Genomic DNA, 281,582 nt, shown 5'->3' with positions numbered 1-281,582 from the left:
AAACAACAATATTGCAAAATAAAATCTCTGATTATCACGATAAAAAAATACAAGAGAAAAAAACGGTCGTTCAGGCCTATTCATCACACACGTATCATACTCCTAGGAATATGAAAACCAAAAAACCAACAAATGCCATTTTTGTCAAACAACACTTCGTATGGTTCGTGGAACTACGTTTTTATCTCATGCGAATTTTATATGGAGATGATACTTTTTATACCAATAACAAGAGGTTATGATAGATTACAGTGAAACAAAGAAAACAAATTAAAACGATTTAATCTACGTGTACAAGATTTTGTGAGAGTTGAAATTTTGTCTGTCTGATAAAAGGGAGATAGCAAAAAAAAAAAAAGACGAATAAAAAGGAAAAATTGTATAAGAATTGGAATGAAAATCGTCGCAGATTAGCGGAATAATTTTGGAGCTCGTGTACAAGAAAAAACATGAGATAATGTTGAAGGGAATTTAGCGAATGTTGGATAAATTTCGAACGAATTTCGAACTAATCCGTGTATGGAATGCCTTTACTTTGTTATGTACTATTATTTCGTACTATCAATTCGTTGCACTGTGGTTGCGAGAAAGACAAAAAAAAAGCGAATACGAGTCGTGTTTGAATGCGATTCTAGAAATAATGAATGTAGTATGAATGTCCGCGCAACACGAGTGTGTACCAAATAAAATAGCTTGGGTCTGATTAATCTTGTATATATGCGAATTAAAACGTGCTGCATATCAAATCAATGAGTCTATGTGTTCCTATTTGTCGTGAAAGTAATCAGATGCAAAAAACAAACATTCGGATATCAATAGACACTGTTGACTGCGGACTCTTTGTAAAGGGACGATCCAATGGTTACATAGTTTGTTTTATAAAAACCGACTTGGATTCACCAAAATTCTACGGTCCAACGGATGCAAATAGCAATATTTCTCACGGAATCGAATTGCTCGGTAAATTTGCTGTTTCTCAAGCGTTACCAGATGCCAAGTGAATTATATTAAGATACTCAACGTTTGGATACAACCTTGGATGTGACGGGGGATATATAAAATATAATACAGACATATATATATGTATATATATAGCTAAAATATTTCATTTATTTCCATCTCATCCGTTCACTTACGTTGCACTTGACGTTTCGGTCCCCACGAAACTCTTGTCTTTTCTTTTTTGTACATGTACGTAGTATCGTAATGATAAGTAGATTTAAAAATTCGTGGCGCTCGTCCTTTCTTTTTCTCTTTTTCTTTTCGTTTGATTTTCGTTTGATATTCAACAAAGCGATAAGGTTTCGTTAGCACAACTCGTGCAGTGGTCCAAAAAGATGTACAGCCGGACTATTCTCGTCCGGGTCGCCCAAAAATTGTGCGTAAAGCTCTTGGTACCGCGATAACGTCAATCCGCCTCGTCTTCTGTCGTCGTCCTGCAAATATTTCATTTTTTTCCTCTCCGTTAATATAATAATTGTTTTTAGTTGAAAAGAATATTTGACTTTCCAAGAGAATGTAGCACGGTTTTTCGATCAATATTTTCAATCAATGACCCCCATGAGTACAGAATTTAATCGATGTCGTGTTAGTGACGTACCGTCAAAAGATTTTGGTAAGCCTCGTCGAGCACGTCAATACTGTCCACGGGAATCCTCGTGACGCAATTATACCGGAACTCATCAGCTGCTATAACACCGTCATCTGGAAAATATATTTTTACAAAATTATGCTTATTTTAACTCGCAATGGAGAGGTTTGACGTAAAAAAAATGACGAAAGGCTCACCGTTAATATCAACCAACTTGAAATGACTGTCTATAAACATCTTCATGGCTTGGGGGAAATCTCGATAGGAACGGCCCACGCAACTTTTCTGTACTGCTTTTTTGAACTCTTCGACCGTTACTATGCCATCCTGAATATTTATAACGCAGATGAGGCTTATTTCATTTGATTTTTTCATTATCAATACCGCTTCATTTATAACCGATATTAAGGGGACCCAAATCTGCAGTCGTCAGAAATGAAGTGAAATCACCTTTTTTGTTTCTTTATTTGGGACAACAGGCTCGAGATTTTTCGTGCCCGAGAACATGCATTTTGAAAAACGTTTATATTCTTTTGCATTGAAAGAAGTGGAGCGCGGGCTTGTGTACTTAAAAAAAATCTAAAACGGTATCGACCGTAGCTTCGCCAAAAATCAACTGTCAACGGGAACAGAGTGGAATGTCCAACTTCGTTGATACATATTCGTGTATGATAGCCGATTTAACAGAATTTTCACAAAAATGAAATAATCATTTCATTCGATTTTACATTGTGAACAAAAAATCAAGATTTGTAAAAAAAAATCTGAATACTTGAGCACAGAATTTATGAAGCCGATTGTGTGTGAATTTTCGACATGAAGAAAATTGAAAATATTTTCGTCTATTTCGATTGCCTCTAGATTCTCCTTTCCAGGTGCAAATGTCCCTTCAATTGATTGGTTGGGGTGAAAATCACCGACAGTTATTTTGCTACCTTGTTAAAGTCGGCGAGCTCTGCTATCTCTTCCCACAAGGAGAGCATTATGTGAAGATTTTCCTGATACCGATTGTAATTAAAGTCTCCCTTGCCCTCGATCAACGTCATCTTAAGGGCCATGCACTCGAAGTCGTGTTGATCCAATACGCCATTATTATCAATATCTGAGCAAATATATTCGTTTCTTTCACGCTCAAATAATCGTTTATAAAAAATTTCACACGTTTATCAAACAACCCCCACCGATCAAACTATTTCTCATACGTTCATACATGAAATTCCAAACAAAATGAAAACAGCGATTCTACTGTGAGTTTTTCATTCACAAAAGCTACGTAGATGTGCAAATTTCATTGAATTTTTTCAAACAATCGATTCATACTATTCCGAATATAAATAAAAAATATTCAGACTCTGAGTAAACGAATACTAACCGTAAAGAAACTTCACTATAAAACTAACACGATTGTCCCAGCTGTATGCCATTTTTTTATGGCAAAGTAATGAACTTTGACACAGGAGAGAAACCGTCGAAAAAATTCTAGACCTTTACAAATTATTGAGAATTTTTAGTTTTCCTTGAAAACCCGGTGAATAAATATTAAACGAATATACTGATTTTAAAACGAGTTTACACGTCCATATGAGCAAAGGAATATTAAGAAATCTCGAGGAAGGAAGTTTCTTAGTAGGAAACGGAATAGAAGTGAAAGTCGTTCGCGGATGAATCTCGGATGTATACTGAAGATGAAGAAGCGTTTCAGGGGTGATCTAACTTTAGAATATCGGTGAGAAGAGACGGAGAGCAAAAAAAAAGGGAAAAGAGAGAGGGAGAGACACGGAGGTGTCGGTTGTGCGACTGCTGTGTGTTTTGTACGGAAGATGCGAACTTCTCTCTCCGTTGCTTCGAGGATGTAATGTGCAACGGTACACGAATTGCCAATATTTGCCAATTATTTGGAGCTTTGAGACCTCGACTCTCGTCTCCGTTGCTTCGCTCGATTCTAATTTCAATAAGGCTTCATTTCATGCGATAACTGAGCTGCCCTACTGTTTCAACAATGTAAAAAAAAAAGAATAAATAAAATGAATTGAGGTGCAAAATCCAAAGGTAGTCTCCAATTTCCCTTATTTCCCTTAGCCTCAGTCACATTTCTCACGAATAAACTGAACTCCAATTGAAAAAAAATCAACTGCCGACACCGCTTACTCTGGTGAGGTAAAAGAGCATGTAGCTTGAAACTATATAGAAAAGGAAAACAGAATCTTGGCATTGACTATTATTTTGAGGTGCTGTGGAAAATACTTGGAAGAGAAATCTGAGTTTTAATTGGTGAGAGTCAAAGCCAGGCCCATTTGGCGTGAAATACCTTATGCTCCGAAACCCGCGTGTGTGTATATACAACGTGTGTATATTCGTGTCACACAGGGAGACGAACACGCGCGATTCGGTTATACATCTCTATTTAACAAACGAAAATTCGTGACACAAAGGTGTATTTTCGTACTGTCTTAAGTGCGCACACGCTATATGTGTATTTATGCAGAAAATTCGCTACTTCGGTGCTCATCGTGCGAAACATACATTATACTCTAATTCATTCTCAGTTTTTCGTTCATTGCTATAGCTGTAAACTGCTGAAATATTCGACTATTGTCTAGCGTTGGATTCGATATCTAACATTAGACACGATTCTTGTCCTGGCGCTCGAATATTTTCCGCAGGATTGTGCACGATAGTTGCTCCATTTTTCATTCTTATTTATCACCCAAATGTATTTCCTCGCTTATATTGTGTTTCTGCGAGCGACCTCGTTTCTCTCAACTTTGCAAACGCCAATGCAACTCGGTATTGAAACAATCAAAAACGTTGTTTGGGTTTGTTTTGCTTGTTTAATGTAGAAAAAATGTCCAACTCGTTATCTCATCCGGCGTATTTTACAATTAAATTAAATCGAATTGTGCGCGGGAAATAATGGAAAAAGAAATAAATACGAAACAATAAGATTTCTACCTGGCTGGAAAATTAAAGGGAATGTGGCACGACGATTTCTGAGGCACTTTATGTGACTAGTTTTCGATTTCTGCTGAACGAAAGCCACTCCGTGATGCTGCTCGTCCGGAACTTCAATGCTCGAGGAAATATTCTTCAACGTATTTTGAAATACCAGGTTTATCTGTGGAGGAAGACATCACATTAACCAGTCTGTACCAAGATGAGTTATTGTAAAATGAATCGAAAATATTGAATTTCCGGCCTGTGTGGCGATGAAAGTCATCGTGAAGCGGTCGCTCTCCATACCTAAAATTTTTTTGCTCATTATCGTTCGATGCATCTCTTTGCAAGTTTTCGTAAAAGTATCTCGGTCCGGAATGAGTTTGGAGGGATAATGCTTCATGAGATACGCTTTGAGTACTCTCGCCGTCTCAAAACGGACTGTTTTCTCGGTTGGTACACGCGGTACGTACTTTTTGTTCGATTCGCCAGAAACTCGATGATCCTTGTTCGTTGCAGTTTCATTCGCAGCCTCTTTGGAGCGTCTCGTGACACGTTGCGAGTGCGAAAGTTTTGAATCTGTAGTCTCTGTATTTTTCTTCGTCTCCAAATTCGCCGGAGTACGAATTTTGTCTTTTGTCTCGTTGGATTTTTTCGGAGTTCTCGAAGTGTGCTCGAGGTTTTCGGGTTTTCCCGACGATTCCCCATCGTTGATACAGTTTCGTCGTTTTTTGTGATCTTTTGCTTGCGAATGCTCCATTCTCGTCTCTGAAATATCAGTAATTTTTCGTTTTCTCCCTGATTTTTCGCGATTTTTTTTTTCATTTTCTGGATCTACTTTACTCGATGATGATTCAACGTTTGACCAATTGTACGTCGTGCAAGAATATGCGAGCCCTCTCTCAAGGCAGCATTCGATTTGAGGGTGTAAAATTTCGTGACTCGACTGAGACTTTGAAGATTCAAGATCGTTAAGTTTCGATGAGTTTGACGTCGCAACATGCGATCGCGGAGAAGCCTCAGCGTCGATTCCCAGTCGGTCATTCACATCAATTTTATTCTGGCTCTTGTCCATCATCGTACCAGAATCGCTAGCCGAATGTTGTTCTTCGTTATCCTCATGCTCGTTAGACGACTCTCCTACGAGCTCAGTCTTTTTTTGACTCGTCACGCTTTTTGTAAAATAGCTTAATATCGAGTGAGACTTTTTCGTGTCCGACGAATTTTTCACGCTTTTGTTTAACCCGTTTTTCATACATCTGTCATTATTTATTTCCGTAGCTGTTCTAAAGCCGCTGTTCAGCTCGTGACTAAACGTAGACTCTTTTGGATTCGCGGAATCATTTCTTTTGGCAGTATTTCCTACCCGATGCAATAGAAGCTCCGAACTCTTGACAAAACCGTTGAAATGTTCTTGTTTGTTCTTTTTGACGTCAGCCGGGGCGGACGTTACGTGGCTTTTTGTACAGTATTCCTCGAAGTAATTGTATGCCGTTTCATTTTGCGTTGATTTTCGAACAGCAGTGATCTATTGATTGAACACATGTTTGAACCGCTGCTTCCGTTAATTTTTCTACTTCACTGAACACGCCATGAAAATTTTATACTTACAACGTTAAATATATCGAGCTTGTATTTATTTGCGAGTATGGTACGACACAGAATTTCATATTCCAATTCACGGGCTACGTTTCGAACTTGGAAATCTTCGGCATCGTGGCTCAAGCTTTTACCAAATTTCTCGTAATTTTGAGAAAGAGCTTCGATCAACTGAGTGAAACAGTGTTCCCGTACCTAACAAACGATAGAATCCCTCAAAACTTAACGTCCAAACGGCTTCAATAGATAAAAATTCATACAGTTAAGAAATAATAGATTACCTGTACGGTCAACCCTCGCACTTTTGTGTCTGTACTTTCAGCAGCAAAAACTTGAGCTTTTTTGGCAGCTTGACTGTTTTGTTTTTTTATATTTTCAATTGTATTGCCGCTACCGCGCCGAAGAGCGAATTGTTGTTGTATAAGTTCCATGGCCTCTCGTTTTTCTTGCGCTTTCAAACGCTCCCGACCTTCGCCATCATCATCATCACCATCGCCTCCTTCACCATCACTGTTCAACGATAATCACAAAAAATATTTGGTCGATCATTGAGAAAATTATGAATATTTATCAATTTTTCAAGATCCCACAACAAGTTTTCCTTAAATGTCGCATTTTCAAAAGATACGTGAAGAAAAATCGTCTCTTTTCAATATTCCGCAAAGACTAATGACACGGAAAATTTGAGAAATTCCATCGCCTTCTCATGGCCTGTTTTAAAATCTTTGAATTTCGATTTTCCATTTAAATTTGTTAAACTGTCTTCAACAATATTATTTGTTTGATTGATGATTTGCTCGTATTTACGCTGAAATTTTAAGTTCACATAAAAAAAGAAACTTTGACCGTCTGTACGCCGAACAGAGTCCCTGAAATTGAAACGAACCTAATGATTAATAGTGACAAATGACGGTCCTTAAACTCACAATTTATCGTATCTCGGCAAGGCTATACCATCGAAATTCGACCTAGAAGTTCGTTGTTGATTCGAGTGTGCCATTTCAAACGCTGATATTCTCGATCTCACGGCATCTTTGTCTTCGCAAGAATCGCAACGATTATTGCACGCAGGTGGTCGGTCACCGAAATATTTAGAGAATTCCGCATGTCTGCATCTTGAAAAAGATCAATAAATTGTAAAAAAAAAACTTTAACAAATCGTTAAGACTCGAAGAGCAGATTGGGGCCAACTCCTTACTTCGCTTCCAGGCAATAAGAAACCATTTTTTGAAAGCTCGTAAATTTGGCCTTAACAAGTTCGGGTGTTTGTCCAGGTCCAATTTCTTTCGTTAGAAATGAAATGGCTCGTAGCTCTTCGTTGCTGAAATAAATTCGGCAAAATGCTGGCTTTCCGTCACGTCCGGCCCTTCCGGATTCCTGATAATAAGCAGCTACGCTCTGAGGCACGGTCCAATGCACGACGAATCTGAAAATTTGCATATTCTTTGTCATAAATCAATAAGAAAAAAACAACAATTACGTCCGACTCATACGAATTTCTTATTTATATATGTAATTGAATTTGCATGCGCGTGTATGTGTGTTCCACATTGCTTGCCAACCTAACCGATCCTTTGTCCACCCCCATTCCAAAGCTGCAAGTTGCCGCAATCACTGGCACGTCGCCAGAGGTCCACCTATCTTGAGCGTTGGTACGATCCCGACTGTTAAGACCTAGGCGTTACAAAACGTTTAACGGTCGTAAAACGTTAATATAAAGTTCACAACTGGTACGTGCGTGCGTGCGTGCGTGCGTGCAAAGAAACACTTTGTGTTCGTACCGCCGTGGTATGCTAGGGTCGGGATTCCGAGCTCGGTCAAACGCTGCGCTATTACTTCCGTAGCCTCTTTTTTACGGCAGTATATAATACCGCAACTTCGTTTATCCTGTAACATAGTAATTATTTTAATTATATTTAAAGCTGCACAAGTCTTGAAATAAAATTACAATTGGGCTACGAGGAGTGTTACTGCATTTGGATACTTCAAATGCTTTCATGAGCACGAGAAGCTTGATGTAATAGTATTTCTGAAATTTGCATCCTAGACTGATCCTAAGCAGATTCTTTGTAATTTCTGCCCACCTCTTTTTTCGTGACTTCTGAATTTCTCTTTTGAATCATACTGTACGCATACTATGAAAATGGTTGAGTACAAAAGCCTCAAATTGAAGCATAATAGGTGCAAGCACTGAGGAAATACAATTTCGTTTATATTCTCTTTAGTGATTTAATTTCATAACTTTTTTATACTTGGCACCCAGCCGCCGATACGCACCGTGATAAATTATTTGCGTAGGACCTGATCATTTTTCAAATGCTTGCTAATATTTCTATATGGTAATGTAAAATTCGTAAGGGAACACGTTAGCGGCTCATAAATAACTAACGCCAGTCTTCAAAGGCAAGTTTACCTAAAATCGATACGACGTTTTGAGTATAAATCATTCGTTATTTCTCTGAAGTTGTTTACGACGCATGAGAAACTTACCGCACCAACCGTCTCGTCCTTAGGTCCAAGAGCTTCAACAATGAAGCTCTTCAGATGATCAAACGGTTTTGGCAATGGCTCTAAAAACCAAACGTCGTAATAAAGATTTTGTCGAAAGACAGGAACAGAAAAGACAAGCGGTTTATTCATCTTGAGACTTTGAAAAATATCCTCAACCACCTGCAACAGAATCGTGTGGGAATCATGGAGGATTTTTCAAGGTGATGCTATTCGATTACTCGAGTGCACTGAATCCAACCTCTTTTGCGGCGGTTGCGGTAAGAGCCACCACAGGAACTCCCGTTAATATTTGCCTGAAGGAACCCAGCTTTCTGTAACTCGGTCGAAAATCGTGCCCCCATTGGCTCAGACAATGAGCCTCATCTATTATCAAGTACGATATGGCCTTTATTTTATTCAATTTTGTCAGGATCGCCTTAAAAAGAAAAAGAATATTTTATTTACCAACACCGGTCTCGAGTGAGGAAAAATACTGATATCTTCAGCTAGTTGCCTATATCTAACATAATTACCAAAAAAAAATCTTGCGTGCACATTTCTGGTGTGACATAGAGTAACTTGGTTGATGGTTTCTTAGAAGATATGTCCGCAATGATAGAATTTCTTTCAGCCGCAGGAGTCTTTGAATTGAGCGCACATGCTTTGATGCGTTTGCTCACTAAGAAATCTACTTGATTCTGAATAAAAATATAATTGGTTTTATTGTCGGTTCACAAACTTTTTGTTACGAAAATGGATATTTCATTTCACTGCTTTTGTATACCTTAACAAGAGCTAAAAGAGGAGAAATCACTATGGCCACAGCATTTTCTTTCATTATTGCAGGTAGTTGGAAACAAAGCGATTTTCCACCTCCCGTTGGCATACACACATAGACATCTCGATCCCCTGAAATATTTTTGCATTAATTCAATATATTGAAAATAAGACGTTTCTCATGCTCAGGGAAATAAACAAACACAAAGGAAAAAGTTTAAAACAAATTTAAAATATCTAAACCAAAAACAGAATCGTATTTGATATTTCAAGATTTAAACAGATGATTTATATTCACGAAAAATAGAGATAATTAATTGAAAAGTGGAGCGCGAAAATTGTTTAATCCTCATAAAATACCTTCGAAAATCGTGAGGTAGGTTAAAGATGCGACTTACCTTTGTAAATAGCAGCTGTGGCTTTCGCTTGAATTTCGCTCTTAAAATCATCATATCCAAACGATTTTTTCAACGTTTGTCTCAACATTTTTAGTATATCGTGAGTTATAACGAAATAATAAAAATAAACCGGTCAACGTAAATAACCTTCATGAGCAAAGAATTAAAGAGACACCGCAATAGAAAAAAAGGAACTTCACGTTTTCGCGTTTGCTCACCGTTCGAGTGAACAGAGAACATAGATATAGAACTTATATACTAGCTTTTGGCACAAGAAAGTTAGTTTCGGTGTTTGGCTGAAGAGCGTAGTCCGCCGCGATGTCTATCCATGTCCGTATTTTTGAAGTGGATACTTTCTTATTTTTTATTCATCGTTATTTTTCAGCTCAAATTTTTGTACATTAATAAATTATAGTAATAAAAGCTCTTGTGTCTACAATTTCCTGCTTCATATCATATAGCCCGTAGCTCGTAGTACAGTAGTGCAATATTAAAATCATGATAAGGGTTGTCGGTTCAAATGAATTTTGTAGCAATTCTTTTCTCTCGAAACTCTAAAAATCAATCTTAAAATTTGTAAGATGTTCGACGCACCGAGACTCTAATTACCCCAAGCTAAATAAGAGCGTGCGTGATTATGTACTTTCGTAAAGTGCACGCCCAATGAAATTACCCATTGTAACTATATCTGAAAATTAGAGAAACTATATACGATCTCACAAAGAGATCCGAAGAAATAATGATCTTGTGTGCGAGTTTTATATGGAATTAATCGATTATTAATGTAACATTTAGTTGCGAACGAGTGAATAAATTACGAAAAAAACGAACTGGAGAGTTTGAATAATCATTAAAAATTGAATAATGGAAGACAGTTTCGAGTAAAAATTTAACAAAAAAAAAAAATTCACAATTCTAAAAAATATATAATACGAAACATTTCCCCCCACCATGGGACCGGCAGCAAAAATTCTTAAATTTATCAAAGTTTTTGAGAACATTTTTTGAAAAAAATCAAAACAAATAATCAATTTGAAAAGAGATATTTTTTAACGTAAAAATAGAAGGACAAAAATTTAATGAAATCGAAGGGGGACGGGTCAAAGACAGTGGTCGATTTGGCATGGAATGCCCCATTATATAGTAATAGAAGCGCACTCGGCGCAATACTTATGTAGCAGATTCACATTAAGATATCTCAGCAACTAATTGAGCTATCTTAAAATATTTTTTTTTCATTTTGGGGTAACCGAACCTGCAAAAACTGATTCTGTACTCAAAATTCATGAAAGATGACTAGAATTCTTCTTCAAGATTTGCTTCCGTACACATGTTTAATTTAGTACGCGTGAGAATAAAATGCTGTGGGGTAAGTGTAATTTTAAAAAGCAAAGAGAATTAGTTAATTAATCGTTAATTAGAAAACGCATGAATAATATTTTGGCAAACAGTATTTATTCGTCTTTCACTTTGAATGGCAGTTTCAAAATTTAAGTTCATTGAAATCATCATCCTTTTTATTTCGTTAATCCGTTGACGGACTGTATTCTTGCCGATACCATCCTTTCGGAATAGAAAATCCCCGGGAAACTTGTTCTGGGCTTTTTATAAAGTTCAAGTGATTTCATTACTGCACTACAATGCATTTTAGGCATTTTAAAATTTTACTGTGAAACTGTTCGTTTATTGTAATGTCACAATATAAAATTCAAATTATACTCGCATTATAGCTATAAATTTCACGGAAAGGACAATATCCTGAAAATTAAAAATAAGTAAAACGCGGTTTATGGGCCCATCCCTTAAGAAATTCCAGGTATATTCTGCAATAATGAAGAATGCTATGGGTTTACCCTTATGAGTTCTCTCAATGTATAGAGGAATTTGAGGTGGGGAGAATTAGTGCCTTTGAATTCAGGACAGCTCTTTCAATTGGCTGTTATGGTTTTTCCCTTACTCCTACATTTTTTTTTTGGGTAAACAATGCATAAATTTTGAGCAGTTTCTAGTCCGGGTGAAGAATTACCAAAGGTTTTTCCGACGATATTCATTTAGTAGGCAAGCAGCGGTCGTACATGTCACAAGTATTATAGCTGTGCGAAAATTCTCTCCAACACGGATTTTGTGAGTAAATCGTTCCACTTTGGTGTTATCAACCAGTGAATTTTATATTTGGAGTGCTTCAAAATTGCACACCATTCAACGAGGTAAGTTATTTTTTTTCGTAGTATTTCATTCTCATAAACTAAACCAAACGTGTGATTCCGATGCTGTTATTTTTACGCAAATTTTACACCTTAACCTATCTTTGACTCAACACAAGTTTCGCGCCACTTTAATAAAAAAATGGCGGATGAATACGAGCGATACGAATGCAATACCGTTCGTAGAGTTTGCTATCACTGACTACGTTTACATAGCGCTCTTATTCCGTTTTAGTTATATCAATATAGATATACAAAATGCACATCTGTCTTTATGTATATAAATATACCCGTCTGTATATACAAAACCGGAATAAGAGGGCCGTGTAAACGTAGTCAATGACACGCAATTGGCTCGACGAACAACATTTTGGTAGCGTTTGGGTTGGTTTGGGTTTTGTTGATACTACTCCCCGAACGTGCCCCAGTAAACGTTGGATTATTTGCCACGCGTCTGATTGGTCGAGAACTATGGCGCCTTTAGACCTCGCCTATCCCTTATTGAACACTGGGTCGAGTTAGGTTATCGCCATGATATATCTTCTGACTCTTTCTAAGGGTAACAAACACATATCGTGTCCGGAGAATTATCGGTACAGTTCGTTATCTCTACGACGTTCATTTTTGTGCTGCACCGTCAACTCTACATATGAACGCACCAATATTTTCTTAATGTTACATATATCGTCATAACGTATACATATATACATATAAATTCTATACTCCTTGCGTTGTCGGTATCGGTAAATACGTGGGGAAATATCCGCGCAGGCAGTGTGTATATTACGACGAAGCACTACGATTTTACGTGTACGGATCGGATCACGAAAATAAATATAACAAGTACAAAAAAAAGTGTTTATTGGTCCAAATTATAAGAACGAATGATAAGAACCATTGAAATATTGTTGCACATAAAAAATCTCCGGAAAAACGTGTATTGAAAATAGGTATATATAAGGATATGCCAAGACGCTTTCATTGCGGCGTGATCTAAGCACGAAAGCAAAATAACGCGTCTGTATCCCATCCACGCCCGTTAAACTTACTCGACAAACAGATAACACAAAATCGAGGTTTCGTCATAGTTTTTTAACATATTATGATATTCATCACGAGTTTTTTTCGTTTCGTTTGTTTTTTTATTTTCGACAAATGCTCGCAGCTGGCTCGAGATTACACTTTGTATCTTCTGCTCACTCGCTCGCTTGTGTTGCCTGTATCGAGTTCTCGTGTAACTATTGTCAGGAATATATACGAATTTCGCAGAGATTATTACACGAGCTCAACAAAATTTGTCTTCGTGTTCATTGATTTTCTTGTAATATTTCTTTGCACAAAAGTATTCTCGAAAAATTCATATTTCGAGCGTATTCGAAATTCATGAGTTTAACTCTCCAGTGACGTCGCATTAACATGCGTTATTGAAACGTGTGCCAAGTGAAACACGTTACGCGTTCCTTCCGCGAATACATTTGCATATTGAGACCAAATGGAAATTTAGTTTTGCAACGTGACTATTTCACAGTGTCTCAATGAAAAAATATTGTTTGGTTTTTCATTTTCTTTTTCAAATTCTTCTCTCTGCAACGGCTTATCTAAAGGTCGCAAGGTCAGGAGTTTCAGAACGTCACGATTTTCATTCGCGTTTCCTTGCACTCTTACTTTGTCTGTTATCTTCCGCGTTATAAAATTTCTTTTTTTCCTACTCAATAGAGCCCACAACAATAGAGGTCTCGTATTTCATTTTTCACGTTTGCTTATATTCTTTTTCACAGTATTCAACCGGAGCATGAACCAGGCTTTATGGACTACTGTCGTTGCTCTACAAACGTGTAAAGTTCTTGAAAAATGCCTCCTAAACAGAGAAAAGTAGCTATTATGGGCTATAGGTCTGTAGGTAAGTTTTACCAATAATAAAATAATTTTCCCTCAAGCCCCTAACAATCTTGCCTTTGGCCCCTAACTCTGTTATAAATTGCAGGAAAATCATCGCTCAGTATACAATTTGTAGAGGGACAATTCGTAGACTCGTATGATCCTACCATTGAAAACAGTAAGTTATTCAACATCTTTAATGATTACTCGTGCATGCTTCCAACTCAATTTGAAATATTGAATTCAATTTTTTTTTATAGTTTCACAACACTGTATTTCTAATTTGTTATATTTTTGAATGGAATAATAACATCGATTGAGTAAAGTTTTGCCCCACTTATGCATTGAAGGAAAAATATCTTCATTTCTCAAGGAACACGTTGACCAAGTCTAAATCGAAATCATTGCACTTCTGATCTAGCTTATTGGCTGAAATGAAAATTCCGTTGAACATTCAGTCTGATAGATGTTAAATTTTTTATTCTACTTATTCACCACATGGAAGATATTTTCAGTCAATTTTCCCATTCAACTGTCTATGCCAGGGAATACTTGTATTTTGTTTTGAAACGTTATTAGCTTCCCAACAGGCTTGTGGACTGCTTAATGATAAAAAATTTTCTTTCGCAGCATTTACCAAAAATACGAGAGTCAACAGTCAAGATTATGAAGTCAAATTGGTCGACACTGCTGGTCAGGATGAATACAGTATATTTCCAACACAATATTCCATGGATATTCACGGTTATGTCCTTGTCTACAGTATAACAAGCGCAAAGAGCTTCGAAGTTGTACAAATTATTTACGACAAGCTGCTTGACATCACCGGCAAACGAAAGTGAGTTAGAGCCAGAACAAAAGTTCAACGAGAATATTTTTGCAAAAATATCGAATAAATTAACCATTAAGAGAGTCGAAAGAATTATCCAAAAAGGAATCCTCTACTGTTCCTTAATTCGTTGAATGTTCTTGCAGCGTTCCAATCATACTAGTGGGCAACAAAACGGATCTCTATGTAGATAGAATGGTGAAGACCGACGAGGGAAAACGTTTGGCTGATACGTGGCACGCAGCCTTTTTTGAAACCAGTGCTAAACAGAATGAGGTTATTAAAAGTTCATATATTATTTAACCGTAATATTAGATCTTTCCACATTTCGAAAGAAAATAAGCAAAAAATTATTCAATTTTAAGAGTACTTGCATCTTGTGTTATATTTTTTGGAACGTGATGCAAAAAATTTGGATTTTGAAAACTTTGGAATCAATGTTATAAAGTTTCAATATTTTAACGCAGATCGAAGTTAATTTTCCTTTTCATTTTACAGTGCGTCGCCGATATCTTTCACACCCTGCTGATGGAAATCGAGAAGGCAGACGGGAATGTTCAAGAAAAATCGAATTGTGTTATATCTTGAATAATAGTTTAGTAGTTTAAGCTTCGATCACGATGAAGAAAAAAGCTGAGAGTGAAGGGAATGAGACGAATAGAAACGGATCAACGTGGAGGGGAAAAGAATCAAAGGAAGAGAGAGTGGAGCTGTTGTTTTTCTAAATCCAATGAATTTCATCAAAAGCGCTTGTAACAAGGGTGCTTTTTTTCATGTTCGCAAGTGAAAATCACACCTCGGAGTTTGGATGAATCAACTACGATGGTAAAGAGTTAAACCGCTCATAAATATTTCTCTCAACGATAAATAATGACAACAGAAGTGGAAGGCGATCTGTTTGGCGGGTTTTTTCGTTCAAAGATGAGCGAAAAATCCTCCAACACTCTCAAGTGGTGCATAAACAATGAAAATTCAGAACGTCGCGAGAAGCACGCGCGCCAACTATGGAACTTTAACTTAGTCGCAATTAAATGTGTTTTTTTCCTCTCTATTTTGTTTCTTCAACTCATCTACTTTTTGTAGAGTATCGGAACTTTTACTGCTCTCTTTTTCGGAAGGGGCGTAAAGAGCTTCGAGGCGTGTTATGTTGATAGCGAACGAATTTTATCTTTTATATATCAATATATATGTAATTCTTTTACTTTTATTTTGTCTTCAGGCTTTTGTGTATAGCAAATGAATCGATAATATATATATATATATATATATATATATAATCCCGTTCGATTGAAATTCTTTTTGAAGCAAAGAGCACACACGAATCAAACTTTCATGTAGGAAAAGTCGATCAGTCATTTTTCGAGTATCCTAATTATACACGATTTACTATGTTCTGTTGATTTATATTTTTTCTTCTCTTATACTTAATACTTTATAAAAACTAATGAAATAAAAAAGTATATTCATAGTGCGGTGCAACGTGGTAATAAAAAATGAAAAGTGGATGCTCATCGTCGTAACGTCGAAAATATAGAAAATCCTTCCAATAAACTTCGGGCTTTGTGTCAATAGCGAGGATTTTTCAGTCATTTTGATGCTATTCGATTGTGCAGAAACCTCAAACGTTGGATTCGCTCTCTATTGTTTTTGTTTTTCATTTGTTTGAAAGAGAAAATCCCATTCACCAAAGCTCTCGGTTCGAGAATCATTTGAAATTTAATGAGTACGTAACGACCGAGAAACACATAGTGGCATATGTGAACAGAAAAATGAGAATAAAAAAACCAATATGAGGAAATAATGTGTAAATATACAATGATAAAATTCACGTCGCGTATAATGTAGGATATGTAAGAACTTGAATAAAATACGTGAATGCAACATCGTCTAACGAGTTTTTTCTTCTTTCAAAGTTCTTTCCAATTGGGCAAAACTCATTGAAAAATTTCATGCATCTTAAAAAATTTGAGGGCGAAAAATGTTGAAATTGCAGACTAATAACTTACCTCTTTTCGAAGTCGACTGCTTTGTTGAAGCTCGGTCATAACACTGAGTGTAACTACAAAGAGTTGAATATTTCAAATTTACAACGAAGGTCACTTGTTGAAGAATGATTTGCCTGAGATTTTGATAAAACAATGAATAAAACTTTTTTCCAAAATGCTATGTAAATTCTGGAACCGAAATTCTCGGTTACGTACACAGATGGTAAGAGCTTTATTTAAAGGTAACAGCGAATTCTTATCGAACGAAAAAAATATTCAAATTTACAAACTACTTGAAAATACTTCATGAGTGAGACCTGAGAAAAAAACATTTTTTCAATATTGTTTTCCCCACAGTTATTGATAACGAGAAATAATCATTCAGGAATCGAAAACAAAATCCTAATCCATCGTCCAATTCTCTGTTGAAAAAAGAGAAAATATTGATAAAACCCGTAGCACGGTAGAAACACTGTTGACAACTTCATTCTGAACATGAAAGGTACCATTTATTAATAATTGATTTTCCTTTTTTTGGGACAAACAAGTTTTACATAGAAAGGACACTTCGAATAAAACGCAACTGCTTAGCAGATCCAAAGGTATACACATAAAATGGATTCTCACCCAGTATAATCTCTCTCATGAGGTCGTTGTGTATCTTAAAAAAAACTATGAAACGGCAACTGCTCGTTTGACTTGACCTTTTTTCTCACATATTTACGAACGATCCATAAATATCATTGAAAACTCGCGAAAAATTCGTGAAGACTTCGATTCAACGTGTCTGCGAGTCCGTCACAAATACAATATGCATTTACGCACTAAAAACATCCTAAGCACCTCGTGTGTTAAGGGGAAACACGATAAAAACGCAATAATGCAAATGAATATAATCAACGATAGGCATTTCTACTTTCAACATTCCACAACAAAGTGGCATAGCTTATTTATCATTTCGTATCATTCGTTTCACGCACTATGATCGGTTATTACATACGATTAACAGTCGAGAGTGTAGTTAACTGTTGTTAAGGTACAAACGGGAATTATACTCGAAATTTACAGGCGGGCATGATAAGCTCGGGATTTCTTTTGACTCGTTACTATTTTTTCTTCGTTATTTCTTTACAAAGTAATTGCTTAAATATAATTCGACAGGTTCGACACGTACGGGGCGCGCGACGTCGTGTAAGTGTTAACATTATTTCGAAATTGACTTAAATTACATGGTAAGCGACTGAATAGCGATGAAAAAGAAAAACGATGGAATCTAATTTCGAGAACATCGTGATTAAGCGAGGCACAAAAAGGAACAAAATCTGCATGTAAGATTTCCGAATATTCATTGAGAGAAGAGACTCGTCTTCTTTGAAAAACGATATTTCGCTTATCCGGATTCATCGAACTTCGAAATTAGAATGTACAAATTTTTTTTTTTAAAGCAAATCGTAGCAATGGTAGAAGAAAAACAAAAATAATCAATATCACTTTATCCTCGTTGGCTTTCGAACACAGTCTATGGCCTTTTTTCGAACTTTAAATGGATCTTGCTCGTTGAACAGAAACCAAAAAATGTATGCTCTTTGCTCTCCGTTCATTCCCTTTCTTTGTTTTATCTTTTTCATCACCTGTCAACTATCGCTAACAGTTACGAATTTTTCGAAATTTTATAAAATGCGATATCGTTGATTCAATACACTCAGCTCATTCGTACCGTTCCACAATGAGTCATCATTCATATTCTTTCGTGTCAATTTTTTAAAAAGTACCAACACACTCAATGAGCTTTTATAGTTGAAAAAACACGTGAAAAACGACATGAAAATGCCGGAAAAACATATCATAAGCCTGACTACGATCCATTTCCTGTTTGTTACTCACAGTTTTTAGAATTTTTTTAAATAGCTTCTTCCGATTATTCGTGATATTGATACGTACCCAACTCAGTTTTACAAAATGTCTTAATTACCCGTAAAGTTAAAGCAATTTTTTTCAATCGAAAATAGAATTTGGCATCGTAATTTAATCTAATGCATTGCACAAAATTTGATTTTTATATTGATCGAAAACGTTTTAAACTATATTATAATATTTATCTCGATGAAACAGTATAGCATTCGAGCAAAAATAAAAAAATATTAATATTTATAGATTATTGCAAATGATTTTGGTCTGTAGGAAAAGACTGGATTCAGTCAGTAATCTGGACGAATCATTTTCTGAATCGTTAAAAATACAGGGCAAAAGCTACAGAAAAAAAGTCAAAAAACTCGAGCAATCAAAGCAGAATATTTCATGAACGACAAATCTAATTAAACAATTCATATGAGTTACAAATCCACACGAATGAATTTAACAATATTTTGACAATAAAATCGTGTAATAGTATCATTTCTAATTCTCCGATAAAATTTACCTTCCCAATCGAACGTTCAGCGTAATACATCGAAATGTGGCAATTCAACAGTATTTTATCATTCTTTTTGTCATTGTTGTTATGCAATTATGATTGACGTTCGGCGCTTACAATGTTTGTTCTTTCATTTTCTTCCTCAATCATCGAGCTCAATTGAGCTTTTTCTTTTTCGTATCGTCAACCTATCACGAGTCTCGTCTCCAAGTAATAGACGCGAATCAGGTTACAGCTTTATTGACAATTATTATGACGGATTCTATCTATTATTTATTAATAAGGTACAGTTTTGTGCACGGTGGTCGTTGTGTGACAGAATATGAGACGGGTCCGTCCACAACCCACATCTCTCTCGCTCTCTCCTCCATCATTTTTCTTGTTTTTTCATCGCTCTCTAGCACATTTATTTTTATTGTTTATTCGTGAAAACGGCGAAATCGAGGCAACCTGAAACACTTCAATCAGGACTCGTCTCGCTTGGTGCGCACGGAGTATACAAAGGTTTTCTACCACAGCCCATTTAACGATATATTATTCATATATATTTATATATATATATATAGATTTTTTTGTAATCTTATTGTACAATAATATATTTATATATATATGCATATATTTGTATACATAGATATATATATAAATGTGTGATATCATTAGTACGATACGTGTTATACATTTAACATAATATACAAAAAACAGTTAGTCTCTTTGCTCTTTTTTGAACTACGAAAAAAATTGATCTATTTGCTGCTGCAAGGTAAATGATATTGAGCTTCTATGCGACGCTATTTATTCAAGTAAAACCCGATCTCAGCATCTGACACTCTCTTCCTCCTGGTAATGTGAATGAAAATATTGATTTTCGTATCGAGATGAAACGTGACATCGATCTTGGATCAGAAGAATGAAAGCGAAGGGTAGGAATTGTGACGGGAATTTCATTAGAAATTATTCTTTGATGAGGTCTTGACGGATCACAAGGTACTTTCTTGATTTTCATTATTTCTGGGGACGTTTCCCAGCAGACGAGGTTAAGAGGGGAGGAGGAGGAGGAGGAAAGAGAATGTTCGAGAGAGTCAAGATGCCACGGTTTAATTTTTCGACTGGGACAGAGACTCCGCGAGAATAATAATTTCTCGATAGGAATAGAAAAAAATGGCTGGTTTCGAAAAAAGCTCTGATTAAGGAGTGATTTTTTCTCAACTTTTTATCCTTTTCTCGCGGTTGTTTTTGCAATGGAAGCGCAGTTTCCGCGAAGAGTTTTCACGGAATCGATGGGAAAACATCGAAAGGAAATGAATAATCAACGTTAGCCTTATTCACCGCGAAATAGGCAAGGATATACAATCGTTTAAAAAATTTACGAAGACTACGTACGAGCGTACAATCTCGCGATATATTCTCCCTAAATAATCGTTGCTATCTATTGAGGACTAGGCCTTCGAACTACCATCGAGACGATCGCAATTTTTCTTCAATCGCGATCTCCCTCATCGTTTTTTCCGTTGTTTTTTTATTATTTTTTTTTTTTAATTCTTCCACTATTCTCTCTACAAAGAAACCAGAACTAGGCTTCATTTTTCAGTTTATTCAAGATAATTCTTTGAGAGGATAGCACAAGATAGCGTAAACAAAATAAAAATCAAAATAATTAATATCTCGCGCGATAGTAATAATGATCGAAGTAAAAAAAAAAAAAAATATATCCTCATTTTCTTGGCAGTCGTGCGTCCCTTTGGACGCTTGCTACTGAATTTTACATCATTAAAGGAAATTAATGAGCTACACCGAGTCAGTAAACCGGTTATGCGACCAGATTCGACGATTACAAGGATCAATTAACTCGAATATTTTTCATTTTTATATTCAACATATTTTCTGTATTTATTTTGACTGTCCTCGAATGAAAATGGGTAACTAAAGGCTCTTTGACTGTGTATAACGAACCTTCTTAATAATCACACTAGCTACCATCCGTCAATGGTTTCCGAAAGAAAAAATCATTACTTTCCCATCCTCTATAAGAAGCTACAGTTTTTATAGCAAAAAGAAAAATAATAATATCACCACGAACATGAATTAAAAAAGCGACACTAAGTTCTCTCGACGAGGCTACAAGCATTGTTCCTTTTTCGTATGTGTATCAAACGAGACTAATTTTTCTCTTCATTTTCGATTCATCCTAAAATCTAATTCGTCACAACTATCTAAATATTTAGCCTGTCTTATCTCAGATTTATTTCTGGGAGCCCTCGCCTTTTATTTTTCAATTTCAGCTTGTCTCTTGAGCCTGATTTTATTGAATTATTAATTTCAATGTTATTCCTCGTTTTTTGTTCTCCCCGTACAATTGATACGAACAAACGACTCGGAGCAGCGTAGCAAAAAGTTTCTTAAGTTTTAAGGGGACACCGAGACCGATCGACGTCGATCGAACGGAGCGGGGCTTATTCTATTATTCTAATACCACTCCCATCACTCGATAAATATGAGTTATTGATAAAACAAATGAAAAACTATTTATCTGGAAACCCTAAGATTATCAGCCGAGGAAAACATGGCGATTACATCGGTGCTCGATTATTATTCATCAAATAAAGTAACAGTCGAATGAGCAACCGAGTTTTGATAAAACGAGATAAAACATTTTCAGTATCGGTATTGTCGCGCGATTCACGAAAATCGAACGCCTGTAAAACTGTGTAAATATTAATAATCAATGAGTCAAAGAAAGCACTTGCTCATTTGACTCCTGCTTTGTCCTCAATCCTCAATCAAATTGCTTTGATATTGTTCTTTCGTTTATTTTTTTTTTTTGGCTATTCAAAAAATGACTTTTTTTCTCAATCGTGCGACAAGGCTTTGTGAGTAATTGATAATTTATCGAAAAATAATGTACACTAGCGCGCCCCGTGTGCCTGGACCTTAAAGACTCGATTCTATATATTTAATAATTATTGTAACTTAGTCGTTGTACAGTGTTCCAGTGGTCCGCGGAATCGAGTATAATTATATCACTGTATCTCGTGTCCATTTTCCATTATTTTTCCCTTGTTTATCTCATCGATCGTCGTGTCTATTTAACTTCGATTCTTTTATTTCATTTTTATTTTCTTTTTCTTTATTTATTTATTCATTTATTTATTTATTTTTATTTTCTTGTCCACTCGTTGAACTATCCTTGAGTCATCGGTATCCCTCCGTCCAAATATACTTCGCGTTTCTACGTAGTCAGAAATCCTTAAACTTTGAAGCAGTGTAACAAGATTGTCTAATATTATTTCGAACTGGCAAAGTTCGAAGAGGAAAAATTGTCTCTCACGAAGAGGTCAATTGCGTTTGGTTGTTTAACTTTTGACTCTTTTATTAGAGAAACGATGGGCGCAAGAGATGGAGAATCTTAAGTACGAGAGGAGCAGTCGGCTTTGACGGGAGAGAAATTTTTTTGCAATTTCCCTGAGGCCGAGGCAAAAACAAGTATAAATTGAACCTAAAAATATCATCGAAGTTTTGAAAGAATGTAAAAGTTGAAAATTACTTCAGCACGAATTCATACGCGATGCTATTCATTTTTTATGTACGTTTTACTTTTTAATATCAAGCTCTCTAAACAACAAATTCACGAGTGTGTGGAAGACGCGTGCACAGCGGAGCTCGAGTCGCCTGAATTTGATTGAGGATTTTCTCAACTTCTTACATCTTCGCTTGTATCAATTTTTTTGTTCTTTTTTTCCAGAGGAAGCTAAACGAACGAAATACAAAAAAGAAAAAACGAGACCTAACCAACTATCGAGACATCTACAGTTTCGTTTAGCTCAAAAGTTCGTTTTATTCAGCGCTTTCCGTAACGCAATTTCGTCCGCTTCTTTCCTCACCCGTTTATGTTTTTCTCATTTTTTGTTAAATTCAAGGAAACCACTACAAACGAACATTTGTTCAGAAACGATCGATAAAATTGACAATTACAATGTTGTATCGCGGCGAACCGGAAACGAGCGATAAAAAAACGAGTTTCCCCTCACTATCGGCTTGAGCGAGAATCATCTAATTACATTGATCGCGACGATTTATGCATTCTTTTTTCATTCTCTTTTGATCCAATGATATATCGTATCGTTCTGAATGAACTTGAAAAATTCCTTATTCTCAATTACGTTAACGGACCGTTTTTTTCATAGTACAATTGTGATAAGCGGTTCAAAGAAATTTTTTAGATTAACACACACACGCACGCACGCGCGAAAACACACTCACACACACGTGGCTATCGTAGCATGTAAATAACGTGAAATACGCTAGTCTACATTGACCTCGATCAAAATTCGAAAAATCTCTTATTACATATCTCGATGATATTGTTTCTTTCAAATTTTTCTTTTCTATATGTACACTTTCAAGTTTTAGGACACGGTGCGTCATTGGCGACGCGTATAATGCATCACTGATTAAAAGAATTTACAATTCGTTATTTTCCTTATTTTGTCATTTTTTTCCAACTTTTTTCACTTTTCTTTTTCTCGTTTTACGGAACAATATTACGTGTGTTTGGACTCAATTTTCTACAAAATCGCTGATACCCAGAGTTCTCAGACATCGAGGATATTTGCAGCTGATTCATCATGCCTCGCCTCATTTGTAAGGCTCATCCACAGTTCGAGGGTACACAAAAATTCGCTATCTTTGTCGGGATACGTTAACGCTTTCGTCGCTGCCTTTCGCCGCGTTCTCTCACTTGTGAGTTACAAAGGCAGAGCGGAAAAAATAAGAAAGCTTGGCATAAAATGGACGTGAAGATTTCGGAAAAATCCTACTTCGGCTTTTTATCGTCGTTCGAAAAAACTTGAAAATCACACAAGTGAGTCGATCGATCATTCATCGAGAATACGTCAGCTGGAAAATTCACCGAGAGCATTATTTTTCCAAGTTATTAAGAACGAGGTTGATTTCGTTTCTTCGGTATACGTGTTCTGTGTGTCTAGCTGTCAAAAATTTATTCGAACGTAAATTAAAGCAAGCTCCCCCCCCCCCCTCCCCCCTTCATTATTTCAAGGAAAGCAACCGCTGCAAATAAATTTTGCCATGTGCCCGAATATAAATTCGCTATTTGTACGAATACGACGAACTCGATGGTTTCGAGTGTTTCAAACGTCGATCGTTTGTCCGCGATCACTTATATTTCGTCACACAAAAGCGGTCTCTCAATCTTTTCGTCGCTTCACATTTTCGTTGCTATCGCATTAATTATTTCTTTTATTTTATCAGTGAATCATGATCACTCAATGATGTGTGTGATATGCGCATGAATATCATTTATCGCTTTATCATTGTTTCTCATTCTACTCCTCCTTTTAGCACGTTTTCATTCCCTTTCGTTTTTCTATCTCTAATACGTTTTAGGTACATCATATATATATTTGGATTTTAATTTTCGTTTGACGATTATTATTTCTTTAACTTGATAGTTCGACGGGTTGTTGTTTTTTTTCTTTTTCTTGTTTTTCTTGTTTTTTTTTTTTTTTTTTAATATTTGTCCATGCGCGCAGATACTCACACAACAGATATACCCAGATATATTGTACGATGCAATTCACGCCGCGCCTAAATCGTTTACACGTCGACGGTCAACTAGATATTTTAGATTTTATAACTTTTATATAATATATATATATTTATTTATTTATTTGTTATATTTAATGTTAAAAACCAGACTTGTAATTTTCACATTGAGCCATCTATATGCACGTTTTGTTTTATGTACGCATGCATGTATAATACGTGTATATAAATATATACACATATCGAGACATACAGGCAACATTACGTCTACGTTCAAAGGCGAGGAAAGCCGCCGTTTAATTGTTTAATTAAAATGAAATAGTTTCTCGTTAAATTGCACCAATTTCGTAGCAAAGATAGAACAATTCAAGTAAACACGCACATGAGATTCTATGGAGAAGCGTTGTTCGCGAAGCTTAGTAAGGAATAATTGTTCACCGAAATGATTTTAAATCTGTTTCATGTAATTTGGTGACAAATGTCAGTCTGAGTGATTCCCCAGTGTGGGAATATAGTAAAATACAAGAAAATAGAGAAATAACATAAGCAAATGCAGGCGAGTTTTTAAATCGACAGACCCCTTGAAAATTCATGTTTGATTATTAAAGTCAATTATAAATGATGAGTCTCGAAAATCATATGAAGCTTTCTCATGACACAGGATCGTGCGCTTGAACTCGAGTATCCCCTCGTGTCTGAGGTTCGTGAAAGTTGGACTTTTCTATATTATCGGATACACACAATGGACGTTTGTGAGTACGAAAGCGCTCGGGATAATCGCCCTTTCATAACCGACGAATCTATTGTTGTATTATTAAATTGTTTTACTCTCGCTCGAGATTGAAATTCCGAAGAGTTTTTATGACAATAAACGCGGGTAACGATTCTAAACTGGAAAAAGGGCGTATCGCAATGGGCGTTTCGTTAATCTTCGCTGAATAAATCTATCCGAAATATTTCGGTATTACATATTACGTGTTCGATATACATACACATGTGTACGCTTGGCAAATAGCTCGAGACATATACAATTGGTCATTTTACTCTCCCAGCGGTAAGAACTAATTATCAATTCTTCGCACCTCTCTCTCACTCCTTTTAAATCGTCGACGGTTCACCGAGTCAATCATTATTCGTTCTCTTATTTCACCTTTTCTCTCCTTCGGCCTCCATTTATTCTACGTTCCTCAATATATCATTGTTCATACGTTTATCCTCCGTTATTTTTAATGTCATTTCATACACATATATGTACATGTATATTAATCGTAATGTATATATATATTAATATATAAATGTACATATATATATGTATGTGTTCAGTAGTATAATATCACATGCAATTAAAATAGGATTGTCGGACACGAACCTACGAGATCCTCTATCTCCTAGTAATTCAGTATTTACCGTGACCAATGCGGTGGATTATTTATACTTTTCCTTACTTTTTCATCCGCTTTCCTAATTTCTATCTCTTCTTGCGCGTGATGGTCGATACTTTGTCAGTTAATATGTTCTTTTTTTTCGTCACCTAAATATCAATTGCCTATCCAAAAGTGCATCACCGTGGCATGGTAAAAAAGAAAGATATCGACTCCACTCGAAGTATTTTTTTTTTTTCGTTTGGTTCCAACCAGTTGCTTTTTCGAAACTACTACGGTCGTAATGGACATTCGGAAAGACCCTGCTAAACGTAGCTAATATATTGAACGTCTAGACGCACTAGCAGCGAAAGTCTCAGTCAGTAATTGGCGAAGACTCCTGAACGTTTAACTTATTTGTTTCTTTATCTCTATTTTCTCTTATTTTGAGCGAGCAGATTTGACAGGCAGGCGGGGCGGGGAATTTGTTTAGTTTTTTACCCTTTAACGCCGTGTAGGAAATTTTTCATGTTCGTGTACACGCGTAAACACTTATGATTGTGGTCATTGTCGCGCAGAGCGTTAGGAATTTCACTGCTTTTTTCCCCCCGATTTTCAGTGAGATTTTTTTCTGTCAGTCACCATCGCGTTTTAAGTACAAACATCTCGCGCTATTTCAATGCTTTTTTTTTTCTTTTCTCTTTTTCTCTTGGTTACTCAATTTTGTGTTTCTCGTGTCGTCACTTTTTAGGCGCAAACGTTTGACAAGCAGCTCGCGACGCGGAAGAATATCGAAGCGATAATTCAATGAATATTTATTTATCATAATTTTTTCATTGATTTTATTGTTTTGGTTTAGTCGCAGAAATAACGAGAGTTAGGCATGAGGATTATCACAGTTACAATATAATTAGAAAGAATCATGTGTTTTCTCGTTGCTTTTTTTCTCGATTGGAAAAGAAAAAGAAAAACAAATGAAAAATAAAGTAGCACACGCCCTCTCACGCGATTATTTTTTTCTCGTGTTTAAAAAATGACTGCTCCCTCTCTCTCTCTCTCTCGTTGAACTCCGTGCACAGTTCTTTTCTATCCTCGACTACCAGATCCTCATGGGAAATTGCATGTTTTTACGAGTAGTAAAGTACGGCACTAACGATTTTTCAACGCTTCGTGCACGTCGATCTTCACCAAGTTTATTTTTCTTTTCTATACTAGAATTTCACATTTTACTAATTGTAGAAATTTGAAAGCTACACAAATTCATTGAATTTCAAGAATGGATTTCATTTTTTTTTATCTATTGCCACGCAAAATATCATTTCTTATTTCGACTTAAAAATTGCGTATTTTTTCACAATAATTCGGATTATGCGGGTGAACAATTTGACGCTTGAACCTCACAAAGCTTTACTCATAGGTATTTCAAGATGGAGTAATTGAACGATCAATTGTATTCACTTTTCTTTTCATACTAGCGTCACTCATTTCGTACTTGATGCTGCTATATTCAAAACTGTTAAAAAAAAGATGAAATAATTTTAAAAATCTGCAATAACCGGATCGAATACACCGAATTTTTTAGTTATTTTAATATCGATAAAAGTATTTTTTTTTAAATAAGCTTTCCATTGTGGCAACGCAATCAAACATCAGAAAGAGACTTGAAAAATCTACAGAACAACGTTATTAAATAAAAAACCAACCATAGTTTAGAAAATTTGACAGAATTACAGAATTTCCGTGGCAATAAGAGAAGAAAAAATAGTCCATGTATCCAACGACGATTCTCAACGCCGTCAGAATCGCTAGTAAAATAGTCGATCCGATAAAAAAGGTGCGCGTGTATCGTTATAAAAAAAGAGCCTCGTAAATATTGGAACGAGAGCTGCTCGTGAACACGACACATGGACGAATAATCGTAGGAAGGGGCTGTATCATGTGAGCGGAATACGTTCTTAATAATATTATTTATCAATGTTTAGCTTATGTTCGGCTCGGAGATTTGCGAAACGACTGAAAATAGTCGGTAAAAAATCTATACGCGAAGAAAACTTTTCTTTCATAGCCCCGTCGGTTTAGCGTCGCAGTTTTCGTTTCATTTGTTTTCTTTTTTCTTCACTTTTTCCTTTTCTCACACGTCGCGTTGTTTCTTCCATTTCGTCTATTATTGTGTTGTACGAAAAAAAGGCGTTTTTAATTAGATATAATAGGAAAACTTTGAATACCAGAGCGTATCGATCGTACGGTAATTGTACGTAATTGTTGTAACTCAATTGGTGCATATATTTTATACGTACATCAATATTTTAATTCATATTTATGTACATATAAATACATATAGCAACAATAGTGTGTTGTTTTAGGACCGAACTTCCTTATGCGTAGATCACGTGTAGCATTAATATTATACCTTCATTTAATCCATATATATATATATATATATCATCGTTCCATCCATATACAATAATACGAATAATAATAATAATAATAATAATAATAATAATAGATATATATTAAAACTTTCACGGCATATCGGATATATCGTAAACCGTCGCGTGTAAAATTAGTTCCCATGTAAAGAGATGTTTTTATGAATTTAGTTGCTTAGACGCGGCTGTTTGTTTCCCTATGCTGTGCGTTGTTTTGTCTCTGCCCGTTGTTATATCTCTGGATATAGTGAATAAATCGGTAAATCATCGATTTACTGAAACAGAATAATTCATTCGAATTTGAACTTGGAGTTAAATTGGAAAAAATTGTCTCTGCGACATCACTGTTTTCGAGGTGGACGATTATTCCTCGTTTTATTATTATCCAAAAGGGCCCGGAACGCATATAGGAGACAGAACGACGGACAGGAAAATTGGTTTTCGACTGCTTTGCATAAAATCGAGATTAGTTGAAGATTTTTTTAGTCTTTGTAGCACGGATGAGATACAATGGATTTGGTCAACGAAGCGATTTCCATCGAAGGAAATCGCGGAATCGACCTCTTCTCATTGTACTTATTTCTTCCTTTTTTTTTTATCTATAGTTTCACTAACATTGGACGCGCGTCCTTGGGTTCGCACATTCGAGGAAGGCCACATTGAACTATTCTAACGAGAGAAAAAACAAATGTTCATTCAGCGCGTTCGAGAATAAAATCGTAGTTTCGCCTCCAACCTCCACCCTCCCCCTTCCCCCCAAACAGCTTTTTTTTCTTAGAGCCTAAAAATTGACCAAAGCGCGACTAACGGCCGGCGGGCGAATTTCCCGAGATTATTTTCTCCACCCACAAACAATATTCCATTTCTTCCTTTTCAATGCGGTGTGATTGAGATACTGAGAGAGAAAAACAACACACACGCACTCAGGAGTATACACACGCGCGCACACATAATTATACTGAATAAAAGTGGGCTTCGACATTTCCCCAGAACCTCTGAAAGAAGAAAGTCAAAGTCATCCGAGGAAATTTTTCTCTCTCCACTTGGTCGCTACCGCGGTTGAACGAGGAAAAAATGGGAATTGTTACTCTTTTTCGTTGGATGGAAAGAATTCTATTTTCAATGATAAAATATTAATGTTTAAAACCCCGACCGTGGCGGACTCGTTCGAGCCAGGCAGGCTAGTTTCAAAATTTTTCTACCCGATCAGTACAGTAATCGTATTTGTTTTTTTGTCCGCTTTCTCTCGCTCTTGTTCGTGTAATGCGTCACAACAATTGGACGCGTTCGGAGACCGAGCAGAGAAATTTATTTGCGGAGATATCGGAGGCATAAAAAATGTCACGGGTCCGAAATTTATCACGTAAAAAAAAACTTTCGACTTCGATGACGATGCATCGAGAAGAAATATCAATTCGTCATAGTGTACAGCGTTTAAACGCAGTTTTTTTCTAGTTTTCTTTTGTTTTTAACTTTTTTTGGTTTCGTCATGTCAGATTTTCGTCTATTTGCGCCGCATTAGCTTTAAAATGAGTTGAAATTTTTTGCTTTCTTTCCCTGAATCGAGCAGTTTTGTGTTTCGAAAAACTCGGTAATTCTTTTCGGCGTTGAATTAGCACCAATCTGATAATAAATTCGATACGAAAAATTCATCATCTCACGTGTTCAAGACGGAAGAATATTTTCGTGAGCTTTTACTCAGCGTTGTTTACGGTTCCATGACACGATTCGTTATCTTCAACGGTTCTTCCGTCAACGACGAGGGAACGTCGAATTTGCCGGTTTCGTGTTGATCCTCAAAAATCTTGTGACTTTCAAAATATTGCTAGGTACTTTTTGTGAACTGTCCAATCTCACCGTTCGTCGAGGTTTGCCCATCTCCTTCGTTTTCACCCGGGACAATTGGATCTATTGATTTCTCGACTATCGTTCTCTCAAAATCCTTATCGTGGAGCAGCGTCGATTGCAAAGCGTTGTTCATTGCCGTGCGTGCCATTCTCGATGCTTTTGTCAATTGGTGAACGCTAACAGCTAGTGCTAGTACGTCTGTGCACCGAAAAATCCCAGGTTATTCGATCAATTTCTCATTATCATTGTTATTCATTACAAATAATCATCGTTGCGAACTAATCGAATTCGAATAATGAATAATTATCAACGTCAACCACTTCAATATTATTTTTAATATTCCTTTGATGAAGTTACTCACGTTTGTCGTCATTCATCGGTACGCATTCACGGCTTTCCTTCCTCCGCATGTTTGCGAACTCAATCTCCTTCTTGCGACACTCCTGAACGTATTTGATGGCTTCGAGCCAGTATTCCATTGCCTTGTGAATCCGTTCGCTCATTGTTGCTCCTCTCAAATGCTCCATCTTTGTTTTTATTGTTGCATCACCGAACAATTCCAAAAAAAGTTGAATTAGTCTCAAGTTCAAAGGTCAAAGTCCATACAAATTTTTCAAAAACTCATAGAGTTATTTAATATCAAAAGTGCTCAAAGTCCGCTCAGATTGAATGTTATAACGCGTGTCAAGTTTTGTCAAAAATATTTTAAAAACTGTACAAATATACGTTTCTTATATTTAATTACCGTAACACTTGAGGGATGGAAATATTAAAACCAAAAATGTAATTACATTCATTTTCTCAAAGTGATATCAGTGGGAAAAAAAAAAAAATTAAATTACGTTTTTGAAGTCTGCTTTATATTGCAGTAAACAAAATTTCCTCGTTCCGTAGACCCTGAAAATTTGTTTCTAACACAACAGAACCACGATAAATGCACAATGTTTTTATGATGCGCAGACTTGATTTTTGGAAAAAAACTCTCATAAACAAAAACAATAATGCAGGTAAAAAAATTTAAGTTGGGAAATGATGGTTAGCAACAGGATCGACGAAATTATGCGTGACTTTGACGAAAATGAAGATTTTGTTTAGTGAAAATGACAAAAATTCAAGGATTTTAAGCGAAGCTGAATGATTTGAGTGGATCGAGGCTCACCTTGGCAATGAGAGTGATGACACGAGCATGTTCTTGAAAATGATCAACGATGAGACGATCGGCCCGTGACGAGTTACCCTGTAATCGTGGAATGGGTATGTTGTTAGCGCTGCTGACGCGTTTTCCGGGAAAGTGATCGGCCAATCCAGCTTCGCACTTTTTGCGTTCTTTTTCAAGTTGTTTGAATTGCTCGAAGGTTTGTTCAAGTCGAAAATGAAGCACGCTGGATGCACCAGCTCGTCGGGCGGGTCTGGCGCCGTTGCGCAAGTTGAGACCGCCGAAAAGCACAGACATCGTGTTGATGGATGGAACAGGAACTTGCACGACGGGCATGACCGATGGGAAGACGGAATTGGGAGCTTGGGGATTTCCGGGTCTCATCAAACGGGCGTTCAAGAGCACACCGGCTCCGGGAACGCCGGGCATTCTTTGAATCTGTTGATGTCGTTGTTTCATAATTTGATTAAAAACATTGTGTTCCATTGAGGCTCGGGCGATCTGTTGGGCCAAATGAGCGTTTCCGTTGAATGGAATTTCATTGGCGAGATCGTAAGGATCGATTTTGTACGAGCATTGATTGAGGCTCGCGCGTTTCAAGGGAGCAGGATAAGCTGGGGAATTCGGTGGGACTGCTTTGAGGCTCTCACTGTTATTGGCAGTATAATGCTGATAACCGTTGTGCACGTGATAATTATACTTGTCGGTGTTCGGTTGTTCGTTATTCTGAAACTGCAATCCGCTTAAATTTTTCGGATAACCCCGCAATTTCGAAGAAGTTTGATTATTGTGCGAATCACGATTTTTCGTCGATCGTGGGCTTATGACCTTAAGTAAATTAGCCTCGATTCTATGATTGTGATTCACTGTCATTGGACTGCAATCGATTGAGCATATGTCACCATTCGGTGGTACATTGAAATCGCTTAAACTTAAAAAACGATTCATCAGTGCTTTGTAATTTTGATCCATTTGCCTGTCGAGTTTGTAACTGTTTTGTTGTTGCTGCTGCTGCTGCTGCTGCTGGAGATAAAGGGAATCGTTTTGCATCGCATTGGACATATTGATGCTCGTGTTGTCATGAATTTCCTTGTAATCTTCGTAATTATTCCGAGAGTAATTCGTGCTTAAACAATTCTGTAGCGCGCTCTCGGACGGTGAAAAATGTTGCATCGGCGAATTGGTATTGAATACGGTGTCCGCGGTTAGTTCGTTGATCGATGAAGAAGGCCTGAAATTCTGGCTGTTGGCTGTCGTCGGATTGTAAGAGTTCGGTACGTTCAACGATTGATTGTTGTAATGATGATGACGATGGTGATGTTGATTAGGCGTCAAATTATTGCCAATATTGCTACGAAGATCCATCTCTGCGAGGGTTATCGTGTTGTAATTCATATCGTGATTCGTTGAGTTTTGCATCGTTTGATAATTGCTGAACAAGTCATTTGTGTAATCGTGGCTTTGAACGGTGTCCGACCAGTTTGACGATTGTGAAGCCGCGTAATTTTGGCCGTTGGTCGTTGTCAAAAGGTTGTTCGTGACTGTCGCATAATTTCTCAATGGAACATTCGTAATGTCATTAGAAACGCGAGCACGTAGTTGTTGTTGTTGGTCCCCGAGAATCGTTCGTTCACAATTCGAGCTCGTAATGCTTCCATAATCGTTTGTTTTTTCAAGAGTCTGCGCTATGCAATCGTTTAATGACATACTGTTCAGAGCGCTGCACATATTCACAAATTCACGATGATTGTCGTCCTGACTCGTTACAACGTTTGGCAACTTGTTGTAAGGATAATAAATCTGTGAAATTCCAATTTCGTCATGATAATTGCCCAATGACGCGTTTCGTCCTTTTAGCATTCGTGAATTTTGCATTTCGTAAGAACGTGCATTCCCATTGTATCCATTGCCGAATGTTTCTTCGGTCACTATTGGATCGTCATCAAGAATTTTTGCCACGAGATCATTCACCATTGAATTGTTGAGATCTTGCGCCTCTTCGTCTTCCAAGGGTGCCTGGAGGAGAAAAACTGGATGAAGCCAACAATCAGAATGAAAATTTTTACGCTAATGAAGAAAAAATATTTCTTTTTCCTCATAAAAATTTGATCAAATTTGAGAAATTCTTCTCAAGATCAGAAGTTTTTATACAATTCCACTTTTTTCATTTTCGTTATTTTCTAAATAAACGCTCGAGAACTGAATTTATGAACGAAACGATTGTCCACCAAATATTTGAACATTTTTTACACTTGGAAACGTTAAAAAAAGTACATTTTCACTATCATTACAGTGCTTCGATTCAAACTCTAGAAAAAGTATTTATTACCTTGTTGGAGTTTCTGCCCAGTAGATCGTAACTCCATGGATCGTACTCTCCGTGCCTTGTGTCGGTGGAGCAATTGTTCGGCGGGGCTTCAAACATGTTGAAGCTGTTTTCAATCTGTCAAAATTGCAAAGTCACCAACATCGTCAGAATCAATGTAAATTCCTCAAACTCTAGAGCGCAACAAAAATTCTTGCAGACTTTGCTAAGCAAGTACTTTGACAGAGTAGAATTTGCAGGAGTATAAAAAAAATGCTGCCAATCAAAATCTACACAGCAAACAAATGGAAGTAAAAAATTGCTGGAGGAGGTGATTTGCGAAGTGGAGAGTGGAAGCAGATTATATTTTTCCTCAACCCAAAAAATCGACGAAGAAAAATAGGAACGAAATTTCGAGACCGATTAAGAATCAGATCAATTTTTGTTCGGTGGTTATTTCCGATTCCGAAATCAGGGAAAGGTTTGAAAAAACGTCGCAATTAGACGTTTGTTTCTCGTCTGGGTCATCGTGCACGGTATATACATCTACCGATGTCTCTAGACATCGAAGGAAAGAGCGAGAAAAAACGACGTAAAAGTCGAAAAAAAAAACAAAAATACAATGAATGGTGTGGCGAGCGGTGAAGTGTTTCATTGAACGTTTTATAAGAGGAGGATTAAAATATACCTGGCCACCGGCGAGAGCATTGTTGCTGAGTATCGAAGCCAAATTTTGCACCTTGGAGAGAGCCATTTATCAGGGTTTACGTTCGCCGCCTGCCATTACCGTTTTCACTATGCGACTCGTGTGCGCCTGTCCTCCCACACCGCTATATACATCTAAGTATGTTATGCATATGTATATACGTATTGACGTGTATGTTATCAATATACACGTATGTTATTCATACGCATATGTACTTTTGGACATACAAATGAATACACCATATCCATATACATATATACAAATAATCTACGAATTTCTGGCTTACTTCGTAAGCTTCGTAGTGTCCTATACACTCTGCTGGTGCAATAAACACGTAAACACGAAACTTGCACTAGAGCACCTTCTTCACAGATACAGATCGTGTCGTGTCGTGACGACAGTGAGCAAGGGTGACCGTACAAAGGTTTCGATTTATCCGAAAAGTAGGCCGAGAGGAATTAAAACCTGCACATTTCGGCGATAGACACTATCTAAATATGAAAAGTATATACAAATTTTCCTACAGATAAGTTCTTTTTCATTACCTCTTCGCTTTTTGTCGCTCCGCGTGAATCCGTGTTTTCTCAATGGGAGGCACACGCGACGATCTAACCCGCTTAGCCACGACGGTATTACTGATGTACTGATTACTGCGGCTCCTCTTGTTTTTTTTTCTCCTCACATCCCTATTCCTGCCTCCCACCCTATTACTCTTTGCTTTCCGCTTTTTGTTCGGGCAGATCCTCCCCTCTACAGTCTGTGACCCCACTTTCGTGCAACAAACCAACCGTTCGCGACAAACGGAACTTACCGCGAATTCTCAGAAACGTTACAAAATCCGAGTTTGCATCTTTTTTTCTCGAACTCATCAGCCTAATCGCAAATTTTTTCTATACGTTTTATAACTCACACACGAAAATTCGACGTATCCTGCTACGATCGCATTAGCCATTTATTTAAATTTGAAAAATTTTAATCTGAAAAAATGTAACTTTTTCAGGAATTCATTACATTTTTAGGAATTTTTATGAAGTGATGCGTCTAATGTGACGTATTTTCAATCGTTATCGTTATTATTCCATTCCAATATTTATCTGTAATATATACTTTGTTGAGGTAGGTTGCTGAGATTTTCAAAATGATTTTCTCAAAAATTTATCACATTTTTTTGTCTGTCACGGGAAAAATACGTTATACTTGAAAACTATTATTTCTGCAGAATCAGTGAAACGACATTGTGCTGGAATTAGACCGTGAATGACCTTGAAATATTGAACCGATATCGAAATTCTGCGGGGAAACACATGCAAAGTTAGTAACCTCTTATTCATAACCAAACGTATATGCTGTGAATAAGTTATTTATATACCGGTTACCGTTACCAGTCGTCGGTATTTCGTAATTTTTCTTACAAAAACTTTTACAAAAAAAGTGAATTCCAAAAAGGGAATAATAACGAATTCATCCAATAGGCAATTTATTCGAGAGTAAATTGTCTAAAAAGATAATTTCCCTTCCATTGGGGTGTGTCGTTGTTTTAAAGTATCTTTGTGCCTAACATTTTTCCCCGAAAAGAACCGGCTTTCCCTGAAAGACATTGAAACACTGGACGTAGGAACATCCACTCAAGGGCGATTGGCGCGTGATTCGGCACGTAATATTGTACGAACAGAAAAATACTGCGAATTTTCCATGTTTCGGATGAATTTTAGTGTCGATCAAATCTCAACCAATATACATATCAAATAAACGAAAAATTGCATAAAAATTATAAATCCCAAGATTTGATTGCATTTTATCGAAAAAAAGTCGGACGTAAAAAATCTGTCATATATTTCAGTTCGAGTTTGCATTCGTAAAACCTTACAGTATAACTCGTTTCCACACTTATTTTATAACAATCGTATTTCCTTGTAGAAAACGATTTGTAAATACGAATCAATAGTTTTTGACGAGTGCACAAGTAGAGAAGAAAAAATTGTCCCACTTTGTTGAGAAAGTTGTCGAAATGTTTCGTACCACAAAACAAAAAGCCGTTTTGTACTTATGCGACGACCGTCTTTTTGACCGACGGTGATTGTAGTAATTTTTAAGAATAATAACAAATGCCAAGCCGAGTTGTTGTTACTCGCATATTGAAAAACACAAATTCGGTTGTTTCGTGTCTAAAAATCGTAACTTTTGTGAATTAATACTCACACTGTTCATGTGTCTTCGTCCTGCAATCTCTTCCCTTCCAAGTGGACCGATCCTGACTCGAATTGACGACATCGATGCTTATTTGCGCAGTAGATCAAAAACACAATCGAGTAAAATGGTCCTTTTGAAATATCAGTTCTTCACTATGAAAAATATATTACAGTTGTTCCTATTAAAACACGCAACGATTTTTACCGGCGCGTTCAATCACAATATAAAAGTTCACGAACTTGACGATCTTCCAAACGTCATTGCTTCGACTGAGCGCTCGTGACTCTCGCGTTTCGCGCTCGCGTCACCCATAGAAACACAGGAAAACTCGGTCTCCCTCTCCCCGTTCCTTTCGTTCCTCGTCACATTGGGTCAGAGCACCATCTCATGGGTTTCGAGAAAAAAAAAGAACAAAAACATATCGTCCACCAACGATATTATTCGTGATAAATTTAATTTCCATATCACAAAAGCACAGGAAACCATGGAGACAAGAGTGAAACGTCCCACGTATAAGCAAACCGATACTTGACGACGAAGAATTGAAATTTTTTAGTACTCATCTTTTTCGTATCGTGGCTGTCAACTTTTGATAATACCACAAAATTCCTATTCGTAAATTCATTTGTGCTTTATTCACGAGTTAAATTTTTCACGTAGTGACATTCAATTGTTTTATAAGCTTCGGTTGTGTTGACAGATATAAATAATAAGCAAAAATTTTATACACAAACGTACCCATCCGCATATACAAATAAATGCATATTTTGTATATCTGACATAACTAGACCGGAATAAGAGTGCCATGCCAACGTAGTCAACGTTGGGATTTAAGAGATGGTGGATTCTGTTCCAAGATTAAAAAAAAAAAAAATGGAGAAGGATCGAAATAAGCAATGGACATTTTTCGTTTGCAAAAGTTTGAAACCTCTGTATTTTTGTCTTTTTGAACTTGGCATCTAGCAATGTATGTTTTACTCGTATTCGATCGCTCCGAAGTACGAGTATTCCGAGCAGACATATTTATAGTACGACAGGCCATAAAGCCGACAAAAAGCTTATCGATCACAGATGCACGCGGCGCAGGCAAAAAAAAGTAATCAGAATACCGTAAACGCAGTATTTTTTCAACAGTCGACTAATTGATTTATATGTAATTTATAGACTTTCAAAATTATAGTACTTTACAATCACTATTGACGAGACTTATCGCACGGATCAATGGAAATGGTTGTTTTTTTTTTTTTTTTAAATTTTCTTCGTTAAATGCGCATGGCTTGTTGACTTTCATTCGCTGCGTTGTTACCGAAAAATATATACTTCAAGGATACAACGAAGACAATATTCTCAGTTTCATTATTCCTAACAAAAGGCATAAGCGTGAGGCTTTAAAAGCGTGTAACAATTACTACATGTCCCACCACGTATCCGTTCGTCCTTATCGACAATTATTTCAACACTAAATTCTAATCCGACAAGCACAAAATTTCACTTTTCCATCAAAATTTTTCATCATTCATTAATATCGAACAAATTACGCATAATTATTGTTGATACGCTGTCGGAATGAATAGAGATAGAGGAAAAACCCGCAAAACCAATTCCATAGAGCACAAAATTCCCTATGAAATAGTAGTTGGCCATCATTTTCTATGCTCGCTAGTTTCATTTCGAGAGGAGCGTGCAAACAGTTTCTGCACTCCGTGGTTTACGGTCTTGACTTTTAATTCACTTTCACCACGAATATGCTGGAGATAGAAAAAATCAGGTGAAAACTTTTTGTCGGAAAAATAATTCTCTACGAAATCGGTTCTATGCATTTTCCGACTATCACTGACCGTTTTGATTCAAACACGTGGTCAGAGTACGCTTAGTTTCAGTGGTCAACAACTTTTTAGTTTAAAATTCGGGCCTGAATCAGGCTCGGCTCAATTCTCGTGGTGGGACACCTCGTGTATAAACATAATACATATATCAAGTGTGTATATGTATAGATAATATCTAATTAAACTTTTTTTTTATATAATTATTTACATATTTACATTTTAACGAAGCACCAATATGAATTCCATTTTTATCTTCAACTGGAATGTCTTGTTACTCGTTCCTTCCACACCACGATTGTCACTTTGTACATTAGATACACACCGACGTTCATTTATTTCATTGATAAACCGTGTGTATTATTAATTTTTACGCGATTTTTTCAATCGAGAAAGAGAATAAATAAAAAAAAAAAAAGAAAAGAAAAGAAAATGAATTAAAAAAAGCGATTCTTAACGAACGGCGATTTACGCTAGAAATGATTGGTTATCGTACGATTCCCGTACTCAGAAACGTCCTAGCTTCATCATAGGACCTCGCTGTATGTAGGGATATGATTCGTTGCCAATCGTTGTGTAGAATAAAAGATAAGCACTGGTCCCTTGATTCTTCACTTCACTTGCTGATACTTCGCTCACAAGTTGGTCGTCGTATTTGTACCATCTGAAACACAAAACGAACTGTTCATTTCGATATCTCTCAACTCACTTCGTGTTATCACTTGATGATTAACTTTCAACGAGTTGTATTTTCAACGACCGCTATTTTTCAAAATGTGCACCAAACATTTTGCATTTGAGAGAGAAAAAAACAAGATTCGGGAGAAATCCTTCTGTTTTTATTTCATTGATTATAGTGTAGAATCAACATTGCAAAATTTCTTATTGGAAGTCTGTCCGAAGTATGACTCGAATACGTTTCTCGTATACAATTTTTTTGTTAATTCTACTGATTCGTTCGACTTAAAAAAATTCAAGCAAAACCAGAAAAGATGCATATTTTGCAGCATTTTTTTCTCTGTTTGTTAACGTATCATAAGTTCAATGCAAAAACCATAACTGTGACAGCAAAAAGATATTTGATAAAACAGACTTTCTAGGCACCGTGAGAGCGATATTGAATTGAATATTTTGGAGATTTAGTACAATTCAGCTGATCTGTGAGGATTGATGATTCTTGCAATGATGCTTTCTGTATATGAGAACTTAAATGCGTTATTTGAGAACTCAGTAAGCCTATTCTTACTTCTGTTGGCCAACGTTTCTGCAGTACGCTGTATAATGACCTCCGGACATGGTGCCGTAGTGTACCGAAACTGCGTACAGTGACATTCTATGAAAATCGTATTGTATTTGGTTGTCCTTGGAATTGTCATCGTCAACGAGGTACGTGTCTAGGTTGAAGTCACCGAGTGGGAAATCTACCGAAGTGTTTGACTTTTGGAGCCACCCTTCGTTGTCGGCAAAACGATTTAAATGGATGACGACGGTTGGTGGTAATTTGATAAAATCAAATTTTTTCGTCGCTTCGCGAGGCGCCTTGCAGTTGTCACACGTCCAGCCCGATACTTTCTGCCCGGTGACGAACTTTTTTACGCAATCCTAAAAAATCAAGAGGTGAGAGGTGATTGTAAGTTTCGTTACGTTGGTTATTCAAAAAGATATTGAACGATCGAAAATTTTTTTTTTCAGATTTGATACGCCTTTGAGTATTTTAGAGGGGCGACGCGAACAAATGATTCCGTTGGAACAGTAATTTTTCAGGAGTCATTAGCAACGACATCATGAAAACATTGACAAGAGATTTCCTGTCGTATTTTTCTAGCTCGTGTAAATTTGAAAATCCATTCTCTAATTTAAAATTTTCTGCAGTTCTATGAGCGATTTTTATTTTTTCGAATACGCTAGTAAGTGGTGAAGCTTGAAGCTGTAATTGTGATTTGATTTTATGAAAATCACGATAAGGCAGATCAAGCGGATTTTTAAATTCAAAACACCAGTTGTATCGATGTTTATTCAATTGCAAAGTGACAATGAGAGAGTGTTTGAACTCACATCGAGCGTGCACCGATTCGTGTTCGGTAACGATAACGTCAAACTGTTGAAAGTCTCGTATGTGATGCTGCTGTTGTTGCAGGTGCTGCAGATAATACTTGATTTCAATTGCCCCATGAACAACTCCGAAATAATGGATTCACCGTTATTAAGGGATTTGAACCACTGTTTCCTCGCGGTATTATGATTGCCCAAGTAATATTCGACTCCCTGAAAACAAATTCAGTTATCATTATCATTGACGTCATTGAAGCATTAATGATAACTATAGACACCACGACATCGTTGTTTTCGGATATTTACTTTTTTCAAATCATTGTGTAACCAATCGAGAAGAAAAACAAGAAATTCGTGAGAGTCTTGTTGCTCGTTACAGTCGAATTGTAACCTGTACTGTCCAATTACAACCTGAGAACAAAAAACAATGACGTAAAATTAAAGCAACGAAAGATGAACATTCAAAAATGTGCTTTTTTCTTTCTCTTCGTATTTTTTAATATTCTCCATTGATTTTATTACCTTGAGGTCTCGTGGCGATATGCTCTTGTACTGTCCTCTCCATAATGCTTTAATAACGTGAGCAACTTCGTCGGCAACTTGGCCCTGCTTGCAGATGTTCAAGCTCTTATTAAGGTCGTCCAGGTACGCGTCTTCGTTGAAGTATTTGGCAAGACGTATGTTGTTGCTCAAACACTGTATTATACTGTTCATGTAGCACGAATTCCCTAAATTTTTCAATCCTGTAATTCCTGGACGCTGTAAACAGAACGAGAAAATACAAATTTCAATGAGAAAGAACAAACGTTGATTATTCAAGGTCGTTGGAAAAAATTTGATCGTTAGTGAAATTCGAAAATAAACATTGAGAAACGCCCCGACAGATAATGACGACCAAAATCTTGGTCATTCTAGACCTCTAATTTGCCTCTTAAGAGTTCACTTAAAAATCAGTCAATTAAATCCGAACAATAACTTAAATTTTGCTTCATTCATAAGATTTTTTTTGTTTTTAATTCATTCGAGTATTTTCTCCGGTAAACTCGACGTCGAAAGTGAACAAAACCAACAATTTGGTATTTCCTTAAGTCGCTATGATTCGACAGGGCAGTTTTGAACTCGAGCTTCCACAATGTTTTACCTTTTTGAAATACGTCACTATGTAATACGGAGTAAATTTTCTACGTAGATACACCATTGTTTAATTATTAAGGAAGTTATCGTCGGGCAAAATAAATAAACGACACTACTTTGTTTGATTATTATAAAAACGATGTTTATATTCGTATTATTATATTATCCAGCAGAAGCTGTAAAGCACAGAGACTGAGAGCGCATATATTGACGGCGACGGTTTGGATCGTTGATTTTGTTGAGATTGAAGCTCGACGAAGATTTTTTCATAATTCGCATTGACGTGAGATTTAACGATTTTGACAGATCGAAGGGAATGTAAAATCACTCTGAAAACGTATGGAAATTTATAAGACATCGACTGTTTTTGAGAGCCCTAATATTCGCTGATTTGTTTCGTTTGTTTGTTACGTTTATTCGCGAAGTTGACCGAGGAGAGAGTGAGTTTGGGCTTTTTTGCTCGTCGCTGCTTAGACATTCGTGCCCTCTTGGATATCCACACGCGTTTGCATTAAGGTATCGAGCTAGAGTCGTTCGTGGTGAATTGGATTTGGAAGACCGTCAAGTGCCTACCGCGCGTTTCCTCAAACACGTGCCTACCTTCACTGGCACAAAAAATAAACTTCACCACAAAACCAAATTCGTCATAATCTTATCGTTTCTTTTCTCTCTCTCTTATTTCCTCACTTAACTTATGGGACGACGGGAAAACGTACTCTTATCTCCACTCTTCAATGCCACAACGTGCTCGGAATGTTCCGAAGATTCCAATGGATTCATATACTCACTAAAAATATCCTGAACTATGCCGACGACTATTTACCTTAGAAGCGTCTGTCTGGGTTCCAATATGGAAATTTTATCAAGTCTGAATTCCTTTATTCATTAGCTGAAAATGTGTGTGGAAGATGCTCGAAGTATCGCCAAATTCAAACTCCTTGCTCGTGGTGTCTCGTTTTTTACTTTCAATTTGACGAAAATTTTCGTTTCTTCGTTCAATTTTTCATTTGTTTACTTGGCAATTTTTTTCTCTCGATAGGCAAAAACAACGAAACTTTAGGGTACTTTGCTTAATTGAATTACGACTATATTCCGGAAAAATGATGTTTCCTTCTTCGTGGGTGTGCGAGCACCAGACTCTAAAGGCGAGGAGGAGGAGAGAAGAGCCTACAAATTAAATTTACAAATTGCTTTTCGTTTCTCCGTAGCTAAGAAAGCTCCGATTATGAAGAAGCCAAAATTTGTCAATGTGCCTTCTCGCGAGGCTCTGAATACGTCGACGAGCATAGGAATTAAGAAAACTAACAAACTTAATACACTCTCTCACCTCTGAAAAAAATTTTCCACCAACCTACCAAACCGATTAGAGAATGAGAAAAATCTTAATTCGAGTACACGAAAAAAGAAAATCTACGAGTCTTATCATCGGGTTATTAACGACCCCGAAGAATGTTGAGAAATAATTTGTTTCCTCTCTCGGACTATCACTCGGTGAGAAAACTTTTGGGTAACTCGAATTTTTCTATCGCGCGTCGTCGAACGAATAACGTTATCTGTATCGATGATGTTGATAACTCAACAAGGTCGGACGACATTCCGATTGGCGTTCATCAATCGTTTTCGAAACTGATTTCTTATCGTTGATTCAGAATGTCATCAATAATACAGCATCGCAAATGAGTCAAAGAATAATACAAAAAGTAGCGTTGAAATTTAATCGAATGAGAAGAGAAAGAAAATGGAAGAAACAATAAACGCTCTTCGACAGGAAGAAAAGTGTGATAATATTTTTTACTCACTGGATTACTGTGATGTACAACACTGAGAATTTGTATTTGGACCATATTCCTCACGAGACTTAACGTTTGGAAGAAAAAAACTATTTTTATCGTACACTAGAGCGATTATTGCTCTCGGGCTATAGATAAATAATAAAAATTTATAAAATCAACACTTTGAATAACGCGTCAAAGACAAAAGATGATCAACATTGTTGGTTATTTTGTTCGTCTAGTGAAGGTAGACTTGAGAATGGCGAACGCTACAGGAGCTGCGAGACAACTGGCACGTGATAACAAATTTATCTTACGTCGAATGTAACATCACGTGATTACAGAAATCAGCCTGTACAGGAGTCGCTGATCTCTGATAAAGTTAGAATTTGTACAAGCCATGCATAATTCGAATCGAGGTGCACACAGCTGTGTGGCTTCGGTTTCGTGTATAAAGAGCAAATACATGTAGCGACGAAGAATTAAATTTTCCATCTTTGCGTCAAGGTAATCGAAACAGTAGCGTTTGAGGATAATTACTCGTGAACAAGATCGGAAAAAGCTTCGGAGACTCATCAGTTTTACATTTTCGAAAGATATTGTACTCGTTAAATGAAAAAATTCAATTTTTCCCTCCAAGACTTCGCTAGTCAGGAATGCCTTCAAAAATGAAACTGAAATTTTATGGAGCGCGATGTAGTCGATGTTTTCTGAGGATAAATGATTTTTTTAAATAAATACAAATGCAATTGAATTTTTTTGAAATCTTCGAAAGTCTGTTAAAGTTGTAAAATAGTATTGAAAAATCTCAACGACGTTTTTTTGGTTCAATGAACGAGGTCTTTCGTCGCACCGTACGAAAGCACGTTCGAATATAAAAATGAAAACGTTTGAACAGGAATAACAGACAATATGTCGAAACGTGACTGAACTGTAATCCTTCTAATGACGTTAAAGTTCTCCTACGTAACAGGTACGTACGGAGCTTCTGTGAGGAGGCTCACTGAAAAGATTTGTGTATACAGAACCCAAGAGATTGAAACATAACGATTATCATAAATTTAATTCCAAGGTCGAGTCACCGACTAATTATTTAATAAAGACAGAAAATCGACGTTGCGAGTTATTATTTTCTTTAAATGCAAAAGTTTGATGAATTCAAGGAGGATTCTTTCATAGAAGTTTAGGAGGCCAAAGCTTTAAAATTTTACTGTAACTTTGCTTTTTTTGTTTAAAAGAAAAGCGTCGCTCGCAGCAACATTATTGTTTTTGAAAGTCCAACGATGATAATTGATCGAAGACGTTTCTAGATGTTTGGATCCTATTCAACTTATGTTTTAGTACGTTATAAGTCGATCATTAACGAGTAAGTTATTTCTCATTTCGTTTCGATAAATCGAGTCGCTTGACTAATATTTCTAATGATTTTCGTTAATCCGTCATCGAATCGATGCAGCGGTTTCGAAACTTCACAATACTGAAAGATTTCAATATGAATTTTTTGATCGAGGCGTACCGAGTGATTCAGATACTCACTGTATCACGGAAAATAGGTTCCATACGTTGTTCCCGATCCTTCCACGTAAGTTTTGGATAAACACTGATCGTTGCTCTGCTCGGAGCTTGTGCCACTGGCAGATGAGGCTTCGATGATCTGTCGACAAGTGGTATTTTTCCATTGTCCAGCTGATTTTGGCCATACGAACAAAAAACCAAGTAATGCATTAAATTTCGTGGAGAAACATGCTTTGGAACGATTCGGAATACAAACAAGTGCCATACAATTGCAGAATTTTAAAAATGATCGGTAACGATTTTAGAGAATAGATGAAATTGTTAGGATTATTATCGGCTCTAATTTTGACGGAAATTCCAAACGTCTTCTCCTCGTTTCATTCATTTTTCATCGTTTGTCCAAAATTTCCGATTTTTTTTCCACACTTCAACGATAAATGAAGTGAGATCAGAAATCGAGAGTTTTGGATGAGGTTGAGGTAAAAATTTTTGGAGCGAAGATTAATATTTCCTATAGCCGATGATATAAGACTCAGCTTTAACCTCACGCTAATAAATGTCGGAAGAAATAAAGATTGCACACGGAACTAAATTAGAGGCTATCAAATTCAGGCGACGTCGCTCCTCGTAAATTCTCTTTTCTTCGTATAACCTACGTCAGCATATTCTCCAAGTATTATTTGCTTAGTCGTTTTATGAACTACGTTGATAAAGACAAATATCATTGTAATCAGCAGTCTTTATCAAACGATATACTCCATTTCGAAAATCTCTTCAATATTTGTAGAAATATTAGCCAGGATATGTAGTGCGAGCCGGAATGAAAAAATTCCGTTCTATCAGACGTTTTGAAAAACCGGTTTTTGCACCCGACACATTTTTTGTATCGCTCTTTTATTGCTAACTTAATATGTAACTTTCTTAATTTTTATAACAAAAAAGGACAGGGCAGGAATGAATACAGGACTGAACCTAGAAAAAAATGTATAGCATTTCACAAAAAACAAAACAAAACCCATAAAAAAGGGCACTCAACGAAAATTGGATTCTCAGAATTGAATATGGAAGACGTATTTTCATCCGTATACTATTTCATGTCGTTTGTTCTTTTGATGATGAGCGAAAAAAATTTTGTTGCACGCAAAACTAAAACTTTTGTTTTGTGATAAAAACAATGATCCTCTTGGTTAGTGTTCGCATAGTTAAATTCGCACATGTGGACATACTTTTGATTGAATAATATATCAGTTCAAGCTTCTTCAGGCTGATAAGAATTCGAGAAAATATGAGCAGCAATGGATTTGTTTCGTCACAGAGAACTTATGTTCACAAAAATTTCATAATTTTTTGGGTTAAACGATACAGACTGTTTGACACTTTGTTTTTGTTTTCTCTGTATGTTTGCAAAATCACATCTTTTTATCTGTTTCATCTCTTACTCATAAAAAATAAATGCCAGTGGAGATTTACACTTTTTACCGAAGTATACGTTTATTATTTCAAAGATTCATTTTGGACAAGAGAAAAGTTTGTTTTCATGCTGATCATTGCATAGAAATTCTCAAAAACTTAAAGTAATTGACTGTGACTTTCGATTTTACTATTTTCTGACTTCTTCCTGAAATATTCGAAAAACATCGAAATACGAACTTGAATTTGTGCAAAAGAAGAAATCGCGATGTTCTTTCAGACCGAGTTTAGATTAATTACGGAGCAATGACTCAACGGAAAGTTTGATATACATGACTTAATTTGAATGTTTGCTGACTATTAAGTCGCCAGACAATCACAACGATCTCGTGCTGCAATTTTTTTTTTTTTTTTCAATTGCGATAACTATTTACGAAATATTTCTTATACAAAGATGGAGAAATGAGATCTAAAAGAGCGATAAAAAAGTGAGAAGATAAATGAATGGATATTTACTTTGCTGTCTAGTTTTAACTTCTTTACCTGCGCGAGGTTTGGGCTGGAATGTGATCGCTTTAGACCGGTATTGGCTGAGGAACCATCAGACTTCAATGGCTCTTTCGTGATGCCATTTTCATTTCTTTTCAACGTATTCTGCTTGTCCTTTTCCTTATTTATTATTTTCCTTAAATATAAGATTGACATGAAAATATGTTCAACTCGTTGTTCAGACACTTTTGATGAGTTGATTGCAATTTTAGTTCCAATACGTACTCTTTGAGGGTTTGCCTTTCTAGAGATATATTCCAGAGACGTTGTTCCAAACCACCGATACGCAGATCCAACTGACATTCTTTATTCTCTTCGCTAGTACTGAGCGATATAGATTTAGGTAATTGGTTCGTTAGAACCTCTTTCACTTGATCCTTTTCCTTTTTCTACTCGTAATTAAAACATCAGTTTCATTAGTTTTAACTGAACAGCGATCTCACAATGTTTGAAAAATAAATCAATGCTTGTTAAATCTTGCAAGGCATATTTTACGTTTACACTCCGTTTATAGCTCGTTTAACGACTTTTCGACTCATGAAAACTTTTGGATTTGTTGTTCGAATGAAAATTTTTCAAATTTTAAATTAAATCATTTTTAAGCATAAACGTGAAATCTAAGACACAACAATTTGTGATATAATGAACTGCTGACTGCATTGTTCTAAAAAAATCAGCAAAAATTATTTTTGTGGAGTAATTGCTTCAAAAGACTCTCCCAAAAAATTGGTTATCATCTCACAAAAATTTGTTCTGTATTGTACTTCATTTTACCTTTTTGTTATATTAATTAGTACAAAAACATTAATTTTTATATTCTATTGATATACTTGATCGACAAAACATGATTTGGCGCGCTAAATATTTCTAAAAGATTCAACATTTCGTTACATAGAATTTACTCACCAACTTAGCAACATGAGAATGAAGAGATTTCAAATGTGCTCTGTGCTTCTCTCTGGCTTCTTCGTTTATAACTCTGTTGTCGTTCTCATCCTGCTCGTAGAGTTCCGTTTCTATCCACAAAATTTCTTTTTCACAAATTTCCATATTTCTCAATAATTCGCTGTACTGAGCTTTTAGTGTCAAAAGCTGTTTGCCCGCTTGAGAAGTACTTTTGACAAAGCTCGAAGGTTTCGAACTTCTGTCAATTTTCGGTTTCGTTATTGGGTTTTTAGCGCTCGAGTTGCTAGGATATTTCGCACTTTCGAAAATAAGTTCATCCTCCTCGACGTTCATATCTTCCGTGTAATCGTTATTGATTGGAATGCGATTGGAATACTTTGTCATTTCTGTAACTTTTTGGTTGATAAATTTATAGGGATGTCTCATTTCATCGGTAGAATCATTTGCTTTTTTTAAGGTTCCTTCACGAAGTGAAACAAAATCCATACTTTCGTTATTACGAGTTGTAGATATTTTATTATGCGTCTTCGACGAAATTTCCTCTTTTCTCGAATCGGACGTTATCGAATCATCGAGTCTTCGATTATCAAAGGTACGTTTCGTTCTCGACTCATTTTTCTCCGCGGACTGTATTTTCAATTTGGCAAATGGACTTGAATTTTCGTCCGCATTCAGCCAATCAGGATATTCGACTTCTTCGAGAATTTCATCCATAGCGTTTGTCTCCATATCCGGGGCTTTCACTTTGGGATTCGTCACCAACGTTGGATAACGGTTCAGCCAGTCTGAATAACCGCCGTCCAGGATTTTTATTGTTGGGGCAACTGTGCCTGGGTCCCAGAGCTTCAGTATACCCCTCAGCACACACATTTTATTGCCAGGAAAAAGTGTTGAAGACGTTGTACTCCAGTCAAGTAGAATGATTATGTCAGTCATTTTGCGACCTCGATTTTCGTACAGACAGCGTGATTTTTTATCATCATGGAAAAGATGCTCGTATTTTGCAGCCAATACTCTGTTACTCGAAAATAAATTTGTGAATGAACAAGTCAAATTTATTCGTTATGAAAAATTTATGTAAAAATAAAAATTATATACCCATCTGTAATGGCGTCGGCTGGTATATTAATACATCGGTCAGTTTTTATCCTGGATTCATTATAGTCATTCCTAGGTCTGAAGTCGATGAGCAAAAATTTCAAGTCTGATTTCAAAATCTGAAACAACTGAAGGCAAGAAGTGAAATCATCCGACTCTTTTGCAAGTGGTTCATCCGTTGGCGTTTCCGGAAGATTCAGGATACTCTCGCTTAATGGATTTTTCTTTTTGTCACGAGTTTCTATCATCGATACATCTTCAATTTCAGGCACAATCTGTGGTGGAGCCAAAGAGGCAAGCACTTTTTTCTCAACCTCTGCAAAGAGTGCTTTGACTTCATCCTCCTAAAAGTGTTTTCTTCATTAAATTTCTATGTCAGTGGATTGTTACGATATTAATGCTTTATGGCATTGAAAAATGTTATGAAATGAGCGCTGTAATTTTAACACGTTTATTTGTGACTTGAAACTATTGTTTATCGAGATTTACTCCAATATTTCAATAATTATGTCTCCATTGAAGTTTATTTGAGGTTAACCAACAAAACTGTGGAATGAAGTAAAATTGTACTGTGATGCGCTTTGATTCTATGCAAGAAATCAAATCAATGTGAACAAATGCAAATTTTTACTCAAGTTTGTACTAGTGATGGCAATGGAATTTTTTTACTCCTTAGAGTTGTACTGGGTTGATTTATAGTTGGGTCTGCAAAAACTGTTGAAATTTTCTATACATCCATAATTTAAAAAGCATGTTGTAGATGACCGATGATCATTGAATTTAACAAAAAAATCTTGGATTCAAAAAGCTCCAACAAGGTCAGGTATTTATATTTTTATTTACCCTTTCAAAGTTGAAAACTTTGCTGGATGGTCCCTCATTTTTGAAGTCCTTGGTAGATTTGATCCATCCTACTATGCTGAGCCATCTCTTGAGAAAAATGAAAGCTCTTTTATAATCGCCACAGTTTTTAGCCAACTCGCCTTCCACTATAATGATCGGCAATCTTTTGGCTACTTCTCGTGGCTGCTTATTTTTCAAATCAATGGCTGACTGCTTCAATAGTTCTTCCATATCAGTAGCTGTAATAATTTAATTATTCAGAATCAATAAAAATAGGTAAGAAAGATGTATTACGTGGAAAAATATTGAATTTAATATTATTTTCAGTATCTGTCGAACCTAATGATGGATCATAAGATTTGATGGTACAATCCTTGAAAGGTACATCAGATTTTTCAGACTTTCGACAGACAAAAAAAAAATTTGAAAACAAATTGCAAGCAATGATTTCAACCTTCTTAAATTGCAGGGAACTAAAATCCGATTAGATCAAGATCAAGTTTTGGGTCTAAAAATATTGAACATCTAATATACCTAATTTCTTGTATTTTACACAAGGCTTCCATGAAAAAACATGGTAAAAAATTCGAGAAGCCCTTGATCCTTTTTGTAAATCAGTCAGTAACAATAATTGAGTTATAGCATAAGGCGTCATTTTCGCAATTTTCATCTATGAACATTTAAAAAGTTTGTTTCACGTGATTATTGTTTAAATACTCATAGAGATAATAACCTACCGTTTATATGAGAACGAACATTAAATTGGTCACTACACTCGGTTAAATTTTTTGAACGTTTTCGAAACTGTATGTACGGTATAAACGTCACTTCTTCGATCTATGGCATCTTATTATCGAATCTCCCGTAATGAGATCTGAACGGCCATGTTAATCTTTTTGCGTATCGTAGGCAAACATAAGAAAAACATGCACTTCGTATTCGTATTTGTGTTAATGTCAGTGATGTCAGTGGGGTAGTCGTGGATTCGAGGTTATGTATTATTCGTATTATTCACGTCAATTCGCGTACTATTTGCACTGCACGTAACTTGGTAACGTTATGACACATTTAAGGTTAGGTTTTCGTTATGACACCCAATACCCCATTGAGCCACCCATCGCTTTAGTGCTTAGTACCCACTAATCCACCCCAATCGCAACACCCGAACCCTAGTGGCTGTTATGCATTACCCCCAAGTTGTAACCACCTCCGTTAACTTGGCCCCCCCATTGACGCACTGCACGGTGTACGCACTGCGCATACCCACTGCGCACACACCGGAAGTGCATCAGTTCTAGGGACCCTAGGTTAAATCACCTAATTATAAATAATTTAGGGCGGGTTGTTCCAACTCACTTCCAACTTCTAGGTAGCTTTTCTGGCGGGTAAAAGCATTGACTTGTGAACGATTTTCTTTAACTCTCAATCTCTCTCAAACGATTATCAAGCGATTAAAAAAAAAATGAAACCTCCAAGTCCATTTTTCTAGGAGATAAAAAAAATGAGGGCCAGCTTCACGCCAAAAAATAAAATCGTTTTTACGAAAAAAATAATTACTCTCAAACAATTTTTCTTTTCTCTCATACTCTCTCTAACGACTCTCAAACGATTTGCATTAACGAAAGTTTAAAATAATTAAATGGGAGGGGGGGGGGGGAGGGTCAAGTTAACGGAGGTGTGTTGTAACCTTGACGAGGACATAAAAAAAAAATATTTCACTTCCATGAACCACCATGAACTTGGTCAAACTGATTATGGGTTATTGACGACTCTGTAAATGTTTGTCGGGTTTTTGTCGGATTGAAATTATTTTATTAGATATATCAAAAACAAAAGTCCGTGAGAAGTAGCCGGTGATTTTCCAATTCATATGTAAAGATAATCGAAATAAAGTTTTTTATTTTTAGCTTTTGTTTTGATTGAAGTTCAATCAACCGAAATCGTGATAAGACAAGAATGATGTGAAATTAATATAGATAAAAAATATGCAATATTTTTCAATTCGAGAGAAAAAATTGGTTACTGAGACATACATTATTTTTTAATAATATTTTTCTAGTAAAGCTTCTAAATTTTAAATAAGCTTTCTAAAAGTCCAATAACTTTTTTATACATTAAATTTATGACTGTCGAATGATTGCACTTTAGTTTTTAATTTTCCCAATTATAATCTTTCTCAATTAAGGTGATCTATCAGTTTCAGACATTCTTGATTTTTTGAGAAAAATAAAAGTTACACCTTGTTCTTTGACAAAATGAGAATAGCGTGTAATTTATCTTTTGTTTTAAATATCAAGTCAACTGAAAAAAGCCGGTAATCCAAAATTATATAGAGTCGACGGAATTCACGGAAATAAGCGTAACTCCTTCCTTTATTCTCTCCTCCGACAGATGGCGTATACGGAATTTTCTAGTACATTGTCGATGCTCCTGCCAAATCCGCTCCACCACACTATTTACTTGATTTGGCGCTCTTGGCTGTGTGTGATCACCAAACACGTGTATATTTGCATCAATGATTCGAATTGTTCATCGTTAACTTTTTGTTATTTTTAAAGATTTCATCTAAATTTATATTTTAATCGAACGTTTAATGTTTCTTACTTTACACAATTAAATACACTGTATTCCGGTGAATAAGAGTTATAAATGCATAACCTCCACAGTTTTATCTTCTATACTTATTTCAATTGACAATTATTATTGCTAGGATTTTCCATTGCGACCAACAACTGCAATAAAAAATTCTACTTATCGAATTTTACAACATACTCTGGATATACGTTCAACATGGTTGTATTTACGTGTAACAATTGTGGAGACTCTTTACAAAAGCCAAAAGTAGCAAAGCACTATCAGTTTCAATGCAGAAGCTCAGAGAATTTGACCTGTGTTGATTGCCATAAGGATTTTTAGTAAGTTGTCTCACCCCTCATGAGTTTTATTTTATCGTTTTCACTGGCAGAAAATAATGACAGAAAAAAATATTGTTTCCGGTTTGGTGCTATTTTCTAAAAACAAATTTTTGTCATTTGTTTTCAGTGGACAAGAATATGTGTCTCATACCAAGTGTATAACAGAATCTGAAAGATATGGAGGACAAGACTATGTTCCCAAGCCTGGACAGAACAAGGGAGAAAGGAAGCAGCAGGAATGGATAAACATTGTCAAGAATGTCATTGAAACAGCCAAAAATTTGACCATGGAAGAGCGGAACATTTTAAACATTTTGTCCAGACATGAAAATATACCAAGAAAGAAAGCCAAGTTTCTGAATTTTATCCGTAGCGTCATGGGTAATAGGATAAATATGCCTGTCATTGATGGTATCTGGGCGAGGATGGAAACAGCATTCAAAGGTGCTGTCGAAGCTAATAAACCCCAAGGACAAAGTACTAACGGTAGATATTCTATAAAAACTGACATCAATTCTAATTTCTTCGCAGTGAGGTAAAGATGAGATTTTCGTGTCATTTTTGTATTGGAAAAGATTTGTGTAGATTGAAACCATGATGTATCAAATTATACAATCGAATCGACGTAGTGGAAATATGTTGATTTTCAAATGCCCCTATACGTGTCATGACACAAAAATAGCACGACTTTTTTTGCCCCTATGCGTGTCACAGTGAAAGGGTTAATCAAATAAAATTATTTCCTATAGTTCAGTTCTCGGTTCATAGTTAACCATAATTGAATTATATATTTCGACAATTTTATAGATATATGCACATATCATTGAAAACATTCAATTTTCCATCCAATTTAGGTATCATCAAAGAAGAAATAAAGGAAAAATCAAATGGTTTGATTTCAGTTGGAAATCATGAGAATAACATAGCTGAAAACCAAAACAATGAAAATATATCAAGAGAAAAGGGACTTCCAACAGAGAACGGCACAGAAATTCCAGAAGTTGTTGAAAAAAAGAAGAAAACCAAAAAACGAGATTTGACAGAAACTGAGGTTACGCCAGTCGAGGAGCCACCAAAAAAGAAGCGTAAAAAGAAATCCAGTGAAGAAGTAGTCGAAGGCACAACCGTTATGTCGATGGACCAAAATGACAATCAAGAAACTTTGAAGTTCGATTGGAAAGCTGCAATTCTAGAAATCATTGGCTCGAACCAAGAAATTAGTTTGAAAAAATTGCGAAAAAAAGTTTGCAATCGCTATGTTAATCATCGAGATAATTCTATTACTTTTGAAAAGGCAGTTTCGAAATTCGAAAAAAAACTTTCGAAAGTAACAGAAGTTAGTATTAATGACAATAAAGTTAGGCTTCTGTAAATAAAACGAATAAAGTATACCTCATTTTATTGATTTTTTGTCAATAACTCGTGACCCAGGCTCATTTTTTTACCTTCAATGGATCCATCGTTTTACATCATCATTTTTATTATTACATTTAAAATATGTGACGTTTTTTGTTCGTTTTGATTTGTAAAATATTTATGGAATGTTTGTGGACATTCAATTGCGAGAGAAGAATTACAAGCGTCTAAAGACTAAAAAAATTTAGATAGAAGAAAAGTGTAATTTTGAAAATGATAATTTTTGACATATAAAAAAACACGTTATACAAGGATTTATTTTCTATGTTAAGAAAAAATAAAAACAAAAAATTACGTTTTCTAAGATTCTAAGACTCTGTTTCGAGTTGATAAATGGCTTTCATCGTTTGACAGGAAGCTTAGCAGGGATAAAACAAACAAGTAATTTTGAATTCTCGTGATGTACCGGTTCCGCAAGATGGCGCTCTGATTTTTTCCCTTTTTCAATAAATACAATTTCTACCAATAAATCTAATGCTTACATCGATATCGTAAAAGCAAAAAAAAGTTCGTTTTTTGCAACAAATGAAAATGTTTATCGAGTGTTGATTCGTGTATGAACAGTAGCAGATGGAGAGGAACTCGTGTAGAAGGAAGACAGAGAAAGAGGGGGGCAGACTAAGAGAGAGGGAGAGTCGACAGAGAAAGAACGATACATGGTCGCGGAAGCGGAATGCAAGCCAAGATGGTTGGCTGCGGGTTAGCGATTCGGTATCCCGACACCCGTTCTTGTTCGCACGCTACCAGAACAAGTTTTTTTTTGCTTGTACACTAAAGCGCAATAATAAATATCCTAAAGACACTGTCATTGAGATTACCGTCCAATCGCGTGTGGGAAAAAGTCTTACGAACAATAACTCTTCCCCTCGCGTCGCGCTCTATTCATTTTTTTTTCTTGCTGTGCACGGATGCGTGACGCGTAAAGTACCTACACTGTGGCTAACAGCAGTATACACACGGCAGAAAATAGTTCTCGTTCAACTTTCATCCCGAGTAACATGCGCTGCACTTCGTTTTCAAATAACGCTAGTATTTACTGATAGTGCAGTACAAAAATAAGCAGTTATGTATTTGTCTTTCGATCATCAAGATATTTTAGGATTGTTCAATTGTCACAGTTTCTCGTCAATTGTGAATATATAGATATAAACTTAGCGCTACTCGAGGAATCAGCTGTGGGAGATCGAAACTGACGTCTGGCTCAGACAAGTAATCGAATTAATCAATTACTGTGTGGTAAGAACATTTTTCTTCAACTATCCTCCACGAGATACAATACTGACTCAATGAAATAATATTTTTTCACTCGTGTGAGTTTGAATAACCATTTTAATGTGAAGATAATACGAACCTGTGTCGATTTTCAAGCGGTTTTCCATTAACGCTTGTCATTTTTCTTATTATCTCTCCGTGAGACAATTTCTTCGTCACACCGTTACCAAAATCGGAAGAGGGGGAAAGTCAGTGGAAGTTTGGATGCCCATGTACGAGGATATTGTCCTTGAAACATACATACTTCTCACACATCGAATTGACCCATGATTCATTTGACGTGTAAATAAAAACAGTATTTTTTGCACAAATCACGTTTCGTGTTCCGAATATTGATTCTCATGTTTTGTATACGAAAAAGGAAAGAGAATTTTAGTAACTCGTAAAAATTCTCCGATCCTTCGAACGTTTTATCAGTAAACAAGAGACGAATATGGGTACGATCGTCGAGTACGTATCGGAACAATAAAAAATAAAATTCTACATAGTAAATTAGAAATTGTACATTCCAAAATTTTGAATGGTGAGCAAAGGGGTTTTGAAGTGTGTACAAATTTTGAAAACGTAACGGAAAATATCTTTCATCATTTTTTTCCGTCTTCAAATAAGTACTAGAAACCAAATTTCTCTCGCTAAATTCGAAACTGCAGGCGGTGTGGCGGGTTGTCGAATAGGAAATAATTCGTTCGTTATTTACAAAATATTTAAAAGTTACGAAAATGGAGAATAAGAATAAAATCAAAATGGCTTCTCAATAAATTCACAAACATTTCAATAATCATTTCGGTCTGAACTAGTAAAATATTGCAAAAAAATAATAAACATATTCGACCAAAATTTTGAGGTTCGATGTTTTCCAGTTTTTGTGTGATGGCGCAAGATCAACGACCACGTTAATCAATTCAAGCTGATTTGAAAATTCGTTACGGTAACGTTAAAGATTACTTTAATAAAAATGTAAAATGAAAAATACTTTCAATAGAAATGTCGAAGAGAAATCGACTCGGTCGTAGAAAAATGAATCAGAGTACGACCGGCGATTCGAGATGGAAAGCGAACCAATTTCAAAAGCTACGTGCATGTGAGATTGAAGAAAAAAATTCGTTAAAAATTGTTATTCATGAAGTATCAATTGGAGAGCACAAAGTTTCTGAATGATTTGTGATTTTTTTTACTCGTAAAAAAATCATCGTTCTTGCGATTTTATGTGAAAATTCGCAGGTTACGCAATACCTGTATAATGTCAAATATAATTGGAAAAATAATGGAAATTAATTCGCATACTTGACAAGAATATTAATAATTGTGTGAATTTACTGCACTCTGAAATTATTATAGAATAACAAATTTTCGAGAAGCATTGTGTTCCATTGATAATCGACGATCGAAATTTTTCACCATTATGGATTGTGTAATCAGTGAGTTGCACACTCGTACAAAATCATATGAATATTTCCGTGTACATTAATTTGCATAAACAATTGTGTAATCGTGTTTACGAGTGCAGCACATCAGTGAATGTACAATTTTGTGCGATGTTGAATTTCGCATAATTTTATTCTGAAACAATTGAAAATTTCCTGCCACTGCTGTTCGAGTTTTTTTCTGGGCCGAAAAATGGAAAAATCGACTTCGAGTTGAAAAAAAAGTCAAAAAATATGTTTCGGTCGAATTCGAAAACACGAGGCAATTCGGATAATTTTTCAATTGAACATTAGCGAGATTTAAACCGCTTTTAGTTTCAGTGTTTAACGAATGAAACAAATTTGCCAAAATTTTTATCCTGCGAACCGATTTTTTGGTCTGCAAAGGTTTTTTTTTTACTGTTTGGAAATAAAATTATTGTGAACTCGATCACACGAATAATTGATGTATTTTTTTTGCAGTGACTCCTCATTCGACGGAGACACCGCTCGTCGTAGCTGGAAAGTAGAATAGGAAGAGAGGAAGAAGTAAAAATTCGATTTAAAAAATTGGACGCAGTAACATGGTATTTGGATTGAAGAATTTAGAGCAAAGTAGTGAACGAAAGTCCGTCCATCCTCGCACATATCGTTACGATGCTCCAAGCAGTCCGATTGCTGACCGAACTGGCTCGACCGGCGGAAAACAATCATCATAATCACCCTCATCACCATCACCATCAGCATCATCGTCGACGGGACAGCGAAGAAACGATGGATCCCGCAGCGGCGCAAAGTTCGTCCGCTTCTGTAGCCTCCGTAGCGAACGAGGGCTCGGTACAATTTCGCGAAATTTATAAAAACGGTTGGCTCAGACGAACCGACAGAACTGACAAAGAGACTAATCGTTTTTGGGTCGCATTTTGTGTCCACGACGACACCGAACCCCGCCTCGAAGGCTTCGCCGATCAGAAGCAAGCCACCACTCATTCCCCCATGTGGGCCCACTCGTTGCGCCACATTCAACATCTCTCACCGACGCTTTGCGCCACCCAACGACACGATTACGAATTTTGCGTCAATTTCAACGACGATCGCGTTCTACGATTGGCCGCACCTACCTATCAAGGAATGCTCGATTGGGTACAATTAATCACACGAAAATTAACCGACATGAAGGTTCTGCGACCAAAAGAAAATCTTTATTCGAAAGGACCCGAACGCATCGCCACCAGAGATCCGACCAGCCCCTTACCCCCTCCGCCACTTTCAACTGGGTATGCCGCTATTTGCTACGGAAAATCGCGTCGTTCGAGCGTGACGAAAAATATTTTTTTCTTTCAACGATTTATCTATTTTTGTTACTTCCAATGGAATCTTTTTATTCAACTCTACTTTTAATATCCGCAAGACCTGACATTTTCGCATGGGTTAAAATGTAAAGAAAAAACTTGGATCGATTTTCGAGAATTTTTGTCACAGGCTCAGCCAACTGTTCAAGAATCGGGTGAAGGTTATTCTATCGAATGAATATTCCACTATTTCAATCTTCATTCTCACTGGAAAGCATTACAAATTTGCAACGTTGCGAGTGTTTCACGCAATGGAAAAAAATTTCTCGCTGAAAAATTCTTTTGAATGCTTTTTCGTAGCGGAATATCTATTCTCATGAATATTCCCAAGCCTGTAGTTTTTTAGAAAAAAGATTTTAAAATAATTCGAGTACCTTAGTCACACCTTGGAATCATATTAATCGAAAACCGTATCGAACGATTATAATCGTTAGGAAACTTTTATGTACGTGGCCTGAAACGAAATACTGCGATTTTTATATCTGTCGTTATTATCGTCAATTAAAATGAACATAACTAAAATTTAACACTGCTTGTAGATCGTCAACGGTCCAGGCGACCCAACAAACGACGACGGTTGTCGCAGCTGTGACTAATTCCCCACCGGCGAGTAGCAGCACCGTTCCAAGTACGTCGACGAGTAGTAACGTTCCAGTAGTTGCGACGAGCAGTGCGACGACGTACTTGAGTGATTCGAGTACCTCCAGTCCGGGCCGTGAGGCAGGAACGAGCGTGGAGACAGCACCGATGGTGTTTACGTTCGACGATATTTCGCTCGAAGAGAGACGATCGGCGAGGCCAACGCAGGGTGGAATTCAACGTGCTGCAGCGCCGCCGACTCCAAGCCCGAGAATCGTGACGGCAGTTGCAGTAAGCGAGGAAACGAGCGCGAGTGATTCAGGGTACGAGAGCATTTTTATGGCTTCGTCGTATTCACCGACCGCTGATTCGGCTCGTGCAGCACGTGATACTCCACAAACCGGCAGCGATTCCTCCAACGAAAGATACGCTGCGTTAATGGAATACAGAAGTTCTTCGAGTAGCGCCGAGACGAATCGATCTCAACCAAATCGGCCAACGAACAATACGGTTGAACCTCGATCCACCACTTCTGCTAATCCTAATACTCGTCGTCAACTTACACTTCGAGAACAACAAGTTTTTCAACTCAGACGAGAAATGGCTCATCCTGCCGGTGTGCGATTGTTACTGGGCCGAAGAGACTGCAAAGATAGTATCGCGTTCGTCGATACTTATGGTGCCGTTTGGTGAGAATTATTCTTTTGCATTTAACCATAAGAATCGACAGTTTTGTTGCGAGTCACCGAAGAGCTTCGTGAGCATTGGTTAACTGTCGCATAAACGATGAAAAATCAATTGATAATGCGAGGTTCTGGAACTCAATAATTATAGTTTTTAATGCGAGAAATATTGGATACGTTTTAGAATCATAATGTTAACGAAAGTTCTTGGAAAATGTGAATGCATGGTCCAATCGAAATTTTTTTATTATTCTTAATTCATAGGCTCGTAACAATTGGGGACTGTTTTCTTTACGGATTAATAATCCAGCACTAATAATATTGAACGTACTTGGGTTCCCAGGGTCGCAGGTTGGAAGCAGCGAGAACACCCTTTGCTCTACAATGTTCTTCACGTGGGTGATTTGGTCCTGAGTGTAGCTGGTATAACGCCACTCAATGCTACCGCCATAAAAGATATACTGAAGGGTTGCACTACGCCACGTGTACGTAAACGTTATATTATGGCTTTCTTTTAATGGATGCGAGAGTTTCAATAAATACTTTCAGATTTACTTGAATAAAATCGTCAGCGGTAGTGCGAGACGATCAATTTTTTTGACGTTTGCTCATTTTTTTTTTTTTTTAACAGGCCAAAATAGTTTCATATCCTTTAGAATTGTTCAATCAAAGAACAAGCGATCCAAAAATCGTTAAGATATGAATGGTTCAACATTGATGTTGGAAATTCTATTTTAGGAATTTTGGAACTGAATTTAAAAAAATGTGGAATTCTTTGAAAAGCTGATGAAATGAAAATCGAAATAGTCGGTGATCTTCAACAATTGAACGCCATGACTCGAAGTAACTTCTTGTATGTTATCCAGGTCGAGGTGATTGTTCGTCGATTACCTTACGCACGTGCCGTGACACTGACCAAGAGGAACGACAGCGATGAGTTCGGCCTCGAGGTTAACGGCAACGAGGTTTCCGGTGTTTCCGGTGTCGCGCTCAGCATGGGTTTACCACCACTGGCGACAGCAACCGATCCAACAGCTCCTGCCGGCTCGAATACCACGTGGACCCTGACCGAGATAAATGGCAAACCATTGAACATTTTTGACGGCGGTGCTTGCGAACGTTTTCGTGCTGTTGGCCGCGACATTTCGATCGTCATACAACCGACCGATCTTGTTTCTTCGTTGCGCAAAAAATTACGCTCCATGCGCAATTACAAGAATTTTGTCATGCAGTGAGAGTGAAAATTATAACTTTATTCTCGGCTTTTTGCCGTTCCCTTATTAGCGTAAGATTGTTACAAGGGAGTCTGAAATTCAGAGCGAATCGAACAAAAAGATCCCGATGGGAAATCGATCAAATTGTTTATTTCTTGGATTTTTCCAATTTGTTGAATCGTTTTTTAATCTTTTTTTATCACGAAAAAAGGAAGTTTTCCACCTTGTTCTCGTCGGTTCCTTTTACTATTCTCTTCTTTGGCAAGCTACTTGTTTCGGAAAATATCCAAGTCATTTGTAGACCTATTTTATTTATACATTTATAAAAATCCCAAAATACTTAGTGGAAAGTTGTTTTTTTCATTGATGTTCGCTGAATCTTGGAGAATGAGGAGCTTTGAAAAGTGTTAAACGAAATCGTGGGCTATTTCACATTCCGAAATAAAAGATAAATCAATTCATTCAAGCATCACCGACATTCCAACGTGAATGTGAGTTGAAGCAAGTGTTTCGTAATTTACATGGACAAGCTACAACTATTTCGCCACTAATATGAGGATAAATATTTTTGATAGTCTCGATACCGTGCAGTAATAACGAAAAAAAATTTCGATTATTTTGGTATCGACAACTCGCTTTGAGGCACTGTATCCTCAAAATCGTTTTTTATACGATATTCCCAAGTTTCGCTTCGTCCATTGATCATTAGTAGATCAAAAGTGTACTGTAAATTTTCAAAACATTTGTTCTACAGCAATACATTAATAATGAGGCTCTCCGCTCGTTTTGCGACTCCGAGGGTGAATTGAGCAGTTGCGAGAAACTCGAAACAGCTGCGTTGAGCTCTGTGGTTGTTCGGATCGGAAGGGGTCTTAGAGGAACGTTATTTTTTGAAATTTTCGACTCCCTTGAAAGAAAAACCATTTTTTAGCAGCTAATAGAAATTTCTACCATGAAATTTGTAATGACTGAGATTTATCGGTACTATTGTGTCAATGCGTCCAATTGAGGGCAGCTCGAAGGATTAATAAGTATGAACTTTTAAACGAGATTTTTGGTAAGGTCATACCAATTATGTAAATCTCGAACGAATGTGTGACGTTAGTTGTGCATGTGGAGAAAACGTTTTGACAAAATGTTTATGAGAATTATGGAGAAAGTAAGAGAGCAAAGCATACTCTGTGATAATTTACATACATTGTATATCTGTAGAGAAGAGTATACGTGTAGAAAGAAGAAACGTCAGTGTATATAGATATCGTACGTCTGTCCGTGTGTTCGTATAAACTACACACGCACAATTATTATTATTATTATTATTATTATTATTAACGATGATAATTATCGATAACATTATTGTTTTGGTGAATAAAAGGACCAATCGATACTTCATACGTACACACAATTGAGCATTTAAGGATGGGAAGCACTTTCACCTTGTTGCAAGGATTCCAGACTAATTTTTGATCTGAAATATTTCTTTCGCAAATCAGTCATCTTGTCACGGTCATTTGTCGCAGATTACTTTTCGAGATTGGAGAGTGGCAGCTTGCATTGAACTTGCTGGAAATACTATTAAGAGGATGGATCAGTTGGTATATCGCAACCGTGAGTGCGAGAGAGATAGTTGCAAATTTCGAAATCGAAATTCTTTGACACAGTTTGACCGATTAAAAAAAGGCTCTGTCAGTCGATTTTTGCCATTGTTCTGCGTAGGCTGACAGAGCCTTTTTTTAATCGATCAAACTGTCTCAAAGAATTTCGATTTCGAAAATTCCAAGTGAGGTTAGTCGACTGATCCATACTCTTAACGCCAGTTCTTGAATTTTATGGGAATGGGAATGTAGAAACTTGTAAAAATGGAACCATGTCTGAAGAACGTTGTCGACATACAATAATTCTCGGTTTTACTTTCTGTTGATATATCTTTGGAAGAAATACCAACAGAACTTTGAATTGCGACGATAATATTAAAAAAGAAAATGAAACTCGTTCAAATGGAATGTCTTTAAACATTTTTGAGAGAATATTGTTTGGGGGAATTGAAGTGATCAGTTTTATTAAACATTTTGAGAATATCTTGAGAACAATCTTGAACAATCTTGAGAATATTTTCAGTCTCTTCAGTTCATAATTTTCACGGTTAACAAATTCGAACGCATTTAGAACAGAACGTATTTGGAGTAAAGAGTTTCTTTTTCGTAATATTCGATGCTTGATTTTTCTCCAGAACACTGACTACTGAAATGATAGTTGAATAAAATAATTCGCTGTAATAAAATGAGGGGAAACAGCTTGTATGTCTGTGTGTGTGTGTGTGTATAATTTCATACAAAAATCGTTATAAACAATTGATATGAAAATTGATAGGAAATCATTCCGTATATTGGTGTGTTTTACCAATCGAGGCCCATGCCCGATTCGTAAGCGGGACTATTGGGCGTGAAAAATTGTCCGTGATTCAACTTTTTCTCAGTTTTATGGACTTTTTATCAAACTAACGTTGTCCTCCATGCTCGTTTCGGGCTCCTTAATGATTTTCTCGAAGGTTCTTTAAAAATTATTTTTGGAATAGGAATGTCGTTGCTTTTCATCCACTTTCACTGTTTTTCACGCTGAATCGTGAAAAACGATAAATAAAAAGTTGGAAAAAACGAACGCGAGCATGGTTCCGTTCCAAGACAGGAAAAAACGGTTTAGAAACGTGCCTGTATGTGACAATTGACGAGATACTCGTTTCGACAACGGTTTCACCAAGATTCGTCGACTACCTTCTCGACTGGCTCAACTTGCCAATGGGGCTCAGTCCAGTGGGCAGGGAACCATACGAAGATAATTTGGTTGACTTCGTAACAAGTCTACGCCTTGGAATATGATACCTTTATCACTATGGATAATCAATGTGCTTCAACAGAAGAGAAATGAATAATGGCGAAAATTTTCACAGTGATTTTCCATGATGGAAACTCCTGCGAACAATGCAACACTTTCATTTGTCGCATTCATTTGTCCATTTGCAGAAAAGTGTTCAAACTTCAGACTCAAAAATACTCATTTTTAATCCATTCATTCAAACGATCCAGTTAATCCATTTATTCTTCTCGTTTGTTTCAGGACAGATGACCAAAGATAAAAAATAATATGTAGAATGATTCTATCGATGCTTGCCTTGACCCAGTTGAGCTTCCAGAAGAAGGCTACGAGTAAGGTCACCAAGGTGGCCGTTCCTAGGGTCCACCGTAGTCAATCATTCCACTCTGCATTTTCCTCCTTTTTGTCTCTGAATTCGCCAGTCACCTTCGATTAGGTCCTGACATTTTTTCTGGCTTGTACACGATTTATAAATGTTTTTTTTTCTTATACATTTGTATTATATTTCAGATATTTCTTATTTTTTTTTTATATTTAGATCGAAGCAGCGCTTCGCGGGTCTGGCTCAGTTCAGCGACAATTTGGAAGGGTGTGAACAACAGATGGGAAGTAAACCGCGGAAATTTAGGGACGCAAATGAAGATAAAGAAGGCCATTCGACGGTAGACTGAAACACCAACTTGATTTGATCGATTCGATGGAGGAAACTGTGAGCCGGGCGTATTTCTTGCAGTTGAAAAATTCTCGACACAATAAGGTTTTTACTGAAGAATAATGATCCGGAGCACGTTTTCATGTAATGCAGAATAAATGAGGCTTCGTCTAAGAGGCAGAAGAAAATTGCGTACTTGGGTTTAAGGTATGCGTTGCGAAAGAGAGAGAGAGAGAGAGAGAGAGAGAGAGAGAGAGAAGGAGAAGATTCAAAATACGCAGGGACTACATACGCACGACTTGAAGGAAACATGATAAAAATCGCGAAAAGTGCATGTTAAAGAGAAAATGGAAAAAAGTGAAGAGGAAAAAAGTTGTGGAAGATGAGACGGTGGCTGGATGCTGCAGACGAAGATATATCTTGTCTCATGGGTGCAAGGACAAGGGCGAGGTGCGCAACACGACGGGGACTCAGGACCAATGAGTTTTCGGCAGGGCAGCTGCGCGAGCATAAATGCAAATGATGATTTTTATTATTTCTCATTTTCTTTTCATCTCTCTCTCCCTCTCTTTTTTTTAGGAGTGCCGCCTCTGTCCTCAACGAAGAAGCGACTCTGATCGTGTCATTTTATTTTTCCATCTCTGGTAGATTCTCGTTCTCGCCTTTTCAAGATCCTCGCTTTTCGACTCTTCCTTCGCTCTTCTCTCTTTTATAAAGGCGAGTCTGCGGTATACACGACTTATGCGTCGCTGTCCAATCGACGGAGCACACTTGACAGGCCTGCAAAACTGCTCGACTCGAAGTCCTATAGCTCTCTTGTCATTTTCTCGAATTAAACGAGCCGACGGAATTGGTTTATCGAGAGTTTTCTGAGCACTTTTGTCATGCGTTCTGGTTTTTTTTCTGTCAAATTATTTTCTCCTCGTGGCGTTCAGGTGCGCGATTTCCAAAACTCAAAGATTCCTGAACTTAATTAACAAGGAAGGTCGTCACTTCACTGTACCCCCACAACCTGGGTCGAAAAAATTACATTTTGTAGTTCACATCAAAGTATAAACCCTCACAAAAAATTATCTGCCCACTTTCATTTTTAAGGGGTGAAATTTATTCCTAAAAATCTGTGGTTATTAGGAATTCGGGAATTTAGGTTTTTAAGAAAAAAGCTATGCAATTTTTCTCGACAAAAAATAGTCGACAATCTTCATAATAACCATTAGAAAACTGCTATTTTTTCCAAAATTCTTCTTTTTCTTTATGATAGCTTTCTGGAACATTTTTCAAGCTATCTTTTTTTAAATGTCTTATCCGATGTAGCGTTGTCCCTGAAATTTGCAAATTGATTGGAAAGTTGCGCTCCATTAAGGTGACTTGTAAGTAAGTAGAGCTTCAGCCAAATATATTCACGCGTTCCAATCAGCTGATCGCGGGGGAGTGCATTTTAAGGCAAGAGCATGCTCGTCATCATCATCCCTCGTTTTCCCTTCCTTGCTGCGTTACTCTCTATACGACTTGGTCTCTCCGTGTCAGGATCTGTTGGACTCTCAGTTACCAGGAACTCACCACGACCGGTAGTGAGAAACTGGAAGTCCCTGAACTTGACTGACTCTTCTTTAAAGGTGTGTAGGACGCGTTACTTGCACTCCGTATTACGCGCTTGTGCTCTCGACAAACAAGCGAGCCCTCGATTCTCCCCTCAATGAGTTTTGACTTCTCGGTGTAAGGATCGTCGCGACTTCGGACGATCCTTCCAACTTTTCGTCGCCTCTGAAAATTGTATTTTTAGTGGAAAAAAAAAAATAGATAACACGGAGCGGGGTAACACAAGGAAAGGTACTCGAGTAATTTCCCTTGTTACCCTTGTAACCAATCGATGAATGAAAAATATTTTTTTTTATAATCGGGTTTCGAGAGGTTACACAACCCCTTAAGTTTGACCTCTGTGCAGGTGTTCCACCGATAAGATAGCATTGTGTCGATAAGATACTGATTCGATAAGATTTTTGTTCTAATACGTTTAATGAATATTTTCCTGCATCCAATGTCATCTTTTGCTATGATTATTTCAACAACAGAATCTTTCTTTATGCTACATTCTCACGAGGTCGGCGATTTTTCAAATATTTCTTGAAAAAATTTTATTGCTGCTTGAGTAATGAATTTTGTAATCGACGCAATGTACACGAAATTTGGCCAAAAATGGAAGAGTGGAATTCGTGAACTTCAGGAATATAAAGCCGAATAAATAATCTCATTTCTAAAAATATTCTTCTAAAATTTATTTCAACGGTACGGTCTAACGCTGCATTAGTTTTCGTTATAATTATTATTGGCATAAATTAACACAAGAATGTTTGTAGATGTTTCAAGAGCTCAGTTTTTATTTGGTTAATGCTGAGCACGCTTGGCGAATTCAGCAGCCCTCGAATCTCCCTGCCAGACATTTGAACAAACAAACAAATTCGTAAAACTAGTTAGACTCGGATATTTTACAATTTTCTCAATCACTCAGGTTAGAAAGACTTACAATTCATGGGAACGATGATTTTCGTAATTTTTCTTACTTTTATACTTTTCGTCGTTTTCGTTCTCTTGTCACTTTCATTAAAGTTTTTCCAAAAGTACGTTCACATTTTTGGAGTCGCTAGAAAAAAATCCTCAAATACCCCCCACGAATACTCGCAAGTGCAAATGATTTTTTTCGTCTTTTGTCCCGAATCGTTAACATCAACCGAACATTTTATTTTACCAGAAGCTTAGCAAGGATTTTCAACTTCCGCGATCGTTGATTTGCAACAATAAACGAAAAGCGTTGCCAATCTGTTTAAATAAAAATTTCTCTCAACACGAGTTCATGAGAATTGTTCGCGTGAATAAAATAAAGTTAATCGTTCCACTGAAGTTTGCTGAAAACTTGAGAATCTTTTCACTCTCTTTACTCTTATTTATTTACATAGTTTTTATACTTTCGCAGGGAACAGAAAATTTGGAATAAAAATTCAAACATATTGAAGCGAACGAGAATTCTTCATTGAAGAATTCTTCGGGCAAGCGAATTTTGAAAGGCCTTTTCCACAACGTTTCAAAACTTCTTTCTTCTCGAATGTGTGTGTATAAATTCGTACGAAAATCGTGGTAATAAAACGAAGTGTTTCATAAAACAAAAATGAAGATTGTTTCGCGATTAGGATTTTTCACCAATCGAGGGCCATCGTCGATTCGTAAGTGGGACTATTTGCCGTGTAAAATTGTTCAAACCAGCGTCGAAAGGCGCTTATCGCTCGATCTTCGCGCACGAGAACGGGTCGTTTTAAAAACTTTTTGTGGTTCCACACTGCCATGTCGCGTTCGAACATGATGCACTCGCCGAGCAAAACGATTTTGGCGTATGGTCCGAGAAAGGGCGATGCGAAAATGGTGTGTGTAACGCGCTGCGAAAGAGGTCCAAACGGAGTTACGGTCTGGAGTATGCACATTTGTCCAAATCTCGTGTCGATCCACATCTCGACGTAGCCAGGCCCAATCTGTTTGGCTGTTACTTTGAGCTCGAGCATGGAATAACGACCGAAGAAGATCGTACTGTGTTTCAGGGTTCCTGTAGCTCGATGATTTTCCGACGAATGATCGCCGTTGCAAATGGTCGTTTCGAGTTTTTCGATCGGTTCGTCGCTCGCCAGCGTTCGTGACATTTTTGTCGACCAGGTAGCATCGGTCCAAGAATGCCTGAGAAAACCCCACAAGGAGTTGTTGAAAAATATTCCTGGTCCGTGGACTGCACTGAAATGAGCCATGTCCGCCCCGTTTTCCGGTATTTCCTTCAAAAAAATTCATCCTCATTAGTCCGTTTCTTTTCTTTAGTTTCTTTTTTCAAATTTCATTCGAACAATTATATCGCTTGCTCGAAAAGGAACCCTCTAAAATAACGTACTTGTATATGACAGTTGATAAAATACTCGTTTCGGCCATGGTCCCACCAAGCTCCATTGGCTATTTTTTCAATTGGTTCTATTTGCCAGTAAGGATCAGCCGATTCTGCGTGATACCATACGAAGATGATTCGGTTGACTTCGCAGCACTTCCACGCCTTCGTATTCGCCGATTCTGGAACTGATAATGAATCCTTGGATACATCGATTCATCAGAAGTGAAAAAAGTGTCTCTAAAGCCTCGATTTTTCGACGGGCAAAATACACCAGCATTCGTCGTCCACATTTTTATATTTTTCGTCTATCTTTCCTCGTTTATTCCTCAAGTATTTACCTTTCTTCGTGTATGGAATGTTTTGACACTGACCATCATCACCCCGAAAGAGCCAGCTGTGGAAAGGACACTCGAGACAATCGCCCTTGACTTTACCACCTTCGCCGATATTGGCACCGAGATGAGGACAGTAAGCGTGTAAAATTTTCACGTCGCCCTTTTCTGTCCTGTTTAAAGAAAAAACAATAGTCCATCGAATGCCGGTGAAATCACTTGTTCATTGACACAATCAGCAGAGAAATGGGGCTTGGAATGAAATCGTATGGAAATGAGATAACTTGCTGATGTCAGACGACTTTGTGAGAAACTCCTTTTGGCTTTTCGTTCGATATCTTACCTAAAAACTGCAAAATTTTCTCCCAGAGCCGCTACGTGTTTGACCTCACCCCGCTTGAGCTGCCTGCTTTCCAGTAGTCCGAACCAACCGTTCGGATAAACGGGTGGCAATTTTCCAACCTTGCGGTTGCCCGCCCCCGCATAACGGGTACGACGAGAATTTACGTTTTCTTTGGTATTCTGAAAAAATGAACGACAAAGTATGTAAAACTTTGATACAATTTTCACTTGAAAGCAATTTCACGCAGGAAAACGTTTGAGCAGCAATATTTGTATTCGATCCGTGTATTCCAGCGGCTATGTTCCCTTTTTTTCAGCAAAGATGACGAAAGATAGAATAATGTCTGCAATGACCTAAATTACGCTTACCCTGACCCAGTTAATCTTCCAGAAGAAGGCTGCGTAAATGAGTAAGGTCAGCAAGGTGACCGTTCCTGCAGTCCACCAATCGATCATTCTACCCTGCATTTTCTTCTTTCCTTCCGTCTCCCAATTCACCTGCGTTGAGTTTACGACGTTTCCTCGCTTCCACGATCTGTATGAAATTTTCTAACGTCAATGGTTTTGGATGTTTTCGTATTTTATTCGTATCAAAAAAATCGAGGCACTTTGAGGAAGGAATTTCATTCGCCGAGACGACTAAGCTCGTTCCACATTCAAAAAGCAGGGACTGGAAACCATTCGACACTAAAATGGATCACCAACTCGATTTTATCACTCTGACACAAGAAACTATGGACTCTGTTCCACGTACAAAATGGAGCTGGAGCAGCCGCGTCGATACAGTTCAATCTTATCGACGATGAATCTTTCAAGACTCTTATGCAAACGGTTGAGAATCGATCGACCACAGTGAAACGTTGGTGAATTTTTTGGTTCGCAAAACTGGAGAAATCAAACGTATTTTGTTTAAAAAATCTTAAGATTCACGATTAAAGTTACATTTTTTGGGCCACGTATAATTTTATTTGACTTTTCAGAGAGAAAATGGGAGTTCCTGCTGCAAAATCCATCATCTTCATCGAAAGTTCATCTACTTCAGGGAACGTTTTCGTTCGAGTAAAATTCGCCCAGCTCCAAGTCAATGAAGACGCGTAATTTCGAAAAAAGGCTCCATGGAAAAATGTGTTTCGTCCCTTCCGAATGGTACGGATTCATACTCTTTTGAATTCAACACCCACCGACATAGTTGAGTGAGTAAAAAATTATTTGGAAAAATAGAACTTTTCAGTCGCTTACATCGATGGTCACTCCTCAATGCATCTATTCACGGATGCGCACAATCTCGTTAACAATCGACGTACTCTCATCGACTTTGAAAACGAATATTTGCCATGGACACTTTGCCGCTTTACCAGTTTATTCATCTGAGAAACTTTCTGTTACTTTGCATTACTGCACAAGAAGGACGGAACAATCGCCAACTGATTTTGGCTCGCAGACAAGAAAATTTTTAAACTCGCAGCACACTGCCCACTGCGTCTGAGAAAAACTGAGAACAGGAAGAGCGATATTCGTACGAGAAAAATTCGGTCCCAGGTTCCAGAGACACGTCGAGGGAACTGAAACTGCGAGAGCCTCTCGCCAGTTTATATGTACCCGTAGTTTTGAATCCTGGGTCACTTGGACTAGTCAAATGTGAGACAAATCGCGTGTATTGTCCGTTCGAACCGATGATGATGATGAGCTGCGTGCGCGTCACTGCGAGCTCGAGAATACATGCATCTTATTTTCTTATCTATCGAAGGATCTCAGCATCGGTTTTCGCCGTTGACGACAGCGTCGAGGATTATCGAAGGAATGGTTTTCAACGCTGTCGGTCCGAAGGTTTCACGATCTCTATAAATATGAATATAGCACTTCCGGGGTCAAAACATTTGTCAAGATTCTTCTACCTGACGTTTCTGCAATTCTCAAGGCAGAAGAGCCTTAAAATTTGGAGTGTCAATAGTTTATTATTACAGGGTTTCAACATCGTTGGAAGTTGCGTTTCTCTGTTGGGGTATTTTTAAAATCGTACTCGTCGTAGAAGCTTTCAGTACTCCAAAGAGATTTTTCGATATTTTAGAAATTGGCAGGACTGAATGGGAAGAGCGAAAACAGGTTTCATCGCTAGTCGTTGAATCGGTGATCGTTCTTTTTTTGTGATCGAGATCTTTTCACGTCTTATTGTTGTAACGTGACTTCGATTTTGGACAGGTATTGTAGTCGAAGATCGGTTTTGGCTCATTCGTAAAAAAGGCTCGAGCTTGTTTTTGAGCAGGCAGAAGATTTATTTTCGGAGGCATCAACTTTTATTTGTGTCTTCGAGCAAACTTTTCCACGTGGCCCCGATTTTCCTGATTGAATTTCAGTACCTGCGCGGGTGGGATCGAAAGAGGGAGTAACGATTCCGAATAAACATTTGCTGCGAATGAAAAATTCGTTGGTACAAGGAAAAAAGGTTTTTCCGCAAGGCTCCTTGAGTAGTCGTTAAGAAAGTTTATCACCCCATACCGTTACAGTTTGACCACGAAAAATCAGGAAACTCCAGCTTACACCGGAGTGCTCGAGACCTGCTGGGCTGGGAAACACGGTTTGAGAAGAGCTTGAAAAAAGCATTTTTCTCAAAAAGGCGAACGGCAAGAAAGACGGGGAAACGAGAGCTTCAAATTCGTGGAAAAATTCGAAGGGACCTAAACATGTGTCACATTTATTAGCCAAAATAAAATTTCATTAAATTCATCTATTTATAAACTCTTTTTCGAGATTAGATTTTTGGTCCCTTCTTTCGTACTGGCGACTCTCGGGAATGTGCTCTTTATTGGAGCATAATACGTACGGCGACTGCGTAATAACACGGCAAATGAAGCTTCACTTTCAAGCCATGTATATATAGGCAACCGTGAATTTTTACGTTGAAAATGACAGGTGAGCTATACAAGGCGAGTTACGAGGAACAAAATGGCGTAACTGCGAGCTTGTCTTACGTGTTAAAAGAGGGGGTTAGGTCTTTTTGCTCGACAGCAATCAATATACGGAATATGCAGGACTATATACATGAGTTGAGGAAAAAATGAAGAAGTAATTACGAAAGAGAACGAAGAGTATGAGTGCGAGTAAGAGAGAAAGTGAAAAAACGTGTAAGAAGAAGAAAGATATGGTAGAAGAGATGGCGGCTGGATGCTGTAGACGAGGATATATCTTGTCTCATCCGTGCAAGGGCAAGGGCAAGGTGCACAACACGGCGGGGACGCAGGACCAATGAGTTTTTGGTAGGGCAGCTGCGCGAGACGAGCATAAATTTAAATCATGCGTTTTCTTCTTCTTCTTTTTTTCCCTTTTTTTTTCTCATTTTCTGTTCATCTCTCTCCCTCTCTTTTTTAGGAGTGTCGCTGTCCTCAGCGAAGAAGCGACTCCGATCGTGTCATTTTATTTTTCCAACTCTCTCGCTCTGGTACATACTCGTTCCCGCCTTTTCAAGATCCTCGCTTTTCGACCCTTCCCTCGCTCTTCTCTCTTTTACAAAGGCGAGCTGTAGCATACGCAACTTATGCGTCGTCGCGTCCACCCGACGGAGAGCACACTTAAGCAAAACTGCTTAACTCGACGATCCAGCTTTTCTCCAATTTTTATCTATTTTTCCTTTCTATTATTTGCAGCTACTTCCTTTTGGAATGGTACCAACGTCGATGCTCTTTCGTCGCATAACTGGTCAGCACACTCGTCATTATTTTTGACCGCCCTGATTTGCGATGAGCGAGCTCGAGATTTCGTGGAACAAACTCGGTGAATCCGAATATAACCGGACATCAAACTCACTCTTTAAACTCCCACGGTCCAGTTATAATTGATCAGTATTTAAAATCTCGTCTCTAAGAAAATATTTCTGAACACTCATATCTCTACGGGTCAGTCCACGAAGCAGCAAAGGTCAGCGGCAGCGTAGCTTTTTTTTTGCATCTTATTGATTGGTGCTCAGAACTCATTTTTATAGTAAAACATTTTTCCTTACTCAGCCCCATACCGGTGTGTAGAACTTCATTTTTTCTACTGCTCAGAGAATTTAGTCCGAGTTCACGAACGAGCGACGGTTTCGTGATTTCGAGTCGTCGCGAAATCTTCAGTTTTCTTTGGACCAATGGAATTAACCGAATTGATAAAAATTTTCAACATTATTTCTGTGAGATTTTTTCTTCGCAGAGTTTTTCTCGTTGCAAGTGTCACGCATTCGGTCATCGAAGATCCGAACGATTATTCAAGCATCCCATATTGCTTTCGTTACTTGAATTTCATTATGCAGAGCTTCCTCCGCATTCGTCCATCCGCGCGTTCGTTACTCATCAGCTGATCGCGAGAGAGTGGATTTTAACGCAAGCGCCCGAGTTTTACGGCATCTCCGGACATGCATCCTCCTCACCGTGATCATCCCCCGTTCTGCTCTTCCCTTTCTTACTCTCCACGGGTCCGTCTCTCCATCTCGGGATCTGGCAGGCTCTCAGTATTTACGAGCTCTGTCCCAGCCACACCACGACCGGCTGTGAGAAACTGGAAGTCCCTGAACTTGACTGACTCTTCCTTATAGGTGTAGAACGCTTTACTTGCACTCCGTATTACGCTCTCGTGCTCCTGACAAACAAGTAACCAGCACTCGAACCTCGCGGTCCAGTATAGTATACACGCTCTCGCTTATATTTTTGATTTTTCTTCTTCAAGCATTGCTTTATGCACAGTGAAACTTGGGCTTACGTTGCTTCGATATTCTCAGCTTATTCTTCGTGCACTTGATATTATGATTCGTTCAACCTCTGAACCATTATTTGACTTCTGACTCAGCCATTTTCTCACTCAACGATCTCGAGTTTCTCTAAAACTGTGCCTCCTCGGTATCGCTCCCTTAAGGAAGATCATGCGTTACTTGGGATTCGAAAAAGCAACGAACTTTTTCGCTCTTTTCATGATGAGAGAAACGATTGAAATTTACTCTCGCAATTATTTAAATAATGTGTACTTTATTTGTTGAGAATATACTTTCGTAGGAAAATCGCCGAGCAAAATGCGACAACAGTCATTTCCTATTTATATGCGTATGCATATCTATATTTTAAACCAGCTGGCTCATGGCGTTGTCAAACCTTATTCCACTGTTTATGTCGTTATTATTCGTTAACCTCAACTAGGTGTTTTTTTTTTATTCCCGCAAGTGATTTTGACCGGTATCAAGGCTTTCTCGAGACATCATTGATATCTGAAAACATTATATTTTCTTATTCTCATTTTTGGTTCTTTAAAGTGGGGAGGATCCTATTTAATTAAATTCGAATCGTCGTACAGGAAGTGTATCTGCCTTAAGAGAGTGTCCCTTAAATATAACCCTTAAATATAACCCTTAAATATAACCCTTAAAAAAATGTGATTTTCGTTAATTGTTTTCTCGACAACTAGACGGTTGATCCTATAATAATTCTGGGAATAGATGCGCGGTCTATATTTCTAGCGTATTTACAAATTTCAACTCTTAAAGTTGGAATTTTTGATGACCATTTCAATCTCTCCATTTCAATCTAAACAATTCCAATTCTATTATTTTCCCTCTTCCCTGTTCACTATACAATTAAGGGTTCCCGGTGAGGATTTCATGGGTTTAAAGCATCGGGTCAATTCTTTCAGGAGTTTTTCCAAAGTTTTTCTATATCGCATTCAGAGCGCGTTGAAATTTTATTCGTTTCCCTCGACCAATTCCTACACGGAGAGACTTTTATACGAATATTTCAGATGAATACATAGAAAAATTTGCTATGTTTTGTAGCAGCGCTGTTGTATATATCACCATTCTATTACATTTCACCAAAGTGCATGGTAATTTTAATACCGAAAGCAGTTCTCGCAATCTTACTATGTACGACAGGCAAAATTTAGGTCTGTGATATTCTTACATCGAACGACGTATCGATATCCGAATGTCACTCGTGTCTTTGGTGAAATGTCAAAAATGTTTGTATTGTCGAGTCGCACCGTCTGAAAAGAAGTAAATTTTCTTTCGACAAAGATTTACTTAATAAAGTCCGCTAACGAACGAAACGATTGCTTGAAATTTTACTATGTGCCACTAGTTAATTTTCATGTTTATACTCGCAACGCCTCATGTAATTGGTGGGCGCATGAATTTTGTTGCGTTATTGAGCAAAATTCAGTGCGGTAAAAAGGAAAATACGAAACTATGCAATTTTTCGTATAGCACAGAGAAACGATTGCTATGGTATCTCCTAAATTTTCATCAAATCATTTCATCATTTACTATGTTTTTAATCAAAATTCGCTCGGTGTTTATTTTTGATATAGCACACCGCGTTATTTACTATGGACTGTGGTAATAGTTCCCCAAACTGAAAAAAAAACGAAAAAAAATCGAAAAATTCATGAGCTGTGTATCGACGTGGGCAATGAACTTTCAATTCTCGAGTCTTCCAGCGAATTCGACGACGAGTCAAATGCGCGTGTATCCACGTAAACGTAAATATACGTTATTGAAAAGTACCCGCGAAGTCCAGCGATGACGTAGGTTTCGCGAGTACGAGATGAGCATGCCGAGCCTGACGGATCTTTTTCGAAGGTTCCAGAGAAAATTCCAATGACGCAACCTCGTCTTGGTCGACGAATCTTCTCCAGGAAATACCGACGCGTATCGGTCTGTGATTTCAAATATTTCAAGAGTTCATACGGATCATTCGACTACGAATTTAAACGATTTTTTTTCAATTTTTCACGAAAACAACGAGACCAGAATTGATAATAAACCGTCGCATTGGAAACAATTAAAAAATTACGGAGTAAAAACGAAAATCCGGTCCACGACGCGTTCGTAATTAAAACGCAACGGTTTTGATTACCACCGATAATCGTACTGGTCAACGGAAATGGAGCGCTTCATTTCGTTATTAAGAAAACACACGTCGTCAAGTTCTGGGTAACGTGACTCCCGTACGTGCTTTACCATGTTCGCTCAATTGATATTCTTGGCTTTACGCCATATTTATTACCAAATGAACTCGGATAATCGGCATAACACCACAGTACGCGTAGGTTTGATGTAGTTTTGCCAAAATCCATCAAACTCGTTACCACTTTTCTTCCCTATGATTTGCTTTATCTCTGAACCGAGCTCCAACTCCCAGGATCGTGAAAAAACACAAGTGACAAGTGTTTTCAAGACATCGGATTGCAGTCTTATGCCGAGAGTGTTTTCTACAAAAGTTACTCGTGGCTCCCCGCGGCACGAGTATCATCACTCAATTAGTTTTGTAGGATCGTAATGCTCGAAAATGTTTCACAGAGAAAAAGTGGTAGTTTTTATAAATCGCTTTTTCAAATGAATATTGTAAGCCCCCCCGTGCAAAATGAAGATCAAAAGTTGTTGTTTTCACTATAAACGAGTATGTATTTTGATCAAAGGAGCCATCGAAGCTTCTGATTACGACGTCTAAACAGAACGAATTGAAAACGCCATTAGTGCAAGGTCGCAGTCGGGCGTATTGAATTCTGAGGTAGTATTACGACGACACATGTATTCGCACATATCGTACGAATGTGCATACACATGTCGGTGAATCAGCAACGCGTTCCGATTTCCGTTGACGGTAGCACGTGGGTCCATGGGAAAAAACGGTGGCGAATGAAAGACGAAGCCGTGACACGTGTAAGGACACACGTTAATTAGAGTCAGCGAGAAGAAAAGGAGACAGTTTTTTTAACGATTTCACACATTCTGCGATGTCGAATAAAAGTAAAAGGAATTTCACCATAATTGCAAACGATGAATAAATAATTCAGTGACAAAGTATCGTACAACGATTCTACAAATTTGAGGGATAAAATAAATGATTTGTCAAAAGTGCACCTCAGTTTCAGTACCTCGATATTAATGAGCGTTAAAATCTATTTTGTACAATTATTAATGGCGAATACACGCGAAGGAGAAAAACGATTGATCTTCCGTTCGGTGTGATCGAAACGAGGAGGAAGAAAATGAAATAAAATGATAGGGATGAATGAGTGATAAAGAAAGACTCACCTAGTGGGCACAGCGTTGATTAAGTATATCTGACACAGAGAGGAGACGATAGAGAGCTCGGTTTCGGTTATAAAGGTTGGTAGAAGGCTCGTTGCTTCTGCTGACACGAAATTACTGCGAAATATTGTGTTCAGTGGGCTTCTCGCTGCTTCTCCTCCTGGACTTCTTCCTTCTACTCCTTGCTGGCTCTCGTTTCTTCTTTTCATGTCTCTTTCTCTTGTTCGCTTCTCCTCGTTTTTCACCCTCTCCTCTCCTCCTGCTCTCGTAACGCTTAATTTTTCGACTCGTGTCTCTTATTTCTTCGTCCTCATCTTCTTATTTTTCTTATCGTCGGGCGATTCTCTTTTACGCGTTTCGCGAATATCGTTACTTCTCGTCCCTCCACCTTGTTTCTTCGTGTCCTCCAATTTCGTTTGATATCCCACCGCGACGGGCGACAAACTTTGGTGTCAGCCTCGTCTGCTGTGATAATCGATCGTCATCAGGGGAGGAAGATCAATCGATGGTCAAATTGCAAAGATCGCCAGATTTGCCGGAAATGAAAGATTTTCGAGAGCTCCTTTGAGTCCTAATTTAGTAATGAAACTCTAACGATTTGCCAGCTTCGCGATTAAACGTCATGGATTTTATTGTCGAACATTCTACAACGGCAGCGTACAGTTTGGGCTCTGCGGGCTCTACTCAGTAATGATCGACGAAGCAGATCATCGTTAATTTGGAAATGAATACTTTACTCCTGGATTGTTCATCGATGGAATGAAAATTGACGAAATTATTTCAGATGAGTCAAACAGAATTGTCAACATTTTTCAACTCCCTACGCCAACTCTCGATATGACGATCAGTCTTTTTGTACCGGTTTTTTCAATGGAGAAAAAAACCTCAAATTGGGCCTCTTGGATACACCTATCTCGAGCTCGTTTTTCATCCAACGACAGCGTGTACGTCCCGAAGGTAAAAGAAATCAGACACGTGTATGCGTATGCGTATATATACGTTGTGATCGTTTCCGCGAAATCACGACGCGATCGCGTTCTAAAAATAAACTGTCCATAATGACGAGCTTCCAACGATGGTAAATTTTTCACGCACACACATCTTCTCCTGGACGCGAGAAGATAGTCAAATTCAAGAGAATTACAATGCGGGATCATCGTAGATCGTTAAATTTGTCGTCAATAAAAGAACATTTATTGTCACGAATTCGAGAAAATTTAAGGAAGAGGCCGTACAGTCATTTTTTTTACCCAAAAGTTATGACCTGTGCTTTTCAAAAGTTAGGCCAGTTTAAAGAAGAGTTGGGAAAAAAAAGAGGAAACGCTGGTGAAAGCTTAGGCAAAAACACGGACGGTGACGATCCCAGCCTCAAAAAACTACACGGGAAAGAGATTAATATTAATATAATCTCAGCAAATCTCCTAATAAATCTGAAAAAATTGACATTGTTCAGCAAGCCTTGCTCATGTTGCCCAAAAAATTTCATATTTTTAGCATCGTTTTTAACGGAGATATCACTGAATGTGTCTTGACTTTCATAAGGTTACATGTTATTTGGCCCAAATAATATTTCGTCCTAAACTTTCTGAAAATTTAACTGGATTTTTTTACACTCGGCTTTATGAGAGGCAATCGGTTTAAAATCGATGACATAATTTTCTTTCTAATGCCTCAACTTCCTTAAGATAAATTTCGCCTCTTTTTTTTTCCATCTCTACAAAAATAATTAATTCCTCATAATCCATATGAATCGCTGCTAATTTGAGTTATTTAAAATCTGAATTGATTAATTATAAAATCGGTTGTACAGTTGGCTTCGAATTGTACGAGCATGCAATTGGGTCGACTTTCCTCTTCCCTCACTCCGCTTTTTAGTGTATTTTTGAGAGAATCCTTTTTCCTGTGTCAGGAGGTTTGGGATTTGGTAACGAATTCGAGTACAGGGAACGAAGAGAAGCCACTCGTTATTTATGGCTTAGCTAAACAAATGGTGCGTAAGCGTGAGAGTAAGGAGAGGCTTCTTGCTCTGTAAGCCAAGAGGCAGATCGTCGATCGAAAGGGCACACTCCTGCGGAATAACCAATGAACGCGAGAGAAGCCCTTGAGTGCTGTTACAGGACATCAAGGACTGTGCCATCGACGAATAAGAGCTCTGCGTATGTGCGCGCGCGTATACGCACAAACATGTGAAAGGAATAGCTTGCAAGCAAAATGGAGCTGATCGTCACGATGCAGCACGAGAAGTTATATCATCCAGCGCCCTTTTTCCGTGCTTCGCGCCATCTATACATTATGCAAGGACGTTTTTTCCTTTTTTCATTCTTTTATAGTCGTTTTCTAATCGTTTACACGCGACGGGCCCTCCTCCTGCAAGAGAAAGATAACTTGTGGGGCCCTAACAGGTTTCCGATTATGGAAAAGACCAGAAGGAACCATGACCTCGTGAGCTAGTCCTACCGCACCACACCACCACCTAGGCCTCTTTATGTACATATATATGCACGAAAAGGGGCCCGAACGGCGCTCCAACAGACGCGGCTCTTCTTCAACTTCATCTTTATCATCCTTTTCTGCTTCTTCTTCTTCTTCTTCTTCTTCTTCTTTTCTTTCTTCTTATTCCCTTTTTTCACTGTCTTCCCGTCTCACTGACTACCGTCTACGTTTCTTAGTTACGTTCTCTGCTGAATTTTATCATTGTCCCTCCACCCTCGTATAATCTTGAGGCTGCCTCGCGGGATAGATTATTTATACTAATACCAGAAGGAAGCTGCGTGCATGGGATGTTCCAGGACAAATAGGAATAGGAAGAGCTTCGATCTTGACGATCATATACTCGTGGAACATTTTTATAATTACTATTTTTATCCACATGAGTGTTTTATTTATTGTTTCAAGTCGTGGAAGTGGGTCAATGTTTCAAAAATGAAAGTTCGAACGAGATTCTGACATCGGGAAACGAGCGAATGCCTAAAGACGTTTTCATGTCGAGCCTATCTTCTCTTCGCATATTTGTTGAAAGCATTATGCAGCATCGCGATAAAAACAAAATGCATGACGATCCCGACTTATTTTTCCCACGAGTCAGCAAATGAGCTCGAAAGTGTTTTTCCAAAATTGATAAAATCGTGGCTCATTTACGGTAGAGACGACTATACAAAAATGTTGAAGAGATGCATGTGAATTTTTCAAAATACCCGTGTCCCGGGCTAGGTAATTAGGCGTGGAATGCCTTATACGTGTATTCAGATCTGCGGCGACCATAAAGCGCCAAGCATTTTACGACTTGCCTTTTTTTTCTTCCTTGCAGACCTGAAGCGACCCTTTTCTAGCGTCTCAGGAGGTATTTTTATCTAGCATCGTCCATTCATTATCTAAGGGCTGCGCATATTCCCTCTCATCTTTCTTTCTCTCTTTGTCTTTCTGCTTGAGCTCTCACGCTGACGCACACTTACACGCTTTCTCGAACCATCTCTCGTCTCCACTTCCTTTACCTGCGTTTTTTTTTCCCCCCGGCATCCAGTTCCTTTTTTTGTCATTCTTTCCATTCAGGTTCCGATCGTCATTAGTGTTATGTTTTGGAGGCGTTTTCGCCAAGCTCGACGTTGAGGAAGGTCACATTCTGTCTACCCGGTGCATTCGTAACGAATGATTTATCGATACATTTTTTTGCACTGTTTAGAGGGCCAGCTCTGCGTCCTTCACGCAATAGTAAAACGAACAAAAGTTCCAATGAGAACGAAGCCTACTGATGTTATTATCGTTCTAACAAAACTCCTGGCCTTTTAGCATTTGAAGTACGTAAATTTCAGATAAATAAAGAATTTCAAGTAATAATGCGCTAACAATTAAGTTTTCAAGTCCAATTTAAACCATTTTTTTTTTCAAAAACAAGCCCCAAAATGCTCCCACTGCTATCGTTTTTTTATAAGTCAACGAAAAGTATTCATTCCTGCATGGAGAGAAAACGTTTTTTTAAATTACTACGACGTCATAGTGTCAGGGTTCTACATCGCTCATTTCGGAGGTTTTTACCCAAAACATTGTAATTTCCAAGTAAATTCCGAACAAAAACTTTTAAATTGCGTATTTTGCTCCGACAAAGGTTTAAACTGTGCTATTTTTTCCTTCGCAATTCACCGAGGAAACATTGTAAAATTAATATTGACTCGATGATGAATTTAAAGAGCCCAAACACAAGGATCGATCATCCACCAAAGTGTTTAGAAATTTACGATGCTACATAGCAGAATTTCATTTGCGCTTGTACGATAATATATTAGTACGCACGTGTGTACCGATAAAAATGGCGGTCCATGTTCGTACGAATTAATAAATATTTTACGATATGGAACCCCACTCCTGTGGCATTCTAGTAGTTTTTACTGTAAAATTTTAAGTTTTATGACAGTTCCAGATGGGACGTCAAAATTTACTAAATACTCCTGTAAAAGTTGCTACTTGGAACAATAAATATTATTTAATTTATAAGAAAACTCAATTTTTCTCCCGTAATAATATCACGAATCGCAGCTCGTCACCGCACTATCGTCACTCGCGGTAATTTTGCAAATTTAATTTTCTCCGTCTATAAAAATGACAGTGCAAAAAAGATAAAATGTGGTGGGAAATTAGACAAAGTCGATCCAAAAAGCGATTGTTATCGTGAGCCCTAAAAAAGGGCCATTCCCGAAAAATAAAAAGATAATTTTGGATCGAATGGGATTATCAGGGCTCGGGAAGCTCGTGGGCCACGCTATGCTCGCTTACGTATATCTCTGCTGTGTAATAACTCTCCGGCGGTTTTGTCAGACCCCCGGGACTGCGAATAATAAGAAGGCGAGTTTGTCGAGAGATTCCGTGACACAGAGTAAAAAGATTTCTCCTCAAATATATGTTCAGCCGTTAAAATCGTTGTCGCGAATCCACGAAAATAAAATAGTCCTGTACACGAAGTTTGACTGATGCTGAGCGGCGTTGAAAAGCTCGAAAAATGGGCATGGCACGAGCGCACTTTTTCCAATGCCACCGTTGCGTTGAACAACGATCAACTCAGTCAATTAGTTCGGTGTATTTTGAATGAATACTCAAATAATAAATAAAGAACGCCCTCCGCGGTGGTCACGATGCGGCAAGAAACACATTTCGGTCCACTGGACCAAGGATTCTCCCACGTTTATTCGTAAAGTACAAATTTTCAAGTAACGACAAGTAATGCTCAGAAGAAGCGGTCGAGGATTGAATATAAAGGATCGGAAGCGCGGATTTCGTGCTCCCAATTTCTCAACACTGTTTTCGTTTATCACACAACGAATAATCGCATAAAATCCAACAGTGACGAACAACAGAACACATTTTCATGGTCTCTACGTAACTTTCGCATCTCCCTTTTTTCCACGTATATATTTCCCCCTCTCGAAGGACTCTCACCCTAGATCTCCTTTTCTCTTGATTTCCACCTCCTACATCTCCCACCTTGGTCTGATAGCCGGGGCCGTTCTCCCTCTTTCTCTCTCTATTTCTCACCGTGGTGGTATCGGTGCATGTGCATCCGCGAGCAACTAAAACTGTGGCATCTCGAGTCTGAGCTGGAGCATCGAGTCCGCAAGTGCACGACTCTTCGTCGCCGCGTTCCCTCTTTCCTTCTTCAGTTACTCGGGAGGTTTGTCAGTTATTTTCTCTCTCTCTCTCTCTTTCTCCCTCTTCCTTTTCTCTCTATCTGCCTCGGTCTCGGTCGCTCTTTCGCGTTTTCGCTCCCTTCCTCGCCTTCCTTCTCTCTCCTCTCGTCCTATTAATTTCCAGCACTCGAGAGAGCACCCGAGAGATCTCCCGTGCATCTTCTCGGAGTCCTGTCGTTGGTAGTTGAGCGCGCTTTTCGTTCAAACCGCATTCGTTCAAGTGCAACGGATCCACTGGCGTGTCTCTAGCGGCCGCGCAACGCTTCACACATATGTACGAACGGGATCGCTCACAAATCCCTCATTTTTTAACAACATTCGAACAAGGAACAACCTTTCGATCAAATTACCGAGGAACGTGGACAATTTTAAAACTGGAGGCTCCGATTATCGTGCAACATAAACAGTACGCCGACGATCTTTGATCAATGAAGCAAGAAAAACTCTATGCAATTAAAAAAACTCGAATCATCCCTGAGAACTCAATCGTAGAGAAAAGCAAAAATAAAAAACAAAAATAAACTAAATATTGTCGTTTCTCCGAGCGCGTGTAATTTTGTAGAGAAAAGAGAGAAAGAGGGAGAGGAGAACTCGAGAGAGGCTTGCATAGATGATATGTAGTCCTATAAAGCCTGAAATATATAGACGCGATATTCTAACGGTACTCGTGCGCTGCGGTCAGACCACGTGAATATACTTTCGCGGATACCCTCTCATACATAAACAGTATAAATACAGGCCGCACTAGAGCTGTGAGTTGTGCGCGGTAAAACAGTGGCGCGGGTGCAAAAATCAAATCTCAATAATCCGGGAGTAATTTCGGTATAATCAAGAACATTTTGCGAACCTTGGGAACAAAAAGTAACGAAAGTTCACCGGTCTCGGGGCGATCGTGTGCTTTGGAAAGGTCTTAAATATTCCTGGGAGTGCAGGCTTCGAAAACATCGTTCTACTTTGACTTTACCATCGCACTGTTGCAATTGTTGTAGAAAATTGAAATATTGTGAATGATCGAGAGATTGATTCCCAAGCAGACTCGTGAACGTGGCAGCAAATTGTTGAAGCTCGATCGTAAAGGACAACTTGATGAGAGTGATAGTGAGGTATTAATCGAAAAATCGAGTAAACGCGAATCACGATAAAAGGAAAATCAGAAGCCACACTCGTACCAGTGAGAAGAAAAAAATAGATAAAATACCGTGTCCACTCGGTGCAGGCGTCGATGAAAAGGAAAACTTAAATCAGGCTTCGTGACGATCAACCGGAGCATTAAAACAAATTATCGATTGTTTTGTTCTGCAAAGAATCACTGAGATTTCAAATAACCTTCAACAATTATGGCGTCCGTCATATTTTGGGTTTTGCTTTCGTGCGCAACGGCTCTATGGACACTCACAAAAATATTGTCTTCGCGAAGCCAGGCGAGGAAAAACGAGAAATGTCCTCAACTCGCAAGAAACGAGGGAACAGCTGTAAGGGGTGGTAGAAAATCACGAAGGGAACGAGCCAACAAATTCAACCAAGAAGACTTCATCAGCACCGAAGAATCGCAAGACTCGAAAGGGCCTTACGAAAAAAAAGTTCTTCGCGGACCAACGCCGCTTCCTTTGATCGGCAGCCTTCATCTTCTTCGAGGGCCTGCAGGACCCTTCGATGCCTTCACGAGGCTTTCACATCAGTACGGTGACATCTACGAGATTCAACTTGGAGTCGCTAAATGCGTCGTTGTTAGCAGTTACAACCTTCTCAAAGAGGTTCTCATCACGAAGGGTAGTCAGTTTGGTGGACGGCCTGACTTTCTTCGGTTTCATCAGTTGTTCGGTGGCGATCGCAATAATTGTAAGTACACCCACCCATTGACATCCTCAAAATTTGCAATAAAAATTTCGTAATAGTGAGAAAATTAAATGCAGAAAATACGTGGGGACAAGGATCGAAAAATGAAAGCTCCCATCACGCCGAAATGCTTCGAACTCGAATTTCTCAATTAATTGGAACTCCAATCCGCTAAAATCGAAACAAAAGTACTGGATTGTTTCATAGAGTGCTTTAACGAGGGAAAATTCAATTGTCATAATTTCCATGTGCGTTGTTTGACTCAGTTCAAACAATAACGAAAAAAAAACGCCAAAAACGCTCATCACGGTGTGCATATATTTTTAGTCATGGAAATTCAAGCGAATACTTTTACCGCGCGAGAAGGAAAACGATGTCTTTCTTCTTTTCAGGCATGCATCAGTCCCGAGAAATCGGGTCTGCGGAATTCATTTGAGCTGACGTAACTTTCTGTCCCAGACAGAGGAGCTTCGTATTGCGGAAGTCAACGTGCCGCGGCGATTAGCCGCGTGCATGGTTATCGCGGGTCTCAGCCCGCCCTTGTTTTATTTCGCGTCTCTGTGCTTGACCCGGATTTCAAATTAGCAAATACAGGGCGTTGAAAAGCTTTTTATATTTCAATTATATTTTTATCGCTTCATCACGAATATCATTACTTAATCTACTCTGATTAGAATTTTAAAAAAATCGGCTTTTCTGGTTATTGCATTTTTCGAAAGCGCGCATATTTAAAAGTATCATACTAAAATTTTATAACGATCCGAGCAGTCCAAGTGTACTTTTGAGCGACGTTTACTTGGCTGTCTGAGCGCGCTAATACGCACCGCCCACTGCGGTTTTTCTCAAAATTACATTTTTCGTCGGCTCGTTGGTCAAATCTCCGAAACTATTCGACCGATTCTTGCCAAAATTTTGCCACATGTCCTTTATGACTAAAACTATAGCGCATGTCATGCGAATTTTTAAATTTTGAGTGGAACTATTTTTTTTTGCAAAATCGATGAAAAAACGTGCTTTTCTGTATTTTTTTGAAAAGTGGCCGTCGTTTTGTCATTTTTGAAAAAAATAAATCGTATGATATGCGCTACAGCCATTTACCTATTGAATCTAAAACCATTTTTATTTTTTTTCTCCGATCATCCATTCCAGCGATTTTATCAACAGCGCACACCCATCTTTTTTTTGGGACTGTCTTTTCCCCCGTTTTTCTGTACGAAAACTGGATAAAAAAGATAGAAACATTTTTTTTTGTATATTTTAAGAGTATATTTCTCAGGCCTAATACTTTTTATATCCATATTTATAATTTATACCGGTTAAAAAAATTTGCGAAAATAGTCTTTTTTTTGGTGGTCTAATTAGGTCAGACCCCTTAAGGAAAACTTTTTGAGATTTGGCTCAACAAGTTTTCCGCAATGCTGGACTTGTGTAACGCAAACTCTGAACAAACATATTTTTACGTACGTATTTCGATCGAGTTAGAACTTATACTTTCATACACGAGCATTCGAGTGTGACATGAAAGTATAAAAAGCGAGGAATCATATATCTCAGTGGGGCCAGACACGAACAAATGTTCGTCACGTTTATCGAGCAATGATGCCGAATTCGCGCTGCTGAGACAAAAGAAGCAACTCTTTGGTGGAGTCTGACAATGGAAATGATGGTATCGAAGTCGAAGGTTACGCGTTCAGTGGTAACCCCCAAAGGCCCTGATATCGAAGTACTTCCGAAAAGTCTCGAGTGCTCAAAAGTGAAAAAAAACTCATTCGTAATTTGTCAATAACGAGCCACGCTTTCCTTATCGCACCGAAACAAAGTTTCACAACCTTCCTATTCCCGACACGAGCACGTGCATCCCACCAAAGTTACGAAGTACGGTCGATAACGTTTTAAATTATGTAAAACTCTAATATTAGCGTTCACACCGCCAGCCGAGGAAATGTACGAATCGGTTTTTACTGAAAGTAAGGTAGAGGTTTTCATGAGCTCAAAAAATTTGACTGTCGAACGACAAACTATTTGAAATTGAGCGTAAACTAATAATAAATTAAACTAAAAATTGAATCGACCAAAAGAAAGGTTCCCAGCCGAATTGCGAATAAACATTTTAAGGGTTTAAGAAAAATTCTTGCAGCATGGAGCTTTCGAAACTTTTATGCATCTTTCTTCCTTTCCAATTTGAATGGCTTCGTGCAAAATCAGCTATTCTCTATAGCTCGCTCATAAGAATATCAGGCTAAGAATGTATATAGATTCGAGGAGTTGCACGAGTGTATCACGTGTCTAGTAAGGTGAAATCTCAAGTCGAACACTGCGAGTGCCTCTCACAGTACAGGAAAGTGCGAGTTGACGAAAGCGTGGAACAGACTCATTGGATTAAGATGATTTAATCTATTTATTTTAAGTAGAGAAAGGCTGGAGAACGCCCTCCTGCGGGCCTCTCGAGGACGCGACAGAGTAAAATCATTGCGGTCAACCTATGCATGGGCCAATACTTCACGCTGATTAATTGCTAGACCGGTGACCTGAATCTCCACATAAATACACGTCATCTCATGTCAGTGCGAATTCACCTTTCCAAAACTCCTTAAAAGTATACTCATCTGGCGTGTAAATACCTTAATGGTAGCTCGACATTATTGCTAAAAATCATGGCCCTTCTCACGCAGTTATGATTTGCGAATCTTCGATTTTCAGGTTTGAAGAACCCCTCGAATTTTCGATTATCCAATTTTATAATTTAATGCACTTCCAGTTTTTATGCGATCGTTCTAACGAAGCGAATTCGCCACGCTGTGCCCCCTTGACTTTAGTTATACGCACTCTTGACCTAATGCCCGTGAACATGGGACAGAAAAAAGTACACTGTGAGTAGAATCTCCTCAACTCACTTCACGGAACGACTGTTGTCCACTCTTTTTCTTCGTTTCTCTATCCTTTCAGCAAATTATTGAGAACAGAGCTAATGATTATTATTTGGAAGATTTTGTTCACGAAGTTTTCTCCGACTGAGGAGTTGGGCTTTGAGCAAAATATTCCGCACTTGATATAACGAGAATTTATTTCATTTCATGCACACATCAACTTGTTTTAAGCTCTGGTCCAAATGGCCCGGTTCATCGTATTCCTCCTCGAATAGATTGGTCACGAGTTACACACTGTCGCACGTCCGATGGACTTTTTTTCTTTGTTTTATCAAGGTCTATCAAGGTATTTTGGTCTCCCATTTATTGCCACCGAAAAATAATAATTACCCAGCAACGAACAATCGGCACCGTCCCGCATAATACAGCGTGCGACGATGATCAATTAATCGCTAAAGTGCTACGATTAGCGTGGTATTTTGTCGTGAATCGTGGTGTCTGTCGGTCGATTGCGTGTTTACTTATGACTCCGCGAATTGTCCATGCGTCCGCGTGTGTTCTTCCCTCATCGATTACCTGCGACGCAACCTGTGCTAAAATCTAAAGCATCGAGTACGTGGACGAACGAGCTTGGTGTACGTCGACCAGCTGAGCTATATAGCTTTTCGTACAGCAGACGCTTTAGCGATCGGACCGATGCTCCCTTTCTCACGATAAAAATATTCGATGCATGCTCGCTCCGTATGTCTCCGAATGTTCGGAAGTCCTCGACTGTACTAGAAACAAAAATCTTCAGATTTCGGTCATAATTTTAGAAGAATATTTATTAAATAAGCTAAAACTACAATTTTCAATACTAGATTCGTATGAAATCGGAAAAAATGTGCAGAGCTGAAAGAAAATTTGATTGCTTCAAATAATTTTGTGGTGCAACATATTTTTTTAGATATTTTTTTTTATTTTACTACTCATTAGAATTCGTGTAAAAATAACACGCTTCGGGGGAGGCACGAACCGAAATATCGGAAAAAATAACAGCGACGTTACGAGAGCCATATTAATTTCTGAGCTTTAACGATTTATTGAAAAACCTCGTTGATGCCGGGGAATGTACGGAGCTTCTGAACGCGAGTACGCGTGTCTTCTCGGGAAGGGCAAAAAGCCAAGGGGTGTGTGAGCGGTGAAAAATAAATGATTTCTCGAAGGAGCGTTCATTGCAGGATGTAGATTGCGACTGGTTGTTGACGCTCGCCGGGTAAACTCGTAATACTGGGAGCAGGAAGCGGTCTCGGTCTCCTCGAGATATAACTCGACAGTCGAATTAACCGCTTCTCGGAACGGACAGCCCAGATATACTGGTGCGAGGCTGCGTGAAGCAGCATCTGCTGTCTCTTCTGATTACGCTCTCGCGATGCGCACCGGCTATCTTTTCTGCTTTGATCCTCGTCCTTTCATAGTCGCATATATAATACACCGAGTATCCGCATGTACGAGGCGCAATGAGAGCCACAAGGGCCACCACTCGTTATGCGTCACATTTTTTTTGGCAAATGCATGAGCTACTCGCCGCGTAAGATCTCTTTAATCACGCAAATGTATGTAGTCTTTTTCTCACGTATATGCAAGGCCCAAGTACTCGCAGTTAAACTCGCCAGGACCAGCACTAAAATTGCCACGTTTCAACTTCCCCTTCGACGTATATCCTCACCATGAAATTATAATCCCTAGGCACATTTTATTTTTGGATCTTCCCCCTGAACGACGTGAAGCATTCTTCGAGTCTTGGCGTTGGTGTCGAATAACGTTTCATCCATTTAATTCAGGCTTTTGGCACAAACATTTTTCGGGCTGCTTGCTAACATTTGTTTTCACGATGAACTAATGTCTTGAAAAAATTCGTATTCGCGATTGAATTCTACTTCCCAGTCGGTCGTTGTTTTACAATTTTTTATTAAGATAAATTCTTTGTTTGACCGATTGAAAAAAGGTTCCGTCAACCGATTTTTGCCATCGTCCTGCTCAGGCTGACAGGAGCCTTTTTTAATCCGTCAAACTGTGTCGAAGAACTTTCATTTCGAAAATTCCGAGGTTAGTCGACTGATCGATACTCTTATAATGGGATATTTTTATGTCCATCGAAATAGTCAAGACAAGCCGTCTCTTATGGACTGGCTGATCTCTTAAAATCTCATTCGAGTATGACGAGGCTGCTTCAACCGCGTTGCAGCTTTGCTTTTGAAATGATCGTAATTGATATAACGACGTCAAATGTAACGAAGACAAATGACATGCTAGTAGCTAACTGATTTCGAATAATGTTATTGACTTCCTTCGATCTCTCCACTTGACGACGAATGCGGCTTATACTCGAAGCCAGCTTGAAAAACTTCGCCGAACAAAACCGCATCGCGAAGTTTCAAATAGAAGGCAGTGTCCAATTATCCTCTTTACGAGAAGAAGTTGCCTTCAATAATTTCTTCCCATTTTTCTCTATGATTGCAGCACTGGCTCTGTGCGACTGGTCGGATCTCCAACGCCAGAGGAGATCGATAGCTCGAAGTTTTTGTTCGCCACGTGGCGGAAGTCCCCAACAAGAGGAATTTTCGAGAATCGGTACACTCGAAGCGACCCAGTTGCTCAGGGCTCTCGAGAAGAAGGATTCGATCCCGACATTGGAGGGCAAGCAGTCGCTGAAGCCGCTCTTATTGGCTTCTCTAGCAAACATGTTCACTCGTTACATGTGCTCGACAAGATTCAGTTACGAGGATGAAGAATTTCGCCGTATCGTGCGTTCCTTCGACGAGATTTTTTGGGACATAAATCAAGGCTCGCCGGTCGATTTTTTGCCTTGGCTAAGTCCCTTTTACACGAAAGAAATGAACCGCTTGAACGATTGGTCGACGGACATAAGGAGCTTCATATTGCGTAGAATAATAGATCGTCATCGCGAAACTCTCGACACGGTGACTGGTACACCGCGCGATTTCACGGACGCTCTTCTCCTCCATTTGGAGAGTCCTCAGACAGATTTATCTTGGCAGCACATTATTTACGAGCTGGAGGATTTTATCGGCGGACATTCAGCGGTCGGGAATCTCGTCATGTTGATACTAGCCAACACCGCTGTGTACCCCGAAGTCCAGAAAAAAATTCAAGCCGAATGCGACAACATATTATCGCGGGCTGATCGAACCGACGAACTGATTTCGTTTAACGATCGTTTGGAAATGGCTTATACCGAGGCTGTTATATGGGAAACGCTGAGAATCGCAAGCTCGCCGATCGTCCCTCACGTCGCGACCGAGGACACGGATATCGACGGTTATCCTGTGGCTAAGGACACTGTCGTATTTGTCAACAATTTTCATCTGAATCTCGGCGAATCTTACTGGGGTCCGGACTCACGGGAATTCCGGCCTGAACGTTTTCTCAAGCCGATCGATGGTGCTTCGATCAATGACGGGACATACGAAGGCCCCAAATACCGCGTTCACAAGCCCGAATATTTCGTCCCGTTCTCCACTGGCAAACGTACCTGCATCGGACAGAGATTAGTCCAGGGTTTTGCGTTCATCATTGTAACCGCTCTGGTATCGCGATATGACGTGCTTCCCGTCACCGATAATCTTAAGCTCCACCTACTCCCCGGCTGCGTCGCTGTCCCTCCGGATCCCTTCCATCTCAAGTTACAACCGAGAAAACGCGGCTTCCAAGCCTCTCCGTCCGCATGAAAAATCCGTTTTTACGATTTACAACAATCCGTTATTGTAATGAATGAAAAAACAAAAAGAAATAAGAAAACGAGCTTCGTTGTTTTCGTATATATATTTTTTTTATTATACAAATGAAACAAATGTTATTCCCAATTGATATCAAAGCTTTTATGAATATTGTTTTGTTTTTAATGGCATGTATTTCCAGAAAAATGGAATATCCGTTAGTAATTATAGTTATTGAATTGCAAGACTGAATTTAAAGCCCGACTGATATGTGCATTTTCGTAAATAAATGTTTATTGAATAACAATCTTACTGCAAAGGGTCGTGTCGAAATTTCAACTTAAAATTGTAATGCTTGAGTGCCCTGGATGTTTTTCGTGATCGTAACTTCAAATCAAACGTGAATACGATTGAGAAAAAAATGCTTAAAAGAGAAATAACACTAAAGTATGCAATGTCGATGCATCGCGATATAAAAGTCAAAATCATGGAAACTGGTCTCCGCTACGGGCGGAAATCCCGTAAGATTTGGATGACGATTCTAAACAACTTTTGCGAAGTGGAATGTTCGTGTTCGCGCAAAGAAACAAATTCTTATTATCACACATTATTCGGTCATGAAAAAATCATCGTAAAATCATATTATTTTTAATGTTGTGACCTCAAGGGAGGGAAAATGAAACCGCGATGAAATCAAAGGCTGCACTACGGTACTGTGCACGTGCGAGCGAGATGCCTTCGTTATTGTTTCTGTTTTACGCGATAACAAGAAACACGGCAGGGGCTCGATGGCAAGTATTAAAGAGAAAGAAAATCAACTCGAGCCCGGCCGTACTTTTATAAACGCGAATATGTAACAGGGAAATTTGCCCCCCGGAAATTCACTTCCGGAAAACCAATTTTTCAATCTCTTCGTTTTTTTTTCACTCTCCAGGCATTCCAGACTTCTCTATGAGATTAAATGATTATTTATTCAAATATTCATGAAAACCCTGAGCTAAAACATTTGGTCTTATTGATTTCTTTCCAATCTTGGTTCGCAATGTTGTATTTTTCGGGGGACGAATCTTCCGGTGTCTTTCTGGTGGCGAATTTCTTTCGATTCCCTCAAACGCGATGGCTTTTGAGCTTTCTCTCTTTTTAATTAGCTGTGACGCAGGAGGAACCGTGGTTGAGTTGAAAAACTTCAGGTTTTTTTCCTTTTCATTGATCCTTGTTGCGGGTCAATCCCTCCACCAAATTCTGAGGTATCGTAATTTCGTGGATTCAACGTTACAAGAATGTATGCTTAAGGAAGTTCAAGCGATATATAAAGGATACCGTACAAAAAATAAATTAGATTTTATAATTCCAAGTTAGTGAATTAAAAATTAGCGTGAATCTTGTCGAACAGCGCGCTTAATTATGTGTGAAAAATTTGGAGAGGTTTCACCGTTTTGCAATCGAGATATTCATTATTGAAAATGATAGTTTGAATATGGGCTCTTATGGAAGCTTTCAAAAAATTGCCAACTTCAACAATAAATATCTCAATATCGAGACGGCGAATCATCGGCATATTCGGCCAGAAGTTTAATACTGCCTTAACTTTTCTGTTTAAAAAATGTTACTGTGCAAAGTTGGAAAATAATTGTTCCATGAGATACGCTTGAACCTCCTTAATAAGAGGAATTCTTATGCTTGTATGTAAATATATTCTTCGGATTAAGATCCCTTTGCGTCTTGTTGTGTCTAAGATTATACGATCGATGATCTGTTTTTTTACATTTCACTTATGCGCTTATCTGAGGATTGATTGATGGATCGAGAACCTCGGCATATTTTGTTGAGCAACGGAAAAATAAAAATATCTATACAAACAAGTATTCGTTTTCCGATCGATTGATTATTTTTTTCCACATTCCTTTGGATCCTAATTGAAAATGATTGAATTCATTCCCATAAGTCCGACTACCGAAAATAGTTTTCCAGTGAATGGACGCGTTTTGAAAACGCTTGTTTCGAAAAACGAACGAAAATCACCCGAGCGCTCATCAAACGAAAAAAAAATAATAAAACCGTTTTCGTAATCGAGGACATTTTTCAGAGGACGGTACATCGAATCGAATGAGATATTCCTGTTTACGAGAAATTACCTATACCCGCTGTCGAGTTATTCGGTTCGCCATCGAGATCATCTGCGGCGGCTTGTGAAGGGGCGCCGCGAATCTCCTCGGTCGTAATTGCGCTACTTTTTTGTTAATCCCACTAATTTTTAATCAGTAAACAGACCAGAATGTATTTATCGAGTGCGGATAGGACCTGCCGAATGAAATGGCTACATAGCGCAACTCGAAAGGAACTTTTGGAAAGTACTGTACAATATTTTAACTTCCTTAACATCGCTCGAACGACGGATCATCGATGAGACGAGTTCTCGTCTTCCCGCCGAGGAGTAGAAGACGATCGCCTTGACTCAAGGGTATAAGCGCATTGGAAGAGACGATCGGGACAGAAGCTGTGCTGTTTACAACAGTTCTCTACTCGACTCGATATACTTCTTTTGGTCTGTCTCGTATTTCTTCGTTCGTTCGTTCGTTCGCTATTGCTGTCTCGCACTGGTCTCTCTCTCTCTCTCTCCATTTCTTTCTTTCCCGAGCCTCTTTCAATCTTCTTTCCTTTGCTCACTTCTCTTTGGTCCCGAGGGAGAAATAAACACTTTTTACGAGACCCTTTGCAGTTTTATCTCGACCTTTAATGTACGAGACGACCTCTCTCCGCTCTCCCGTTGATGCCCTTGAATTTAAAGTGACTTCGTCTCGATTTCATTTATTTTTGTACACAACAGAGCTAGCATCGATCACAAATAACAACACGCCGTCCCAGTCGTTCGGTTATGTAGCATGAGTAATCGCCTGGCTCGGACCTGTTTTCGTATGAAGTAAACAGTTTCAGCTCCAAACTATGTACCATCATGAGGATTCGCCCAAGGTTACACACATCAGCTTCGCCGAAGGCTCAACGCAGACGAGTTCTTTATGGAGCCCATAGGGTGAAGTAGTACGACTAACTGCAATGTTCGTTAGCTACTCTTCGACATGAATTATATAGAAATCTGGTCGGATGCACGCTCCACGGTCGCCGTATACACTCGTCGTTCGAAACTTTGTGGGATGAGAACTTCGGATGATAAACTAGTTGAGAGCTGCTTTCCCTTCAGAATCCGATACCAGAATCCGATACCCCATCGGCCAGGTATGAATCTCATTTGATCGTCAAAGATCCATGGGATGGAACGCTGATCAATGAACACGCAAGTATTTTAGTACCTTTGGATAGAAAACTTGATCATCGTGAGTTGTTATACCAGAGTTTTCGTTAGTGCGATGATTTATTTGACAATCTCTTCCCCGAAAGCTTTTGGATCTTGAAAAAATTGGATATTTCACAATTTCTTGTCTGCGAGTAAAAAAATAATGGTGGAATGGGATGCTGCAAAAATTTGAGCTTTTAAGAGTATGAATCGGTCGACCAACTTGGAATTTTCGAAACGGACATTCTTTGACACAGTTTGACAGATTAAAAAAGGCTCTGTCAGCCTACGCAGGAGGATGGCAGAAATCGGCTGACAGAGCCTTCTTTTAATCGGTCAAACTGTGCCCAAGAATTTCGATTTCGAAATTTGCAGCTACATCTTTGAAGGTTTACGAGGCGAGTAACCGGTGGAATTGTCAAGAAAAAAGTTGTCATTCGATTTTCTGTATTTTATTGTTTTCATATTCAACAATTCAATTCGGAATTCGAATGAGGTGGGATGAGACCAACTAGAAAAATGTCTGACATAAAGCTACTTTTTCTGCCTCAATCGGTGCTGTCATTCAAAGATAGCCGCATTGAAATGGTAAGTTTTGAGTTGAGAATTTTTTATCTAGAGTCGCCATATCAGCTGGGAATTGATGCGCCCAAACTTCGCATTGAGTTTCGTGCCTCCAATTGGCATCTAAAGGAGCTGATCTCAAATGTGTAAAAGTGTAAACCAGTCGGTTGCTAAGCTCGCCAGAGAAAAAAGTTGGATCACCGAGTAAAGGCAAGGGAACCTGGTTTAGACGCTTTAAGGTAAGCCTCTAAGACAACGTATGATGAAGGGAAAACAGCCTTTTCAAACAACTTCTGTCTGTGAGAGTGTTGAGCAAGAAGGTGAAGAAAAGTGAATCGCGAATCGTTGGAATCCACGCGTTCGTGTTCATTGACTTCATTCATCAACGATTTTAACTTCGAGTAATTTATCGTCACTGAAACCTTTTACTTTCTCTGCATATCTGAAAGCTGACGTTATGATGAACAAAACCAAAGAAATCCTTAATCTTCTAATTGATTTTGCAGCATCTAAATTTATGCTTCTCCAATGAAAATACTTGCCCCAATGCAGAACCCAACATCAGAAGACCGATTCCACATTATTTAGTTCGAGAACCAAAAAAGTCACCAAATTGAGCACACGTGAGAGGCCTCACGATGCTGACTTTCCTACTTTTGCATTCAAAGTTCCTTTGATAATAATTACAATGTTGTCCAACACTAAAATAAGGAATGAACACAATTATTGGTCGGTTCGTCACAATCAATTTATTGATGTCTTCAAAAAGAATGGAATCGACAGGTAAAATAAGAAGAACTGATCATTCGAGAAATGGATTGTACATAAAAAACAGACAGTAAATAAATAAATTAAAAAATGGTAATAAATAATCTTATTCTAATGTATATGAAAATAGGGTGTTTATAGAATTCCTGGCTCATGGAATTTATTTACAAAAAAGCGATTTTCACCCACGGCTACTCCTGCTGAGCTGATTCAGGCCAAATCATCATCAAGGGCGTTGGGATAAAAAAAAACTTCTTTCAACCAGTGCAATACAGTTGTCATAACGTCCATCCTTTCTTGAGCTTCGTCATCAATGTATTTTTGGTACCTGTAAGATTTCGTGCCCATTTGTTTTTTCTTGATAAACCGTATTCTTTTTAAAATTGGATTGTCCTTTTGGTAATCGTATTTCGGCATTTCGTTCGTCATCACGGTCAGATCATAATCGTCGTACTCGATTGATTTTTTCTGGTTCTGCTTGGAAATCTCGTGTTCGGGTTCATCAGACTTTTCGTGCTGCATCCTCGAATCGTCGTTACGTACGAGATTCAGAATTTTTGGGCTGTTGATCGAATGCTTAACTGCGGAGTTCTCGGTCTGACGTACATTCTTGATTTTTCGGATTTTTGCTCCGGCAATCTTCTGATAGTCCATCATCGGATTGAGGTCTTTTAATGGATTTGGATTCTCCGAATCGTCACCCAGGTTCCCCTGGACTTTGGCACTGTACAGTGGATCGTTGATTTTCAGGAGTTTCGACCGGAGGACTCCTTCATCGTCTTCCACGGGGCCATAACTTTTAGTAAAATTGAAATTGTTTGAACTATCGTTAGAAATTCTTATGAAGTCAGTAGCTTCGAAATTATTGTTCACTGTCGAAAGTCTCGTCTCGTCAATAATCGTATTTTCAGAAGGCATCGCCTCGTCAACAAATTTTTCCTCGACAATGATTTTTTCGGTTTGGATAACGCTCTTAATTTCCGAATGTTCCGGTTCGATGGTTGGCTGACAGTTCGTCGTGGTGCTAACGAGTTGCGGGGAATTGAAATCTACAGTGCCATCGACAGGGTATTCCACGACTTTGGCATGTTCAGCTTTAACTACATTGTGAGTTTTCTCGAGTACCGATTCGTCGATGTTTCCAGGATTCGTAATGACGTTGGGTTTTAGTGCAGAGGCTTGTAAATTGGAATTCATTAAATCGTGGACCCACGACCAACGACCCATAACTTTGGCTTTTTTAGCTTGAAAAATATTTTCGGTTTTCGGGAGTTCCGGCAACCCTCGATTGGTTCTCGAGGAATGAGAATTCTCCACGATCTTGGTGCTTCCGGTTCCAGGTACGGAGGTGACTTCCTGAAGCTCCAGTTCTTTGACGTCCTGATGTTCAATCACAGGCCCGAAATGTTGTGCATTATTATAAGTTATTGGCTCATCAATACGATGCGGATCCATTTCCGTGTTTTGGAGTTGGGAGATGCTATCGATTTCTGAGAGTTCTGGTTCTGCGATGTCCTCGTAGTTTGTTGGGTGGCTAAGATTTTGTCCAAAATTCGAGTGCGAGGAATCATTGACAGGACCTTCAGTACTTTGGTCATTTTCATTTTCATCTACATCAGGAATTGCCTTAAAATCATCGCGATACTCTAGCACGGATCCGAGTTCTCGCGAAGTTCCGGAATTCATTGAGCTGGAATTCCAACTCACTGTTGTTTCTGTCTGGAATAAATCGTTTATTTTCATAAATTCTTTTACAACGATAATTTCATAATTTCATAGTTTATTAAATTTTTAACGGGATTTTTGCTGACCTCGTTTCCAACGTTCGTGAAGATGGAGAGTTCAGGTTCCACAGTGATCCGATCATCCTCCGAGTGGCTGAAATTTTGTGCGGAATTGAAATGTGCCGAGTCATCGACAGGATTTTCAATGACTCTGTCAATTCGATCTTCCCACGGAGCCTGAATTTCCGAATGTTTTGCTCCGACGATGTCCGGATACCCCGCCGTGGACTCGAGTATTTGTGCAGTGTTCGGATTGGTTGAACGACCGGTAGAATCATCGCCAGACACGTTCGAGTCTGAATTCCCGAGGAGTGTCGAAATCGCTGTCGTACTTAAGACTTTTGCGTCCTCCTTGGATTTCGAAGTTTCCATGTTGCTGGTTTGCTCGGTCGAATTTTGCCGGAATTGTGAAGACGCCGCAACATCTTCCGGATTGAGTGTCAGATTGTATCTTTCAACGAATTCGGTGACAGGTGACGCATTGGTAGTCGGAAACGAGCGAGTGCGACGCTCTTTCGGACCATCAACGGGATCCAGAGTGCCAATTTCATCAGGGACGAAATGATGATTTTCTATCTCACTTGGTGTGGCAGTCTCGCTGCTGCTTGTGCCTTTTTTCGAGGGTCTTTTGTCTTCCACAATTTCTCCTTCGTTCGGTATGCAGCGTGGACACTTCTGTTTGACGATATTGCCACAAATATTCTCGGATATCGAGAGTCCCCAGGAGCCGTCAGACATTTTCTCAAGTTTCAACGGAATTTTAACCCCATCGCCGACGTAAAATAAGTCTGTGTGCATCAGATCGGACATTTTTTCACTGGGAAAGTCAGCCGCGTTCGGAGTTATCTTTCCGAAGTACGTTGGATCGTATTCCGGGGCTGCGACAGTCGATTGTTCGATCGCAGATGATTTTTTTTTACTTGAGATTTTATTTCGCGAGAAACCGACTCGTTCGGTGGACATTTTTCGGTTCCTTTTCTCTACGTTTTTCTGAAGTTTTCTCATTGTTTTAACGGAATCATCCTTCATCGTCGTTGTTGAATCGACCTTGTTTCTTGCGGTCACTAAATTTTCCTCGTAATCTGTCGTTGGGCTGTACTCAGTAGCAGTACCAAGATTCACAATGCCGAGACTATCTTCATCGATCTTCTCAGTATTTTTGGCGGGCTCGAAGCTGCTCGAGCAACCTGGTTTCTGCTCAAATTTCTCATTCGTCGATAGATTTCGGTTTGATGCCGGTGCTGTTTGAGATTCACTGAAAGCCTTTGAAACCTCGTTCACATTGTGAGTTGGAGGAAATTTTTGGACCACTGAGACAGCTGGGGACGAAGTGTCTTTAATTTGTGCGCTGGCAGTGCGAGGAGAAACCGTCGTTTTTTCTTTCAACTTGAACGTTACTTTAGGAGCTTGAATTTTTTTCCTGTACGCCAATATTCGATCTCTCGGCGAATAAAACTTAATCGGAATCTTTTCATCGTCTCGATCGCTAGCTCTCGATTCGTTCCTCGCTGACAGAGCCTCTCCAACAGTCGCCTCAGTCGGAGCACTGATTCCTCCTGCATCCATTCCTGGATTGGGATCATCCGGGTTGAGTTGTTCGCTCATGTTCCTTCCAGGGTCAGCTAGAAGTTCACGGTCCATTTGCCTAGTCGTGACTTCCAAATCATATTTCCCTTTTTTCGTGGAACTGGTGCTGGGCGATTCTTTTGTCTCGTTGGGATTTCTTTGACTGCTGAGAAAAGTGTTTTTGTCTATCCAACGTCCGTTTTTGAAAGCCCGTTCTCTGACTGCTATAAGCGGAAGCTTTTTAGTTCCCGGATTCGGTGTTTCGGTAGTGTGGATCAAAGATACTTGTTCGTCAACCGCTCGATTTTTGATTGAACTTTTACCAGGCTTTTGTAATTCGGAAATAGCACTTTTCAGGGTCTCCCAAATTTGCATCTTATTTACTTTTATTCCGGCATTCGTCAACGAGTGTTCAATCGTTCTGTAAAGAATGTTTTCCGTGGTCTCGGATTTGACTTCCTCAGCTGTGACTCCAGACGTTTTTATAAGATTTGTGACGTATTCTTTTAACTGTGCGTTCGAAAGCGTTGCCTGACCAATCGACCGCAATGGCTCTGCCACCTCCGGAACTGGCAGCAGATTAGGTTCGATCGAAGTTGCCAAGCTGTCCAACATATTTTTTACAAGAACAGCAATAATGTCATCCGCTACCCGGGCCGTTGACAGGCCGAACTTCATCAAGTCATCCATGTCGGAAATAAAAAGTCTTGCGTCCTGCAGTGCAAGATGCTGGACATCCGGTACGAGAAGAAGCCTCCGCGCGATTGCCATTTCATCAGTCACCCTTAGTTGATCCGACGTGGATACGCTTTTCGAGGAATTAGAGGACGCTACTTTTTTGAAATCACGCACTGCTTTGCCGAGCAATGTTTCCAAGATTTTCTCATCTTCCGACGTTAACTCACTGCCATATTGATGTTGCAATGCATCGCGGCTCTGGTTGGTCGCCTGAGTTTCGGCCTTCAAAGACTCCAAGTCGGAGAGTATCTTTGTCCCATACTCCAAAGTATCTTCATTTTCATCGACGGTCTCATCGGTCTGGCCAAGAATTGATTCCGAATCGGTAGTGTCTTCATCTTCCTCCGATGCGTTGTGACTTTCTTCAACATTATTTGAGCTACTTACGTCTGTCGCGGCTACATTCACGTGCTGAGGTACTTTGTTGTCAGGATTTTCGAGCGAAACGCCGTCTTCGTTATCTTCAGAGGTTCCAGGGGAGATCCTTTCTGCGGAGTTCGTCGTTAGGCTGGTCGTTTTTCCTTCGGAGTACTTGTCGCGATCGATCGGAAGTGTATTTTGATCGAGCGATCGATAACTTTCAGAATTCACTGCTGACTGCTGATCTTCTTCTGATTCCGAAAGGTTCTTCGGATCTTCTTCAGCGATCGCCGTACCGGATTCATCTTCGTCTTCTTTCGCATCAGTAATGGCTGAGGTTAATTCTTGTTTTGCCATTTTTTCCGAAGACTTTGTGACATCGTCGGAACGAACGTGAAAATCTACCATTTGATTTTGTTCTGCCACGTAATTGTAAGGTGTTGTGATTCTTTCCTCTGAGTTGATGCCTCCTTGCCCATGTGCCACTTCCTCAGAAAAATCTTTGGCTTTGTCGTGTCCTTGTGTAACGTCATCAATGAGGCGATTATTTGCGTGAGAATCGACTGATTCCATCTCAACATTTTCGTGACGATCCAATGACTGATCCTGAGCAGATTGGTACGTTTCTAATACTCGATTACTCATTTCAGGATACCCGGTAACAACGACTTCTGAAAGCGATGTTGTATGTCCATTTTCTTCCGATGCGTTGCCAACATTTCCGTAGTCCTCAGTCGCTTGATCGTCGGAGACTCGATCAATGTCTTGTCCACGGTGACTAGATGGCGTTGAGGCATCAAAATAGTGTTCACTCGAATTTGGTGTGGTTTGATGTTCTTCCGCATTAACAAAATCGTATTTGACGGTGGCTGAAAAATGAGAGTTTTGATCCTTGTTATCTCGTTCACTGGTAGGTTTCTGTTTGCCCAATTGGAACGATGAGATCGGAGGTTGAACGGGAGATTGGAACTCAGGCTTTGGTGCAGTAAGATCCAAGGTTATTCCATTAACTTCGATGGGCCCAAGAACCGAGTAGCTACTGCCGAATTTCTCAGGCTCGAAAAGTCTCGTCGGATAATCCCATTGATTGAATCCACCTTTGGATGGGTCTGCGATTGCTGGACTTGTTTTGCCAGGGTATCGTGAGTCGATTCTTGGGTTCTCATACAAAGCATCGTATCCTAAATTGTGTAAGGCGAAACTCCGGGAATCTCCGGATATCGGGATGCAATGTTCGAGGCCGTATAATTCGATGCATTCCTCCAATTCCTTCTTATTTTTCGGCGGTGAACCTCCGCTGTATCCTAGGGGTCCAAATTCTCCGTCACGAGGGGAAGAAGCTTGATCTAACTCGATGGCGCTCTCTACTAAAGTGTCCTGGTACACAGGTTTTTTGGTGTATTTTCGCTGTGGAATATATTCTTGTGCATTATAAGAGCTCAGGTCCGAAGCACGGACATTTTGATTGACTCCAAATGGCGAATATTTTTCTGGTCTCATCTCTCTGTTGTTCGTAAAATCTGGCGAGTTTCGCTCGGGAGACCATTTGCCATTCTGCAGGTAAAAAATGTTTGGTTCTTGATTTGCATTTAGTGGAATGCCAATTTTCATTGGTTCACTGATTATCGTTGGTTCTGGAAGACAAAATGAAATAGGATTTTCTGCTAATCTCTTCGAAACGGTTGATTGTTGTTTGGGAATCTGCGGAAATGAACTGTCTTGAGGTTGATGCGCATCCTCCGGATCATTGACCTCCATTGATTTTTCTTGCATCTTCTGCTCGTTATGCCCAGTCTTAAGGAGCATTTCTGCAACACTTTTTGCCTCGGAGGGGGCATGAGATGCGAGTCTCGTTGACTTATCGTTTCCTCCGGAATACTGACAAACGTTATTTTTTGGAGCTCGATCATTCGCTGTGTTTGGATCCTTATTGGTTAAAAGAAAATTATCTCCAAGGCGTGGTTGCAGCATCACTGTTCCTTGAGCTCCTTGTTCATTTTCGCGCTTCGTTGTTTTTGAAGCTCTCAATGTATTCGGGGGAATTCTCGTATTCGCTAACGGAGCTTTTCGCAAATTTTTTTTTTTTTTAACGTTTCCGATGCGACGCTCGGCGAAGGTGGATCCGACAGAGGAAGTGTTCTTGAGCGGTTTTACCGGGCCGCCTGCGAGCTTTTTTCCAAGTCTAGTTTTCCAGGAGCTTCGTGGATATTTACATCGAACTTTCCGGCTCAGCGATTCTAAATTCTTCAATTGTTCGATTTCTCTCCTTTCGAACTTCTCTATTTCTTCAACATTTCCAGCAGGACTTGACCGTACGGGAAGCGGCTCGCTGGCCTCTTCAATATTCCTTTCAAATCCGCTCAAGTTGGACGGTAAGTTGGTACTTGAGTAGCTGAAAACGAGAAGCAACTAAACAAATATTTCATATATTAAAGTTTCAAACAAATTTATCAATTCACGCTGCAAAATAAATTTGGTTACGCGATTATTTTCCAGTTTGCAATATTTCGTGAATGGTCGGATACCCTGTGTGTGTGAGAAAAATTCTCGTCAACGTATCTGGGTCACCACGTATATGATGACACACAAATAAAAATGTACGTTTTTGTTTACAATTTTTCCTCCTCATTCTCGTGAATACCTGAATGAAGAATTTCGTTTATTTACTAATTTCGAGCATTATTTAAAGTTTTTCACAGTTGAATTTCAGCCATCGGGTTGGGGAATTTGAAATTTATGAGAGGCCAGCAGATAGCAGTTTTTGAATCGAATCGTTGATGAGTTTGTGACATTCCAGAGACGCGAAATGTGTTATTTTGCAACGTTAGCACGCACCATCGAAGCCAGAAAAATTGATACACGCTCATGTCTCGCACACACATTATTGTGAACTACAATACGAGCTGATGTCAACGATTATTCAGAATGTAAGTCTTTCGACTGACTTGAACGTGTATCAAAATTAAACGCGACGTGTGTTTTGTAAATTGAAAGACTTTTCACGTAGTTTTTTATTTGATAGTAGTCGCTTCGAATAAATCGAAACTACAAACTTACCCGTTATCATTTCTTTCATTGCTGTATGCTGGAGACGTATTTCCTAGCGGTGACAGTATCACGATCAAGATGGACACGGACATTAACATTTCCATGGTTCCAGTGGTCAATCGATCATCTAACTCGTTACGTTTGAAAATTTCAAAATCACTTACTAACGTTTGAACGAGACACCATTTTCAAGGCAATTAACTTGGAAAATCTTGAAATTTACTACAAACACGATCCGTATGATATCACTTCTTCGAAGTCACTGATCGTATTCGACGAAAAAGTTTGACCGGGTTAAAAAAGTCGCGTCGTTGCAACATTGCGAAACAAGGGATTGCGAAATTCGCATGAGAAAATGTGTAGTGGACAGTGGGCCATTGATAGATCGATTTCAAATGTTACCATAAAGGGATTTCGATTTGGCGGTTTTCCAAACGCACCGAGCGTCGTCAGTTGTCATCATCGTCATTATTATTTATCATCAGTCAGTCATATCGATGCTGATTGAAAAAACAAACGATACATAAGCTCTCGCTCTTTTTTCCTGCATACGTAAACATACGAATCTTCGATTCAAGGCACACGCGCGCATCTGACTTGTAATAAAATCTACTAAGAACGATATCTTCATCGTTCGTCGTCAAAATGTAACATGAATTTGTTTTTTCCAGCAGTCATCTTATGCTAAAAATAAAAACTTCGCTTATTTGCAGTTTCAATAATACTTCAGTCATATGAACTGGAAGATGAAAATGAGTTCAGAGATCAGAAGAGTTCAGTTTCAAACAATCGCGTTCGGTATAAGTTTCGACTCAAATACTTGGAATTTTATGAAACAAAAATATTGAGAAATGCAGACAACTTGAAGAATCGTTACTGCGTAAAGCTCGAATGGAACATCTTGTTGGCATATAACCATTGTGTAATACCATTGCAATATGAATTCCTCGTAGGTAATAAGTGCGCTTGAATAGACAAGAAAATTCACAACTATGACACATCGGGTAGTAAAATATTTTATTACACAAAATAAATGATATTCATTGAAATATTGACACATTGGGTAACATCGTGTTTCCATTGTGAATGTTCGACGAATATATCGTAAGGTTCGTACAAAAAGTGTAAAAAAAATCGTACATAAATAACGAACTGTACATTATGGAGCCAGAGAAAATGATTAATATGTTAATTGGCTCGAAATACTTGTACGAGTCCCGAGAGAAAATTGAATAATTTCTTCACGTTCGTGACCGTCGTACCTAGAATGTCACTACTAATTGGAAAAATATTTGCTACGTTTTTATTCGGATTGTCTCTTTTGGTCGCGAGCTTGTCCTCGAAATCGTCGATGAATTTTTCAAGAGATTCGGAAATGCGTTGGGCTTCGCCGAGTCCACCATTCACTTCCGGTTTTGACAGAGCTTCTTTCAAAACATCGGGAAGTTCTTCGTCGCTGGGAGATTTTTTTTCCAATGTTACATGTGTATCTGGAATGAACGGAACTGTTTCTTCTTCCTTGAGGAATTTATTTGCGAGTATTTTGACATCTCTTTCCTCCGACATTTTCAGTTTTCTATCGATAGCGGGTATCAGATATTGTCCCATCGAATGATCGTCTCTTTCGTGATGGTTCAAAATTTCCGTTCTTGGAAAATCTTCGGAGACAATTTCGTTAGTCCTGACGTTGTGATCGGCATGATCAATTGTTGCATCTTCTTTCTCGTTTTTCGGCAATATGTCGATTATTACGTCATGTGCAGCCGAGATTCCTAGATCTCTCGTTATCTGGTTTCTTACATTTCGTTTTTGTCTAATTTTCCTTTGACTATCATTCACAGGAATCAGCATAACTAGCTCGTAATCGCCGGAGTTCAACGCTTCATCTAAATCAGCATAATTGATCATGGCTGAGTGATTTTCCTGATAATCGTCTTTCAAACGTTTCACGATCCACGATGGTTTTTCACCACCCGCCTCAATGTTTTTCTTCTCCAAATTTTTCGTTCCAATGCTCTTCACCTTGCCTTTGCTCTCTCGATCGTTGAGCACCGTCACTGCGATTTTGTCCCCCGGAAGAGATTCGCGTCTGTCTACGAATAGTCTCGCGTACTTTGGACTTTCATACTTTTGTTCACGATCAAAGTCTGAACTTGTTAAATATCTTTTTTTCGAAGTGTGTTCGGCCTCGGTGGTTCTCGTATCATCGTTAATTGCTTCGTATGGATTTTTACCCTTCAAATTTCTGAGCAATTTGTTGCCATCGTCGCTAGAATTGTGTTTCGAACTCGCCAACTCGTCGGACACTTCTGCACTCCGATTTTTCTCTTCGCCATTCAGAAACAAATCTGTGTCGTAATCTACGTCGCTAACTTCATCGGAATAGTCAGAGCGGTTTTCAGTCGTGTAATTGGGCATGATTTTTTTATCTTTGTGCGTGAACGCGGAATTTTCAAATGGTTCAGCAAACCCGACGAATTCTTTTGTTCCGGCGGATGTTCCGTCACGAAAATCTTCTCCGTACAGCACAGGTGAATAGAACGGCATACTCTCTGAACTGCCGACGTTCTCGTGGTGTGGTTTGTCGTCACGTCTTGCAATCTTGTGATTCGTAGCGTCATCGTTCAGGCGTGGGCTGATATTTTTAGCCTTCGCTGCTGGCTGAGCTTCCAGTGATGCTGGTTTGATGGACATTTCGATGTTTTGAGTTCGCGGCGTTGCTGTACTTTCTTGAGTCACGTGAAGCGGTTTCGAAATCTCTTGCACTTGCGGTACGGATTTCTGTCCGATTATTCCAGTCTCGTTAAGATCGTGAGACTCTTCCGCGAGTTCGTAATCTACGGGCTTGTTGTGCTTAAGATATTCGAATTTCGCTTGATCCACGAGCTCGCGGAGCTCTGCCTCGTTCATCATCATGCCCATGACTTCGCGTCGGTAAATATTTCTATTTTCCTCACTCGCAGCATCGATCTCGCTCAACAATTCCTTGCGATATTCATTCACAAGCTTTTCCCTCTTCTCGCGCAATTTGGCTTGCAATTTTCGTAATGATTCAGCCGTTTTCTCCTTAAATGATTGTTTATCAGTGCCGTCTTTCGTACACGCTCCAACGAGGGACGTTTTCGGCAATGATTCGGATTTCTTTGATTTCAGGGATTGCTTCCCGACGTTGCTTTTCATCGGGGCTCCTACGGAAAACGATTTTCCTTCCGATTTTTGCAACTCGATTTTTTTCAGTTTTAGTGGTTTTTTCTCACCGTTATTTTTCACGGATCCTGCAACCGGCGAAGGAGTTGTTCCGTCTAACTTCTTCGCTAACTCTGCCTTTTTAGACTTAGGCGACTTTTTCTCATCGTCGTTTTTCATGGATGCTACAACCGGGGACGGAGTCGGTGCCTTCAACTTTTCCAATCGCTCTGCTTTTTTCGGTTTGAGCGACTTTTTCTCATCTTGATTTTCCGGAGGTGTCACTACGGGGATCGTCGTCGTTTCGAGAGTCTCTTTCAGAACTGTGCTCTCAAGCTTCGGAGATCGTTTCACGTCGTTATTTTTCAGGGATCTTAAAACTGGTGGCGATGATGTCTCTAAAAACTTTTGTAGAAACAGCTCGAGTCTTTTAGCTTTAAGAAATCTTTTCTCATCGCTGTTCATCGTCGCAGTTACGATTGGACTGTCCATCGGCGCTGCAGTTGTTGTCTCCGTTTTCGCTGATTTTCTCACCTTGCGAACAGGTGACTCGGTCTTCGGAGTCTCGTCTGCCTCGAAACCGTATTGAGTAGCAGCAGCAATCGTGGGCATCGCGGTTGTCGTTACCATCTTCCGGCGCAATTTGGACAACACCGATTGCGGATTCGCCGATTTTTTAATCGATTTCGAAGGCTCCGTAACACGCGCATTCGATTCCTCAGTTTCCGTAGTCGATTCCTGAAGGCTCCTCTGCGAGACAGCAGTCGACGGAGGCGCATTAGTCGTAGCCGTGACACCCTTGCGGGAAGACGCCATCTTGTTAACCTTATAAAGGGGGCTCCTGAGCCCGACACTCGGTACAGTCGTACTGTCCGAATAGCTCGGTTCTCCCGTTGTTTCGTTGAGCTCTTTTGCGGCTCCTTTTCTATTTTTCCGGAAGCGAGAAAGTTTAGTATTCGGTGTGAGCGTTGTAACGAGTTTGTTTTCTTCTAGCTCAATTTTCGGCGTGGAAGATTCCTGGCCTTCGGAATTTGTTTCTCGAGTCTGTGGGTAAATCGTGGACGATTTTGATTGGGCACGTCGCTTCGCTGCCTTGCGAGCTCCCATTGGCCTGCGTTCCGTCGTACGATTTACCTTTTCGTTTTTTAACGGCGAATCCTTAGTCATTCGGATTTTTGGGGTCTCCAGATTTTTCGGTGAATCGTAACCGTTCGTACTTCCGGGTCTGTCAGAATCGGTCGTCGCTGTTTTTTCTGATTCGATTTTATCATTCGACGACTCCGAACTTCGTTTGCGTCTCGTAACTCGCGGATTCTGTCTCTCATCTTCATCCTCGGCGGGTATTGGGCTCGACTTTTCTTCGCGTTTTCGGTTTTTTCGGAGTGGACTTGTTTGGCGAGACCCTAATCGTGAAGAGCGCAATGATTTCGTCAATGGGCGATTGAGCCTTTTCCTTTTACCATCATCCACGTCGCGTTTGACAGCTTTCGCGCTTCTGGGGACGCGGCAATCGCAATCTTTAAGGTTGTTGTCATCCTGGAATATCATTTCACGATTGAGAGCATCTTCGAGTAAAATGTTCGTCGATCTTTTATTTCTATTGGCAGGTTCATCGGTGATTTTATAGGCCGTGTCGCTACTGCTGGTAGTTTTTTCCTCCGAAGCGCCAGTCGGTTCGTTGAAATCCGATGACTTAACGGCTGCCAAATTACCGGGTTTGTCCGAAGCGAGGCACGTTTTCTCCTCGCATTCCTCGTGCCTCTTAAAATGCTTCGTTGGAGTAACCTGAGTCGGATAGTGGGAATCGACTTGGACCTTCAAGTTCGATTCACCACGATTCTTCATCGTATGGGCCGGAGTCCTCTCATAACTTTCCCGGTACTTGAAATCCTCGGTGCTTTCGTAATCCGGTATTTCGTCCGTTTCGGCACTCGGGCCCTTAAAGTAACGGATGAGCTTTTCCACTATCAAGTCTTTAGCTCTCCGATCGTTTTGCACATCGGGATGTTGTTCGGGAACGATTTCCTCGACAGTGACCAACCGATCTATTTCAGGGCTCGAAGTGTCCTCACTTTTTTGACTGATCGATTCGCCTTCCCAGAGCTCGCTGTGGCCGCCTTCCACATCTTTGTGTCGTGGTCGTGGTCGGGTGGAGAGTCTAAAATTCCCGAAGTAGTCAATGGGTAGGTGAGCAGCTCCGATGTTTTCCACTTCTACGCGCAGACTTTTATCTTCGTCAAGCTTTGCTCTGAGAGTCTTGTGTAGCCTGGAGCCTTTTGACATTTTTCTCGAATGTCGCTCTCCGTCGTCGTCTATCTCATAATCGTAGTCTTTTGGAGGCTCTTCCTCGGATTTCCCAATTGAGAGATGCACGTCACCGTGTGGAAAGTTTCTCATTGGTTCACGTTTATGAAAACCGTAAAAATCATCTTCCTCACTGTCAGAGGCTTCTTCTGAGTCGATTATGAAAGCATGTCTGTCTCTGCTGCGCTCGTCCTTCCGTCGGATTCTACGATCTTTGGTCTCGTCGTCGGTAAACCGGCTTAATCTCCGATAGAGCCCTTCTCTTCTGAGCCCGAGTGGATCGACGCCGAATTTCTTGTCAGCGTCTCTGCGTGGTCTTGAAAAATTTCCCCTGTCTGTTGTTGAGCTTACGACGCCGGCTTGTTTTCTTCCAACAGTCCCTTCATTTTCTGTGTCACTCCTGCGACGTCTGTCTCTTTCATCAGCCAGCATCTGGTAAATCGCTCGTAATTGGTCCTCGATTCTCGATGGCACGCTGCTGCGTTTTATTTTCTTCGAGTCGAGTAGTTTGTCGAGGAACGTGTCGTCTCGATTGTTCCTACCGTTGCTCGGAGTCCTGCGAGCGCTGCTTACGCCGTGTCGATCGAGAATCGCTGTGTTCGTTAGCTCGTCTCTCTCGAGTTTCCTCATTGCATTCTCCATTTTTGATATCAGTTTCATGGCATCAATGACCTTTTCACTGTCGACCGTCTCCTCGCTTTCTGCCACATAGGCTCGTGACGAAGGTTCGATCCTCTTAATTTTGTACTCGTATTGCTTCAAACGTCTTTTGTATTCTTTCAGTTTTTCCCTCATCTCTCGGCTCGTTTCGTCAAAGTCATTTCCGTCGAATCTTTTCTCCGGTATCCGATCGTCGGAGCCGAAATAAGACGTGCGTCCCCTCCACATGGACATTCCGTTGTCGTGATTTTCTCGTTTTCGAAGCATCTTTTCCAGCCTATCGAGATCCCTTTCCGCCTCTATTTTTATGTGATGTTTTTCGCTCTCGCCTTCCCCGTTGTAATATTGCCTACTGCGCTTCCGGTTCTTGTTCGATTTCATTGATAAAATATCGTTGTAGTTTGTCTCTTCACCGGCGACGTTGTCCTCCTCGGATTCCGACTCTTCCAGGCGTTTTGATAATCTTTTCAGCAACGTTTTATCCGTGTTGTCGTCCTCGAGGCCACCGCATGATTTGATCTGCAATGAGTTAACGGCCATTCAACATTGCACTGGTTCATTTTCTTTTAGCGAATAGCTTCGATTTCAATTAAGCACACACACGTTGAAACAATTGCGGCGTGAATTACTGTGGTTTCGTTGTAACCGAATATCGGAGCGCGATTTTGAAAGCTTTCATCGAAAACCTCGCAACATTTGCCTCGATTTCCAATTGTTATTTACCGTTTCGCTGCTGATCGTCAGAGCTCGGAAATGCTATCGGGCTTCTACGTAACGAAAATTATTTGCCGTTTTGTTCCGTTTCTACGTTGCTTTTAATGAGGATTCATCCAAATTGATTGAAGAATATGAGAGAATGACTCGGGTATTATGGAAGAAATAGCGAAACATGAATCTCCATTTACCACGTAAAGTCAGAACGTTTGAATGACCGGAGATTCGGATTTTTTACAAAATAATATAATTTTAATGTGCGTCTTTGTGCGTGTTTTCAATGATTTCGTCGATTACATAATTTTTTTTTTTTTTTTTTTTTAATTCATAAAATATTAATGAGTAATATTCGTTAGAAGTTTTTACGAATTTTCTCGAAAACAGTGCCCACGTTTCTTGGTTTACAGTTGACCGAGGAGTGGCTGTTCAGGTCGCACAGCTGACGTTTTCGTACTGATAATTACCTTGAGACCTGGCAGAACCCAGAAGCCTATGCCTCCGGATGGAAGTTTCATGGAAACTCCTTTACTGGCGTTCAAAACCTGTGGTCTTATTTGGGGTAATTCTTGTTCATTAATGAGTCTCAAAGGCGCGTTGTTGAGCAGGACAGTTCTGAAATTTCGAGGAGCAGTTAGATTGATTTTGCGAATAATTTGTCACAAGAAAGCGGTCGATGAGTTGAAAAAAGGAGAAATTTTACGCTTACTCAGAGAACATTCTGTTATCCGCGTCGAAGCCAGGCAGCAATATATATTTGTGAATTGTTTTGGCCTTCAAACTTTTTAGATTAACGACTATTTTCTTCGGCGTCAGATTTATTCCGAAAACGGTCAATGAGCCTTTCTCGTATTTCGACGAGGGTTTCGTGCACTGGCAATAAAAGTGTACGTGACTGCGATTCCCGTTGGTTACTCTTGCGTCGAGGACTTCGGGACCCACCAGTGCTTTATGGAGTACGGAAACCCAATAATCCTGTGAATACATGTGAGTGCAATTGTGATGAAATTTATCAGTACTGCTCTAAGAAAATATTCCCATTTATTTGGGGTGATTTTTAAATAGTTCAAATCTTACGGGAGTTGGTTGAAGCAAGTTGGAACCATAAGGCTGCCTCAAGATAACTTGAACTCCGAGTCTCGCTGCGTTGCCTAGGCGCCTCGTCCACGCGAGGGCACCCAAAAATTGTTTCTTGCAATCCTCCGGCTTTGATTCAGCTTGAAAAAGAGCGCGTCATCGAGTCAATTATTCGTTCATTCTTTACGGTGAAAATCGTGTAGGTTCGTTCAATGAAGTAATTAAAAAAATAAAAAAAAAACACACAACGGAAATGAAAAATAATTGCAAATGATGGATTTATTATCGTCCATGTACGATCAAATATTAGTTGCTTTCACAAAGTATAAGTCGATCAAAATATTGTCGTTGAATAATATATTTCGTGTTCACCGTCCGTGGATTTTGATTATTCGTATACGAAAGTTTGTTGAGTTTTATGGTCGTCTTACCAATCCAAAGAGGTTTTTTCCATATAGCGCGTCCTACGAGTCTGTAAAGGCTATCTCTGTCGACTGCCAAGCTATCATATTGCATCGATACACCCTCATCATCGAGCGTTACGCCGGCAAAGTTTCTAAAACCATTCAAAAGTTTGGTATGAAACAAAAATAGACTTAAAAATTTGTTTTTTTTTTTTTTTTCTTTCAATAAGATGAGGAAATACGATACTGAAAAAAATGAAAACAAATTCGAAAAGAAAAGAGACTACATCGAGTTATTCGAAAGATGAAAATGACAGAATTGCTCAGTCCACTCACGGATGCCAAGTTATTGCCGAAAGTGCATTCCCCGCAACGCTCAAATAATCTTGTAGGTACTGCTGTTGCTGTTTCGTTCGGTATGCTACGACATCTGGACCAGTTACGAGGCTCTTCGAGTACCTTGGAAATGCATCTAGCATACTGCGTAGTCGCATAACTGCTTTGCCACTATCGATGCCAGTTACGTCGCAACGAGTTTGACACTCTATAAAAAGATATTCGAGCATCTTGAAAAACTTTTTACCAACGGTATAGAAAAGGTAAGACAATTTTCTTCTCCACAATTTGTAGAGTTAAGATATCATGAATAAGTGAGAGAAGCTTGAAAATCCATTGATTTTCGTTCAGAAATGGAAAAAATCAAAACTTTTTAGATTTAATTCTTTTGAGTAAAAGTAAGATTAGAATTTTTAAGTATTGATAAATATATGTTGGAAAAATATTTCATCAACTAATTTGGAGAAATTGGTAAGGTTGTTTTGTGCGTCAAAATATTGTATCAACCCATCGATAAAGTGTTTCATGAATTTTAATGGAAATTCAGTTGTCATCGAGCGAGTACACAAAAAATTGATAATTTCAGCATGATTTATCGATCTGCGAAGTAAATCGTTTCAAAGTCCATTATTATCCATTAAAGGTAAGCTCGGTGCAACCAAGCGATTCTTCCCTCCAGTAAAACCCAATGGGAATAAATCCACCCCGTGGATTGCGATAAAGGAGATAAAATATGAGACTCCAACATTGCTTTTCCTCCCTCTTCCGCGCTCTCTTTCTTTCGCTATTTCTCTCTGAAATCGCCGCATGGTTGTTGGAGTTAGAGGCGGAGTGCGCGACCTTATAAATCGTTCTAAATCGCAACTGCACTCAACGGTGTGGAATGTTGTAATCGGGCTTCTCCGCGGAGCTCTTGCAGTATCACAGAATCGATCCAGTGACTTTATAAAACTGTTGAAGCCTCTTACGAAATGCTGAAACGTTGACTTTGCCCAGAAAATTATGGGAGAAATAGAGAGCTTATCGAACTGTTTTATGGTGTGCTCGATATTTTTTGAAACTTTCGGATTATCAAAAAAAACTCAACGTTATACTCGTTTGTAAAAGTTTTTCATATATTGTACGTTGGAAAAGCAATTGAATCATTAAATTCGACGAAAAAATGGTCGGTCAAGTGTTCGTGTTACTCTATACTAAAAAATCACTTGAATCCAAAGCAACCTAATTTATTGGCCAATCATAAATACAAGTTCGATGATGAATGCTTGAGAAACTTGGGGGTTTGAATCGTTTTTGCGAAAAGTCTTCCAATTCAATAATTTTTTCGCAGCTAAGAAAAAAAGCACAAATAAGAGTGATTTATTACCGTAACCGAGTTGCCAGCTGGTATTGAAACCCATTTGATCACTGAACGAGATGAGGTCCAGAGCGTTTCTCGAATCCCAGACAGAATCTCCACCTCCGATCTCAGTATGTTGCGGTGTGATGCATACCAGTATGTCTAGACCTGCATTCTCTGCCCAGCGATTAACGTTGATCCAGTTTGACTCTGTTTGTTCGTACGAGGATCGTATTATTTTTATTATTATCGACTGCAATTTATCTAGAGAAAAGATAGTCTGGGAGGACATGCGTCTTCCAGATGCAATGTAGAGCGCTCGATAGTCAAGAATCGAGATCACGAAATCATCGTGAGCTTTGGATACTAGCTCGACAAAATAGGGAGGAATAATATTATTCATTAAGGGCTTTCGACTTAAATTTCTTGAAAAATGAAAATTCAGCGAGAAACTTGTGAATGCGTTGCAGAATTCTTTTGGCCTAACTTCTGACGGAAGTCCATTTTTCATAGAGTTGATTAACAAAATTTTCGTAACTATTCGATTTGCAGACACACCAAAGTTTCCACAATGAAGACTTCTTGAGGAAATTGTCAAGTTTTCAGAGAGCATAACTTGCAATGATTTTTCAAACATTCAGAAATCTCATTGGTCTGTGATACAATCCGTGGCATGAGGCACTCTGAATGTGACAAACATGTGGCTCAACGAGCACAGGATCACAAAACCGGCATTGCAAGCTCCACCAGAACAGTACGAAATAGCACACTGTGTATTCTGGGCATTCGGGGCTGAAGAGAAGGAGGTAAACTCGCGGTTTCTGCGGATATGCGTCCGTAACTTTAATGACCTCGTAAATATCGTTCTATACCGCAGCAATTCTGAGCTTATAGCAGAACCGTATATGCAATATAAAGTTGAAACTCTCTTCCGGATCGTCTCGGAAGTTTACAAAACGGGAGTTCACACTGAGGCTATACTTTGTCCGAATATTGTCTGTGATTGAGCTCGTGATTGGGTTCAAGGCTGACTCAAGCTTGATCGATTTTTTTTCAACAATTATCACGGCGGTTAAAATTTACGTTGAACCTTATGATTGAACCAAATGGAAATGAATTTTTGGTGGACATTTTGTAATTCAAGAGCTCGTAAAACAGAGTCAAATATTGAACCACAACGAAGTAGATTTCTGCATAAAAATACGAAGATAGTTAACCCGTAGGAAGGACACTGGTGCAAATTTGCTTTCACGAAAATTTCAAGTGTCTAGAACTTCAAAATTTTTTTCTTCAATGTGCCCATTTTTCTATACTAAAACTTTATTCCACAATTTTTTAAACGATTGTAATCGATTACTAAGAAATTGTAACCCCTAAAAAGTTACATCGTAAGATTAATTCCATACATTCGAGTATGAAATAAAAAGTTTTGAAAAGTCCAAGTGCAAATTTGCACCAGTGTGGCGAGTGTGTGACCTCAAAGGAAGTGTCTATGGGCTAACGAAGAATTTCTGTTGGATTTATTGATGGGCAAATTCAAAAGTTCCAGTTAAAAATGAAGGAAGTTCGACTTTATTTTTGAAGACGAAAAAATTGAAACGGAAGCAGGAACGTTGCGGGTGTGTGATCGACATTTATCGTGGAGGTTTAACTCGTTTCACTCTATTCACGAAGGCGTTCAGTCAGTTGAGAAAAGTTTCACTGCACGTAACTATGGGACTAGCTGTAATATAATTTCGGTGCGTCACCAGTATTCTTGTAAAGTGTTTCAAAACACGTGTCGGAAATTTCACGAAGTTATAAGATCGACGCAGTTTAAGGGGACAGTCATCGTCCATCTTTATTTGCAATGTGTTTTTTATAGAAAAAAAATAATGAGTCTATTGTAGCATGAGCGGTGCGTCATACGACGAAAGTCTCGCTATTCTAGCGCAGGAAATCAGTCGGTCGATATCTCGGTAACGGTGCGCCCCGAGGGAGAAAAATAATAGCGAAGCTTTTATTTTCCCTCAAACTCCAGAGTTCATTTTCTCAACTTGAGAATTTTCGAGAATGCTTTTGTCCTCACAACATTTAGGAAGCCTGTATTGTGCATATCCGCTGCTGCGTCTCCGGGCTTAATATATTTCTTGCGATAGATGAAACCGCTTGAAAGCGTTTTCATAGCTGGGCGACCTCGTGGTCGGTTATGTGCACTTTACGATCGAGCATATAACCGTCTTCTTCGACTATCACTGATAGAATTGTCCAAACTCATGACCCACATATATGACGCGGTAAATCTCTTGACAATCGAAGAGAAAGCTGAGTGTAAATTTATGTCTCGGAATTTAATGGACCCCAAATCCTTATCGCTCTTCCAGCTCAAGTGCATTTTTTCTCTTCTTTTTTTCTCAACTTATCAGAGCTTGTTGATTTTCCTGCTGTGAAGGTGGCCATCGTTACCCTCCCCAGATAAATATGAAAAGTTCATGCGGTATAATAAAAATTGAAAAACTAACCAGTAATCGTAAAATTTGGATCTTCCTCGAAGTGCATGCTACGAGGTCTCACGAAGGTATACGAGTTACTTCGAGGTCCACCGATTCTGACGAATGCAGGTGAGAGAGCTCTCGCCATGTTGACGCTCCTTTCGGCATGTCGTCTAAAAGATAAACAATTTCAATACGTAACGAAGCAATTATTTAAATCGAGCTGTGATCGTGGCTGTTGACAATAACTGTGTTTATAGAAACTAGGAAAATTGAAAGAAAAATCTTGATTCGGATTCCGATATTTTTCCATCATCGTCGACGCACTCAGACAGAGTAAACGTTTTTTCCTCATCAGTTGTCATCTGTATAGGGAAATCGAAAAACAAGAGTTCGAAATTGGCTTCGATAATACCCAGCTGAAAGCTTTTCCCTCGTTCGTTTGTTCAAAGCAAACCGAAGGATTTTCGTTTCGCTCAATAAACATTGATTTTGTTCCACGAAGTAAATATCAAAATGTATAAAAATGAGTCAAAATGTGGGAGCACTAAGAGGATGGATCAGTCGGTATATCGCAACCGTTAGTGCGAGAGAGATAGCTGAAAATTTCGAAATCGAAATTCTTTGACACAGTTTGACCGATTAAAAAAAGGCTCTGTCAGTCGATTTTTGCCATCGTTCTGCGTAGGCTGACAGAGCCTTTTTTTAATCGGTAAAACCGTGTCAGAGAATTTCAATTTCAAAAATTCCAAGTGAGGTTAGTCGACTGATCCATATACTCTTAACGTATGCACGCGGACACCAATAAATTGTTTTACTTTATTATTTTTTCTCGTACTTTGTATCGAAATATCGATACTTCGAGTTCGAAAAAATTTGTCAGCGTTTCAGTGGCATCGAAGCCCATGACTGCCGATTGGCCAATAAATTTTGATTTCTTTCTTCAATTATTTTGCATGGAATTCTTTGACCCACGGAAATTGGAACGCTATTGCACTCGTGAAATATTTATATATCGCCGAATACGTACAGGTACACGGAACGAACATCAGGCATCTACGAATAAGCAGAGAACTCAATGTCGAAGGTTTAATTTAAATGGCAAACATACTGCAAACGCACAACTCGCTTTCAATAAAGCAAACCGGAAAACCGATCGTGTACCAGTGCTGTTCTCCATTTGCAGGGATTTTTCGTGTACCGGAGCTCGTACAACGGCGCATTCAAGCAGCTAACTCGAGCTCGTTGCTCTCTGTCTGTTTTTATTCCATCTCTCTCCCTCATTCCCTCTCTCTTTCTAGTTATTGCATTCCGCGGTGAGTTCTCGTCACTTGATGGACCATCCCTCTCGCCACTGTACATGTCGACAGGAAGTTTAGATGAATACGCATACCTCTGCACACAAAGCGCACTGGCTGTTGCCGCTACTGCTGCTCCAGTATTTGATAGCTCTTTTGCCAATTGTTTGGGAGCTACCGATTTCGCGAAACGAATACCGGAGCAGCGTCAATTCCACCTTCTACCCACTTGCAAAGAGTATTATTTTAATGAAAATTTATACGCGGGTTTGAAAGTATGTTTATTGAAGAAAAATATATTGAGAAAAGCTGATGAAAACGACGACGTAGTTTCTATGTTTTATTGAATTACTGAAAATTTCAATCAGCTGAAGGGACAGTGACGTTTTAGGGAGGCTGTACAAACGATTCGTATTTTTTATGCTAGAATTTCGGAAGGTTTATTATTCTCGAGAATGTGTAACATCTCATTACTTACGTAAGAGCATCTCCGGTGAGAACGACCGTTGGGTCGAGAGTGTAACTGAGAAACTTGTCGCTCGTCAAAGCCAAGGGTTTTTTAACGTTAACGGTGAGAAAAATGTCATCGGCGTTGGAAAGATCGGCGAAAAAGATAAAAGTTGTAATAAGCAGGAGTCGTGAATCAGCCAGCGAGCCGGTGAGTCCAGCCATTTTTATGGCCTTTCTTCGTCACCTTGTTGCACTTTTTATTTTTTTAAAATCTCCGTACAATTTAAGCTCGGCGGTTTTTTCCGTTATACATACAGATTAATTTCCTCCGCGCTTTCCCCGACACACCGAACCTCGAGCGTTAATTAGAAACTTTTCTTTTGCGCTTGAATATTCCAGAAGGTCCGACCCTTTATAAAATAATAACCGTACTGATGCGAGACCAAGGGAAAATGGACTGCGTGCTTCCTCGAGACTTTTCGGACTGCTGAATTTCGAACGAAAACTGTGACAACTGGAACGCGGGTATTGCTAAATATGATTTTGCAGCATTTGCAGTTTCCATAAAAGATACAGAAGCATTAACGAATGTCAAAAATTACGCATGGATTGACTAACTCGCGGAGTTCGATTTTGAAATTCGAATATATCAAGCGGCAAACTGAGTCATTGCGTAAGTCTCCCGAGCCCGTATATCTGGGCCATGAAAACTTTGCCATCTAAGCGATTTTCGCTCAGGAGTCCATTCCAAACGTTTCGCATACCGTGAATTTCTCATCGATGTCCACCAGCTCCTGAATATAAACACATCACCTACAGAACCACCAGTTCCGAACATTCTAAGGAAAAGGCAGTAAGACTATTATAAGATAAAAAATTTATGCAATCTTTAAGGGCTGTGAACAGTGCAAACGTTGGAATTTTTGGTTGTTTTGTGTTCAATTTATAAATAAAAATTGGTTGGATGGATTCACATTAAATCTTGTACACATCTTTTACATGCTCAGAAGTACTGAATTTTTTTTTTTTTTATTTTCTTAATGGTATATTTTTGTACAATGGTGGGTCGAAAATGGCACCCCTTGAATGGGCGTTGACAGCAAAACGGAAAGAGTTTTTATCCCAGCGACTTGATTAAAATTGCATTTTGTAGGGAAAACGTATGTTTTCAGCATGACGTAGCCGCCTTTTGATAACCTTTGTTCTTGTCTTTTATAAACAATTTTCTACTGAGAAATCCACAAAAATTGTGATTTTTTTTTTTTCAAATGGTCGACATTTTTTTTTTTTTTAAATTGAAAAAAAATATTAATCCAGTGCTTCTGAGTATGCAAAAGATGTGTGCAAGGTTTTATTCGAATTCATCCAACCAATTTTTATTTATAAGTTTGGAATTCGAAATCAGTAAATTCTCTGATCACAATTCCCTCGCCAGACTATGAATTTTGAGTTTGAGTTTCTACGCTCGAAAACGTCCTGGCTCAATCGGCAATAGTCCCATTAAATTGAAACGAAGGAAAAGTTGCAGAGACAGAATATAAGACGGCGAAATTCGGTAACATGATTTCGTTTATTACTTTTCCTTTTGCTTCCAACAGTTAGAACTAAATAACATCAACGCATATTCTTACGTGTTTATGTACTTACTTCTCTTTAGTTTTAGACATGAATCTTAATATGACTACAAAGAAATAATTCGCGTCGTGGTGGAGTGACACGAGGGGATTGATCGAGAGTTCGTATTAGCGAGTGGACAATTCGCAGTCCATGCTATGCAGCTCAGGAGCTGGAAGGGGGAGTTTCGAAAGTTTCATTACTCCAATAAAGACGTAAATTCAAATCCAATTGTTGAAAAAGAAATGTGAATGCTGGAACGCAAATCGACCTATGATTTTTCATGACTAACATTCTTAATTGTGAATCTCCAGAAACGAGCTCGAAAATCCTTTTTTTACTTTGATTATCAATTTATAAAACTTTTCAAGTGTGCTTCATTACCACAAGACTGATTTTTATCCCTGACAGCTGTGAAAAAGTACTCCGCAAACGTGGTGCAATCGACATAATTTCGGTGAAGAATGGACCCGTGTCGAGTCGAAAATTCAAGCAATCTTTCAGTTTTCCATAACCAAAGTTGATGAAAAGTGGAATTTACCAACATTTCCGCCTGATAAATAGCAGTAGATTCGCGAATATGTTTAATTCTTGCCTTTGTGGTTTGAATTTTTGAATAAATAACGGTGAATTTCGTATCTAATCGACATCACGAATCAGAACGTACGTCAATTCAGAGTGACACACGTATCGGTTGAATGAATAAATTATTTTAAGTTAGTGACACCGATACAGCCCCCTCGATCTTCTTGATTAGAAATGTGATCAATATAGAGACAGGGAAAAGGCGATTGAACGCTGGCTTTCCAAGCAGGATGCTCTTTCCTGTAGAGAAAATTGGATTTCGCGTTGGTGTGACTACGAAATGTTGCATGAATCGTTCTTCTCATCGTCATAAAATTTCTCATAATGATTTTGATGTGTATTCCATGTGATGACATAGTTCAAACTAACTAAATAATATTCATTGTAATTTACGCACTAATAAATAATATAAATGTATATTAAGGTAAAGGTATGTGCATTATATATTTACATATACGTATGTACGTTATGTATGTATATATATATGTATTTAACAACAATAATATAATATTATAATCATTGTCACCATCACTGGTAATTCATTTTTTTGTTCAATTTTATTTTTTTTAATTCTCAATGCTTACAATAATATTATGTTCAACAACAAACTCGCTCGTGTCTTTTTTTATTTTTTTTTTTTCGTTCAGCCACTACGCACGCTACTTTATACAAGAGTTCCTCCCCCGTTTTATATACTCACTTATATTCGTCGATTTCATTTCTTTGTGTGTTTTTTTTTTTTTTAAATTTTTGGTTTTTTTCTCTTCATTTTTCAAAGTGTATCTATATTTGTATTTCTCCTTGTTCTCTACCTTCGGTGTGTATCTTTATGCAGTACATATCTAATATGCTACTCGTCGAATACCCACGAAATCCCTTCGCGTTCTTGTTTTCAACTTGTTTTATTTTCTCTCTCGTCTCTTTATTTATTGATTTGTATTTTTGTTTGTTTGTTTGTTTATTATTCATCTTATTCGACGCTATTTTATTTTCTTCGTTTCCTAAAACTCATGAGCAAATTTCGTGCGATTTTTGGACACGCGAGAGACTCGATTCCCGTATATTTTCAGTCCTGTCACAACGGTGGGTGCTTTTTAATTTTTGTTTCGTTCGAACTCAATGTCATTCGTTCCTTCTTCACAATGAAATATCATCGAGATTCTGTTGGTTTCAGTGCCGTAAAGAATACGTGCGGCTTAGATGGTTTCGACCTCGTTGGACTTTGTCAGTCCTCGAACTGCTGGGGTACACACTGCCGCACACTTTATAGGTATGGTAAAGCCTCCGCAGAGTAGTGTAATGCTCGGTTTTTTAATTTTATTACTTTTCACTGTGTGTGTGTGTGTGTATGTGTGTGTGTGCGTGTGCATGTTTCTGTTTTTATTCACAATATTAATTTTTCAACGCAATGTGTTGGTTGTTTTTTGTCATTCTTCATTTACTTTGGGCTAAAAGGCTCGTATAATAGTATAATAGGCATCGACAGTATTGCTTCTTGGTTCCTCGGATCGGACCGACCGCCGATCAGAGAATTTAGAAGAGTGCGGATTCGTTACAGCACCTTTTGTTCTCCCACGAAGGTAATATTCCTCGCTCAATGGTACGCACGATAATGAAATTCATCTCCGATACAATTTCATTTAACGATTATTCATTAACTGAGAAATGCAATAATCGTGACGGATATTGAACGAAAAAACGACAGAAAATCGACGAGAGTGATATTTCCTACACCCCGAAGCAGCATCCCCCATCGACATTCATAAAAATCGAATTGAGTTCGCTTCGCTAGGGTGATGGAAATATACTCGAACTTCATACCAAAATGGCAGTCGAAACAATTCATTTACCGTTCCCGATGGCCGTTTATTTCCCTCGATTCAGTATCATCATTATTTCTCTTTTTTAACAATAACCTTCGTTTCATGTATTACCATGTCACTTTCCCAGCGATTTCATCTCGCATCCAATAAATTACAAATGTCGATGCCGGTACAAATTACAAATCTCTCTCTCTCTCTCACGTCCGCTGTTGTTCTTTTCTTTTTTTTTCTCTTTTTTCCTAGTTCACTAAGCACACGTTTTTCTTCCCTCACGTACAAAGCTAAAGCCTAATTATATTTTTGTCTCGTGAAATATTATTCTCTTTGCCATTTTATATTTCAGTAATACATCGTCCTGAACTGCAAGCTCACCTTATCACGCTACCCCGTATACAGAGTGAGCCACCCAAAATGGACCGGCCGAAAAATTGCTCAGACAAAAGGGCTTCCACCAAAATTTCGAGCAGGTGGCCCTCATTTTTTTCAAATCTCATCACATTCACTCGCGTTCCATCAACGTTCGTTAATGATCGACTCGATTTTTCGGATCGCCCGTCTTTGGCGGCTCATACCGTAAGATATACATACATTTTGTTTATATATGTATATTTATGTATACGCGTGTATATACATATGTATAGATATATAAAGATTTATGTATATTGTAATGTACGCATAACGAATGATCATCATTCTCATCATCATGGTAGTAATATCTATTAATATTTGTTGTTTTATCGTCGTAATAATGACGATTATTAATCGCGTTATTAATAAATTCGGTAATGGTTAGTATTATTATTACTTTATTAATGCGTTGTGTCGTTGTCTCTGAATAATCATATTATGTGGTTGACGTAAATGTTTCTAGTTCCCTTGCGCAGTTACAGTTCTTCATGAATTTTGTGTCCTTTCGTAACGCTTTTTTCTATTATTTCAGTCAAACTGACATTCGTCGCCTTGTTACATAATTTTCGTCTTCATTTGCCGTCGAAGTATACATATTTACATGTGAGTATACGCATACTTCGTGAAGTTCACAGAGGCGGAGTACGCGTCGTTCGATCGAGCTTCGCGACACGCGCACACAGATTTTTATCATTTTTTCGGTCATCATCACGGAGTTTCGTCTTCGTCAGAGTCTTCATTTGTCTTTCATTTATTTTGCTTTATATTTAACGAGGGCTATTTACATTTGGGGCTTAAATAATGCAAACACAACAGTCTCTGTCGCGAGCGACCTCAATTCTTCGGCGCATTTATTCTCGAAATGAAGATTCAATGGTTCTTTCGTCGCGATCGTCACACTCGTCCTGTCCCCCGGGTCGCATGCTCTCGCTTCCGACAGCGCCCGTCTTATTCGCTCAAACGCCCACTCGCTTCCATCTTTAAATATTTTTAAAATTATACTTGTTTTTCGACTATAATTATCTAACGTTGCTTTAAGATCGATTTGTTGTCCTTTATACCTGGTTTTTCAATAACCTATCCAGACCCTAAGCTCCCCGTTGGGGGTGAAAAATTCTCAAAGACCAATCTTCCCATAGCCGCGAGCATTTTATAATCGGTTAATGCCACGAACGGAGGGGAGGATAAACATATTAATTTCTCCTCTCCCCCCCCCCCCCCCTGCTCAATCGTTTTCTCGAACACCGACTTGCGACTCTTTTAACACTCTTGCACTCTTGCTTAACATTAAATAATCAGCGTCGTATGTCCGCGGCTGTGAGTTTACATGAAACACGAATTGAGTAACTCTCGAGTGTCACTATGCGTGGGTGTGTCCAAACGTATGTGTCGATCGAGAAGTGTAAGTGTGCGCACGTATGCAGACTCTGTGGCTGCCTGCGACTGTGTGTGTGTGCGCGTGTGTGTGTGTGTCTGTCGATTCTCCCTTTTTATATCACGTGCCACGTTGCCGTGTTGTGGCTTAGGGTGGCTTAAGTAAAAGCGCTGGAGAGCCTAAGAGAGGAGACGAAAATTGGAAACGTATCAACAGATTGCTCAGAACGGATAGGGAGCTCGAAGAATGCTGAAGATGAATTCTTCGGTTGCGAGGAGAAATTTACTCACAGTTCCCCGAAAACTCCCATCCCCGATGAGATAAAGGATCTTCTGAGTTGTCGGTTGGAATAAAATACTTGCACTTTGCTCCCGAACTTATCGGTTCAACTCTGTACTCGATCGACGACTGTCGTCAGAGCTCGATTCACCGTGTGATCCGGTCCTCGTTCCAATTGAGAAAGATCAAGATCGCGTTTCGACGAAATAAACGAAAGAGCGTCGCGAACCTGTCGAAAAAGTGTGGAGACATTCGTGTTTAGGATCTTTCAAAGAGTTTCCAAAAAAATATTGTCGAGAGAACGATGAATTTTAGGCCGCAACGGTTCGTCAATTTAGTGCTTTTTTTCCTCGGACCGATTATGCTCACAGCGTGTCATCAACGGGCTTAATTTCACAACCGTGAAATATCGAAAGGGCGTAACGATTCTCGAATCGAGGATCATCGGTTTACCGATCATCACAGTAAACTTTTTCACAGCAAGTTTCAAGCGTTCGCTAATAAGAAAATACGCACAAAGTCACACCTAGTATCGAGTCTATGCGCACACCAAAGTCGTTGCAGTTGACATCGATTTTCACTTGACAAAGATCATCAAAGTCCACTGTCTTTTACCGAGCGATTATTTCCCAAAGTAATAACGTTTAACTGAAGAAAATCATTTATTACTTTTCATATCTTCACAAAACCAAAGATTCCGAATGAAACAGAATTCGCAAAAAAATGTACGAAGGTTTCGTCAAAAATATGAAAAATTCATTCGAAAATTCATCACCCGGAAAACAGGACGAAAAAAAGTAGCAAGGACAGTTAGAATGTAAACGGAATTCAGCCAAAATGGCTCAATCGCGAACCGCCCGGTTGATCATCGATTGGAGCGACGTAGGTATAAACATACATGCGTATGCGGAGACGAGGGTGCATCGAAGTTTTGAATATCGAGAAACAACAACGACATACGACATTAATTAGCATATAACAGTAGCAGCAACATTAAACGTCTTGATGTTTGTTTGTTTTCTGTTAACAGTGGAATACGAATAAGTTAGACACAGTGCCAAAGGCATCGAGTATTTTCAAGATCTTCTTTTTATTCTCTGTCCTCTTTCGCGTTGTGTTCGTGAGACTCGAAAAATTGCATTATTGCCCTTTGAAAGCTGCGGAGCAATCGGACTGGATAATCATTTCACTGACACGAGAACGCGAGAGATTCGTGTTAATCTCGGAGTTGATTAGATATATATTTTTTTGTGTAAGACCGAGCGAGACTATTTTTCCTGAAAAAGAGGATTAACACGATTCCTTTTTGAAGTTCGTTAATCTCCTCGTGCTACCATCAATTTTTCGTAACGCAGTCTCGCTCCTCTGTGTCCCGGCAGGCAGCAAAATATATATAGAGCATTTTTTTCCACGTATTCAATAATACACGCATATACACGTTGTTGCATATACATTTGTATATATATTGAACGAAATGCAGTAGCGTACATGCACGTAGAGACATCGAAGGTGCGAGCTCAAAGACAGATGAAAGAACTGTTTGTTTTTTTTTTTTCGTCTACGATTGACAATCGTACGTGAATCGGAAATAGAGATCACGATTTGTAATATATATTTGCATTTATATAGAATTAGACATATATATTGATGATATATGTGTATATATATATATATATATATATGTAGATTTATATAAATAAAGGGAAAATATTCGTTCGCGGGGACATCGCTCGACCATAAACGATTAACGATTTATTTCGTAACAATAACGACGTTACACGAAGATCTTTGTGTCGCGGTAATGTATGTGGTGTTTATCATTAATCTTGCTATTTGAATAATCGATGATCGTCAGCGTAACACATTAGAAGAACGAAACCATAAAAATACGTTGTTTGTTTCATTCCCAAGCGTGTGATTAATAATAACGATATACAAGAATTACATAGATCTTATTACAGTTTACAATCATAAATATTCTCTTTTATATTTGTCCCGTTTCTTTTTTATTTTTACTTTATTGGTTTATCTGATTATTTTCGTTTGTTTTCGTCGGTCTACGTATTTCCTCGCAAATTTGAAAATCGAAAGCGATTTTCTTCAGGGGCTTTTTTCACTCGAAGAGATCGAGGCTGAACGAGAAATTTGCGAGTGACGAATGATCTTCAATATAACTTGAGTATTGTATTAATTTATTTTTATAATGAGAAAAGAATAAATGAAATCGCGAACTTTCGACTAATGAAATATACATTTCTCGGGGTTAATTGAGTTAATTGACTTCAAGTATATTGTTCGGGATAATTGAAGGAGGTTCGGACCATTTTTGGATTGGATTAATTAATGGTCCATTCGTAGATGTGTACGAAGCTGTCGCTGGACTTTGATCATCATGATTTTAGGGGTGGGTCATCCAACAGAGCAGGAGCTGAACTGCCGAGTTGTTCTTTCTGGTCAGGGAGGCTTGTCAGACCAATACTGCACAGTTAACAAATAATATTGATCTTTTGATCATCATCGAGATGTATCCAAGATCAGAGACGAAGTGTGTATGAAAGAGGAGTCCCCAGAATAAAAAAGAGGGAAGGACAGGTCAAGAGAGACAGAGACAAAAAGAGAGAGAGAGAAAAGAGAAAAGAGAAAAGAGAAAGAGAGAGAGAGGAAGTGAGACATACAGATTAAAGCGTGGTCCAGTTCGTCCAAAACCTCATCATTTGATGGTTGGAAAACTTGTCTTTTTCTTTTCGTCGATATAACAATCATATATTCATCACTTTCATAATTCATTTTAATTGTCTGTGTACAGCGTTCGTGTCTCATGAAAAAATATACGTGTTTAGATGCGCGAGACACAGATCTGAGGCTATTGACTCTGACTTTAGAATAGCGATTGTAACGGCACTTTTCGGCGAAAAAAAATTCATTACGAGCACCTCTCTTCTAATGGATTTTCAATTACAATGTCCCAGACGAAAGGAAAGAAAGAAAAACTCAACTTCCAACGACAGATGCTCCATTACGTCCGAAATGATCGCATTTACTTTTGAGGATCTCTGTAAAAATGAATTAAGGCCTGATTGTGTTTGGAAAAATTGGCAAACACGCGTAAGTATTCGCTGCGTGAAATAAATTCTCGACGAACCGGACCCGCTGTAAAGCGTCAGCGAATTTCACATAGCTGCAAACACGACACAGACGACAGAAGAAGTAAACACTGCACATCCATTCATACAATAACCAATGAAATACATTTATGAGACAAAAGTCCGGACAGTAGAATTACACAGTACACGAATATTCGCTCGAACATGCAACATCGAAGTGCTATCGTGAAACAGTGTTAGAGAGAAATAAGATTTCCACGAAAGCACGTACTTCGTTCGGAGGCGATACCGATCGAGGGAGAGAAAAAGGGGCAACTTCAGCCTCGTCGAATTCGAAAAATAAATTGAACGGAATGAATTATTATAAAAACGAATAGGCTCTTACGAATTGTACGAACCTTATACGCGGCATGCGTTTTTTTCGATTGTGACGTTTTCATATCACGAAAATAGTGATATTACTGGTGAATTGAGTTACAAAATTGTGCCTCGAATATACAGAAAAAGAGAACATGCTTTTCGAGTAAAAGAGATGACGATAAAATATGTGGTGACTCGATTTACTGAACCGTTCTTATCCTGCATCTTCCTCGTTTTATCCTTTCGTGCTATTCTTTTCTCGACTTGGTCTTGGCTCGATTTTTCAAGCTTCGCAGTACCGATTCCTCGTACTTCACCGTTGCCACCTCAAGCACTTCTTTTCTTGTGAACTTTTCTCAAGTAGATTCTCCGTTCTATAACTTTCTTTTCCTCTTGACCGTGGAGCGGTCGCGGTATCGATTTTTTCAACATAACACCGGAAGTACGTCTCGGATGTTCTGTAACTTTATTTTATTTTATTTTATTTTTTCGTCGCTGTACTCGAACGTGAAAAACGTACGAGAGGACAGGGGTCGATGATTTTCTTCGTTTCACGTTCTCGTAAAAGCTAAGTCACCAAAAGTTTTGTAACTCCAGGCAACCGGATATATATTTATGTATGTCAAGCGTTCAGGTTTTTCTTTTTTACAGCTGGAAGGTGCCACGAAGCTATCGAGACTTTAGAAACTTTGCCACATCGGATTTTCGCTCGTAAAGTTGCGATTGCACGAGTCGCGACGTATAGCTATGTACATTTGTGTTTTACGATGAAACGACGAGCCACAAGTTTGTTAGATAAAGCGGAGGAAGATCAGGTGACGTTAAAAACGAGAATAAAGTTATTGGCTAAAACGAGACACAACTGAAATTCGAAAGGTCTCACTTTAATTATTCTTCCGGAGTTTCTTTTCCCTCTCTTTTTCTCTTTCTCTCCCTCTCTCTACTTCACTCTTGTCTATGATTTTTTCCTTTTGTTTATCATTTAAATTAGGAAAGAGTATCGACTCATCGGAGAAACATTTACAACACTGACAGCAGTAATGAAAGAGAAAAAAAGTAACATTCAAAGCCGTGACTGTTACAACGATGCCGAACCTCGATATACGGTTTTTCCATTCTACGTTATGTAATTAATTCCCTCGCACCGATTCGAGATCGTTTCGCCGAGGAAAACGATAGCTTTGCAAACATTTTCATCCGCTATTTTTTATCGTTTGGAATTTCCATTTATTTATTCAGTTATTTTTCATTCATCGTAGAAATTGAAACGAAATATCTAGGGACAAAGACAGATAGGAATAGAATCGTGTCACAGGATTTTTGAGCGGAAAAGTGATCCTTCTTCTTTGTTTGTTTTGTCTTATATGTTCCTTTTGTCGTATGAAGAATCGTTGGAAAGTGTTGTTGAGAATCGCGAAGGAGAATTGAAAATAAAAAAATACACTTTGTTTTCTCCATCGTCCATACAAAAATGACTCTAAACTTTTTTTTGTGTCAAGTTTTCTCATTTTCTTCCTAGCTTTCTCTCTCTCTCTCTCTCTCTTTCTCTCTCACACTGTTTCGCTTTCTGTTTTAAATTACGCACGTCGTTTTTCCACAAATCATACATTGTTCTTTACAATACATACGTTCGTCGAAAAAAGAAAAAAAATAGCTATGCCATCGTTTATTCTCGGGATCATACCGTTCACAGGGACTTTCATCATCACTTTTGGGTTATTTACTTTATTCGATCTTTTTTCAACTCATTCGTTCTCCAGCAGCAACAGGACGACGATGTTGATAGAATTTTACAATTATTCCAAACGTCTTTTTCTTGTCTGACTCTAACGACCGACTTTTTGCGTACTTCACGTGTATAACGAAATTTAGCACCCGTTATTTTTGAGTATTTTGCGGGGTTCCTAAACGCGTGTGTGTTTTTTTCGATTTTTTCCTCATTTTAGTACTCTTCTTTAATATATATAAGGCATGCGTTATCCACCATAAAGTCCATGCTTCGATCGTTCATGTCACACCTTCATCTGGCCACACGAATTGCCGCGAGAGAGTCTCTTGGATGAGAAAAATAGCCAGCGAATTAATGCTCGAGTGTTGATTCACGGTGGTCTCTGTGACGTTTGTGATGCATTGATCAACCATTTGGTTACACGATTGATCAATCAGTCAATTAATCGGTCGTCGATCAATCGGTCAATGCTGATTCGAATGTGCGCTCAGCCAATTTCCAATCCTCAAACTCCGCGGCATAATATTTCGCGCTTCCAAATTTTCTCGGTTAATGTTAGTGTTCGTATCCGGTGTGTCTTGGACTCAACACTAAACTATAATAACTTTAACAAATGCTTCGACGCGCCGGAACGAACAAACGACGCTTTATTCTCCATCGCGTGAATTCGAAGGTTTTGATGATTCATCATCAATGGCTAATTCATCGAGTTATCAGTATGACTTTAAACGAGATTTTTTTTCCAGGAGCGCTATGTCGAAACGAAGCAAAGACTTGGTTTTTAACCACGTTGATTTATCGACGCGTCGTGTGCTAATTATTTCATCCTTTTCTATATTCCGCTGTTTCATCTTCACGAGCCTAATATCTACTTACTCATGTATTCAAATAAACTTTTTTTGACATACATACAATTTAAATATTACTACGCTATCATCGCCAAACGTACTCGTGCATATACAGGCACACTTTATATTTTTCCTCCCAATCATTTCGTTAAACTCACTTGTCTTTTTCTTTATGTTTTTCATTTTTATGATGTTTTTAAAATTATTTATTTTCTTCTTTCTCAATTCATAAAGCGAAACAGTCGAGAAGCATACGATCGCAAACGCACAAGCACTCACTTTCGTTCACGCGTTGTCCCTTTCTCTCGGACACCTTGGGCAAAATCTCCCCTAACTACAAAGTTTCAACTAGTTTTTTTTCTTTTTTTTTTTTTCTTATTTGCTATATAATCGTTATTATTCAAACAGCCGTCGCACGGTTCAACAACTACATAACTCCGCTATTTATCGATTAAGGTGTGTGTTTTTTCCATCTTTTGTCTATTCGTTAATTCGCTAGAAACTTAAAACCTAAATAAATTCTCATTCTTCCCTTCGTCGTTTTCATGTCTTTCTTATTCTTCTGTGTCTGCCGATTATTTTCTCATGTCTCATTCGGCTTCGATCTAAAACTTTCAACCGCTCGTTTCTTCCCTTCTCCATCATCATCTTTTCTGTATATATCCGTTGAAATGGAGAACGAAATAAAAAACAACTTTTGTCATGCGTGACGCGATGCGAGAATCGTCTTCGTCGAATACACTTTTGTCATTCGTTTCTTTCTTTCTTTCTTTTTTTTTTTTACTTATTGTGTTTTGAGTTTCATTATAATTTAAGTGCTGCCCATCGTCTTGGGAATTCACTACATCCATCGTCGTCCACACGGGAGAAAGCGTAGGCAATAAGGAGCCATACAGACTCTCTCATTCAATTTTCATCACTTTTTTATTTAGCTGCTTATTACTTTCTATGTTTTTTGTTCCTATGGTGATTCATTCTTTTTCACCCCTTTTATTCCATCTTCCTTTTTTAATTTCTCTTCTCCTTTTCTCTTGCTCCCTGTCTCGTTATGCCTCATCCCCGTTCTTCAGTTTCGATATTAAAGTTTTTCTCTTGTTTTGCTTCCGTTTCTTGACTTGACACCATTTCTTTTTTGTCAGCTGATCAGTCATCACATGACAACTTTTCATCTGATTTTCGACACCCTTCCATTCATCAATATTCTTGCCAACTGATGACGGCGAAACCCCTTTTTCTGAATAACTTTGTCGATGTTCACATATTCATTTGTCGTTGGTTACTCCATCTAATAAGAGCGAAAGTATTTCACTTTTGGTTAAGAATTTTAAATATATCCAATGAACGATCGTTTGTTCGTGGCATTTCGAAGAGGAGCCTTTTTCCTTTCGATGAAATGAATACTTTTACCAACCATTAAATTCGTTCTAGTTGAAATTTTCAATAGATCGATTTATTGACGAGGTTTTAACGAGGATCCGAGAAGTTTCCATCTTGACGGCTAGCGTTTTTTCATTGATAATGAAGAGAGGATTTTCCGAGTTGGCGTCACACGGTGTCGATGCAGGATCGAATGAGAGACGAGAAGATCGAGTGAAACGTTAACTGTGGAGTACCGGCATACCAGGGAGATTCATCGAGAGATGGAACAATGGTGGCCTCGCTAAGAACCCTTAATTCTCCACTTTTCTCTGTCACAGGTTTCACTTTTGCGTTGCGACGTCGAATGGCCGGAGCTTGTAATCTGCAGCAGCCCTTTCGGAGCGGCCTTCGACTCTTTTCTCAGATTGTTCGGTCGTGTTGTTTTTTTACTTCTCCTTAAATCTCTTTGGCCGTATTCCCATTGATTTATCGACAACTCATCTTTCTCTTTCTCTCTTTCCATTTCCTTCAATCTATTTTTCAAGAGCTTCGCTTCAATTAATTTAAAGAATCCCAATGCGTTCCTTCGGCTACTGGAATTTTTCAAAGGTTATAACTTCAGAGTTGAAATGAAGGAGTTCAAAATGTTCGCGTATCGTTGGAAACAAAAAAAACTTAAAATCATTTATAGATGTTTCTCTTGGCCCGTCTCTCATTTTCATTGCTCGTTGAATATTTATTTTTCCTGTCTTTATGTCTAATATTATCAGTCCCCTTCTTTCTTCCACAAGAGCACATTGTTCGGATTGAAAGGTGAAAAGACATTTCGTTACAACGAAATCAGTCCTTGCTATTCTCGCATTTTTTATTTTCCTATCAATTCTCTTATTCACAGCTCTTTGGACCATAGGCGTGGTTCGTTCTCAGCGACTATGAAGCAGTAACGAAACCGCGAGCGCGAGAAAGATGGAGAGAAGAGGAAGTGAAATACAGCGAACCGGGGTGAAAAATGGACTTGTATAACTAAATTTATCGTAGAAACCAGCAGAATTTTTCACCACGGTCGCTCATGCGGTGAAAAGCATGTGAACGATCTCTCAATTGAATGCTCGAATAGTAATTTTAGCGCGTTTTTTGTGGTCTTGTATTCGATTGCGATACTCTGTTCTCGATAATAATGACGATCCCGACGATTGGACGACGAAAGATGTTATTTTTCCTGTCTTAGAAAAAACTCTTTTCATCACAAATTTTCATGTTAAAACTTTTCCTCGCCTCTCTTTCATCGATGAAGCCCAATATTGTAAACTCTACGTTCCTGCCTGCTTCACTTCCGTCCTTTTTTCTTCTTCTCCCTCGTCTTCTTCCAGTTGTTTTTCTCCTCTCCTCGTTTCTCTTCCGTTGGCCAATTTCGCTGCTCGATTTTCTTTCGAAAACTTTTCTCTTGCCTCTTGACAAACCGTTTTTCTCGGGCTCTTCTCGCTCTGCTGGTGGCGGGGATCGGGTTACATGGCCGATCCCGATGACATCCAACGGCGTCATCGACTTCGACCAATCGAATGGGCTGACTCATTGCAGACTGCAGCCATTATCGAACTTTGTCTTCAACTCGGTCACGCCCGTCGTGATCGAGTTTTTCAGTTCTGCAACAAACGGAGACAAACGATATTATCACGGTCATCCAATTAAAACAAAATGAGGCGTTTGCCGAAAATATCGTCAGTATTTATGGAATATTAGATTCCGAAGAATAACGAGCAGATTGAATGGGCGATGCGGAAATTTAATCACTTCTTTATATGAAATAATTTCAATTGAAAAATGAAGAGCACACGAAATAGTCGTAACCACAATCCCTGTTCACCGAGTTATTGTGGCTTGTCAGTTGTGCGGGGGTGCATAACGTTAATTTTGTTTCGACGAATGCGTCATAGTCAATCATCGGCTATTGGGACATCACGAACACGACGTTTGTCGACACTCGTTCGATTTGCTTAGGCAACGCTGCTCTGTTTGATTTCCACCCCGGCTCGTTAAACCATTATTGATTGAACCTGCTGCGGGGTTGCAGCGAGCTGCGGCGATAACAAACGATACTCACTTCGTGGTCCTTTGCATTGGGTTCGTAAAAGGGAAGGATAGACGGTGCTGACACGCGAGAGTGAAGGACGAAGGAGACTGGAAATGGGGAAAAGGAGTCGGGAGAAAAAGCGGGAAATGCAGAGAGCTTTATCACACTTTGTATTCTCCTGATCTGCGAGGTATCCTCGCTTACTGATTCGATACTGCCGTTGTGTGACAATGTGAAATAAATCAACTGTGGCACAGTCCAAGGTGCCGCTACAACGGAACGAAAAACTTTCGAAATAACTGATTTTTATTAACAAAAGTAAAAGTGCATGCGAACAAATCGGAAAAATTTTAATCCACGTTGCCGAGCATTTATTTAAAAACATTGACTGACTTCGGCAAAGCCAATTTTCAACAGCAGAAGTGCACGAATCCACGAAGGTTCGCTCTAATCCACAGTTTCCACAGTGCCGATGAATTCAACTCAAAATAGCTGTGCCGTCTGCTGTTTGAAAACGCGAGCGTGAGTACAGCGCAACGTAAAATCTTAACTTTCCAGGTCGAAATTTACAAACTTATTGAGTCGTTGGCGGTGCAGAGCGAATTTTGGATAAGATGGTAAAAGGAACCTTTGAGGGCTACGTGGATATGCAGCACGAGAGAAAACTTCGTATGCTCGGTGGAGAATGGTCGAAGCCGCCAGATTGAATATAACCCGTAAAATATATTCATACTCCATTGATCGTCGATCAAAGCTCGTGAATTATCGATAGTACACTCATATCCGTCGTGAAAGGTATAGAAGTCTCGAATCTTGGGAGACTTTTAGAGTTCTACCCCTGGCAACTTTTCACTCAATTCTACATACGCGGTTCAACCTATCTCGAGACTTGGCACCCGTGCTCAAAACGGCACACATAGCAAATCGTGTTACCGCAACTTTATGCGAGTCCGATTCTCTCTCTATCTTGGTTCAAGGCCGAATACACAGAATTTATGTTGCAAATGAAATGGGAAAGAAAGAGTAAAAACGATCCGCCTACTTGTGGTAAGTTCATTCTTCCGATCGTATGTAAATATATGAAGAATCGATATCGAAATACTTGGCAAGAGACTTGATCCAAAATTTCGTGAAAAATTTCCACGATACTTGAAATTTAGCACCTCAAAAAATGAATTTTTTGTTAAAACTGTCGCCATTTTTTTAAAATCGAAACTTTTACAAATCCTTCGTCCAAGCCCTAGCTATTATTATAATAAATGAGTGGTATACATTTGGTATGCATTGGATTAACAGTTTTTTAGTTATCATTACCACCGCAACTGATGCTCAAAAAAAGCTGGTACTATGGAATGCAGCTGGAGTTGCGCCATTTTGCGAAATTTTTCGACCAAAAAAATTGTACAAGTGCATAAACATATGTACTAACGAGTATCGCTCACAGTTTTTCAATAAACATTTATTTTCTGGTCGAAAAAAAATCAAGAAAATCACGTTTTTTCGCCGGCTGCAAGTGTATATAAGGCCTTAACGAATCGCGCATTTGTGACGAGTTCCCCGTATCCGTTCGCCTCTTCATTGCACCGTGTAGTTTGGAGTAAGTCATTAGACTTAGTGACAATCAATACGGTGCGTTATTACAACGCGGGTGGTGCGGCGTGTTCGTCGACGCTTCGTTTGGTTTATCCCTCATTACTGGCGATCGGAACAACGATGCAGCGAACACACCAATGGACGGAGCCTTTTCTCACCAGAATTTTGTAATCAACGCCTTGCCAAAGAGGCATGAAAATTTCTTTCTGAATGACACGGAGCTATTCATTCATATTCTCTAATTCTATTTACAACGTGAATATTTTATGAGCATGAATTCTTGAGAATTCATCGCTTCGCTTCACGTGGTGGATGAACGTGTCGCTCGTTCAGTTTTCAAGAATTCAAAGTGGGAACGAATTCGTCACGAAGTTTCAAAGATATTGTGCGACACGCTGAGCCAAATTGAGTAAAGAATTCGGCAAAATTACCAATATTTTTCGTTTCCATGAAGTGTAGTAAGAAAAGTAGTTTCGGAACGAGATAAAAATACACTCACTCGTAAACTCGTCCTCGTCCTCAGCCTCAGCTTCGGCTGCAAGCTCTTCAGGTGTCTTCTTTTTTCGCATCAAAGGGTTTGGCTCTTCCTGAGGCATCATCTCTTGCACCTCTTCTCGTTTCTTTATATTGTACTGCAAATATTAATAAAGAAAAAAAGTTTCGTTAAGAAATACCACTGTATTGCAGCACGATATACTTTGATCGTAACAGAGTGAATATTTTTTTTGCACTATTTTAAAATGCCGGAGTTTCGTATCCAATGTTCGACTCATTTTTAGGTGGCTCGGTTTTCCGGGCTAGTGGAATATTTTTTCCAACAATAAAACAAGTTGGATTACTAATATTTTCGTGCTCGTTTCGTCTCAATTTAGTAAATTGGCAAGTTCTGGATACCGACGATTAGTCGTTAGGGGATCTGATCATGTCTGTTTATTCCTGTAAAATAATTCTCATTCCTTCCACGAAGCTATTTCTCTTTAGTGGTGTCCTCATTACTAGCTTTTGTATAAAGCGCTTTCTATTTTTAGTTACTTAACAGCCTCGACGTTTATGCGAATATTATGCTTCCGGAAAATAGCACCGGTGGTGAGGGTTCAACTACCATCATCAATTTCGTGACGCGCGCGTGGAATTTCGTATCCCTTCGGCGATCCCTGGGCTCATTGGCTCGACAATCACGTGTCTGTGCTTTCACAAGCTTATAGGGGAGCTTGTTTTTCGAGGAACTTTCAGTTCTATATAATAACACAAATTATTGTCTTTTCAGTTTGATGACATCCGACGTTGACAGTAGTTGGGAGAACAAATTTAGAGTACGTATGACCGCATTCGTCGGAGGAAAGCTTTGTTTAACTCTAATGAATGAACATTAGAAAAGTTTCTCGTAAAAATAGCAATTTTACTCGTTTCGGGACAACGGGGAAAAGGCTCGGCGCTCGAATGAAAAATCTCAAAGAATAAATTTCACTGAAAACTAAAAACGTCTTTAATTAAGGAGGCAGAGGAACGAGGACTAATGCACTTGTAAAAGTACTCGAAAACGTGATGACAAACAATCGTCGTCTGGTCTGCCGAAGCGACTTTTACGATCAGCTTGCTCTCAGGATATAAAAAATTGAAAGATCGATGCATTATTCAATGGAGCATAACAAGAGTACCTATAAAAAATATAGCGCCGGTGAGGAATCGCGCGGGACAATGGATTTTTTTTCCTCCCAGGTTTGTAGCGCTGCCTACTCCGTTCCGTCACTCGATGATATCAAGAGGGTTACAACAAGAGTAGAAGTAAAGTTCCCGCATCATTGGCTATCAAAAGCTTCGAACACATATTCTTCGATGCATGTAGTGTCTCCCTTGCTTATCGATTCCATTGAAAGAGGCCGCGGGAGAGACAGCTTGCCTAGAATTGTCGTTGCAGCTGATGCGTCGATCGATGAATGTACAACGAGATATTCGAGCATAGAAATTCGGATGTGCTGCATGGATTATTATCGTTATCGCACGAGTACTGTGCTCGCAGATGACGAAGGATGGATCGTCTTTTATAATGATGCGAAAGTATCTTTTTTCCCTGAGGAATATTCAGCTATTCTTTCCTCGAGAGACCATTTGACGGATCAATTGATCGTTGTATTGTACTCAACAAAAGATTTGAAAAAATATTCAATCTAAAAGAGAAACGTTAAACCTGAATTTACTTCGAATTGAAATAAATTGAACATTCAAATTTTTTATTGTTTTCTTCAACAATAAACGATTCAATTGAAAATTTGCATAATAAAAAGTGCAGTGTTAGGACAAGTATATCGACAGCTTCCGATAGAATGATATCGACAGTTTTTCCCAATTATTTTTCCTGCACCGATCGATTGTATGTGAGTCCACTGAATGGCTGACTTGACACGAAAGCGAATGTTTATTCTCAATAAAATGGGATATCAGGCAGTCAGTCTTGTGAATTGGCATAGATTCGAGCTCACTGAAAAGTTCAAAAGGGAAATGAACAAATGCCGAATGATTTAGCTGAGCGCGTATATTTCGTGACTTTTTTCTAACGCTAAGCATCGAAATGGTTTTATGACCGGTTTGGGAGGATGAGACCTGGCGGTTGACGCTCACTGGTTGTACCCGATTTAAAAAAGCGAGTTATCTCCATTCGATTTCAAGAACAAACTAGTTTGTAGTTCGGAAAGAAATCACTCCACTCGGGAATCGAGTTTGGCCGGTAGGATACGTTACGAGTTGAGCTGTTTTCTGTGCCTCAAATTATATTATGAAATGTCCCTGCCAGCGGGACACGACGTGAGCTTGGACATTTTAAGGCGAAGAACTCGTTTTGCTCGTCTCTTTTCACAGCGGTAAACCGGCTCGTGAAGATCCGAGGCCCACTCTTGCCTCGACGTCAAAGCACATTTGAAAATCTACTTGATAATCTGAATCTGCACTGTGAGAAAAAAATTGTTGATTCAATATTATTGGAAGAGTTTTCATAATGAATCTGCAGTACGATATAAAACTCTGTTTTATTCGTTTGATCATGTTTGACCTTGTGATATAATCATATATTTCATTGGCACTCCGTGATGCCACATTTCGTTGTCTCAATGACGTTTTTTTCTCAGTACACATATTCGAATGATAACAAATGATTGGCTCGTATACGCGCGATAGTTCGTCTTCGTTGAAGGATCGGAGAGTCATTCAGGCTCGTCACAACGAGAGGTATCATGCCCAAGTATATTTCCAGCTACAAATCATCTCTGTGTAGCATCTCCATCAATAATATTTACAATTTCGATGCGTACGCAATTTCGAGATCGTGATAGTGTGTACGGTCAGCAAGCAGAGAATACGGTCCTTAGCCAGTTCGATGGTTTTGGGATAACGAGCAATGTATATGCGCTACGTGTACATTGAGGTTCTCTGGCGTATTGCAAGATTCACGGGTCACATCGTTCTGTATTCGAGGGAAAAAAGTTTCGAAAGACTCTTCTCCCAAGGACCGAAAGGATAAAAGGGCTGCTGCTTCATACTAAAGAGACTCCATTATAATTTCTATGCCTTTGACAATCTTCCTCGTAATGTAGCACCAGATTTCCTATCGTTAATTAATTAGTATTTCATCAATCATGTCTGGGAGAAGCAATTTAGATACTCTCTTTATTTAAACCCAACTTCCAACAGACCTCGTTCGAATCGCGTGAAAATATGTCCAAGGGATGACAGTTGAAACTCGTACATGTACCTATGCTCTGAAGCTGGATGAGGCAATCTGTGAGAGAGGCGAACCCATCGGGTTCGCGTCGAGGAGACAGATAGCGAGGAACATAAATGAGGTCATAGCTCACAGTACCGTCAAACGTGATGCTGGTGGCTCTGACGTTAATTAATACTCCTCAAATCCTATCTGGTGAGACTCCACATGCAAATGTTCATCGTTCTATGGCATTACGGGTCGATCTATAGATATATATTGACGGTTTCAATGGACACAAATCTGTGCACATATCTCGCTAAAAATTTTAAGAGATACGATTATTTTCACAAACGTTTGCTCTGTCGGTTTTCAATCAGGGAATCTTTGAATAATACGAGATTTCATGAAGAGTTATGATCGATTTTCAGAATTGAGGAATTTTTCGATCGAGTTCAAATGAAAAATGTGGATATTCGTTTCTAGTAATTCATTCTTGTCGAATTTAGACGTCGACATTTTGTTAATTCCAAAATTTCTTCCACCTTGAATGAAATGATTTTTTCTGTATGGAAACTTAGCAAGAAAGCTCGTTCAATTAATGAAAAAATCTACGTTTTCGACTCTATGAAAATCGTTGCGATGATAGCGAGGAAGCAATAAGTTTGCAAAGTGAAGCTGGGGTTGGGAGCGGTCCATGTTCTTACTAATATCGACAGCATCAAGGTATTTATCGCTATCCGTTAATTAATTTTGCGTTGTGGTCAAGAGATATAGTATCGTAGCCCCATAAATGTGGCTTTTGATCGAGAATCAATTTCACGATGGTGGAGTTATAGAGCGAATTTCGTACGGGACCGGCATCGTTGGTGTTGGAAAGTGCATGACCTAATAGGATCGTGATAAAAGGTACAAATTTCGTAAAGCTATTGTAATGGATCAAAGAGAAGATTTGCATATCTATAGGTGGATATATATGTGCTGGCGTGTCGATGAGGTCTATGCCTCTTCTATGCTCTATGGATTCAGTTCTGTCGCTTTTCATCGCTGCTTCTCACTCTCCCTTCCTCCTTCCCTCTTCCCCGATCTCTTCCCTCTTCTCTCTTTCCGATGGCAAACGTAACGCATCTCTGATCGATAGCACTTTGAATCACGATGCGTGTGGTTCATAACGAAATTCCAGAGCTTCTCTGGAGTGGTGAACGAGAAATTAGCGCGCATGAGAGGGGATTCGTGAGGCCGTACAGGGTGCGCGTGAAGCAAATTGTTATGTCAAAAAGTTCTAATAGATTTTCGTCATGATTTCAAATCGCTTATATTGTACGATGCTATTGATTTTTATTTTTTGATCAATTTCGATATTTTACTCAAGGCTTGGTTGGGAAGTTGTCTTAGCAATTTCCAAACGGAGACGTTCCTCATTAACTAATAATTTTTCAAAATACTTGCCCCCGTCACATGGATTTCGGGAAAAATGTGGGCAATCAATTTCCAGACGATTTCATTGTTGCTGTTGGTATTCAATTAATTGGAAGCAGCACTCCAATATTTTAGAAACTCCCGAAATACCGAGCCTGCATTTTCCAATCGTTGGTTCGAACGAAAACGTACCGGGCGATATTGATTTCGAGTTTTTTTACTATTAGCCTCAAGTTCTGAGAAATTTATCATGAATTTCTCACTGTGGTGTACAAAATAAATAAAAATTGTCATCCGTCATGTCGAAGCCACTGCCGCGTCTCTTGATACGTTGTATTTCCGAGCGGGGAGTGCGTTTGAACGACGAAAAAAGAAGATTCAGTAAACGAGGATGAAAAAATAAAAATATCTGGATAGAATCAAAAGGGGTCAGACTCAAACGGTGTCTTCATTAGTCAAGAATACCTCATGCATAATAATTTACACGTCCGAGAGAACACATCACGACGCGATATATAACAGTCTCGCAAAGTCAGCGAAAACGGCGCTGTGTGCACTGGAATTCGAGTACAAACGAGACTAACCTTTACCCTGGATCAGCGATTTCGTATACGAGTACGTTTGTCAAAAATTTCATTGTTTTCGTATTATTAATCTCTCCAACGAAATTTCAATTTGAAACATTTTCTCACTAGTATTATATTTCCAAGGCGTTGAAAAGTGCATTTTCCACTGGACAATTGTAGAGAGTGAGCGACACCCAGTTGGTGGAAAAATGGTGAGTGTAATATTCGTCGTTACGTGCTCCCGTTTCCCTCTGCATTGCCGCATTTTTCACGTGCAGAAAAATCCGCAGATTTCTTTTTTTTTCCACCCCGTTCTTTGCCTCCACTTTTTTTCGTATGCTCGACGAGAAGCATCCCTCGTGCGAGCTTACGTCGTCGGTAGGGCCCTACGGAAGCAGTCATACTCACGTACGACACGAACAGAATGCGTTGTATTTATATGTACCTACATGCAACCCCGCGTGCACACACGTACACCGATATCTATATATCGTCATATTAAATTAAAGTCTTAATCTAATTGGCCTAATTCGATTTAACGAGTTGTGAGCTGGCACCTGCCTCGGGGGTTCCACTCCTTATGGGCCACCCTACATCGCGATATTGAGCCTGCACACACATACACACACACACGCAGACATATGAGTTTATCTATATAAATAAATGTATAGATATAGGATCGTATGTCGCCTCTGCATTGCGGATTGCAGTCAGCAGAAGTAACGTTTTGTTGGAAAGTGTCCACAAGCATTTCACGTATGTACATTGGCACACAGACAGGTCGACGTGTAGGGCATATGACGAGCATTTACCCGTGAATATACGTAGAGAATGGGAGATAGTAAAAAAATGTAACGTGAGGGAATACACGTGAAAAATATGTAACGAAAAGTGAATGGATAGACGCGCAGTTTTTTTTTTTACATCCCTTTATGAATATATCCTTCCCTCGAGGCTACGCGAATGAAATTGCTTCCGCAATTAGCGATCGTCCCGCGTGAGAGTGTGTAATGAGATGCAAAAAAGAATTAGGCGAGCATTTTTTACGCTACGGGGATGGAATAAAAATGCTGAAAAAAATAGCCAGTGGACGGAAACGAAAATGGCTCTGCCCTCGAAAATTAGTCTTCGCGCATAATTGTTACTATTTTTCTTCGCGTTCCTCTCATTGCGAATAGAGGGAATCAGAAATGTGTTCTCGGTACGCGAGGGACGAAAATCTCCGCTTACAACCCATCGAGAGAGAATTAGACCATCGTCGCTGTTTGCGTTGAATTTTCACCATTTCAAACGCACTCGCAGTACTGATTTGGCAAGGAATTTTACAGAGGATCTGTCACGATCGTTGCATACGATTCGAATAAATGTGAAATTGATAGGTGCGCAGCGGTATAAACGCAATAAGAGTTTTAGAAATCAAAGATTCCTCCTTATCGATATGCGTCGTCGTCGTACTTTTATGATTTCCTTTATTTAAATTGTAGTAAGTTTTATTGATATTTTTATGTCTCCGGTAGAATCGATTGCATAGGTTTGAATATATATTTTTGCCTCAATATTGCTCGCCCACTGCATATACGTTTTTTCCGATATCGACGACGTGTTTTGAATACATATCGAGCCGCTTTACCTATAAACGACTATTTATTCCGCAATCCCTCGGCATTATGTATCGCTTTGTATTACTGCTTTATACATGAAAAATTGTTTGCCCATAAAACTCGTCGCATAACTCGGTATTTGAATATCTTACGAAGTCGTTTATTCCTCGTCCGTTCGTAAAAGCCGCACGGGGAAAGGGGTAAGAAAAAAGTCAAGAAAAGTCTCGCGACAGCCTTTCATGACACGCGATATTTACAGTCAGGCATCTCGAAATGTGGCGCACCGGAGACAGGACGATCGACACCAACTTTCGACCAGTATTTTCCCTCGTTATTGTTAAATTCTCGAAAATCATGAAGTGGAAACAATTTTTTATTGAATTTGACATTATTTTCTCTTATTAATATATAAAATGTGAATAATGCAAAATTTTTCCGAGGACAAAGATCACGATCAATGAGTTAAACAGAAAAGATTGAAACAGCATCGTTCATTCTCGTAGATGTGAGGAAACAAGGAGGTACTAATGACAATTTAAAGTTGATTTGCAACGATCGTAAAACTCAACAACTTCCGAGATTAATTTCCTCCTCCTCCTGTTGCTCTCTCGCGCTCGCTTAGTCGTATTTGATTCCACTTAACAGTGTATCTTTCTGCAAAGCATTCTTTATTTCTTCACAAAGTTCGCTCGATTCTAAATCACTTACATAGCGTCGCTTTGTAGCCAACACTCGAGACGGTCTCGACGCGATTTTTTTTTTTACATTCAATCGAGTTAACTTGTACATGAAAACACATATATATGCATGCTTATTGGCACTTTGTACTCTTTAATATCATGAAATATGACGGTCTATGTGCTTATACAATTTTCTCACGACTACGAAGAAACTGGAGCGTCCTTTATAATTGCTAATTACGTATCTGCGAATCTGCGCCACAGTAAGAAGCAAAGCGCAAAACTTAACTCCGCATTTCTCTTTTAATACCGTCGTATTTCTCTTTTCTTTTCTTAAATAAATTTCAAGTAGCGTCGCGGAGATCATGGTGAACGTCTTAAAAGGAGTCAGCCTGACTCTATTAGGAAGTCGCCATATTGAATGCAGGGACTCCCTACTAGAGTCAATTTGACCCCAGTTAAGTTCAATCTTCTTTCTCCTTCCGTTGAATTCCGCAGCTAGTCCATCCGCGAAGTAAACTTCTTTCTTAGTCGATCTTCCTCTCACTTCAGACGCTTGTTCCTTTCATCAACGACGCGCGCTTCCTTTTATATAGACACAGTAACTGGAACTTACGGTCCTCTTTTACGCTTTTTTCTCATCTTCCTCTCAATTATCAAACTGCTTATTATTCAGAGTGGCCACTTGTGCAAGCTCTTACCTCGAACTCTCGCAATATTACGCGCTCTTTGACAATATTCGTTGAAACTATTTTACAACGAAATTGGACCGAGTACAATGCTTCAAAATCTTTACGATTTATAGAGCATTATTGAATTTTATTTCGTGTACATTTTTCTGTGGATTCGGTTTAAAAAATATCTTTTAAGGATCTTATAAATATGCGAATTTGTTTGAGTCGTCGAGAGTTTATGAACATTTAATGGTGCATTTTTCCAACAATAATTAGTGGTTTAAAATTCACCTCCTTCAGAAATATCGAACGATCCATTCCGAACCAGTGTAATTCCCTTGCACAAGTGTCATATTAATCACGATCGGTGGACACAAAACTTTAAAAAAGACATGTCCACATTTAACATTGTACTATAAACGAGTCAAAGGAAAGCTTCGCGGACATTCAGATGCGAGAGTGGACGTTTTATTATCGAGAGAACGTCGCGTCGTCGGTACTCAAACTATTTTTTTTCCCCGACAATTTTCATCGTTAAACGTAATTTCTAAAGCATAGCTCGACTCGTATATCTATCCCAGGGACAGAGACGCATCAAGCGATGTGGCATTCCCACTCTTACTGTCAATATATATTCATATGAATGTACTCATCTATATATAGATTATGAATATACGGGCTTGTACTTGAAACGCTTCGTCAGACCGGTTGAATTCGATTTCCGATTGGACAGCCACTCATTCGAATCCTGCACACTTCGTTTACTCCCTAACCCCCCGCGGCTCGAATACTCATCCCATTTCAGCGGAAGCCACCTGTGTTTGCTGATGAATCGTTCAAAACATACCGGTAAAACTCTTCATAAACTCTTGGTCAATTCTCTCTCTTCCACAAAAAAAAAAAAAAAAGGAAAAAAAAAATTGACCAATACAGATCTCCTCATTTCAATCGTAGCTCTTCAGCTTTTCCTAGTTTGATTCAGCACCGCGCAGCTATAGTGAAAATAACCCGAGGCTCCGAACTTATTTTTTATGTGCGCTTCCATTCGTCGAAGCGTTCTCTCCCGAGTGAACAGAGAGTTTTCATCATTATCAAAGGCGCTCTGATCTTCTGTTTAATACGATATAATATGAAAGAACTGATAAAATAGAATACAAAGGATTTCTATATATTGAATCGTTCGACTGCAATAGTGTGCACGAGCAATAAATTCCACTATTCGGTATTTCGCTCCAGAAACACACAATGTGTTTAGAGAAAATACAATCACTGGTCGAACATTCCATGCGGCTAAACTTTAGAAACTTTCATCGGATGTTCGACCCACTGTACTCCTATTTTCAGTGATGTATTTAAGAATAAATAATAAAAAAAAAGCACCGTGACATTTCATGCATTCGTATGGATAAGCTCGCGACCGTAAATTATCATAAAATTATAATTTTTGTTGCTTTACTATACTTACAAAATTAACTTATTTCGTCTGCGCTCTAAAATGTCATCCGAGTCCATTTTCACGCGCTGTTTCAATCTTCCTTGCTCGCTTATCTCTACGAGAATCTACGTAACAGTATACATTTGTGTAAATTTCTTGTCTACATTTTCGTTATCTTCTCGGCTACATTGAAATTTGAAAATGTATCAAGGAATATGATTGTGGTAAAATTTTCGAATACGATTCGCGGATAGGTGCGGAGACGGCAAAGAGAATGGTAAAAAAGATGAGACAAGAAAAGGGTCGATAGTCGATATAGAAAAAAAAGAAACGGTCAGGTGATGTAGCCGAAGCATTTTTACTCTATAGCGGATGGATATCAACGATCGAGCTTTCGAGTATCGAATACATGAATATTGGGAATGTTGCCTGTTTTGTTAGATTGGCTCAGAGAAAGACGGGGGAGGGGGCACGTCTGTCAATAACGTTTTGGTGGTGCGTGACGACAATCAAGATATATGTATACTCCTCCTTTGAGCCTTTGGTACATGTCACCGTTTCAGGTATACACGAACATATATATTTTACATGAAAATGTACCGAAGCGTATGAACCAGACGTGGAAACGATCGGCGAAATGTGAAACGAAACCAGATAAAAACTGCCGTGAGGAAAATAGCTTTTTCGAATGGCAGATGGCATCGAGTGGCATAAGTGAAAATAAGCTATACACGTTGTTCTTTCCGGTCAATAAATACGAACAATGTGTGCACTGGTAAAATTTGGGGATTGTCTTGTCACCGCGGGAAGCATCGCGTTGAGAAAAGATGTTGAGCTGATATATAGAGCAGGAACGCGTTCTTTGTGGTCGCACAATTATGAATTTTCTCAATGAAATAGAGAGTTCAACCGCGAATTGCTGGTTCGAATCCACTGGGAAAAAATTAAATCGTCAACTTTTTCGTAACCTCGCGTAATCTCGTTGAATCGAGGAGCACCCCTTCGCGAAGGATTCCCAATGATAATTTATCAATGCGAGTGTGGAGCACTCGGAGAGAAAAGTGATTGATTTTCTTGGATCCGGAAAAAAATTTGACTCGACTCCGCGCGGGCTGTTATAAATTGTTCCAAAGTCATGAAAAACGCTGCCTCGTTTCTCGAGAATATTTTCAAATAAAAACACATCGAATGAAGGATGACAAAAAATTCGATTGTTACCTCAGACTTCGGGCATGGTATATACACATAGACAATACTGCAGAGCTCATATATCCTCGTCTCTTCGGCAATCCATGCATTATCCTGATTGATCGCAGAACCTCGACCGCGAGAGTGCTGAGGCGATATTTTCGTGATCCATTTGCGCGTCATGCCCATATACTGCACGCTTATGCTCACATACACACACTCACTCTCACTCACACACGCATCGCTCTCTATACTCTTACCCATATGATTATACTCTCCACGCAAACACACACACACACACACACACACCAGCTCACGTGCATATATATGCGGGATTTGGGGATGAGAAGGTCGTGCTTAAAATCGCACGTTGACTTGCATTTGTGTGGAGGAAAATTGGAGAGCACCATCCTCCTCTTTTCGCATTGGCTTGCGGCACTACGATAACGATCGGGGTGCCCCGCGGTATACGTGATTACAGTGCAGTCCTGCTTCGTATATATCTAGTACGTATATGAAACTATAGCACAAAACGTAGCTATAACTTACATCTATTTTTTGTTTCCCCGTGCAAATTCACCGCATCCGTAAGCAATAACTTTCAGGTACATTTTTTCCGAGCCGCAATTTCCTGTATTCATGAGCACCACTGCAGTTTCTTGTATACCAAATGTGTATTTACATTCACTATGGTAACAGGAATTTTTGCGACACTTTTTGGTTGCTTAACTTTCCGGTACGGTTGCGACAAAACAAACCGACGGGAATTACCGTCTGCGATATTTTTCCTCCGAAGCTGCACGGTCTCGAATATTTTGAGCGTAAAGGGCTTAGATTTGAGCGACATTTTGCTCAAGTTCGACGGAGATATGAGAACGTGATTCAGGAATCGAGAAACCTGGAGAATACTGTGCACAATATTTGACCGTTTTGCGCCTTAATGTTGCTATAATTTTGGTGAAAACGTTGTTCCACTTTTTGCCTGAATTGAGTGAGAAAATCCAAGTTGATAGGGCGCTCGATTAAAAATGAATCATGCTGTACACATGCTGGACATACATTTTCGTGCGGTGTGTACTATTTCGTGTAATATAATAGCACACCGAACGCCTCATGTGTTTGCATGCAAAGAACTTTATACGAGCCAGCGGGGAGAGATTACTATCTCATCACGTAATCCGCGGTGCCGGTGGCAATTCGCCTCTTTCACATGCATGAGGCGCGCTACTTTTCTTCATTGTTTAACCGTTTCGATTTTTCTTCTGTTCACGACGAAAACACTTGTTTGCCGTAGGCTCATTTTTACAAGAAACGCGGCGAATGTCATCAACGTTATTTTTATGAGGCTTGGAAATACTTGAACGAGGAACAAGCAGATTCAGAGTACGGAAGTGATGAAGAATTATTCGCGTGTGTACACGGTAGAAAAAACACTTGTATTCAATTGAAAGAATGCTTTTTTTTTTCAGTCATGTGATCAAATACGAAATGATAAGTATCAAAGTAATTGTGTCCTGATCGATTTCTTGAGTTCGAAATCAACGAGAATGTTGGACTGATTCATGATCCCGAAATCAATTTTTTATTTCCGAACAAATTGATATTTAATCAAAAGGATATGAGGTATAATTGACTTATCCCAATTTTTATAGTTCTCTTCTCAATTCGTTAAATAATCTCGTAATACAATTTACGTATGATCGAATGCACATTTAAATGGCTGGTGATGGCTGCAGATTGGTTTAAAAAACTGTGAATTTTCTAATACCTGCGGCTCGCCGCGGATTGATTTTATTATTTAAAAACGAATTGGTAAAGAACAGTCTTGATCGTGAACGGTGACAATTTGGTCAATAATTCTTCATCAAGTGCCGGCGACGGTCGCGCTGATTTTTTGTTATTCGATTAATGATTAGAAAGCTATGAATTTTTAATGAATAACGAAGATTCATACCTTCGGATTCATCGTTCGCCGTCATCAGATGATGTTAACGAATATGGGCTCGTTAAACGAAAAATGGGTTTGCATTTACATGACTTTTAGGAAGTACTGTACATGTAATGAGAAACGCGAGTACTGCGGCAGTATTCGAGTAGCTAGTTTCCGAGGATGCGTGACAGCGAGAATTCTCGTTGTGTATTTGTGCTACGTGTATTTATGCGAGTGGTGTATCGTTGGGGAAGAACCAATATGCCTTGTTCCAAAAGAGGGAATTCGATGCACGCCGTTTCGTACTCGTTTAGAGCATAACGAAGCTGTAGCACGTGCTGCAACAATGGTGAACGAGCTTTGTCATTAGCACGACTGCGTGCTGCTACTCCTTTTACCCGGAAATCCTCCGCCATGTACGTTATTGCTTTAATCCCAATTGAATCCACTGTCGGTTCGCTATTCGACTCTTCATTTAAAATACACGAGTGTTCTCGATCTATTTTTCATTCATTAAACAACGGAAGAAACTTGAGTTGAGCCGGACTCATTTTATTCGCGTATTTCGATTGATCGAGTGAACGTGCGCGGCTCCGAGGGAGCGAGAGAAATCGGAGAGATCAGGACCTTAACAAATCGTCGTTTCGCGACTTTCTCGACACCTCGGGTACTTAAAACTTTCTGAACCCGCGGCCATTTTTTTCTCTTAGTTCAAGGACTCGAGCTTGAAGTTTAGTTATCACAGGGAGTGTTAGAAAGCGCTTCTCAACTTTGTTTGTTAAGCAACATTGATCGGTGTCATAAGCCGAATGTCTGCCAACTTTTTCAGGGTGTTTGTAGTAATCCTGATATACCTTCGTCTCATACATCTGCTTCCACCCTTCATCGTAATAAATTTTCACTGCAGCTTTTCTTGCCTGATCATTATTTTCATTTGCAGACTGTTAGAATCGATTTCTCAGTCAATGTAAACGAGTCGCTTTAATTGTGAATTAGCAGAGCATGTGTGAGTCGAAAATGGGTTTCGAAGCTCAATTTCAAGATTGAAGATACTTCAGGAAAAGATAATTGCGGTTCGCGAGCCACGGGAAGAAATCATCTCAGCCAATTGTTCGCGTTCGATATTATAAAAAGCTCACGAGTGACTTTTTATCCCAGGGAGACTCCTCGAAGAGCTGGAAAAATGAATAATTACGGTGGAGCAGTGGTCAGCGCAACGTCCCGTATACCGCGCAGCGGAGAAAACTAGAAAAAAGCTCCGTCAAGCACTTTCGTCAAACAAGCCAGACTCTACTCCCCCCAATGGCTTCTCCTGCTCGGAAATTTTATTTAATCGCATAAAATGCAAACGTTATCCTGAATACACTCGTTAAAACCGAATCAGCATGCTCGCCGAGTATGTTATACGTGAGGTAGAACCTCCTCGTGCTCCGCCGCGTACTACACTCCGGATACTCCCTGGCTACAACGTTCTCAACGGCCAGGAAATTGTGTTCTTCCCGAAATATACATGTATATATTTCAAATATCCCGCGATGAAAATTCCATCGTCCTGAACAGCTAGGATCCGAGCAAACAATTATACCCGCGAATGAAATTTGCATAATGTTTCTATATCCCCACCCTGCGGTGGGATAAAACTAGCAGGCATTTTTATCTCTCGAGTTCAGAGGCTTCGTATACAGTCCTTGGCTAATTATATCGATAATTTAATAAAACACGGAAAGGAACGGATTATAACATCGAGCATGTATATTTCGATGCAAGTAGTAAAGTTTTACATCGGTCGGACGCGGAGGAAAAACATCGATTTACTAACGCACATGCAGAGCGAGAGCCAACGCGAACGGGCCATCTCGAATTGTTTTGTGCGGTGGACGATTAAAAATAATATGAGCGCGTGTGCTTCGTATGTGTCGATCTGAATAGCGCAGAGGCACATTGGATAGCCTTCCATTGTTTTTCTCTATCAGTTTCATGCCCGAAAGCCATGTACATTGGAGTGAAGAATTCATGGGACTGTGAATGTCTTTTGTTCGTCTTGATGACTTGTTTTGAAATGCGCACAGGCACATTGTGCTTTTGAAAAGTTAAACTCCATTCGGCAAAGTCAATTCTGCCGGGGCGAGCATGAGGCAATAGAACTTGGGAGAAATTTAATAGATACGTGCTCATCTGAAGAATTTAACGAGTCTTTTATGTTAAGAAATACATAAAAATGTTGCACGAAAGAGTTGAAAACTGAAAAATACTGCTGACGCGGGCAGGAAATGTAAAGAAAAAAGTGAGGAGCGCGGAGATATATACGAAAATCATTGAAACTATGGCACGGAACATTTTCGCTATCGTCGTCATATCTTCTTTCCTCCACTTTTTGTATTTATCTTCCCTCGAATACCGGCAAACGTCCGCGCGTATGTGCTTGTGCAAGCTTCCGCAGAGTCGAATGAACGGTGCATAAGGGCGGTTTAGCCTCTTTCGCCAAGTGTAAGCGTTTGGTCAATTTTGTCGAAAAGTTTAGTCCTCCCGTTGAAGCTCTCTCGTGCTCCGGGAAACTGAGTCCGCGTAGGTGTGTGTGTGAGTGTGTTTTTCAGAGTCGCACTGCGGACATATTCCGGCTCGTTGCTCGTGTGTCCAATGGCACATATTCGTGTGCGTCCGTGTGTACGCAGTGTCACGAAAATATCACGGGTAAAATACACTATTTAACCGCGATTCGTATCGTCGAATCATTAATGCTTAAGGAGGCTCACTGTTGCGGAAGAAACTGCAGGAAAAAGTGGTGGAAAATGATCAGCTCAATTCTTCTCACTTCCATTGTCTTTTCGCCGATGCAGCGAAATCGTCGTTCCTTTTTACCAGTCGGAATCTCATCAGCACGGATCCTGAATGAGAAATTGATATTCACGTTGCATCTCCTGGCTCGTACGAGTTATAGGACACTCTATACATGGCCCATACACGGGCGCAGCATTCGCGTGGGTGTAGACGTGAGCGTATGTACGGGGCATGGTAGAGTGCACAATGTCTACACAGACACCGTGCACCCTTTCGCAGCACACGTTCTGTGTTTGGTTCTCTCCTTTATTTCTTCTACTTCCGGAAGACTTATGAGCCGGCGCTATTTGCGTGCAGAGTCTCTTTTCCACGTCGTCCAAGCACGCGAAAACGCACGTTGTACGTACTCATTTCCCTTCTCTCAACCGTTAAAGTACGCGAGTCTACGGATGGGAACTCGTTACGACGAACGTACGGGACTTATGAGTGCACTGCTGAATTTTTTTTCGCAAGAAGTTTTTTTTTCAGGAATATGTTCCGCGTACCTTACGGTGAATTCTGTGGATCGAAGTCCTTCACTGTTTTTTTCTCTTTTTTTTTTTTCATTATCGACGTTCTAAGTAAAGAGATATTTTAAATTATACTTTTCATCATTGTAGGGTTCAATTAGATAAATTTATGATGGGTATTTCATTCTATTTTTTGCATTCTGCTTTTGTTTATTATGTACTTGAGACCCGTCTTAGGCGGGCTGGTCACGAAACCTTTTTTCTATTCATGCCGTAATGATTCTTTGCTTTCTTTCCTTAAAAGAAAGATTTTCTGGCATCCTCGAGCGTAGATTTTGATTAGTTCCACGAAATTTCAACATTTTGCATTTTCATTCATTTTCTATTCCATAGGAAGATGAAATGGAAGAAAGGAAAACGTTTCTATCCACAACCATTTACCAACCACTATACAAATGAACATAAATGAATAAATGGTACGTAACTGACCATTAGCGAGTGGGAGAGGAGAAGGGGCAGAGGAAGGGTCGAAAAAAGAGATAGCTTGAAGAATATAAAAGCCTCCACTAAATAATGCAAATAATACCCGAGATTGATTTCCAATTGAGGTCGAGCGTGTTGGCCTCCGGTCGATGCTGCTTGCATTCGTCGTTTTCCCTAGAGAAGCTTGCGGATAAATGGCAACGTGAAACAGAGTTATATACAGTGACAGAAAGCGAAAAGGGAACTATCAGGACGAATAGGTGGCTGTAGCGATTCGATTTGCTGGTTTATGTGGTTGAAGTTGTACATTCGTTCCACCAAAAAATCGCTTTGAAAAATTATTCAAGCCTGTTACATCAGCATAAACATGTGATTCTGTCTTCTCCCCGACCGGGGAAAAACGTTCCTGATCGGAACTAGTACGGACTGTGCTAATAGTCAATCTGAAGATAATAAATAACTTACTACACGGAGAAAACGGATTTGTATTGTTTAGTGAGGAATATATTATTTTTCAAGAATTTTCAAAGTATTTAGACACCGATTACAAATAGCACAGTATTTTTTAAACTTTCCAATTTCTCGTCCCTTGAATTTTAGACAGCTTTATGTCGATAGCAAAAAGTCATGCACGTGAGAACTGTATTTCGTTTTGTTTTCGAGTGTTATTATCATCGTATCAGACTAGCACTTACTGATGAGTGGAAAATCACAAATTTTCATCGGCATAGTAAATTTCATGATAAATACACGAATATACACCGAATACGTGTGTGACATTTTGCCATGCAAATAGTTTTTTTTCAGGCGTGCCCGAGCATACTTAACAATATAAACATTTAAAGTGACTGAAAACATTTTTTACGATTTTTTACGAAAACGACTCTTGAGTCTTTGGAATAAAAGATATGAGTGTTGGTCTTCTTACTATGGTGGATAGAACGGTTCTTATTACTGTTCTTCGAATAATGCTGCAATCGAGTACGCGTATACTGTCCCCGAGATACTATATTCTTAGTACTTTCCTCTAGAATTTTTGGCCTCGTTTTCTTCATGTACTGATTCGATATGCACCGTGACAAAGTAATCGGCTGCTCGTGTGATAATACTTTTTTCTGAGTAGCGAGTAACCTGAAAAGTATATTGCTCAAGCGAAATGTAATTTTACTGTCAATTTTATGAAATTGTTATACTTTTCTAACTTATGAGAAACTATTTGTTAACAGTGTGCCATATTATAATTCAAAATTGTTGAAATTTATGTCAGAGAAAAAACACATTCAATATGAAAACGATGAAATTTCGTTATCAATCATTCTCGCTTTCAATGTTGTGAGTAATAAAGGATTACAAATTATTGCTTTGTTTCTACACAGGTTGGTGGCTATCCGATTCATGCAGACATGATGACATGTGACTTTGTTTCTTTCTTATTCTGTATGCATTCACTTGAAAAGTGGTGGTATGCGACCAATAACGTTATATCACGAACAACGTGGGCGGAGTCATCATACAACTATAGAGAATCAATCGTCGCTATATTGAACAGCCTACATTTTTTTGCAACGTATTGTGCTGGGTTGGTATTGACGAGCAGCAGCAGCAGTAGCAGGAGGTTTTGTACGTAAGAAGATACAGCTGGTTAGGTAATTCGAGCTCATTCATTTTTTTATTATTCATCATTCTTATGCCGAGCTTTGAAACGATCTGCACGACAAAATGAGTGCGGCATTGCAGCTTTATCGTCTTTGCAACAAACTTATTTTTACAATGTCATAAATAAATCTGGCGGGATGTGCTGTTGGCATATTTCTTTTCGTTGAAAGTCGTGCTCGCATGAAGTTACGATCAAATTTAGGGTAATTCAACAAAAAAAATATGAGGGCGAGCGAGTTTCACGGATTCATTGGGAAACACATTGAAAGTTGGATTTTTCATGAAAAATTCAATGAAATTGGAATAAGTTTGTAAATAACTGGAACTCAATAAATTCGAGTATTTGATAAAATCGGAAGGAAAATTACCAAATTATTTATGGATTGAAATTCGAAAGCACCGAAGTCGAACGCAAAAACGTCGACTAGTGTTATTTGCCAAACGATATTTCAATTTTAACGAACATGCCTCGTTTCATCCAATTTCGAAATTCCCCGTTTTATTAACGAATCGTACATTGAAATATCGTTCTAAATGATTCTCTCGGAATTTGACATGTTTACTCAAATTGAAATCGCTGCATACATATAAACATGAAATGACTTTTGAAGCTATTGAGCTTGCGGAATCGATACGCCCCGCGTGTTTGTGTATTTGCACGGTTTTATACCGACTCTTGTGTATAGATATGCAAAACGTCGCTACGACATTCGTGGAATTGGGTCTGTTTCTACGGAACATTTTGAAAATTTCCTACACCATTTTGCTGATTGAATTTGCCAATTACCGCAGCGGCAATTGCGCTACATATACCCTCCTCAAATTGATAAAATTACATAATAATACGGTACACTTAACATGTGCATAGCGCATTGCACGCTTCTTTCAGTCGCTGCTTATTTATAGGTAAACGCAGTCACATGGCACTGCGTCGTACGTCGTTGAGCGAGTAGAGCAGTAGAAAAAACTGGTTTTTGGTAAATAAATCAACGACATTGTAGCGAGGCTCAAACGATTCAAGTTTTAAATCGATAAGTAATGAACGCTCGTTGATTATTTCGTACTGAGAAGATTTGCATGCAATTTTTTGACGCCTTTGCCGTTCCCTCCGGCCGTCCTTCCCTCTCCCGCCTTGTTCTTGCCTTTCTCGCCTCTTTTATTCCGCACGTACGTTGGTTGGAGAAATAAAAGGGATTGAGTCCAGTGCACTATTAATTGTATTTTGTCGTGCGGCAACGAACGTGCGGGCCGCTGTTCGAGGGAATAAAAAAGTAACGCGAGGTGTACATAGCACGAGGGAAGGAGGAAAGGAATAAAAAAGGAGAATTATGACCCAGATCTGGGAAGAATAAACAGTGGAGAAGAAGGGACGGGAGGGAGCACGAGAGAAGGAAAAAGAAAGAGGGAATGGGGAATAGTGAGAAGTACAACGGGCAGCCTAGTTTATATATGAAGGAGTGAAAAGAGGAAGCAACGAGAGAAAAAGAGTCTGGAGAGTCGTAAAAAAAATATCTCGGCTCTGGGGGTCGTATTCAGAATCGTAGGGGTTCGTCGTCGACGTCACACGCTTTTTCTACCTCGCCCTTTTTTTATCCCCACGTTTCTTTACCGTTCCATCGCTATACGCCCTCTTGTTTTTTTTTGCACTTCCTGCTTTATCTCACTTCGCATTGTGCGCCCTTTACACCCGCATTTCTCCACAACCATCGGCTTTCTTCTTCGTCGCCTCAAACCCACCTTTTTTCCATCCCATTCAGACCTCGCTGCTGATAGGACCTACATCGGGTTACTCTCATCCTCATCCATTTATCTCCGGGATACATATATATAAATATCAGAAGTATTAATATATTTGTTCTTAGATCAATGCGCATCTGACGCGTCAGCAACGCTGCGCAGGGCCTGACCGAGAAATGAGAAACAATGACGATTATTTATCATTACCAGGTACGTTAGAAAAAATATACGGTTTTGCCATCAGAAGGTTTTCTCCACCATCCCCAACACTTTGTCTTCGATTCAGGATCTCGATTGAAAAGTAAAATTCAAAAACTCGTGGAGAATAACGACTCTCGAGTTAGATACAACTTTGGAAGTTAGTGGGAACGATTTAACCTTCTAATCTCCCTAGAAATGATAAATTGCTCATTTACGCGACAAAAGGATTCTCACGAATGGTATTATTTTCAGATCGAAATGTTGAATGGCTACGAGAAATGATACGAGTTGAGCCAATAAGTCGTGGGTTACTTATAATTCAATTAACGACGACCCTGTTAAGGGAACAACGGAATACGAAATGTGCGAAATTTTCATCGATTTACATGTGCTGGCGAAACAAGCTTACGTAGGGACGAATGTAAAACGAATAGTTAGATACCATTTCAGACGTGCTACGATATTTCCTAATGTTTTCAACAAGCTGCTGCGCGACAGTTTATTACGTGTGGAATATGTGCCAGCCGGATTTCCATGCACGTCAGATGCAATCCGAGACCCGAGTCTGTTAGCAAATACGTATGTATTACTGGAATTTATGATGTAATTGTTGGGAAAACACGATGGGCTTGTGAGTCACACGAAGAGGACTGAAGATGCAAATTTGAGGTTATCATATACACAAAAGCTCGGAGCACGTTGTAAATGTGAGAGTTACCAGGTCGTCGTGGCTCGAGAGTTCGTGCCCTCTCATTTTCTCTCATTCGATCGGACTTGGCTTCACTATTTAAAAAACTCGACGAAACCGAAGGTGGGACAATATTTTTCGTTTTTTGAGTAGAATTTTTCATTCGAATTCGAAATGCGTGTCTGGAAAAATCCCGGTATTTTTAACGAACGGAGTTTTGCCAAATTCTACGCTTCGGGAAACATTGGAAAAATAAAAACGATGGGAATCAAAAAAGTTATTCGGCAGTTTTCGCTTTTCACTCTTTCATCGGAGATGAATTTAATTAGTGACCATCAAAACGATGTTCAATGCTGTTTTTCACTCAGTTTTTGCATCGAACCTGGAGCATCGAAAAAACAGGAGCAATTTCAATAAATGAAGCACTCGGATCATGCCTCTCAATTAAGCATGACGTTTCGGGGAGGAATTTGAGCGAAAAAAAATGGTGACTACCGATCAGTTAGAGGCAGACTGTGAAAATAAGTCGTTAGAAGAAAAGCTTTTCAGTTATATAAAAACAATGATTTTTCGTCAACATTCAAGTATTTGCTGGAACCACAAAAGTGAGATCCACAAAATTTTCCACAAAATTCACGAGGCGGAAATGAAATTCATTCGGCAATAGGTTTTTGTTTGTATAGAAAAATGACTTTAGTTTTCTTCTTCGGGAAACGAGTTGGCGATTTCCCGTATAATTTTATCAAGAATTGGACGCTCAGAGCTCTATAAGCTCTCGTAATTTCGAACGTCCGATGGATGAAACTTTCCCAAGTGACTCTTTGCGAAACTTAAATAACTTTATCATCACGGAAGTGGTGCTCCGCGATAAAAGATCGTGAGACTGCGGAGGTAGAGGATTCGTGCTATATGTCGTTTTTCGCACAAAGCTCCGTCCCTTAAAAGCGGATAATTTCTTCACCGAGCTTGTTTACCTCGCTTCGCAAGAGAGAAAAATAAAATCGTGAGACCTTTACGAGGCACATCGAGTGCAGTGCCTCGGAGAAGCCTCCAATGGATTCGACGCTTCACGATCGATATCTTCACATTTACGTACGCGTTTCCCTCTCGCATAAAATTCTGCATGCGTATGCAAATACTTTTTCTTGGGACTAGATTTTTTAATATTCCCCGAGTCTTCCTATACTTTCTGACGACCTTTCGCGGAGTTTTCACGCACTCGAGCCGAGAATTTCAAGAATAGAAACTTATATTTAACTCCCGGCTTTGCAGTTTTTGACGAGCTCTCGTTCCGAGAAAACCACAGCTATCGCAGTTAAATCGAGTTGAGGCTAAACTTCGAACTAGGAAGAAAATTCATTAAATTATTACGTGGGACGTACAAACGTATCATGACTTGACGATATTTATTTATTGCTTTGTTGTCCTACATGCATGAATTGGAAATTAAGTGCTAAAAACCTAGAGGCTTTTTCAAAGTAATTTTATTTATTAGCGTCAATAAAATTGGGTTTTCAGAGCTTTCAGGTCTGTGAGAAGAAAAATTAATTGATTCTCGAATATCAAAATAATCGTTCGATTCGGAAAATGAATACCATTCAAATGGAATTCTTCTCAAGCAAAAATAATGGTTGAATTTCATATCAAATGATCAATATATTGAAAATATGTTGATTGAACCTATCATAATTGGCGATTAATTCTTCATCGTTGAAATATTTTTTCCTCCCAACCGTATTTACAACAGAAATTCGTGTATACGTTCGTTTTGTCCGTGTTCCACTTCACATTTCGTTTCCCCTCACAAAATTCCTCTGTATTCATAATATTTTTTGTCAGCGATAATTTGTGCATCAAGCTCGAGGCTTTTGAGCCTCGGGTCAGGTTACACGAGCACAAAAAAGGACGAACGAAGCTTCGTCGTCGTACACGCGGACCTTTCATCAGATACGAATCCTGCATACTGTAATGTGCCAAGATTATCTCAATTATCTCTATTATTTAAATATTACATGGGGAATGTTTCATCTCTGGTTCGTATTTTCACGGAATATTCACCACCGTTGTATAGCTTTTCTTCCGTTGAGGCTACTTTTTTAGGTTCAACTTGGCTTTTGATGAAATAGTTGAAAATTTTGTAATTAAACTTTCAGAATGAATGGCGCGATCGATATTGTTCTGTCAAAAGACATCTTTGCAAATTTGATTGAGTCTGCAGAGTAAATCTCTCTTGTCATCGTTTTCTCCTCGATTGTAAATTGAATGGTGCTTATCAGCGATCAATTGACTATTAACTACTAGCGACGAATGAATCATATTGCAACGAATGAATTACTTTTGCATTATTGGATTTTATCTTATAGTAGGAACTGACTTTGACGAATATATTTTCGAACGTTTGTTTCATTATCTTCGGTTATTAAAAACAAAAGTTTTGTGCGACGTTCATTTTATGTTTTGGACCTGCCGTCGCCTGAGCTCGACGCTCTTTCACACTCCGTTAATTATTCACGTGATCCCTTTTTCACATTATGCTTAGGATTGTTACTGTAATTATGCATTATCACAAGATAATGAGTCCCTGAATTTTCTATGGCGGCTTTGAACATCGAGAGGCAGAACCAAATGATGAGAATTCGAAAAAGAGTCTTTGAATAAGGCAAACGAGAATCTGCCTTCAAAGGGGCCGAAGAGTTTTACATCGGGCTTACCTTTTCATTCGCTTCCCTGGTCCATTGATGTTGAAATTTGTGGAACACGCTACAAACACTTTTGGAAAAATGTTTGTTTTTTCGAATGATATTTTTCCAGCAAACTAATGATGACTTGGAAAAATTCATTCGCAGGATCATTTTATCGACGGGAAAATTGGGAACGAGAAAGTTGCTTTTTCATCTGTTAAATGCGGACCGGAGTATTATTCTCGTATTATGCTTGATGACCGAGTGTTCATAAGTATTTACGATCAAAATGACCCAATAGAAATTCCAAAATATTGGCAGTTTCAATTGATATTAAATACTTTACATGAACACGCAACAGTAATTTTCGGACGGTTTAATCGATACGAGATGTATCCATTTCAATGATATTAAATTTAGAAAGTAATTAAATTATATTCACTCTTGTAAATTTTCTTTAAAAAAATACATTCAGTTGAAACAGCGTTTCTCGAGTTTGTTTTCTCAAATCCTCCCTTTTTCTGCACATTTATTTTTCTTTAATTAACAACTGTTTATTTTTTTCCTGGATGTTTATTTTCCCTTAATACTGCTCACTTTTTTAGCTCCGTGTGTTTATTATTTCAATGTTTTCAAAAAAATTGAAACATCTAGATCCTCAGATGCTTTTTCATCGCACGTACTTCCGACTCTCACGTGTGTTATCAAGTTTTCTGTTCTCGACACTCATAATAGCCACTGCTCTTGCTGACAGTCACTGTGAATTCATTTAATAGAAACAAGATGGGAACTACAGAAATTTTTTAATATTTGAATCCTTGGAGATACGTCTTTTCGATAGAAGCAGATCGAGCACTATTTATTTATAGCTTTAATTCGTTTCGTTCAAGCCCAATATCGACTTACTGTAGTGAGGAGAATTTTTATTTTTTACTTTTGTCTACATTAATCATTCCCTTCTGTTCGATATTTGGATATGAATCGCGAATAGGTAGTGTGTTTCATGATGTGTGCACACATACTTACTCAACTAGTTACAATATTTCATTTTTTGAACATAAACGAATGACAAATGATACTATGTGTGATAAAATGATAAAATCAATAGCCAGTGAGCTTTAATTTTGTCGCGGGATTTCGAATTACAGTGAAACTCGTGCGCAAATCGCTGAGTCTCTCGGTCGCGTTTTATTGGACAGTGAAATACGTTATTTCCAGAGTCAAATTTATATTCGTAAAATACAGAAATTGAATTATCACGGTGAATCATGGATTGCATTTCACAATAACTATATTCGGTGTATGAGAAATGAGTGGTCAATGCAATTGATTTTTTCTCATTTTTTTTGACAGAATTTTCACCTCCAGATACGACAGGAAAGAAATAATTCATTTAAATAAATTGCTCATTTGATGAATAATGAGAGTTATCGGTACTGCATGACGAATATTTCATAAATTCGGTACGACGAAACATTTATAATTTAAAGAGACGAGAATATAGGATCAGTGGAATGAGAACACGTTGAACGTATCAAGAGATGTTATCCAAAGCTGTGTTTCGTTTGTTCAATTTCAATTGAAACACGATCATCGTGGATATAAAAATGAGTTTCACCATTTAATCACGGAACGCTTCAGTTGGCAAGTTTCCGAATATTAAGATAAAAATTATCGAATTTATATCGTTTTTATCGTTTCACACTAGAATTGACGAGAAAGGATTTTTATACTCGTGAACATTATTGCATGAAAGCACTGATAAAAGGTACTTTTGAAAATGAAATTTATGTCTCGTTGTTTATGGAAAAATGCACAATAAATCAAAGCCGCATACTGAATTTTCCAATCGTGCAGGCCGTGCAACTGTATTGAGAAATTAAAAAGCTTTAATAAAAGTGAATAATTCTGCAATTCACAACCGTACGAATTTTACGATCACGAGAACTTTTCTTTTATCGTGTAAATGTTAGAGGGTATATAATTACGCGCACACAAAATAACATCTCGGTAATTATGCGATAATCGGTTCGCGTGAGCTTTGTCGAGAAAAACGTGTGAGTGTGTGTGTGTGTGTGTGTGTGTGTGTGTGTTCGATAACCTCAAGCAGCGAAAGAACACGAAGAGCCATGGCTGAGAAAAAGCGGGTGAGCTTAGAGCAGGCAAATGACGAAAAAACAAACATTTACGAGGCCTTGCGAGTTAGGAAAAGAATTACCTAAAAAAGGTATACGTTAAGTTGGTCACGAATGAGAAACGATAGAAGCGGAGAACAAAAAAATATGGAACGAGACGGAATGAGCATTTGAAGAGCCCCCACGATCATAAAAAGACGAAAAACAGTAAGAAATAAAGAACAACTATGCAAGGGAACGAGAGGGTCGTAGTACACGCGGCGTCCGGAAAAGCGAACCTTTTCGGAGTGTTTCGTAGGCATATACGTGGATGAATATAACATCCATGTGCGAACCGTTTCGAAAGAGAGATCGGCGAGCGTGCAACCTGTAGGCCGCTTTGTTGGACCTCGTCACGATAAACAATTCCGTTTGCTGTATATAAAAGCCGTTATGTATGAATATTTCATTCTCTTTCCACCAGACTCCGACGTGCTAAACACAGACTCGGATCCGTACGTGAATCGACAGACACGAGCTGAACGTTGATGACAGCGCCTAACAGAGTTTGGCGAATTTTTATCTCCGAGACCCGAAGACATTTTGCAGGGCACGTTTCTGAAAAGCCTGTATGAAAAAATGTTTTTTACCAATTTGTATCGATTTTATTACTTTTTTTCTTTTTCTAGGTAGTGTTGAAAAAAATGGGTTTTTGGTGCGATAATTGCATGAATTGAGAGTTTTTATTTCGTCGATGAAATCAATCGAACGATTCCCGTCAACTCATTATTAAAGTATATTCGTGATCGCGGAATTCCTTTATTTTCTTTGAATATAAAGGGTGGGGATCAAATGTTGGAATGACTAAAATTTCGAACAGCTAAAATCTCGAATTTATAAACTTCGAATGATAATATAGAGACGGATAGATTCGACTAGAGCTTTGAATGCCGAAAATAAATAAAGCAGAAACTGCAAGGTTCGAAGCACCTTTACATCGAAAATAGAATGTAACAATCGCCCATAGGACGATTACTAAAATATCGATTTTTCGAAAATTCGATTATCACTCTTTCGATTCATAAATTACTATAGTCAGCGATACTGTGAAAATTCACAATTTTGAAAATATAATAACGAAAGACCAAATATTACTGAGGTTGAAATACTGAAACACCAAAAAGTCGAACGGTCAAAATAGCGAAACGTTAGAAAGTCGATTGATCAAAATAAAGAAATGCAGCGAAGCTTCAAATACACGCATCTCACTCACTCACTTACTCAGACCGGTGATCTCCAATTTGAAACATTGCCATTTTGACTTTCGCCTTTTCGAGCTATCGCTATTCCGCATATCCAAGTTTTATAGGCTCGAAAAATTCACTTTCGATTTTTTGCTACTCTATATTCTGGTCTGTCTGTAAAACAATTACTCTCCATTTTTAATTCGAAAATATGAACTTTTGACATTCGTATGGTCTGTAAAAATTGCATTCGAAATGCAAACTATCGAAATATATATTTTCGAATAAATGTGAATTCAAAGAAAAAATATTCGATTAAAGACGTAATCTGCTAAATAGTCGATCGGGAATAAGAATTTCGAATTACTTATTTTTCTTCAATCTTACATGACGAATTTATTAATTTCGAAATATCGACCATTCTACAATTCGGTTATTCGAAATTTCGAACCCCACCCGAATATAAATAAACAAAAGTGAGCCCCGAAAGTGGCTGAAAAAAGTAGCGGGTCGGTACTAATTTATTACGACACGAGTGCAGCGTCTGTCAGAGAACTTATCTGGAGACTAACCAGCAGCGCAACAAAATCGCGCAATTGTGAAGACCTGAAATCATCTATAAATAAGTAATGGATTGATTAAAGAAAAAAAGAATGTGAAAAAGGTGGCTTTTGAAACCTCGCTATTCGACTGTTCGGAGGCTGACTTTTCCAATGTCTATAAATAAAATTTGTGCGAGATAACGCTCTTTGAAAATGACTAAGCCAACATCAGGATTTACGATTATATACTCGATGCAATGAGAGCGCAAGTGAGACCGAGATAGAAAGCTCAACGCGCGTATAACAAAGCAGCGAGGCCGGATATATCTTATCCTCTCAACGAGTGACCGCGTTATCACCACGTGCGTTAGTTATATGCCGCATTGGCCTGAATCGCACCGGTGATTCCAGCTCCCATTCACCCTACACAATTTTACTATCATTGCCAACTGATTTATTCGATTTGAGGCTGCGTTATCCATCCGGCCTCGCAGTTTGAATTATAACTTCCGTTTGCGTTGACGTTATTCATGATTGACAGAGTCAGGAGAGCACCGCCGACATTCGAGCATGTAAATTGGGACAGACGAACAAAGCCGGTGGAGTCGATGCAAATAGAATACAGTCTTTGAACCCTGGAACGAGAACTGATCACGATTCTCCATCGTTAACGTCATTTTATCGGGATTTTACACATTTTATAGCACGCTGATGTCGATTTATAAACGTTCAAATTCCATCCACTGGGTTGTGAATCGTTTCGTCATAGCTCCTACGCGGAGGTTTGCGAGTCTCTGATTTCGAACGCTCGCGATGCTCCCGGGAATCTGTTTGACAGAACGGACCGAATCGCGAAAGCAAAATTCCAAGATAGACTCTGACTCGTCGCGTCTGTCGGGTATTTGTTTTCATTTATGCAGCTACTCCCTCCTTATGGGAATGCGTACAAAAAGCGACGTCCGGCACAAACTGTTGCGTTATTTTATGCATGGAAAGAGCTCTGATACCGTCTGCACGTGACAGTTCGTGCACGCCTCGACTCTCCTCGACGTTTTATAATCGAATTTGCATTTTAAGCCACACTCACACTCTCCTTTACTTATATGCACGTACAAAGGTATATTCGCTCCAACGGATTCGCAGTTTCTGTCGCGGCAATGTTGCACCAGCCTCACTCTTACGCACACTCCTAACTGTGCTCGTGAGTCACTCCTATCCTAGCCAGTTCTCGTATATAATCAACTGTATCAGGCACACGTTCAACCCGACGGATTATGACGTGCCAAATAGAACTTCGCTATCCACCATTCGTCGTACAATTTCGCTTAAACACAACATTTATAAATATTCATTGTACAAAAGATGATGCTGAAATAGAAGCGAAAGTTCACTGCTGTTTGTACCGCCATGGGCAAGTTTAGAAATTTTTTATGAAAACCCAACTTCTCCAACATATGATTTGTACCGTTATGAAAAGACATTTGAAAGCGCTCAATTAAATTCCATCTTTCTCATATTTATTTTTCGACGAGAGATACTTCGAGGTGAGGAAGCTCGACTCCATATATGATTTTCCATGCTGTCTGTTCGACGCCATGAATAATATATGCCCGTGTTGCAACGTGACCGGAACTTTCAGGAGCTATCGCAGCCAGAATTCATTCAATTTCTTTTTACGATATTCTCTTTGGGCCACCGGATCGTTCCATCACGCTTCATAATTCCCCGAGGATTTTTTGTCTCAAGTCGCTGTACTTTGGCCCGGGGGTTGAAAAAGGAATGAAAAGCAATATACAGTCCTCGTGTGTTTATTTTTCAGAGTTGCTGTTCCCTTATGAACTTCTCCACTTTCTTATATTCATCTACTAACACATATACTCGTCTTGATCTCAGCTATTACTATACACGCATGTTGTTGTATTGTAAGATTGGACGAAGAGCTTTTCAAGTTTCGCCAAAAAAGCAACAAAATCGCTTCTCTTTCGCTTCAAAATCAAAGTTGCATTGGATTGTGAAGCTTCCTGAGAGCTTTTGTGCTGCTGGTGCTCAACCCAAAACCCCGCTTGCAATTCGTAGAATCAAAGGATTTGCAAACTTCTTGTTACTTCTCAACGTGAAGCATGGATTCTCTTCTTATTTGTAACTTATCCTTGTCCATTTCCTCATCTTTATCAATTTCGCTTTCAATCTGCGAAAGTTCTTCCTTCTTTCAACATGCCTTTATTCAAGCTATTTATAACTTTGAAATTGCTTTGTCCTATCATTTCATGGTAATTCAATGATTTTTTCTATACTAAAATTCATTCCAAACGATCGATATGCAAGTTCGGAATGCTGCTATTCGTCATGCAATATTTTATTTGAGCTCCTGAGAATTTGAGAAGCTCAATGTCAAATCCAAAATCCAGTCAAATGCAAAAGCAAATTAGAGTAAACGTATTCGGCAGTTAAGGCGAGTATTTCCATATTTTCTCTTCGTTGTATTTTTACATATTTTTCAATCATTTACCATCTAATATGAAGCCATTTTTTGCACTAAACCATAAATGAGGTCAAGTTGCAGGTATAGGCACGAGACGTCTTTAAGTGCAAAAAGTATGAGTATCGTTCGGCCTTAAGCTTTAAATACTTCGCTAAATCAACGATACCCTATACTATCAGGGGGAAAACCGAGTGCAAAGTTTTAATTAAATTCACGTTTAATTTACACGAGCGAGTTTATTTGCACGAATAAAGTGATGAAATTTTACTTGCGTAAATGCGACGATAACGGTATGTTTCTTCACACGTAGGACACATGAATCCTACGTGAATGTCATTTGAGAATAATATTGCATGGATTTCGTACGCGTGTAATGATGAATATAGGAAAAGCGTTCGTGTAAATACGCAACAATCGTGGGAATACGTAAGTGTAAATATATCGCGCATGTTCATTATCGTGGATAAATTATGCAACGGGGATAAATGAATGAAAAGTTATTTGATGCCGAAGTTGGGTGCATTCCCTATTATGGGGTCGCTGTTTTCTTTAGTAAATAGCAGAGTACTCCTATACTCGAAGGACGTTGGGAACGCGATTTAATCGAGTAACTTGTTTATGCGTCAGATAGGGCTCGTTATCGTCACGACCGGGCTATTTTACCGTGGTTTAAAGGCGTAAGGCTGAAACACGAGGACTGTCATTTAAAATGCAAGGAAGAAGGGAAAATATTCCCATTTCTAAATGCTCCGTGGCGCTAGAGCACTCTGAATTGCTAATTTTTCAGCCTACACAGCTCAATTAAAGACTATACACTGTTTATTCGACAGACTTTCTTTCAATAAATTAACGTCACTCTTGATTAGTTGACATCACACTTCTTCGTCTTGTCGGATTAAATTTCAAATATTTCCAACGCTTTTTCCTCTCGTCAGTCTAGAAATTGATGATATTCTTGAAGCAGTCAAAATTTTTATTTTGTAACTCTCGCGTCTGATTGTTTTATTAAAACGATCAGGTTCACCTCAGATTCACCTCCGTCACGAGCTGTGAAGCATTGTTACATGGTTCTGGAGAAAATAGTTCGCGTACAAAGGGATCTGAGGTTGTTCAGTGTATAGAGTTTTGTAAATCACTTCATTAACCTGCTGAATAATGTAGAAAATGAAGATAAAACATTCGAAGAAGGAAAATCGGCAGTCCGGGGTCACGAGTTTTTAATAGTAAGAAAAGTTAAGAAGAAATAATGTCCGCGACATCTGAGTGTAAAAGAACATAAGTTTTTCCCCAAGAAAAGTCGTTCCCGAATCATACTTTGAGACGTGACAAAAAAACATGTGTTTGCACTGGAAATGAAAGCGTAGTTTTCGAATGACTATATTGCTATTTGCGTTTGCAAGAAGTAATGGTTCTGTCGATCCTCGATCGATAGATGAATCTTGGGACTCTCGACCAACAATCGGCATGACCCAGCGTCGTTATATTCCATAAGCATACCTGCGATTATGTAAAAAAAAGGCGCTATTGAGAGCATGTTTATTCAACACGGAGTGACAGAAAGAAATGTAAAAATCCAGTCCCACGATTCTATACTATTCTGAGCAGGTCATCCTCGTATTATGAGTTCCAGTATAAAAAACACTAAGAAATAAACCCCGGGGATCGCTCGGAGCCAAAGAAAAAAAACGTCTCGTTGAATTTTCGTGAAGTGCTGTAAACTAACACCTCGCAATAAAAAAATACCATAGATGCGTGAACGCGAGGTATAATATTCTCGTAACCATCGTATCTCTAATCTCCTGTGTATATTTATAGACATACCTACAGGCAGGTAAGTCCAAAAATATCAAGAAGTTACGATCGGGCTCGAAAAGCTCGGACCTGGCCCGTTATCGTCAAATCTCTTACAATGCAAAGCTTCTTTTATTTTTTTGCATTAATTTATGGCTTTGGAACGATCTTCGAAAGGTTGGCGTGTCCCTTTGATATAAAAATCTTGTCGCTCCTACAGAACCGTCACTAGTTAAAGTCGTGTGTGCTTAAAAATCTATGTAGACGCACACTCCCCGAGGCTATATACATTCATATAGGCATAAAGCGGACCTGCGTTTACAACAATAGGTGTGTTATCCGCCCTGCAGCTATATAACGATCCTAGATATATACAGCAAACGTGTGCTATATACAGGGCATATTAATCGCCGGGGCACACTCTCGAAACTCGTCAGCGATTCAATTACCCCCCTTATTCAGGTCAATATGCGAGAAGCATGCTGGATTATATAGCTCTGCTTTCGACGCGTTATACCAAAAGTCGACCACCAATATCTCGTGATTCACGTGATTAAGCAAATTCTATTAATCTACACGCGTAATCTGTGTTCGTTCCTCCATTATTTTTTTCTTTTTTTGGAGAATGAGTATTGATTTTTATTCTCAATTGACTGACCTTTCATGGTGCAATTGTAAGGAGTAGGTTTTTCAATCTTCTATATATCTAGTGTCGAGTTATTTCTCTCGGTTATATACCAATGCCACAATCATCGAGATTCTATTATGAATTGTGTAATCACTGTGATTTTAATGAGTTGTAATTGTTACCTTATCTCTGATCTCTTGTCGCATCTTCTCTCGCTCCTCCTCCATCTTGCGATGTTTCTCTTTCCTCCTGTCTTCGGCCTCCTTGATGGCCTCCTGTCTTTCCCTCTCGGCCTCCTCTTCCTTCTCCTTGTCATCTTCGTCGCCACCCTCCCCACCCACCGCACCTGCAAAACGAAAAGTTCATTTTTCCATTAGTGCATGCCTGCCTTCCGATGGCGCTGTATGTCGAACAAACTTCCGCAAACGTTTGTCAACGTTCGTAAAATGAGAAAATAATCTGAAGATAATCGCAGGAATTCACGAATTCAAGTCGTTTTATAAGGAAGAAAAAAGTACTTGCTTAGGTGCTACTTGAATGGGCTGTCGTACAAATTACTCGCGAATTCAAGTTAATAAAACATTTTACAAATACACGTTTCGCAGAGGTGAAATTCATGTAAATATGGCAACAGTTAACGAGTCTGACGATGAGCCTATGATAGTTCGTCGACGCTAAAGTCGTTTCACAGATTGGCTAAGGCGTATAAAGCCCTCCACGCAGGGGTGGTGCACTGATGGACGTGTACAAGATTACTTGTGAATTTATGTACGTGTACAAGTATATACATACTATACTTATATTGATACGAGGATTGACCCAGTCACGATCTTGTTGAGAGCGTACACACACACATGTAAAAGTGTCTTGTATACAGTACGTAACTAGCACAGGTCAAAATTCCAACGTCATCGTACATCGTTTGTTCGATGACCCCGAAATTAGCAGAAGCTTCTTGACTTTTCGAGGGACCGAGGAGACGTGACAGCTCCGAGAGTAAATTGGTCTCTTTCCCCATCTCTTAATGAATCTCAGTAATTAATCCTGCCAAGAAAAGTAATGCGAAAAAAGTGCTATTCACGATAAGCGGAATCTGAAACAATGACGATAAAAAATGCATGTGCTTCCTCTTTTGTCCCAAATGAATATTTATCACTCAACAGCATCGAGCTTTCCGTTGATCCAAGTTTTAGAAAGTAGGACGATCCTAAATGGTTTTAAATTACTTTTCATCCTATTTTAATTCGCACCAGAAAACGGGTTCGTTCAAGAAATCATTCAGAGTTGGACCGAACTTTTGGTGAGCCTCGCTTTTTGTGCGCTCCGGCGGTATAACTACGTATTACCGGATTTTTAAATAATCACTCGAGTACGTCGGAATTTAAATGCTTCGCAAATTTGTGGATCCTTGTGTTTAACAAAAAAAAATACAGAATTGTCATACTTTTCAATGGATTATAACCGTCAATAGCGGTGCCCGGTACAGGGTATGATTTGATTGGGCCGCTTAAGGATTTGACCTGAAACTCTTGGGAAATGGAGGGATGATCGAATTACCTGATGCTCGAGGACACTCAACGAATCGTGGCACGTTGAGTTTTAGTCGTTAAGAGCTTTGTCAATATTGATATGACAGCTTCATTTCAGTAGCACGAAACAGGACCCAGGCTGTTGGGGCAGTGGTGGGGACTGGTTCGAGGGAGTTGTCGAATTTGAAAAGGATTGTTTTGTTCGTCGTAAAAAACAGTATTAATTGAGTACATTTTTCAAGTTATTTGCACGGAGCGCAAGCTTCAGTTAACGCATAAATGTCAACTTTTGTTTCTAACTGAAAATAAATGAATTCTCTTTCATTTTTCTCCACAGTTGGAGACAGTAAATCATGGAGTTCAAGTTTATACGTGAAGCATTTGCAGCTTAACGAAGTTTTATTGGCTTGTTGAAAGATTAAAGCTTCCGGAAAAATTCTCGTTGACTTTTCCACGTATAAGAGGGTTTTCCCCTCTCGCTTCCATTCTTCTTCCCAGCCTTCTTTAAGATTTTCATTGTTTCCTTGCCCCTTTATCTCTTCCTTTGGACTGATCCCCCTTTTCAACCTCTACTAGCCGACACGATTATGTTTCTACCTTATCTTTCTCATGTTTCTGTCTTTCTCGATATATCTACTTTGACATCTCCCTAGAAACGACAGGAGAAAACTCTCTACTTTTTTTCAGGCCACGTATGTATTCTTCCGTGCCTCATAATTCTTCGTGAAAAACTTCCGTGAGTATGTGCTTTTCGAATCTCGTTTATTCCGTCCGTCGTGCCACGTTTTCTCTAAGAATAAGTTCGGGGACACATTGTTTATTCGCGCAAATTATCCGTTTTACGCTCGAGAAAACAAGATCCTATATATAACAAGAAGGGAAAAATACGCGGACATGCAATTCTCGCTATTAAAATATACAAAGTGCGATGATTTTCTCGGCATCATTTTATTCGTGTGTTCTAGAACCGTATATACTCGTCATTAAAGTTCCTCAAGTCTTTAATTTTCATGAATTCATATTTTCATTTTGTGCAGTTGAAATAATTAAATGTTGCGTATTTTTTTTTTAAATAGAATTTGTACAATTACAATAAACATGACGATTTCTTGAATGTCATTGAATTTCGGTTTTCTCCATTCTTAAACTGCCTCATTTTTCAATGATCTCTCTACCTTTGTTTTTTTTTAAATTTTTCAATTCTTCTTTTAGTTCAATGATTCGAATATGATAAATCGATCTGAAAAAAGTGTTTATTGTGTACTGTCATCGAAAACATGGAGATCGTTGAAGTGTCGATCGATAAACGTTCAATTATGATTTCTATTCGTACATTTTATTGGATTCCGCCTCAATGATGAAAATTATCGAAAATTTAAGTTGAGTTGAGATCTTGAAAGTAAGGGGCCCCAGGAAATGTCGATCTTATTCCTTATTTATTTTAGTTTCATTTTTCTTATTTTATGTGGGTGGGGTTCAATATGTCGAATAACTGAATTGTAGAACGGTCGATATTTCGAAATTTTAAAAGTTGTGATTTCAGTTTGGAGAAAAATAAGTAATTTGAAATTCTTATTCCCGATCGACTATTCAGCAGATTGCGTGTTTAATCAAAAATTCTTTCTTTGAATTCGTATGTACCTGAAAATATATATTTCAATAGTTTTCATTTCGAATGCAATTTTAACAGACCATCCGAATGTTAAAAATTCATATTTTCGAATTCAAAATGAAAAGTAATTGTTTTACAGACAGACCAGAATATAGAGTAGCAAAAAATCGAAAGTGAATTTTTCGAACCTATATAAAACTTAGATATGCAGAATAGCGATAGCTCGAAAAGGCGAAAGTCAAAATGGCGATGTTTAAAATTGAAGATCACCGGTCTGAGTAAGTGAGTGAGCGAGATGCGTGTATTTGGAGCTCCATTGCATTTCTTTATTTTGATCGATCGACTTTTTAACGTTTCGCTATTTTGACTGTTCGACTTTTTGATGTTTCAGTATTTCAACCTCAGTAATATTTGGTCTTTCGTTATTATATTTTCAAAATTGTGAATTTTCACAGTATCGCTGACTATAGTAATTTATGAATCGAAAGAGTAATAGTCGAATTTTCGAAAAATCGATATTTTAGTCATCGTCCTATGGGCGATGGGTTACACTCTATTTTCGATGTAAACGTGCTTCGAACCTTGCAGTTTCTGCTTTATTTATTTTCGGCATTCAAAGCTCTAGTCGAATCTATCTGTCTCCATATTATCATTGGAAGTTTATAAACTCGAGATTTTAGCTGTTCGAAATTTTAGTCATTCCAACATTTGATCCCCACCCTTTTATGTTTGCATCGATATCTCGCATATCGTGACAGTACCGAGCGTAAAGAGCCTCTGGGATGGAAAAAATACAGAATTTTTCTTTCATCGTAGAGCGGATACGAGTATTTCACGTCGAAAAAACTTCTCGCGTCGAGAGAGAATTAATGTCTCTTTGCAATTCTAGACCTATCATTGCCGAGTGGAGAAAAAAAAAGATATTCTTTTCTTCTCTCATCGAGATTATATAGTGCGTGTAGCAGACGTCGAGGTTTCCACAGAGTGAGTGACGGCTCCACGGAGATGTAAGGGATGAAGGAAACGCGAGAATGATCCGTGAAAAACGGCCTCCGGCTTCTCCGCAGGAATTAATACTTTTCTCATATTTCCTCCGAGTATATTTTTTCGTTACTCACTTTGCGCTATTTCATTTTTTTCTTTTTTACATTCTCCAGTTTCAATATTTTTTAAGAGTATATTTACTTGCGGGAAATATTACAGTGTCGTACGTGTTCACGATTCTAAAGATTATTATTTTAATCACGAAATTTTGACGAAATAATTATATTATTAACAATACCAAAAACAAATTGTTTCCCAATGCGCTATTTCTGTAACGCTCCCTTTCCAAAGGTATTTTTAAAAACAATAAAAAAATGAGCGCAATTTTTGTTTCAGACTCTTTAGATCAATTGAGACCAAATGGTTTTTGGACTAATTCGATTCACATTTTCATAGCAGAGCATAAAACTCAATTAGTTACGACGAACAAATTGCTCGACTACGATGACACAAAAGTCCGAATCGTTCAATATTTCAGAACCCCAGTTATGTAAAGAACTGTAGTTAGTAAACGACGAAATTCAGCATGAATTTTGTAGGCTTTTCGATCAATTTTGGGTCTAATATTCTTCATTACTTTTGCCAACTTTTGGTTCTAGTTTTCCGTTCGTTTCTATATTTTCATAGTATACCGACTGCGAAGTGAAATCTTATTTGTATATGCACACAAGGAACTATAGAAATTTCACTTATGCCAGCTGCTAAAGTTTAGACCATTTTGTCACCGATTGTATGGACTAGTATTCCGGAAGATTACGAATTCTCGCAGGAGTTTCACCGCGTAGAATAGCACTTTTCCCTTAATACCTACCGATTCACTGTTTTCGGTTGAAGAAGTTTGCTTAATCCATGGAATACATTGAAATACTTTCGATAGATCCGCTTGTGAAAGTTCCGTACGTAGCAGGGTCTCTTAACAAGAATTCGTACAGTAACGCGACTTTCTTTAAAGGGAAAATATGCTTGGGAACGAGAAAAACTGATTCTGTATCTCCACTATTTAGCACAATCATCGAAAACTTTCCGTTACTGTGTTTTACTCCCATTCAATTTTTTGATGGAAAATATTTTATTTTTGATCCTCAGCTGACCTCGTTACCTATTTTTCACAGTATCTCAACATAATTGTTAACTGAAGTATGTTAACGATTCCGTGGAGGAAGGTTATGAGAAAAATCCCTTTGCTCGAATTCCAATTTGCGTCGAGTCACGTAATTTCAAAAGAGACGAATGCTTCAAGATTACGTTTTCTCTCTTGATGTAAGTGCACACCAGCCGCCTTGCACACTTTAGGTAATTCTCATTAATTCCGAGGTTTCAAGGGCTGCAGCTCCCTTAGAGGTTCTCTCATACACGCCACGCATAAAGCATTGCGAGAATATTTATTTTTTTGTCAAAAACCGTATTCGTCAAGCATCTGAGGAATTTACTTTCCACCGACAAAATTATAAATCGAATTTACTTCGTGACATGTTCATACAAATTCGTTGAATTGAAAAGTTTCCACTGAAATATGAGTATTAACGTTATGCATTTCTGACATTTTCCATCCAGAATATCAACAAGCTCGTTTATACGAAGTTCAAGATTGAATTGACTGAAACCAGATTTTATAACTCCATCTATGTTCATTGCAGTAACGATTATTATCAATTAAATAAGTTGTACCGAGAGAAAGCGTGACTGCACAACTGAATTTGACATATTACCGAACGAGGACAATTAAAACGTTACGCTCCGTTGTGTATACGTGGGTCGTGGTTAATTTCCAAATTCGCTTCGTCGCTAAATCAATTTCAAGTATCGTTCAACTAATCTCATCGGATCTATAGTACAAACACTTTAATCAACATATTTCATTGGGATATTACTTTTACGGACTCATCAAAATGTTGGTGAAAATAATGAAACGCAGGATAATTCGAGTCTTGTAAAACAATAATGTCAATGGTTCATTTAAATTGTTAACAGTGCCAATAATTGCAGTGGAAATGAGTATTAACCTGCCGAAATATGTCAAATATATTTGTAAGAATACTGTAGAGATCGCTTCACATGGAGACTCGTCGAATTTGTAGTTGGTCCACGAATATAGAAAGAACGAGTGTGATACAAAAGAGAGAGAGAGAGAGAGAGAGAGAAAAAAGGTCATTCGATTCCCTCAGCTATTGCTGGTTTAAGAATAGTACATTGTGTATCAAGGAGGCAATGTGGAACTTTTAACTCCGAGTACCGAAAACACCGCGTGAGTAGTTGAAAATTCTTGTCTCCGGGGTGCACCGACGATGCTTTATATTCGTTATAACGAAACCGCCACACTTCTGAGCTTTGCAAGGAAATCGTAGTGCACGATACTTTATAAAACCTAATGATGATGTGTGTAGATGATATGACAGGCATACAGAATCGCACGCGGGTGACGATTAAAATTTTAATGTAATTATTTGAATTATGCACTCGCAAAAATAAAATCATATCATTTCAGAGGGTTGAGGGGCGTAAAAATCCTCCGGAGAAAACGAAAATAGTTTCTAAATGTAATAACATTATTGAATGATATATCGACGTTTTTTTCGACAAATCGAAGTTTTTTTTATTTCAGTATTTATTTTGGATGTATAACGACTCTACAATTGTGGAATCATCGCTGCTACGTTTTTCAATATCACTGGATTTTTTCAATTTATTTATCAATGTGATTTTAATAATTTGATGCACGACGTTCACTCGATTTTTTTGGTGCGAAAGTGAGGTTACGTTCTCGTTTTTTTCCGCAAATATCTTAACAAATTAATAGTTCTTCGAGCATCCACAAAAAAACGCATGCTCTTTTTTGTATTTTGTATCCCCGTCACTGCTTCCTTCGACAGTTACAAAAACACTTATTTAAGATCCTGTTTATACGCTCGAAAAAGCGAGAGAAACGTGATTGTGTTATGTAAAAGCTGTTATTTATGCATCCACATAACGATTTAGGGATGGAGGCAGAGGGCGCGAGTAGAAAAAGGGAGACACAAAAACGTCTGAATTTTGAAAAGTAGAAGAAAGTGTAGTGGTCAATAATGCAAGATCTTTAGTTGCATGTGCCCATGGAAATCCGTAGGGATGAATATGCCGATTGGAAATTCAGCAAAACCTGAAGTATATTCTCGTTTCGCAAGTAATATTAATCGCCCGTGCAAATTGAGTTTGCAAGTTTTGCGACAGAGATTTGTGTCTAGCCGCAAAAAGCTTGTCCGCGATTTATACATAAGAGAAGCGGATGATGGTATAGTTTGAGAGAAAACGAGAGCGATAAAGCGGCCCGGGGAAAGTGGAGGTAGATCAGGCAGGCGCAGTCTGTAGTACCTTCGTTTCCATTATCTTCTTTTTCCATTTCATTCACGCATTAATTCTCCAACGCTAATTGGAATAATCCAAAGTCCCGTGAAAATGTGAATTCAGGGCACGAGAAAAGAGTGGGGTTGAGGGAAGGCGAGCGTGGGGGGGATTAAATCGTTTGCGATTTCGCTCGAGAGAATCAGCCAAAAAAAAAAGAAAACAAAAATGGTCGAGAGCGTGGGGTCGATTCTCTCGGCTCGTTAATTCCCGCGAGGAAATGGTGGCTTGGAAAAAAGAGTTTTGAAATTCGGAGGACAATCGAGCTGACGCTCGGTTCAGTTCTTTTGGTGTGAATTTTCATGCACCCACGAATAAACCTCATTGAAATGCACGCGGAATGGCCAGAGATACGGACGAAAAATCACTGAGATGACGAAGCGAATGAAAAAGAATTCTAGCGGTGAGGTTTTACAAGAACAAAAAGAGAGAAAAAAGAAAATCCTTGGATTTGTCGGCGAATACTTGCGGCTACAGACAGCAACAACAGCTCTTATCTTCCCGCAATGGATAATTGGGTATATGAATGTTGAAGTGAAACGTATTTCTATATTTAGTGCATCTTATCTGCATGAAGTAAAATATGTAAATCTATAGATATATTTTGAAATAGAAAACACCGAGCACTGCAGTTTCGAAGGGATACGCGAAAGGAATCCAAGAAGAGAGGGCTCCGAAGTTGATCCGCCTTCTACCAATGAGAGCATTCTCCGGATTTCACTTTTTGTGGAAATCCCCAGAGTGCAATAAGTATAAAAGGATCGTTTATCGACCACGAGCGCGAATTTCGAGTTCCGTTATCTGGTAACCTAGATTTCGGTAATAAGAAGGATAAAAACTGATGTAGAGGAAGATTTGGTTTCTGTGGTCCGCCATTTGCATAGAGAAGGGGTCGGTAGAATAGTTTTTCTCAACAAGGCTATTTTCAGTGTACGGAGATTTGGGTCGAACGATCGAGCATGGTGTTTTAATCCACTTGCCATATAAAACCAATCTATCAATGGCTGCTCTTTACGTTTGCATTAGTACCTGAAATAAGGCAAAATTTTCAAGGCGCTGCGAGACTCGAAATTGAGGCTGAACTCTTGAACGATTCTTCTACTCAAGATCTTCACGACTTATTTTCTTCCTCATCGAGTCTAAAAAAATAGGCCTGTTTCGAATAACCGGAGACAATGTTGTTGGAGAATTGATTTTCCGAAAGAGGAAGACAAAAGTGAATTTTGCTTTAGTAGAATTTACACAACATCTGGCTATTTTTACATCGTAAACGAGCTAAATAAAATGCTTCTCGAGCGTTACTTCTATAGTAACCGAAAATAACGAGATGGCATTTCTAGTTTTCTCGAAATGTATTTCTAAAGATCTCATGATTTATCAAGCCATCGCAGTACAGAACAGTCTATTAATCCCAGAAGCACGAGGCATGAAAATAACGTTCTCTGGCCGCTTTCGACGTTCGAGTTTCGCATTTGTTCCACTGCGCATCCTCCAGTCATAAATTATTAGTTGAGCTTGAATATTCGAAAAGGTCCTTGTTAGCGGACCTCGTCCGGGTATATACGAAGAGGGAGCTCTTCGCCACGCACATACAGATTCATAAAATTATGCACACGTACAGATCGAGTATGTAGTGTGCTAGCACGTCGAGGTAGATGTCGTGGAAGGACGAGAGGATCCTCCTCAAGCTTGTCTGCAGAGAATAGGCACAAGAGCTATCAGGAACGAGCTTGAAAGGGAAGGAGGGACAATAATGATGGACGAGGATAGCAGGACGCACATGGCCAAGGGAAGAGGGGGGAGCCTAAGGGCGAAGGTGCGAAGGATGTCGAACGCGGAGAGACTACTGAATGATCCGATAATTTGCCTAAGTGCCCTCTACGTTCACTTCTCGCAGTCCCCGTGCTAGGCTCTCTCCTATAGATATGTACAAGACACCAATATCTTCCTTGTCCTCGTCAACCTGTCTGTTTTCTCACTTCGAATCCTGAGAGATGTCAAATCAGGCGCCGCTCTCGAACGCTATCAATGTTGCACGAGAAAATTCGAAAGTAATGCTGAGTGGGTGTCATTTCTACACGGTAATAAAAGAAAACAGTACATTTTTTATGCTTGAAAGTTCAAAAATGATTTGGCATCGTTTCTGAAAAAGCTCATTTTCTCGGAAGTTTTTAACGATTCTTTGTCTTTGAGGAGATTTATTACAGCTTTTTTTAGATTGAATTGCGATCACGCGCCTCCAACGAAGAGTGATGAATAATTTATTCCATATTTTTGCTCATTAAAAGCTGTTTACCGATGACGAATCCCGCCAATAAGGGAAATGCTAATAACGCAGCTGGTTTTTCAAAGCACTAACGTGACGAGACAATCTGTGAGATTCAAAATTATACAAGCGCGTTTGTGAATTCGAATGGTTTATTAAATTTTATAAATTGTAAGATCTTTGTCATAAGAGCATTTTTACGGCAACGCCCATACTTTGGTGCGGAATCGTTACGACGGAGAAAATGTGTTAAAATTACAAGCGGCACGACGAAAACAAGTCGTTCGTGCGTTAGATAGTTTCATGGGATTACCTCGCCGAGGGGGCACTATGTATATGCGGTGGAACAAGAATTTTGAGCGCGAATAGCGGGCGGTGATAGAGCAACGAAACTCATGTTCGAAAGATAAGTAGAACGAGAGAAAAGCGCTCGCTCGGGAGCGTCTTCGCGTTTCGCCCAAGTCGTTTTATTCTCTCCATTTCTCCCATTCAACCAGACCTCCTTTTTTGTCTCGGAATCTTTTGCTTTTGATACTCCATGGCATTGTACCAGTTTCAGTAGCACAATACGAGGCATAAAGCGGCGAAGAATGATAACAACAGGAAACGATAGAACAAATAAACTTTCGACTCATCTCCTTTTCCCGGAATGAAAATCTCGCGTGTACAGAGAAACGAGAACGTGTATTACAGAGGAGTATATACGTATAAACCGAAGAATAGTAGAAGCTGACTTATTCCGAAATAAAATAAAATAAAATAAAATAAAATAAAATAAAATGAAATAAAAAAGGCGTACGCGAGAGGCACGTCGACGAGGATGAGGGGTATTGAAAGTTTGTGCAAATTCTTTGATCTCTAGTTCCCTCGGAATTCGTCGAAAGCCAAGAATGTTGAAAGTTATGGGATCAGTGGGGAGTTATTTTGCTACCGACTCGCGACTACATCCCCGAGCTCGGGTATTTCGTCGAAATTATGGGAGTTATTTGATGCTGCACACGATAATAAATAATTCGGCTTATGAAAAAAGGAATGTAAATATTAGTAAATATTATTTTCATTTTTCTTCGCACTGGTACATTCCCAGACGTAATTGATAAACGATAAAAGTCAGAAAACCCCATCCAATTAAGTTTTACTTAGAAACCAGGGATAATTTATTCAATGCCGTTAATTCGCCGATCTCATAGATTTTAATGTACGGAGGTCTTTGTTTGCTCTGTTAAACGTAAATTTTCTTTGCAGCATGAAAGTGTCGAGTGAGCGAAAAATCCATACAAACGAAAGAGGACAAGGCTGGGGTGCGAGAATTGAAAAGAAGGGAATGGGAACGTGAGAGAGAACGAGGGTAAAGGCACAACTTTGGCGGACGCAGACTCGGCTAATAGTTACGGGTAAGCGAGCCAAGCTAGCAGGCAAGAGAGTAAATAGATACAGAATGGATGCTAATGGGGCATGAGACCTATATATATATACATATTTAAAAGTGTTAGCGCTGCGTCAGCTTAACCGTTCATAGAGAGTGCCAGCATGTCCCGTCTGATCACATCCTCGCTCTTTCCACTTGGCCACCAACGCCCTATTCCTACCGCGCTTTTGCAGGCTCCAGAATAGCAACGCAACACCGAAAATTAAGTTTCATATTGAACGTACATTTTTCACTACTCATCGCAACTGAAAAGGCATGAAATGTTCGCAGCGTGAGAAAATCTTGTTTACTAAAATGCTGGAAATATGAAAGAGGTTACCTGCACAGTACGTGTACGTGAAAGATTTTTTTGAAAGATGTCTGAATGAAGTTTGCACAGATCAAAAATTATTGTGCTTCTCAACAATTTATTTTCCGTGGAAAAATATGGTTTGAAGTAACTGCACGAATCGTCGTTCCAAGTCTATTGAATTGTGTTGGCGAACGCTCGTTTGAAAACGATTTCTTAAATTGAGTTTCAGCAGCATATTACGCGAATGATTAGAGTAGCCGAAATGTAATTAGCTAGCGAAGTTCAAACGGGAAAGGAACATTTGGATAAAATAAACAGAAATATTGAATGGAGAGAAAATGTGAAACGGATTCCAATTTCTTGTATTTGGATTCGAATCTCGTTATACGATTTATTCAGAGCCGTCAGCACATGCAGCGTCTCATGTTCTTGAATTCATCTCCATCGAAACCATTATGTCCTCGATTCTTCATGTCAAGGGACTTTTATTATGAAGCTTACGGATTACAAACTTCTCTGTGGTCATTTCTTATGGCCCTTTTCAAAGGACAGAATGTGTAAAAGTGAATAAAGAGACAAAAAGAACGTGAACAATAATGGTAGAAGTATAGAAAGAGTGGAAAGAAAGGAGAGAAAAGAAGAGGGAGAACTCGCTGTCGATTCGGTAGATTCAAGCTCGAGGGGAACGAATAATCCTCTCGTATTCCGTAGTGTCCCTTCGGTTATCGGCTAATCCGCCAGGATGGAAACGCGAGACCGCGTTCACCAATACTTTCTCTATAGATATACAGATAAATGGTTTCCTCGCAATCGAAAAGCTTCACTCGTCTGTACGAAAGTCTATTCCATACGCCCTTTTTATTTTAAGCACATCGATATGTATGCCGGTCAGGTATTATCGACGCACCGCTTAAGAGAGAAAAAGAGTGAAAACGACTCGTCTCGATGGGTTTATATCTCCATCTCTTTTGCACGCAATCCTCTTGAATTCTCACGCTTTCTGGCTTTCGGTAATATCAACATTTACATCTATATACATATATGTTTATTTATTCGTCTTGCACTCTTTTTCCCATCCGGTCTTTCACTAAAATCGATCCGTAATCTCGTTTCTCTTCGAATAGTCGTCCCAGCTGATGATTGGCAGCTACGTATAGACTCTTTATTTCTCTGTACTGCACCAGGGTCAATTTTTTATTCATTTATATCCCTACAGACGTAAATATTTTAGTGGGAAGAATCCAGCAAAGGATAAACCCGATGAAAATGCACACTTCATTTTTTGCCTGCAATTTGATATTCGAGTAGAACGACGCTGAAGTTTGCGCAGGTTGAGTTTGCGCAGTTTATTTGGTGCAGGTTGAAAAATTACGAATTGAAAATTCGGCAGGAAACGAAATTGAAGAATTACTCGAATTTTTGGAGGGTTTTTTAGATCACTTCGTTGGACTCCAACGCTGCAAACTTCAACGTCAGCGAGTAGACGTATATCTGAGACTGAATTACAATATTACGATACACAAGTTTTTCATGCAAATATATATGTAAATGACGTAAATAAAACGTGCACTGTATACATACAACGATAGCTTTGACGACAAAAGGGTTTGGCACGGACGCCAAGTCCTTATTACAAAACAGCTATACGTAGGTATCGTTCTCATGAAAATTGGACCTTCTGTGAAGTATACGAGGCGAGAGAAAAATGATGAGAGTGGGATTTTATTTGCCATACGAAATTGAAGGACGCAGTTCGCACAATTTAACTGGAAAATGGTTAAAGTCGAGGTCTTTTGTTTCTTAATAAGTTTCATACGGTTGGCATGAAATTTGAGCTCTCCGAGATGCTTCGCAGATTACAAAATTCCATTGGATCCAGGGTCGTTTTTAATCACTCGACGTTGTCCGTGTAACTTTATTAGGGAAAAAAAAAACAAAAAACTTTCCATTGTCGGATGAGACTTGAATTTTTTCGCAATTTTTCAAGCTTGCCCAACTTTACCTGGACAATTTAGAGCTGGAAAAATTATTGCGTTTTTGATTCTATTTTGAAGAGAAATTTTTTGTTTTCGAGCAGGGATTTTAATGCCATCGAGCATCATCGAAGGTGACAAGGCATTGAATAACTTCGGGGTTCTTATAAAAGCTGCTAGAGAATTATCATTCCCGTGGATAACGCGATGAACGGGTCGGTAATCAACGATCTTGATAAAGTGTTTTGAAAATCGGACGTTTTTACTGAAGCGTGAAATTTAATAATTTCAAGTCACCAATGAAAAATATAAAAAGTGAAAATAGTGGTCAGGTTCGAAGCAACGTTAGCCGCAATCTTTATGGGTATATACGCATAAAATTTACGACGCATTCGAGACAACGATAAGCATTAGTGCGACGTGGAATTCTCTTTCGAGAAGCGTGAGAGGACGGTATTTTCTGCTGTAAGTGCTCCGCCTATTGTTTGCGAAATTGTCAGGCGACTCGAGAGATCTTTCGCTTCGAGAAGGCATATTGCATCGAAATTGCTGCAATGCGGCATGCAGGAGCCAACACGAGAAGAGATCGAGAGAGAGAGAAAGAGAGGCGGAGAAAGAGAGACAGCTGTGGTGAGGAAGAGTACGAGATAGAGTTTGATAATTGTCACTTTCGTTTTCGTGACCGTTTACAATCCAACGATTACATCTTCCCCTGACGCTTTCAACAATTATAGTCACGAACCATTCGTTACCATTTCACCACGAAATGATAAATTCTCGATAAATCTTCGAACCGAAATTGATGTGAAATCATTGTGAATTTCATTGTAAATTTAATTACTCTGAACAAATTGAAGAAGCATAACTAATTCTCGTATTTTGGATAATTCTTAACCATGTAAACGATAACTTGTAATATTCAACGAAGCATCATAATTGGAATATTCATTTTTAAAATTATGATACACATATCGGAAAAGCTGTCGATATTGTTTACATTTTGGAAAATTGTTAATTACCGAAATATCATTAATGAGTTACAGTACAACAGTCTCACGCAGTATTTTATTTATTGACACTTTAACGATGTTGAAAACTCGAAAAAATTGTTTGCTTCAATCATAAAACATGAGAACCACATTAATCATGTTCCAGTCTGATAGGTTTATTGCAAATATTGTTTGTCAGCACCGGAATTGTAATTTCAATCAACACTTAATCCGGTCAATGAGCTGTGATCAGGAACAGTCAATGTCTTCTGGTTATTCTTAATCAACAGCTTCTTTAATGATTCCCGCATGTACTACCGATTGACCCTTGGCCCACCGTTTTTTATATGACATTCAACATGCATACAAAGCTGAGTTAGCGTTCTTATTGGCCATGCTAAAATTTTGTGTCTCGTATCGTGATAAGAGGTCTCCTATCTTTCGGCAAACAAGTTTTCCAGAGTCGACAGGGTTTCCGCACTGCGGATGACACCACCCCTTTTACTTCATCTGCGACCCTCGTCTACCCTCAATGTTTCTCGTATAATGTACCCTCTACAGTTTTTGGTCCCGCATCCATCTCTCGTCCGTTCTCTAACATTTACTCTTTCATAACCGTAAGTACAGAGAGAAATACATGTATGTATATGAATCGTCGGTTAATAGACTCCGCTCTCGTCCCAAGAGGTTCTGCTGCTTCAATTTAGTCTCTTCGAAATTCAAATGGTCGTTTCGTTTGGATGAACCTTTTCTATCAACCTCTCTCCAACGATCATGTTCGAATGAATGAGAATATTTTACGTTCCCTCGGCAGAGTTTAAGTATCCCGATACCATTATTTTTTGCATAAAAAAACGAAAAAAATGATTTTCCATGCTGGATCTCCAGCAGTGCAATTTTCTCGGATTATATCGTTAACGAAAAACTCGAATGTTGCAAGGTGTCTAATTTTTTTGTTTTTTATTTATTGATTTTTTAATTTAACACTACGAAGGGAGCCGTAGGTGTATGCTCATAGCTGCATACCTGGGAGCAAATATTTGCTTGTCAAAATGTGCCGACTTTTCAGGCGAAAGACAAGCAAAGTTGTTTGAACACATTCAATGGTGTACTGTCTTTTTTTTTTTTAACAAAGTCATGTCACAAGACGTTTTGCAACGTTTCAAAAATAAGAGCAAACTAAAAATCTTTGAGTCCTGTTATATTTGTGAGTTCCCATGAAAAATCGGAAGCGAATCCGTTTTTACAGCTAAAAGTTGTATCTCCTCAACAGCTTTATATTTCCTTAGAAAGCATTTTTTGATCGTAAACATATAGAAGGAATAGACGTAATTTAAACTCGGCTGAACAATTCTCGACGCTGTGACAACAAGAGTTTGTCGCGGAGGCGAAGCGCAATTGTGGTGAGGGCATGAAGCGTGTCACGAACCCTTGTCGTTGTGATAGTCGTTCTCTTTTGTCTCGCCACATCTTCTTCGTTCTCTCTTTCTCTTCCTTCCTTGTTCTCTCGCACTTTCTCACTTTCTTACCAACGTAACGATAGTTTCCTTTCGCAATTCAGTGAACGAGATACTCTACGTGGATGGTGTGCCGCACAGAACACTCCTCGGGCGATGCCTTCGTGTCTAGCACTATCTCGTGGTTTAATTTGAATTTTAATTCAGCCGGTGGTACTGCACTCTCATCAGGGTATCGTTCTTTTCGCGTCAGTTACTTAATAATCCTTAGAGAACAGTATTTTCTTAAAGTCCACACGAAAACGTCTCCGGTTCACTGTCTCTATCTCGCGCAACTGTGCATTCGATCCAACGCGTTTAAAGCATCATTCGAAAGTGTTTTCAAATGCAAATCCGCGCGGTGTCAGGATGAACCTGACCTTTCGGCGGAATGGTTATACATTTGAATTTGCATTTTTTATTATATTTTTTATTTTGTTTTCTTTATTGAGGAAATTTCGGGGGTAATGCTTCAACTTTTTTTTGTAATCCCAGCAGATTGTCAAAAGTACAATTAACCTGCATACATTCATTTATGAAAGTCTCGAAAACGAAAATAAAAAGCAGAGTGTAAAAATGATCGTAATAAAGCTGTTATAACGACAAAAATATTAGAGTATGTGCCTGTGCTCATGCGGCCGCGTAATCGAGAAATATTATGCTACGATTGGGGATAGCGTTAATTAGCTCGAGCAGGGTATAACTTTATTATGAAAGCACGAGAAAACTTTTGTACAGCGCTTGCAGTCCAACAGCGTAGAGAGAAATATTCTATAAATTCCAGTACTGCAACCTAGCGAATTTCGAGCATTTCTCCGGCCCGGAACAACCGAGAAGTCTCCAGCGAGCTCTTATACTCATTTTTTTCTCTCCTCCACTCTACACTCGTTGATGAGAATATAAATTTCTCTCGTTTTCCATTCTATGCTCTCTATTTATTCGACAATGTGGGAAATTCATTTCTCTCAGCTGCGGATATCACTGACGTTTGCTGGCTTCAACGAGTCTGCGAGCGTCACAGAGGTACCGATGCCGGCAGATTGTCCCGGGAAGTGATCGATTTCATTAGAATTTTAATTCAACCGAATGGGGCCACGAAGATTTTTATTTCCACTCGTGTGTGCTCATCCGCCGTCCGTTTTCCTGTTTCTACATTTTTCGGCACTCTCCTCCTCTCTCATATTCTCTATTTTCCTCAGTCCCCCTTTCAACGTTCGCTCTCCTCTTCGCATCGTTTTGAATCAGACGTAATCGGACTCCCAGTACATTGGTCAATCTACACATCACCGTGAAAGGATTGTTTCGCCAAGGATTGCGTATACCACTACAGAGAAAAGCTCTCTACAAGCAAACTCGATCGATCCTGGCGGTCTAGTTGGATTCAGTAGTAATTGAACTCTATACGATCCTGGATGCCATTTCGCGTAAATCATCCGATACAGAGGTAACGAACCATGCCACTATATATACACAGACATCTACTGAAACGCGTGAAATAGAGATTCCTCTCAGAGACGGGGATACACATAGTATATAGCACAAAAAGTAAGTGCTATCTGGAAAATTCACATTTGCCTCTCTGTTTCTATCCCTCTTTTCCTCTTTCGCTATCTCTCAATCACTGAAAATCCCAGCACCGTGTTATATATATCAGTGAGAAAAATCGAGCGGACCTTCGTCCGCCCTGTAACTCCGAATCGTTCTGTTGCCTTTTATTCGATTTATGTAATTCGTTGAATGGGGGAGGGAGGGAGGGAGGGAGGGAGTGATAGACGGAACAGGGAAGAGACGGGAGATGAAGATGGACAGTTAAAAGGGGTAATTGGAATTGAGTGTATAACCGGTGCATGAAGTTTCAACGAGATGGTAATTTTCTTCACGTTTGTACCACTCGAAAAAGTCAGTTTGGGAGATTGAGAAGTATCGATATTGCCTTTCGTTGAATTTTCGTCTTGTTACAATAGTGAAGTGAGTCTCTTTGAAGAGAAAGAACATTTTTTCAAAGCTAGAGGCTGCTCTCACTCTTGTTGACTGAGAGAAATCACATTTTGGTATCGAGAGAACATAGTTGGCTGCTGAGTCTAGTTGTAAGTCGGAAGCTGGAATAACTCACGAACGTCGTGAATAAAATTACAACTGACGCCTGCTACACATTTCGACATGATGTAGAAACGCATTGGCAATACGACAATTTCGTAACCTCGTTATCCGGTACGAAGACGATGCCTGAAAGGATGAATCAAGGTGAAATTTAAGGATAAAAAAGATAAAAGAAAGAACGGGGGTTGAAGTAAATTGACGCAGGGGATATCCCAATACGTGGCTCATCCAATCCCCGTGTACCGTTTATACTTCGACCCTCTTACTCAACGCGTTGTTCGTAGCCTCCGTTCTCGTTTACCCTAATTTTGCCTCATTTCGCCATTCAATTTAGTGTCTAGCAGTATCGAGAAGCTCTCCGTTCGGAAAGACACTGAGAAGCATTTGTACCCTGCGAGATAAGCCATTTAAGCTCTATCTTTTTTCTTCGTACGTTTCCCGGCTCTTTTCTTCGACCGAACGAGGTTTTTACGACAAGGTGGGAATAAAAAAGGTTTAAAATCCTTCTCTGGAAGTAAGACCATGTCGCCGTGGAGTTAACGTTTATGAGAATGGTTTTTTTCACCCAAGAATACTCAATCATTCTGAAATTTTATTTGAAAATGGAATATTGATAAATTTATTAACACAATTTCCGAAATTATTCATTTATCAAGAGCGACACGTGGACGATGAAAAGAGTTTATGTCAAGTTCAATGGTAATAAACGGAGGCACTGAAACAGAGTTTTTAAAAAATGATTCGACTATGATTATTCTCTGTACGAGTTCGATTTCATCTCGCAAAATTTTCCTTCTTCCTCACATTATTCTTCAAGCATTCGGTACAAACTTAAACCCGCGGGTTGAAAGACTTCGGGAGTTTAGGGTTCAACGATTCGTATGGCACGCGATATCATACTTTGGCCAGACAATCGCCAATGCTCCGAGGGGTCGTTCGTGCTTTTTTCTCTGTTCTCTTTCTTCCGCGTGCTCTCTCGATCTTTGCCTCTTGGCACAGACCGATCGTTTTCGTTCGTGCACGTAGCCAACCCTCGCAAGACTCCCTCGCGTGTCAAGATTCGAATATATTACTGCCGTGAATTGTTATTTATAGTTTTTATTCGGAAAGTCTGAAGGAACGAGATGCAAAACTGGAGGAGAAGATGCATCACGATTCGATATATTGCCGGGTGGAAAAGCAGGAAGCATCTCCGGGCGAATTCGATAATTCGTCGAGAGTTTCGTTCACGCATGCGATCATACCATTAACGAAGAATATTAAGCTCACCGTTACATCGAATTCGACTCATTTCCTGTAACTGTGGATTGGTGTAATCATCACAGCCTCTTGAAAATCGTTTCGCTTTAGGACGCACATATATAAAAAATAAAAATCAGTGAGAAGGGAGCCACGACGTGCTCGGACTCTCTCTGGATTTCACTGAGCAAAGTGCCAATTCATTTGGGTAAAATTAGCACGCCATCCACTGGCACGATCGTGCTGTCCCACGCCGTGGGAAGTGGGAACTTTTTGTCATTAAATCTTTTTCACCATGGACGCCTGTATCGCCGTGACGGTCAACAGACTTCGGTAATATGACGGATGACTCTTAATGATGCGTGGGTGAAAATGTCGATGCTAAAATTCGCTATTATTACCAAAAAATATGACAGAAACTGTCGCATTCGGTTGGCGATAAAAGATTAGAGCGAGGATTAGAGAATCCGAAAAAAATGCTCGTGATTTTTCATCTTCAGGCTAAGTGGAAACAACAGCTTTGTACTGGAGATAAAAGGATATTAGCAGGATTTGAGGGAGAAACCGTACACGAGAAAAATGTCTGGACCCACAAAAGCTATGCCGCTGGCACAACCAAAAGAAACAAACACGCATGCACAGAATAATACATGAAAAGCACTGCTTTCATGTACGAATTCTATGTGAATGCAGAGTGAAGTTTATCTCTTCTCAGGTTGCACGGAACTGTCTCCGTCCTTTCCCTTTCCTTCTTTGTCTTTTGGACCAGATTCAAGGTTCGAATTTCATGTCCCAAAGCAGCCTTACGTGAGCTTCGCAGACCTAAAAACCACGAGAAATAGAGTGGATAATGTACGCTTTTTTCTTTACTCGCGAAAACCTCGAAAGCACGAATATAACGAAAAGATACGTAGCGGAAACGTAAACGCGGATAAAAGAGAGGAAGCCGAGATTTTTCTCAACGGTATTGAGGTTCACCCGGAAATGACGTCATTATTGTGCATTTGTTGACTTCAGGTTCTACAGTAATGGAATACAGGCGCGCGTACAAATCGTGACCGTTGTGGAATAATAGTGCTTATCATTTCCGACTAATGCGCTTTTTTAACTCTTTTCCCAAGTCAGTAATGATTGAACAACGTTTTTTTCGGCTGCGTATTTATACCTAAAAGAGCTCTTCATAGATCGTAGATTGCGTGCGAGCGTTTTATTTTCGGAATCATAATTCCGAGAGTTTCCTCTCGTTCTGTAAAATATATTGTGGAAAATTGATTCGTCAAGTTCCTTAGCAAATCCGAATAATAATCTTGGGATTTTTTTTTTTGCGAAGTCACTCGGTGAGCGTTTTGTGTAGAAATTTCCACGAGTTACAGTGGCGGAATGGTGTAGCTGCCAGATGTTCTGATAATCGGCCCCGAGAGTAATGTTCAGACAACGGACGGAATAAAAAATTCACGCGTCTCGAGTTTTCTTGAAAACTCGAGAGAGCCGATCTTGCAATTCATGGAAAAAACGTCGTTTTTCTTCACCGCGACCTTATTTCGTCCGACTTTGGTTTCAGGGGTGCAAATTTTTTGCTGAGAAAAAACGGGTCAACCGTGTGTATTCAAGCATTTCCCTGGATTTGTGGTCACGTCAGGGAAACGCGGGGGTCGTCCGAATTCCCACCGACCCATTCGTAACCGCAACCAGACCTTACGGTTCGTCGAATCAAGCATTTTACTGCTATTTCGAGACATTTTCGAAATTGATGAACGTTAACGAGAAACTTCGATAGTAAAGTGCTTGAAAAAGTTATTCGTTATGATGAAAAGATCGAAACTGTGATAAAATCATTTCAATTTTATACCATCAAAGTTTCGTCGAATGATTTTATGCGAAAAATGCATTTAAAATCGCTGTGTCATAAGGAAATATTAATTTTCGTTGTTTCAACGTGACTCGACAATACCAAGAGCTTGTCGTTTTTCCTCCGAATAAATGTTTGTCCATCCCTGTCAAGATTTTCTTGTTAGTCATAAAAATAAGGATTGGTCTGTTTTCAGGGCAATTCGGCTAGAGGCAATGAAAACTGTGTTGTGTGTGTGTGTGTAGTCGTACTTGCTAAAAGTAGGCCAGGTTGTATACGTGTAAACTTGTACTTTTTTCGGCCTCGAGGCTACCTTTGAGTCGGGAAATGTAGTGAAAAAAAGAGATAGAGATAAAGAATACTAAAGAGAAGAACAGAAAGAGAATGAAAAAGAGCGACGGAGAGGAAGAACGGAAGAGAGAAAGTGGGAAAGGTAGAGAGATGGAACGAGGGCGAGAAGGAGCTGTGTGACGAGAAAAGGCGATGGTCGATGTTGAGAGCTGGACAAGTGTGTGGTAAAGAGGAAACCTCAGCAGTTCATCCACGTCCGGCACGTGACCGATGTCGGTGACGCGAACTTCGTGGTGGCAAAAGTCATCGCACACTGGCGAAGAACACACAGGCGTGAGTCCACGACTGTGAAAAAGTTTCCAAATGCATACAAATGCGGCCCTGTAAACGAATGAAAAAACGCCGATCGATCACAGTCCTCTTATACGCTTTCAAATTATCCTCCGAGCGAGATCCCGTGTATTCGATCCCCAAACTACTCACTACTGTGTTTTTCATTTAGTCTTGCTCTTCTGGATCGTGACCTGAGACCAAAGGACGTTGACAAGAAAATATAATAGAGACCAAGAATGATTGATCTACGAAGTACTCAAAAACGTTGACATGCTAGCAAACGTGCGGCGAGAATCGGAATTATGTCAACAGCCGAGTTACATCAGCTTCTCTAAATAGCAAAATTCTGTTTCCTTTCCTTGCGCTTAATACAAATGCCTTGTTTATGAAAATCTCATACATCGGCTCGAATATAATGTTGAACGAAAATAACTTTTCTCATAAAGATTCTTGCAAATTGGGCTAATCGTCGCTTTGAAATTAGTCGAACAATTAAATGAACCCTTAATAAGCCATATATAATTAACCATACGCAGCCGCGAATATAATCAAACGACCGAATCAAAGGTCAAGTTACTTTTGAAACAATTTCATATTCCGCCGATCGGTCCAATTCCGAAAAACTGCATTCGACGAGATACTGAAACGTATCATTTTACAGATAGCAGAGCAGGGACATTTTTTTTCGACAAATCGTACGAGAATGTTTGTGCATGCATTCATATCCCCGGAGCTGCATGTCTCTCTCCCCATAGAATTCTCGAATAGGCTTCGAGCGAGTGTTTTCCGTGTCACAATTAATTGGAGTCCTTATCGCGCTTGTTCCTCGGTTCCATCAGTCCTGTACCGGCTGCGAGATCGTATCTATATAATATACATCGCGTCTATGTACTTCGTGTATCTGTACGCCATAGATATTATACGTGTACGATATCCTACGCCGTTCCTGTTTTCTTGTTTATCGTTTGGTGAGCTGAATTAATTCGGAATCGAGTCGATATTCACAGCTGATACATGCATATCAACCGATGCATACAACTCGATTCTACAGATATAGAAATAAATGCGTTCAGCATTCCGCGCTCTCTAATATACTCGTTCTCCGTGACCATCCACCGAGGGGAATCCTTTTTTTGCAATCGTTGACATTTCTTTCACGAGCTTGGCTTTCATGAACGTAAAACTGCTCCTACGAGCTTTACGTATGTATTCAACCATCGTTTTAGCCACTAATTAGCTGCGAATCGCCCCGGATACGCGAACGAGTAAAATGCTCTCACCCCTGGAGTGGGAGATAAAATACGGAAAGCAGGAAACAAGCGCCGGTGTGATATGTACAGCGCAGTGACCTAATTAGCATCGGCTTGTTCGAACTCTCTCATTTTCGAGCTATATCCTTCGGGTCATATATTGGAAAAGCTTTTCCGACCCGAAGAATCGGCTCGTCGTTACCTTATCGCCGCAATTATTTCGTTATTCATCGAATTTGTTTATTCAAATGATATCAACAGGATGAGAATACAGTTCGATCAAGTTTTCTTGATTCTTTTTCGGCTCACGTCTGACCGCTTCAGAATATTTTTTCACTGTTTGCCAATTTGTCAATCACTTCTATCAATTCGCATTTGCATATTAATTGATTCTCGCCAGAATTATTTCAGGTTCGTGAAAAACTTGTGACGGAGTTGCGAATGAAAAAAAAAATTGTTCATTTATTACGAAAATAATATTGAAGCAACGTTTTCGGGTGTATTTTGCAAAAAGTTCGACGGAGCTTTCTGTGTCTGATTGATGAAGGATACAATGTCTCTCTAAAATCAGTTGTTTATTCATCGACACTGCTGTGATTCCATTAAGAGGTTTTGACTCCTCCGAGTTCGACGTGCTTCCGAATGAAAAATGTCTCGCAATAAGCTTTTATAGGAGGATGAGAAATTGAGCTTTTTTCTTTCCTCAGGATTCGTGCTGTTTCGTGTTATTATTGCAGTATATCCGGTAAACGTTATTTTAGTTTCCTTCTGCCTCGTGCGGAGACATTTATATAAATCTCTTTCCGTATCGGACGTTAAAAACCGTCGTAATCGTCAGTGGTGCACGGGCTGGTGTATTGTTTGTGCTCGCTGTTCTCGTCGATTGAAAAGAATCACAGTTTGAATCACAGAACAAAATCACAAAGCTTGGCTGCGATCAACGGATGTAGTGGATCATCTTTGATTTACTTTATGGTCGCGACTATTTGTGCCCTGAATATCGTGTTTCTTGTCGCGGAAACGGCGGGCAGTTCCGCTTTTCTTTCATACTTGTTAAACGTCTCAAACCCGTTTCTTGTGCTATACGACAAGTAATTTGGACGTACGTGAACATCCGATTTTCGATGCCTCTTTATTTTACGATCGAGCGATTGTCCCTCACGGTGATTCCGCAATAAAACTCAAAGCATCCATCCATTTGCTATATTTTGCTCAAATATCTCGCGTCAACTTGAGTGCGTGCATCCTCTCGTAGAGGAAAACTTCCTCATCCACTTTCCCTTGTTTTTATAATCCTAAACGAATTACACGAAAATTGCCTGAGAATTGTCAAATAAGTTGGGGCGGTTATTTTCATTGTCAACGGAGGAACATCGGAACACAGAAATCAACCATTAAGTCCACGTCCCCATCAGGATCGAAATACATCGGGTCTGGCCGCTCCAGTATTTTTCAAAATCGATCTGGAAGCTTTTTTTACTTTTTAACTTACTTTTCCGGCGCGTGCGGTTCGATTTTCTAAAACCCAAGCCACTGTATGTGTGTGGATGCTTGTTAATGAGCGCGTGTGTATCGAGTGATTTCAACATATCGGGGACAAATCTCTTTTGGTAATACAATAATGTTTCTTTTCTATAAGTGCGTACAATTATCATGGGAATGATGTGCTTGAATTAATTCAAATATAAAACGTTCGATACGAATCCCCGTTCTTTTTCTGCCAAATGCTCTTTTTCTTTTTGCAACTTCGTCTCTCACTCATCAGCTACTGATACTTTCCATCGTTGTTTTATTGATATTGATTTTCTCTTTGCCATCATTTTAACAAACTCCAAATTATAAGTGTTACAAAATACGTCGTCGACACCAAACAACCCAAATAGTTTTCCCCTCAAAAATTTCCGGTCGAAATACCCCTGATGAAAAAATATGACGTAAACTGTCAAATCATTAAAATATTCATAAGAATACATCCTCGCATCCACGCGGATACACGCGAAATTCGTATATGAAACGAATCTTATTTCCATGCGAAGCAGTTTTCGCCGTTATGTACCCGGGAATTCCTAATTTTTTCATATTCCAAGTCTCTGATTCTACGTAGCGTCGGAATTGGTAAACGCGAATATAGTGTTTTGTTCTTTCGATCCGCACTCTCTTTGCTGCATTATAAGCATAGAGGAACATGAACACGTGTAACCCGATAAGACTGAAACGTTCGAACGTTTATGAGAGAACAAAGGCGATCTAAATCGTGCGTTTTATACGTTGAATCCGGGAAGTAACGCCTCCTGGTTTACAAGGCTCTAGTCGCGTGTATTTACGTATAGAAGCACGACGTTGGAAATCGCTTCGCTTCCCGACTACGCGAGTCCCTTATCAATGGTGCCAAGTGTCGAAGTATGTTACAGCACGGGTACAATATATCGAGCACATTGGCCTCACGCTCTTCCGACACCAAGCGAGCTTTACGCACTCGAGATAGTTCGCCATATGTTCCCGAAATTCCCGGTAGACGAGCTCCGCGCTTACCCAACAAGATCGAGAGAATATGGCTAAGATATTTCTCTCGAGCGAAGCCGCCCCACCGACATTGTTATTTCATTAATTCGGTAATATCATTCCCGGTTAACTCAGCGAACTTCCGGTACGAACGAAATGGGATTAAATCTATAGATATAGCACTTGCACTACTTAAACTTTGAGAATCGTGTCGAATTGTCGGGGGACCAAGAGCTGAATAACAACCGGTGCATGGCCGGGAGGAACAACAAATTCGTATGAAGGAAATTGATATTTCATATGCACACGGAGCTGCGTGTGTACGTCGTTTAATTGAAAAGTCAAATTCGATATTATTCTTCGTTTCAACTATGATTTTGAAAACGAATGACCGTTATAGTGGAACGCGAATAAGGTTTTAACGGCGTAATACTTCAGTACTCGTAGGAAATTTTATTTTCGGTTTTCATACATTTCCAATCAATGGTTCGAGTTGACTTTTGGGCGGGAAAAATTCTGGGCGATTTGCTACAGTGATAATCGGAGTGTACTACTCGGATAATTATTTTTGGTATCGAGGTTTGTTTGGGTTTGTTTTCAAATAATTATTTGCTGGGTGCACTGCTGTCAGGCATTCGGATGCATTCAATGGGGAAAAAATGTTCAAGTCGAGTTTTCGTTTCGACTGATGAAAATTTTCATCGCTACGCTGTTTGAGACTGGAACTTTTGAATTGGAAACTTCTGTAAACCGATGAAAAAAAGCACGAAAAAATGTTTGAACATAGCACGCTCCACGAGTCAATCGGTTAATTTGACTATTCATGAGTGAGATTAAAAGTTTAATCAATGCTTTAATAAGCCAATATATTGACGAGGGAATAATTAAGAGGAATATATCTCAGTTGCGGTAATTCGATGCTAATCAAAATGGCCGAGGAACTCTTTCCTTTTATTTTATTTGGGCAAACAAGCTAAGTGGAATATTCATGAGTATGGGGGATTTTTTTTCACCCTCGGCAAGTATCGGATGACCCCTTAGAAATCTATGTACACGGGGAATTACGAGCGTTGGAAAATGCGTTGGTTATGGAACATTGTCAATTCCGAGTGGGGAGACGGGGAGATGGAATTCTGATTCGACGAGCTCGAATTTCATTGAGTTCCATTATGCGTAATCGGCTTCTCTATGTCACACAATTGCAATTAAATCAACGTATTATCTCCGGCTATATGTGTAGGTATTTATTCTGATGGTTTGGCAACACCATGTCCTCTCCGTTCCACACATTTTAAAGTCTATAAATCGACATAAATGTCACGATATAGAATATAATTTGACGCAGAGTCTTTCAACGTTATTCGCGTTTCATTTTATACTGTCGCAAACAATCCTATCACGTTTTCATTTTATCCGAGCCAAAAATATATGTACATACAATCTATAGTCTCTTTGTTTAAAAACATAAATCAATCGAACGTTGATGAAATAAAAGCGCGAGTAATTATCTTCTTTCTCTAGCGATAAAACACTGTATTCCATTTGAAATTGGACCTTTGTTTCGTTAATAGAAATCGAGTTTCAAGTTGCAACGAAAAAAATTTCTAGAATCCATAAAAAACAATTTCGAACAATATTTGTCGATATAAAAACGAAAAGAATTTAATACCAACAAAAGCAGGATTATCAAATAGAAAAGCACTGAAAAAGTTATGAAACAAATATGGGGAACAGCTTAAGAACTGAAGAAGAAAAAAAGGTTGAAAAAATAAAGATAGTATGCTGAGAACAAAATGAAGTGTATACGAAAGTTTTCAAGATATCTGTTAATTAGCGTGATCTCCGAGCATTCGCCACGATAAGAGCTTTATTATTGTATGGTATGAACCTACGTTGTTGAAGAACTCGGTAAATATCTGGGTGTAGTAAAAGATTGATTACTCTTGCAGCTTACTTTGTGATTCGTAAAATCTCTCACGAATCCCACGGGCGTAGAGAGATGATAAATCATTAAGAGTCGAGCCAGACAACAGAGGCGTTATATGAAATTTTTTTCATGGCTAAAAAACTACAAAGCGAGTGATCGATATTGCAGCTGTCAATTTTTTCGAACCAATAAAAAGTATTTTTCGATTGATTTTATGAGGCAAAAAATATGATTATTTCGCGTTGCTTAATTTCGTTTATCTTGTCAGTAACAGCAAATGCGTTTTTTACAATTCCAATATCTAAAAAAAATGTTGTTTCCACTTCTGTGGATCGACAATTTCAATTGAACTGCAATATTATATTTCTCGAAACTCTCCAACCATGACGAAATGAGTAAAAAAAAAAAACAATCGATCGCAAATAACTCAAATTGGAATAAATAGATTCGTTATTTTATCTTCCGCTCAGCAAAACGTTAGCGAGGAGTTTGTTCTGAATATTTTTTTCTTTTCTCATTGGATAAGTTTAAGAAAACTTGACCAGAAACTGTATTGGTTTCGTATCCGTCGAAGGTAAATTGTTTCCTCAAAGTTTTAAATCCATCGGATTATTCTTTGTCTTACGACGAGTTTTGAGCAAAACTTTGTACTTCTATCTCCATCAGCTCCGTAGTACAACGAATCTCGTTCTTTTTTATGAAGGAAGTACGAAATACCACGAACGAACGAAGCACATACAGTGCATAGGTACACATAAGAAAATAAGCCAACAAATCGTGAACTTTCGTTGCAATTAATCCGAAAACAAGGGTTGCAAGTGTTTATATATACGTTTTTATATATATCTGTATAGTCCTCCCCTGAATTCGTACGTGACGTAGACGTATTTTGGCACGAGCACGTGCTGGCGCTCCAATTGCCGAGCAACTTTTGGCTCTCCTCTATCTTTCTCTTTATACGTACATTTAATAAAGTATAGTCACGTATTAGCCACACATAAACTGGCATAGATTATGTATAAACATTGTTCACACGTGAGAGCGTCGAATAATTATGTGAGCTTGCATCATATGAAAATGTGTATTTCGATTCTGCACGTGATATCTATGTTATTCAGACTTTTTAGTTTTCGTATAAATAATGCATGAACGTATATTGAGAAGTATGAGCATGCTGATATTCGGAAACGTGTCGTGTACGAAATCTTATTAAAATCTGTAGGCACATGATCCATGGCTATGCAACTGGATCATAATTTCCACATTACGTGTACAGCCACCGGATACTATTTTCGAATGATCACGTGACCGCAGAGAAAAAGTTCGACTGTATAGCGTGTTGTATGAATAAAAGCTGACGGAGAAGGAAGAGGGAGCGATGAGAGAGATTGATATTGTTTGGAGGAAAAAAGTGAACTCGAGAAAAGTTGCTCCCTCGAACCACTGTTTTTTTAATTACCTCTATAATACAATGTTTTTCTGATAATAAAACTCATGGATTATGGACACTGATGCTGGAAACGATGATTTTCAGTGGACTATACCAAATTCTATGGAATAACGTGAGAGGATTCGTTGAATAATACTTTGGCAGTCCATCGCTATTATTTCATGTTTAATGCTTTGAATTACGTGAAGCATACACAAGCGAAATGAATGGGAAGTTACGATTTAGATTATAATACTTGCAGATATCCTAATTTCTACTACGTACACGTGGAGAAGGACTGGTAATTCGAGCGAATTTACAATGAACCGATTTCGATCAAAATTTGAGAAAATTAATGTACTGCGGAATTCTGTTGTACCGTACGTTTCGATTAATTAATGGTGATTAATCACAGAATATAAATCCGCTGACCAAGCTCCTGTTGAATTGTCGATGATTTTGATAGTGAAAATCAAACAACGACGTCATTTCTACGAAACGTGCATTTGGCTTCGGAGCCACAAATATTTTTTAAATTATCTATTCTCTAGTGCATCGAGTCACCATCAAAATTAGCTCATACTTCGAGAAAATCATTAGATAATGAGAAAAATAAGGGAATACATATGAATGTTGAAGAATCTTCAAGAAAAGAGCTGCAAAACGAAAAATAGTTTGAGAAGGCGCAAGGTTCTTAATCGGTAGTACGTTAGCACGCGTGAGTTTTTCACGCAGGGCTGGCGCAGTATGTCCATCGATTCACCGAGCCGAGGGAATGTATGTGGCCCGGAGCATTGCTGCTGCAGTGGTCGAGCAGAGATAACGAGGGTCGGGGTCGGTTTTCGAGGGTGGATTCACGAACAGTCCGACCAGTGGGATTAATTCTCCTTACGAACGACCTCTATTTACAACCCTACTGAACGCCAACTCGTCCCTCTCTCTGTTTCTGCTTCACATGCACTTATATCTATAGTCGTATGAATTTATACGAACTTATGCCATGCCTTAATAACCCTTTTGCACTCCTCACTTCCATCGTTAGTAGCTTCATCGTCGTTTGATCGAATAAAGTGTATCGTAGCAGTAGCAAACGTTTATAAATATGTCTTGATGTCATTTTCCACGTGATTTTCAAAAGGTTCTATTCCAGCTAAGATCAGGTTGAGAGTGAAGTGATGTTAACAATGGAGAGGCAAGGGTAATTCAGAAAAGCTGATCAACTGGAACATTGAACAGGGTCTCAGAAATTGCTTCTGAGTCAAAAGACGTCGTTGTCCAATGGTAATGAAACTCACAGCACGATGAAAACCTTTTTACGGAGAAGCTTTGAAACCAAAGTCCTTTAGCTGTACTACGAATTAAGTTTATTAAAAAAAAAATTGTATTTTTATTCCAAAATCCTTTGTCGCTTCAGAAGTGTTTTTTATATCAAGTTCTTTTAACTTAAATTCATTAAAATTGAAAAGTGAATTACTTTTCACTAGAACAGTTCATTTTTCAGTATTATCGAATAGCAGATTTGGCCAAGAACAGCAATAAATGATGAAATTTTTTGTTCGCTGCTTCACAGAGTTCCTACAATCGCGATTCTCTGCTAGGGATTTCGTACGCCCTTCGAATTTTCGTTCGAAAATCGATCGCGCGTTAACGGGTTGTTACAGAAATGTTTAAATCCATATGAGCACGTAACCCTTTACACGTGAAGAGTTGATTGTGTTTTCCAGTACAATAGCTAATACCTTTGCCCAGCACGAATATGGCGTGCAAACACGGAACTTTTAGAAACGGAAGTTTCTCTTTTTTCTCTAGCGCCCTATCCAAATCGGCGAGGCAGAGGAAGCAACGAACGAGAAAACGAAACAAAACAGGGCAGTACAAAAACCGATGGTGCATACATCGAGTGGAACAACAGCGGGGAACAACGAGACGAACACTGAGGTGACGTTGCCCTCGATTTCGACGTCCATATGTACGCACAGCTATACATAAACCAGTCGAGAGAAATGTTTAACAAAAAGTTCCTATCGAAATTCTCTCGTCAACCCTCGACTCAAATTCGTATCTTTTATTTTAGTTTGAGTCTTTGATTGAGCACTAGAAATCGAATGCGCCGTTGGAGTCAACACACGAACTTGAATCGCTTAACTCGACACGTTTCACTCGTCCGTTCACTGCTGCACGAATCTGCCTCATTCCTGTCCACACTTTGTTTTTTTTTCTCCCCCACGGATCCTCGTATTTTCGACAAAAAAATCAGTGCAGAATACTCACATCCGTTCGTTCGAATGGATTTCTCTGTACGTTTTTGTTACAGCGAAATGCCATTTTATTTCTACACGAACTGATGATCGTTCTTTTCGAATGAACTAACGAGAAATCGCAATTTTCAGAAAGACTACACGAAGAAACGCCTTGCTTCTATGTCTTTGTGACTTTTGGCACCGAGCAGCTTGATGAGAAATGAGAATAAGACGATTCAGGGGAAAGGATGATGGTGCCCAGACTCCTTTACCCCCGGCCAAAGACGAAAACAAAGTCCCTTAGGGAGTTTGGGGTCTGTGGAATTTCAGTCTCTTATACGATCCTCGAGAGGGATTCCTCTGTGCTGAGAAGCGTCACATAAGATGCGCGACCGCATCTCGTCTCATTCTTATCCCCACAGCTATTTCTATCTAACTCCTCGATCAGAGTGTGCAAATGTGTATGTCTGTGTGTGCATGAGTGTGAAACAGTGTACGCGTCTGTGTCTCAGTCTACTTCCCTGAGGGAATTGGATTCCTATTCGATCTTCCGCGTCATTGTAGACATTTTTTTCGTTTTTCTCATCCCGGCAAGAGCGTGTTTGTTCTCTATCTTTTCTTTACCCCTTGCCTCGCCCCTCACCGATCTTCATCGCGGTTTTTATTTCTTTATATTCCTCCTTTTACCTCGTTCTTTCGTCTTCTTCTTTCTCTTATCTCCGTTCAGCAACGAGGTCGTAGCAAATATGCAGAGTTGCTAAACTAAACGCATCCAGTATTTCTAGGTCCGATAACTTCGCAAGCACATTCGGTTATACCGTCCGACGTTTTTTCACGCATGTACGAAGGTAAGAAGATGGAATAGTCTAGGAAGCAGGGGAAACCATCGCTCCTTGGGAATGAAAAGTTGATTGACGAAAACTCGGAGGAAATATATGAGTGATAAAACCCCCACGAAATTCCTATACTTTGATCGAAACGTCGACTTCATTTTGTCCAAATTTGTATTTTCATTCGACGGATCTTAACCCCCTTGTTATAGTCAATGTGAAAGTACAAGACATTCGTGTCATCGTCACTCTAAATTCTCACGTTGACTCTGAATGGCTAACTTCCTGGAAATTTCAAGAGACGGACGAATCGTAAGAGATGAGGGAAAAAAAGATTGAGTAGATTGCGCCGAGTATTCATGAAAAATAGAAAAAAGACCCGAGTATTCCAATTACAGCTGAGCGAAATAGAGAGGAAAGTTTAAGAGTGATACTCGAGTGCAGACGTGAGAGAGACAGCGGGTAAAAATGGTGGGGGACTGGCACCAGACAGAGGGAGTGAAACATCTGGTATTCAATGTGGCGAAGGTTTTGGCAAAGCCGAGGTTGCCTCTCTAGTGTACGTGACGACGTCGCTGACGAAAGGACAAAGGGTTTAGCCACTCCGTGGAATCTTTTTACTCCAAGCTTTCAAAAGTTACACGAGGCAACGACGTTACCTTCAAGCATAGCTGTGCTGTCGAGCATTACATTTGACAGTAAACGGGATTTCAATTTTTTCAGCACAATATTAATTCGACGAGAATTTGACTTTCTTTGTTGAAATATTTGAAAATTTGCGCGGTAGAAACAGTCCGTGATCATTCGAGTTTTTATTTGACGTTGAGTTTCCTTTGCCACGATTCACGAATCATGCTTTCTCGTAGAGATTGATCAAATGGCCATTAACGTTTATGGAAAAACTTTGGCAAAAAGAACGAAAAATTATATCGAAACGAGCCGTGCGTCGGTTGTTTTTTTTTTCTTGAAAAGTTCGAGCAATAATTTGTCAGAGAAAAAAGAAATAAAGAAACTGGTATAGCCGATAAGTTATCGGTAAGTGAATGAGAGGGCTAATGCTGGCAATTTGCCAATTCCGAGTGGAGTAGGCGCCCCTGTTTTTCCCCCTTCGACGAGATGCTTCAACGATGTTCTCGTTACCGCAATTGGAGTTTGCCGAAACTTTCCAACGAAATTAATCCCACAAACCATCTGACGGCATTCGATTCTTTAACCTCTTAGAATTTCCCCACTGTACCAACATCCAAAATAAAGCAAACACAGCTCTAAAGGCCCGAATGGCGAGAAAATGTAAAAACAAAAAATTGAAACAAAATTCGTAAAACTATAGGGGCGAAGAAAAAATCAGAAACAAATGAATCGTCGAAGAATGTCGTCAAATAACGCGTAATTTGACGACATTCGTTTTCTCATTCCACACAAAGAGAGTGAAAAAAGTGACGTATGAGACGCACCAGGGAATAGGCGAATTAGTGTGCAACGAAAAAAAAAATCGTTCGGACGATATTGGGCAGCGCGAAAGAGGGCGCAAAGTTGGTGCGATACGATGGTGGGGGCACAGCGAACAAATGTCTATAGACATACGTGTTCATGTGTATATATTTTTCTTGACACTGTGGAGGTGGTTCCCTGCACATATACGAAGTAATCGGGCGCCAGCATCGTTCATGACCTAGCCCAACCGAGGATGCTCGTCGCGCGCTTCGCAGGCTCTTTCTCTCTATCTCTCCCTCTTGCACACTTTACCAAGGGTGTCGTCTCATCGCTTACCACCCTGCCCAAACTTTTTCACGCGAGTGTATCCACATATAAGTATACCGAATGGAGACATGTTACATCTATGTATGCGCGTATTCAACTTATACTTTGTATATACTACAGAGAACCGAATAGCCGAAACGTTTCATCCAACTTTTGCGCACTGCGTACATAGAATTTTCTTCCCTTCGTGATTCTGCACCTCGGGTACGTCAGTGGGGCACACTTTTCCGTACGAACGTTCGTCGTTCGTTTTTTACTCTCGTCTCATCGCAGATCAGTCTTGGCTAGTTTTTCTATTGTTTTTTCTTATTTCAATAACATTCGCGAACTCAAATATTCCCGGATTCGTTCAATCGACACTAACGCGACGAATCTTCTCGATAAACTCTCAGTCACAACGACGACAACGAGTCCCATCATCGCCATTGATTAACCTGACTATCCCTTATTTCCGATCGTTGCGAAAGCAAAAATTTCTATAAATACTGCACGATCGAGTTGGATTTTAATGATTTCTTTCACCTACTCGGAAAGAACGTTCCCAAATTATGTTCCTTCGCGTTATCAAATTTCATACGTGTAGCGTTAGCAATATTCGGCAAAATATACGGATACACATTTCATTATACACGCGTATATTGTCCACACACTTATGTACATCTATACATATGTATGCAGTCTTATTAATACAAGTATTGATATTAATGTAGAGAAAAAAGGAAAAAGCTGCGAAGAACACGAATATCACAGTTAAAATAGCATGCGGTTGAAACGGACATACCCAGTATGTCCATGGCGTCTTGTGCCTGCGGTCGTGATGGTGGCGACAGTAGTACTGGCGCCGTAACGGTCAGACTCGACTGCCGGCAGTGAAACTACCCCCGCAGTGCTCAACCACCACCACCACCACCACCACCACCACCACCACCAGCAGCAGCGCCACTTCCTCAGCCCTCTTTCCCTTTGCCATCCCACTCCCTTCTCTCCATCCTTTTCTCCACTCAGTGCTGTCCATCGTTTCCAGACTCTCTTCCGCCAGCGCAAAAACCTCCCCCACTCGATGTACCACCCCACCAGCTTACACAGGGGGCGTGTTTAGGATTCGCGGAAGCTAACCGGATTGCGGGGACGGAGGGGTGCGCTCGAAGCTCGCGTGCACGGAGAGGGAAACTTGCGGGCTGGATAGCACCGGTCTTCTTAAGTTCGCAGATCCCGCGCAATCCCGCTACGGGGATGAAAGAGAGACAACGGCGCGAGACTGGAACCGTGAAACTGAAAAAAATATGTGAAAACTATTCCCCCGCCTCTCTCCCTCCTCACGATCCTTTAGCGTCCGACTATCTTTCTCTCTTTTTACATTCTAACCGAGTCGTACTTTCATGAATAAAGAATATTCAAGATTCAAATGTTCCAGGGGACTAAAATTTTCCGGATAGCCTGGATAACACGCTCGCCCGAAAAATGTCTCTCCGTACAAGGACCTAAGCGAGAATAAATGTGCCAGCGACGTTTCTCGGGCTTCAACACTGTGCGAGAATACATTTCGACTTTTATTAATGCCATTTATGGGATTCGGATCCCTGTTTCGCAAGGCTCTTCATTGTTGGCGTTTCGTTCGCTAAATTTAATCGTTAAGGAAAACTTCCAGGCTAGTGACCGTCGGAATAATTTTTTGAAAAATCGACAACGATGTTCCAATTCGCAAAATTTTATTCATATTTCCGTTCTGACACGTGGCATTTTAATAATTAAATACAAATCTATTTTGGATGTTTCTTCCTCCTTAATGCGATCAGTGTCGAGCTTTTAGAATGGCAGACAACTGCAAATCTACAGATATTGGAAATAATTTCAACGGGTTAGGGCGAATGTGGAAATAAAACAAAGTAGAAATAAATAGTTCGAGAACGTTCATTAACGCATCTTTAAAACGCCGCTTAAAAAGGTTCCGAGTTCTTTCTCTCCGCTTTTATTTCACGAGGCATCGAATGGATTTTCAATGAACGAAAATGCTTTTCATTTTTGTAAGATAGGTGGAATGTTCGTGACATTCATTTGTCTAGAGGGGACGAGCTTTTGAGGAAGTGGGACACACACTTCATTCAAATGCGTCACATATATCGATACTCTAGTGTGCTTACTCCGCTATCGAATATCAAACACGACACTCCCGAATGCTTCAACGTCCTCGAGAATCACGCCAACGACGAAAACCTCTGGCCAAAACGTGACACGTCACAAGAGTCTGTCGTGGTAAACGTTCCTCGTGACGTTTCACGTATCGAGAGGATGAGGCTGAATTTCGCCTCGCAACGTTAAGTCAAATCGACATGGTTCACGGTAATTCCTAGGGGTGACACAAGGAATTTCTTTTCGAAGGGGGATTGCGTCGACGCGTCGCTCCCTTACGATTTTCTGTTTAAATCCTACATTTTTACTTCATAATATCTGCTTTTGAGCTTTCCACTTTTATGCTCCAGAGTTCCTGTTTTAATGTGATTTTTTAAAGTTGCTATATCGAAAGAGTTTCCAATTATTTTGCAGGCGGTGAGATTGGGATGATTCAAACGACGAGAAGAATTTCGGTATTAAAAAATTAATTCTCATATCAATACCGCGGATTGCAATTCTTGATGTTTTTTCCACGAGGATAAATGCATGAAATTTGCACGTGTATGTTGGTCCTGAATTCGTCGAATTTTGACGAGGCTTTCAGAAAAATTTGCAGTCGATGATCCGGTGAAGTGAAAATCTCATAATTTGATACTCGATTACCATTAACCTGACCATCCCCGTTGCTTCATTCTCAGCTTTACTCATCGTCGATAAAAAGCCTACGATATTATCTCCACCGAAAGAAATATTCAATACTGCGCAATAAAAATATCTGACGTACACGTGACGCCCGAAATTCGGGGAGAGTTCGTTTCGCGTTGTTGAATGAATATTTCTTGTCCCCTGCTGTGATGATTTACGGTCGAGACAGGCTTGAAGAAACATTGACGTGAAATATGGTTATTTCTTAGGTTAGGGTAGGAATGAGGATATAGATTCCTGGTGGTAAATCGATTGTACACATAATACGATATTGGCATCACGTATCGGGTGTATACTAAGGCAGTTTGATATATATACAGGCACCTATCGTAAGACTAATTATATTGGCCACGGCAAACCGCGCCTTAGTTCCTCCGATGGATCGAGATTAGAATACAGGAATTCTGTATGCTATGCTCAAACGATGCAGAAGGGGAAGTGCTCCGAGGGTTACGTACGCGTTCAGAGAGTCCGAGGATATTACTACAATTCCCCATGAAACGAAGCAATATTATCACGTTGATAGGTATTGCTGGAGAAAATCCAATATTATTTATTAGATCGTGGAGTGTCTTATGGATTTACAATGCGTAAGACAATCTTCATCGTCCTGTTGAGAGGCATGGACCGAGTTCATATTCGACCAGCATTCGAGCAATAAAAAATCAAGAATGCGGTCATTCAGATCGACACTTGTATTCATTGATTTACTTATATTCATATTTACGTTCCATGACGCAAGTAACGCATGCTAATCTTTCGTTTTTGTTGTGTGCAGTAAATCCCGAATAAGATTTTTATCAGCAGGGCGTTCCGAACTCTCAATTATGTATTGACGGAGAGAATTAAGCGATAATATTTAGCGTGAAATTCACTGTTAAAGTAACCGTGTATATTTGACTGCAGGACAAGTTGACGAAAAATATTTATTCCAGTAACGTACCCTTAAATTTTCAATATTTTGCGCAATTTTTAGTTTTATGAACGTAAATATTGCAGACAGTGAAATTTACGGTAGGTATACTAAAATTTACAAAAGGTTTAGTTAATTTTACGGTACAACACGGTAAAATGTCTTTGCCCTAACGTAGGTATCGATCACTCGTTTCCGAATTTCGTAGCACACTGAAACGGTGATTTACACACTTCAACAAAGGGCTGAGCATATAAAAACAATGAGGAAACAGGCCGATATAGCGACAAGATTCCCCTACCATATGTCCCCAGTATAGCCGGATCAAAGTAAAATTCACTTTGACATCAGAATTTATTCCTACTGTGAACAGTGAATATTATTTTTTCAATAAGAAAATTTAATTTTTTTCCCATAATATCATGAATTGCAGCTCGTTACCGCACTATCGTTACTGGACGGCAATTTTTCAAATTTAATTATCTCCGTCTCCAACTTGAAAAGCATTTTTCATTGTTGATCGAGCGTTTACCGTATTATCTAAGATTGCAAATATATTTATAGTCTCATCTGACTGATTCCACTCGGTTTTAGTACTCAGTCCATCTATTATCATTCACCCTTGCGACGGTTAACTTGGGATAGTTTCCGCGTTCAAGCACACACACACACACACACACACGGATAAATGTATATACGTCTATGGATCACTTGTGCTTTTCGCCAAGTAACAGTTAATTTATCAACTACCCGCTCGAGCATCCATCACGTCCGTAGCAAATAACGTCTGTGCTCAGCCCTTTTCGAACGAAAGGACTCCTCAAACTCATTCTCGTACGCGCCAATGATACCCATCCCTTATTCATGTGTTCCAACAGACTGGAGCCTCGGCACATTTGAGCTGTATAACGAACAACTTCTCCAGAAAGATGTTAGATAATTTATCAATTCGAAAACGCGCTACTGAGTAAAAATTCCTTTTTACTTTTGTTATTATTTTTTTGGATTTTGCGCTGTTGTAACCCAATTCGATTCACTTGGGCTGCTCCGTGAGAATTAATTATAAAAAGACTCATAAAACTCACAGATTTTTAAGGACGAATAGTGTTCATGGAAGATCACAAGAATCAGAAGTGAAGATAATTTCGTAGTCAACGTATAGGTTTAAAAAAGTGAAAGAAAAATGAAGTTTGTCGGGTAGTGGCTTGGAAGTACGAGGGCAGGCGGTAAAATAAGTCGGCAGCTCCCGTCTACTTTCGAGGTTGCAAGTTATCATGTACGCTATCGGGATTCATTCTGAGGATAAGAGGGCCGAAAGATACATGAGATACTTCTTAAAATCAGGCAAGGGGTTATACGTATACAAACAAGGGAGGAAGGACGAGGAGAAGCGAAGGGAATGTTGAGAGAAAGCAAGCGTCAGAAAAAGCTTGCGGAAGACGCGTGGCTCGAAGCCTCTTGTATATGCGATTCCGAAGGCAGCAGGAGACTCCGGTGCCTTCGCCTCGGAACGAAAAAGTTGGAGAGAGATGGATATACGGGGAAATAGACAAAAACGACGGAGATAAAAAGAACGAGGTAGATGGAGAGAGCAGCGTGTTATCTGCTTGATAAATAGGAGTGGTCGTTGAATAATGCAAAGAGCGTTTCCGACGCCACTGAACGAACGAGTAACCTTACACCCTCGGCGCGTAGGTGCGATGCCGTTGGTACACTTCGGACCGATCGCAGCGGCGAGGCACGACGAAGCTTTACGATATACACCACGATTCGCCTAAATTCTCGTTTCCGCACATCACGAAAAACAGCAGGGAGGGAAGAAGGTACGGGGAAACTCGATTTCAGCGAACGGGGCAACAAGAGGGAAATTCATGATGGGTGCAATACGTTAGATGATTCTTGACTATTTTGCTTTCGGTGCCCACTGCTTTTACTCACTAATGACATTTCCCTAAAATGTGTGTCATGATCCTTTCTGCGAATCCCGGTTATCGACTGGACAGCAACACCATGTTTTAGTCATGTTAACCCTGCTCAATTTTATGGCAAAGATTTAATGTGCTAGACAATCGTGAATTTGTATTCTCTTCGCAACATCTTGACCTATTTTGTTTATCGAGGCAATATCCATCGATGCCTGAGGACTTTTGAATTGCTTGGAACACTGAATATTCCAGCGTTTCTCGTGACGTTCGGTTCACTCTGCTCAGTCAAATGTCAATCGAGACTTGAATCAATGGTGGTCCGTACAGCATGCATCGTATTCGCTCCAACGAGGGGATGCTTTCGGCCGCAATCATCGATCAACTCCCAACACTAATCGTTAATCGTCGTCACTAATCGTCGTGATAAACGTTCCTCCATACCCAAAAACTTGTACCCGATCCCCAGAATCCAACATTTTTAAAATAAATAAATAAACTCCATACATTTTCGAGATCAAATCAACGAATGAAACGTCCCAACTAATTGAACGTCTGCCATGAGCTCAAGTTGTTTTTCTAGTGAAATTAAGTCCCTGTAAAAGTCACGATAGGTTAGAAGAGAGCTTGTTCATTCACTAACTTCATGTGGGGTGTATATCATCCCCCGAGACGTTGGGATAGATACGGTTTGAGTGGAAGTGACATGTATGCCGCTTACGCGTGGCTGTGGCTCCTTTGACTGTCCGGACGAGACCCCCGTCGTAATCATTATCATCCACCGGGTATGCAGACATACCGTGGCGTTCGTCTCGAAGTATGCGGGTTAGGGCGGACATAGTTATGTCATGTATATCTATAGAGATGCGTATATACGTATATATCTATAGGATTACGATGTGCAGGATGAAATTGGTATATAGAGCGACTTTATATGAGAGAAGGGGGGGGGGGGGGTTGTGGATAGCGGAATGAGAGGGTTCGAGGAGGACGGGTGATCGTGACGGAACAAAGGGGTTGGGTCTCCCGACGGAAGAACGATGCCAACGACGTCGACGACAACGACGTCGAAGAGGTCGCACGCGATCCTATGTTATATTGGCATACCAACGCCGAAGCGATATGGGAATACTTTAAGAGCAACTTTATAGTCGGTCTCGCGTCACGGTTTTGAGCCTCGAGGCTAGGAGAGAGAAAGAGAAGAGGAAAAGAGAGCTGGGGGGGGGGGGGGAGGGCTGGCAAGCCAACGTCTTCTGAATTAAGATCACGCGCGGACTTTGAGGTTGTCCCTTAATTAGAAAATCATTTCCTTCTACTTTCTATCTCTGCTCTCGTATATCCACCCTTTTCTTTCTTTTCTCCGTCCAATTTATCTCATCTCAGCTATTTTCATGAGTCGTCTCTTCCCCCCCGCCCCCGCAACATTCACCGCCTTTTGATTCGCGCGCCACTCTCATTATTAGTCGCACGAGTTCGTTGATTGAACTCAACGGGTTCATTCGTCCCTCCAGACACCGCCGCGCGACCAAGGAAACGACGTGAAAGTAATATGCGAAAAACTTGCCACCAGCTAGTGGGTGGAGCCAAATGAGAGAAGGATTTTACCGCGCTTGTGTCATACGGATGTTCATTACGCTCAAGTATTGCCAGAAAGGCTTAAGGTATTGTTGTCACGAACCCTTGTTATGCTACAAATAACTGATTTTAAATGACAGTAAAGTAAAAGTACGTGCGAATAGATTGGCTAAACTTCAGGTCAGGTTATCGAACATTTAACAAAAAATGAAAACTTGAAAAATCGTAGAATTTATACGGGAGCTTTCGGAGATTTCATCATCACCACATTTCTATTCGATAATTCATATACTAAATAATTATAAATTCCTGATACAAACTGCCTCAGAGATAGAAAAAATGTAAGGGATCCATAGCGACGATAAAAGTAAAGGGTTATCGAATGCTTAAAGGAGATATTAATGATCTCGAATTTGGAAAAATGGCAGGAGCAGAAGTCCAAATTTCGAGTGCCTCAATTTGCGCCACTAAAAAATTTGTTTTCAATCAAATTTCTTGTTCGCATCCTTTTTTTTTTATTCATCAATGCCCTTGATCAAAGTTATTTGATAACGATTTACTGACCTCAATATGGGCTCAATAAACGGACTGAAAAGACATAAACTCAATTTTTTTCGACTCTTCTACAGAGGCTTCATGTTTTTTCGATTCTTGGATGAGCCTACATCACACTTATCACCGTATTCTCTTGGAAACTTTTTCTCACCAACGCCATCGGACTCGTCGTCAATGGACTCCGGTTCGCTGTTTCGTCCCTTCTTTCTCATTGCTTCTTGCCATTTTTTCCATCGTACACCAATATTGCTTGCGAGCATTAACATTGGCAAATTAGATCTCAATGACGATCTACGAGACGCTTTTAGAAAAGGGAGAATAGCAGGAATCTCTGCTTCGCTATGGCTTCCAGCTCACCGTCTCGACTTAAATGTAACGTATGGTAACAGATAAGACAAAGCGCTTGTCTATTGGGTCTCTTTGTAGAACGACGTATTTCTTACGAGGATTTAGATGGTTCCGTTCTTGTACTCCTGCCGTAGACTCTGACCTTCGTTCGCATGAAATGAAACTTTTCGAGTCACTGAATAGCTTTTTATTTACCCCTTACCTCCCTCCCAACGCGCACCAAGTCTCGACAGATCGTTCCATTCACGAGAGCGCTCCTCTTTTCACTCTCCTTTACGTTTTTTTTTCTCTCTCTCGTTACCGATAACGATATCCCACATCGAAAATAACGCGTTCAGCCGAGCAACATTGAATTTGTCTTCGTTTGTGTTCGCGTAACGCCACGTAGAGATAGCGAAATTGTTCGAGAAAATTTATAGTCACGTCGTTTGTTTTTATCACTCCTGTTTTCCACGTAAACGAGAAGTTCATGCGGAGCCAGATGCTCAATCGGATGTGCGAATAAATTTAATGAATAATCGAAAAAACCGTGTAGCTTCGGATTCTCTGAAAATAGTATATTACACCACAAGGGCAGAAAGTTTGATATTCCTGCACTGCGCGTCACAATGCCCGAGGCGAAGCCGAGGGCATTTGACGCGCAGTTCAGGGCTATCAAACTTCTGCCCGTATGGTGTATACTATTTTTCTTCATAGCCGGTCGAAAGTACGTTTCTTCCGAAATACGCAACTATCGATAGAAGATGTTTTGATGCCTGCCCCCGACATTTGCTGCACGAGCGAAGCGAGTGCTGCTGGTCGGGGGGGCAGGCATCAAAAAAACAAGATATTAGCAAAGATAATTAATATGAATATTTGCATTCCTATGAAGCTGAAAATAAATCATTATTCCGAACGACTATATTCATTTTATCAGCCTGGTCACTTTATTTTTGGCTTTCACATTGATTTTATCTGGAAGGATAAATGTATGTTATTCGTTCGGATTTGTACTGTTTTGATAATAGTGCTTGGAAATAATATGGCATTTCCATAACATATTTCCGAATGAATAACATAATCTTATTCGTACGGTTTGCAGATGACTAGACACAACCTTTCAAAAAACACGTAAGCAATATCTGTTCAAACGTCAAACGTCAAAAGTAAAAAAAATAATTACGTCAAACCTTTCGGAATGCAGAATAGTATATTACACCACAAGGGCAGAAAGTTTGATATTCCTGCACTGCGCGTCACAATGCCCGAGGCGAAGCCGAGGGCATTTGACGCGCAGTTCAGGGCTATCAAACTTCTGCCCGTATGGTGTATACTATTTTTCTTCATAGCCGGTCGAAAGTACGTTTCTTCCGAAATACGCAACTATCGATAGAAGATGTTTTGATGCCTGCCCCCGACATTTGCTGCACGAGCGAAGCGAGTGCTGCTGGTCGGGGGGGCAGGCATCAAAAAAACAAGATATTAGCAAAGATAATTAATATGAATATTTGCATTCCTATGAAGCTGAAAATAAATCATTATTCCGAACGACTATATTCATTTTATCAGCCTGGTCACTTTATTTTTGGCTTTCACATTGATTTTATCTGGAAGGATAAATGTATGTTATTCGTTCGGATTTGTACTGTTTTGATAATAGTGCTTGGAAATAATATGGCATTTCCATAACATATTTCCGAATGAATAACATAATCTTATTCGTACGGTTTGCAGATGACTAGACACAACCTTTCAAAAAACACGTAAGCAATATCTGTTCAAACGTCAAACGTCAAAAGTAAAAAAAAATAATTACGTCAATCCTTTCGGAATGCAGAAAAAAGTTTTTGCTCCCGCCGAGACAAATGAAGCGCGTGCAGTTTTGACAGCGCAGAAATGTTATCTTTCGACTAAGGTGTGCAGAGAAAAATTTTTGCTCCCGCTGTCACAGCGAGCGTGTTTTTTTTTTACCAATGCAGGAATGTTGAACTTTCGGCCCTGAAATCGGGGCCGAAAGTGCGTACTTTCGACCGAGGTATGAAGAAAAAGATTTTTCATTTGCTTTTTCATACACTATCATCCAATGAGCCTATCTGGACACGAATGTCGTGGCTCTCCGATATTCATTTTCTACGCCACAGTGGTCATTCTCATCGAAATTTTTTCGTACGTATTAACTCGACGGAATAAATTTCTGTTACGTTCAGAAAATATGAACTCTTAGCCACTTTACGATGCGGTGGCAATTCGTTTGTTCAGCGAATTTAAAGCAATGCGAGACGGTCGATTCATTCGTGAACTCATCATAATCATGAGAAATACGATAAACAAAGTGTTTCCTCAGTTTCATAAATTTGAATGCAGTTTTTTTTTCGGGAATTCTATAAATAAAAAATAAGAATTTAAAAAAGGGTAGGTCGTGATGGATATCGAGGGAAAATTTCGGAAATGCCGTCGCGTCTCGTTGACTCTGGATGACTTGGTCTGGGTGGAATAACTGAGTGCTTTGGCCTGACTTGAATGGTTGGAATCTCGAGGTCGGTGGTCCGAAACTCCGGCCGGCGATAGAGAAATTTAATAATAGAGGAAGAGCGAAGTAGAATCTTAGAATGACGGTGGATATAAGCACCGGCAGAAAGCTTGACTTCATTATTCAAATACGAAATAGCTCGAGCATTTTCTTTTTTTTTTGTTTGTAGTGTCGGGAGGAGCGAGGTGAAAAGTGAGAAGAAAAGAAAAATACCCCGGCGAAATTCAGGGCCGTGCGACGAGTTCGAGATGCTTGATGGCCACGGTGATGAAAAGGTCGTAGGGCACATTCTAAGAGGAACGAGGATGGAGGAGGGACGCCTCGAAGGCGTCGAGAATCTACCAACTCTTCTCCCCATCGCACACGAGAAAAGTCCTGGGGTTTCCCAGAGTCTGATTGTTCTGAGTGGAGGCTGCTCTCGCTCGCTCTTCCGTCTCGAAGAGGTGTGGAACATACCCGCACGGGCATACCGGGTTGATCCTTTTAAGGAGAACTCAATTGTCTGACTAATTGCAGTTACTCTCTTCCGCTTTCCCGTATAGCTCAGAAGTTCCGAGTCCTCCCTTCCTTACCTTATACGTCATCTCATCCGAGTCTTCCCAGCCCCGTTAAATCTCATACCACTTCACCGATGATCGATTTTCTTTCCTCCACTCCTTCTTTTTCTGACCATTCTCACTAGCCGGGACTTTTTCCTCTCGACTCGGACTGCCAAGCTTCAAATTAACTCTGCGCCGTTTTGAATCAGACTAAGATAGAACGATCTTTCCGATAACATAGTCTCTCGTGTCATTGTATAATCATTTCTAGCCTTCATTATAATGCATTAATAATACAAATAAATTAAATTCTCTACTACTGAAAATGATTCTTTTTTTTTTCACCGATGATGCACAACACCGACACCCAAAAAAAGGATGCTCAAAAATATCATACTGGAACATTTCCATTCTGCATTTTGTATTATGAAAAAATTCCCACATCGCAGAATTCAGCTATTGAAGCTATGACAACAGTCATCGACAGATAATAGTTCTAATATATTTTTCATTCGATTAGACAACAATGATTAGATAATCTGTATTAAGAATGAAGGACGCATCACTCCCAAACTCTGAGTTTTCTTCTTGTTTAGTTAAAATCCGCCATTCCTACTAAGAAACGAAGAGATCGTGGTGGCTCTCTTCAAGGATTTTTCTTGCTATATATTTAGTGTACGTGAAACATATATAACCGGGACGTACTTTTGGGTAGAACCTGCACGTTAATGACTGGATCTAGTCCGTTCGCGACGGTGTGTTCCCGTAAATAATGCGATGATGATTAAGCCGGTAAAATATCTACGTAGCGAGAATGGCTGCAGTTTATTCTACGTTGACTTTGGTATTCTACGACTCGAGGGAGCTTTATAATGGTAGTTGAACGCCGGAAGTCCACTCACGTGCAATAGGCGTTCTATCCTTTTCTGTCTTGTTACAAACCATAGGTCGTACCGTACGTTAAAATCTCTCACATCCCCTCTTGTATATAATCCCTAGTTGCGGCCTTGGATAGCTACGAGAAGCTTGAACGACTGTACTGGCCAATTCGCTATTTCACTCCTGGCGTTCCTCGTGGAGAGCACCGACCGTAAATCAACCTTAAACCGCACACCTACCACGACTTACAATCGAACGTACTTAGCAAGGATATTGCGGAGAGGCCGCGGTGAAGTCTGGCTCTCTCGCGTAGCTCCTCTCTCGTTGGCTCTCTGCTTGAGCCCTTTCTCATCTGCGGCAACTGAAACCGTTCTATATAACATTCAACCCCAACGGATATCGGACACGAATGGAATATATACTATGGTAGATTATCCCTCTTCGCATGGACTCAATATAGCATTGGTTGAAACTCGCTTTCCCCCGCAGATCATAAACCTCTTGGCTGAAGGCATGTCGAAAAAAGGACAAGTGCTTAAAATCACTCGCTCTATCTCGCTTTTCCTATTTTCCTCTCGATTCCATTCTACACACCTTATTCCGAACATTTTGAATCGGTGATCCGGAACTTCGGGTCATTTCTTCCAACGAAATCGAATGATCCCGATGGAGAGCTGTGAACGTGTCCTCAAGTAGGTCAACCCAAGGGGAACAAAAACGCCGAATTTTTTTTTCGCTCTCGTTCTTAGCGTTGCTCCATTGTACGCTTTTTTCGTCAGGAATTCAAGCGTAGTATTCTTGTACGTCAGACAGTAGGGAAGCTGTAAATTTATAAAAGATTGCTACAGTTTCGACAGCAGGAAGAAAATAGCGTCGTAATGATTTCAACCTCCGTTTGATTTCTCCTACGTTATTGGCATATTTTCACCCGCATATATTCAATCTCCCAAGAATCTCAGTGTCTTACTTCTCTCAATCTTTATTTAAGACAGGCCGGACATTTATAGCTCATATAATAAAATATGATCGTTTTGGGAATCGATTTATGAGAGGCGATTCGAAGAATACGACGGAATCGTTCCAATCTCATTTCAAACATACAAACTCTGAGAATTCGATCAGTATCCACTCGTTTTTTTCCTTTGTGCGTGTGTATGTTCTGGAAAAATCCTTTATCGAACGTCCGAGCAGACGAATGTCTCTTTACTCTTTCATCCTCCAGGAAAACGTCCTCGTGAACCTTTTCAATTCCCAACGGGAGATTCGATCGTAAATTATCACATGTCGTAACCCTTTATCGGTTATGCTACTGAAAGCTAAATATTACAGATGTCAGAAGCATCGCTTCCCTATCCGGTTACGTTATATCTTCGCCATCGACTTTTGTAATTGTCATCGAATGGTCCAATTTTTCCACAACATCTTCTTCATCGATCAGCGTTTTCACTGTCCATTATTTTACGTATCAGCGCAAATAGCCAAAAATTGAAGATAACTGAATTCCCAAGAATACCCTGTTGGGTAGTTTTTGTCACTGATACAAACGGGCCCATTGATGATGTATCTGAATTAGTGAACATAACGAACGACCGTGGGTACAATTGAATCAGGCATCGTGACCACGTCCGCTGCCTGAAATTTACTCGATTGGTGCTATGCTGCAGAATTCATCATTTTGATTGCTGCCTCCGCGTAACTTTATCCGTAATTCTGGACTAGGATTGAGATAACAGCTCTTTACTGGTCAATGATTGGCCAGTGTTGCTGGCTTACGGGCGTGCGGAGATGAAATTTTTACGACTGTATTGTAAACGTGCTTGGGTAGCCAGCCACACTCAAACGAGTTTTGGTCTTAACAGAGTCCTAACTTCACGAATATTCCAAGACTAGGTCAATGTACTCGGAGCAGGATTTCTCCGAAAATAGTAGGGAGTAACAGTGGCACCGTTATACGTATATTTCAGGGCTTGGTTGCGGTTGTGGCCGTTAAGGAAATAAATTAAACTGAATGGGAACAGCAGCTGCATAATGCAGTAAAATGTGCTGGTGCATGTGTGTCACTTTTTATGTAACGAAAGCATGCATCCGTTGATGCAATATCCGTTACGACAGATATGAAACTCATCTATTGGTTTAGGAAAAGTTCGGTCGATTGAAATGGACTCATGCATATTCACAATGGGACGATTTCATTTGGGCACGCGATTTTCATTTCGTTCGTCTCCATGAAACGGCAGTATCGTCAAAAAGCTTTTTTTTTCATTATACTCCGTACAAAGTCAAGTTTCGACCTTTTTAGTGGTTCCATCGCTAGATTTTGATTATAGATAAGGTATACAGCATCCACTTTTTCGTGGCACCGAAAATTTTGCCATACAAAAGTTGTAAATGCTATCCCGAGTAAGAATGTTAAAACAGTTCGAGATATTGCACTAGTCAAGCTCAAACACAAACTTCTGCCTCCCTCGACCTAATTTTCCTGCTCCAATGCACAAGCCCCTTCGAACGAACATTCGCTGTCACTATTTTCCAGGTATATACGAGAGTAGGACGGCGATAGCGGAGAGCGTAAAAAGTGATAACATCTAAATTCACGGAGAGCGATAACCGTGTGAGCGGCGAGTGTGCGTCGTCAAAAAAATTGTAGTTTCATTTGAAATTCGGAGGGAAGCACGAAAGGGTTGTGCGAACGATGAATAATGGGGCGAGAAGGCGTAAGGCTGCTGGAAAGCGAGGTAATCCGGTGAAGATTTCGTTGCATTTGGACGCATAGATGAATGTAAATTATGGCCATTTCCACGGCTACTGCCGGTATTTATTGTGGTCATTAAAGGTTAAAGGGGCTTGAAATGCTGCAAGTACTCCTGGTACGTCGTTCTCGTGGCTTGCATTAATGGACTCTCGCTTTTGTTGTTACAGCGACCTCGATCACCGACGCAAAATGAATCTTTGCTGACAATACTGAGTCTATGATAACGAGTCGATCCTCACTCGAATTCAGCTCGGTTATCGATGTAAGGAAAGGTGCTTTTATAGAAGATACCAAAAACAAAACAAAAAATGCTCAATTAATCAAAAAACTTTTCAACCAAATGAAATGATATTTTGATTGAACTTCGCTCACATTTTTTATCCCAATGATCCAACTCCGGTGAGACTTTGAGTGGCATTTTTAGGTCAGTCAAGGAGTTTTGAAAGCCCTGGAAACGGCAACGATTGAAAATTGATTAGCGTGGTGAAGATACTCGGAAAGAGTAACGATACTGATATCATCGCATCATCACCGTTGCGCGTCGTTCCCAGGATCACTTTCGTCGGTGCGTCAGCTGTTTAAAAATGGAACTTTTCGTCCGGTGAATTCATGTAGCTGAACGAACCCCCTTCTCTAAACGAAAAGGAATGGCAGAAAGGAGGTCCTGGCAAGCGGACGTCACCGTCGGGTGAGTTGCAAAGGGCCAGAAGAAGATGGGAAAAAGACAGAAAGGAACAGAGACTTTGAAGTTTTCCCGGCGTAAACACTTACGCACTGAGACTCATGCACACACGATCAGCGACACATGAGCTAGAGATTCGAGACGAAACTTCTTTGCGACTCCCATCAGTTTCATACGCTTTACACGTGGAATACACACGAACATTGTATTATACTGTCGCCACATTTGTACGTGGATCTTTGGAGCTTCCAATTTTTCACGATACATTGATCAAAGTCGTAGAGGATCGCTGCAAGCTGTACAGCCATACAAATTGTTAAATTTACTTTATTAGATTGCACATACTTCTTGCCCTCCAGCTGTACGAGTCGGCCAACAACATATACTCGCCAAGGGCCATTTATAATCGTATCGAGTATGTGCCGATGGAAATAGCGAATTTATTTTTCAATTTTTCCCCGCTCTAGTCGTGTCCTCCTTTTTATATCTATACGGCACATTACAGGGTGGCGAGAATCCGCCGGACAAGGAAAAGAGCATCGCGTGCATCGTCCTCTCTCTCTGCCCCGATGCCCCCCGCGTCTTTCTCTCCTTCTTCCGCTTTTCGTTCCTTCATTTCTCCTGAACAAGTGCGACAAAGACGACGTGAAAATGTGGACTAACGACCCTCCGAGCTAGCCCGGGCTGAACGCGGAAGCTCGAAGTAGAAATTGGACCGTAGCCAACAGCAGCACTGCGGATGTCGATATGGTAACGGAGCGCGATGGTGGGAGAACCGAAATCCCGCAGCATACCCGACCTATCCCTATAATCCTCTATGAAGTATTCAACCAAACTTTGGCGAAAATTCGCGAATATCTTTTGGAGAAAAAGAAACAACTTGACGTTCTCCTTCTCTTGATCGTGAATCCAAACACATCTGAAACCATGGAAAGTTGATCAGCTAAGGGCTGACAAACCGAAAACGGTTGATTGTCAACTCAAAAATAATAATATGATAGAGATTGGTTGAATATGAAATGCAATTTATCCAATTTCCCCTGCTCTTTGCCAATCGATGCCCTTTCCTTTATGGTTTCGAAAAATTTCATCAAATTCGCACATAGAACAAGTGGTCTTATGCAAGCTGGAACTAGCAGAGTAGTTAGCTCCACCGATTCTGAGTAAATATGGAGTGCAGAGCTATTCACTGTAGAGTGGGGAGTGAACAATTTTTTCCCAATAACGCTCTTCCCACAGAGACGATCGATTAGTTGAGAAATTGATTTCTACGGTGCGTTCAATCTCGAGTTCATTAGATGTATTTACGAACGAAAAATCATTTGTTTATATTGAGAACTGTGAGAATCGGGGTCATACAGTGTGGCCGAATGCAAGGTAATTAAATTAAAATGGGTTTTCCTGGTATCTGCAGGGAACATTGGAAATGGAAGTATCGGTACTTCAACAAAAATGAAATTAAGACGAGCAGAGATCCCTGGAAAAGTCCAGAGGTTGATTAGATCTGAAGCAAGTGGGTTTTAACTGCACACCGTAGCCTCGTCGTTTCAACCGTTAATCAACCTCTTTTCCCATCCATCTCCACACGAGCTCTATCTTGCGATAGAAAATTGGCTGGACTCAAAATGATACAAAAACGACTCCTAAAGTGATCTGCGGGTCCAGCGTATCGAAAAATTGCCAATTTACCGGAGCAACCATTTGGAAGGGTTTGGAAAGAGATCAATGTGTGCAGAACGTGTAGCCAGTGAGTAATGGATTTCGTGCAATTACTCGTTGGAGTAATGCCCTACGAGTGGACATCGAAGGATGTCGTTGGATCGCACGTGAGTGCGTCACACAGCTTCGGAAGACGCTATCTTGGATACCACCAGCCATTCCGCCTACAATAACGAATCTTTTGCACTCGAAGCGTATAATCCTATCTCGCATTAACAACGAGACGCGAAACACGTTACCGGATTTATCTACAGTTCGGTGTATGTGTGCGAAGTGACAGGTTTTATACCCCTTACCAGCCTCCTCCTGCCCCCCGCCCCTCTATTCCCATCCGTCGGGAGCTTTTCACTTTCCACGTTCCTACATCATCGCTGATCCTGTATGGACCACACAACCATGGTCCTCTTACCCAAGTTCCGTCACGGTTGCTTTGGCATTACGGCGTGGTGGTCCCGTTCAGTCCTGTGGAAACGCGATACGCCTCACAGCCATGGTCTTTTCACCCATGAAGCCACCCTACGAGGTTGCCTACCTAGTCTGTACATCTGCTATATGAGCTGTCGCAAATGAAGCATGTAGTAGGGAAAAAACGATTTGGGTGAGCTACAATCATTTGAATTATGAGAATACGAGATTCTGTCGATTTGCAATCCTAACTTTGGTGGTTAGAAACGTGTGAAACGATCGAAAAGATCGTCGCGAAAAGTGCGTAGCTTTGGATCGGATGGGACGTTTGAAGGATTAATGAGATTCGATTTTTTGATGGACTCATAGGGAGATGGAGGAGTGAAAAATCGAGGAGCGTTTTCAAGACTATTCCCAACTGGGAAACTTACTGGGGAAGATGTTAATTTAACAGGAGTCGTTATGGCGAGTTGCGAGGAGTCTTGACTGCATAATGTCTTGGTTTTGATGAAATCACGCTCCAAAAGAATTACTCCGGTAGAGAATCGTGATTTGCGCAGGTGGTCTCATCATGCACCCAGCACGTGTCGATTCTTCTTCGTCGTCTCGCTGCTGCGCAAGACTCTCTCGGAAGAAAAATTGGAAATCACTCCACAGTTGAGAGCGAGGAAGCGAAAGAACGCAATGACGAGAAAGAGAACACCGTAAGAAGCAGCCGTCCCTTGGCTAAGTGGCTTCGATCGTCTTGAACCACGAACCCCAGCCAAGCCTCAAGTGCTTACTCGCTCGCGAAACCTCTGGATTTTTTTCTTCCTCATTCTTCACCGCACTTTTCAGCTCTACCTCTCTCACTTTCTATATATACGTGTACACCGACTCTTTCTTCACTTCTCCGTCGAGAGTTGTACCTTCCAACGGCATCCGTACCACGGCACTCTGATGCCTCGAAAGGCCAAGACGTTTCCACCCTCACGTTTGGCTGTTCCGACATTTTTTAGTTCTCGAATTGCGTGGCCGTCAGATGGTAAACTATTGAAAGTTTTTGAGGCTTTGGTGTATTTCGAGCAATCGAAATTATCAAGCAGATAATAATGGCAGCTACTCTTTCCTCATTAAACTAGGTTTCAAGAATTCTGGTTTATTAGAATTTTCCTTCCAGATATATTACCTCTGAGGAAAATTTTGCTGCGGATTCGAAATAGAGTGCTTATATTCCAAAAATGCATTACCAAGAACCTTTGATAACAGAAAATATTCAATTGAATTTAACACTCTGTAAGAACGAAGTAAAACTTTATTCAATTTTCATTTACCCGCTACTCACTGAATCCCGGACTCGGTGAATAATTAATTCGAAATGCCTTTTAACGAATGGTAACGTCCTGGTCGAAGAAATATCCTTCGGTGATTAGTATTCTTATCTGATTCAGATTACAGTACAAGTTGTAATATATGCGACGAGAGTTTGGTAGCGTTATGAGGGTTGGTGTGTTTGGGTGTGTTCCACCCCTCAGCAAGTTTTGCTTGTCAGGCAAAAGGGAGGTTTCCATTCAAGTTTAAATGTTACACATTCGCATAGAATACGAGCGAGCACCAATGTTCACCGCCTCGGTGAGACGCCGTTAATTCGTTGTAAATTTATACAATTAACTCGAGCGAAGAGAATACGCCTCGATACCCTGCACATCCTGCTCTCTTGAGCTTCACTGTTTTCTCTTATTCGAATACGATGCGATGTACATACCAATTTCGGGACCAAAGTGCCACTAATTTGGCACGCTAAAATGGTGGTCTACACACTGTAGATTCCCATTGTTTAAGCACTACGCGGGTTTACACATCAACCCAAATAAAACCGCGCCTGTTATCAAAACCCCGAGAGCTTTTCTTGACCGCTACGTTGATTGGAATTCTAAAACCAGTCGAGAAGCCAACGGAACATCCGTATAGTGCTGCGTCAACAGTTTATTTGCCAAATAGTTTCATCATTGATATTATGAAACCGAATCAAATAAATGCGACGCATAAAACGAAGAATTTGCGTTTATGTAGAATAGTTATAAAAAAACGTGTTTTCCCATGCAGTGCTGTATTTGTATGTGGGATTAGAAGATTCTTATAAAGGATGTCCATTGCATCGGAATGCAGCTTTAATACTTTGGGCCATTAATTCTCGAACGTACAGTCAGACATTGTACACATAGTGGGACAGTTTCTCGGTTATAAATTGTGACCCAGGAAGTTCCGGAGCCCTCCTTCGCTGTCGCTTTCCCTCTACTGTCTTTTGTCTCTTGCACACAGGCGTTTTTCGAACTTGCGGTGATCTGGTTTCACCGAGGAGCTGCAAATGTTCGCGAACAACCTAGTGACCTTTTGAAATTCCCGGCTGCGCTCATTCCACTTGCTTCCAAATGTGGGCATCCAAAAGATCTGACGGAGCACACACTGGCAGGAAAACTGTAGAAAGCGGGAGTGGACATCAGACTCGGGCCCTAGGCTTTCTCTCGACGATGAAGGTTAAGTTTTATCAGTGGATTAAAACAGTTTAGCTCGTGGCACATAAAACACATTTCCAGCGTGGCTACTGAAACATCTGGGTCTCGTAGAATTACTCAGGGAGCTTCATATGCAGCGTTACGATCCCCTCCCCGGTCTATCGGTTAATTCAGAACGTACCAAAAAGTCCTGAACAAAGTTAATCCCGTGTAGAAACTGGATGTGGAGAGTAGCAGCGTTGGCTCGTAGGTTCACAATGGTCGTCCAACTCGGACTGAAACCAGATCTACTCGAACACTGACGTAGACAAAAAAAATGGACAAAAAAAAAAGACGAAAAAATCATTGAAAAAAAGAGTAAAACCATAATCGATCTTGAAGATTTTATCGTCAAATGTGATGGCCATTCGCTTCGTAATAAAAAAATCGTTCCTTCTACTCTTTTCTCGAACAGACATTATTCATGTTCATTTAGGAATTGGAAAGAAGGGTCTACCCACCATCTGTAAAGGTGTTATGAATAAGTTAGGATTGAGCTTATTTAAAAAATGACTCAGTCCCTTGCAGGAGAGACCTTCCTCTCGTGAGTCAGGTCATCAGTCAGTCCGGGCATGTCACTCCAGGGCCGTATCATCTCAGCATTACGACGGAAACTTAACTTTTCTTTATTACCCACCACTTCGAAAGTGTGATAAATGAAAGTTCAGACACTTCTACCCGGAGACGAGGACGCACTCGAGTACGTATTTTTGAAGAAAAACCTGACGATATCCGGTAGTGAAAATGCTGTCAAAGTTCATGAGAAACATCTCGCAATGCAGTCCCGCTGAGAACTTGAACACAACGATCGAGTCGAAGGCCGGACTACGCGTCCGAGAAATCACGCGATTGACACATCAGCATAGGCAGCTTTTCGCACAACGTCTATACTCGCGCCGAGTCGAATAGTTCAAGGTAAAGGGAGCTCTAGGCTTTTCACGAATAAGGTCGTACTACGTCATGCTATGATATCGGACGGGTTACTGAGTTATGGAGAGAAAGCTATGCCCGTGTTGTTGAGCTAACTGTCCGATGAAACGCTCACGCTAAGTAATCCAGATTAATGATACCTACGTCCGGGAGCTAGTCTGTTCGTTTAATCACGATTGGGGAAACTTACCCACATGAGACATAGAGTTGTATGGATCGTTAAGTGTGTGTACTCCTGCCGGAGCTTGAGACAGGCGAAAATACGTATACATGCTCTTTCATCGGGGACGCCCCGTTGAGCAGATAACGCTCAATGGACGAGGGTTGAATTCTAAAACATTCAGATCGTCTCATCTCGAGTTTATGTTTCATATATTTTTCAGCATATTCACGGAAGAGGCAATCGATCTGTGATCGTCATTGACACCCACACACACAGGGGGAAAGTACTCGTCGTATTTTTCCTCTCTTCTTATCTATTACTTCCGCCTTCTTTTGCTCCAATGAGAAAATATATAGATTATTCTGTCCGGGTATATAAATTCGGGATATCCTCGGATCTTTGGTTTACCAGCGATTCTCTGGGAACTCTGGGAACGTCCGGTGAACTTTGGACTTAAGCCAATGTCTATCATCTTCGGTTCCGCAGCAAATCCCGAATCCTTCTCTCGTTTTTCTCCAACTGATACGTGCTCGCCGCAGGCTGCTCCAGAAATGTAGACGTTTTTCTTCGTTATCACCATAGTTTTCTTACCATTACAGATTGCTTCGCTTCCTACGTATACCGCAGTATAAAACGATCAAGAGTTTTCCCCAAAAAATGACACGTAGATCGAAAATCGTGATTTTTCAGATACAAAACGTGCTCTTTGTTCTCACACGTTGAAATAGGTCAGTCCTGTTTTTGAGTGTGTTCACTCGCAAGAACAACCTACTGCACGATTGAGCTTCATACATATTGTTGAGAATTCCGGCATCTTATACTTTTTTCAATACCACATGAAAATAATCTCACAATTTTCCTTTTATATGGAAGAAAAGTTGACGACGCTACTTTGAGATCTTTTTAAAGTTCATCCGAGTGGAAGATGATTAAAGACTTAAAATTTATCACCGTTTTATAACAGAAGACTCCTTCGTGTTTGGTTAATGGAATAATCCAGTGAAACTTTGCTGAAAAGTATGAAGCACGAGCGAAAATAGTGTCTCGTTAAATTTTTGCATCTACGGTCTGCATTCTCCTTTCACTATTCAAACACTATTCAAACACGCAAAAGAATTGAGCACAATTCAAGCTGATGTACCACAGAATAACATGTCCATGGTTTCGTTGGTTCGCCAATTTTACTGCACTACAATCGTAGCGTCGAGTGACTCATTTACAATTCGAGTATTGAATAAAAATCGTATCAAGGGATATTCCCCCTAAATTTTCCAAAATTCCACAAGCCATATTTCACATTTCTTTTCAACGAACTGCCGTCCGTTAAGAAAGAATCGACAGAACTTTTTTACTTCGCACAAAAGGCTCGTTCCGTTTTTTCTTGTGACAGGACTGACAATCGAAAGATGAATTTCAACCCTCTGTATCGAACACTTTTTTTCCTTCTGGACCTCCGCATTCAGTCACCATCGTTTCAATATCACGCCTCGATATCTAGAGCGACAATATACTTGTGACGAATATCTTTTCACTGCTTCGACATTTCAGCTGGTTATTTACCTTTTTTCAACACATCATTTTCTCGAAAGCAGTCCTCCTCGTTGGGAGCTCCTATACAGACACCTCTCGTTACACACCCTCGCGCGTATCTTTCCTCCCATGTACAAATCCACTAGTACCTAAGTTTACATCTGCAATGAACATATAATTCGGCCATGCAGTTTGAATAAAAGCCTCGTACAGGTGGGGACTGGCCTTTGCGAACTTCACCAAGTTTTATAGTCGGTCATATGTTTCCTCGAGTTAAAACGCCCCGGGGATTATATTCATCCAACCGGTACATGCACGCATGTCAAAGTGGCGTGCACGGAAGTGCACGCCAGCCCATATGTGTCAAAAACGTGGATTGCCATCTGCAGCGACCGTCGAGAGGAAAAAATTTCGTCGTATCGTAGTTCAACCAAGCCGAGACTGTAAGAGTTGTGCACCTTGCGCCGGGGTTCTTATGCACGCGGGCAAATTATTATTTTTCCGCTATATAAAGCTCCACGAAAGCTCTCGCACAGCCCCTTGAGGGATTATGAAAATCTGTTGTACGAAAGCTTCACAGTTTTTCTAAACCTCCGCTAACTTGTTTGCTTCTCTTTCCTGTGCGAATATAGGGAACGGTGGATGATTTGTGTGGCACTACAAACTTTTTCACCGTGTTTTCTATACCCATGCTCTGGCTCGATAATGCTGTCACATTTAAGTTATATTTTAACGAAAATTCGACACAATTATCCCACCGTATCGGCGTTCGCTTTCATTGAGAATCAAGGAATTCGGAAAGAGAGTGATTTTGGAAAATTTCATTGGCTCGTTCGACAACGCACGTATCTACGCTCAAAAGTGGAAGCTCCACATTCCGCGAATTCATCAGCAAATTCCCGAATCCTTGGCACTCGGGATTTTTGTGGTCAGCCATTTTAACTTGTCTGTGCTGCGATCCCATAGCTTACATACCATCTTCGCTTTTCGGATAAAATAAAAGAACTACTGGAAAAACTCATGAGGATCGATCACGAGCCCATAATGTGTTCGAGCCCCATTTAAAAACCCCATCTCCATTCCTCTAACGCCGCGTTCACCGATCTTTGCATCATGATTTATATTCTGAGGCAACTGTTACTGCATGCTACTCAATCGGGTGCTTAATTTTTTGTTTAATGCACTAATTGAACATGGGGAAGATAAACTTGCAAGTGATAAGCTTTTTAGCCTAGAAAAACGTCAATCATTATTGGAACCGTGAACTGACAGATGCAAATTTTTATGGCACGTATTCATCCGAATGAATACGAAGAAAAAGTCTACGCAACGATTGTTTATTTTGCAAAAAAATCTCGCATGCCCAAAATTCATTGAGGATTGTGCAGAAATCGAAATGAAATAAATCGCGATACATTTTTCAAGGGGATCCTTATAAAATGTGTCATCATGGACTCATTAATCAGTCGATCGCTCATCAATCGTTTTCCATATTTTTCGACCTCAATAGGGCCTACTCTGACACAGATCCGTTACTACATTTTGCATGTTTATTCAGCTTGTACTGAGGAACAATGTTTGTTTAATGTAAAAGTAGTAAAATGAAATCAGCAATCCTCGCACTACCATGTTGGAAAAAATATTGCTCTCGTATAATGTTGAAAATAGAACACGAAACAGTTTTGTGAGCGTTCCTATTAGGAGGATGGGGTGTTACGTTGAGGAAGATTTACAGCATCGTAAAATGTTTCTATTCATATGCCTTCGCATCCTCGGACAAGTGTGTCAGCTGTATGATTTATGCTAATAAAAATGACGGCTTCCATTATTCCTTCCTTACCCTGATGATACTATGCGAATATTTTTTCTATTGTATCCATGCAGGGACATCGTAGAAATGTTTTATCTCACCTGAAACATACAAAAATATATACGAATGTAAAAATATTCTTCAAAAACTTTATAAAAATATTTAACAAATTTTCAGACATAAAAAAATTGTTTGTATACAATAATTTGCTGAAATTAATTATGTATTTATTCTCTATGGAATTTTATAATGGGAACCCAAAACTGAGTTCTCCAATTTTTTTCAAATAAAAATTTTGTTCTATTTTAGTGTGTAATGTATTTTCTCATTATTTCAAATTAGGCTCAACATAGAAGTGTATTATTTTTCATTTGACTAATTAAGTCAGAGTACGTCCCTGTATACAAACTTATGCACTAATAATATAAATGCGGTGAATATAATGTTCGTAGAAAATGAATGTGTGGTAAAAAATAATGTGAATGTATCGTGTGAAAACTTATAGTCACTCGTAGTCATCTAAAGTTGGAAGCACTGTTGGTTTTTTTCACATTAACAAAAAATGATTTTTGATATATTCGTTATCTCATGATGCGTTGAACCAGAACGACAAAAAAATAGGAAAACAAAAAAAATCGAATCAGTTCTCTTTCTACGAACAAATGGTAATTTCTAAATCCTAAATTTATTCGAACGTGTAACGAAACGTTAAAAAAAAAACCTCCAAACGAGTGATGCTTTGACAACAGTGAAACATGTTTTCAAACGATCATAAAATAAATAGACACGAGATTATTTCTGGTAAAGACGAGAAGAAAAATCTGGGGAACGTTCGTTTTTCAGAGCAGAAGCTTTTTCGGATAAAAAGGGTAGGTCGAGGTGACTCTTGCAAATGCGGCAAGCTAGCAGCCGAAAATTGCAATCTTCTACAGAAGTGAGGAAGGACGAAATTGCAATTCCCAACGAATTGTAACGGGAAGCTCCATCAGGACATTCCCTCTCTTTTTTCCCTTGCTTCGCCCTCTCCCGCTCTGACCTGCTCGAGTCATACGAGAAGCAGCAAAGCATTCGCTTATGCCGGGCTGGCTATATATCCACAGCCGAAAATGCTGTCCTGTGGGAGAATTCGCGCGAAGGGCCGCACCCGTTGAACCAACGCGCGATGCGCCAGGATCGTTCGCGGTTTCGGGCCCGACGGCGCGAGGTTAATTTGATTTTTATCTCACGTAATATCCGGTCCGTCTAGCTTTCCTGCTTCTCACACCACTTTCAAATTTCTCCCGGCAACTCCTTCGCATTGTAGCTACGTCCTTCACTATCAAAGCTATACCACTTTCAATCTTACACGTTTTAATTGGAGCTTTGCGCTTCGCTAATTATCAAACTTCGAGCTACGGATTCCGACCGATTCGCATGCCTCTTGGTATGCATACTCGATACAAGCTTCTCTGTATTTTGTTTGTTGATCGAAAAACTAGATCGGTAGAACTGAAAAAAATGTTCCATTTCGCAAGGAGTAATCTGATTTACATTCAATTCGAAAATAACTATTTTTCGTTTGTTTCATTATTTTAGGTGAACATTTTTAAAATCGGAAAAGTTATAAGAATTATCAAAGTATAACTGTAGATTTTATAAAGCTTTCAACAACCATCTTCCTGCGGCAGAAGAATGGAGGAAGCGAGTGTAAGCAGCGCGACTAAATTGGTATGTGATCGGGGGAAAAATAGCCTAGATCGGTATCAAGTTTTACGAATAACAATAAATTGAGGTAAAGTAAGGGACAAAATCGTGAAACAATTCCGATCGTTCGATATTGCACTATTACGTTTGCGAGCGCTATTTCGAAAAAAATAAAAATAAAAATAAAAATAAAACGTCCCTGTCGATTTGCCGGAAATGAAAACGATTTCCAGCGCTTCCCAACTTCTTTCTCAATCCTCCTTCTTTTTCTCCTTTTCTCTCTTACCATCTCATTTTTCACTCAATTCAATCGACGAGTGTGGTGATCGCCATTGCGAATCGTGTATACCAGCAAAATAATGGGAATTTAAATTCGATCAGGTCTGTCATCGACGCTTGAGAGAACTCCTTTTCTTTTTTCGTATTTTAATTTTCTTGCTCCCTCTACTCGAGTCCCCTTTGTGGATGAATTTGTTCCCTGTTTTCCCCACTCGCATCTTTCACCGCGAGTTTTCAAGGCTTAATAAGATATCAATAGTAAAAGGAAAAATGTTCTCCTTCCAAACATTTCCGGTTCCACTGCATCAGGTACGTTTGCAACGTTCAATATTGTTGCTAAACATTTTTGACTTTTCGTTCCCTACACTTGAAACTTTGTGCATAGAACGAGGGTGAGAAATGCTGCGGTTTCTCGGCTCGGGGGCGTTTCTGAATATCAACACATACGACTGCGGAGTGGTGATAGCTATAAAGCACGAATTCGATCGTTGTATATTATAGCAAGAAGGCTTACCGGGCGTCGCGTTATGTTTGTCTTACAGCCAGACAAGAACCTTCGGGCTCTTACTATAGAAATGCCACAAGTCGCATAACAGGTGACATAAATATGAAAGGCATTCGATTGGAAAAAGGAATGAATTCATCGCGATTTCGAGTTGTGTGAAAACTAATGAAAAAATTTCAATGGAAAAAAGGCCACATTACCGAATTACCAAGTTAAATTTTCACCCTAACAGAGCTTCAAAGGTGGGAAGGAAACGAAGTGAAATTTATACGTTTACTTTCGTGATTAAACTCGCGAATCAAATTTGTTTCGGTTCCTATTGGATGCCCTGTACATTTATCATTCCTCCGAGCAGTATCTACGGTCGAAGTGGTTATTTTCAGAATAACTGACTGCATTTCTGCACAAGATTGCCCATATACAGGTATCCGTTAGCACGCGTGTGTTTGCTCATAGTAATACGTGTGTACGAGAGTGCGTGCGTGTGTGTGTGTATCGCGATACCCATGGATTTGTAGGGACCGTGGGTAAGCTCGGTCGTTCGCACACTTACGAGTAACCGCGACTCACCGTACTAGAGGAATGTCTCGAGGGGTTGCAGTCTCGAGATTGCACAACCCTTCCAGCGAAAAAGGTCGTCCGCAATACCCAGGCTTTTGGGGTTGTAAGGTTGAATTTATCGTCTCTGAGAGGGGACTCCGAAAGCGATGCAGGCATGCGAGCTCGAAAGTGTGGTGCACCATACACCTCCTGTCCTCGGCTATTAATGCCAGCAATGCCTATCAGTATGAAAAAATAAAAATAAAAAATAAAAAACACTTTACGATGATCAAGTGCAGACTCGGTTTTCTTCCAGTAAAACGTAGATTGGAGGTTTCCTTTTTTTTCTACGTACCAGTCCAGGATATGGCTGAATTTATAATAAGAACTCGACGAAATCATGTTTCAAGATTTATGGAGCAAAGTTAGTATGCAGAAATGGGAAGAAGCTCGGTGTAATAAAATCTTGAAATATAATGATTCTTGTAATTTGAGCCCAAGGATAAATTCAGGTTTTAAGTTCCCTCGAGCTACCCCAATGCTGGACAGAATTGCAAAACATTTTGGTGGCAAAAATGATTGTGTGGAAATTTTGAGTCTTGACGGATCATGGAAAAGAAATTCTACAAACGCGAACTTCAAGCACGAGGTAAGCATCAAGCATCGCCCGGCCTACGTATCTGCAACCTACAAACCATCAAAAAGTATTCTTCAACGGCGTGTATCCACGACGTGGGAAGCTAAGCGTGTGGAGCCTTAACGTCAGAGAACGAAAATGACGTCGTTAATCTTACTGTAAAGAAATATCGACCCACACCTTTATAAGAATAGCCTGGCCCAGCTTGGAGTTCTATCTCGCAGAGAGATTATGCGGCAACAAGGAAGAACGAAGGGCTCCAGTATTTGAGTAACATTTGAACGACGGAAATTGCAATTGGTTTACAGCCCCTGAATTCGCTGCTGTTCCACCGTAATCCCACGCGAATTTACTGCATCAACTTTCAATTGTGTCCCAAGTTAGAGTACAAGTATTAATACTCGCGTATATATAGACTCGTACGCGTAGGTTTATATGAATTTAAGCTCGCATATGCCTGACTGTGTACGAGCGATAGAGCAATCCATCGGCACTTTGAGTTCCTGGCACGATTCACATACATCCGGCCTCGAAAACTCAATGGTTCCTGTACCCAAACCTGGATCGAGCACGAAATTTTCAACGCTCATTAAAGTGTTACCAATCAGACTTGCATTTCGTCGCGATTCCAGAAAAAACTATTCAAATTTTATATTTTTATACGTCCTCTCTGCATTATCTTACAATGAAACAGATTCAGTGACGACGATGTATTTGCACGGAGTTCAGAAAATCCTGGAGGTTAACTAGTTCGACTGGATTTGGTGTTAGTGGTCGACGACTGCACGGCTAGACTGCATGATATATTGATAATTCCCAACACATTTACCCCGATTAAGTCACGACGTATGACTGAGTGTGTTTCTATACATAGGCGTACAAGCCTCGATACAGTGATAGAGGGACAGTGCAGTGTTAATGTACACGCGTCGATACTGCAGGCGAAAGCCGAGAAACCAATGCAGTCATACATCTAACAACCTCTACTGTACCGAGAGCACCGCATACTCAAGATTCCTGATGCATTGACCTTACTTCCATCCTCTTCGTAAATCGAGCTTCCGTATATATAATGACTCCATCTGAACTTGTGCGGTATAAGCGTATACAAATGTCTACGTACGTACAAAGAGGTCCATGTATTTGCAGCTTTTCCGCACGCTCCCTGATTCACACAAGTTCTAAGCTCCGAGATCGTGTTTTTTTTTTTAGCTACGCGTGGAATTCAAGAGCCGCAAACGCTTTCACGAGTTGAGGCACAAATGGAATGGTACTCTGAAAGGCGTGGTCACTCTGCTTCGCTCCATCCATAAGATCTTTTTATTTTTGACCTTACAGGTGAAACGCGTGAGAGGGTGAATTGCGTTAAAGACTCGCGAGAGTTTTTCCTGAGGAGGGCAATGAAAGGGAAGAAAATTCGAGGGAGTATTCTTCTCACGGGACGTATATGGGGGGAGTGGGAAGCTGGGAGGGCGACTACGGGGACCCGAGAGAGGAAAATCGTGTATGATTCTCATTATTGGAATCCAAGCTAGCCGGAGGTGGGAAACGTGCCCAATTATGACGAGTGTGATATTAATTTTTAATTGAAATCGTTAATTTCACTGGAAATTTGTTGGAGGATGTGACGCTATTGGAATTACAAGGGTTATCTCGTCCTCCAAATCCGAAGTTGGAAGGTACGTTTATAAAAATTTATGTGCATTAAAAGTCAGGGTGGAATCGAGAAAATTAAGTTTGGTCGACAAGTCTGAAGAATTTTCATAAAAATTCTGCAGTCGGTTCGGTTCATGAACACGCACGAACACCACGAATTTAATATTTTCAAAGATAGGATGTCTTTCCGTGTCTGAGAACAAATGATCAACGTTGAACGAGCAAGGGCTCTTTTTTAATGAAAGAAAAAAAAATTCACTCGACGAAGAGAACGCTCGTGATCATTTTTCCGCCTACGGTCTTCAATGCGGTAGATGATACACCGTGACGTTTACTTGACGTTGAAATCATGAGAACCGTTGGGAAACCTTGCAGATGCGAAAGCATCAGTATATTACATCGAAGCAGAGCTTATGGCAGGCTGTATAATCTCTGTCGTGGAAGACCCAGCGGGACTCACAGACGTCTGTCTTGTTCTTTGAAGTTGCAAGTGATCTTTAAAGATAGAACAAAATGTCGAGACATTCACGAGCAACGAAAAAAGACGTCACGTTATAAGCGAAGCTCTTTCGGTTTTTCTAGTCAATTTTTTCCCCGCGGTACTGTCACACAGTTTTTTTTTTTACTCACGATTCTCAGAGTTGCTTTTCTTCTTTTTCAGCCATTAGTCTTCAATCATTATCGTCAAGATTGGAAATCTACACCCCAATCATTGTCTCCTGTCGTAGCTCGTCGATAAAATGAAGAGGAACAACGCGGAGCACGGGGAAAAAGGAGGTTGGATCGGAAGCGATATTCACGAGATAAATTCAAATCTCCAAGGTCTCGAGGGTCCACATCGATCGATCAAACATTCAAGATGACCCGGAATACGCGCCTTCCCTAATTTAGGAATATAATCACATTACGAATCCTACAGGTATTATAATATGCGCGAGTAAATGTCGAGAAGAATGAGGCTCTTTATATATAGGAATTCCTCGTTCTTGGGACCAAAATCGATCTTGGGTAGCAGCTATAAGAAGCGAATTAGGGTTCTCTGTAGCGGGCATAATAATTGAGGCGTGAACATCTCCGGCTTTTGAGGAAATTCAGTCAAAGTTGTAACTAGCCATATTCCCGAGCCATTCGAGAATACATTCCTTACCCTCGCTTCATCTCTTTGACGTGCTTTGACCACTCTCGAAGTCAGACTATCGAGCAACCCTCAATTTTCCAATCCTAATACGCCGTGGTATAAATTCAGCGACAAGAAAATTCCATTACGTACACAGTGGAGGGAAAAGTGCTACTGATTTTTAGAAAAAAATAGAAATAGATTGAAAATTTAGCGCGTTGTATATTTTATAAAAACACGAGCTTCCCTCCGACAGTTTTTTCCGGTAAAAAATAGAAAATCGCATTTCAACTTTTAGTATTCCCGGGCATTAGATCTGTTACCAAACACAATATTTTCCGCGGAGAATACTTTAATGGAAATGAAACATTATTTCAATGGAAAAATAGTATTTTTTTTCAACCTCCAGTATTTCAGTACCGTTCGTTGTTTCCACTAACTCGCCATTCAAACATTGTGCGATTCTTCTGGTCACCTGTCAAAACCGATTTAACTCTTGCAGAATTCAGTGGTGGGTGCAGATTTTCTGCCGGACGTCCGTCCGCTTCGATTTTCCGCTACGGAAACGGACGGGCGTGGTTTTAAGTCTCGAGCGTAAATAATCGAACGAAATTTGTCGGAGCGATAGAATCAGAGCGGAAAAAAGAGTCGGAATTTATCGTCCAATCTCATGGTTCTTCGAATATGCAATTTTTATTCTGATCCGCCGGCGCCTTTTTGTTCCATTCTTCAAGCACGGAAATTTAATATTAATCACGGTATACGAATGTCGCAAGAGAATGCTTTCGCGCAGTGTACATCTCGGTGTAGCGGCGACTCTGCTGCCGAGATTAAATGAGGCGCAAGGGTTGGCATCGCATGATACTCTGTCCTGCCATAATCCAGCCCCGATTCACGCTTCCTACACGATTGGGCAGTGGCCTGATTTCCATGCTCGGCTTGACACACACTGGACGCGTTAAGTGGGCTATAACCCATGCCCGTACCCATCAACGAGAGCACGCGTGATACGAATCGTAATTTCTATTGCACACAGCGTCCTCTTAACGTTTTATTATACGACATAACTCAACAGGATATGACCTTCGGAAACAAATAAAAGTTTTGATCAATCGATCAACCGCTGGGGACGAGACGAAAATTTATTGTTAGAATCCAACGATTCTTTTGATCGAGTTGTAATCCGATTTGAATCTTACGCCAATGCTCTTACTGGGAATCTTGTGATCTCTGTGAAACTTTTTTTTTTTGTATGGGACTGTATTTCGATCAAGTTCCCAACGACCTAACAACGCAATAGCCTTTCATTCAACAATCGAGCTTCGGTAAATTTCATTCCACGCGTTGTTTCTGTCCGATTGTTTGAAACAATTGATCTTTCTCTGCAATGTTTCTCATTATGTTTGTGGCAGTTAGCGCCGTGTCAAGGGTCGAATGGAAACGAGAGGAAAACGGAGGCATTTTCGAGCGACGAGAAGCGGCAGTATTTGGTGCTGGATACCTCGTGTGACTGTTGGCGTAATTTCTTCGGTGATTTGTCATCTGTGTTGGAACGCTGGAAATGGGATCAGTGGATCTGTGTGGTATTGCAATGGCCCGTGTAGCTGTTGACCAGTGACGAGCACGTCCTAGCCCTCTGGGACTCATAGCACCAAAAAATTCCACGGGCAAAGAGCAAAGAGAGAAAAACAGAGATCGAGAGAGAAAAGGGATGCGAGAGGGAGAAAGTCGACAAAAAGGGAAGCTGCATGAGGTGTGCGACACGCGGTGGAAAAAAGCACACAAACACGTTTCGGCTAGCGTGATAAACGAAATACAAAAACCGGGTGAAAAAGTGACGGGGAGTGAGCTCCCTGGTCACCAACGTGATTAATTTGGCTGGTTCTGCGGGTCAAGCGTCGCGACTGCCCAAAAAAGTGCGGCTTCCACAGCTGAAATGGGATAACGCACCGGATAAGCTGGGCCAAGCTTAGTGGATATTATCCAAGCAAAAGTTCGTGCAAACTGGCTCCCAATTTATGAACCAGTAAACTTCGAACAATGAAAAAACATCATGCGAGATCGGGGTCTATTTATTCTGGAATTATTAGCTTCGACCTTCGGTGAGCGCGGATAAGAAGCCGAGCGGGCAAAGAGGAATTATACGCAATAATTATCATCGTTATCGTTGTCCTATTCTTCCGAAGTTTTCAAATAGGAGCTGCGGAAAAAAGGGTGAAAAGAGTCTCGAAGATAAGCGGAGATAAAAGAAAAAATTAATGAGCAGAAAAACATATATGCTGTGTTTAGCTCAAAACTATGATGGCCGAAAGAGACGATACGAGACTCCTGTGGTTCTCCGCTCCCATGTTGAAAGCTTGTTAAGTCTCATAAGAGGATTTCATATTCCCAGAGGGTGAGTAGACCAACGTAGACCGGTAAGAATCTTCTAAACAAAAAAAAAGGATTATTTTGGTATCGTGGTGAAGGAAGTTCACGCGAATCTAATGGAAATCGAAAACTCCAACTTTAAGAATTGAAATTTGGATGTGTGCATCTAATTCCTGGAATTATTATAGTCTAGTTGTCGAGAAAACATTCACGAAAATCACATCTTTTGAAGGGTTATACACGCAGGCTCTTATGGCAGGCACACTTTCTGTGCGACGATTTCGATTTAAGGAGTTTCGGTACAGGCAATACAATGTTGCCATGCTAAACCATGCTAAAAACATTAAAAATTTCAAAAAGTTTAGAGTTTTATAAAATTTGGTGATAGTTCACGTGTATAAGCATAGCGTTTTCATATATACAGGTATACATTCCGGGCATAAGAAATCTGCTTTAATGCGTAATTACTCGATAACTAAGTAGAAGAAAATTTTGAAAAAAATTGTGTTTTTGCACTTGATGTTGAACAACATTATCACCAAGTTTGATCAATTTCTTAATATTTAGACTTTTGTACCGAAACTCCTTAATGAAATAGGATCCTCCCAACTTTAAAGAGCCTAAAACGAGAATAAGAAAATAGAATGTTTTTAGATATTGATGATGTCTTGAGGAAGCCTTGTTACTGGTGGAAATGACTTCGGAATGGAAAAAGAAAAACACTATTTGAGGCTAACGAGTAATAACGACATAAACAGTGGAAGGTTTGACAACACCATGGGCCAGCTGGCTTAAAATATAGATATGCATACGCACATAAATAGAAAAAATGGCTGTTGTTACTTTTGCTTGACAACTTTATAACGAAAGTATTTTAACCGCTGTCATTATATTACAAAATTTGTCAATCACAACAAATAAGTTACACATAATTTTAATAATTGCGAGAACAATCTTTAGTCGTTTCTTCGATCATCAAAAGAGGAAAAAAATTCAGGTGCTTTTTTGAATCACAAGTAACGATTTTCCTTAATCACGTAAGCTTAGCTTGTTGGAAGGCTTCGACGGTGTTTTCATTGTGAGGCAGTAACGTCGATTATACCACAGAGTAATCTAATCCCTGTTTGTTATTTTATCGTATAGAGTTTCAATCTTGAAGGAATGTATCAGCGACGTATCCGATGGCACGACTCAAGTTACAAATGTTTTCCCATTGTCCCATTCGCTTCGTTCCGCAAATCGGGAAATCGCATTTCAAGCTACGAATCCGAATTCCATACATCGCGGAACAATTCGTCTCAGTAACTCTAGTAAAAGTAACTTTAATTGAACCCGAGAAATTTCATACGAATTGATTTTCATTCCTCCTCTTTTGGCCTCCTCGCTTGCTCAAATTTTCTCCAATATTCCGCCATCTTAGATGCACAGGTATGCGACCCATAACGTTATCCCGTTATATTGCATTCCTCAAGATGCCTTACATCATCCTTGTACTTTCAGGCTGTCGAAATTACAGAGCGCGGATGAGCTACCTCCGAAAAGTGATTGATAAAATGATACAGCTTGGTACGTATAACGTATTAGGCAGACGAGGCACATAAATCTTGTTCAATGTCCTTCAACTTCTAACTTGAAAAAACTTTTGTAGTGTCGAATTTTACCGAGGCTATAGTTTCCACGAAAGTGTTCTACGGTGTACGGGGCGTTTCTGTTTACGAGATCGTATCTTAGTCGAGCGAGCGAAATATAAACAAACGGTGGGGAAAGAGGGGGGACTTTTGTCGAAATGTGAGGCACAAGCGTCCAAGCGGCAAAAGGACGTAGTAGTGGCCGTTTACGCTTCGCACAAGAAAGAGCTATACGAGACGTTTTTCTATACGCAAAAATTAATATCTATGTAACAATAAATCTGGGCTTATTAATCTACGTTGTGTCAACAGATCATTTCCCTCTATCAAAAATCCCTTCTACACTTTTTCAAGTCATTTTTTGCGACTAAAAGTATTCGAATGGATTTTATTCGAATGTAGAAACAGTGAAGAGGAAATGGTAAAAAAATGTTAAGCACGATCGTATGTTTTCATTAGCCAAACCGTATATTTGAGCATATTGCAAATATTTGTTACTACAGTTATACGTAGATAACGAATAATCCGAATACGAGTCTAATATTCGAGATACTAATCGATTGGCTATTCGTCTAATTTCAATTTGGAGGCCATCAATCGTAGCATTTCAGTCGCAGGTGATCAATTGTGCAGAAAAAGAGAATGTTGAAATAGGAAAAGCGTATCCGGTCGATCATGGCTACATATGTTGGTTTTGGGCATCGAGTTTATAACCCAATGGATGGTAGAAATCAATCCAGGTTTTTCAATACTCTGCCAAAATGACTTGGGAACGATGGACGATGATTGCAGTAGCTGAATGTTGATACGAATTTCGAGCAAACGGTTACTCACTACACTGCGAGCCTTAGTCACTGACGTTCGTAGTTGACTTTGCTTAAATTTGTTGAATATAACAGTTAAAGTTGTCCCTTAAACTTTTTTACACACGCAGACGTGGCGACCTACACTGCTTGCGAGTAGAACGAGGCAAGAAGGAAAAAGAAATAAGACATCGCGTGCTACGAGTATGCGACCTACAATTTTAGGACCTCCAGAGGGAACTGTGAACCGTAAGAACTCCGTTGTCTATATCTGGATACAAAAGGTCCATGCCATTTAACTGTACTGTGCGCGACCCAGTGTGCAGCCTGGGAACTAATATATATGCAAAAGCGGCGTGGACTCGGGCGATAGAAATGGCAAAGCAGAGGAGACACTGACACACAGCTTGTGCGGATGTACGTGGACGAGGATACAGTCACATCGGGGAACGAAAAGCGAGCTGGTGCTCGATTTTATTCGGGGTGAAAAGAGAGAGAGAGAGAGAGAGAGAGAGTGAGAGAGAATAGAAGGAGAGGACTCGTCGTCCGATTGATATTCCACTCAGGATATCCGAAAACGGGCAGGGTTGTGACTGTCGTCGGAAACCGTGCCACGATCCACATCACCGTTGGATTAGAATGAGAGATTTCCGGGATGCGCGAAGCTACGGGAACGGAACGGGGTAAAAAGAAGAAGATGAAATTGAGGATGGGAGGAGGAAAAAGAAGAACGGCAGAGCGTAGAAGGCAGAGCCAAGATCGAAAAGAGGTTGCCGATTCAGCCCATTAATCGAGCCACGAGATCCCGCTCCGTTTGTACAGTAGTCTACTTCCTCTTGTAGAATCGACTTGCGCAACCGCTTCCAGTTTTTTACTCCTCCGTCGCTTGAACTTTTTGGAGCCATAATCTTTATCGGTTTTTTCTTTTTACTTTTTCGATGAAAAGCTTCCGACTGTGCTTCAAAGTCCGAAGTAAGAGCTTGGCGTGACCATATGAGAAAATCCAGAAATGCAGTAAAACCCCATTGGCTTGAGACTGCAGCCGGAGAAGAGAAAGCGAAAAGGGTGTTTAGCCTCGACTTGAGCGAAGCGACATTGCAGAGGCTTACGAGAGGATAAGCTTATCAGTAACCTTTCCAGCTATTGGCGGCACCACCACTCTTGCCACGTATATGCACCTGCTTTTCTCGTTTCGTCAAAAAATATTTGTTCTAGTTATCTTTTCTACTGTATTCAATGTTTCCTCCGGCAAGCGTGCTTCATACGGGGAAAGCCGTTGTAGCAAAACTAGTATTTCCCGTCAACTCTGCTTACAAAGAATATAGTAAACAATTATTATTCTATGAAAGTGCTTCAGCACAATTCTCCAAAGATAATCCTCGTTCCTTAACGGTGAGCCTGACACCGAAATGTATATTGGACGAGTGAAGCTCGTCCTCGGCGGCTCGTGTACTGACAGACAATAAAACAACCGTGCGTCGGAATCTTGAAGACACAGCAGGAGTTCCGTATGACTTACGAATTTATTGAAAACATTTTACCTGCAATCCACGAGAGACGAAATGCTGCATGAACGATCCCCTCAATCTCTGTTAAGCAGCGACAGAAAAAAGAGGCCCCTTTTCAAATCTATCAAGGAACACCAAATCCTGAAATTGAGAAAAAGCTAAAAGAACCGAACCAACGAAATTCTATTTGAACAATCCCTTTAATCCCTATTAAGCAGAAACAGAAAAAAAACGAGGATTGGCCATCACTCTTTCGGAATTTATCAATGAATCCTGAAATGCAGAAAGACGAAAAAGAAACGAGCCAACGACGAGACCGTCGGAAAAGCTTTCAGGCATTCGCAGGCTAAATCTCCCTGCTCATTCCAATTCTATGGCATGAACTTTCTAAATGCTATTTGATTATGTTCAACCACGGAAAAAAATTCTACCATGTTTTTCTCAGATCCTCCATCCCCCTCGTCCGCATTTCAATCCAACTTTCATACATACCATTTCGAAAGGTTTTGCCTCGTGCAGAGACCTAGTTTGAAGAATGAAATGATGCGAAGTATCCATTAATTACAGAATTAAAAAATAGACGTCGCTTGTTGATGTTGAGCCCAGCCACGTGTACCATATAACTGCAGTTTCTCATTTTGAGAACGTCGTCATGCTTCGTGTATCTATGGATTAGCTTTTAAAAATATAGGTTGTTAGTTATACGTATGAACAATCACATACGGATAACGGTATTTAGTATCGAGGAGAGAGCTACCGGAGTGGTGATTAAACCGTGAATTGGGTCAGCGAAAATTGATAAAATATATACGTATACGATTACATAGTGAAGAACCACGAGAGGTTTTTCCTGTTCTACTCGTGTGGTTTTTATATGGATATTCGCGAGTAGAGAGGATTATCCATCGTGTTGGGACAGATTTTTCGGGGTTTAAAGTATTTTTTTTTATCGACAATGGAAAAATCTTTTTACAATTAACCCACCGACATATTTTCTTTCTCGGATGAAACGATTGCGTGAAAACGAGAGGGTCCATAAATTTGAGAATTCTGGGCATAACGAACGTTAACCGACGCATAAAGAATCGCGCCGATACGTCAAGCATCAAAAGGGAAAGCTCGTGCGCACTATTTTCGCGAATTTTTTCGAAGCGTTCTCATGAAAAAACGGAGTGGTTGAAAAAACTTGATTTTTTTATCACTCAAGTGCAGATCTCATTGTCAAACATTCCATGCCAAGAGCCAGGAATATTCCCCCATGGTACTCTGAGACACAAGTGTACTTTGAAATCTCCCTTTCGCCCACCTTGCTCCTCGAACGCTTGAAAGGTAGTTATATTACTACTCCTGATTCTCATCTCTTCCAGCTTGAATTCCCCAGCGACGACGAAATTATTAGAAGATAAAAATTTTCCATCGTTGTAGAAAAAAAAACCAGTGCCAAGCTCGCGATTACTGAAGAATTCCACAGGACACTAAAATTTTGTACAATCGAACTGCACTTCGGTCCTTTCATCGCTTTTACATCAGGCGAGTTTCGTTCCTCTTTGCGCAATACCTTTTCCGCCATCATAACCAATAGAATTACGAGACCGATCGAATAACCATTGTAACAGAATGGATTTGACGATACGAGGTTAACGACAGCGGAAACTCTGCCTGGAATTCCAGTTCAAGGAGAATATATCTCGTACGTATACGAGCAGCTGTGGCCACTAGTAACCCCGGACCTCTCGTTTCGCTACGTAAAAATACTTCGGCGGTGAAGGTCCACATATTTGCATCGGAATATCGCAGTCCCTCGCGGAAGCAAGATACAACGCTTCGTCAATGGTCCAGCAGGGAGAGATTGTCCGGCAGACCAACCGTTTTCATCCCACCCACATACCTCGCTTTGGGTCGTTTTGTTCCGTGAATCTGCTGATATCGTGTGCTTCTCGCAACATAGGAATAATGCACATTGATCTAATCGCTCGTGGGAACCTACATTCTCTGGTTTTATTGTAATTACAACACCTACGAGAAAATGGAGATTTTTCGTCACAACAGCAGTGTTTTATATATCTCTGTAACCGAGTTGGTATATGCAATAATTCAATTTACATCGTGATATAGTTCTCGAGGTTTTTGGGACTGCAGGCTAACCGGATATCCTTTTGAACGACAGCACTTTCCTTAAAATCGTATCGTTTTTCATGAATATACAAAAATCAATGTATACATGTAAGTTTTATGTACCCAAACCAGGTACAAGAATACTTGTGATTTTTCTTCTTCACTCTTCTTAAGAGATTAATAAGAGATTATAATACAACTTTTTGCATCCACTGTAGACTGCAGACTCTCAATTATAGAGTGTACGAAATTATGTGATACGCGCAGTAACAATAACTTCGCAAACTCCTTCACATGAGCCTTTTTGAAAATCAATCTGCAGTAAATTCGCACTGATACCATAATCGCCGAATCTCTTCGTGGGTGTGAGCGAAAGTGTAAGTGTGTAGGTAAAAAAATGGCAATCTATAAGTGCCGCTACCACTGAGAAGCGTTGAAACGATAAAGCGACAGAGGAGGGGTACGGAAGAGAAAGAGGTTCTTTCTTGTAACAGTAGGAATGTCGTTGTTACCCCATAGAACTGAGTTGCAGCGTGATGGAGAAGCTCTATAAAATGATCTCGTAAAATTCCAACCATCTCCTTTCAGAAGTCCCTTCCTACTAACCTTCCAAACACACACACACACATATATGCGTTGGTACACACAAGTGTAAAGGCACTCGTAAGTGTGCACGTAGATGTATTAGTTGGTACTTTTTATAGATAAGTTTCTGTATGTAGGTGTTCGACATATAGCATGTTCGACAAAAGTTACTGCGCATACATCCACAGTCGTTTGCTTCCTACGTCGTACATGTAGTTGTTACATATGTATATTCCCTCGTGTATCGAAGCTCTCAATCCTCCGTGTACTTTTCTTCGCTGTATTGAGAGCTCCGTACTCATTTCAAACACACGCACACAAAAAAAAAGTCGTTGAAAACGTGACGACACGTGGATTTTTGCGGAACGTTTTACAACCTCGTAACGTTTTTCAACGGGCTCGAAATAAGCGAGGTTATGGAAGATTTAACTTCCGAATCCGGGTAGAGGCTGAAGGTTAATCGTGCACAACGGGGTCGTTATCTCCGGATTTTTTTCTTCTACACATATATTTAGAAAATTCATTGGCAGCCCCAGGACCGCATAAAATTAAACACCATAGTAAGAGAGAGCATCTCACGGTCCAGGAAGCCATTTCGCCTTGCGTTACTACATACTCTGTTGATTCCATCAAGCACGAAGTAGACCCCTATGACTTGGAAGCAAGGAATTAAATTTTTCATTAAAGTTTACTTTACAGTGGCGTTCTCTAGCCAGGAGGGACTCATAGAAACGCGTGTGCAAAAAATATTCAGAAATTTCAAGAAATTGTGGGAGGTAGCGAAAATGTTAAAATCGTTTCAGCCTCTGCCGACATTTGGCATCGAAACTCTGGTTTCAGGGAGCACGTGTAACGAAAAGAAAGCAGGAGGGAGGTGGCACGTGTAAATGTCAAATGTAAATTAATGCGAATTTTCCCAGGAAAATAAGCCGGGCGAGTCTTGAAAGAAAATGTAATAAGTAAGCGAGCAGGTAAAATAGTGCCACAAACGTGGAGGATCGAGGGAAAAGCAGAAAATATATAGGCCAGATCTGAGGGGGGATCGAGTGCTGGGAACTATCAGGGAACGAGTGCGAACGAGCGGAAACGAAACTGCGGGAATCCCAAACGAGCTTTATCGTTTGGATAGCGGATTTGGGGCATATAAAAGAAATTACAATTTCAAATGCAATTCTCGCTAGAAGGGTATGTACGTTACTCCGAATACTAGGGGAAGCCCGGTACATACATACACGCTTAAAGGGAGCAGTGAAAAAGGATCACAGGGGTGACACCATAAAATTGGTATTGTGGAAATGGATGTAGGTACTTTTGCCGGGTATGTGTAAGAGATTTTTCCGCAGAATCTCGCTCGAAGCATCGGAAAGAAGAATGTATAGAACGATGTGGAATCTGGTCAGGCTATTATGGATTGTCCATCAGTTACTCGGCTTTTATCGTGTCTGTCGCATTAACAGAATTAAACTTCGCGCGAAGAGAAAGAGCACTTGCAGTATATCTCTTTACTCGATGTTGCAAAAGGGCTTTTCACTTCGCCCAAGAATATCGCGGGGACATGCTTGCTGATAAGTTTCTCTTGCACGGTTGAAGTTCAGCACTAGACTTCGAAAGAACGATGTTCACCAACGATTCTGAAGTACTACACGAGGAGAAAGTGGCCTTGACGTCTCGGAAAGAATTCCGTCCTGCCGCTCCGTTGAATCCTCCTACCGAGATCATTCGATTGTATTAAAGTGCAGGATTGCATTAAAGGGCGAGTATTCTCGAGTTCTTTTTCCCATTCTTTTATACCTTGTTTAGAGAACTCGGTAGGAAAAAAGTGTTCCATGCAAAATACAACGCGTTTTACGGATGATAGAACGAGAAAGAGAAGAGGTCTCTTAAGATAATGAAACTATTCTACGGTTTACTGTAATTGGATTAAAGCAATTAACAGAAGCACTCGACGTTGGTACGGAGGAGCACTATTCGTTGCGAACAACCCGCGCGACCTCCATCGTACGTCGCTGCTGTGCCCTTTCTTCCTACCAGATTCTGGCCAGACGCTGGTGTTTCGTTATTAGAAATTTCGTTCCGTCTCGAGAGAAATCCGAGTGTTTCAGATTCCAAGAGCATGCAGACGAGCACACGACGACGTGTAGGGAACAAGACGAAGGTGAAGCACGATCACGCTGCAAATATTATGCGGCGCGCTGCCTGGCCACCCTTGAAAATTGGGAACACTGCCAAAGCGAGTTTCAACCTCACCAACTGTAAACATTCGTGCACACCGTTCCAATCGAGATTTATGTTTTATAATTGTCTTGTTGTTTGTTCGCAAATCAACTCCATTAGCAGTTGATAAAAATGAAAATTAATGACCTCAATAAAACGTGACCGCCATCCTTAGCAGAATTTTAAGAACGTTAATATCTGTCAGCATTTTTATTTGTAATTATTAACCCGCAGTGAATGATCAATCAGCATGTAACATTATTTTTGGCAAAACCAAAATTCTACGTTAGGCTAAGAAATGTTCTTGATGTGACAGATCTCAGGCACGATCATTTCGCAAAACGAATAAATATCGTCCGGTTAAGTGCAAATATTGGACCATATCGTTTGATCTGAGTTAATCTGTCAATGTTGCTTTTCGTTTTCACGTGGCCGCGTTTATGTCTGTTCAAAACAGATCATATGCCATTGACAGTTCATCAGCTGCGTCGAATACATTAGTTCTCAAGACAAATACTTTTATGAGTACTTCTCAATTTGTTTGCAAATTTATTATATTGACAGTTATTCTGACTCACATTCTTTTAGCAAGAAAAGTTTTCGAACGTTTTTTACATTCAAATTTAAAATTACGCGCACATAACCTCGAATAGTAGGAAAGAAGCGAGTGTTATGCCTCATTTTAGTAATTACTCCTGTCATAAGTCACCTCCGATAAATTGAAAGCTGGATAAATGATTGGAAATATTTCATCTCTCTACTGTTCAAATTTCGTTCCATCCTATCCATCAATAACGGAGATATGGGAAAAAATGTACAGCTATTCCGTGCTTTCTCATAAGAGGCCACACGTTAACGTGGCTTCTCGAGGCAGAAAATAAATTACAAATATTTCGCGTTACAACCCACGGCAGACCTCAAAAATTTGTGCGAATGACTTTTACATCATGATTAAACACTCTGTAAAGTTTCATATTTTTCTGTCCATTAATACGATTTCCTGCTCAACTTCCTTAAATGGGAACGAGTGGAGCTGAGAACAGCGGATGCAGGGTTATTAGCACAGCTAGTGTAGCTGAACTTGGGCAAGAGTGCGAAAATTACAGCGATTTCGTCCCTTCGTGATAAGGTAATGATGAGAACAGGGCGTGTTTCTCTATGTGTCGCATAGGGCTGGAGCACGCATGCAAATGAGAATTTCTGGTGTGCTTTACTGCTGCTATACTAGACCTGTATTAGGAGCTCGCGTGGCAAGATTGCTACTACTGTCGCCAAACGAGATTCCCTCGGGATTCGGGCTCACCCGCGTTCCCGCCGACTAAGTGGTAAACGACCGTATGGGGTCAGGACGGAGGTTGTTCACGGTCGGGCGTTCATCCTCCTCGTATGCGGATTTCTGTACTCAGCCTACTATAGGAACGTAACCTTCCTATCGCATATAGTTTCTGGCCATTTCCCCGCGGCATTTCCTGTTTCTCTCGCCTACGTTTTGTTCCATTCTCTCTCAACATTGCTTCGGAAACTCTGTTACAATGGTTCTTCACACGTAATGATTTTCTATGGGATACTGCGGAAAGTTGGTGCTGCAATGGTGTGCATTGATGACGGGGCCATTTATAGGTACACTCTTTGGATGCTGGCAGATCCAAGGTCCGATAAATGAATCTGAGGAGCTCGAAATAAATCGATACGCGGGAACGTCGACGAAATCCATATCTTGACCTGGTTACTCTATCCATCTGTCTTATTCCTAGATCTTTCTTCCTAGATGTTCGAGATCCTCATCCGAGATATTGCGAGCGTTCCCTGGACCGGTGCAAGGCGTATTTTGGCGAAGGCGCAGAGTCCGAAACGTTTTCCTAAGATGGCGACTCAATTCTCATTTCTCAAGAGCCGTTAACCCATAAATTTGTCCAACAAGAATCCCTGCCAGGATCCCTATCTCAATTTTCGAAGCTCCAGTCGAATTAGGGGGATTGATGCACACCCCTTGTTCAGGAATCTTATCTCGGGGCTTCCTTCCTAAGGCCAAACTGATTGACGGCAATTCGAAAGGGCGTTTGAATTTCGACACGTTTGTATGACGATCGAACGATCCAATTGGTACACTGGGCTAAGCTCATGTCCGGATTGGATGTGGCGAAGATTTGTCCGAGATCGTATTCAGCGAAAATTGCTCGATATTGCTGCTTATATTTTTTCTACTGGAGCGAGAACGATGCTTTGATATTTTTACCTCGTTCCAGCTTTCATTCTTTTTTCAACGAACTCGCTGACACATACAAAAGCAAGATAAGTTGAATAGTTTTGATCTAAAACCCTTATCAAACCCTCTTTACTTGATTCATATCTTTGAAAAAAAAGTTTCATTCCTCGTCACATGAACAAAAGAAGTAATAGAAAAAATGTTCTCGAAAAAAAAAATGAATCTAACCGAACGCGTATGTTGGAGGTTGCCGCAAATTCAAAGATAAATTAAGTTCATCGGGAGGTCCGGTACTAGGGTGGAAATATTTGATTCGTCAGATCGAGAGGACAGAAGTGATGCGGAAAATGAATTCTATACCGATGAGAAATTCAGTTTGAGAGCAGGAGCTTCGATTGTCCCGGAACTGTCGGAGATCTACCGAATTTCCTGGATTGGATGTTTGATTAACGAGAGTTTCGTTGAAGTTTGGAGGTATTGAATGAAACCCGCGTACACGAAGTTCGTGTTCCATTTTCGTTTAAAGCGGCGTCGTGAAGTTTTGTTTGATAGAAGGTCATGTGAAGCTTCATGTTGTATATACTAGAACGGTACGAGTTTGGCAGGCGCCCCCTGTAAGTGGGATAAAGTTGTAAAAATTCCAAACTCCAACAATGTTGGGCGATATTGATCCCTCGGTCGGTTGCATTTTGTAAGCACATGTATTCATAGATTGCGAACGCCGAGGACTGTTTATAACCTGTAGAAATTTTAGGACTATTTTCTTAGAATTCTCTTTATGTATTTCCCTTGATTTCAGCCTTTTTAGACTTCAGCAGTGCTTTACTACTGCATTATCGTTGCTATTGAAAACTTTGTATTCGCTCGTTGCAATTTTATTAGGGTTTAAAGTCACGCGACGAGACTACGATACCGAAACATATTAAGGAGCATCGTTCTTAGTTCGTACACCAGAACATCCTATAACGAAGGCAACCTTGTGGAGACAGGTAAAGAGAAATCGGAGTAATGTTGACGTGTTCGTACGTAAAAATCTAACGATGGATAGGGTGTTTCGTTTGTAGTTTTAATGACTGAAAATACTGAATTATAAAGATATAAAAAATGTTGATCTAAGCTCCGAGATATTTGATGATAGGAAAATTATTCTGCTAGAGAGTTAGTGCATCAACGATACAACGAAAATTTCAATAGCAACTTCTCGTCTTCCTTCTAAAATCAAAATCAATCAGTTCCGTAGTAAACACTGACACTACGTTGTTTTTGATCATGAATTCATGACGCTCCTGGGAATCATGAGTGGTTATAAATCATATTTTTAATCCTATTTATTTAGATTTTCATCTAATTATTCGATCGAACGATCTCAATCGAATGACGAATCATATCGATGTTAACAATGAGTGAAATTCAGTCTTCGTGATCCATCGGTCGCTCAATCCAGGCGCTCATCTGTGATTAAAGGCCAAAATTTCAAAGTATGAAGTTTATTCCCATGGCGTCTGTGAGATATATATTTGCGCTCGCAAAGATCAGACGGGTATTAGGATTTGGGGAATTTGTGTAAGCCGAAAGAGAAATGCGCTGTAAAATGCCAGAGCCACATTTAATAGTGCGCCGGGTTCGGACAGTGGACGGGCCAATGCAGCGAGACAGCAGTGAGAAATGTCTACCAGTTATTGGGTAGGAAACCAAAACGTGGAGGCAGGTGGATTTATTATGTAACAAAACTCCTCCACTCTCGTCCCTCGACTATTAGTCTCAATCCGGCTCCGGACACATTTTTCTACTGAGCTTTTATTAAAAGTAGTTCTGGGACATCCACCTTGCTATCAATCTATATATATTACACTTTGAGTATTGGAGCCAGAAAAAAATACGTTGGAAAACAACGTAACAACGATTATCACGAGAGCTTATATTTGTTTGGTTTCAATTTTTTTGTCCTTTCCAAGCTCGATGTTGTAACCACTGTTTGTCTTTACATCTTATCAGGAATAATATAAACTCATAAAAAACTTTCCAGCTTCCAAGTCAAAAGTAAAAGGTAAATAAATGAAAACACGATATTACATAACCGTTGCACGAACGGTATATTGCTACTGTTACAGGAGAACTTTGTTCTCGTACCCCTGTCCAATTAGGTTACGTCTATTCTTGACGTGTATTTCCTGCTAGAGTTTCAGCATTATGCATGTTTGAAGCATGGGAAACGTTAGTGAACACGTACGGGCGCACGCAACCCATAGAAACATTTTGAACGATTCCTGGATTTCTCACGTCAAACAGTGCTTCCCTTTTTTATTCTCTTGACGTACATCGGCGAGCACAGATTTGATACCAATTCATGTGCGTTTTATTCGCCATCATATACGTTCTGATGAATGAGGGAAATCTTTGTAACATATACCACAACCTTGTTTGAGTTTACGTGAGACGTAGGCACATCGATGAAAATTAAGGCATTCGAATACATGAGTATTTTGTATTCGGCTGTAATTTTAGTATAAGGCATGGGACATTGGTAATGTAAGATACTTCAAATAATGGCAATAATTTGAATAAGAACTCTAGTGGTAAAAATAACCTCTGGCTGACTGCCAGTGTTACGGAAGAAGCGAAAAGAAAATGAAGGAAGAAAAACTTTCAGCCCGAAATACGTTCTTATTGCACACTAGGATAAATAAATTTGATAAACGTTTGCGCGCAGATCACACGGTAGAATGACCTGATTCTATTGAACTCTCGCCTTAATCTCTTAACTACTATCCTTTAGACAATTGTTCGTACGAGGAATTAGCTCACAGCGAGGTCTTTCATTTTCTTCGACTTTTATAAAATAGAAAAAGGAAGAGGCACTCGAGAGATTGCAACAACGAATAGCCGAGGAAAGATTGACTGTTGAAGATAGATGGTTAGACTCGATAAGTTGAAGAGAGGAGTGAACTAGAAAACATTTCCAATCAACCGGCGATAAAGCTTCCAATTTTCGTTCCATGAAAGAAGGAAACCGATTGATAGAGCTCTCCCTATTGCTTTATTTATACCTCACATAACTGAACTTCCCACCGCTGTTTAGCACGTATTCTCTCGTCTTCAGTCGCTCTGCTCTTTTTCGTGTAGTTCTCTACTTTTGCGTGCGACGAGGATTTGCTCTCACAATGGGCAAGAATATAGATTCATCGTTTGCAGTCTACTCACACTTTCTGACCATTCAGATATTAATTGGAAAAAAGCGTTACAGCGACGAATTGAAGTGTATGATTTATTGACAGTTACGAAAATACTCCCCACGTCAGGACGATGTTGAGTATATTCGTTTGAAATCTATGAAAAAAAAGAAGCAACGGTGAGAGTTCAAACCAAAACGTAGAAGATTCTCCGTAAGATACGACGTTTCAGAGTTTTTGACGTTCAACTTGACTTCACCCCATCCATATTCTATTTTTTTCTCGGTATTTATCTCCTTTTCTGTCTGTCTTACTTTTTTTTCAACCCAACTCGGTCGTCGTGTATTTTTTGGAGGGTACACGTTCTACGAACGACATGACAACGTGTACGTATCACCGTCGATGCAGACGAAAGGAGAATAAGGACAAGAACGAAACTGGAAACCGGAAGCAACGACAGAGGGCTTACTTCCCGAGCGGAAGTCAGCTCTGAGGGAACGTTTCACCGATATCCACCATCCCCTGCTCATTTTTTTCTCCCTTCCTCTCTCCTTCTCTGCCTCGTTCTCCAGCCACCTTTCCTCTTCCCTACAGCAGCCCCTTCGTTTTTCAACCTCTGCTTCTGCCTTTTTTCCATGATGGTTTACACCCAGACACTTGTCGTTGGCGACGTCCTTGTCATTCTTCTTCCTGCGGCGTCAAATCTCCTTGTCGCTGCTATATAAACCTTTTGTATGAATGTGACACTATCATTTTGGTGTCGTGTTCTCCTGAATGCTTTTTCATCTAATCCAATGCCTCACACGTCCGATAAAAACGTACAGATATAGATGTGCATTTCACACATATGACAAGGGAAATGAAATCCTTGCTTTTCTATGGGGGAAAAAAGTAAATGAGAGAAAAGATGGGGGATGTGATTCGACAAAATGCCTGCCTCGACGAAAAAAATCTTTTGTTTCCTGAGACGTCAGCAGAGTCTTTTTTCATACATCCCTAATATTGCTCATATGCTTGGCGAATGCGTAACTCGCATACGGACCGACCTTCGGTCTGATTGATGATGGAATAACGAAGCGTTTTCAAGCAAGTTGCCAACATTATATTGCCGCATTCATGGTATTTTGCAAAGGACATTCGCTCCTGTCTGTGGTATAACGTTTGCCAAAGTCAAAGAATTTCATTCCATGGGATTCTAAAGTTCTATATAAAGGCTGATTCTAAAAGTTCTATAGAATTACTGATGGGAATGGTGGATAATTCGAATACAAGTAACTTCCTGCTGTCAAGCGGCAAGCCCAAAACAGCGCAACCTTGAAGGGCACTTTAGCTCGAGTTTACTCAATTCGTAGAAAGCTCAAGGCGCAGCTGTAAGGGGTCGCTCATCAAGTGAACCAGCCAACAAGTAAGCCAATCAGGATCAACCCATTTTACTATTGTACCCAAACATGTAAACTCGTTGAGGTCCTGCTGCATGTTGCGTCGTGTTGATATATATTTATAGTACATATAAGCAAAAAGTTCATTTAACTACAGTTTCAAATGGTTTTTTGTTTCGGATATGCTTCACTTGGAAAAGAAAGAAGCATAAAGACCGTGAGCATGAACGGTGAAACGAGCCGGACGAACGACTGAAACTTGTTTCGCTTCCATCGTCCCCACCTTTCGTTATTCTGCACTTAACTTTCCTGAAGATATATGCGCCCCAGTACGGGTGGCAATTCGTTTACCGAGAAAAAGAGGAGAGGAAAGTGTTTGGGGGGTGTGAGGGTTTGCGAGGGCTCTGAGATTTCATCCGCCTCTCTCGCGGCAGCGCGTCTATCGTCTTATATTAACCTTCGCAACTGCTGCCCTATTCGGTCTGACCAAACATTGAGTTGACCACTAATCACGGTTACGCGACCGCACACACAGAATTACGGTTGCCTATGTGGTATCGGGAAGCTTGATTTATCGATCCCTACCTTAATGAACAGCTGTATACATATAATCTCATGTAATAATAGTACGAAATCTCAGATAGGTGATCACGTAAACTTCGCTAATGGAAAAGTATCATCATAGGGATTCGCATGATATTAATCACAAAAGAAGCATAGAAGAGTAAAGTCTTTCTGCCGATAAAAACGGTGTCGGAGAGCATATTTTGGATGGTAGTTTAACCATTTTTTTCCCTCGAAATTTATTTTTGTTTGTAAATAGTCAGTTTTACCATTTGCAAAATCTGTCCAAAGTATTTCTGTTCTAATTTTCATGAAGCACGATAGAAAGGCACACGATCGGAACGTTGGTTTAATCGTAGCCATTTAACCCGATCCAACTCTCTTCGATTTTATCTATTTTATCGTGAAGCTAACGCGAGAGGCTGTGGAAGGAAAATCTCCCGTCAGACCATCTCGTTGCACGACAGCACAGCTATAGCTTCATCAAACTATATCCGTATCAAGCTTCCAAGTAGTCTCTGTACGTCTATGGTCAGACGTGGAAGCAGAGCAGTTTCGATTCGCATTGAGCAAACGATTATGCCATTTTCTTGGTTCCTCTTCATCGGCAGTGGTATAATGTGGTTGCCCGAGATAAGAGAGATATGCGGGAAGGATCGAATGTTCTTGAAGGTTCTACCGCTCTCGTATACGGCGATGGAAATTTTAAAGCATCGTTACAGGTCCGAGCGTTCAACGGAAAATTAATCGATGATTTTGTTCAACCGAACTGATGTCATCAATATTGACAAAACTGCCAAAGTTTTTCCGGCAAGAAAACAACGAAAAAATGAAATTTTCAACGAACACTACGAAATTAATGTGATAATGCAACAGCAATATGTTGCTAATCTTTCGAACCATTTTCCGAAGATTATTGGACTTTCCGATATACGTTTTGCTGATATCCACCTCTTTATTTGAGCCAAAACATCTTCGATGTGGCCATAACTCTCTTGGGAGGCACTTCCAACCCATTTCTCGCATTCGTTCATGCATCGCTCTCACTCCCCCACGTCGTCTATTCCATTTTCCGCACCCTCGCGTACGGTTTTCCTCCGTTTTCATACCTCCACTTTCGCACCGTATTTTCTCGGTCGTTTTGATCCGTTCAAACTTTGACCGGTACAAAATGCGATAAAAATATAAGAGAAATAACACACCGACACGTTCGGAATTCATTGGAAATTTTTTAATTATTTTTCGTATCATTTAGTCACCTGAATGATCATAATATCTTTGTGGAATCGAATGTCGTATATCGAGAATTCAATTTTGACGTAAATCGATGAAACATATTTTCAATATAAAACGATAAATAATCGAGTATCGCATCTCTCGGAAATAAATCCTGCGTTTCGAGATTAAAGAGAGTCTGTGTTCTAGACGATGCTGCGATGTAAATTTTCACGCGATACCAGGGGTGAGCTCGGCTTGCATCATCGTCCCACAATTTCGTGTTATAGAACAAGCGATGAAGCAAATGATGCAACGACTATAAAAATGGTAACGCCTTGCTGATTCTCGTAACTCCGCGGTCTCGTGACTCGCCGACATAATATATTCAACCCTCTAGTGAATTATAAATTATTACAAGCATGAAAAGCAGAGTGTGTGTCTACGATGCTCAACTGTTCGTTGCGTCAACGCCCAGAATTTCCTCCGTTTTCTCCTCTTTCTACCTCATATTATTTGTTCCTTGACTTTTGATCACAGACATTTTTTATCAGGAAGAAAAATATTTATAAAAACAGGAGAAATAAAAGAGATTTATTTTGAATGAAAACTTACTTTCATCACTCCTCGAAGTATACATGGAACATCGATATTATTTCAAAGCATAGCAGCATTTGAAAAATATGACTGAATATCAATCGCTTTTTCCTGTGTTGTCTTAAGAGATGAAATTTCAATAATTTATGAACTACGAAAATTCAGGAAGACTTTTGGAAGACTTGTTGGTTGAGCGATGCAGGAGCTTTCGGAAAGCGAATTATTGAAGTCAGAGATACGTTAGAGTACCTCAAACATTTCGTATTCATATGTACATCATAAAGATGTTTTATCTTTCGAACGCTTCCCGGATTTGTTCGTATTTCACGTAACTCATCATCATACGATACTTTCGTAAAGCTGGAAATCATGATATACCTGAGAACTTCAGCAGTTCTGGCTCGTGAGATGTTGAGTTGAGCTAGTTTTTATAATTTTTTTTATATCACGGAGTTTCTCCATTACCATATCAGGATTCACGGTGACCTCGGTCGCGAGAGGCCGAGAACGATTCTCGTCTGAAACCTCTGGGACCGTGAGTCCCTTTAGAACGATAAGAAAAGAACGAGTCATTTTTCACACCCGAAACAATTATTTATCGGTGGCAGATCCCTCTCGGAATTTTCGTCTTGGTTTTCCGGAACCGCCTGCCTCAGTCGGTCCCTTTTTTAGTACAGAGTGAATGTGTCTTTTTGCTCTTCCCACGGTCACCCAGCATCATATTGTTTTCCGTTAGATCTTCCCAACAGATCAATCACTCTTTTCGTAAGCTTACTTCCATCACGAAAAGTGACCGTACCCGTATCTTATACTCGTTATATTCGTCACCACACGTGCGCAACTTTTGTTTTCACTCTACAAACAATAAAAACAAATTTATTGAGAATGACTGCAGAAGTGACTGATATCCAAGAGCAGCGATATATCACGTTCAATCACGTGAATAATGAAAGCTATAGAAATACGCGCATGGCCGGTTCGATTTTATTATTATAACTGACTGATTGAAAATCATCGTCTGATTTTGTGTGCATATTGAACGCAATTGAGGGCATGAATAAATTTTCTACCCCTACAAATATGACGATGAGGTGCGGAAACGAAAGATTAATATATGTGAAGATGGGCATCAGGAAAAAAACACCGAGGCTTCAGAGCTCCATTAATCTTCTCAAAATTTTACTGAACTTTCCCAAACATCTGTCTGACGACTCGGAGAGGATTTGGACTTGAGAGGTTAATCATAAAAGCCATTTTCCAATTATATAATAACATGAATGTATGTAAAAAACGAACTAAATATTCGCATTATTGTTGACCTTTTATTACTGCAGGAGACATTGTAAATACCTAATGCGTTCCTTATACATCGGTCGATTGATACGTATTTTCTGTTTTCAACTACCTTCACGATAAGAATGTCTAGCTGTCGCTTTCCGTGACTCCCTGCGTTCGGTTCGAGGTGGTTTGTAAGTATAATGTACAATAAACCGTTTCATCAAGCAAAGGACATAGAAAAAAAAGCTTTCGAGGGTGTCTCGGGAATCGATAAAAAAAAAAGAAAAAATGAGTGAAAGGACCGATATGAACTTTTTTCTTTGTCACCATTCTGGGTGTATACTCGTTCTTGTTTCCTCTCAAGTTTTACCAACATGATGATTTACCACGAGACTGCTGCTTACATGAGAAGCGTGGAAAAACCTCAGTCTCTCCCTTTCACGCTCGGTCTCCAACGGTCTCGAGGAATCTCGAAATTCAGCAAACAAAAACCTGAGACTTTTTTCCTTCCCACGCGTCTCCCGCAGTACTTGCATCGTTATCGGGATTATTGTACCCAAAGAAGAGGCCAAATGCGTACAGGAGGACTCGTGAAACGAGGAGAAATGAGAGCGTGAATAGAAGAGCGAGAAAGGAAGAATGAGAGAAAAATGAAACAGCACGGTTGCTTAGAAATGAGAAGACACGGACCGATGAGCCAAAAAACAAGCGTGTAAAAAAGTACAGAAAATGTAATGATATCGAGGGGGTAGATAAAACAGCTGTAAAATGAGAGGGGCGAGACTCCTCAACGGTGTGGGCTTGAAAAATGAGGAAAAGTAGTTGTTTCAAGAGCGAAGCACGAAACGCCGATGGATAATCCATCGTGCCGCCATGAGAAGCGATTATAGAAGCATCGTGGGCAGCCCTACTTCGCGTCAGACTTGCTGTAGACTTTTTCGAGCATCTCACTCTCCCTCAATTCGTTTTAAATACAATATATATATTGTGTGTGTGTGTGTGTGCGGGTGTGTGGGTACTTACATAAAAGTGTTTTTCTTCCGTTCACGTTATTAGCAAAAAATCTCTTCGTGCTCGTAAAAAACGCGAAAAAGTCAGTGAATTATGGCGTTCGGGGAGAAATACACACGGTGAGGAAGCTCGAACGCCTCAAGGCGAAAACTGAGGTAACGAGAACTTTTAACGATCGTCCATAGATCTATTCCTCTTTTCCTCTCCCTCGTCCCCCTTGCTGACTTCCCTTCTCCGGATATATCTCAACCTTCTGACAGTTTGCCACAAGTTGAACCACTTACTTGCTCATGATACTCTACAATTATATGGTAAGCCTGACCATGCAGCGCCGAGCGTGCGTAAATTTATTTTGCTGATAACGTCATTTGCACATCTTTAATTATTTCGAAAAGTGTTTTTAATGAGCTTGAACTTTCGTCTTTGACTTTCAGTAAATCTATTCGTAAGAACACCGCTTCGACAAACATTACACTGCAGCGAACTTTCTCGTGATCGATTTCCACTTCCCCTAGTAATAGTAAAAGTCTGCAGGTAGGTACATGGTAACTACAAAAAACTGTGGATTCAAAGCAGTTATGATTGTAAAGAAAACCACGTGTGAACTCCAATTGAGTCGAATCAATAATGCAATGACGTGTCGCAATTATCTTTTGTTTTCTTTTACACCGTTTTGTGTTTCATATTTTTTCAACTTTTGAAAGCGATCCCATTGGTGTGCTGATATCTAGAAACTGATCTTATCAATCCCGAAGGTTTTTCAAGAATATCTTCGAAATAAACTGATTTGGCAAAACAATTATGGATGTCAGTGATTGCCTCAATTAAATTCCCTTGATTTTTCTTTTGATCCCCTCTAACCGTTGATTCGAACCATTCGCGAGTGGTGAAATTGGAAATGTGGATTTCTGTTCCCGTTCTACAGATGCGGCACCGTCTCTTGATTCGCTTCGGGATATTTTCCACGAGGGAACGTATAAATTCAAAATAATCCTGATAATGTATCGAATTTACCAGACGTGTTTGCTTTATATTGCATCGAGTTAGTTATGCGAGAGTATTCCATGGCGGCAGACAACTTTCTCACATTCTCAATCTGTTTCACTGAAAGCTGGGTCGCCGCATTTACAAAACTGCCGAGTCTGTGTGCTATCCAAGATATAAATTTGACTTCATTTCGTACGCCAATAATAGACCGTTGCAATTGCACACCAATACGTATGGGGCTTATCGAGTTTATGTCATGTACAGACATCTTGCAACAACTCTATTCTAGACTGAGTCTCAGAAAAGAAAAAAGAGGGGCGAGAGGAAATGAAGAAAAAAATCTCCAATAAATCTTACAGGGAGTGTACGTGATGGAACAAGAAGATACGAGACTCAATAGCAGAAAAAAAAGATTATTCACCACGCCGCACTCCTCCTGTTTCCCGTCCCAATGCGTTACATAATAAAAGCAAAAAGACGAGAAGTGAACATAAGAAATCCCCCGGGGCGTTCACTTACTCAGGAACATAGAAAACGTGAAGAAGAGGAAGAAGAAATAGAGGGAAAAAATGTCAAGACGGAAAATAAGGAAGGAGAGTAAAGAAGAAAAGAGGATGAAAAAAATGCCTTGTTGATTAGTGCCATTGAACTGATTGCAAGCATATTTCGCAGAACCCTTGAGAGAAAAAGCTTCGAACCGGCTAGCTAAAAAGCCTGTAGCACATAAAAAAATGGACGTATACATATATAAAAGCTGCAGTTAGCTCGATGGCTTTCGTCTCGTCGCGAAAGTCGTCTTCTGCAGGTTTTTTATTCCCGAGCTTCGTATAGATTCAACGAGAGCCAAGTAAAATCTTCTCAGCCGCTACAAAGGCTATACCCAATGGAATCGAAACGTCACCCCAGCAAATTCAACGTAATTCGTTTTCCTCGACAATTGGTCTTTATTTCGATGCCGCATTTTTACCGAAACATTGCCATCTCGGATATGGATAGCGGGAAAGGAGTGGTGAACGACGAGGAAAGAATGAACAGCGATTGAACCTCTTGGGTAGAGAATGAGTTGTATGAGAAGGGCCCAAAAGAAAAATGATCGAACGGAGTTCACGTGAGGGAATCCATCTCCTCCTGCTGTGCCAACGCAATCTGATGCTCTTATACGTGATATGAGTATATACTTACAATCGTAAATATAGATCGAGTATATAACATTGCACGGGGATACAATAAAATGTACTTGGGTTTGATTGTACGTTTGAAAAATAGGTATACACACCATTTAAATACAAAAACTCACGTTACCTTAAAAAAATGGTGTCGGTTGTTCAACTAGTCGGCGCGTTTTCGGGTGCCGTCGAGTGAAAACTCAAACACATCTGAAAAGAGCCTTGACTCGTGTGCAGAAATCGCGTTACGGTGAGACGTAGCGATATTTTTTTTTTTTTTTTTTTTTTTTTCATTTTTATCCCTCGGTACACCCGCTGAACAATGTACATGTTATTTCAGGGTTAAGAAAGGAATAACTCTGGAGGAAAAATCGGGAATATTTTGGAAATTTACTATCATTTCCGCTCAATGCACCGCGATCTTTGATATCGCATATTTTCCTATTGTAAATGCATACATATCATGTTATATAGAGACATCGTATAAAACTCTCCCTGCCTGTATATATATGGGTGTCTGACAGCTTGAACCGACGTGCGACCACGACGAAACCATTTCGTGATACCATTTCATTCCTATTCTAAGGGAAAAATACTTTCTTTCCTACGTGCTTGGTGCTGCACAAGAGAAACCTCTTCCTATAGAATTATATCACGACGATGATAGGGCAACTCGATCAAAATACTCGATGTGCTAGTGCACGTTTTTATGTGTATTTATTGGAACGGGATGAATGTTACGAGAGTTGTTTTTGTTGTGAATAACGACGACTGCCCTTAAATAGAGGAACCTGCTATTATGAGAGTCGATTTTGGATGATCATTTCGCAGAAGTTTTCAAGGGAAAGGAGACTCTGATGCAGACATTTATTTCAAACTGAAGCAAATTTCGGTGCATCCATAAGTTGTCGATACAGCAACAATCATCATGAGAATAGAGTCCGAGGAGTGGACGTAGATATAAAAAAAAAATTGGCACCATAAAATCCAATGGCCTCATAGCTAGTTTGACTGCATCGTGAAATGAAATTGGAAGGCCGGAGACGTATTAAACGCGATCGCGAGTTTGCCAAGAACGCTCGTCGAGCCTGGCAATGATTCAAACCCTGCTTCTCGTATAACAATCGTAAAACGACGGCACCAGATACTCAGAAGGATTGCAATTTCGAAGCAATCCAAGCTTTCCATGCGTTTTCAAATCCTCTGAAATTCCCTAGCAAGTGTGGCTCCGTTACATTGTCATTGACGTTATCAAACTATAAATACCGTTCGAGTTTAAAATTGTTTTTGAAACCATATATGGATGCTGTGACAGAAAGAGATGCAGAAGCACAAAGAAAGATCCGAGAAAAAGAAAGATCGAGTTCGTTCAAACCACCGGAGTCGAAATGAATGAGGATGGAAATTCATTTCGATGGAATTATGTTTCCTATAACTCAAATTTATACGCAGAAGATGTGCACTCGTGGTGCACACCTCGAGCTACTCCGCTCCTTATTAGGACGAAAGGACCTACAATAAAATGATATCCGTAAGAGAATGTAAAGGTTTTTTGTGTTACACTCATATGGGTGCATAGAATATATTGTAGTAGGATAAATTGAAGGAGACGAACATATCGTGGACAGTGAGAGAGCTTAATCCACGTCGAACGATTCTGTGCTAACGCTCGAGCTCATGATTAATAGCGCTTCGGTCGCACAAGCACTCTCTGTGTCCGTTCGCTCGTGTGCTCTTTCTCCATCTCTCGCTCTCGCCCTCTTCACAGGGTTCGTTTGGATTTCTGCTATTCGCTGGTAGCCCGAGCTGTGCCAGAGAGACGCAACCGAGAGCTCAGATCCACGAATAGGTAATGTCCTGGGAGCATCCGTGGTTATCCGTATGTATATATTCATTTGTGTATATTATTGCACACAGACATGGCTGGTGGAGGTCTAGAGCTTACGAGAGTGGACCGGGTAGTGTTGGTGATAGTTCGGAGAGGTTGGATGAGGAGAATCGAGGCCAGGTCAACGTGAACGAATCGTTGGTCTTGAATCACGAGAATCCTCTCTGTCAACTGGAATACGTTGAGTATATATGTCCTATTACCAAAGCTCTGCTTCAACAGGGCAGGGAGAGAGGGATGGTGAAGAGTATACGCTCGATCAACACGCAGTCCGGTACCGTTGACACATTCATAGATCAACACATCAGGTTCAATAAATCATTGTAAATTATTATCGTTGCTCGCTGCAAAGGAAAATGTTCGTTCTGCGATGAATTTTTGAGTTGCACGGAAAAATGTTGAATGGCTCGCAGGACAGTACGAAAGATTCTTTTTCTTTTCACGTCAGTCGAAAAACCTTCGTACAAAATAATTCTACGAAGCTCGTAAGGTCCCTGCACCACCGGATTTCCATTTGCTCTGATGCATAGATCAACGTACAGGGATCAATGGTAATTCGTTTGAGGACGGGCGGAAAACGTGAGGTGCACGCGTATGTAGTAATGGATTCGGGCAGCGGTCCTGCGACCCCATGATCGCTTCGATTCGTGTGCGACGGTTGGAGTGATGCGTGTCCCCGAGATGAGTATGATGTTACGTAGAGCGATGGACAGCTAGACAGAGGTGGCAGATAAGAGAACAAGAGAGCGAGAGAGCGGCAGCAACGGGGGGAGAGGAGACCTTGATGAAAGCACCGAAACCAAGATCGAATTGTCAACTCGATATATCGATGTTCGTTAACACCCGTATATCCGTCGAGGCGATTCATAGCAAGAGTGGAATGACATGGTATATCGGTTAATAGGATGTAGGCGCATCGTTGAAACTCGAACCGGGTATAACCCGACAATTGTCAGCCACAGATCCACGAATACAGCCGTAGTTAACTCCGTGTATACATTTATACGCACAGTGCAGGTGGCACGATGCGTATATGGCTGCACAGCCGAGCAGGCAGGCCATCTACAACCAACACCCATCAGGATCATCAAGCTGGCTTGGCTAGGCTGAGCTAGTTTCGGTCATCCCCTATTTATCCGCGCCAGCTAAATGGACCATGTCTCATCCAACTACGCATTCTGAACGTCCCCGCCGGAACCCTCCTGTCCCAATCGTCCACTCTTCTCTCGTCTCTGTGCACACACATGTGCGCACACGCACGAGTTAGCACGTCGATACATCTGGAACATCTTCGAGCGTCTCTCCCTCCACGTTCAAATTTTCGTTCTCCTGTTCTGCATGCACTGCGCGATAGGAATCAAACTTTCTCACCTTTGTCATTCGCCCCTCTGGAGGAAGCGAGACGAAAATAGTTCGGGATTTTCACGGGTTCGGGGAAACGAGAATCCATTTAAAGTACGGACTCATTCATCCGGCTTGCAGTCCTGTATCGCGGGGTGAAAGAGAAAGAAAAACAATGCTTCGGTAGCTTCGGTTCTGTTTGCACGTTCCCAGATTTCTTTCTCTTTTGACTGTCACTTATCGATAATTTAGCGAAATATTGAATCCCAAATTAGACGGATTAAACATTTTCGCAGATCAGCGAATCATACTGCTTCATTTTTTTTCTCATTATCCGCAAACGCATAAACGTAAACAATACGAGTTAACGTGTGACAATGAAAAAAAAGTTTGAGGGACCCCCCAGACGTGCCCCCTACGGACAGCGAAAGTAGGTTAAGGTGAAATTCGTCGATCGAGCTTGCGACAACACCAAATAACGATTGTCGTAACACCGAATAAATTACTGTCTATGGCGCAATGACAAGCGTTCAAAGATTCTTAACGATCGCGTGACACTGGTGCTCTTCATTCGTTCTTATCTTCAACTATTACCCTATCTCGTAATGGCTACGTTTCCTATTCGAACGAGTGAATAATTGCAAGATCGCTGATGGATTAGTGACATAAATATAATAGCGTACATCACAATTACTGAAGTCTGTTTGTTTCCTGGTAGGAAGCGTTACTACTTTTACAAATGAGTTGTTCAATGAAGTGAAAGTTTTCTACTGGCCCTCTTCACCGATTATTTCATTCAAGTCATTTCGAAAGCACTTAATTTTCAAATTTTCAGTCCGGAGATAAATTTTGAAGAAATTCCTCGAAACGAAGACCAGCGCTGTTCTTAACTACGAGTAAATTAGGTGATATGAAAGAAGGGAGACAGCGAGAGGGATGGAGAGTGAGAAAGATATCACAGCCCAAGGGTAAATAGAATCATTGTGGTGTAGTTGAAACTTTGACAAGTTCTCTCTTTTGCTTATCCTCCTTCTCAGCGGGGCTCTGTTTTGTTTCCTCATTCTGACATTATTAGCTGGTCTGTGCATATACTCTGCATTCTATTCTATTTCGAGGAACAGTAGAGTGTACCGAAGCTCCAACGGGAACCGACCCAGGACGAACTATTTCATCTCGGATCTGAGAGAAAATTGGTCGAGCGTGTACCGCAAATGATATGGAATTCTGGCTCAGAGAATCTCGGCGAGTTCATTTCAACGAAGAATTCAGTCGGACAACAACTTCCCTATTCTACTTAAGGCTACCTTCAACGGTGCACTCGTTAATCTCGCCTCGGAAGCTCGCAAAGTATAAAAAATTCCCAGCTTCGCTGATCCATCTATTATTATGGTTATATTTAGCCTGCAGAGTCCTCAAGATTGATGTTGTGGTTCGATTAGTCTTACCGGTGTAGAGAACTTTCGAAGCGTAACAGAAACACATGCCCGATGCCTCGTACGAAGCGAGTCATTTTCGACAGGTACGATTAATTGACAAATCATGCAACTAAATTATACAATTTAATCAACGATCGAATCAGTTCCCTCAATATCCACTTGAGCATCTTCAATGTCTGATAATCTACGAATCATTGAAAATTCACAACGAGATGGACCTGATACCGACTTGATAAATACAGCACCGCACCGTTTCAACTAAATCAGTATGCCCGATTCGAAAGTTCTCTAAATTCCCTTTGGGGGTTGGCATAATGGTCGACAGTTCTCGGTGAACGGTTTATGGAAATGCTAAATAGCGTGAGAGAACGAACTCAGAACCGGATAGATCCCGATGGCGGTCCAGCAGTCGCTTCAGGAAGACAGTTAATGAACTACCTGCGGGACACACTGCCACATTTCTCTCTCTAAAATATCTACGTCTATATACATTTATTTATGTGGATATAACTAGGAAATTGGTACTGTGATCGGAGATCCCTGGCTGGACCATTTCGGTACAAGAGAGACTGTGAGGCGTATAGTAAATGGGCGCGAAATAACAGCATCGTATGATGCACTAACTATGCGTTGCTGTTACTCTGCTGCTACGGTTAGCCATGTTCTGGATGTACACAAGAGCGGGATGCGGAAGTGGTCCCCGATGGATCGTGTCGACATTGGAGATCGGCCACCTCAGCAATCTTCGCTATGGAGATACCAACCATCTCCCGAGAAACTGTCCAATATATATGTAGAAATATATATGCGCGTATACATGTTTGTTAGCTCCTCGTGCGAGCAATAGACGGCCGTTCGGTTAAACTACTATGTATGCTTACATGTGGATGTAGTATATGTCTAAATTCATAGCACCAAGCTACGTAACCATGTATACTGGATAGCGGGCTTTATCTGTGTGTATACTTGTATATTCAGTCTGTTTCTATGTATATCAGGCTATTCCATGATTTATACATGTATATACATAAAGTATATAGATACACGGGCCGGAACCTCTAATCGATTTTAGGTAGATCACCTAAGCCATGCACGTAAGCTCCGGCACTCTCGCCACACCGTTTCGATCACTGCGAGAGTTGTCGTGCTCGATTTCGTATGGTCGTGGTCTTCCTTAGTTCCCTATCGAAAGCCAAACCCCAGCTCTCCTTCCCACCGTCCTTTATCCCCCTTGAACTTCCTCTTTTCACTCATGCTGTCTCACCGGTTTCGCTTCAATTCCTTCCTCCGTGTACCATGCGTTCGAAGAATGTCGCTCCCCCCTCCCTCCAGCCCTTCCCCGGCCGCCATGCAGCTTTGGAAGTGCCAAGCAATGGTGCATAGCCCACGTTTTGTTGCACCATGTGTATTATCAACAATGTAACTCCATTACTGGCCTGATCATCCGAGACCCACCTTCGACCTTACTCGCGCTTCGAGCTACTGTTTACCAGAACAAGGAGCTGCAACCCGAGCGTATCCAAACTCCCTCGCAAATAGTTACGAAAGCTATTTCTCAGTACGCTGAGCTTGCGGCTGCGTTTTGTTTTTCGTACGAAAGTACGCCTTCGGAAGAGTACATTGAGCGTGATAAAAAAAATTGTTTTGTTTTTTAAATTCCGCAAAGATGGGTGCAAAATTGATGGTGCAGTAATTGAACATTTTTGCGGAAACCGTCTGGCATGAAAACATGAAAATATCTTCATCGAAAACAACCCCCGAGGATCGACCGAACAACGTCTACGATCTTACATAAGGATCCATCTTCTCCGATTTCTGTTTGTGCAACGCACCGTAAAAGACATGTTTAGGTACCGAGAACCTCCATTAAGCTATACGACCAATACCGGGAAGGACGAGTACTTAATGTGTCAGGCGTGTGCTCCCGCTATAACCCCCTTATATCTCTCTACTCTACATCTACCGCTTACGAGACCCATTATGCTCGGAGTTCCATTCTAAAACGACGACGACGATGATCGTTGCGTGTTGCCGGATAGAGCTTTGGCACTTTTAGACGCTCGTACTTTTCGCGCATGCATATATAAAGTCCTGAAAGATCGAGGACAACATTAATGCACGGCGGGATGCGCTCGATGCATCAATCATTCGTCGTCCCGTTATTACGAGGTCGATCGAGTATAACATGTACGATTTATGGATGAAGATGAAGTTGTCTTACAAAAAAATAATATTTACGACGAAGAAGTTGACACGAGACATTACCATGTTCGAACAGCAACTTTTTAGATGAATCAAACATACTGGTGTGTCCAAAGATACTGTGGAATGCTTAGTTCTTTGTATGACCCCAGTTAAGGTAGTTGAAGCGATATATGTAGAACATCATACGAAAAATACATTAGATTTTATTATTCCAAATTAATGAATTTGGAAAATTCACGAAAATTTACGTGAATCTTCTTGAACAGCGCTTAATCATGTGTGAAAAATTTGGAGAGGTTTCACCGCCTGGTAATCGAGATATTCGTTGTTGAAAATGACAAGGTTAAACATGGGCTACTCTTATGGAAGTTTTCAAAAAATTGCTAACTTCAACAATAAATATCTCAATTTCACGACGGTGAATCACCGGCATATCCCGCCAGAAGTTTAATACTGTCTTGAGCTTTCTGTTTAAAAAATTTTAATGTGCAAAGTTAGAAAATAGTTTTAACATGAGATACGCTTCAACCTCCTTAATTTCACCCTGCATCAAAGCAACCTTCGTATCCAGTGGTGCAGCAACAGACGATCAAGTGATAAGGGACGTTCCAACGAGTTGGCCAATTATCTTCTCTACCCGAGACTTCCGGGGTGAAATCGAAGTATAATCATCCTCAAGGTCTACGACGCTCTCCATTTCTTCAGTAATGCACGTGTATGTTATATATGTCTAAGTATCTCTATTTATAGATACACAGATGAACATATTTGCTCACACATAGACACTGACACACACGTAGATGTTTCTATTGCTCTCGTTCGCAATAAACCCCTGTTAAGCCGATATTATCGATTATTGATCATTTCCTTCCGTTAAAACGACCACTGGCAATTTCAACTGGTTCAAGCCAGTGCAGATATATAAGAGCGTTAGTACCTTATAGCATGCATGGATATCAATTATCTGTATGTGAATGTACAAACGCGACGAGCATCTATATTCCATTTCTTTTTTCTCTTTTTTTACTTTCATACGATTAACGACTCACAAGCATGGAAAATGTTTTGATCATCGAAAATACGAATAATCGAGCGTTGGACATCGTATTTGCATGTTTCTTAAGATAGAAACTGCTTATTCAACAAGAAAATACGTCTATGAATGTAGCCTCGAAATAATTTGGATACAATTTTTGTTTTATCACTTGCTGCTTGAGGAGAAGAGAAAATCCAAAAAATTCTGTTGGCAAATGAAACAGTTTTGTACTTGAGAATATGAGAAGGATTCACCGTGGCAACGGAACAACATTTCTCGATTAGAAATAATTCCAATTGAACTTATCAAAAGAAAAGGAACGTTGTAAGGGAAATTCGAAAATGTTTTTTCTCGGTTAGTTTTAAATTTTATAAAATTATGATTCTTGGAAATGATTCTGATGGTGAATCCTGCACAAATATTCGATTTCGTACATGCACGCAAAATATTGATTGAATTGTTTTTTTTTCATCGAATATCTCCCGGAACACCGTACTGTACAAACCTAAAAAATAAGCCAATTGTCTGTTTTTTCATCAGTCTTTATAACCATACGTTAAAAAGGATGTAAAATTGGCTACAGGGACGAAAAGTGATGGGTTTGTGGGCAGATAACCGCGTGTAGCGCTATCCACGTTGACTGGTACTTCGTCGCCTTGCCTCGTGTCTCTTAATTACTCGTGGTAGGCGCTGATTACGAGAACGACTAAATACGCCAGCACCCAGCCCGTAGTCAGTCCTTTCGCCTCGTAAAATTAAGTAGTCCACCCTTATATATTTCATGGTGCAGGGGTTGAGACAGAAAGAGAAAGAGGAGAAGAGAGGGAGATAGAAAGATAGGAGAACGACGTGCAAGAAAAGTGAGCTTTTGCACTAAGCTGTGGCCCATTTTCCATTAATTATATAGCTGACTTCATCCCTTCCCTCTGGTCTGACTGCAAACCATTAGAGAAAGCTTCAACCTCGATGCAAGCTCCGATGCACTTCGAGGCTTTATGGCGCGGCTCCGAGGAATATGTATTACAAAATTCAATTTCAACACGAGTCTACAATCTCTACACGTATATATTTGGACATAAACTATGCGTTATTTGTGATGTGAAAATAATCTTTGAAAAAGCGAGACGGTTAACCGAGATGAGAAGATCAGAAAACTGGGTGAACGTTAACTTGAATTTCGTTTAAAAAAAAACAGAGGTCACTTTCGTTCCCGTCGTTTTTCCGATTTTCTTATTTTTCTTTTATTCAGGTATTTATGATAAGGGACAATGGACCAACTGGCGTTTTAACGTATATCTCGAAGCTTGTATAAAGGTCCATTGTTTCGTCCTGGGGAAAGGACTTTACGGACGAGTGAAGTTTCCCAACAGCGCATGAAACATTCAACGAGGTAAGTGCGAATGCCAAACGCTCAAAATTGGTCGAGGAGCTTTCAAGATCGTGACAAAGAGAGGAATGAAAGGACAAAAAGTTGCTTTCCGGCAGTATTATTAATTCGAGCTTTTCTTTCATCCCTCCATCACAGGCTTCCATCCATAAAATAGTTGACTAACAATCGGTTCACTCCATCGCACCATTATTTCTTGACACAAAAAAAAGTACCCAAGCATTTCATCGAAGCTCCGTCCTGCTGCCATAGAACAAAAGTCGTAGAATACCAACAGTTTAGAACTGCGCGAAGAATGAAGACAGTTTCATTGATACTGTTACAGCGATTGGTCGATTATCAACTTTTGTCGGTAGAGCATCGGCTTCTGAGGAAATCACGAAGCGTTATCTCCTCAAGATCAAGTGGTGATAAGGTCATTTCGAAGAGAGGATAACTCACGCAGTGGTGTGACTTAATTCATGCTATTGCCGTCGCCTCATCGACTCAAGACGCACAGAATAAGGCGTGATTCGCAAGGGAGTATGAAGTCTTTGGTCCTTGTCGGTTTCCTACAGCACGTTTCTCACGAAAGAAAAGTGGTCTCGTAACGAGCAAAGTTTCTTTTGTTCGTTCGTTTCGAAGATTAGCTTTCTCTTTTGTTCTTCCACTCTCTCTCTCTCTTTTTTCTTATTCCCTCGCACTTCTTTCTCTCTGTCTATTCCGCTTGTAGCGGGTTCCTTGGACGTCGACGTCGTCGTCGTCCTCGTCGTTGTCGGTTGAACCCTGTTTTCACGGATCTCTTTATTTCCCGGTAAAACGAATGGACGTTCAAGACTGTTTTTCCACTGGAATGATCGTGCGTCTCAAAGAAAATGAAGCAAGAGGCAGAACGAAAAAAAACCGCTTCGAATCTCCAATGAATTTCTCGGCCGACACGCCTCCTACTGCAAGTTCTTTTTCTCATTTTTTCTCTTTCTTATAGGACCGAACCTTTTAATCTCAGACATTCACTAATTTTAAGCCGCCGTGGTGCTCCGCATTTCTTCGAGAATTTATCGTTTTCCAATAATGACTGATTCCATTCCGCAATCATTCAAATACGTTGTTATTGTTTCTGTTCGTCAAAAGTCTTAAACAAAGAAAAGACAGTATTATGCTCAGGGTGTGAGAAGCCAATTCAGTTGGGATTCCAACAGCGCAAATGGTTGCTACATAAAAAAAAAAATGGTCCACGAATACGCAAGTACGAAGAAAGCACAAATATCGTTGACAACTAATTTGTCCGGAATTATTTGTAACGATTACTGCAAAGGGAACGAAAGCACTTGAAACGTTTTCTTTCTATCGAATGCCCATTCGTTTTTCATGCCTTTTCCCTTGTCAGAACTTTCAACCCTCTTCCAATTCTTTTCCTCGGCGTTCAGTCGTCTTGGGGATCGTCAATATATTTCTGTTCTCCTCCTTACTCTCACTCACCCTTTCCTTTATTATTCATTTCTCTCATCTCATCTCAAATGGAGACGGAGAGAGAGAAGACAAAGTGCCACCGAAGGTTATCAAAGAGCCCTTTTCGAAATATCTACATCCTTGTACATAAAAATATGGAATGACGAAGTAGGGGGATGGAATTCAATATGGAAATGGGAATAGTCCAGCCAATTTAAACTTAATAAAGCGCAATGTCATGCACACGCGTGCACACGCACGCCTGGAGTAAAAAATAAAAAAAGGCAGAAAGAAAAATAGGCGTCACTCCATTTTTGCATCCATTGCACAGCCAAGAATATTTGCTTCGGTACACTTGAATTTTTTCACTTTATTTTTCCACTTCGTTGAAGGAAATAAATTGAATGCGGTGAATGCTCATTTAACGGCGTACCAACACCACAACGTCCCCTTGCTATTTAAGTTCTCCTCCCTCGTGTTTATTTTCTACGTTTAATTTTTTCCAATTCCCCTCGAACTCCGTACATCACTCAGCCTATATCACCATTAAAGATTCTACTCTGAGAGTATAAAGGCGCACAAAACGTCATAAGTTATTTCCCAAGCATCCATCCTATTTCTTAACTTCCCATGACCATTTTTTCCGACATTTCACCCCGTATATTCGAAGGTGTCCTCTCAAGAGACGCGATCCTCCACCTCGAGATGGTGAAACCCTCACCAGAGTCTTGGCGACGAGCTGGAATCCTTAATATACTTTCCGAGAAACTCCCATGGACCATGATGAGATCTCAAGAGCAAACCATGATCGAACGGAGCGAGAGCAAAACTACGAGAAAGCCAAAGAGAATATAAGGGTTATGAGCGACAGAGAAATCGTTGGGGAAGAGTGGAACGTCCATGAGAATGACATTCCATTGCGAACCCGACGTTAAATTGCGTTCTGAACTATGCCAAACGGTAAAGCGATCTCAAAAGAGATAGGCAGAAATTTCATCCGAAAAACCAATCGTCGATTAATACTTGCTCGCGACGATGGAATATCGACCTTCACCAATACCGTACGCCAGTGGAGGCAAAAAATTGAAGATTTTATGCAATTAATGAATTGAAAATTCACGGTATAAAACGAACCCCTGAAAAATCCTACACTCATCAGTATACTGTCCAATTATTTTTGCAGGTATTGTTGAAATTTCATCGATCATTCAACATTCGATTCCATTGATTGACCCGATCAGTGAGGTGCTCTTATCAATGAAAATGGTTTTCGAACTTTCTATTTAAAAAAGTTTATCGATCAACCGATAACAAGCATCGCATTCTTCGTCAGTCAATTAGTCCGGAAATCGATGAATCTATTTTTTTGTGTAATTACATTTTTTATCGTTTCTTGTGCGAGTGGAATGCTTGTAGTCGTACGAAAGTAATGACACTATTTGGAAAGGGCGATAACGAATGTTTCCTTCTTTCTTTTTTTCGGACATCGTGTCAAATCAACGTAGTGTGCGAGTACATAAATGAAACAGGAACGAATTGCCAACGTTTTTTTTTAATATTAAATATTTAAGAAAAAATATGAGAAAAACATGTTCAAACAATGTACTTCGTATACACGTGACGCATAAGCGACGATTCTGTCGCATAATGTTTTTTTTTAGAAAAACTTTTTCGGTTTCTACCCCATAATGAGGAACGATTTGACATATTGCCTCGAACGTTTACTGCTTGGGGATATTACATAATTTGCTCAATGATCAAACAAACCTTGGACCATTTATGACGATTTCCATGTAAAGCAAATAGCGACTGCAATATTCTGCGAGTGAACACTGCTGATATTATTGACTTTTGTGAAGTTAAATTCATAGAGTATATTGGGATGGGGTAAATGGAAGGTTATTCGTCCTTGTCAATATGCAGAAGAGTTTTCATTGAACATCAAATTGGAACTTGATCGTAAACAACAGCGAACGAATGCATTAAATTCTATAATGAATTGGTTTTACTCGCATGTTTCTTCTACGTTGCTAAAAAGTATAAAATAATTCCCAATATCATCAGTTCCATGAAACTTAACGCCAAAGTGATTTTTATTCACCAAAAAATTCGGTCGTTTCGAAATTCCCTGAAAAATTTCAATTTTCATAACTTTTTTGCACCAACGACATGTCACATACTATTCTAACGCGAGTAATCGCAGGCATCTGCGTTAAGAGCTCGAGCTTGATTATTTAATGGCAAAAAGAGAAGAGGGCAGGCAAGATAAAGAGCGAAGGGGGGGGGGGGGGGGCAAAGGAGAAAAAGAGACGGTGAGAGAGTTGCTCTGACAAAATGTCTGCCATGAAACGTTAGCTCGGCCCGCTCTCGGTAAAGGTTCGTGAACTATCGACAGAAGTTTCCGTCCCACGAGCGCGAACGCGAGCCAACATTTAATTAAATATCGGACGCGCTCGCGATGCTTTTGCGTTCACCATCCATCGTTACTCTTCGTATATTTATATGAAACGTGTGGATGTATAGGCGATACTATACAGCTTAATTGTGTACTATACAGCATCGCTTCGTGGCTAGAAACGCCGATGCTCCGTCGACGCTATAATCCTCGTTCACCAAAGCATAAAACGTATATATTTTAAATATATGTATACGGAAACAGCGTCGACACACACACGCACACACACAAAGGAAAATTTCGAAATGAAACTAGTATCAAAAGTCTGCTTCCATAGGAATTACTGGGCGTACGAAAATTTGCAATTAGGAAGGAATGCGTTTCAATCGAATCAAGTAAATTACGGTTAAAGCTTGTATATTACCGAGAATGCCGAATCGACGAATGATTTATTTGCATATAACATCAAATAATAATAATATTCTAGTTCGAAAGGTCAGCCTCCTGGAAAAGTTGGAGCACAAATTGGAATTTCATGTTGGATCGAGTGTCTGAATTACTTTCTTTTTCAGCAACATCGCCTTATCGTTGTTTGCTTCATCATTTATTCAAAATCTTACTAAATATTGATTTTATGTATTCTATTTTATATATATCGTCATTACGATCGTTGGCCGATTGTTTTTTCTATGCGAATAACGTTAAGAAGGTTCGAATTTCACGAAACGAATGGGTGCTCCTTTCCTTCTTTCTTTCCTTCCTAAATGCGTAATCCTACTGAAAATCCCCCTGGTCATGGCATCAATATTTATAAGCACAACAGGGCTTTCCTTTTACGCATCGTTTCACATCACGGATGTGTTCTGGAGCTCACGAGATAAGATGGCGTCAACGCGTCTCAGCGATCCCAGGGACGTAATAAAAAAAAAGGAATAGGCAACGAAAAGTCGATAGAATGCATGAGGTGCGTCAAGTTTGCCAGGAGAAATCATTTCGTTCACTGCACTCGGTGAAGATAATTCCATGAAATTTTATTAATGCTGTTGAATACGGAAATCGGAGCTACGACAATGCATGCCGTTCTCGTTCGTTTTCGTGCCTGATTCTAATCGCAATCTCCGATTAATTAATACTCGATCAAAGATGCGTCGGAGCGGAAGTCGGATAAGGATTACGGTTCAACTAACTTCTGGAGCTTAAGCGCGACTTTCAGGACACCTGATAGAAACGTATTTGGTGGCTATGTATAGTGACCTATTCCATTGATGTCAACGGAGCGAAAGAATAGCAAATCGCTGAAGCGTAGAGAAACGGCCCAGCTTCATGATTTAAACAGCAGCCATTATTCAACTTTGTTGCTCTCCCCGAAATTTTTGTCGAGGACGGAGGCAAAATTTCATTCATTTTTTAACGAGGCAATCCTTCTCTTTCTATTTCTGCATTTGACACCTCACCCATTTTCCATATTCAGCCATTACACGCGTAAGAATTTGTTGGCAGTGTTAATATAATGGATAAATGCAACGAGACTGTTGCAGCTGTTGAAGAAATGGGAAAAATCGGAGTATTATCGAACACAAAAACTACGAAACGATGTAGTTCAAGTGATGAAATTCGTACTGCGTGAATAATGCCTCGACCGAATGTAACAGGGAATTCTGTTCCCTCCCTTCGTCCGTCTTCCTCTGCTTCTTTTTACTCCCGAGCTTCAGTTACCATAAACCATGTTCTATTATTACCATCTCAACGATCGATTTTCGTACATTATTCTCGCAAGCATTGAACCAAAAACAAAAGATAAACTTATATTTCTCCTCGTAGATTCGTTGTTGCAAGATATATTTTGAAGAAAGCTCATGCACGAGAATGTTTCGGCTTATTTCAAGGTTGTAATTAAGTGATTTTTCTACAACATTGCTTCACGAGCGTTCGCAGATTTGAAAGTTTCGAACGTTTTTTCCGTATAATATAAGACTTGGCTCGCCGGTTGGATATTCTCGCGTCGGGCCATTGGATTTCCTGTGCATGTTTTCAAGAGCTCAAAAAGATTGCGGTCGTATATATGTGTATACGGTGAAGTATATATTTGACGACCCAGCGGGCCGCCCATGCAGGGGATCGATAGTCTCGCAGACTGCGCGTCGGAGCGCAAAAATGCGGCCACCAAATATCGAGAAAAAATTCATAGTTTTTCTCGATGGAGCAGGGCGCATATATGCACACCGCGCGATGGAGTCAGCGCCATAAAGGAACGACGGAGCCAGAGGAATAAAGGTAGAAGCACAAAATTGTCCGACTATTTAAACGTCGAGGAAAAACGGAGAGCCCTCAACAAAGTTTGCCTTCGGAGTTTTCTCCCCTTTCCTCCAATAACCCCAGGGCCATAGTCACGAAAAGCTCGTGGCTTTTTTTAAGCCACAGATATACGCAGTAATCTCGCCCGACTTTTCATCCCAACGACAGTTTCCATATGCTTCTACACGTACAACTTGACTCTGGTGCGATGCATTTATATACAGAATAATCCAGGCATAGCCAAGACACGTTTTGTTGACCGGTTGCTACTTTTTCGAAGCTTTCTATCCAACGGGAAACCCGATAAGTTTAGCTGGACTCGTCGTCACCAAATCACGTTCGGGGTCAGTATTAGGTTCTTAAAGCATTAGAATAAATGTTTCAATTGTTTTCGGCTGTGTACACGATGAACGTTTTTCAGCGGTTTCCTCTCCGAGTCTTTGGTGCCTTTTTCTTCAAGTCACCAAATTTTCCAACAATATTTCCAAGCACTCGGTGCCTGATCGGACTGCCTCAATCCCAAGAATCGATTTCCCAGAAAAAAGTTGAATCCACTGATTCCTGTTTAATATTTCAACAGCGTCGTTTATGTGGAGGTGCAGAGAATCTTTTAACGAAGTCGAATCAATGAATCGAGTTGTGCCCGAATCCTTGTGATCTCACGAGCCAACAAAAATTATTGACAATGCGAACACGAGAATTTTAAAAGGTAAAATTTGACCTCAACTTTTTTGAAGTTATGGCAGATATTTTCCGTTAGTATTCCCTGAATTTTTCACTGCACCCTTTCGTCACGACGTTATAAAAAGTCGAAAGACGACGCGTTTAATCATCGAGAATTGGAAGAGCTGCAACAGCGACAAAATAGAGCGAACAGTACTAGAGATTGTTACAGCGAGGTGCAAAGTTCCGAGGGAATGTGAAGAGATTGCCAACAAAAAAGAAGCATTGGTGGTGAAAAGGTCCGTTTTTCTGCTCTTTTTGTATTACACCCACTATGCGAAAATCTCTTTTTTCGTGTTGCTTCTCCTGCTGCCTGTCGGACGTTTTGTAAGAGATGAAGAGTAAAACAACATTTGCAGCAGCTGCGAATACAACATTGTGTCGAAATTATTTTAAAAGTAACACGCCAAAAAGCAGTTCCATTATGACGGACTCGCTGGAAAGCACCAGCCTGCATTGTTGGTTCTGATTTCTTTCACAAATACTTCACGATTCCGGCATCAAACAACGAAATTTCGCTAAAACAATCCATGTGAGTTTACGCAGTCGCAGTTTATATGTCCGGAGATGTGTACATTCGTATATCAATATCGAGTCAATTAAAGCGGTTCGAGAGCGTGAGAAACTTCTCGTACCTATTATTAACCAACATACCAGAACTCGTACAAAATTTCCTGCATTTTATGAATTCCGGATGGCCTGGATGCCAATTTCTATTAGAGGTCTACCTATTAATGTGGTCCTGAATTTCGATGTTGCCATTAGTACAGAGATAATTATCAAGTCATCAAGGCCATTGGTATTCATGTATACGATCCGTGCATTTTCTTATTGGATTTATTAGACCGATGCAGAATAATGGAGAATATTTTAAAGTAGCAGTGCGTAAGTGTGATGCTATGAATTGTTAAAAATAAAATTTTTGCTGGAACATTCGTTACTGCGTTTTGAACACCGAACCAATTATGATCATGATGATATACGAAGGTAGAGGCGGTTGTAATAAAATATTCCATTGGTTAGTAGCTTTGCTCATAACTAATGCATAAGCAATATGGCCGAGGATAATCATTGATAATGCCACACAATTTACAGTAGGCTTCCATAATTCCGCTCACATTTGGTCCCATTTCAGCGAAGTACGTAAATATAGATAAGTTCGAAATATTCTGTTAGAACTCAACTTGAAGCAATTCCTTCCGAGATTCATAGTCACGACAGACGGATGAAAGGTTAACGATGAACGAAAATAAAAAATAAAGATTAAAAAAAAAACTTTTAAACTGATGGTGAAGATATATATAGTTCAAAGTAAATTACGTTCTCGGTTGAGGGAATGAATAATATCGCTAATGGCTCCATCCAAGGATTACAGCCCTTCCCTTTCCTCGCTCTCATGTCGCTTTTCCGTTTTAATCCGTTACATTTTCCTCTCGTCTCATCGCTTAGGTTGATTTTCGGTCAAAAGCGCTTTAATTCTTTCTTCCGTTCGATTTTTCATGGAGCCATCGTTCTCTTCTCCTCGTTCATGACCAAATGGTTCATATTGATTGGAAAACATTATTCGACCGAATGAAATAGGATTTTTCGTCAACGGAAGCAACAACAGTTTTAAGGCTATCTGTGAATTTCCAGTGGACTTATCCTGTTTCACCTTTTAACTGTATCAGCTCGTCAAAAAACTATGAAATTACTTATAAATTCTACAAATGCTGAGTGGTGGTCGGGATTCGGCGTAAATTTATCACGTGAAGTCTCGAGCATTCCTTCAACAAGGATTTTCGTCAAGAGCAAAACACAATCTGGCATCCAAATTATCAGAAAACTTTGTTTTTCCAGCCTCCAAACTCGTTTTCATGAGCTCAACGTTGCTAATTATTTTGAACAAAAGTCGATCGAGAGAAATAAAAACGTGAAGTGAAGTTTGGTGTTTTGTCTATCATTTTCTTCGTTTTTTTTCTGTCATAAGAATCATCTAATCTATCTACCATTACGAACCGCTCCCATTAACGAGGCTCAAACAAACATACAATCCTTAAGAGTCGAAAGTAATGGCACAGAGGGTGAAAGTGCAGTAGTGCAAACAGGAGCGAAATGGAGTTAGATCTGGTGAGGTTTGAGAGTAGGGAAATCAGCAAGTACATTTCATCACGATAATTGTGAAACCCGACCAGTTATTTTCAAGGGCGAATAATCCTTGAAATTGGAAGAGGGATAATTTGACTGGGATAGGCGAGCTCGACGATTCTGTGTATTTACTTCTACCAGTAGCAGCTTTTTGGTCAATCTCAATTAATCCGTTTTCATGGAAAATACGTACAAGCGTCGACACATAAATTAATATTCAGAAAGACGTATTTGTCAAGAAGTGCCACATTATACAGGGACTCTCTTGTTTACCAGGCAAATATTTGAACGATAACTTTTCAAATGTTAAAATACGGTTGAAACAAAAACTTGTGGAATTATTCGTTTATGATTCACGTAAATATGACGTGGGTCCAATGAAGGAAATTCTTATGACGGAGCATTAAAGAAATATCACAGAGAAGCGATCCTAACTAGGTTCGAGCTCACCCAACTATTGACGTTTATAAAAAACACTGAAGCATACCTCAAGTTTCTCATGAATATTCCTCAAAGTTTTCCATGTTTTGCAATGTTCTTTAACAAACGAAAACTCTTTTGAAGCTGCCTTACAACTTTTCTTGCGTTCCATCATTTAGAAGCTAAATAACCCCGGGGAATTTTCCTGCTCACGCTGAATGAAGAATGCCATCAGTATCGATCGAGCAATAGAATACTCATTTCACATATTTTACGGAGTAACATCTCATAATTCATCTCTTTATCGCCGATTGTCATCGAGAATGCCTCCCAGCAGCTTTTCACATTCAGTTCCCAGGGTTATGTATAGCTGTAATATAATGTAATATCGACAGGGCAAGGGAAAAAGAAATCAACCCGATCTCGCTTTTATCGCATTCCAAAATATCCTGCGGGTCCCTTAAGCTCAACCGGATTACGACGCTCTATACGTATACACATTCTATGTATAGATATTTAATAAGGTCAGTCTATTCGCTCCTCTCAGTGCAGTGCGTTTCTATTTCCACATACATATATATGAACTTCCGAAATGGACTACATCGCAAGTAGAAAAGCTCATTTCTACTTGAAACATTAATGGCTTCAGACCCACCATCGTGATCATCTTTATTATTCAAAATGATTTCGCTTCTGGTCGAAGCTAGATTCTCTACGTGACGTCAACATCTGCTAATGTTGGTTACAGTTACACAAATGGAAGGATCACATCGACTAGCGATATACCTGCTATTATGAAGTGAATTGGAACCGTGGAATAAATCCACACACCACAACTACCGAGATTGCGATGGCCAAATGCACGATATCGTTAAATTAGATATTATTAGGGAAACAGGGAAGTGGACGTCGCGAGGCGGACGTATCATTTAAGTTGATCTTTTGCATAATGTTCTTAACGGATACTGTGGAGATTTGAATCCTATTTGACTGGTGATCGATAAAAAAAACTGACAGTTTGACAACAGATACAACTGTTCTCAATAATTAAGCCAGTTTACAACAAAACGATCTCGACAAACTGCGCGGTAAAATAGAGATAAAAAACATTTTTAATATACAAATATCATAAAAACTAATCAAAGTTAGGATTTTTAAGACCGGCTTCACTGAAGAGTTAGTCTCAAAACACGTGTATTGAGTGATTCGTGAATAATACACTAAGCATCAATTTTATTTATTGTAAATATGCAAATATGTATTTTAAAAAAATGAGAGCACCCCGCCCACTTAATGCCCACAAAAGTCGGCCCGGCGTAGTCTACCCTCCTTAAATAGATTTTGCATGATAAAGGAGAACAAAGACCGAAAATTGAATTATTTTTCAAAGTGTTTCGAGGGATCAAAACGTTACCGAGGAGAGACTTGTTTCTTTTACTTTCAAAGACAAAACGATTTGATCTATACGTGATCACAGTAAAAACTGTGAATTTTCTAGCACCATTATCTATTAGTATTAGTTAGGAAAGAATGAACGTGTTAGGAAAAGGGTCGTGTGAACCCAGTCAGCTCGAATCGCAAACCCGTAGAAACCCAATGACCAAGTGTTCGATGTGGTCGATCCAGAGACCGATTGATCCGTAGGATTTCAATTAAACGTACCCGTATAGGAGAATCAAGAGGAAAAATAGCGTGTGTGGGTGTGTGTGTGTGTGTGTCTGATAGATCGGGGTCCTGTAACCGTGGAACCACAGAATTGGAAGTTTGGGGAACGTGACGAGATGTCGAGTCGTTTCGTTGTGCACCAAGGCATGCTTGAATGTATGTACTAACTTTTTTTCGACACAAAACCTTTCTCTCGAAACCTTTAAACACATACACGGATATAAAAATATATATACCCTGTGTTTATGAGGAATATAGAGTGTCCGAACAGTTGTCGTCTTGTTCAATCGATGGAATATACTCCTTGATAAAAACTATCATAGTCGTGTGTTTCTTTACGATACACCAGAATCGACGAACCACCAAATTTCTGACAGATGCAGCGAAGCACCTATGAGAGGGAAAAACTGCACTTTCACAGGCCGTTCTCGCTCAACTTTTCCAACCGGAATCTCTGAATGACCATTACTAATCGATATTTCCTGAATAATCAAAAAAATGAGGTCACTCGAAAGAGGAAAATCGAGCAGAAATTCTTTAAAGATCCCGCGGTCATCCAGCCTGTGAAATTTAGACATGACTTTTAGGACATCCTGTGTAGACATAAATACACACGTATACGTAGTAGGTTTAGTCGTTTTCCAAACCTTGGTGAGCTTTCGTCGCGGTCACGTCTGAAGTAGAAACAGACAGACCACTGTTGGTAGTAACACTGTCTACTCAGACCACACCATCACGTCCTTCGTTCTCTCGTTTTCTACTAGCCCCACGGTATGCCTTCTTTTTTGCTTCCGTTATATTTTTTTCCTCTTTTCCGGCCCTTTTGGCAACCCACGATTTGTCTCTCTCCTCTGTAATTCTACATCACCCGGGTGTGTCCTGTGTCCCCAGAAAACTCTATAGACTTCCCTGCCTATGCATGTGTCTGTGCACGCGCGTATGTGAAATCGTGTTGGCTCATGACACTAATCTCACTTTTTCCTCGCCCGTTCGAACCACCGATCCGACACCTCTTTTCTCTGTCTTATTTACAAACTTTCGAACCTCGGTCTGTACAAAAGGAGTAGCCGCAATAGGAAAGAGTATTTTTTTCCTTGATTTTTATCGCAATACACTGCTCCAATTCTATTTCTCTCTTTTTCGCCCTCGACTAATCCATCATTCGTGTTATGAATTTCATATCATTATTGATCTCGAAATTATTCACTCGAAATATATGGTAATTGGAATGGGCCCTGATTCCTTATTCCTTCTGCTCAATGCCCTCATGAATATACCTTATTATTGATTAGTAATTTCTCATTTCATATGCGTTATCGTGAAGTCGCGAAGCTTTTCAAGTACCATCCCTCTTTCCATCGTTTTCATCATTTCTATTTTTTCTTATATAATTTCCTATAAAATTTAACCGAACTTACACCAGGTGATTTTGATAAGAATGCTTATATGATTTCAATCAATAAATGCTGCTTTCTAAGGTATTTTCATTATCCTTTAATGATGTTTCTGACAAAGCAATTTAAATAAATTAAGTCATTGATTACATTCAACTGATTGTACTTCAAATAACCTTTGAAATGGAATGTAAGATTATGATTGTATGAGGAAACCATTAGGAAGAATTTTATAATGAATACTATGAAAATTAGAATTCATATGTGGTTGTTTTAATATTGAAAAACCATTTTATTTCTTTTAGCTGTACTTTTCAGGCACTTTAAAGACTAAAAATAATTTCATTATTTCAATTAACTAATTAATCAAACTCTCTTTTTTTATGTCTCTGTCTGTGGTTTGATATTGGTCTTGGTAGCAAAATGAATAAAAGTGGGATTGTCTTTGGCAGAAAACACAAACCAGAGGACGCAGAAGACTCGTGTCTGCGTTATTACTATTTGCTCAATGATTGGCTTATAAACTGATTCACCATTCATGAGAAAAAAAGAAACTCAACATTTTTATTATTAATTTTTTTTCCGTTACTCATTTTGAAAGTTATCAGTAAATAGCTGTCATTCATTCGAAGCGATGGAAGCATGTTCCATGAATTATTGCCTTGTGCGTTCCAGCTAATGCCTCACGTTCGTAAGTTTGGTTATTGCCCTTCCCAACAATTTGCCTGTATATAATCAAACTTTCTAATTTATTAGAACAATTTAGGTTCATTGGGGTGCTGAATCGGGGGAAGAAAATGAAAGGAAGCCACCGAGAGGCAGCTGAACATGGTCAACAAACTGTCTGAACTCCCCTCAACCGTTCCATCACTGACCAAGCTTACCTTGATCGCACCAACCAGCTATCAAACTTTTTGTTTTGATTCAACGTCATTGAAAAGACGAATGACGTAATCTTAAACAGATTACTTGCAGTTACATTCGAGTCTTTGTGCCTTATACATTATTTCGATTACTTGGTGTCGACTTTTTTAATATATGTTGGTATGCAAGGAGGCGCGTAAAACGTGCATTTTAAAAGGATAGGGCGGACTTTCCGTGCTGCAAAGCATGTAATTATCATAAAAGTAGGTAGATGAACGTAAAACCATCCCTTAGGGATATGAGCTGTCGTAAAACTCTATCAGACCCTGTGCGTCCTATAGCGTATATACTTACATGTGCAGACGTACACATGAACGAGACTGTGCGCTACAGTAAGGTGTTGGAAGTTGATTTCTTCACGGGTTCCTTACTAGCTTCAGTATATTCAGGTCTATCACTTTCATCCTATTTTCTTTTTTTTGTTACCCTGCGTAAAGAGGGGAGATCGTCGCTATTGTATATCGAAATATTCGGATAGGGCTTTAGGTTATAAATTTTCATTTGGAGAGCCAAAAATCTTTCATGCCACTAGCCTCGAGGGCGAGCTGTGTTTTTTTTCATAATACATAAGAGGGTATATAGTGAAAGATACTTGTGTGGACACACATAAGAGGGCTAGGATGCCAAAAAAAACCCAGCAACATTTTTCTTATTAAGCTCATCCAATATTTTGCTTCTTGGAATCGAAGGAACGTTGATAATGAATCATTGCAATGATAATGTTCTCTTTCCTTTTGATATTTCACTTCGATAAGAACTTTTCTTCAACTCAACAATCAGCCTGGAACATATTTTCCCTTTATTTTATGCCAAACTGAACTACTTTATAATGGTAAAAAAAAGGAAACACGACGAAAAAGGACGGTCCAAACAATTCCTGGTAAACAACATCGCACACGTTTCTAAGGGTCGGAAACTGTGCAACTGTGCATATGTACAAGTCTACATATCTCATATGAAGAGGATATGTTACAATCTATGTATATGTGCACCAACCGGTAATGGAAAGCTACGTAAGAGAGGGATGGTTTCAAAATGGCATCCAGCTATTTCGACTCAGCACTCATTTTCCCCAATGTTTATATCATTCTGCCCTACTTCTCCGGACTATTCCTTCTTTTAAAGCAGACCATCTTCTACTTTACTTTATACACAGTCAAGAAAGTTCAATAAGGGTCAATTCTTGTACCCAACAAGAAAGGCGAGTAAAGAAATTCTGAGTCATATCCCCGTCAAAATTGAGAACTAATCATGAATTTCACAACTCCACAATGATGCAGTAATGAACGAAATAGCTGGTGGACGCCAAATCACATTTTTTTTTGGGAATAACCAAAGCAACGGCACACGTTTCAACAGCTCCAATGTATTTTCGTTATGTAAACAAGTCCTTCTAAGTTTATAGGACATCAGACTTCAAGTGCATAATGAAGCTTTGGCGAAATTTTCGAGAGAGTAAAAGTGTGTATTCTATCGTTCTCTACTCGCTAGGATTTTTTTAAAATCTGGTGAAGATTTTTTGAAAATCAATTTTCGTCGAAATGCTGATTTTTTAAAATCGCTTCAACTCAAGAATTATAGCGTGCGTCGTAAAATGTTAAGAGGGAAAATTTTCTTGTTTTTCACTATAACAATCATGAGGATTTTATCCGCAATTTTTCCAAAACTTTTTTCCGAATCCTCATTCCAATCCCACCACAGAAAACTTGATGATTCGATGCTAAGAGCACTCTCAATTTGAATAGAAAATCATACTCATACATAGTTACCGAATACGAACTGAAGTTTGTGATGTAAGGAGATCGTACAAAGCTTCTGTAAACCTCAGGCTACGAAAGCTCCTTTCGAACTTCATCAAAAACTGATTGAACCCACGACGAAGAGTTGTATATACTCCGTCGCACACAGTCATTTGCGTGTTCAGAAGCATCGTTATAATCATAAAAATTTTAGATAGTTCAACTTCCCGAATGTCTCTTCGGCCATCAAACAAAATTAGAAAAATAATTGTAGCCCTTTTTAATCCACTCCTGTCTGACATTATTTTAGCTGCTCTTATGACTGTGTACACTATACGCATGGTTGTCCTTTGCTCCATCAAGAACAATGAGAACTCGAAGCTTGTCTGTAAGAGGCTTTCCAATGCAAGTAAACTGATCTCGAGGAACTAAAAGCAGTTTCACAGCACACGATGCCTCGCGTTTCACCAATCAATTTCTGAGATCAAATACACATTCAAAATCCACCTCCAGTAGTTTGTGAAACTTTGAAGAGCTTCTACAAACTAATAG

At 39.6% G+C, this 281,582-nt stretch overlaps 12 protein-coding genes and 1 long non-coding RNA gene across 29 annotated transcripts; 5 read left to right on the top strand and 8 right to left on the bottom strand.

Moving 5' to 3' along the window:
* Positions 1–1,307: 1,307 nt before the first annotated feature.
* LOC122407286 (sarcoplasmic calcium-binding protein 1) lies at positions 1,308–3,015 on the bottom strand. Its single transcript, XM_043413408.1, has 5 exons — positions 2,964–3,015; positions 2,527–2,693; positions 1,789–2,011; positions 1,601–1,704; positions 1,308–1,436 (listed from the first exon to the last, which is right to left on the bottom strand). Exons 1-5 carry the CDS (start codon positions 3,013–3,015, stop codon positions 1,308–1,310), a joined length of 675 nt encoding a protein of 224 aa, XP_043269343.1.
* On the bottom strand, positions 2,558–10,167 carry LOC122406611 (ATP-dependent DNA helicase Q5-like). The gene is made up of 14 exons (XM_043412153.1): positions 9,790–10,167; positions 9,399–9,523; positions 9,148–9,312; positions 8,874–9,050; positions 8,615–8,794; positions 7,906–8,011; positions 7,687–7,798; positions 7,323–7,550; positions 7,051–7,239; positions 6,406–6,634; positions 6,137–6,319; positions 4,832–6,053; positions 4,544–4,706; positions 2,558–2,693 (listed from the first exon to the last, which is right to left on the bottom strand). The coding sequence occupies exons 1-13, from the start codon at positions 9,875–9,877 to the stop codon at positions 4,657–4,659; spliced, it is 3,054 nt and encodes a 1,017-aa protein (XP_043268088.1). The 5' UTR covers positions 9,878–10,167; the 3' UTR covers positions 2,558–2,693; positions 4,544–4,656.
* Positions 10,168–12,604: 2,437 nt separating this feature from the next.
* Rheb (Ras homolog enriched in brain) lies at positions 12,605–16,581 on the top strand. 5 transcript variants are annotated; one of them, XM_043412164.1, is made up of 6 exons: positions 12,605–12,803; positions 13,772–13,893; positions 13,978–14,049; positions 14,502–14,709; positions 14,847–14,976; positions 15,199–16,581. In XM_043412164.1, the coding sequence occupies exons 2-6, from the start codon at positions 13,845–13,847 to the stop codon at positions 15,286–15,288; spliced, it is 549 nt and encodes a 182-aa protein (XP_043268099.1). In that variant the 5' UTR covers positions 12,605–12,803; positions 13,772–13,844; the 3' UTR covers positions 15,289–16,581. The 5 variants fall into 5 exon arrangements, with proteins under 5 accessions (XP_043268099.1, XP_043268096.1, XP_043268095.1 ...); XM_043412161.1 differs by having other exon boundaries at positions 12,605–12,836; XM_043412160.1 differs by having other exon boundaries at positions 12,606–12,943.
* Positions 16,582–17,172: 591 nt separating this feature from the next.
* Positions 17,173–36,756, bottom strand: LOC122406612 (GATA zinc finger domain-containing protein 14-like). 5 transcript variants are annotated; one of them, XM_043412156.1, is made up of 7 exons: positions 35,008–35,088; positions 34,749–34,927; positions 34,445–34,596; positions 33,781–33,894; positions 31,455–33,467; positions 30,657–30,822; positions 17,173–30,493 (listed from the first exon to the last, which is right to left on the bottom strand). In XM_043412156.1, exons 3-7 carry the CDS (start codon positions 34,508–34,510, stop codon positions 30,273–30,275), a joined length of 2,580 nt encoding a protein of 859 aa, XP_043268091.1. In that variant the 5' UTR covers positions 34,511–34,596; positions 34,749–34,927; positions 35,008–35,088; the 3' UTR covers positions 17,173–30,272. The 5 variants fall into 5 exon arrangements, with proteins under 5 accessions (XP_043268091.1, XP_043268090.1, XP_043268094.1 ...); XM_043412155.1 differs by having other exon boundaries at positions 34,749–35,079; XM_043412159.1 differs by lacking the exon at positions 34,749–34,927 and having other exon boundaries at positions 35,008–35,077.
* A 799-nt stretch (positions 36,757–37,555) lies between these two features.
* LOC122406610 (Ubiquitin specific protease 8) lies at positions 37,556–50,912 on the bottom strand. 3 transcript variants are annotated; one of them, XM_043412150.1, is made up of 13 exons: positions 50,492–50,911; positions 49,755–49,993; positions 48,912–49,255; positions 48,302–48,828; positions 47,814–48,205; positions 47,133–47,296; positions 46,902–47,043; positions 44,970–45,119; positions 41,050–41,286; positions 40,834–40,938; positions 40,531–40,740; positions 39,722–40,077; positions 37,556–39,139 (listed from the first exon to the last, which is right to left on the bottom strand). In XM_043412150.1, exons 2-13 carry the CDS (start codon positions 49,983–49,985, stop codon positions 38,983–38,985), a joined length of 3,015 nt encoding a protein of 1,004 aa, XP_043268085.1. In that variant the 5' UTR covers positions 49,986–49,993; positions 50,492–50,911; the 3' UTR covers positions 37,556–38,982. The 3 variants fall into 3 exon arrangements, with proteins under 3 accessions (XP_043268085.1, XP_043268086.1, XP_043268084.1); XM_043412151.1 differs by having other exon boundaries at positions 47,814–48,199; XM_043412149.1 differs by having other exon boundaries at positions 47,814–48,828; positions 50,492–50,912.
* Positions 50,913–52,205: 1,293 nt separating this feature from the next.
* Positions 52,206–54,088, top strand: LOC122406226 (cell growth-regulating nucleolar protein). 2 transcript variants are annotated; one of them, XM_043411541.1, is made up of 4 exons: positions 52,206–52,386; positions 52,465–52,669; positions 52,797–53,155; positions 53,572–54,088. In XM_043411541.1, exons 2-4 carry the CDS (start codon positions 52,545–52,547, stop codon positions 54,039–54,041), a joined length of 954 nt encoding a protein of 317 aa, XP_043267476.1. In that variant the 5' UTR covers positions 52,206–52,386; positions 52,465–52,544; the 3' UTR covers positions 54,042–54,088. The 2 variants fall into 2 exon arrangements, with proteins under 2 accessions (XP_043267476.1, XP_043267475.1); XM_043411540.1 differs by having other exon boundaries at positions 52,208–52,386; positions 53,524–54,088.
* A 664-nt stretch (positions 54,089–54,752) lies between these two features.
* On the top strand, positions 54,753–61,993 carry LOC122406225 (uncharacterized). 2 transcript variants are annotated; one of them, XM_043411538.1, is made up of 6 exons: positions 54,753–55,321; positions 56,218–56,285; positions 57,244–58,037; positions 58,652–59,380; positions 59,718–59,859; positions 60,241–61,993. In XM_043411538.1, the coding sequence occupies exons 3-6, from the start codon at positions 57,418–57,420 to the stop codon at positions 60,607–60,609; spliced, it is 1,860 nt and encodes a 619-aa protein (XP_043267473.1). In that variant the 5' UTR covers positions 54,753–55,321; positions 56,218–56,285; positions 57,244–57,417; the 3' UTR covers positions 60,610–61,993. The 2 variants fall into 2 exon arrangements, with proteins under 2 accessions (XP_043267473.1, XP_043267474.1); XM_043411539.1 differs by lacking the exon at positions 56,218–56,285.
* A 306-nt stretch (positions 61,994–62,299) lies between these two features.
* LOC122406405 (uncharacterized) lies at positions 62,300–64,299 on the top strand. Its single transcript, XR_006259958.1, has 2 exons — positions 62,300–63,895; positions 63,998–64,299. It is a non-coding gene; the product is annotated as an uncharacterized lncRNA (long non-coding RNA).
* A 2,162-nt stretch (positions 64,300–66,461) lies between these two features.
* nvd (neverland) lies at positions 66,462–87,648 on the bottom strand. Of its 5 annotated transcripts, none has more exons than XM_043411831.1 (7): positions 87,520–87,634; positions 76,755–77,213; positions 69,074–69,239; positions 68,706–68,884; positions 68,369–68,535; positions 68,037–68,215; positions 66,462–67,923 (listed from the first exon to the last, which is right to left on the bottom strand). In XM_043411831.1, the coding sequence occupies exons 2-7, from the start codon at positions 76,958–76,960 to the stop codon at positions 67,303–67,305; spliced, it is 1,518 nt and encodes a 505-aa protein (XP_043267766.1). In that variant the 5' UTR covers positions 76,961–77,213; positions 87,520–87,634; the 3' UTR covers positions 66,462–67,302. The 5 variants fall into 5 exon arrangements, with proteins under 5 accessions (XP_043267766.1, XP_043267763.1, XP_043267765.1 ...); XM_043411828.1 differs by lacking the exon at positions 87,520–87,634 and adding an exon at positions 86,884–87,510 and having other exon boundaries at positions 76,755–77,431; XM_043411830.1 differs by lacking the exon at positions 87,520–87,634 and adding an exon at positions 86,884–87,510 and having other exon boundaries at positions 76,755–77,216.
* LOC122406403 (cytochrome P450 307a1-like) lies at positions 82,564–92,710 on the top strand. Its single transcript, XM_043411827.1, has 2 exons — positions 82,564–84,265; positions 89,632–92,710. The coding sequence occupies exons 1-2, from the start codon at positions 83,764–83,766 to the stop codon at positions 90,858–90,860; spliced, it is 1,731 nt and encodes a 576-aa protein (XP_043267762.1). The 5' UTR covers positions 82,564–83,763; the 3' UTR covers positions 90,861–92,710.
* A 2,756-nt stretch (positions 92,711–95,466) lies between these two features.
* LOC122406638 (uncharacterized) lies at positions 95,467–103,134 on the bottom strand. Its single transcript, XM_043412193.1, has 3 exons — positions 102,978–103,134; positions 97,284–102,312; positions 95,467–97,191 (listed from the first exon to the last, which is right to left on the bottom strand). Exons 1-3 carry the CDS (start codon positions 103,070–103,072, stop codon positions 95,683–95,685), a joined length of 6,633 nt encoding a protein of 2,210 aa, XP_043268128.1. The 5' UTR covers positions 103,073–103,134; the 3' UTR covers positions 95,467–95,682.
* Positions 103,135–103,968: 834 nt separating this feature from the next.
* On the bottom strand, positions 103,969–132,260 carry LOC122407139 (uncharacterized). Its single transcript, XM_043413166.1, has 9 exons — positions 117,233–132,260; positions 115,487–115,629; positions 113,013–113,195; positions 111,647–111,854; positions 111,338–111,462; positions 110,907–111,046; positions 110,539–110,804; positions 110,297–110,444; positions 103,969–109,637 (listed from the first exon to the last, which is right to left on the bottom strand). Exons 1-9 carry the CDS (start codon positions 117,424–117,426, stop codon positions 104,157–104,159), a joined length of 6,888 nt encoding a protein of 2,295 aa, XP_043269101.1. The 5' UTR covers positions 117,427–132,260; the 3' UTR covers positions 103,969–104,156.
* cpx (complexin) lies at positions 132,258–222,654 on the bottom strand. The gene is made up of 4 exons (XM_043413390.1): positions 222,483–222,654; positions 167,256–167,419; positions 134,852–134,984; positions 132,258–132,331 (listed from the first exon to the last, which is right to left on the bottom strand). The coding sequence occupies exons 1-4, from the start codon at positions 222,652–222,654 to the stop codon at positions 132,258–132,260; spliced, it is 543 nt and encodes a 180-aa protein (XP_043269325.1).
* Positions 222,655–281,582: the final 58,928 nt, after the last annotated feature.

The sequence above is a fragment of the Venturia canescens genome, chromosome 2 (assembly GCF_019457755.1).
Source record: "Venturia canescens isolate UGA chromosome 2, ASM1945775v1, whole genome shotgun sequence".
In the NCBI taxonomy this organism is placed as follows: domain Eukaryota; kingdom Metazoa; phylum Arthropoda; class Insecta; order Hymenoptera; family Ichneumonidae; genus Venturia; species Venturia canescens.
Note: the sequence above shows the minus strand (reverse complement) of the source record. Positions and strands in the feature narration are given on the sequence as shown.

Excerpts from the sequence above, each read along its gene's own strand:
- LOC122406638 (XM_043412193.1), bottom strand. The coding sequence starts at position 103,072 with ATGGAAATGTTAATGTCCGTGTCCATCTTGATCGTGATACTGTCACCG. Across the intron at positions 102,313-102,977 it reads AATGAAAGAAATGATAACGG|CTACTCAAGTACCAACTTAC; the intron begins GTAAGTTTGTAG and ends TCTCGTTTTCAG. Across the intron at positions 97,192-97,283 it reads TCACGAACGTTGGAAACGAG|ACAGAAACAACAGTGAGTTG; the intron begins GTCAGCAAAAAT and ends GATTTATTCCAG.
- LOC122406226 (XM_043411540.1), top strand. The coding sequence starts at position 52,545 with ATGGTTGTATTTACGTGTAACAATTGTGGAGACTCTTTACAAAAGCCA. Across the intron at positions 52,670-52,796 it reads GATTGCCATAAGGATTTTTA|TGGACAAGAATATGTGTCTC; the intron begins GTAAGTTGTCTC and ends ATTTGTTTTCAG. Across the intron at positions 53,156-53,523 it reads CCAAGGACAAAGTACTAACG|GTATCATCAAAGAAGAAATA; the intron begins GTAGATATTCTA and ends CATCCAATTTAG.
- cpx (XM_043413390.1), bottom strand. The coding sequence starts at position 222,654 with ATGGTGATAACGAAGAAAAACGTCTACATTTCTGGAGCAGCCTGCGGC. Across the intron at positions 134,985-167,255 it reads GACAAGAGATCAGAGATAAG|TACAATATAAAGAAACGAGA; the intron begins GTAACAATTACA and ends TAATATTTGCAG. Across the intron at positions 132,332-134,851 it reads GGACGAGGACGAGTTTACGA|AACTGAAAAACTCGATCACG; the intron begins GTGAGTGTATTT and ends CGTTTGTTGCAG.
- LOC122406225 (XM_043411539.1), top strand. The coding sequence starts at position 57,418 with ATGCTCCAAGCAGTCCGATTGCTGACCGAACTGGCTCGACCGGCGGAA. Across the intron at positions 59,381-59,717 it reads GATACTTATGGTGCCGTTTG|GGTCGCAGGTTGGAAGCAGC; the intron begins GTGAGAATTATT and ends TTGGGTTCCCAG. Across the intron at positions 59,860-60,240 it reads AGGGTTGCACTACGCCACGT|GTCGAGGTGATTGTTCGTCG; the intron begins GTACGTAAACGT and ends TATGTTATCCAG.
- nvd (XM_043411831.1), bottom strand. The coding sequence starts at position 76,960 with ATGAAAAGAAGAAACGAGAGCCAGCAAGGAGTAGAAGGAAGAAGTCCA. Across the intron at positions 68,885-69,073 it reads GGAAGATTAACTGGGTCAGG|AATACCAAAGAAAACGTAAA; the intron begins GTAAGCGTAATT and ends TCATTTTTTCAG. Across the intron at positions 68,536-68,705 it reads GAAAATTTTGCAGTTTTTAG|GACAGAAAAGGGCGACGTGA; the intron begins GTAAGATATCGA and ends TTCTTTAAACAG.
- LOC122406610 (XM_043412149.1), bottom strand. The coding sequence starts at position 49,985 with ATGGAAGAACTATTGAAGCAGTCAGCCATTGATTTGAAAAATAAGCAG. Across the intron at positions 40,078-40,530 it reads CGAATCGGTGCACGCTCGAT|GATTGCGTAAAAAAGTTCGT; the intron begins GTGAGTTCAAAC and ends TTGATTTTTTAG. Across the intron at positions 39,140-39,721 it reads AGAAACGTTGGCCAACAGAA|ATGGTACAAATACGACGACC; the intron begins GTAAGAATAGGC and ends TTTGTGTTTCAG.
- LOC122406403 (XM_043411827.1), top strand. The coding sequence starts at position 83,764 with ATGGCGTCCGTCATATTTTGGGTTTTGCTTTCGTGCGCAACGGCTCTA. Across the intron at positions 84,266-89,631 it reads CGGTGGCGATCGCAATAATT|CACTGGCTCTGTGCGACTGG; the intron begins GTAAGTACACCC and ends CTATGATTGCAG.
- LOC122407286 (XM_043413408.1), bottom strand. The coding sequence starts at position 3,015 with ATGGCATACAGCTGGGACAATCGTGTTAGTTTTATAGTGAAGTTTCTT. Across the intron at positions 2,694-2,963 it reads TATAGTGAAGTTTCTTTACG|ATATTGATAATAATGGCGTA; the intron begins GTTAGTATTCGT and ends ATATTTGCTCAG. Across the intron at positions 1,705-1,788 it reads CAAGTTGGTTGATATTAACG|ATGACGGTGTTATAGCAGCT; the intron begins GTGAGCCTTTCG and ends TATATTTTCCAG.
- Rheb (XM_043412164.1), top strand. The coding sequence starts at position 13,845 with ATGCCTCCTAAACAGAGAAAAGTAGCTATTATGGGCTATAGGTCTGTA. Across the intron at positions 14,710-14,846 it reads GACATCACCGGCAAACGAAA|CGTTCCAATCATACTAGTGG; the intron begins GTGAGTTAGAGC and ends ATGTTCTTGCAG. Across the intron at positions 14,977-15,198 it reads CCAGTGCTAAACAGAATGAG|TGCGTCGCCGATATCTTTCA; the intron begins GTTATTAAAAGT and ends TTCATTTTACAG.
- LOC122406611 (XM_043412153.1), bottom strand. The coding sequence starts at position 9,877 with ATGTTGAGACAAACGTTGAAAAAATCGTTTGGATATGATGATTTTAAG. Across the intron at positions 8,012-8,614 it reads AGGACGAGACGGTTGGTGCG|GATAAACGAAGTTGCGGTAT; the intron begins GTAAGTTTCTCA and ends ACTATGTTACAG. Across the intron at positions 6,054-6,136 it reads AGCTCGATATATTTAACGTT|ATCACTGCTGTTCGAAAATC; the intron begins GTAAGTATAAAA and ends TTCAATCAATAG.
- LOC122407139 (XM_043413166.1), bottom strand. The coding sequence starts at position 117,426 with ATGGCTGGACTCACCGGCTCGCTGGCTGATTCACGACTCCTGCTTATT. Across the intron at positions 111,047-111,337 it reads GAAAAAACCTCTTTGGATTG|CTGAATCAAAGCCGGAGGAT; the intron begins GTAAGACGACCA and ends CTCTTTTTCAAG. Across the intron at positions 110,445-110,538 it reads GATAACAGAATGTTCTCTGA|AACTGTCCTGCTCAACAACG; the intron begins GTAAGCGTAAAA and ends TCGAAATTTCAG.
- LOC122406612 (XM_043412154.1), bottom strand. The coding sequence starts at position 36,733 with ATGTCGTCAATTCGAGTCAGGATCGGTCCACTTGGAAGGGAAGAGATT. Across the intron at positions 33,468-33,780 it reads TGGGCAGAAACTCCAACAAG|GCACCCTTGGAAGACGAAGA; the intron begins GTAATAAATACT and ends TTTCTCCTCCAG. Across the intron at positions 30,494-30,656 it reads ACCGATGAATGACGACAAAC|ACGTACTAGCACTAGCTGTT; the intron begins GTGAGTAACTTC and ends TTCGGTGCACAG.